Source organism: Hemitrygon akajei, chromosome 5 (assembly GCF_048418815.1).
Source record: "Hemitrygon akajei chromosome 5, sHemAka1.3, whole genome shotgun sequence".
NCBI classification, from domain to species: Eukaryota; Metazoa; Chordata; class Chondrichthyes; order Myliobatiformes; family Dasyatidae; genus Hemitrygon; species Hemitrygon akajei.
The window spans coordinates 188,906,760-189,128,925 of NC_133128.1; the positions used below are offsets into that span (position 1 = coordinate 188,906,760).

Sequence of the window (222,166 nt, forward strand, 5' to 3'; positions counted from 1 at the left end):
CTTAATTTGAGTACTTCTGAGTGCATGTTTTTAATTGGTAATCTCAGAGAATGTATTCAGTATACAACCTGAAATTCTTACTCTTCGCAGGCATCCACAAAAACAGGAGAAACCCAAAGAATGAATGACAAAAAAAATGTTAGAACCCCAAAGCCTCCGCTCCTCACTCCCATGCACAGGCCTCAGCAGAACATCAACCCTCCCCCTCTTCCTCCCCCACATATTTCAGCAGGAAGCATCAGCAGCCACCACCCACTGAGCAAACAACGGCTAAGCCCCTAAAGAGAGACCATGATCTGTCATCCAGCAAGACCGATTCACCTGACAATTCAACATGCCACAGGTTGTCTCTCACTAACAAGGGACAAACTATATAATTTAGACCCTCTAATTATTCTTTAAATGTTTAGATTTATTTTATTTTAAGTATTGTAAACCCAATTATGTGGAAATAAATGCCAACATCATGATTGCTGGCACAGGATATTGCGGCTTGTTCAATCTACAATCATTTTGGATGACCCCATACTAAATGCCATATCTACAAGTTTCCTTTATGCTGTCCATAGAGTATTGGATAGCAAAGTTTGCAGACGATAGGGAGATGGGCAGAGGGGCAGATAGTTCTGAGGAAGTAGAAAGGCTACAGAAGGACTTAGCCAGATTAGGAGAATGGACAAAGAAGTGGCAGATGGAATACAGTCAGGAAGTGTATGGTCGAATATTTTTGGTAGAAGAAATAAAAGGGTAGACTATTTCCTAAATGGAGAGAAAATTCAAGATCTGAGGTGCAAAGGGAGTTGGGAGTCCTTGGACAGGATTCCCTAAAGGTTAATTTGCGGGTTGAGTCTGTGGTGAGAAAGGCAAATGTGTTAGCATGCATTTCAAGAGGACTAGAACATTAAAGCGAGGATGTAATGTTGAGGGTTTATAGAGCACCAGAGAGGCCTCACTTGGAGTATTGTGAGCTGTTTTGGGCCTCTTAGCAAGGATGTGCTGAAACTGAATGAGGTTCACAAAAATAATTCCAGGATTGAACAGCTTGTCATAGGAGGAGCATTTGATAGCACTGGGCCAGTATTAACTGGAATTCAGAAGAATGAGGGGTGACCTAATTGAAGCCTATCAAATGTTGAAAGGCCTTGATGGAGTGGATGGGAAGAGGATGTTTCCTATGGTGGGGGAGTCTAAGACCAGAGGACACAGCCTCAGAATAGAGGGACATCCATTTGCAATGGAGATGAGGAGGATCTCTAGCAGGAGGATCTCTAGCAGGAGAATCTATAGAATTTGTTGCCATATGTGGCTGTGGAGGCCAAATCTTTATGTATATTTAAGGTAGAAGTTGATAGATTCTTGATTGGTCAGGGATAAGGGATACAGGGAGAAGGCAGGAGATTGAGGCTGAGAGGAAAATTGGATCAGCCATGATGAAACGGCAGAGCAGACTCAATGGGCCAAATGGCCTAATTCTTCTCCTATATTTTATGCCCTTAAGTCAAGCAAGACAGTGTCTGAAAGCAGCCACCCTAGCCAGGAATGGGATAGGACCCAAATGAGCTGAGCACTTTCAGTGGATGGGTCAGTGATTAAAAGAACAGACCAGGAGGGGTTCCTTGGAGGCATTCAAATAAAGGCCACCCCAAATCCTCCTGTAGATTGATCAAAGGGGCTGGGAAACTAGTCAGATTATTCTGATAATCTATGTTATGGCATGAAGTGTAAATTGTTGCCTGTGATCTGATACAGGTACCCCTCCCCACAAAGTAGCTACGGATAATGACTACTGAGTTTCAGCTATCAGAGCATAAAGGTGCCTAGATAAGGATTGAACTGCAATGGACCAGTAGGGAAGGAGGCAACAAGCACACAGATGACAAAGCTACATTTTAAAGACTGATTGAAATTGAGAAGACAGAAGCATCGAAGAAGAGCATCTGATCAAATTTCTGGAATGTTTTATTACCATTCCTGCTCAGTCTAGTAGATCGCCAATTATGGAGGACAAATAGTGCAGATAGATGTCAGTACACAGGGGCATGATAGGTTATCAACAGTGTTCTTGCAGTGGAAGCGAAGTTGGATTGCATATGCGTGTGTTCATCAGTAGACTACAGAGAACAGCTTGTTCTTGCCAACAACACCCATGCACCATCAATTTACAGGATTTATCATTCAGGGACTTGGGGGATATATATATATATATTTTTTTTTAATTTTTTTTTTGTTGTTTGTGTGACTGAATAACTTTTGCTGCCCCATTTAATTAGATCCTCCTTGAAGTTTGGCCTTCCTAGGATAGATTTTTGTCCAGGGTATGTTAGGGAGTATTCTGGAGTGATGCAAATAAAACAGATATTAAGTCAAGCCAGTTTTCAGTTCTTAATGCAAACTGTAAATTGCAAGCAGTAAATTGAAGTGAAAAGCACACCTTTGGAAATAAACAATGTTGTCTCTAAGAGATAATGGATTAGCAAAGTGGTGATGATGAGACCTTTGTATCAGCCAAATGTTAAAACAATGGAATTGTGTAAATTGGCCAGCATCTCTCCAGGATTTGAGTAATGGGTTTAAGTAATTTGTACCATTTTAAACAAGTCCAAGGAATTAGCAACCGGACTGATACTATCACTTACCAATAGTTGATGTCTGGCTGTCTGTCACAGGCTTTTAGAATATTTGTGTTAATTATAATTTCTCCCAGTCAAGGCATTTCAACCTTCAGAGGCATCTTATCAATTGCAATGTGCTTCCACTGTAAATATGTACCTCAAAGAAACATTTGTCAACTCAAAGTATTGAAGTAACAATATTGTAACAATTGAATGTGATATTAAAAGTGTGAGGCTCTATGAAGTGTCTCCAAGAAAATGTCTATCATGATGAATAAGTACTTTCATATCTACTCTCCGGTGACTTCAGTCACAGTCACATTAACCACTTTTGAGATATAAAATAGAAAAAGCAGTGTATTTGTTAAATGGTGAGATTGTATAGTAATGTTCCAAGTAACTGAGGTGTACTTGTATGTGTTTATAAGGTCAACATGCAGGACAACAGATGAGCTGCCAAATGGGAATGATTACAGGAGTACAATTGTAAAAGACTTTAATGTAGAGTACTATGGAATCTCATTTTAAAAAATTCAGGTAGTATATGGTGATCTATAGGACTACAAAAGTCTTAAGCACGTACATATAGCTAGGGTGTCTAAGATTTTTGCACAGTACTGAAATTTTATGTATGGCACTATACAGCTACCAAAAAACCAACAAATTTCATGACATGTGAGTGATGATAAACCTAATTCTGTTATGGGTCTCTTTTGTGGACTGAGAGTGGGAAGGGAGAGGGGAGAGAGCAGGAAGCACCAGGGAGACATTCTGTAATAACAAATAAATAAATTATTTGGAAACAAATGATCTTGCCTGGTGTCTCAGGGATGGGTGTATCTGCACTCGCAAGCCCCCCATCCTGGAGCTCCTCCTCTGCCACCTGTCCCACATCCCTCCCACGAAACTCTGCCCTCATTATTCCCAATATCCTTTGCTGCCACCCGATTTACAAAGTTTCTCTCGGCTCCATGTTGACAAGTACAGTACTATGCAAAAGTCTTATGCAGCCTAGCTATATACATGTGCCTGAGACTTTTGCATGGTACTGAATGTACTTTGATAATAAATTAATTCGTAACTTTTAGACAAGCAAGTGTTTCCCATGGAGGAAGTGCTTCAAAAACTTGTGAAGATTGGCCATGATCTTAACGAAAAAGAAAGCAGATTGAAAGGAGCATATATCTACTCCCATTTCTAAATATCTTGTGGAACATGGAACAATGCTCAATTACTCAAGTTTGTGAATCTTCGGATCCTGGAGGGGGAAGGGGAAGTTGGGGAGGAATCAGACTTTAATGTTTCACCAGTTTATAATTCCTATAACTGAGGGGAAAAATGCACTACTAACAAGATGAAGCAATAACTTCAAATCTCCAACTAGAAACGGAATGTGAAATAAAACATAACATGTGCATTTAAAAAGCAATTTTATTCAGCATATTGTCTACATACAGGAAGGGCAGGTAGATGAAATTAGCAGGAGAAACTATTATTCCTCTATAATCCAAATGTGAGTCCGAACTATTTTTTGACAAATTTAGCAAATCAAAATAGAAATAAAGCAAATGAAGTAATAATCATTTGTCCTCAAATACAAACATGTACAAGATTGGCAGAAAGATTAAGGCACCTTCATTTAGTGTTTCCTGTTCAGTTTTTGGCATTTGAGGCAATGTACAAACTATAAACAACAAAAATCAGCTAAGTCATTCTTTTTTTGGTTGTTTAAAAAAAAGTGGTGTTTACAAGTTTTCAAATTCTCCCTTTTCCCATTTGGTCTCAACTAAACAGTTCTTTTTAAAACAAAGATCTCTGCAGTAAGCTTGTGTAAATCCACTATTTTAGTCAGAACAAAATTAGAAAATTGCACATCTTGTATAAACCTTGCTCATAATGCAAGTTAACATTACCTATTGGCAATTTTGGTATAGGCAACTTATAAATAGAACAAAGCAATTTCCCCCCCGCAAAAAAATACTTCGGTTACTGAAGTGTTCTGCTTTCAATGATAAAACGGCTACAGTGTTTGTAACAAATTAGTGTCAAGAACAGAATTTTAGCATTTAAACACCAACAGGATTTGGAGGACAAAAGTGGTCAAAATTTACATTACTCTCAAATTTGCATGTATAATTAAAATGGACATTACAGTTAATCATTTCATTGACATGTTAAGAACCTAGTAACCCGTGCTATGAATGACACTCTTGAAATGACAAAATGGCATCAAAACAGACTGCCATCACTTAGAATAGATGGAAATTTCCAAAATAAAGTCCTGTCATTAATCAAATCTGGTGACTGAAAGGCATTTCCTCTATATTCAAGTCGATTATTAAAACATGCAGGATGATTACTCATTTATGCAATTACACAAAATTCAGCTGCAACAAATTAAACAAAATTGGAATTTTCTGAATTAAAGAGAGAATTTCATTTACCTCCAAAATAAAGTGAAGACAGGATTGTACAATATCAAGACCTTTGGCCCCATTTGGCAGTCATACATTTTAAGATTTATAGAAACTAGCCTTGTTGAAAGCCTTTGCAAAATCTAAAAAAAACAATTGGCACAATACGACTACATCTGGAAATGATCTGAAAACCTCCAGATCCACAGGAAGAAACCAGCATAGCATATGGATTAGTAACAGAATGAAATTCACTGCTTGCTTTCCCCTTAACCCTGCAAACACAATTTTTGAACTTTATCAGGACATTTTCTTACAAAAATTTCTTTGTGCCCAGTAGACAAGACATACAATTGCTGTAGAAAGGATTCAGTGTGCTCAATAGTAAATGTCTGAAATCTATGATTTGTGCTTCTATTCATGTTCAAGTTTATTGAATGCAAAAGTTTACATCTTGCTAAAACATTCCTTCGCATTGGTCCAAACTTGAATTCCCTAAAAACAAAACAAAAATGCATTTTACAGTTACCATATTCAATGTCCTTTTCAAAAAAATAAATATTTCAAGATTTATGCATTTTCTGAAAACTAACATTGATTAGAAAAATGATTATATGTTCAGGCAACAAAGAAAAATAATGGCTGATTTCACTTTAAACCAGGGGTTCCCAACCGTTTTATGCCATGGATCCTTTCCATTAACCAATGTGTCTGGGTAAATTTGAGGGCAGGGCGGAAGTTGGAGGCAAAGTGGATAAAGTCGATGAGCTCTGCATGGGTGCAGGAAGCAGCAACAATGCAGCTGTTGATGTAGCTTATGAAAAGTGTGGGCCGGACACCTATGTAGGCTTGGAACATAGACTGTTCAATGTAGCTGGCTAACAGGCAAGCATGGCTGGGACCCATGCGAGTGTCCACGGCTACACCTTTTGTTTTAATGAAGTGGGAGGAGCCAAAGGAGAAATTACTGAGAGCGAGGACAACTTCCACCTGATGGAGGAGAGTGGTGGTGGTGGTGGTTGGGTCTGGTGTCCGGAAAGAAATGGAGAGCCTTGAGGCCTTCCTGGTGGAGGATGGATGTGTATAGGACTGGACATCCGTACTGAAAATAAGATTAAGGGGGCCAGGGAAATTGAAATCATTGAAAATATCCAGACCATGTAAAGTATCACAATTGTAGGTAGGAAGAGACTGAACAAGGGGGAATAAAACAGAGTAGAGGTATGAATTTAGTGGGGCAGGAACAAACTGAAACACTGGGTCTACCTGGACAAGGAGGTTTGTGAACCTTGTGCAGGAGGTTTAAACGGGAGGTGCGGGTGCAGGAACCATTGGATGAGAGATCCCCAGACCTAACAAAGTCAGTGATACAGACATCCTACCTCTCCCGGAAGTTCCGGGAGTCTCCTGCATATTGATAGGAGCTCCCTGACGCCCACAAATTATATACAATATGGGGGGGGGGGGGGGGGGAGAGAGAGGGGGCGGGAGGAGAGAGACCGCAAATTGATGGTGCTACCTCCCAGAAATGAGTTTTTGCAGGGTGGGATGTCTGGTGATGATGTGGGAGACTATGGCCTGGAGCTCCTTAGTGGGATCCTGTTTGAGGATGAGTCTGAGAGTTGTCACTGGGCCACAGCAAGGTAGAGGTCAGTTCACTAGACTACTACGGCACCCCTTTTATCTGTGGGTTTGATGCTGAGATTAGGATTGATGCAGAGGGAGTGGTGAGCAGAGCGTTCAGAAGGGGTGAGGTTGGAACTGAAAGAGTGTTGAAGTCAAGGTGGTTGATGTCCCGTCAGCAGTTGGCAATGAAAAGGTCCAGAGCAGGCAGAAGACCAGGGTAGGGTGTCCAGGAAGAGTAGGAGGGTTGAAGATGGGAGAAGGGATCATTGGTGCATGGTGGAGAGTCCTTGCCAAAGAAATAGGCACGGAAACTGAGGCGGCTGAAGGAAAGTTTGGCATCATGGCTGGCAAGGGACTTGCAGAAGTGTGGGTGCAGGGTGACAAAGGCCCTTACAGAGGGCAAATGTTCTGCCTCAGAGAGGAAGGTCAGAGGGAATGAAGACACGGCCAGATGAGAGCTGGGATCGGCGGGGGGGGGGGGGGGGGGGAGGTGTTGGTAGTGTCTGAGGGGAAAGGAGGATTGGAGTGTTCAGTGAATGTTGGGTGAGAGGAAAATGGAGACTTCAAGGGCCCAAGAGCTGGCAGTGGGACCTGAGAGAAGCGGGATTGCAGAGTGGCAGTGAGGGAAGGGGAGATGGGGGTTCCAGTGGCAGTGCCTGAAGACCCGGCCTGGAGGCCAAGGCTGAAGTCGAAGTTGCAGGTTGCACAATTGGCACTTTGGAGGTGTCCAAGGTGCTGACTGGATTCACCAGTTGCTGCAGGTATCCCCCCCCCCCACCTGAGAGCTTTTTTTGCAGCCACTTTTCTGATTTGCAAGCACTCTGGATTAAGAACAGTTCACAGGAATGGAACCCTGACATAACCTTGAGAGGACCTGTACTAGTCTCCCCAGTATCCAGGACACCTTCAAATGGCAATGCCTCAAAAAGGTAGCATCCATCATTAAGAAACCCCATCAGCCAGGACACACTCTTTTCTCTTTGCTGTCATAAAGGAGGTGGTACCAAAGCATGAAGAAACACTCTCAGTGTTTCAGGAACAACTTCTTCCTCTCCAGCATCAGATTTCTGGATGGTCAATGAACTCTAATTCCACCACCTCAGTATTTTATTCTTCCTTTTTGCACTACTTACTTTTTATCCTGTATATAGTTATTATAATTTATAGGTCTTAAAATAAATGTATTGCAATGTACTGCTACCCTAAAACAAATTTCACAACATATGCCAGTGATATCAAAACCTGATTGAGAAAGCTCCTTAACAGGTAATGCCACTGTGATGATACTTAACTGTAAGCCTTAAATGTGCTTTAACATTTGTAAATAGTTTAATCTGATTATTTAAATTAACAAGCTAATACATTTACCCCAAACCAATTAAGAGAATTACAATAGCAAAATTATATACTGTATCATCTCAGTTTTTCCCCTATGCAGAAGTGACATTATTTGTTGTTTAACATCATTGGCCTCATACTTTCTTCACCACAGATTGAGGACACCTGGTCTCCACATTTGGAACTGTTGCAGAATTGCAATAGATTCATTAAAGGGAACAAAAGGGGAAATTTACTCTGTAATTCTATTAGGAATAAAGACAAGAATAACCTTCTGATCACTCAAAAGATAGGGTGACTATTTACATCTATACTTCAGTTTTAATCAAAATGATTAGCAGTTACAAATTGTTTTACATTGTAATAAAATTCTTGATTTTTAAAAAAAACTACAAGGGGAGTGAAAGTCTGCAGCATAGTTGATGGTTACATTTAAACTCTGTATTTCTGTTAAATAACCTGTCTCTTCCTTGATTCAATTAAAACAAATATGCATGGTAATCAAAGCACACCATCACTCAAGTTGCCCAAAATGCCACATCTTAAAGTTTATTAATAATTAGTTTCTAAACTGGAACAGAAAACCTGTACTATATAAAATACCTGAACACATTACATGGAAAGATTGAATAGGCTAGGACTTTATTCCTTAGAACATAGAAAACTGGGAGAAGATCTGATAGAGGTATACAAAACTATGAGGGGTATAGATAGGGTAAATGCAAGCAGGGTTTTTCCACTGAGGTTGGGTGGGTCTACAACTACAGGTCATAGGTTAAGGCTGGAAGTTGAGAAGTTTAAGGGGAACACGAGGGGAAACTTCACTCAGAGGCTTGTGAGAGTGTGAAATGAACTGCCAGCGCAAGTGGTGCATGCAAGTTCGATTTCAATGCTTGAGAGAAGTTTGGATAGGTACATGGATGGTAGGGGTATGGAGGGCTATGATCCCGGTGCAGGTCAATGGGAGTAGTCAGTTTAAATGGCTCAGCACAGGCTAGATGGGCTGAAGGGCTTGTTTCTGTGCTGTATATTTCTATGACTACATAAATCTTTGAAGAATAGCAGCAATAAATTGGAAGTGCTGCATTAACTAGCAAACATGCAAATATACAAAGTGGGACAAGATATTACAATTTATTAAAATTGCTTTTCAAAAACTCAAGTCAACTTTTTTGTGTATTCATGACTTAACAGTATTTAGTTACAGCAATCTGATAAGCCTGAACAAATTCAAATTTTCACCAGATCATTTAAACCTAGAACGCACTGTTCTTAATTACTGATTCATTGCAAGATTTTGTGCTTTTTTAAAAAATCAGTCTCTGGCCACCTAGTGAGTTTTCATAAATTGTAAAACTCAATAGCTAGTTTCTAGCTTACTAGGGAATTACTCAAGGGATGGGGTCAAACTACCAAAGATTCATTTTTAAATTAAAAGAGCAAAACTGCACCATCTTCTTCAGCACTGAACAATGGCACTCATAACATACCATCAGACCAAACCAGAATTAAAAATGTTTATTTTTAGAACAATAAAATTACGATTCCATAAGCAAATTAGTTGTGTAGTTTCTATGATGGGCCTTTTGCCTTTCATAGGAGGAAACCACACTGCCTCAATCCAACTCCACCATTTAAAAGAGATCATGGTTGAACTTTAAATTTTAAACTACATTTATATCCACCATGCTTGAGTCTTTAAACAATCCAGATATGCCAGTTCTCTGGTAAATTCCAGCATTCGCAATCCTTTGACTTTAAATATGATAATATCCTTGGGCTGAATGGTTGGCAGCTCAATGGAAATATGCTCCAGTTTAGATTTCTGACACTCAACAACCAATATTATTCTTCAGAATCAAACATTTCCAGTAATCACCTCACTTCACTATAGTCCAGTAAATTCAGGCACATTCCATTCAATTTTTTTTATTATTACTCATTATTACCCATTAACAAACATTTGAAGCCGAAAGAATAAACAATTCGGCAAACACTGCACTGTCTCGAAAAAATAAATAAGCCAGTCTAGTACAACAAGATGTTGCCCAAACTCATGAGCACTCACTATAATCTTGAAGGCACCTTATTAAATTCCTTACGGAAGTCTAGATATACTACATCCACTAGCTCTCCTTTATTAAACTTAGTAATTACATCTTCCATTAGCTTTGTAACATGGATTATGTAATCTGTTAAAGGAGCTCATTGGTTTTCTCTCATTAGTTTGCCTGGTATGTCACATCATATTCGGATTAATTCAAAAACATTAATAGCAACTTACCTTTTTACACATACTTATTTGCATCACTGCATAGCTGATGAGGGCCTCTTTCAAATCCTTGTTCTTCTGTTCCTTAAAACGCTCAATGTCAGCCCAAGCACTTTTCACAAACTCTCTAAGAGTAAAACAAATATCATAAGAACTTTACTGTAAGAGAAAGGTAATTAGTGTTTAAGTAAAAGCTCCTTAAGGGTGTCCAAAGAAACAGGATATCTGATTCATCTCAAATTGCTCATATAGAGCTTTAATCTCTGCAGCAAGAAAAACTTTTATACATTAAAAATAACATTTAAATAAACACCAAGCAAGAAAAATGGCAAATTGTGAACAGAGTCCAACTATATTTCATAAATTAACTCAGGAAGCTGTACAACAAACACATAGTGCTGCAACATTTTGTTTTGTCTCCACTAGAACTACTAATGTAAATTCTTAATTTATGAGAAAAATAGTGTGGGAATGCCAAGGGCCAAATATTGAAATGTAAAGTGAAGAAAGATTTAAAGGAAGTTCCAGGAGTATCTTAATCTGATTGAACTTAAACCCATCTTTGAAACTTCACTCAGTAACAGCCATAGACAAGATCATTACATTAAGACCACTTCCACAAAAACAGATGCTGAAACAAAAGACGTTTTGAAACAAAACACTATTCTTCAGAAAAAAATAAACTGGGAAATTTATAACTATTAGAGATGTGCGAATCTATGACTCACTTATGGGCTCTACAACTCATGTTCTCGATATTTACTACTTATTTAAAATTATTGGGTTTTTTCTGTTTCGCATTTGCAAAGTTTGTTGTCTTTTGCATATTAGTTGCTTGCCATCTTTGTTTTGCGCGCTTTTCCCCCGACTGATTCTATTGTGTTTCATTGTATTTACTGTGAATGACTGCAAGAAAATGAATTGTAGTGTAGTATATCGTGATACACTTTGATAATAAATTTACTCTGAACTACAATGAGGCCAGTCTGAAATGGGAGCATGTTGGGGCCTAGCATTTTTGTGGAAGAACAAATATCATATGCAATGCAAACTGTGTTGTAGAAAAACTAACAAATATACAGAACTGTGCTACAGTTTTAGACATATATACATACACACACTCAGTGGCTATAATTCACCCCCCCTTGGAAGTTTTCATGTGTTTTATAACACTGAATCGCAGTGGATTTAATTTGGCTTTCTTTTTTTTTCCCACACCAATCAACAGAAAAAGACTTTTTTTGTGTCAAAGTGAAAACTGATCTCTACAAAGTGAACAAAGTTAATTACAGATATAAAACACAAAATAATTGATTGCATAAGTATTCACCCCCTTTAATATAACACAACAAATCATCACTGGTGAACCAATTGGTTTTAGAAGTCACATAATTAGTTAAATAGAGATCTCCTGTGTGCAGTCAAGGTGTTTCAATTGATTGTGGTAAAAATACACTTGTATCTGAAAGGTCCAACCGCTGGTGAGTCAATACCCTGGCAAAAAAAGACTCCAAGCAACTCCACGAGAAGGTTATTGAAAAGCACAAGTCAGGACACAAACAAGAGAAAATCTGCAGATGCTGGAAATACAAACACTACACACAAAATGCTGGAGGTACTCAGCAGGCTAAGCAGCATCTAGGAATCCTGCCAAAGGGTATCAGCTCGAAACATCGACTGAACTTTTTTTCCATTGGTACTGCTGGCCTGTTGAGTTCTTCCAGCATTTTGTGTGTGTAGTACAAGTCAGAAGATGGATACAAGAAAGTTTCCAAGTCACTGAATACCCCTTCAAGTACAGTTCAGTCAATCATCAAGAAATGGAAAGAATAAGGCACAGTTGTAAATCTGCCTAGAGCAGGCCGAACTCAAACCCTGACTGACTGTGCAAAAAAAGGACTAGTGAGGAAGGCCACTAAGAGACCGATGGCAACTCTGAAGGATTTACAAGCTTCAGTGGCTGAGATAGGAGAGACTACACATACAATTGTTGCGAAGTGCTTCACCAGTCATAGCTTTACAGGGAAGTGGCAAAGAGAAAGCCACTCTAGAAAAAAACTCACATGAAATCTCGGCTAGAGTTTTCCAGAAGGCATGTGGGAGACTCTTAAGTCAGCTGGAAGAAGGTTCTACGGTCTGAAGAAAGCAATACTGAGCTTTTTGGCCATCAGACTAAACACTATGTTTGGCATAAGCCAAACACCGCACGTCATCAAAAGCAGACCATCCTTACCGTGAAGCATGGTGGTGGCTACATCATGCTGTGGGGATGCTTCACTGCAGCAGGTCCTGGAAGGCTTGTGAAAGTAAAGGGTAAACTGAATGCAGCAAAATACAGGGAAATCCTGGTGGAAAACCTGATGCAGTCTGCAAGAGAACTGCGACTTGGGAGAAGATTTGTTTTCCAGTAAGACAATGACCCCTAGCATAAAGTCAAAGCTACACAGGAATGGCTTAACAACAAAGTTACTGTCCTGGAGTGGCCCAGTCAGAGTCCAGACCACAATGTAATTGAGAATTTGTGGCTGGACTTGAAAAGGGCTGTTCTCTTGTGATCCCCGTGCAATCTGACAGAGTTTGAGCAGTTTTGTAAAGAAGAATGGGGAAAATTGTAGTGTCCAAATGTACAAAGTGGATAGAGATCTATCCACACAGATTCAAGGTTGTAATTGCTGCTAAAGGTGCATCGACTAAATACTGACCTGTAAGGGGTAAGTAATTTTGCAATCGATTATTTTGTGTTTAATAATCATAATAAATTTAGACCAATTTGTAAATACTAAAGAGTCTTTTCTGTTGATCAGTGTCAAAAAAGCCAAATTAAATCCACTGTGGTTCAATGTGTAAAACAATAAAACATGAAAACGTCTGGGGGTGGGGGTTTGGCACTTTTTATATACACACTGTAGCTATGGTTTCCAAGACTTTTTCCGTCGTACTGTAATAATTTATGTATTGCATTGCTGCCACACCAAAAAGACAAATTTCATGATAGATGTGAGTGATGATAAAGCTGATTTTGATACAGGTCTCTATCATAGACAGTCAGAATAGAGCAAGGAGGTGGGAGGGAGTGGGAAGAACCAGAGAGACATTCTGTAATGATCAATAAACCAATTGTTTGGAATCAAATGACCTTGCCTGGATATGTCTGCACCAGCGCCATCCCCTGCCCGACACTCCTTCTCTGCCACCTATCCCATACCCTTCCTGCGGCGCTCCACCCTCATCATTCCCAACATCCTTTGCTCCTGCCAGATTTACAAACTCATTCTCTGCTCCACATTGATAGAAGTCTGAGGCACCCAAGCCATATATACGTGCCTAAGACTTTAACACAGTAACTGCGCAAACACGGAGTGATCAGTATTACCATTCTGCACACCAAAAATTTCAAAGCATGTATGAGCAACTAATTTCTCTATAAAGTGGCAACTTTATCTAATTTATGAACCTTATGCTATCTGTGAATATCCTTAGAAGTTTACTGCAATGCTACAGAAATATTTTAGCTTCAAGTGGGAAAGGTCATGCAACGGTCCATTTCATCAAAACTGTTTACCAGAAGGCATAAGATTCACCCTTAAACATAATCACTTGCAAGGGTTTCCTCCATGCTCTCCTCAAAATTGAACTCATCAAGGAATTGCACGTAACCCCAATTATAAAACTCAACTTTGACAGTATCCATACTTTGATCAAAATTCCTGAATACCATGCTCAGTGCACCAACTTGCATAGGAAATCATTCTAAATTATTTCCATGCCTTAGAGTTCCTTGATTTCATCTATTTACTTACAGCTTTCCTAAAAAGCAGTTTTCAATGTCCTTTCTCCCCTCTGAAGTAGACAAGAAATTCTATAACTAATCCTTTTTCACCTTTGTATATAGTCAATAAGCTCAACCTTGTATTTTGTTTAACCTTCCCCACTCACTATCATCAATTTCTATGTGATTGCAAGGATATATGATTGTTTTTTTTAGTCACAACTTGCCGCTGTAGCACAATGTTGGATGGATAACATAATACAAGTGGGAATTTTCCCTAAATAGTGAAGAGTGAATTTTTATTGGCTTGAAGAAAAAATGTAGTTTTTTTAAAAAAAGAGACAAAATAAGAAAATTGATTCTATTAGTGGTTGACAAAATTGGCAGAGAGCTATAATTGACTTTCAAGTTACACTGCACAACAAAGATTTGCTTCCTGAATACTTTTGGATGTATCTTACGGATTTTGGACTGATCGTGAAAATTACCATGAAGTTTCCTTATCACACACCATTTTTAAAAATTGCATACATTTGTTATTCATATTCAAATACATAATTTCAGTCAGAATAACTGATGCCAAGATTAAAGAAAGCTTTTGTTGCTCTACAAACCAAACAGATCATCAATGGCAGGTTATTCAAAGAACTTCCAGTGCAATGGGAGGAAATTGCATGGAAGGCATTTGAGGATATTGTTGAATATTTTCTTGGCAACAACAGAGCACCAAACTGCATGCAGCTGGTTGACAACATGCTCCAAACATACAAAACCAGGAAGTTCAATATGTCACTGAAGATTTATTTTCTGCATTCCCATTTAGACTTTCTTCCTGCAAATCTTGGTGCTGTCAGTGACAAACATGGTGGAAGGTTTCACCAGGGCATTGTGGTCAAGGAGAAATGGTATCAGGGCAACTGGAATCCATTAATGCTGACTGATTATTGGACACCAAAGTGAGAAGCTTCAGACACAGTACAAATCAAAATTATCAGCAAAACATTTTTAGCTTAGTTGAACTATTGCAAAGCATCAGCACCATTAAGTAAATGCATTATATTCAATAAAAGTAAATTTCTTGTTTCTCCAAATTCCTACGTGATACAAGCAGACTGAAGACATACTTGTGTTCAACTTCAGTCTATCATAAACAAAAACCAAAAAGCAACACTTTCAAAACAATAATGTTAAAATAATGTTTAACAATCATTTGTAAATTCACTTCAAAATACTCAAGTGCTTAGATTTTTAAAAATATTGTTTTTGTTGACATCCAAGAAGGCAGCCACAATATGTTACTCAATAAATACCTCCAGGAAGAGAACACTTCAAACAGAAATAACTCCCATTCATCCCCTTTTAAGACCTCCTGCTTTACAAGTCTGCAAACTTATTTTGGCAATGTAGAATTAGGAAGTCCACTAAAGCAAGCATTTTCAAAAATATTTAGTGCTGATTCCAAAATATATTCTGCACAATTCAAATGGCGCAATATATTGTTTGTAACGAGGTATGAATTGAGATAGTTATTTAAGTTGGATTGCTAGCCTTACTCGCACTCCAGATTTTTGGTTTTCACAAGCTCTTCTCCAGCTGCTATTTGCTCCTCTAACATATTCAGCTTGGCTTCTCTTTGTTCTGGCGTCTCTTGTCCAAAAAGTTTGCTGGTCATGCCTTTCAGTGAGAATGTTCGCACAGTCTACACAAATTAGAACAAAAATTGGTGTAAATCACAATTATGTATGTATTTCTAACAAATTTTTTTGATGGTTAGTCCTACTGATATTGACTTCAACAATCATCTACACCAAGTATAATGCTAGATTGCTCAATGAAGGGCAACAAGGTGGTGCAGCCTCACAGCTGCAAGAACTCTGCCATGACCCTGACCTTTCGTGCCATTTGTCTAGAGTTTACATATTTGTGTGCATTTCTGCCACGTATTCCCATTTCCTTCCACATCCCAAATGGCTACTATCAATACCCTTCAGTACAGATAAGGTGTAAAGGAATTACAAAGATTTGGTTGGGATAAGAGAAGTTGCAAAGATACAAGGAATTAAGTGAACTCACAGGAATGCTATTAGATGCTGTCATGTAATCAATGGGCAGAATGGGCTCATTCTGCATCACATTGAGTAAAATGAGTTTGACACTGACTAACCAAAATTGATGTATAGAGTTAATTAGTGTAATGTACAAAAATCTGCTACTTCCATACTTCGTTTAACTGTTATTCAACCATACCGGAATACAGCCAATTGAAACAGTGTTACTCTGGAGCCAAGCCGCAAAACACAGTACCAAGAGTCATACACAGCACAAGGCACACATTGCACATACAAAATAACAGTGAAATACAGTTACACACAAAAAAGTCCTAGAGCCCAAGTTGATGAATGTACAGCAGTCTGTATGTAGTCAAACACAATGCATCGCGTCTTCTGCTGAGTGAACACTGGGGGCAGTACAGATTCAAGCATGGACATTGCGCCACGCCACCTCTGGTGGAGCACACAGACTGACTGACGCCTCTCTCCTGGGCTGCTGCTAGCAGGTGACACCACAGCTTGAGGCCTAGTCCTCACTACAACCGAGGCCACACAGCTCCCCTGCCATCTGCCCCTACCGCTTGCCAATAAACCAGTAAATTGAACTGGACAATATTCCCATAGTAATTATTTTTGTTTCAAAAAGCTCATTATTCATTAAACTTTATACCCCCACAGTCAGTCCCTCCTGACTGGTTAGTCCTCATCCAATCAAGTTTCTGCTCTCCCACCTTGTTTACAATCAAATTCCAGTTCTTACTTGATGTGTAAGTACCACCGGACTAGACATGCCCAGATATCATCCCTGGCAAAGATGGCAGAGCTTGTCATTGAAACGTTGGTTATAATCGATACTTTTACCTTGCTGGAAGCCCGAGAAGAGTTTATTCATCATATACACTGAGAGAAAACTAGATCCTTTTTCATTATACCTTATCCCTTTATTTACCGTATAAAACCAGGGATCCCACAATCCTCTGAACCTGCTCCACCACACTTATTCTGAATTGTGCACTTGATTTGTGTTTATGATACCATTCTTCCAACCAAAATGCAAAACATCACATTTAGCTGGCACCCATCTGTCTATTTCAACAGCCTATCAATATCTATCTCACTGAAGTCCACAGCTCAGCTCTAAGTTTTTCAATCAGCTACAAATTTGGTAATGCTCAGTGCACCCAGATATTTAAAGAAGACAAGCAGTGGCTTCATAAGAATCCCCGCTTAAGGCCTTGCCAATAAAGCAGCTGAAAATAATTGAGATTAAAGCTCAAAAATGGTTTGTCACTTAAATACTTGATAGCTATTAAAATTAATTTAAAAACATTTTAAAATGAAACTACCAATGTGTCCCCACAGACAGTACATCACACAAAATCCAATTTAATTAAATTTTAGTTAGCCAAAAGACCAAGTAAAATGAAATTTTAATATCCTTCTCCCAGTTCAATCAGCCAGGATAACAACCCCTTGGAACCAACAGCAGGAACACAAATTCATAAAATGAGCTAAAGCCATGGCTTATAAAGCTTAAGAGAAGTAAATTATGAACCCTCTAAGAGGACCACAACCTCGTTGTAGTCAAGGCTAGAGTCAAGGCCTTGTGCTTTGGTTCTTGGTAGGGTCACCGATGTCAAACAGGTCTGGTCTTCCAGGCTTGGGGGTTTAGCTCACAACTAACAACCCTGACCTGGTTAAAAAGATCGTTACAGAAATTGCTATGAAGAATCCTCCTTTATCTGTGTGCGACTGCGTGGACAGACAGAGATGGAGGACCTTCATTGCAGCCCTAAACACCAGTGGCATAATGGGCAGTATGTAAATCATGAATAATCATATTTGCCAAATATGTATATCCAAGCTTTAATGGCACAGTACTTACTACGAGTACTTGTAGTTCCGGCATTATATTGAAGATATACACTTTAGCACTACCACCACATCCCCTCAAATTGAACCACAGCAACCTGTATGTTTGTGCCCACATCCATTTCGTGCTATTCCATGAAAGAACCAAAAATTCAACATACGAAGTCATGTGGCATGAAATACTTACTTCGCTGAAATCAAGAAAAAAAATATTAACAAACAATAAAACAGGGTTGGGTCCAGAGAATGGGGGAAAAAAGGACAAAGGAATCAGTCGCACCCCGGTAGCCAGTTCTTCTCTTTGCTGTTTTTTTGACGTCAAGTCCAAAGCAGCCATCTCCAACTCGTATTGTTGAAGTTCATGTTTTCTACAAACAGACCTAGAATTTAAAAAAAAAATTCAGATGTAAAGTATTAATTGAACATTCTAATTTGGTTTAAACCAGTTCTGGAATTACACAGGAAAAAGCCTCAACTGTGAAAACTAATAAATACACAAATAGTGCAAATTGTTAACATCCAAAAACAAACAGACTCTCAATAAGAAAGCTGCACATAAATCAGGACAATAACCCAGGAATAGAGAATAAAATAGATTTATGAACCACTGAGCCAAAATTTAACTTGATTTTAAAAATTGCCTAGCAGCAAATCCGTTTACAGTTTAATATTATACATCTTCATTATTTCCAATAGAACAGAACTTGATTGTCATTGCTCAGGACAACGAGATTGCTGGCCCACTCGCAGCAGGACTGAGTCAGAATCAAAGCGAATTCTCAGAGCAATCCCATTCCCCACAGAACACTGGAGGAACGCAGCAGGCCAGGCAGCATCTACGGAAAAAGAGTAAACAGTCGAAGTTTTGGGTCGAGACACTTCATCAGGACTGGAGAAAATAAAGATGAGAAATCAGAGCAAGAAGGTGGGGGGGGGGGGAGGGAGGGGAAGAGGAAATGCAAGGTAGTTGGTGATAGGTGAAACAGAAGAGGGGCGGGGGAAGAAAAGAGCTGGGAAGGCTACAGGTTTAAGAGATAAAGGGCTGGAGAAGGGGGAAATCTGATAGCAGAGGACAGAAAGTTGAGGAGGAAAGGAAAAGGAGGGAGCAGCATGAGAGGGAGATGATGAGCAGGTAAGGAGATAGGGTGAGGGAGGGAAATGGGAATGGTGAAGGTGGTAGGGGGCATTATCAGAAGTTCTAAGAAACGATGTTCATGCCAGAACTAAGTAGATGTCCTTTTTCAAAGAAAGCAGCTTCCCTTCCTCCACCATCATCGTTGTCCTCATCCACGTCTCTTCCATTTCTCGCATGTCTACCCTCACCCCAACTTCCCGGCACCCTATCAGGGATAGGGTTCCTCTTGTCCTCACCTATCACCCAACTAGCCTCAGTGTCCAGCATGTAATTCTCTGCAACATCCATCATCTCCAATGCACTACCAAGCACATCTTTCCTCCCCGCAACCCCCCCCCCCCCCACGTTCTGCTTTCTTCCCACAAGGATCGCTCCCTATACAACTCCCTTGTCCATTCATCCCTCCCCACTAATCTCCTCCTGGCACTTATCCTTGCAAGCGGAACAAGTGCTATACCTGCCACTCTCATTACTATTCAGGGCCCCAGCAGCCCTTCCTGGTGAGGCAACACTTCACTTAAGAGACTCTTGGGGGTTATCTACTGTATCTGGTGTCCCAGTGTGGCCTGCTGTACATCGGTGAGACCCAGTGTAGATTGGGAGGACACTTTGCTGAGCGCCTATGCTGACCTGCTAGAAAAAGCAGGATCTCTCAGTGGCCACTCATTTTAATTCCACTTCCCTTTCCCACATGTCAGTCCATGGCCTCCCCTATTGCCATGATGATGCCACATTCAGGTTGGAGGAGCAATACCTTATATTCCATCTAGGTAGCCTTCAAACTGATGGCATGAACATCAATTTCTCAAACATCCTGGAATGCTCCCGTTCACCATTCCACATTCCCATTTCCCACCTGTCACCTCATCTCCTTACCTGCTCTCATCTCCCACTTCCCTTTTTTCCATGGCCTTCTCTCCCATCTCCAGCCATTTATCTCTTCCACCAATCAACTTCCCAGCTCTTTACTTTACCTTCTCCCTCCCAGTTTCATCTATCACCTACTACTCCCTTTTTTTCCTCCCTTCCCTCCACTTTCTTACTCTGACTTCTCATCTTTTTTCTCCAGTCCTAATGATGGGTTTTGGCCAAAACAGTTTACTCTTTTCCATAGATGCTGCCTGGCCTGCTGAGTTTCCTAGAATGTAGAAATCTACAGCACATTACAGGCTGTTTGGCCCACAATGTTGTGCTGACCATGTAAACTATTCTAGAAACTGCTTCGAATTACCCCAGCACATAGCCCTCTATTTTTCTAAATCTATGTACCTATCTGAGAGGCTCTTAAAAGACCCTATTGTATCCACTTCCACCACCGCCACCTGTAGTGCATTCCATGCACCCACCGCTCTGTGTGGAAAAACTTACCCCTGACATCCCTTTGGTACCCATTCCCAAGCACCTTAAACCTGTGCCCCCTCATGTTAGCCATTTCAGCCCTGGGAAAATGCCTCTGGCTATCTACACGATCAATGCCCCTCATCATCATCATCACTTCTATCAGGTCACCTCTCATCCTCTGTCACTCCAAGGAGAAAAGGCCAAGTTCATTCAGCCTATTCTCATAAGGTACACCCTCCAATCCAGGCAATACCCTTGTAAATTTCCTCTGCACGCTCTCTCTATAGTATCCACATCCTTCCTGCAGTGAGGTGACCAGAACTGAACACAGTACTCCAAATGCGTAACATCTTATACAGCTGTAACATCACATAATGGCTCTTGAACTCAATCCCACAGATGATGAATGCCAACACACCTTACGCCTTCTTAACAACATTGTCAACCTGTGTAGGAGCTATGAGTGTCCTATATACACAGACCCCCAAGATCTCACTGATTACCGTTAATATTATATTCTATCTTCAAATTTGACCTACCAAAATGAACCACTTCACACTTATCTGGGTTGAAGTCCATCTGCCAACTCTCAGTCCAGTTCTGCATCCCATCGATGTCCCGCTGTAACCTCTGACAACCCTCCAGATTATCCACAGCACCTTCAACCTCTGTGCCAACAGCAAATTTACTAACACACCTTTCTACTTATAAAAATCACAAAGAAGAGGGGTCCCAGAACAGCTCTCTGCAGAACACCACTTGTGAGTGTACTCCATGCAGAATACAAACCATCCACAACCATTTGCCTTCTGTGGACAAGCCAATTCTGGATCCTCAAAGCAAGGTCTCCTTGGATCCCATGCCTCCGTACTTTCTGAAGGAACCTTGCATGGGGAACCTTATCAAGTGCCTTACTGAAATCCATATACATGACATCCACTGCTCTACCTTCATCAATGTTTGTTACTTACTCAAAGAATTTAATCAGGCTTGTAAGGCACGATCTGCCCTTGACAAAGCCATGCTGACTATCCTTAATCAGATTATGTCTCTCCAAATGCTCATAAGTCCTGCCTGTCAGGATCTTCAACAACTTGCTCACCTCTGAACTAAGACTCACTGGTCTTTCTTCAACAAGCCCCAAACATAAAAGTCATTTACTTGTAACTATATTTGTACAAAAAGCGGTTTGTAGCTGTTTGGTTTTTTTTTGGGGGGGTGGGGAGTGAGAAAGGAGGAGACAAATTAAAAAATGGTCATCTGATTTACTCAAGGTATTAAAAGTAATAGCAAAGGGGCAAATACAAAACACTTATTTAAATAGTTCTGCACCCCCATTGCATATTAAAATCATAACCACTGACCCCATCACTATTTCGGATTTGACAAACAGTATCATTATCAAAGCTGCAGAAATGTGTTTTTTGAGAAGAATAAAGAAAATATCATGGTAGGACAGAGTAACAAATGAGGAAGTGTTGTGAAAAGCCAGAATAAGAAGAGGGCTGATATCAATCAGAAAAAGACAGCTGGAATTTCTGGGACATGTATTGAGGAAAGAGAAGCTCGAACATCTTGCAGTGTTGGGAAAAATTAATGGAAAGAGAGAAATAAAAAAATCAGTCAACATTCATGACATTCATGAGCTGCATCAAGGGACAGACAGGCAAAAGTTTTGAAGAGCTTATTAGAACTTCTCAGATTAAAGACAGATAGAAGACCATGATCGCCCAAGTCATTTGACATGGCATATAATGATGAGGATAATGTTGATGAGTATCATTTTTTCGTGCAGAAATCTTAATGGAAAGATTTCTTTAGAAAGTGTTTGGATCATCTACCTTTAGATTCAGTGTTTTTAAATTTTAGTCTTTTAACATCAGTAGATGATATGAAGATGGGTGGAGGGGCAGGTAGTGTTGAAAAAGCAGTGAGGCTGTAGAAGGACTTCGATTAGGACAAAGGTGCCAGATGCAAAGTGTACGCTCATGCACTTTCGTAGAAGGAATAAAAGCAAATTATTTTCTAAATGTTTAAATTTAAATTATTAATTATTTATTATTACTAATCATTGAGATTATTAAATTATTTATCTAAATTATTTTCTAATTAAAAATCTAAGGTGCAAAGGGACTTGGGAGTCCTTGTGCAGGATTCCCTAAAGGTTCATTTGCAGGTTGAGTCAATGGTGAGGAAGGCAATTGCAACATTAACATTCATTTCAAGTGGACTACAATGCAAAAAACAAGGATGCTGAGGCTGTGAAGGGCACTGGTGAGGCCTCATTTGGAATATTGTGAAGTTTTGGTCCCCGTAGTTAAGAAAGGATGCGTTAACTTTGGAGTGTTCAGAGGAAGTTCAGAATGATTCCCAGAATGAAAGGGTTATTATATGAGCAATGACTGAAGGCTCTGGGCCTGTACTTGCTGGAATTTAGAAAAAGGGGGAGAGGGGATCTCATTGAAACCTATCATATTTTGAAAGGCCTAGATAGAGCGGATGTGAAGAGGATGTTTCCTTTGGTGGAGGAGTCTAGGACCAGAGGACACAGCCTTAAAATAGAGGGACGTACATTTAGAGCAGAGATGAGGAGGAATTTTTTAGCCACAGGGTGAAGAATCTGTAGAATTTGTTGCCACAGGTGGCTGTGGAGGCCTGGTCACTGGTGCATTTAAGGCAGAGGTTGATAGTTTCTGGGTTAGTCAGAGCATGAAAGGTTATAGTGAGAAGGCAGGAGAATGGGGTTGAGAGGGAAATAAAATGGCAGAGCAGACTCAATGGCTGATTCTGCTTCTTTTATTATCTCTTTATAAGGACTGAACTCCACTGGCAAGGCTACATTTATTGTTCATCATACTTGCTTTGGAGGAGAGTTCACTTCTCGCCAAAAGGGAAGAAACATAAGATTTCTAGACAAGGGCTGAAGATTTATGCCATTTAATGCTGGAGCAGAGAATTAATCACAAGTAACTGAGGATCAAGCCCACTGCGAGCCAATTTTAACTCCATCACTATTTCAGATTTGACTAACATGCCACTACTTAATGAAACAATTTCTTCAGAAAGTGGTAGTCGATTATAGTTGAACAAACAGAAAAAAAAAAAAAATCAGGGATACAACAAGCAAACAGTTTTAAAAGTCTGTACATTAAAGCAAACTGGTAATGGGCAGTGTGTCATTTTAAAAGCCTACAGTAGTCTCAAAATTTGAAACCAGTCTAGAAATCTAGAAAGCCCCTTTCGACAGATGCTGTTTGACTGGCTAAGTTTTTAAAAACTGTATTTTGTCATCCCTCCCCACCAGATTCAGCACCTGTAGTTTTTTTTTGTTTTCAATTTTAGTTAGCTATTGAATTAACCTGAATAATTTTGTATACTGCAAATGGTGAGTAGCATTTAATGCTGAAGGATGAAAGTTTCTACCTTTCAAGCCTGAATGAAAGTTTATAACTGAGCAAGTTATATTGGAACATCTTACAAGATGCACATTTCAAGAACCTGCATGCAACATGAAATTCTATTTTGAATGACCCTATGTCCAAATTCAAACAAATGCACAATACATACCGAAGAGCTTCTGCAAAGAATAGATATTCTTTTAACTGATCTGCATAATGCTCCTCTTCTTCTAGAATGTCATCAATAGATGCTGCATATCTGTAAATGATAATAAGTATCAGAATTTAAATGCAAAACCATAACAATCTAAATCAGGGATTCCCAACCTCTCTCATGCCATGGACCCCTACCATTAACCAAGTGGTCCGTGAGCCCCAGGGTGGAAACCCCTGATTGAAAGCACAAGTTGTTCCATTGCCACAGAAGGTGTAGCCCACTTCACTGATGCGAAAACCAGTGCATTAAATCATGAACAGTTATGATATATGATGTCTCCATAGAGAGCTGAACTACTGTTAAAGAATACTCTTATATTTCAATGGAAACTATTTGCAAAATGTTTATAACCACATCCTCAGATCACTAAACCTGTGCATACTGCTCAGCAATTGATTCAAGTCTGACAATGGGTAGTAGGGCTTCAAACAGTTCTGCAGAACCAATTTTTCCAGTCACATACAATCCAAAGCCCTTGATACAATAATTTTCTGTAACAAATGGAACTCATCAAATGTGCAATACAACAGCCTTTTTATTATTTCACAAATGTTGGCACAGGTTTCAAAAGGGATGTGGGAAGAATGCCAAAATGTTCCTACAATTATAAAACTAGAAATTCCCCTTGGGGTTTTATATTTAGCTACTTCAATTTCTGCTGTTTGTGTCTTTTAAACATATCAAAATTATGTTAATAATATTTTGCTTTTAAATGCCTTAAGAATAACAAGGTTTTAAACTCACTCAAACCAACTGGAGATTTTGACAGTGCTACATAATGAATATGACACTTTAGTTTGGACTTTCAAAAATATACATACACATCCATGTGGTGGCCAGCACTCTGAAGTCCATCTCCCATTTCCTTTTCTATTACACTCCATTCACTATTCAAAAGGAAATTTGAATTAACATTTGCATCTTCCAGACAATAGACATCCTCAAAAAAAAAGGTCAGGCATACTAAAATTCTTTCAATAAAAAGATAATCAAATAAAGCATTATAAACATTTTTGATAAAAGTAACTGTCATGCATTCTGTTCAAATACCAGATTAGCAATTTACATTATACATCAACTAACCACACCACTTATTTTCAAAATACATTACGTCCTTAATTTTTGTTGAACTTTTAGTTTGTAAGGGTGCTGGTTCCCAACACATTTTAACACAATGCAATATCTCAAAAAAATGTTGGAATGCTAATTGGAATAACAGTGCTGATAATTTTCCATTCTTACTCTACCGAAGTCCTAAGCACTGTGAGTTTAGATTCACTGTACTTTCAAATATGAGGCAAAAATTCTATGACTTACCTGAAGACCCTTCCATAATTTCCATGAACCTTGTATACACCATATAGGCGGTCTGCCACTCTCTGCAATTCAGAGTATTTTAGGAATTAGAAGTACAGTATTTAATCTACTATACATGTGATTATTGTACATAAACCAAATTTAAACAGACAGGACAAAATCTCTACATTATAATAGTAAAGCAAGCTCTTTAAAAAAAAAAAAATTGCCTAAATTTGTCTCTTTTGGAACTTAAATTTCCCCAATTCCAATCACACAGGAAAACAAGGGAAAATTTTGCAACATCTTCGTGGAATACATACCGCTCTGACCCGCAGAAGCTGTGAGATGATGGACTGCAGTTCATCCCCATAGTGTTTCAGCTCCATAAATCTCCTGAAGGTGAAAAGTTTTTCATTTTTAAATCTCAACCCAAACATGAAATGATATACATGACTACGAATGGCACCAAAATTTCTAGTAATTCAATTATTCAATTGTTCAGAACCTAGCTCACAAGGTGCTGATTCCCAACACATTTTAACACAGGTCTGGTTCTAGCACTCCCTTTAAACCCACCTGTCTCTATTTTCCACGCTCCCTTTAACCCGACTATGTAATGCTTTAAAAAAAGTTGGAATATTAATTGGAATAATAGTGCTGAAAATTTTCCATTCTGACACTACTATGGTCCAAAGCGGTGTGGATTTAGTTTTACTGTTGTTTCAAACAAGAGATGAGTACTTCTGACAGAAAATGAGCATCACTTTAAAAAAAAACACAATTTTTCTGAGAACCCAATTTGCAAAATCCACATAACCAACATAAGGCAAGTAACTGCTCTAGTTCCTGCAAATGCTAGCTTTAAACCACATTTGCTGAACCGCATTGTTTAAATAGTGAAATGTGAGATGTTCAAGGCATGAAGTGGAATAACTGGGAATTTAAGATTGTTTCTACACTAAATGTTTGTTAATCTGGCATCTTTTAATATCCTAAGTGGCAAATAAAGCACATTTGAATTCGTATCATTGTTGTAAAAAGAAATAATGTGAGAGTTTATTTTGAGGGAGAAAAAAAAGACCTGTTTACAGACAGAGATTAGTGACCTTGAAAAAGATCTCAATGAACAGGAAAGAAATCCCATAACACCCTAGAGACAACAACATTGGAACTTTACCTCCCCCTCCCCTCCTATTTCCTACTCTGGCCTCTTACCTCTTCTCACCTGCCTATCACCTCCCCATGGTGTCTCTCCTCCTTCCCTTTCTCCTATGGTCCACTCAACTCTCCTATCAAATGCCTTCCCCTCCAGCCCTTTACTTTTCCCACCCACCTGAGTACACCTACCACCTTCTAGCTATCCTTCTTCCCCCCTCATTTTTTTTTTAAATTCTGTCTTCCCCCTTTCCTTTCCAGTCCTGGTCTTGGCCCACAATGTCAAATGCTTGTTCATTTCCATACATGTTGCCTGACCTGCTGAGTTCCTCAAATATTTTGTGTGCTTTGATTTGAATCAGTATTGTAGCTTGCACTTTCAACATAAAGGGACGAAGAACCCCACAGTCTTCAGACTCAAATTAAAATTACCACTAAGTCACAAGTCAGCAAATTCACTTAAAAAAAAGGGACTGAAGCGAAAAGGAATTAAACATGAATGTTTAAAATAAATAAGGATCAGATATAGGAATAAAAGAAAACAGATATAAATGCTCTCAGGGAGCACTGATTTAAGGCAATTACCAAAAGTACTAGAGGTTACATGGCTAGAATTTGCAGTCCACTGCCAGAGATGGATATGTAATAGGAATTACTATCTTTGAAACATATGAAGCTCTTAAATTGATGCACATGTATAGCCTTTTGTGCTCAATATTCTATAATTTTATGAATTTTGATAACTCCGCAGATAACAATGCACATAAACCTCAATTTCAACTCAAGCTTTTCCATCAGATCACCTAGTTACTTAGGCTGTAATAAAACTAACCACCATCTACTAGAGAATGTTTCCACTTGTCACTGAAAAGGAAAAGAAACCTCATGTGAAAACTTATCAAGCACAAACTGCAAAATCCAAACAAAAATGCGACTGCAGAATCCTTTTACTTTAGGTGGAGTTTGTGCTACTGTGGCAAAACAAGATTTCAGTTAATTAGCAATATACAAGAAAACTTACTTGTCTGGGTTTTTGACTCTGAATGTTGCATTTAGAGCTTTTAACCTGGAATCTGCCTGTTTAAAAAAAGTCAGAATTATAACTGAACACATTTCTCCACAGAAAATATATGCTCCTAAACTCAACACATTAATATTCACAAAGTCAGCCTAAAAACAGTAAACTTTTGCCTGCTTTTAAAAAGGCTAATCTCCATTCGTGGGTTCAGCTAGGTTAGAGAAGGGTAAGCAAAGGGAATTGAGTGCTTTCCTATAAAACGTTTGCATTAAGCCTCACTGTAACAGTTTAGGGTAAGGAACAAGTCCTCACTTTCTGTTTGGCCATATTGTAAATTTAAATATTTAAGTCTCCAAGGCTGCAATTTCTGTTAATTTGATTTCTTGGTTTGTATCAGCCAACATCCATAATATTAGGTCAACTTGTTTCCTACACCACTGCTCACCCTCACACCCTCCAGCACTCTCCTCTAGGACTGGAGTTGATTCCCAGCCTGACCTGATGGCCTTGCCCTCCTACACTACATTTCCCAATCCTAACTTTTGTCTATGTTCATGAACTCTAACTGCTCCTATTGATTGGCCACATAACCTGGCTCACCACTTAGCCCTATGGTCACCTAGCTTTACCTAGTCAGACATTCCCCACGCACCCTGTAAACTCTGCAAGCTGCTTTGAACTAGAGGTCATGAGTTAAGGGTGAAAGGTGAAATGTTTAAGGGGAAAATGAAGCAGAACTTCTTCACTTAGGCTGAGAGTGTGGAATGAGCCTTTAATGGAGGTAGTGGATGCAGACTCAACGTCAGCATTTAAGAAAAATTTCCCAGGGATGGGAAGACTATGGAGGGATATGGTCCGGAGGCAAGTCAAGGGGAGTAGGCAAAATAATAGTTCACCCTAGAGAAGATAGAGTCATAGAAACAGCATAATACGTAGTACAGCACAGAAACAGACCCTTTCGCCCATCTTGTCCATGCTGAACCACTTAAGCTACCTAGTCCCATCAACCTACACTGGGACCATAGCCCTCTATACCACTACCATCCATATACCTATCTAAACTTCTCTTAAAGATTGAAATCAAATTCGCATGCACCACATGTGCTGGCAGCTCATTCCACACTCTTATGGGTCTCTGAGTGAAGAAGTTTTCCCTCATGTTCCCCTTAAACTTTTCACCCTTAACCCATGACTTCTAGTTGTAGTCCCACCCAACCTCAGTGGAAAAAGCCTACTTGCATTTACCCCTCATCATTTTGTATACCTCCATCAAATCTCCTCTCAATCCTCTACGTTCCAGGAATAAAGTCCTAACCTTTTCAATATTTCCTAATTAATCAGCTCTTTCTGTCCCGTCAACATCCTTGTAAATTTTCTGTACTCTTTCAACTTCACTTACATCCTTCCACTAGGGCCAAAGAGCCTGTTTCTGTGCCATGACTCTATAAAGAAGAAAATCAGACCTAAAACAACAATGGTTTCTCTTCTCATTGATGCAACTGTTTTTAAGCATTTTTGATTTTAGATTTTCTAGAAATGTGTGTTTGATATTCACTGTAATTTACTGCTGGGCATGAAGTTCACAGGTACAAGAGCACCAACAGGAGGCTGCTCAAAATGGGCCAAAGTTCTATTCTCTACAGATAAATATTCAGATTCTTAACCGTGGCTATTCTTTTATCATTTATGACAAGGCAGTAGCAGCAACGGGAAGTATCAGAAATGAGGCTGGGTGCAAGAATACCAGGTCAAAGACTTGAGCCACATGTTCCTCTTTTTTTAAAAGAAGGAAATTTTATGTGCTGGAGTGGAAGGCTTCATTGAGAACAGACAATGGAGATGAAGAAAATGAGAAAGGAATGGTGTCTGATCAACGGATAGTGCAAGAAAGATGGATTGGAAATAAGCATTTCGTCTCATGATCATCATCCAATACCAGTCAAGAAGTGTGAATGATGCATGACAAATGCCCAATTTCATTGTATGATCCTCAACATTTGCCAACATTTAAATCTCCACACTTGCTTGAAAAACGATCACTCTTCCAAGAAAGTGGAGAGCTGCCAACACACAGTAAATCAAATACCAGATTTATTCAAATTATAGTAATCCAAGTGTTCTGCTTCATCAATTAGCTGTTCAAGAAGCTTCTCTATTTCAGAAGAAATAAAATCTTGTTTTCTTACATTATAGCATTAGAATCCCATCAACAATTCAACTGTCTACTCATATAGTTGGTATTCAGTTCAAATCCCTTACTATGCCAATCAAAGCTCTAAAATATACCATGATTCCCCTAACATTTTTTTCAATTTAAAAGTGAGAATAACAAAGATGCAAGATCAGACAAAATTCAGGAAATATCAAGCCTAATCGTCTAAAATATGAAAAAAGTGGCCTGTACTACAGAAAAGGACAATGAGCTACGTTCTCAGAAATAATTGTGTAAAGCTGTCCTTTCTAATATACAGACTGGAATCATTTTTTAAATAGAATTCTTCTGATTTAAAAAAAAGGAAAAAAGATACATTATCTTTGAAATTCATTCTGAACCCCAAAATCCTTGATGCTCAATTTCAATACAATTGCGACTTGGCTGAAAAGTGTGAACCTTTGCTATTCCATGTACAAAGTTAATTTGTCACCCTAGCACAGCTTTGCTTGATACAAAATCATGCTCTGCTTACAAAGAACTACTATCGCTTACATTTTCCAATTTATTTCACCAAACAATAAAATATGAAGTTTACCTTGGCTTGGAATCCCAATTCATTTACTGCTTCTTTCCAACCATTCTCCTAAAACGATTTAAATAAATATTCAACTTCATACATAATTTCAAAACTTAAAATACATTTCACATACAGTAACAAATACTCTAGTTCACTGTTTTAAAAAAATCTTAATTGTAGACATTTGGCCTATGCAATTATTTTGCAAACTTCTGTTCATAAATTTTTTTCCAATTAATTAATACCTGCAATTTGGCAGATACTTAATGTACAAACATTTCTAATCTTGATCTCTGCAGAATGCAACTGTGATGAGCTGTGTGCTTTGGAGCAGAAAGTGTGTGTAGGAGAAACATTTTGGATCCAGTGATCATAATTCCAATAATTTCAGTTATGGAGGAGGACAAGACTGGTCCTCAAGTTGAGATTACAAATCAGAGAAATACCATTTTTGATGGCATCAGAAAGGATATGGCAGGTCTGGATTGGGACAGACTGCTTTCTGGTAAAGGGATGTTTGACAAGGAGACCACCATCAAAAGTGAAATACTGAGAGGACAGAAATTCTGTTAGAATAAAAGGCAAAGCTAACAGGTTTAGGGAACCTTGGTTTGAGGGATATTGAGACCCTTGTTATAATGATGGAGATGCATTCAATTATAGGCAGCAAAGAACAAATGAGGCACTCGAGTACAAGGAATGCAAGAGAATACTTAGTGGGAAATCAGGAGGGCTAAAAGGAGGCATGAGGTTGCTGTGGCAAACAAGGTGAAGGAGAATCCCAAGGGCTTTTACAGATATATTAAGAGCAAAATGATAGCCAGGGACAAAATTGGCCCACATGAAGATTAACATTAAGATTAAGATTATCCATGCATGGAGCCAAGAGAAACAGGGGAGATCTGAAGTGGATTTCTTTGCATCTGTATTTACTCTGGAGACAGTAATAGACAATAGGTGCAGGAGTAGGCCATTCAGCCCTTCTAGCCAGCACTGCCATTCACTGTGATCATGGCTGATCATACACAATCAGTACCCCGTTCCTGCCCTCTCCCCATATCCCTTGACCCCACTATCTATAAGAGCTCTATCTAACTCTCTCTTGAATGCATCCGGAGACTTGGCCTCCACTGCCTTCTGGGGCAGAGCATTCCACATATCCACCACTCTCTGGGTGAAAAAGTTTTTCCGCATCTCTGTTCTACCCCTTATTCTTAAACTGTGGCCTCTAGTTCTGGACTCACCCATCAGCGGGAACATGCTTCCTGCCTCCAGCGTGTCCAATCCCTTAATAATCTTATATGTCTCAATCAGATCCCCTCTCATCCTTCTAAATTCCAGTGTATACAAGCCCAGTCGCTCCAATCTTTCAACATATGACAGTCCCACCATTCCGGGAATTAACCTTGTGAACCTATGCTGCACTCCCTCAATAGAAAGAATGTCCTTCCTCAAATTTGGAGAACAAAACTGCACACAATACTCCAGGTGGGGTCTTACCAGGGCCCTGTACAGCTGCAGAAGGACCTCTTTACTCCTATACTCAATTCCTTTTTGTTATAAAGGCCAGCATGCCATTAGCTTTCTTCACTGCCTGCTGTACCTGCATGCTTGCTTTCATTGACTGATGTACAAGAACACCTAGATCTCGTTGTGCTTCCCCTTTTCCTAACTTGACTCCATTTAGATAGTAATCTGCCTTCCTGTTCTTGCCACCAAAGTGGATAACCTCACATTTATCCACATTAAACTGCATCTGCCATACATTTGCCCACTCACCCAACCTGTCCAAGTCACCCTGCATTCTCATAACATCTTCCTGACATTTCACACTGCCACCCAGCTTTGTGTCATCAGCAAATTTGCTAATGTTACTTTTAATCCCTTCATCTAAATCATTAATGTATATTGTAAACAGCTGCAGTCCCAGCACCGAACCTTGCGGTACCCCACTGGTCACAGCCTGCCATTCCAAAAGGGACCTGTTAATCGTTACTCTGTTTCCTGTCAGCCAGCCAATTTTCAATCCATGTCAGTACTCTGCCCCCAATACCATGTGCCCTAATTTTTGTCCACTAATCTCCTATGTGGGACTTTATCAAAAGCTTTCTGGACGTCCAGGTACACTACATCCACTGGCTCTCCTTTGTCCATTTTCATAGTTACATCCTCAAAAAACTCCAGAAGATTAGTCAAGCATGATTTTCCCTTCATAAATCCATGCTGACTCGGACTGATCCTTCTACTGCTATCCAGTAGTGAGGTCGTGGATCGTATCTGGTTAACAGAAGAGAGAGTGCTGCTGACCTGAGGCAAGTTAGCATGGATAAGTCCCCAGGGCCTGTCAGACCACATGGGAGGCTAAAGCAGAAATTACAGGGGCCTTGGCAAGTGTATTTAAAACATCCTTAGTCACAGAGGACTGGAGGATAGCTAATCTTGCTCCGTTGTTTAAGAAAGGCTTCAAGAATACACCACAAATTTATAGACCAGTGAACCTGATGGCAGTAGCAGGTAAATTTCTGGAAGGTATCTAAAGGACATGGTACATAAGTATTTGGATAGACAAGACCTGATTAGGGATAATTAACATGGCTTTGCATGTGGTCGGTTGTGTATAACCAATCTTAGTTTTTCAAGAAGGTTACTAAGAAACTTGTTGAAGGCAGTGGATATTGTCTATGTGAACTTTGGCAAGGCTTTTAACAAAGTCGCACATGGGAAGCTGGTCCAGAAGGTTCAGTTGCTTGGCATTCAGGATGAGGTCAAATATTGGATTAGACATTAGCTTTGTGGAAGAAGCCAGAAGATGGAAGTAGATGGTCGTCTCTCTGATTGCAGGCCTATAACTAGTGGTGTACTACAGGAATTGGTGCTGGGTCCAATGTTTGTCATCTATATCATCAATATGGATGAAGCTGTAGTAACTAGATATAAAAATCTATGTATGACACCAAGAGTGGGGCCATAGTGGACAGCGAGGAAGACAATCAAAGCTTGTTGTGGGATCTGGATCAGCTGGAAAAATGGCAGGTGGAATTTAATGCAGGCAAGTGTGAGGTATTTAACTTTGGGAGGACAGGTCTTACACAGTGAGTGGTCAGGAAGAAAGATCTAGGAATACAGGTCCATCATTTATTGAAAGTGGCATCACAGATAGATAGGATCATAAAGAGAGCTTTTGGCACCTTGGCCTTCATAATCAGAATACTGAGTAAAGGAGTTGGGATATTATTTTCAAGTTGTAGAGACATTTGTGAAGCCAAATTTGGAATATTGTGCACAGTTCTGGTCACCTACCTACAGGAAAGATATCAATAAGATTGAAAGAGTATGGAGAAAATTTTACAAGGATGTTGCTATTAGATGAGAACCTGAGATAAAGGGAAAGGTTTAAAAGTTAGGACTTCATTCCTTGGAGCAAAAGAGAATGAGGGGAGATTTGATAGAGGTATACAAAATTATGAGCGATATAGATAGGGTGGGCTTTCTCCACTGAGATTCATTGCAACATTTAAGAGAAGTTTGAAGTACATGGATGGGAGCAGTATGGATTATGAGGTTATGGACCTGGTGCAGGCTGATGGGACACAGCAGAATAACAGTTCAGCACAGACAAAATGGGCCAAGTGACTGGTTTCTGTGCTGTAATACTTTATGAATATGAACATCTTGTGACGTGGTACTTTGTTCATCTGCAATGCATGTGCTGAACCAGGGGTAAAAAAAAAACCACTGGCAAATACATTGATTTTCAGCATCTGCGGATTTTCTATTGTTTGAGTTAAGTAACATCATGGGCACTGATGCAGGGTTTCAACCAAAGTGTTGATAATTCTTTCCCCCCACCCCACAATGATGGTGATTGACCAGCTGAGTTCCTCTGGTAAATTGCTCTAAACTCTAGCATCTGTAGTTTGTGTCACCAGGAAGACCAAAACAGAAAAATGAAACCCGTTATATTTGCACCAAGGTCATTTCACTTTATATTCTGCAAGTTCATGAAAGTCTCTTGAAAAACTGCATCAAGAGAACAGTCATGGGGAGATCACACGTCGAGAATCTGAATTTTCTAATAGTACACATTCTGAATCTCTAACATCAAGTGTGTAAATACTACTAAAATGGGTATATAAAGGCCAGGGTATTCGCAAGTACAATTTAAAAAACTACAGAGAATAGCCAGAACTTTCTAGTACAACAACTTAAAAATCAATACCGTATATCTAGGGAAACCAACTTGGATCTCACTTTTAATGAGATCCAAATGCCAATTTTATGTTTAAAGATATTTAATTTACTCTTGAGCAAGGGCAATATCACAGGTAATGGTGCTTGGATTTTCTGAGCAAAATGAGGAAGACAGAAATAGAGTTGTTATGACCGCAGCCCCCTCCTTTGTGAGAATCACAAGAGCCCTAGTGGAGGGGGGGGGGAGAAGGTCAGTAGACCCAGGAAATGGGAGAGCGACGTGCTGGATGCCTCGTTCCCCCCGGAGATGCAAAATAACGCGACATTGGCCATTGTTTCTTGGAGACACCTTTGTGGATTGGGGACTGGGCTACGTGCAAACCCTCGGGCAATGTGGGCTGGAGATTGCATCACCCCACCCTGATTGACATCTACAACCCTGCAAGTCAAGATAAAAGAGGGGCGGCAGGGGGCAGTCCCCTAGCGACGCACCAGAAGGAGACACCATCGCTCCCGTGATAACGGGAAGCTATTTGGAAGCCACGTGCGGAGCGGGTGGCTGATAACACCGAAAAGGACTTCGAACTAACAACGGGGAACCAACGTTCAAGATTCAACGGTTTTGCGTCCTAAAAGACTGGGTAAGTTTCTTTTCTCACAAAACCTCTCTCTCTCTCCAACAAGTGAAAACCCAGCGGTCCCAAAAGGCTAAAGCCTGCATGAACTTGAGAGACTTTTATATTTCCATCGGACAATATTTTTACCCCTAGACAAAACGATAGAGCTACTTCTTATTGATGATTATTACTATACCCGCGCTTTAGATTGAGTATTGACGACATATATGATCTGAATGTTTTGTATTAACCATACTTTTGTGCCCCTTTATAAATAAAAACTTTTAAAAATAGTACCATCAGACTTCAACGGACCTCTCTATCTTTGCTGGTAAGTGACCCAGTTATGGGGTACGTAACAACTTGGGGTTCTCGTCTCGGGATTTGACACCAAATTGGGAGGCCAGTGAATCGGGATTGTAAGTCCAAACTTGGATCTGGTACGCGGGTAGTCAGTCGGGAAACCAGCAAAGATGGACGTGGAGGAATTTATGGAAAACCTGACTCTGGGGGCGCTAGAGGCGGCCACCAAATTAGACTTGGTAAATTTGGCGAAGGGGTTAAGCCTCACAAAGGTGAGGTCGTCAATGAAAAAGCGGGAGGTGCGAAGGGCCATAACTCAGTATTACATTGGGAAGAATGTGTTTACAGCTGAGGTATTGGAAAATATCCCTGAAAAGGTACTAGCGAGTGGGACGGATCAGTTAGAGTTGGAGAAATTAAGGTGGGAACATGAACTTAAGGTAAAGCAGCTGGAAGCAGCTGAGAGAGAGAGGGCCGACAAACAAAAGGAGTTAGAGGTGAAGAGGGAGCAGGACAGCGCTGAGAAGCAAAGAGAGCATGAAATGAAGTTAAAGGAGCTGGAAGCAGCTGAGAAAGAGAAACAGAGGCAACATGACTTGGATATGGAGAAGTTAAGGCAAGAGCGAAGAGCTCAAGGGCTAGACCTAGCGGAGGGGTTTGATGTTAGTCGGGCGTTGAGGTTAGTACCCCCATTCGAGGAGACGGATGTTGATAGTTATTTCTTGCTTTTTGAAAAGGTGGCAGTGAATCAGCAGTGGCCCAGAACACAGTGGGTGGCGTTGTTACAAAGTGTGTTACGAGGGAAGGCACAGCGGGCATATGCAGCGTTGCCCACTGAAGGGGAAGGGAATTATGACCAAGTAAAGGCAGCCATTCTCCGGGGTTATGAGCTAGTACCTGAAGCCTATAGACAAAGGTTCAGAAATTTACGGAAAGGGTGGAATCAGACGTATACCGAGTTTGCCCATGAGAAGGAGGTGCTCTTGGACCGTTGGTGCACCACAGAAACAGTGGGCGAGAATCATGGGCGTCTCAGGGAGTTATTTTTGATTGAGGAATTTAAAGGTTGTGTTCCGGAGGAGATCAGGATGTATTTGAATGAGAAGCCAAATAAGTCCATCTCAGAAATTGCTAGGTTCGCAGATGAATATGCCCTAACCCACAAGACAAAGTTTCCCTCAAATAAAAGTTCCCCGAGAGACCGTGGGAACGATCGAGAAAGTCCGCCGGCTGAGGCAGAGGTCCCGCCAGGAGCTAGTGGTAAGGTTGAGGGGGAAAGGCCAGGCGGCCAGAGATTTCCGGGCTTGACCTGTTTTAATTGTGGGAAGAGCGGGCATGCTGCGTCTCGGTGCTTTGCTCCGAGGAAGGAGCCAGAAAAAGGGAAAGCAGCGGTCCCTATCGGGTGTGCAGTGGTAATCAGTAAATCGACGAGAGAGCCCCGGGTAGGCAGAGTACGAGAAGGGTCTGAGATTTGTCTGTCACACGGAACCGTGTCTTTGAGGGAGGGGGACCCACCAATTCCCGTACGAATCTGGAGAGATACGGGGGCTGAGCTGTCGTTGATCCGTCGTAAGGTACTCGCGGGTAGTCGAAAAACGGGCATGATAGCGGTGAAGGGGATAAATAAAAGGATAGAAATGGTGTCCTTACACAAGGTCATTATGGATTGTGAACTGGTGTATGGATCAGTTGAAATAGGGGTGCCATCAGAATTCCCGAGAACTGACGTGGACGTCCTTCTTGGGAACGATTTAGCCAGGGGCAAGGTTTGGTCAGCCATGACGATGATCCACCGACCGGTGCGTGTTGAGGCCCCGCCCCTAGCGTCCAAGAGCTATCCCGCATGCGCGGTCACTCGCAGCCTGTCGAGAGCGGCAGCTGAGAACGAGAGCAGTTTAAATCTGGCCAGTATTGACTTGGCCGAGATGTTTTTACCGACCCTGTGCCATGAGGGTTTAGAGGGTGGTAAAGCGAAGAGTAGTAAAGTGCAAGAGGGTAAGGGAGAAGAGGTAGATCTGCCCTTAAAGGGGGGCAAGGTCCTAGAGGTAGGAAATAAAGATGAGAAACAGATAAAGCTGCTAAAAGGTCCAGAGTTGGACATGGATGATCTGTCTGTTTGGCAGAACTGTTTGAAGAAGTTGAGAGTTCTAAAGGTGTTCCCGATAATGAGATGAGGGCAGTCCTAGATGAAAAGGATGCCATTACCTTGGAGAGGTCTGCTGGGTTGGCAGATGAGGTTGTTTCAGCCCGTGGGGTTGAGTTTACTCCGGAAGGGAGTTGCCCAGAGAGTAGCTGGGAGGAGCAAGGGAATCTGGAATTTGAAAAAGGTACGGGTATTGAAAGCCTGGAAGAGGTCAATGTCCCGTTTGAGTGTGTCCAAGACGGGGATGCACGTGGTCCTGAACCTAGTCACGGAGCTCAGAAAAGGTCTGAGGTATCTGATTCAGCTGAACGAGACGGCCGTCCTTTTGGGTCGGATAGACTGGGTTCAGTGAAGACAGGGTTAACCTTGGTAATAGGGGGAAGTGAGAGTTCCCCGGGGTTTGTACTCGAAGGTGTGTTGAAACTTAAAGCGGAACTCGAAAATGGGGAGATAAATATTATTATTGAAGGAAACGGAAAATTTGTAGTTCCCAAAGTGAATGAAGAAATTTTAAACCCTGCAGATCGCTTACAGATTAAGCCGGGAGATGCCGGGGCCCCACACGCTATTGTTATTCAAGGGTGTGGTGTGAAAAAGCAGAATTTGAAATGCTGTTTGAACAAAGAGGGATCGCTTGCAGATCTTAAATTGAAAACTAATAGCATGACGGGTCCTGAAGAGAAAACTAGCAACTTGCTTAAAATTAAAGAATTGGGTGGAAATGGACTAAGTCTGGGACACGGTGTTGATAAAATAACTCCTATGAGCGAGGCGGGCGGGAGTTTACCTCGCCAAACTACCCGAGTTCCTCCCGTAGGAATTCACCGGAAAAGAGACGACGGTTAATGAAGGGCGCCATTTTTAAATAGCCCAGCCGGTTGTACGGGATTTCAGCAAGGCATGTGAATAATAAAGACAAACCCCTTGGAAGCCTGCCTGGCTCCCCGTCAGGGATCACAACTCGTTAGATTTGTTAAAAAAAAATATAGGTGGTTATTATGTTGAAGTCTGATGCTATAAGACTTTAGTAAGGTACAAGATGTTAAGCTAGTAAAGGAAGGGACACTGTAATCGTTAACTGTTTAGATGCTGAATTAAATGTATAACTGTATGGCTCTGTAGTTAAAAGAAAAGCTTTTGTATTGTGTTAGATTCTAAAATCCTGTAAGACTCTGTACAAATCCGTTTTAACCGCTGGTAAAAACTTTTTTAAGAGGGGAGGTGTTATGACCGCAGCCCCCTCCTTTGTGAGAATCACAAGAGCCCTAGTGGAGGGGGGGGGGGGGGGTCAGTAGACCCAGGAAATGGGAGAGCGACGTGCTGGATGCCTCGTTCCCCCCGGAGATGCAAAATAACGCGACATTGGCCATTGTTTCTTGGAGACACCTTTGTGGATTGGGGACTGGGCTACGTGCAAACCCTCGGGCAATGTGGGCTGGAGATTGCATCACCCCACCCTGATTGACATCTACAACCCTGCAAGTCAAGATAAAAGAGGGGCAGCAGGGGGCAGTCCCCTAGCGACACACCAGAAGGAGACACCATCGCTCATCGCTCCCGTGATAACGGGAAGCTATTCGGAAGCCACGTGCGGAGCGGGTGGCTGATAACACCGAAAAGAACTTCGAACTAACAACGGGGAACCAACGTTCAAGATTCAACGGTTTTGCGTCCTAAAAGACTGGGCAAGTTTCTTTTCTCACAAAACCTCTCTCTCTCTCCAACAAGTGAAAACCCAGCGGTCCCAAAAGGCTAAAGCCTGCATGAACTTGAGAGACTTTTATATTTCCATCGGACAATATTTTTACCCCTAGACAAATCGATAGAGCTACTTCTTATTGATGATTATTACTATACCCGCACTTTAGATTGAGTATTGACGACATATATTATCTGAATGTTTGTATTAACCTTACTTTTGTGCCCCTTTATAAATAAAAACTTTTAAAAATAGTACCATCAGACTTCAATGGACCTCTCTATCTTTGCTGGTAAGTGATCCAGTTACGGGGTACGTAACAGAGTAAGGAAGTTAACCATAATGCTCTTATAAACTTTCTGGTGCTCTGCACCACATACAGTGGCTGCAACATAGTAAAATGCACACAGAAAGATTTTATTTGCCATTTCCCGAAGTACAAATGACAAAAACTCTAGCATGGTTTAAATAAAAAGCCATATTCTTCTCACTTTATTGAATGTTGCAGCAATAACAACACACTTGTATGCCAGTAACAACTCAGACATCCAAAAGTAATTAAATATAATTCTTTGGAAATGCAGATCACTTATATTGTGAGAAAACACATTGGCCTATCTGCACATGGCAAGAAAACTAAGCACTACAGAACTGTCCAATTCACCTGTCCTAGTGTTGCTGGCAAGGAAATAAATGTTGAATGTTAATTTCTTCAAGAAATCAAAGGAAGTGTTCACTCAAGTTAAAATTAAAACTTAATCCTTCTTTGAAAAGGCAACATTCTAATATGAGCAGATATGTACTAAATTTCTGGAGCAATGCTAATCTCTGCAGCTACATTGCTCAAGAACCACAAATAACAGAAGTATTACTGCAGAAACTTGCAAACAGATAAAGCATTATTTTAGGACCAACTTCCCATATTAAAAAGTACAAAAATGTTTCAAGAGTTGCTTAAGCCACCAACTTTAATCACAGGACATTTTGAAAATTACTTTCTCATTCCATCTATACTAAACATACCAAAACACGTGATGTCAAAAACATAGAAATTGAAACAAGTAAATTGTCCAGTACCTGTGTTAAAAATAAATAGAAGATTGTGTCCTGAGAGAGAACAGAATGAGAAGCAACACGCAAAAGAAAGTTTTCAAGTCCAATCCTTCGTCGTTCGACAAAATCAGGATCCATGTTGTCGGCAGAGAGTTTATGCCAAACAAATTCAGCCTGGAATTTATCATAAAAGAGAGGTCATTCAAATTAATTTCCAACTTCAGATTCAGCCTGGAATGAATCAAAGGGATGGTCATTCAAGTTCATTCTAATTGTTTCACCAACCAAATTCTATCAAGTGCCTGGGTTGTTTTACCTTCACTATTTCATCCTGACATAGATTCAATTTTTTTTCTAAACATGGACTTCCCAACAAGTTCCTGGTTTGTTATACTCGTTCAAGAGGTCATATAGCACGAGTCACAGTAGAACAGTGATGAATACAGTTCAAGAGAAAAAGAAAATAAACAACTCTGCCAGTATTGGTTTTCAAAACCAACTCCCAAAAGGCAGGAGTTTGATGACCTAAAGTAATCTTTTTGATCAAGAAAGGGGCTTGAAGGAAAGGTAGTAAATTCCAAGCGTCCTCTCAAAATCATTATAAAAGACCAATTAGTCATAAAAAAAAACCTAACAGACAGGGTCACTATCAACTTGGATATGAAATTAAGAATTTCAAAAAAAAAATTACTGAAAGGGCTTTTAGTAATTGCGAGGACAACATACAGCCTTGTTCCAAGAGCCAGATCAATAAGAGCTGGAGATGAATTGAAAATGAGGAGAGTTATAATAACAAACGTTGCAAATCTACGTTGACAGTGAGCAGGCACAGGAAGAATGGACACCAGGTGGCCTCACTGATTGGGTAAAGTGAATTTCCTCAGCATTCTTAGCTATTCTTGGCTCAATGTGGCTGATTGTTGCAGCTTGAGGCAAGGATTGGAGAAAGATGGCAAGAGGAAATGTTCATTCCCACCTACCAAAAGACACTTGCAGCCCTCGGACCTCGGATGAGAAATCAGTTCTCATTTACTGTCTCCCAAACATTCACGTATGTGGTGCTTGTAACCCAAGAAGGATCTGCATCTTTGTTTTAATTTGTTTCAGTTTTCATCACTCTTACTTTTAAAAAAAAAATAATTGCTACTATCTATTTGGGTTGTCTTTTGTATCCAATGCTCTTGACCTGACCTCCTCTACATTGGTGAGACCTGTTGTAGATTAAGGGACTGTAGATTGTACATTACGTGGAATTTCCTGGTACCCAACCATTTTAATTCCTATTCCCATTCCAGCAAGTTGATCCATGGCCTTCTCTTTTTCCAGGATGAGGCCACTCTTGGAAGAGCAACATCTCATAATCCATCTGGATAGCCTCCAACCTAATCACATAAGCATTGATTTCTCCTTCCAGTATTTTTTCCTTCCTTCTAATTCTCTTCTCACTTGCTTATCACCTCCCCTTGTGCCCCCTCCTCCTTTCCTTTTCCCATCAGATTCCTTCCTCACAGTCCTTTACTTACCTTTCCTACCCACCTGACTTTACCTACCACCTTCTAGCTATCCTCCTTACCCTCCCCCCTTCCTTTCCAGTCCTGAAGAAGGGTCTTGGCCCAAAGTCTTAACTGTTCATTCATTTCCATACTGCTGCCTGACCTGCTGAGTTTCTCCAGCATTTTGTGTGTGTTGCTTTGGATTTCCAGCATATGCAGAATCTCTTACATTTAAAATTGCTATCTTGCTATCTTTCATCTCCAACCTACTTTGTTCTCTCCATTCTCCCCACATGCAACCCAGACACACTCTTCACTTGGTTCTGACAGGTCCTTATTCCCAAATGTGAATTGTTTCTCCAAGGATTGATGCTGCCTGACCTGCTGTGCATTTTCAGCTTTGTTTTTGCCTCAGATTTTGCTCCAATTCCTTGCTTTTGTATTTAATTCCTTTGTTGAATACTACAATATAGCCTTCATTTTGATTTACAGATGAATTCCAAATTCCTCAGTTCCTACACTTCAATAAAAAAGGTTATTTTTAGTTTACATTGCCTTTTTATTGCTCCTATTGGAATGAATACAAGTTTATTATTGAATGTGCCTGCTCATTTTACCAACCTGTCACTGAAGTCTATTTCAAAGCTGCACATTTATGACATAAATTTCATGCCATCTGTAAACTTTGAAACATACCTTGCATGCCTAAGTTCAAGTGATGAAAAAAGAATCCCAATATTGCCACTATTTCTGTGTAATATGCTTTCAACATTTGAAAGGTTTCGATAAGATCCCCCCCCCCATCCTTCTGAGTTCCAACGAGTACAGACCCAGAGCAATCAAATGTTCGTCGTATGATAACCCTTTCATTCTTGGAATCATCCTTGTGAACCTCTTCTGGACCCTCTAAAATGCCAGCACATCTTTTCTAAGATGAGGGGTCCAAACTGTTCACAATACTCAAGGTGTGGCCTCATAAATGTCTTATAAAGCCTCAGCAACATCACATCCTTGCTCTTGTATTCTAGACCTCTTGAAATGAATGCTAACATGGCATTTGCCTTCCTCACCCACTGACTCAACCTGGAAGTTAACCTTTAGGGTATTCTGCACAAGGACTCCCAAGTGCCTTTGCAACTCAGATTTCTGAATTTTCTCCCAATTTAGAAAATAGTCGCACAATTATTTTTACTACTAGAGTACATGACCATGCATTTTCCAACATTATATTTCATTTGCCACTTTCCTAAGGACCCATTCTCCTAATTTGTCTAAGTCCTTCTGCATCCTACCTGTTTCCTCAACATTACCTGCCCCTCCACCAATCTTTGTATCATTTGCAAACGGGGGGGGGGGGGGGCAAGGAGATGGCAGATGAACTAAATGAGTATTTTGCATCAGTCTTCACTGTGGAAGACACTAGCAGTGTGCCAGATGTTGTAGTGTGTGAAGGAAGAGAAATGGGTGCAGTTACTATTATAAGAGAGAAGGTGCTCAGAAAGCTAAAAGACCTAAAGATACACAAGTCACCTGCACCAGATGAACTGCACCCCAGGGTTCTGAAAGAGGTAGCATTAGAGATTCCCATTCCATCATCTAAATCATTTATATACAGCATAAAAAGTGGTCCCAACACAGACCCTCGTGGATCACCACTAGTCATTGGCAGCCAACCAGAAAAGGATCCTTTTATTCCCACTCGCTGCCTCCTACCAATAAGCCAATTCTCTAACCATGCCAGTAACTTTCCTGTAATACCAAGGGCTCTTAACCTGGTAAGCAGCCACATGTGTGGCATCTTGTCAAAGGTCTGCTTAAAGTCCAAATATACAACATCATCTGCATCCCCTTTATCTATCCTACTTGTAATCTCCTCAATGAATACCAACAGGTTCATCAGGCAGGATTTTCCCTGAAGGAAACCATGCTGACTTTCTACTATCTTGTCCTATGTCACCAAGTACTCCATCACCTCATCCTTAACAATTGACTCCAACATCTTCCCAACCACTGAAGTCGGGCTAACTGGTCTATAATTTCTTTTCTTCTGCCTTTCTCCTTTCTTAAAGAGTGGAGTGACATTCACAATTTTCCAGTCCTCTGTGACCATGCCAGAGTCCAATGATTTTTGAAAGATCATTTCTAATGCCACCACAATCTCTAATGCTACCTCTTTCAGAACCCTGGGGTGCAGTTCATCTGGTGCAGGTGACTTGTGTATCTTTAGGTCTTTTAGCTTTCTGAGCACCTTCTCTCTTATAATAGTAACTGCACCCATTTCTCTTCCTTCACACACTATAACATCAGGCATACTGATGGTGTCTTCCACAGTGAAGACTGATGCAAAATACTCATTTAGTTCATCAGCCATCTCCTTGCCTCCGCCCGTTATTATTTTTCCTGCCTCATTTTCTAGTGGTCCTATGTCCACTCTCATTTCTCTCTTTTTTTTTCTCCATACTTGAAAGTTTTTTCAACTTTTACGATCCACGTTGATATTAATTGATAGCTCGCTTTTGTATTCCATCTTTTCCCTTCTAATGATCGTTTTAGTTGCTAAAAGGACAGGGAAAGGCAGGTTACTGGCACCTTAAGGCAGATAGGGCTCATCAGTCATGGTTGGCAGCTCATTTAGAAGGAAAACTCTGATCTCAAACCTCAAACCTCCCCTGCTTTGTGGCTATACCCACTCATGGGGAAGGCTTCAGGAGTAAGCCTAGAGGGAAAGTCCAGAGCTGGAGACCTTAAGGCAGTCTTTCACTGGGTTCAACTCTTGCAATGCTGCCAGTGCTAAACTGCATCAGTCTCTGCTGATATTTTGTGTTTATCAGATGCATGGAGAGGGGGAGCTTGCTACATCGGCAATGCCTTGCTCTCCATATTGTACTGTTCTGGGTTGCATATCTAGACAGCTAGGACGTAACATCCATGGTCGACCCTGGCCAAAGGAGACCTCCGATCCTACAAGAATGGTTAAATTACGCTATTATTTAGAAGTCTAATTCACTAAGGGAGGAAGCATACCAAATTGATATTTTTAAGAAGTTTCAACCCACTGCAAAATCTCAAGATGGCGGCGCGACGACGCAGGGCGCAGCGGCCACTCCAGTAAGGAATATCCGTTATCTGTAAGTAGGGGCCGTGCACAATCCTGATTTGATTGAGACGGATGTGTGAAGCACGGAGGAACATCTGGCGAAACTTCTGACATGCCTGTGCTGCTGACGCTGCTACTGAGCGATCGGAGAGATCTCCAGAGAGGAAGGCCCCGAATCCTCGGCTTTGCCTGTTGCTTGGTGGCCGGAGCCGGGGTTGAAGCACTCGGCAGAGATGGTGCTCGGTGCTCGGTGTCGGAGGGCTGGTCGGAGGCACAAAGTTGTCGGAAGTTTTCGGACGGACTCACAGTTGGCTGTGCTCGGGTGCTTCCAGAGGCTGCATCGGGAAGTTTTGCCACTTTGGAGGTTTCTTCCTTCTGCCATCTGCGTGAGATGATGGGCTATCTGGGACTTTGAGACTTTTTTTTTTTTACCGTGCCCATGGTCTGCTCTTATCAAATTATGGTATTGCTTTGCACTGTTGTAACTGTATGTTATAATTATGTGGTTTTTTTGGTCAGTTAGTCTTGGTCTGTCTTGTGTTTATGTGATATCATACTGGAGGAACATTGAATTTCCCCTTGGGGATGAATAAAGTATCTATCTATCTATCTATCATTTAATACAGAGTATGGACTCGAACCCACTGGAAGATAACGAGGAAAGATCTTCAGCTGATGCATCAGCCATACATTTTCATCATAGTACAGCAGGGATCCCAACTTTTTTCATGCCACATACCCATAACATTAAGCAAGGAGTCTGTGAATCCCAGGTTGGGAAATCCCTGGTGTTCAAGGATATGATTTCAGATGTGCCCTTTTCTATTTTCTTCGTGCAACTAATTGCTTTTTTTGACATTATTGAGAGGAAGTGCTATTGCAAGAATACTGATGTGCATTTCTAGCATTACTCACCCTTTTTTCAGGCAGTGGGGGCACCACTACCGAGGGATAAGCAACAACTAAATAACTCCTCAGTAATTCAAATTCACTGTATCTCCTCCAAAGCGAGTCTGGTACACAATTCTCATCTTCAGTTTGAGAATTAACAGGCCTGCATGAAGAAACATCAGAATTAATTCATTTACATTGAAACAGCATTCCCTGGGTACCATGTAATAATTGCAATATTCCTCCTGCAAGTTAAAGCCAAGGTAAATAAATCATTGCAAATAGATATTTTTTATACAAAGTAGCTGCAATATTACAATACGAGGGAAACAAGTTCAAGATGGTCTCTATTTGTGCTTTTCCAATTCAAGGTACTCTGAACTGATTCTATGATCTGCAGATTCACTCTCAAGGACTCTTTACAATTCATGTTCAGTATTATTTTTTATTTGCCACGTTTGTCTTCTTTTCCACATTGGTCATTTGTAAGCCTTTGTCTGTTCATGTAGTTTGTCATAAATTTTAATGTATTTCTTTAGTTTCTTGTAGATGCCTGTGAAAATGAATCTCAAGGTAGTATATGGTAATATATGAACTTTAATAAATTTATTTTGAACTTTGAAGAAGTCTTTTTTAAAGAAATTGTGCAAATGACCACTGAAGACATAGATAGGTTCTTTGCTCCCTGTGCCTGCCATCATTTAGTAAAATCATGACACATTGCAAAACTTCATTCATATCTGGCAGAAGTTTCTTCTCATCTCAGACTGGCCAGTCCCTTACTGACACTAAATCCAACTGTTTCAGAGAAAATACCATGCATTTTTCCTGTAAGAATTTTACTTATTTCAATTAAATCACTTTTCATTCACCTCAAGAGTCTGGGCCCAAATTTCATCTGCAGTACAAGTCCATGCTATGAATGATTAATAAACATCTGGAAAATCCTCGAAGATGCTAGCAATGTAGACTGAATTTGCTCAACGTCTTTTACTGATAATTAATTCTCCAACTCTGACATTCATTTTAATTAATTTAGAGATACAATGTGGAACTGGCCCTTCCGGCACAACGAGTCGCAACACCCAGCAGTCCACCTCTTTTAACTCTAACCTAATCACAGGACAATTTACAAAGACCAATTAAGCTACATAAACTGATATTATTCAGTAATTTTACTTTTGAGATAAGCCTTTGTTAAAACTGTTTGCATAACAGTAGAGTTCACACAATGGACCACAATGTAAAAAAAAACAATTAAGTGCCATTTAGAAACTACTGGATCAACATCACAATACAGGAAAAAGAGTGGAAAACACGAGTGAAGGACGCACACAAGCAGAAGTCAGTCTTCTCCCATTATTTTCCAGTCCTGATGAAGGGTCTCAGCCCAAAACTTGTGACTACTTATTCATTTCCATAGATGCTGCCTGATCTGCTGAGATCCTCCAGCATTTTGTGTGTGTTGCTTTGGATTTCCAGCATCAGCAGATTTTCTCGTGTTTCTGACTTTTAGATATCCTTTTCCCCAAAAATCAGCCATAGCCTGTGCCTGCATATGGAAGACCATGATGAATTTCATTATTGATATCTGCCATCACCAAATAGTGTCTTGTGGGATATCTGAAGTGAAACTCATTACCCATAACCATGCACTGAATCCTTGTTGGAGGGCAGTGTGCATTTTTTATTTATTAATTATTTATTCAGAGCAGGGGTTCCCAGCCTGGGGTGCACAGACCCCTTGGTTAATGGAAAAGCTCCGTGGCATAAAAAGAAAGCTGGGAAATCCAGATTTAGAGACCTTCACAGCACAGGACCTTCTGGCTCTGCTTTGCTTCATAGAAACATGGTGCACCCTCACCATTTTGGGTGCGGCTTTGCAGCCTGAGTGCTTCACCATCCAGTGCAAAGCAGAACAGCTGAGTCTTTTAAAAAGGTACAGGAAATTAAGTGTAGTTTGTAATAAAACTCATTATGTTCTGTCTCAGTCCTGCTCACCCGACCTGAAACATCCAGCAGTCAAATGTGGTCCATTTTATCTGCTAAGGGAGCTTTCCTCCATCTTCCCGGCAGTGATGTACAACCCACCCCTGGCCAACATCAGGCAGGCACTGGAGGATCAGCAGACAAGAAACAGCATGTACACGGCTTCCCTATCATTGCAGGGGACTTCAACCAGGCCAGCTTAAGGAAGTTTCTGACCAACTGCCACCAACATATCACCTGTACAACAGAAGAGCCAACACTCTTGACCACTGTTACACTAAAAATGTTTACCCACGTTCACACTTTTGGAAGGTCTAATCACCTGGCTGATCTACTTCTGGTGTGCAGGCAGAGACTGAGGACCGTAGCACTAGTGGTGAGGACCATAAAAGGTATGGTCAAGGAAAACACAGGAGCACTTACTTTGAGCCTGTGGGCTGGACAATATTCAGGGATTCATCTTCGAATCTGAATGAATACACCACAGTTGTCATCGACGGCATCAGTACCTGTGGGGACGAGTGTGTGCCTTTGAGAATATATCGAACGTGACTAAACCAAAAGCCATGGGTGAACCAGGAGATTCGTAGTCTTTTGAGAACTAGTTCTGTGGCATTCAAGACTGGTGATCCAGAACCATGCAAGTAGTTCATGCATTAAAGCTATTTTAAGAGTGAAAAAACAACTGATTGAAGTTAGAGATGCAATTGGATGCAAGTCACCTCTTGCAGGTTTTGCAGGCCATTACTTCCTACTAGGTGAAATCTAACAGTATGAATGGCTGTGATGCTTCAACCCCAGGTGAACTCAACACCTTTTATGCACACTTTGAAAGGGAGAATAAAATTGTGTGAATCTCTGCAGCATCTGGTTGTCAGTTTTGTTTTTATGAGATCCTTACGCACTTGATACAAACGCAATGTGCCAACTTCTGTGAATGATCACAGTTCTTTATTCAAGCGAGTACAAGCCTTTGGAGGATCCCTGTTAAGTGATGCTCGGCTAATAAGGGAACAGTCCTCCCTTTTATAGGGTTTTACACAACAGTCAGTCATGTATGCAAGATACAATTTTTAGCTACCCCCACAGTCACATGCCTAGCAACAGTGATAGTACGAGACAAGGACCACTTAATCACCTAAAAGCAGAGGTAAAGGTTAGCCACCCGAGAACAATGTGTGCGATTAGATAGTTCCTTATTTTTCAACCGCAGTTTCTTATTTTTAGCCATAGTCCAGCATTTTCAGAGAATAATTAGATTGTCACATCCTTATTGAAACATATAAAATTCTAAAGGGATTGGACAGCCTAGATGCAGGAAGATTGTTTCCGATGTTGGGGAAGTCCAGAACGAGGGGTCACAGTTTAAGGATAAAGGGGAAGCCTTTTAGGACCGAGATGAGGAAAAACTTCTTCACACAGAGAGTGGTGAATCTGTGGAATTCTCTGCCACAGGAAACAGTTGAGGCCGGTTCATTGGCTATATTTAAGAGGAAGTTAGATATGGCCCTTGTGGCTAAAGGGATCAGGGGGTATGGAGAGAAAGCAGGTACAGGGTTCTGAGTTGGATGATCAGCCATGATCATACTGAATGGCGGTGCAGGCTCAAAGGGCCGAATGGCCTACTCCTGCACCTATTTTCTATGTTTCTAACTTTGGATTTATGCTTGGGGACATGCTGGAAAACAAATCTTCTCCCAAGTCACAGTTCTCTTGCAGATTGTATCAGGTTTTTCCACCAGGATTTCCTTGTATTTTGATGCATTCATTTTCCTCTCTACCTTCACAAGCCTTCCAGGGCCTGCTGCATCTCCACAGCATTATGCTGCCACCACCATGCTTCACAGTAGGGATGGTGTGTTTTTGATATGTGGTGTTCAGCATATGCCAAACATCATGTTTAGTCTGATGGCCAAAAAGCTCAATTTTGGTTTCATCAGACCAAAGAACTTTCTTTCAGCTGACTTCAGTCTCCCATATGCCTTCTGGCAAACTCATGCCAATATTTCACGTGAGGATTTCCCCCCCAATAGCCGCTTTCTCTTTGCCACTCTCCCATAAAGCCACAACTGATGAAGCATCCAGGCAACAGTTGTTGTATGCGCAGTCTCTCCCATCTCAGCCATTGAAGTTTGAAGCTTCTCCAGGGTTGTCATAGGTCTCTTGATGGTGTCCATAAGAGCATAAGACATTGGAGCAGAATTAGGCCATCTGGCCCATTGAGTCTGCTCTATCGTTCAATCCTTTTTACTATCTCCTCCTCAACCCTAGTTCTCAGCCTTCTCCCTGTAACCTTTGCTGCCATGTCCACTCAAGAACCTATCAATCTCTGCCTTAAATACACCCAACAACCTGGCCTCCACAGCTGCATGTGGCAACAAATTCCACAAATTCATCACCTTTTGGCTAAATAAATTTCTCCACATCTGCTTTGAAAGGGCGCCCCTCTATCCTGAGGCTGTGCCCTCTTGTCCTAGACTCTCCCACCATGGGAAACATCCTTCCACATCTACTCTGTCTAGGCCTTTCAACATTCGAAAGGTTTCAATGAGATCCCTCCTCACCCTTCTGAATTCCAGCAAGTACAGACCCAGAGCCATCATACGTTCCTCATATGATAACACTTTCATTCCAGGGAAGTCATCCTTATGAACCTCCTCTGGACCCTCTCCAATGCCAGCACATCTTTTCTAAGATGAGGGGCCCAAAACTGTTCACAATACTCAAGGTGAGGTGTTATAAAGCCTCAGCATCACATCTTTGCTCTTGTATTCTAGACCTCTTGAAATGAATGCTAACATGACATTTGCCTTCCTCACCACCAACTCAACCTGCAAGCTAGTCTTCAGGGTGTTCTGCACAAGGATTCCCAAGTCCCTCTGAATCTCAGATTTCTGGATTTTCTCCCAATTTAGAAAATACTCTGCACATTGATTTCTACTACCAAAGTGCATGATCATGCATTTTCCAACTTTGTATTTCATTTGCCACTTTCTTACCCATTCTCCTAACACCCAAGTCCTTCAGCATCTTACTAATTTCTAACACTACCTGCCCCTCCACCAATCTTTGTATAATCTGCAAATTTGGCAACAAAGCCATCTATTCCATCATCTAAATCATTTATATACAGCATAAAAAGAAGTGGTTCCAACATAGACCCTTGCAGATCACCATTAGTCACTGGCAGCCAACCAGAAAACCATCCCTTTATTCCCACTCATGACCTTCTACCAATCAGCCATTGCTCTAACCATGTTTGTAACTTTCCTGTAATACCATGGGCTCTTAACTTGGTAAATAGCCTCATGTGTGGCACCTTGACAAAGCCCTTCTAAAAGTCCAAATACACAACATCCACTGCATCCCCTTTATCTATCCCTCATGTAATCTCCTCAAAGAATTCCAACAGGTTCATCAGGCAGGATTTTCCTTGAAGGAAACCATGCTGACTTTGTCCTATCTTGTCCTGTGTCACCAAGTACTCATCCTTAACAATTGATTCCAACATCTTCCCAGCCACCGAGTTCAGGCTAACTGGTCTATAATTTCCATTCTGCTGCCTTCCTCCTTTCTTAAAGAATGGAGTAACTTTGCACTTTTCCAGTCCTCTGTGACCATGCCAGAGTCCAATGATTTTTGAAAGATCATTTCTAATGCCACTACAATCTCTAAAACTACCTCTTTCAGAACCCTAGGTTGGAGATCATCTGGTCCGGGTGACTTATGTACCTTGAGGTCTTTCAACTTTTTGAGCACCTTCTCTCTTGTAATAGTAACTGCACCCACTTCTCTTCCTTCACACACTACAATATCAGGCACACTGCTAGTGTCTTCCACAATGAAGACTGACACAAAATACTCATTTAGTTCATCAGCCATCTCCTTGTCCCCCTTTATTATTTCCCCTGCCTCATTTTCTAGCGGTCCTATATCCACTCTCATTTCTCTTTTTTTAAAAAATTAATTTATTTACACACACACATACTTGAAAAAAACTTATTATCCACTTTGATATTATTTGCTAGCTTGCTTTCATATTCTATCTTTTCCATTCTAATGATTTTTTTTAAAAGTTGCTCTCCGTAGGTTTTTAAAAACTTCCCAATCTTCTATCTTCCAACTAATTTTTGTTTTGTTGTATGCTCTTTATTTTGCTTTTACAATAGCTTTGACTTCTCGTCAGCCACGGTTGTACCATATTACCATTTGAGTATTTCTTCATTTTTGGAATACACATGTCCTGCACCTTCCTTATTTTTCCCAGAAACACACACCATTGCTGCTATGCTGACATCCCTGACAGCAGCTCCTTCCAATTTACTTTGGCCAACTCCTTTCTCTTTACCACTGTAATTTCCCTTATTCCACTGAAATACTGCTACATCAGACTTCACTAATCACCTTCTTGCATGATCATTCAGTTTTTGAGGACAGCCTGCTCTAGGCAGATTTACAGCTCTGCCATATTCTTCCAATTTTTTGATGATTGACTTAACTGTACTCCAAAGGGGACTTGGAAGTTTTCTTGTATCCATCTCTTGACTTGTGTTTTTCAATCACCTTTTTGCAGAGTTGCTTGGAGAGTTCTTTTGTCTTCATGGTGTAGTTTTTGCCAGGATACTGACTCACCAGCAGTTGGACCTTCCTGATATAGGTGTATTTTTACTAAAATCAATTGAAACACCTTGACTGTACACTAGTGATCACCATTTAACTGATTACGTGACTTCTAAAACCTATTGGGTAGAAGGTACAGGAGTTTCGGGACTTGCACCACCAGTTTTGAGAACAGTTACTACCCCTCAATCATTAGGCTCTTAAACTTAAGAGGATAACTACACTCATCTATTGAGATGTTCTCACAACCAATGGTATCACTTTAAGGACTCTTTTTAATTTCACACTCTTGTTATTTAATTGCTACTTATTTATAATTGCATTTGTAGAGTTTGTCATCTCTGTATTCTGGTTGATTTTCATTGATCCTGATTAGATACTATTCTCTAGATTTGCTGAGCATGCCCACAGGAAAATGAATCTCAGGGTTGCATATGGTGGCATACATGTACTCTGATAATAAATTTCACTTTGAACTTTGAATCATTCCATCTGCGACACTTAGTTATGTAATGGCAAGAGTGAGAGTTTAGAACCATTTACGTACATTCACATAGAGCAGAATAATACATTCAATTTCAGTAATATTTTAAAAATACTTTGTGGCATTGTATAGTCAGCCCTGGGTTACAAAAATAGTATCAAGGGCCAAATGTGAAAAAACTAAAAAAAAAGTACACCCACATCAGTTAGCACATCTTTTGTTATGCACAGTAGTATATTGAAGCTATTTCAGCTCCTAGAAACAAACCATATGGATTCAATTAAAATCTCCAATGAACCTCAGCAAGATTTCAGACCATGACAAGCCAAATCCATTAATTTTAGAATTCAGAACTGTCTGTTCTATTTTCATCCTATTTCCCTTTGAATTTAAGATATATTATCCAATAACTTCTGTCTATATAACAGTAAATATGACAACCTACTGATAGCTTTAAGGGCACAGATAGAGGAAAAACAATCTTGACAAATCAGTTAACTGAAGGAGCTCACTTCCATACATTCTTCTCGCCAGAATTTCAGATTAAAAATTAACTGAAAGCTGGGTTTACATCAACAGAAAAAGTAAAGGATTTTTAAAAATAAATATTCATAAATAAAACTCATGTTTGGTGCCACTTTTGAAAAGTGCTCCTATTATCAAAGTTCATGCAAAATTAAAAGATCTTTTTTTGCACAAATCAATAGTTAATGACTTATTGCTATAAGCAGCATTAAAACAAAATGCAACTTTGGTGCAGGTTGACTGCTGGGAAAATACACTTCTCAAGATCTCCCACTTATGAGTGCACATTTTATTTAGTATAAAATACTAATGTGTTCAGTGTTTCTAGAACTTCCAGACATATGGCTGTACACTTCTGGCCAAGTATTAAGCTCCAAATCAGCCAGTAGTTCAAAACTCAAAGGAGAAATGCCACCTTACAACTTATTGTCAGATTCAGTCACTCTTCTTTCTGCCAGAGGAAACAAGTTTCAAGGTAAATGATAGGCAATTTGGGACTGAAACGAGGAGAAATTTCTCAGTGAAAGCATAGTTAAGCTTTGAAATTCTCATTGAGGCCGAAAACCAAAATTGGATCAGTTTCTGTAGAGGAATCAAAAGGGACAGCATAGAAAAATAATGCAAGTAGCTTCCTGATCTGGCTTCAAGCAGATAATTTATCTTGGCCTTTTCATCATTGTTTCCTTTACTGCACGTTATCACAGTAGAATCCAACATATAGCAACTTTCCTACTTTAGTTTTGTAATGCAGTGAAAATCAAAAATGTTAAAATGTCTGATGAAAATGGGTAAATAGTATACACCTAATCGTTCTATTTCTCCTCAGTGTAAGATACAAGGGATATAAACAATATATCAAGAGTTCTGTATATACATCACCCCCTTATTAGCATGGATGTGGGGTTAGAGATACATCTCTAACAAAAGAGGAAGGTGCATGTTATGCAACCACTGATACCAGGCAGGCAGTCACTGAAGAGTATTGATAATGGCTGGGGTCACCCATCTTGTAAAGACACTGCCTTGAAGGGAGCAGTGGCAAACCGCTTCTGTAGAAAAACTTACCAAGAACAATTATGGTCATGAAAAGACCACGACCGCCCACGTCATACAACATGGCACATAATGAACAAACAAATAATTATTAGCATAATCACGGAGACATGCAAGACTCCAATTACTTGGCTTTCTTTCCCTGTTCATTCCAAATAAAATTCACACTAAAATTGCAAATAGCTTCTTATTCCCATAGTACTAAAAAGTCAATCTTAGGGTTCTACAGTTTACTGAAAAAGATATACAAAATAGTTGAATGAAACAGTCACATTAAAATGATCACTGAAATACAAGAAGTCTTTTGTTAACATAATAGAACAGTAATGTCACCAGGATTTCAAATATTCCTAAATTTGTAAACAAATGCACATCACTTAACCAAAAAGCAGTAATGTCACAATAAATCACAGCAAGAGCAGATTGATGCAATTTAATACTGAAATTTACTGCTCTATGAAATTGTATATGAATTTTCTATAACTGAATCTTAATTCTCTCTACAGTGTAAAATCATTATGAAAACCAAAAATATGCAGATTTCAATACACTGTGGATATGTCAACATCTCAGAAGGCAACCCTGGCTGGAGAGTTGAAGAGTAAGATAAGGTAGATAGTACAATTCAGATTGCTTAGAACACCCTCAACCTTTCCCACACACCTTGCTTAACTATCATCTTCTAGCTATCCTCCTTCCCTTTCCCCCACTTTTTTTATTCTGATGTCTTACCCCCTTGCTTTCCAGTTCTGTAGAAGTGTCTCACCCCAAAAGATTGACAGTTTATTCATTTCCATAGATGCTGTCTGACCTACTGAATTCCTCCAGCATTGTGTGTTGTTACTTTTTGACATGTAACAGTGATCTCACTGAAACTTTCAGACCAAAATGTATGACAGGTGTAATGGCCACTTTCAGATTTTTACTGTTCTGCTGTGTGTATTTCATTTAGCACTTCTGTAACAGCACTCTGTTCTGCTGTCAGCCCGTTTGGATTATTGTTGAAGATAAGGGATGATGAGGAATGTGTGCCATCCAATTAGGATGGTAGAATTAGGGGGAGTTTTCTTGGTGAGGGGCACTAAGGCTGGTCTTGGGGGTTTTTTTTGGTTCGGCGGGAGATGAAGAGAAGACGATGGGGAGAACTGGTCCTAAGATACGACCCGGTGGGAGACCTGTTTGTTCGAGATGGATTGTGAGCGTCATTCAGAAGGTGATGTGTACTTTCACGCTGACCAAAGGCCCAGCGCACGAGTGACACAGAAGTTCAAGATGAGCTCTAACTTGTGCATATTTGACTGTTCAATTAAAATGGGCCCTTTTTTTGTTTTTTTTTTCAAAACTAACCCTTTAGTTAAAATTCATAAATATAATTCCTTTAATCACATGCAGTGTACTGTCTGTTATTTCGTGGCACTAATTTGTAACAGGGTAGCAAATTACACAGCATCCACACAATCAGTCTCACAAGTTTGGCGGGACTGCAAAGTTTTCCTAGATCTACACAGCCAAGGAAACCAGGGGGTTTCACAGTTTTGGTACAACAAACTACTGCATGACTGATTTGCTGTTCCAATGCTTATTAGTCAATGAATCACTATCGATTACCTTTTCAGGTTTAAATTCAATTAAACTTAAGGGGGCAACACTAAACTGCGCATTTTCATTTACTCCCACAGAGACCATCACAACTGATCAAAACATTCACTAAGAGTTTCAGGAAGGGGTACAGAAACCTGAAGACACACTCAATGATTCAGGAACAGCTTCTTCCCTTCTGCCATCAGATTTCTGAATGGACACTGGACCCATGAACACTACCTCACTATTTCTTGCCACAAAGACAACAAATTTCATGACATATGCCAGTGATATTAAAGATGATTCTGAATTTATTATTCAACTTTAACATTAGCATAGCAAAAAGGATCCATCAGCTGCTCTGAGAGAGAAAATTGTTGTATATTACTACAGTCTAAAACGTGAAGCCCAACATGTATAGTCAATGGACAACAAGTTCCAAGGATATGCAGTCCTATCAATACTATGATGCACCCATGATAGTTTGAAGCACTAAAAAGTGTTCTTGGCTGTAAATCAAATAATACCACCTAACAAACATACTAATAACACAATACTAAACAAGCACAAGTCAGAGTTTAAATTTTTTTTAAAAGATCAAAATTATAGTTATAGATACCTTGTTTCAATGAGGTATACTGTATAAATCTCCTGCATATTCACTGCATTCTTTCCAGTTCGTTTTTCCGCTTCTGAAACACTGATTTCCAGTTTCTTCAATAGGGATTTTGTGTCTTCCGTCATCTTTTGCATAAAATTAATTGTAAAGAATAAAAATTACCATTTATCCAAGTACTTCCATTAGGACCATAAGATATAGGAGCAGAATTAGGCCATTTGGCCCATTGAGTCTACTCCACCATTTCCATCATGGCTTATTCACTTTTCTTTTCAACCCCCATCTCTGGCCTCCCCCCCACCACCCCATATCCCTTCATGCCTTGAGTGAAGAATCAATCAAACTCTGCCTTAAATATAAATGAAGGCTTGACCTCCACAGCTGCCTGTGGCAACAAATTCACCGCACCTCCTCTTTTCTGTTCTAAATGGACACCCCTCTATTCTGAGGCCGTGTCCTCTGGTCTTAGACACTCCCACCATAGGAAACATCCTCTCCACATCCACTCATCAAGGCCTTACACTATTCGATAGGTTTCAATTTGTTCTCCCCTCATTCTTCTGAATTCCAGTGAATATAGGCCCACAGCATTCACTCTTCATATTACAAGCCATTCAATCCTGGAATCATTTTTGTGAACCCACTTTGAACCCTCTCCAGTTTCAGCACATCCTTTCTAAGGGTAAGGGGCTCAAACATGCTCACAATACTCCAAGTGAGGCCTCACCAGTGCTTTATAAAGTCTCAACATTACATCCTTGATTTACAACATTTTTCTTTATGATTATTCTTTTTCAGAAACCAATACCATTGCAAAATGTCTACAGCTTGATCTCTGCATTTTATCTTCAGGACTACGACTGCCAGATTAGGTAACAGCTTCTTCCCTCAGGCTGAGAGACTAATAAATACCCTGCCGCCCCGCCAATGCAGTCTCATCACTAGGTCAGCATGCTGTTTAATAAATACTCTACAGTTGACCTGTGCAGCATGCATTTTTAATTATATTTTATTGACTTAGTTATGGTAATATTTTGATTTATGTGCTGTGTGTGATATATGTTTTGTGGGTGCACCATAGTTTATAGGAATGTTGTTTCATTAGGTTGCATATTTATAGTCAGATGACAATAAACTCAAACTTGAAGTAAAAGGTTGACTAATTTTGATTTTATATGGACAATTTTCAAAAGATTGAGTGGTGTGGTGGAGATATGTCTCTAACAAAGGAGGTGTAAGGCGCTCCTTCCCTCTGCTAGCCTGCAGGTCGCCATTGGGCAAGAGGTAGCACCTGCTTAGTCCTCTGATCAGGGTCACCTGAAGCCATAATGGTGGATGGTCATAAGAGCTGCTGGTGCACATCACAAGACCTGGTTACGTGACCACTGATACAAGGCAGACCATTTCTGAAGAGTAGTGATAATGGTTGGGGACAACCATCTTGTAGACACTGCCCAGAAGAAAGCAAATGGCAAACCACTTCTGTAGAAAAATTTGCCAAGAACTGGTCAAAGATCATGATTGACCTTTCAATACAACACAGCACATAACGAGTGAATCACAAGATAATACTGTAATTATGGTTGAAATGAATTCTGCCATAAAGGTTAAATTAATGGGAGATCACAAACAAATGCTGTAACAACAGCATGAAGTTTTTTGGTCAGTGCCTAATTATAAATGCAGGTATAATAATAAAAAAATAACTTAATAGATAAGAAATGAATCCTATCGAATGCTGATTCTGAGTTCTTGGTTAAATTAAATATAGGAAACTCCAAAAATGTATTTCCAATGAGCTGTTTCTGCGATTTTATACCAGGAAAAAGTTAAATTATGACACCAAAAACATCAAGGTCTTAAAATATTTATTTCCAAGAATGCTACCTATGCAGCTGCATATTCTATAAGGATCCCAGGCCCAAACATCAACTATTTATTCCCCATAGATGCTGCCTGATTTGCCAAGTTCCTCTAGCATTTTATGTGTGCTGCTCAATATTTCCAACATCTGCTAATCTCTTATTTATAATTTGCTGCTCCACTATGAGGTCTCTTCAAAGTATGCCTACCCTGCAAATTTTAAATCTCCTCTTCAATGTGACTCTCTCTCACTGCTCCCCATGTTTATTTTACTTTCAGACTTCCAGTATGTATCCTTTCAATTTTGTATTTCAGTCATTTCCTTCAAATCTCCCATCTTTTACCATAATTAATAATAGGTCTCATGGAATAAAGATTTTCTATAGGAACTGCAGGGTGGGTGGAGTTAAGATGGTGCCCAGTGCTGCCTCTTCGAGCTTATCTGTGCAAACAGCTTAAACTCCTCTCTTTAAATGTCTCTGTTTTCTTTTTCAAGGTGGTTGGAGTTCTGTCGAGGTCTTGACCTGCAGGTGGCATTCAAGCTGCGTGTTTTTTGTTAGCCGAGTTGCCATTCCTGGACCCCATTGGCCAACCATTTTCCGACATTCTCCAGGCGCAGTTTCGAAGATGGCACCTCTGGGGTGCAGCCCTGTGGATGACCGATTCCGGGCCAGGGTTGCAGACTGAGGCTTTGCGGGAGAGGGGAACATCAAAATTTTGCTTCAGCGGATGTATGGAAAAAATGGCACAGCAGACTTTAATTTCATAACAACAACTTTCAGTCTCCCCTTTTACTGTAAAAATGGGTGCTATCTCTCTATGCCTTGTTAGTGAGGAAGAGAACCAGTGGCATGCTGAACCGTTGGGTAAACAGTTTTTGTTGACTGCAGATCATGGCCTTTCTTTGCGTGCTTTGCTGTTGCTTGGTGAGTGGTAGACACTGAAACCTTTTGCTGAAACAGGCAAGGAGAAGGGGTTGCGCATGGGAGGAAGGGGCAGAGAGGAGCCTTTAGGGTTCTAACGTTTTTCTGTTATTCATTCTTTTGAGGTTTTTATATTTTTTGTGGATGTCTGCAAAGACAAATCTTTTAGGTTGTAAACTGTACATATTCTCTAACGAATGAAACCATTTGAACTGATCTTTCTCTTAAGGGAATTTCACCACGCCAGAACTTGCTGCGCTAATGCACTGCCTATTAGCTTGTAGAGTGTTGACTGCATTGTTACAGATTCCCGAGTATAGATTGACTGAGTGACAGTCTGGTATAAAACAGCCAAGATGAGTGCAGTGCTAGCTTTGTATAATTTAATATAGACAGATCAGTACAAGACACGCACACCAAAAAAGTTAAAAGTAAAATAAAGTCCGAGAATGGGCCGTCTGGCCTTCAGAGCCTGCTCTCCCATTCCTCAATATTAAAGCTAACCTCTAAGTCAACACCATTTTTCAACACAATCTGCATAGTTCCCAGATTCCCTTACTGTCTGGAAATCTATCAGTCTCAGTTTGGAATAAACTCAACCTTGAGTCCACTATATCCTCTGGGTTAACAGAATTCCAAAAATTCACCATTCTACAAATGCAGGAATTTCTTTTTATCAGTGCTAAATGGCTACTCTCTGACTCCAACACTGAAAGTTTCAAAGAGATTACTGTTATCCTTTAAAGCATGAGCCAAAACAGGCCTACTTTACTCATTCTTCATACAACAAACCCACCATCTGGCTGAGTGGTGCCACAACAACAACCTTTCACTCAATGTCAGCAAGAACAATAAGCTAATTATTGACTTCAGGAGGAGTAAACTGGAGGTCCATGAGCCAGTTCTCACTGGGGGAATCAGAGGTCGTGAGGGTTAGCAACTTTAAATCTCAGTATTATCGTTGAGGATACGTCTTGAGTCCAACAAGCAAGTGCATTCTGAAGAACGCAAGGCAGCGTCTCTACTTTCTTAGAGGTTTGCAGAGATTCAGCATGCCATCTAAACCTTTGACAAACTTTATAAATATGAGATGGAAAGTATATTGATTGGTTGCATCATGGCCTGGTTTTGAAACAATGCCCTTGAAGAGGAACTCCTACAAAAATGTAGTGAATACAGCCCAGTCCATCACCAGGTAAAGCCCTTCCCACTATGGACCACATCTACATGGAGCACTGTTGCAGGAAAGCAGCATCTATCTTCAGGGATTCCCACCACCATCGTCATGCTCTCTTCTTGCTCCTGCCATCCAGGTGGTGGTACAGGAGCCTTAGGACCCACACCACCAGGTTCAGGAAGCTATTATTCCTCAATCATCAGGGTCTTGAACCAGAGGGGGATAACATCACTGACCTGTTCCCACAACCTATCGACTCACTTTCAAGGACCTTTCATCTCATGTTCTCAATAATTTTTGCTTATTTATTTTTAGCTTTGCACAATTTGTCTTCTTTTGCACATTGGTTGTTTGTCCATCCTGTGGGTGCAGTGTTTCATTGATTCTACTGTGTTTCTTGTATTTACTGAGAATACCCACAAGAAAATGAATTGCAGGATTGTATACGGTGTCATACTTGTACTTTGATAATTAATCAAACTATTGAGTACAGGAGAGGCCTAATTTGGAGTATCGTGTGCAGTTTTGGTCACCTACCTACAAAGAGAACAGGGAAAATTTACAAGGATGTTGCCAGGTTTGGAGGATCTGAGTTACAAGGAAAGGTTGAATAGGTTAGGACTCTATTCCTTGTAACATAGTAGAGAGGAATTTTGATAGTCCTTCTGGAAATGCCAGCAATGAAGAAAGATATCACTCTCTTAAAGGGGAAGTCAGTGACTGGTGGGGGGAGGGAGAGAGAGAGAAAGAGGTTAGAGTAACTGGGCAACACAAAATTACCAGGGGTATAGATTGGATAAATGCAAGCAGGCTTTTTCCACTGAGGTTGGATGAGATTATAACTAGAGGTCATGGGTTAAGGATGAAGGGTGAGAAGTTTAAGGGGAACATGAGGGGAAACTTCTCCACTCAAAAGAGTCGCGAGTGCGTGGAACAGGCAGCCAGTGCAAGTGGTGCATGCAAACTTGAATTCAACATAAGGGATAAGGTGCCACACGAGGCTACTTAACAAGATAAAATCCTATGGCGTTACAGGAAAGATACTGGCATGGATAGAAGAATAGCCGACAGGCAGGAAGCAGCAAGTGGAAACAAAGGAGGCCTTTTACTGATTGGCTGCCAGTGACCACTGGTGTTCCTCGGAGGTCAGTATTGGGACCACTACTTTTCACATTGTCAATGATTTGGATAATGGAACTGATGCCTTTTTGGCAGCTTGCGAATGATATGAAGATAGGTGGAAGGGTAGGTAGTGCTGAAGAAACAGTAAGATTGCAGCAGGACTTAGATAGATTGGAAGAACAGGCAAAAAAAGTGGCAGTAGGAACACAGTGTTGGGAAATGTATGATAATGCATTTTGGTAAAAGGAACCATAGTGCAAACTATTATCTAAATGGGGAGGCGGAGAAGTTTCAAACAGAGGTGCAGAAGGACTTGTGCAAGACTCCCAGGTTACTTTACAGATTGAGCCTGTGGTAAAGGCGGCAAATGCAATTTTGGCACTTATTTCAAGGGGAATAGAATATAAAAGCAAGGAAATAATGCTGAGGCTTTATAAGACGCAAGTCAAGCTGCACTTGAAGTATGGTCAACAGTTTTGGTGTCCATACCTCAGAAAGGATATGCTGTCATTGGAGAGAGTGCAGTGGAGGTTCATGTGGATGATCCCAGGAATTAAGGGGTTAACATATGAGGAGCATTTGGCAGCTTTGGTCTTGTACTCACAGGAATTTAGAAGAATGGGGGGGGGGGTGGAAATCTCATTGAAACCTACCAAATGTTGAAAGGACTAGATAGGGTGGATGGTGAGAGGATGTTTCCCATAGTGGGGGTATCCAGAACTAGAGAACATAGCCTCAAAATTGAGGGGGGGGGGGACCTTCTGGAAAAGAGGCAAGGAGAAATTTTTTTAGCCAGGGAGTAGCGAATCTGTGGAATACTCTGCCACAGACTCCAGCAGAGGCTATGTCTGTAGGTACAAGCATCTTTGTACAAGCATACCTTGGTCCTTTTAAATATCCCTCTATCAAGTCTGTTACCATTTAAAAAAAACTCCATTTCTTTTCTAACCCAGACAATGAGTTCATTTTCCCAAATTTACCATGTTTTTGCCCCCTCAACTTGTCTATATGCCCAGGAACCTCTTTTTATCCCCGTCTCATGAGAAATTTATCTTCAATGCAGTACATTGTAGAGCCTACATAGAGGATTAAAGAAAGCATTGTCGACACTTTGTAAATATGGAATTGTCCTTTGATATTTAGCACATAAAGTTTCGCAACAGCCAGATTTTTCGACCAAAGGCGTCTCCATATGATGCCTGCTGTGCCTTGTTTTGTCGAAAAAAGAAGCAGGTTCAAATCCACCAGTAATTTCTCCAGTGAGTTCATTCACTCAACAACATTTGGTGTCGGGGTGGGATATCTTTGTGCAACCCATCATGTGGCCAGCAATCTTAGCAGTTTAAGTGGGTGAATATTTTTAAAATTAGTACTCACTTGGATCTATCTGGGATGGTGGTAAACACAGTATCATGAACATGGAGAGATGAACCAGTAGATATAAGTAGTGAGCATGCGTGCATTTGTGTTTATGCAAGAGATGAAAGTGTATGTTAATTTGGTGAGATGGAGCCACTATTTGCAAAGGCTGGTTACTGACAGTCTGGGACGCCAGTGTGGGGGTGCGTTTACTTTTTCCCGGAAGCTGCACTTGAGTGTATACATTTCACAAGTGTGTTGCAAAGGAATACAGCAGGCATCAGATGCTCGACAGTGGCAGATGGCAGAGTACATACTATGTGGTTTTAGGTACGTGCTGTTTAGCTGGTACCCGCCATTTATATTTTGTGTAGTGTGGGAATTAGCGTGGAGATAGTTCAAGAAGTTTACCCAGATACATCCGTCAGGATGGCACCTATAAAGGTCAAGCAACGTCAGGTTGAGAACCCTGATGATGTGAGCCAGCCCTCAACTCTGATTTCAACCATTCATCAGCCCTTCACCCTCGGGGAAAACAGCATTTCCTCACTTAAAGTTGCATGTGGGAATTTGGAATTCCCACACAAGCTCAAGGAAATAGTTGAAATTCACCAGATGCACCCTAAAGATATACATATGTCGGTAAAAGCAAAGTGCCCAAGGAATATGTGGGACAGTATGGCCCAGGGGATGCAGGATGGTACATGGGCAACTTCTGGAAATGCCAGCAATGAAAAAAGATATCATTCTTTTAAAGGGGAAGTGAGACAGTGACTTGGGGGGGGGCGGGGGTGAGAGTAATTAGGGAACAATAATGTCAGTGATTCAAAGAGCTGAAGAGACACCCATGGATTATGCAGAATGCAAATATCGAGCATATGAGGAGTATTCAGGGTTGGATAATCCAGGGAGGGACTACCATGTCTTCTTGAAAATGATGAAGGGCTGAGCTTACCAGGAAGTTTTAGATTTAGCATAACGGTGGGGTCGACCTACTCTGCAATAAGTTTTGTGGGCCAGTGCGATACACCAAAGAAAGTGCAAGAGAAATCGCTAACTGCTAGAATAGACGTGGTGGTAGACACAGCATCATGAACATGGAGAGATGAACCGGTAGGTATAAGTAGTGAGCATTCGTGCATGTGTGTTTATGCAACAGACAAAAGTGTATGTTGAAGGAGTCACACAGCAGAAACGCAATCCCTCACCCCATTGGCACCCTGTCTGACGGTCGATCAGATCATCGAGCTGGTGAGGACAGTTTCTAGGTCAGAAAAAGATGTGGCGGCAGCCCCCACCGCCAGAACTGATGGCCTGTGAATGTACACAACAGCATTGTTAAAGGGCCAGCAATGCGATACATTAGTTGATATGAGTGCAACAGCAGCTCTGAAACAGCACCTTTTAAGGTTGAGACCAGGTTCAAACAGGGGTGCATCGTTCCCCAATTCTGTTTGCCATTTTCATTACAACCATTCTTCACCTGAGATTCCAAGACCTCCTACAAGGAGTCCAGATTCTCTATCAGATAGATGGGGGGGGGGGGGGGGCTCTTTAACCTCAACAGGTTCAAGGCAAAGAGCAAGGTGTCAACTACTTCCATCATGGAGCTCCAATATACAGGACACGATCATAGCTCACTCTGAGGAGGATCTGCAGTGCATAATAGATGCTTTTGCCGGAGCATACAGGCTCCTGGGACTTAATCTAAACATCAGGAAAACCCAACTCCTGTACCAGTCTGCTCCAAATCAAGTTCCTGAACCCAAGTTGACAACATCCCTCTGGAGAGCACTGATCATTTCCCATTATCTTCACAGCCTTCTTGACCCTGAAATGTATCACAGAACTGGCTGTGCAAGTGGAGCTTCTGCCAGGCTGAGAAAGATTGCTTTTGAAGATCAGGATATCAAGACCAACACTGAGCTTCTGGTCTATAAAGCTATAGTCCTCCCCTCTTTGCTATATGGAGTGTAGTCATGGACAACATACAGCAGGCACACAAAATCCCCAGTAACTTGCCATCAAAGCTGCCTCCGAAAGATGCTGAGAGTTAGCTGGAAGAACAGGTACACTAACTCCAGCATCCTGGAGGAAGCTAACATTAATTCCATTGTCACAATCGTGACTCAACACCAATTGTGATGGGTATGCCTGATTCCCACCCCCCAAAACAATTCCTGTTCAGCCAGCTCAAGGATGCAAAATGCACTCCTGGAGGGCAGTAAAAGCTGTTCAAGGACAATATAAAGACCCACCTGAGGAAAGTGCCACATCAACACGAATGAATTGGAGAAATAAGCACAGGATAGGAAAAGCTGGAGGAGGACGGTCTATGAGGGGACTGCATAGCTTGAAGAATAACTCCACCATGCCGTTGAGATTAAGAGGCTTCAACGTAAAGAGACTGGGAAAGGCCTAACCAGCTATTTCCACCACCACTTCAATAACCTACACCTGCCTACACTGCAATAGGACTTGTGGATCATGGATCAGCCTCTTCAGTCATGTCCAGAGCCACAAGTGACCAGATCAGCCACCAGAAGAATCATACTCGACTAGGAGTAATCGCTGATGATGATGATGCTAGTTGACTCAAGGGCACTAGTATCAATAAATGACCCACAATTGCCAACAACCGGATAGGCCGTTTATATTACTGGTGTGGGAGGAAAAAAGAGTGAAAGCAGAAAGAAGTGAGTCACAAATACTCAAAATCGGTTGAGAGCAGCTTCCAGTGTATTTCTGGGTCCGTCCAAATAATGATGGTACTATTCTTGGACTAAACATCCCAAGGGAAGCAGGAGCCATTATAGATCAGGAAAGGGAGAAATAATATGGACAAGCCAGGTGCAGCGAATACATACAGCCACAGAACACAACACCACCAGTGTAGACACACTGACAGCTGTTCAGGGTATAGTGAAGGAACTAAAACACCAGGGGATACTCAGAAAATGCGTTAACTAACTCGCCTGTAAAGAAGCCTGATGGATCATATCAGTTAACAATAGATTATACCGCCCTTAATAAGACCACAATGATATTTCATACCATTGTGGCGACTCCTGCAACAATCCTGAAAGCCCGTCTCCAGGACAATGTTTTTTCTGTCCTGCATATCGCTAATGGATTTTGGGGGCTCCTCTTAGCACCCAAGTCCCAAGACAGATTTGCCTTCACCTTGGGTGGGCAGCAGTATATCCGGACCAGACTCGCCCAGGGATTCCACAATAGCCCAGCCATTCTTCATAAGGTCATGGCGCAGACTTTGGAAAAGCTCAATATAATGCCCTACCAGTCAACCATCTTGCAATATGTAGATAATCTAATTGCTTCGAAAGATGAAGCAGGTCATTTAGGGGCAAAAGCCATTGTCATAGAGATACTACAAGATGAGGGGTTTAAAGTCAGTCCACATAAGGTTAGAGAGGAAAGGAAAGTTACAGTACCGAGACTACACCATTTCCCAGGGGAGGAAGGACATGTCAGGACATTTTGGCAATCAGCTTCATGCCCTCCCAGTAAACGTAAGGGGAGTGAGGAAGGCGAAGGGTATATTCAAACATGGCCATAATTTCTTACAGGGTTCTCAGCACTAGTGACTCTGATACAGGCCTTGATTAAAGGAAGGAAGCCCCCGGGAGGAATGAAGGCAAGGCCAGATCAGGAAAAGGCTTTTACAGAGATGAAGATAGCCCTGGTCTCTGCACCCAAGCAAGGATCACCAGATGTGGCTTTCACCCTTTCACCAACACTGCAGCAATGAGGGAGCTACTACCACACAGTAGTGATGCAGGACCATGGGAACACAAGTCAGAGGCCTATCACTCAAAGAAATTGACAGCAGGACTTCCCTGCTGCGAGGCAGCTTTAGAATTTACCATGTGAGCAGTGTGGGTAAATGAGCCTGTTGTCATTATGGGACAACTCATACTACACACATCATACCATTGCAGAGCTCCTGAATACTGGGAAGCTGAGAGAAGTCATCGACAGCAGAAGGGCAGGTATTCAGCATGCACACCTAATACAACAACTGCTGAAAGCAGCGAGTCTGCCAGCAGAGGTGGCGGTATTTAAAGTTAAAACTCACCAGAAAGGAGAGAGTGAGGAGCAGAAAGGAAGAGTGGGCAGATATTACTGCAAAGAAGGCAGCAAAGGAACAAAAGGCAATTGAAACTGCAAGTGTGCAAGAAGAAGTGACAGAAGCCAGTTTAGTAAAATTATATGAAAAGGTGAAGGCAGAAGAGAAGGAGAAATGGAGGAGAAAGAGAACAAAGGAGGAATGGGAGCTGGACACACGGGGAGGAAGGAGTCACGGTGGCCCCACCATTATTATGTAGATACTGCTGAAGTTATATCATGGGGAGATACATCAGGGAAGGCAAAGCATGATCATTACCCTCTGGCATAACCCCAGTTAGGGCATAAAGCTACAGATGGCAAATCAACCACAGCCGAGGGGACCCTAGGAAAACATCCAAATGGACTTCACAAGGCCCCTGCAAAAAGCATAAGAAAAGCTACTGTCTAGTATGGATCACTTCACCCAGTGGGTAGAGGCTTTACCAGCAAGAGACTGCACCACTGCCCGCATTCTAGTTCAGGAAATTCCCCCCAGGGTGGGGAACTCCATTTCAGGTGGACTGATATGGGAGCACATTTCACAGGGAAGGAAACGTTCAAAGTTCATTTATTATCAACGTATGCATACATTATACAACCTTGAGATTTGTCTCCTTACAGGCAGCCACGAAATAAAAGAAACCCAAAAACAATGCCATATACATGAAAAAAAAGACTGTAACAACTAGTGTGCAGAGAATAAAAAAAACACATCATGTCCACAAAATAAAATAACCCATAAAGACCAAATATGCAATAAACAATATCATGCAAACAGTAACCGCAAGCAAACAGTGTTTCTGAACTGAAGACTGCAAGAGTCACATAGTTCAGCGCAGAGCCAAGTAACATCACAGCTCCACGATGTTAATCGGCCTGTAGCTCGCCTTGGGCCCCGACAGCCTGATCTTTCCAAAACCTTGACCTTTTCAATCTGGCCCATCACTTAACTCTCCATCTGAACATTGGGTATTGCCACTTTTGAGCAGAGATCTGAACCGGCCCATACCTTGGCTGGGGCCATGACACCCTGACCTTTTCAATCTGGCCTGGCACTATACAACTCACCTTCTTATTGCCCCCACCGATACAGCAGGGGATCAAGTGTACCGATTATCCGTATAATGACATAGAACCTAAGAGATGAACACCAGACCTGACCACAGTTGATGGAAGCGCACCCACAGGAAACACGAAGGCAGAAGACACTGACAGCGCAAGAGAAACCCATGGTACTCTTAATGAAGGCTGCTTTCTGGAGGTAGGTGATTAGTTGATTAGTATGGAATAGGAAAGACATTGGAGAAAATAGATAGGGAAGGGTTTAAGTTAAAGTAGAGACAGCAGCTTCCACAATTTCAATAGCATGGCAGACTCAGCCTGAATGAGGAGTGAATACGAACGAAATGGGACCTTTCAGCACTCAGGCCAGTGATCGATTGGACAGTTTGGAAGGGGGTATCACCAGGAAAAGAACCTTGCAGTCATTCAAATAGAGACCACCCCAACCCCTTCCTGTACATCGATGAGAGGGCCTGCGAGGCATATGCGCTAACCTTGCTGGTGCTCCCAGAAAGAGTTTTAGCTACCAGAGAATGAAGAGGTGAAGAGGAGGAATGTGGTTGAGCTGGAATCAGCCTGCAGGGGAACAGCCAACAAGCATACACAGACACATTTTGAAAGACTGTTGTTCAAATTTCTGTAACAATTTCTCTACTTAGCATTTTGTAGACAGCAATTAGGGATGATAGGGTAAACGTGGATATACATAAAATAATTGGGGGGGGGCGGATTCTGAGGCAGGGCATTTCTGCTGCCTAGTTGAATAAATCCTCCTAAGATTGGCCTTTCCAGGTACAAAATTTATTTTTGTTCAGGATGGCCAGGAGGAGGGACTGTTAGAGTGATATTTCTGATTTTGCACATTTACATTCAGCAAATGACTGTCCACCAGTCTTCATGTAAATTATGGATTTAATTTGGTGTGCAGCTCTGAACAATGGGTTTCTAAAAGCCGTGAATCCCACACCAGACAATGCTGATTAAAATTCAGTTAGATGTCTGTAGTGTGGGTGTGAATCGTGAGATGTTAAGTTTGTACGTAGTTTCAAAGAAACATTGTTGACACTTTGTAAAAATGTAAAAATGATGTATAGCACACAATATTTTGAGCCAGCCAGACCTTTCGACCAAAAGCATCTCCATATGATGCCTGCTGTATCTTGTTTTGTCAAATAAAGAAGATGCTTCATATCTACCAGTAATTTTCTCCAGTGAATTCATTCATACAACAACAGGGGGTAATGTCCAGGATGAACTAGGTAAACAAGCCAAGAGATGAGTAGGAGAGTCTATCACAATCAAAAAAAGGGAGCCCATGAGAAAGAGGAACAAGACATTATTACCAAAAGAGATAGAGGATAACGTTAAATTGAAAGTAGATACACAGTGGAAAGGACTTGTGGAAGAGCAGAGGACTGGGAAATTTTTAGGATTCATCTTAGACAAAAAGACTCAATAAAGGGAGAAAATTAATTAATTGTGACAGAAAATTTGCAGCTGCCATATTATAAAAATAAGAAAAGGGCAGCCAAGTGTGGATTCTCCAGAAAACAAGGCTGATCAATTATTAAAAAGCAAAAAAAAATTACATTTGTTGAACACTTTTTTTGTAGCAATTTTCACTGTGGAAGTTGTTGTTAGCATCCCCAGGATACACACAGGCCATTTTGAAGTATCTAATAGAACTTCCAGTTACAAATAATAAAGTTTTGGAGAAACGAAAGGGGAGGGGAAGAAGAAAAGGAGGCTAAAGGCAGGTAAGTCATCAAGACCCAATAGAATGCACACTGGTGGGAAGCACCATCAGTTGTAACTTTTCCTAACTTAATCAACTCCAGGTGGTTATCAGAGTATTAGAAAACAACAAATGAAAAAATACAAAGCCCTTGCAACACACACAAAATGCTGGAGGAACTCAGCAGGCTAACCCCAACATGTGTGCATGTGTAAAGCTCTTGTTCAAAAAAGGAGAAAAGCAGAAGGCAAGGCTTGCTAGTTTAATGGCTATTATTGGCAAGATACCAAAGTCAATAATCAAAGCAGAAATCACTTATTTAGGAAAAATGAATATAATTAAACACAGTCAATGTGGTTTTGTGCAAGGTTAGTCACATTTAACTAGTTTGCAGGAATTCTTTGGTGATGTAACAGGGAGGTTTGAGAGAGGGTATTTCAACTTCCAAAAGACATTTGACAAGGTGCCACAAAGCAAGTTGGCACAAAGCCAAAAGCTCGCGTACCAGAGGAAGTGTGTTACACCTGACCCCTCCTGGTTGGGGTCGACCATGGATATTGCATCCTAGCCTCCTACGTGATACATAAGCCAGGGCAGTATGATATGGAGAGAAAGCTGTTGCACATGCAGGAGGCTCCCACTCTCCATGCAACTGATGAACCCAAAGGAATGGCAGAGACTGACAGAGTTTGACACCAGCAGCATTGCAGGAGTTGTTAATCAGCGTTGAGCTCCAGCTCCAGATTTTCCCACCCCAGTGGGTATTACCACAAAGCAGCAGAGATTTCCTTCATAGATGAGCTGCTAACCATAGCTGATGAGCCACATCTGCCCAAAGCGACTGGTTTTAAGGCATCAGTAACCTGCCTTTCCCCTTCTCCTGTCAGTAGAAACAGTTCCAGTGGGTTCAGTAGCTAAGTCACACATGAAGGTCAGGAATTGAACTGAAGGTTACAATGAATTGAAAACTGGCTATCGCATCAAAAACAGCTGGAATAAATTGGTCCTTTTCAGACAGGAATGCAGTAACTTGTGAAGTACCACAGAGATCAGTTCTTGACCCTGCATTTGTTCGTTATTTACATTATTGACCTGGAGAAAGGAACCATACAAGGTTTCCAAATTTGCTGCTGATGCAAAAGTAGGAAGAAAGCCCTGCTGTGGTTCTGCAATGGGATATGGATAAACTAAGTGAGTGAGCAAAAGACAAGCAAATGGAGTTTCATGTGGGGAAATACATGGTCATGTGCTCAGTAAATCAAAAGGCAAAGCTGGTGAAGCACAGAGGAATCTAAGACACCAAAAGCTAACAGACAGGTCCAACAAGTAGTTAGGAAGCCAAACATTATTTTAGACTTCATTGCAGAAGAATTGGAGATTAAAAAAACAAGTAGGCTTTGTTGTTATTGTATAGTGTACTAATGAAGTCTCACATGAAATAGATTTGGTCCCTATCAAGCCAGAAAAAATAGCAAAATTGGAAGCAGTACAAAGCACATTTACCAGCTAATTCATGGAATGAAAGAGCTATTACCAAGAGATGAAATAATTTGGACTATTCCTTAGAGTTTCAAAGAACAAGGAGTTACCTTGTTCAAATATGCATTATTCCAACCATTGAGCACATCTACATGAAATGCTGTTGTAAGAAAGCTGCAACCGTCATTAAAGATCCCCACCAGCTAGGCCATACTCTTTTCTCACTGCTGCCATCAGGTAGAAGGTACAGGAGCCTCACCAGGTTCAACAACAATTACTACCCTACAACCATTGGGCTTCAGAACAAAAGGGGATAACTACACTTAATTGCCCATCCATTGAGATGTTCCCACAATCAATGATCTCAATTTAATGACTCTTTCTTGTTATCTAACGTTCTCGTTAGTTATTACTATTTATTTATATTTGCATTTGCAGTTTCTTGTCTTCTACACCCTGGTTGATCTTTCACTGATTCTGTTATAGTTACTATTCTATAGATTTGCTGAGTATGCCCGCAGGAAAATGAATCTCAGGATTGTTTACGGTGACATATACATACATTGATAATAAAATTTACTTTGAACTTTGACTCAACAGATGCTTAACAGAGTAGATGTTAGGCTATTTTCACTAGTGGGAGAATCTTGGAGAATACAAATAGTAATTTAACCGATTTAAAACTCATGTAAATATCTTCTCGCAATTGCTGGAGAACCTCTGGAATTGTTTGCCTCAGAGGTTGGATCATAAAAATTATTTAAAGTGGTATTGGATAAATATTTGATAAATTGAAGAGAGAGCATGAAGCAAAGGTGCAGAAATGGAGTTAAGACCAGCAATAATCTTATTAAATATTGGAGTAGGCATGAAATGCTTGAGGGCCTAGTTCCACTCCATTTTTTTCACACAATCTATTTTCATTATCACTGGTTTGTTTTCATATTTCAAATTCCTTTTTAGTTCTCCTTTGCCAAGTTTTTCAATGCTCCCTATCCTCAGGTTTATAGTCATTTCTGTTATTTGACTTTTAGAAAAAGGTGATGTGGCAGAGTTGATTAAAAAGTGGTCTTACAAACTGGTCACCCCTCTCTCTATTGTTGATTGGTAGAATTAACTCTTATTAAAATGAATATCCTGCCTAAATTTATATACCTTTCTCAGGCCTTACTTGTTTTTATTCTCAAGTCCTTTTTTGATTCTCGATTCAATTCTATCTTCGTACATATAGAAAAACATTCTCGATGAAAGTGAACTTTTTGAAAATTCACTTTCAAAAAATTAAAAAGAATGTAGGTTTAGCTTTACCAAATTTTAGGTTTTATTACTGGGCAGTCAATATACGAAATCTTACGTTTTGGTCATATTACTTTGATCGTGAGGACTGCCCAGTATGGATCTCTTTAGAAGCTAACTCTGTTAAAAAAAAATTCTATTATTTCTCTTCTTGGATCCTCACTTCCTTTACTTTTAAACTAACTAACAATTTGGTAATTAAACATTATTTGAGGATCTGGTTATAATTTCGAAAATACTTTGGTTTATTGAGATTTTCTCTTTCTAGTCCCATTTTTTCTAATTTTTTTTTAAACCTTCTATGACCAATGTAGTTTTTAAAGAATGGGATAGATTGGGTATTAAATGCTTCCAGGATCTGTTTGTGGAAGAAGCCTCTTTTCGTTTGAGCAACTGTCAGCTAAATATAGCTTTACCAAAAACCCATTTTTTCGATATCAAATCAGAGACTTTCTGCAATCTCAATTACATACATTTCCTATGAGTCCTGATAAGAACTTATTACATGTAATTTCTAATTTGAAACCTTTTTATAAAGGCTCAATATCCAATATTTATGGCATGTTGTTGGTAATAAGTGAGGCTCCTTTAGACAAAATTGAAAATGCCTAGGAACAAGATATACAGATTTCAATTTCTGAGGAGACTTGGAATGAAATTTTTAAATTGCTTAACACTTCATTACTATGTTCTCACCACTCCCTCCTACAATTTAAAGTGGTACACAGGGCCCACATGTCCAAAGACAAGCCATTTTGTTTTTATCCAGATATATCTCCATATTTGAATAGATGTAACAATGGAGAGGCTTCACTAATCCATATGTTTCAGACATGCCCGAGTCTTGAAAAATACTGGAAGTATTCCAAACTTTTTCTGTACTTTTTAAAGTAAATTTTAAGCCTAACCCTTTGACTGCACCGTTTGGTATTGTTGGAGACAAAAGCATAACTTTGGAGGCATCTGATTGGCATATATTGGCTTTTATTTCTCTTATAGCTAGGAGGGCTGCGTTGCTTAAATGGAAGGATGTTGTTCCGCCTACTCATGCTCAATGGTTACGTGATGTTATGTCATGCTTAAATTCAGAGAAGATCCGTTGTTCAATTTCTGATCCTAACCAACACTTTCAAACATTGTGCGGATCATTTTTGAACTACATTCATAATCTTTGATTTGGTGTTAAAGTACAGATGTTGGCTAATAACATAAATCACCATGTGATAAGGATTTTTTTCCATCTTTCTTTCTTTCCCAAACAGCTTCAATCTTGGTAGTGGGTTTAGATTCTTTTTTTATAATAAAATTATTACAATTCAAATTACAATTTAACGTACATATTTGATAATGAATGTAGGGTACTGCAATTGCATTTAAATATAATGTATTTGGAACTATTCTATCTTTTTTTGATTCATAATATATATCCTCATGTACTCTGTATTCTTCTATGTGAAAATTAATAAACATTGAAAAAGAATTAAAAAGTGGTCTTAAGTCACATTTAAGGAATAATGACAAATTTCAAAAACAAAAGATCCTTTTAATCTTAAAACCAAACATGCTTCATTTATGATTGGCAAGAGAAATTAAAGACAAAGGAAGAAACTTTAAATTTCTTCATTATTAAGGTTGGCAACCTCATGCCTTTATATTTTCCTTCATAAAGATTTAAGACCCAAATTATGCACGGAGTTACATCACTTTCAAACTCAATATCCTACTTTCCTCAAAAAGCTGTTTGATTACAAGATTATCAATTAAGCTTTTCTCACTACCTAAACAAACTCCAAAATTGCATTCTTCTTAGTTGGTTCCTCACCATACTACTCTAGAGAACAATCTTGTATATATTCCACCAATTAAGCCTCCACCTTAGTACTGTTGATTTGATGAATTCAGTCCACATACAGTACATGGATTAAAGTTCTCATGGTTACTGTATCACGCATACCTAATTTATACTGATTTGTCCCGCCCAAAATCGCAAACTACTACTTGAAGACTTATAATGTCTGCCAATTATGAACGTTGCCATTTCTTACTCTGTTCCAAACTGATTTATAGTTCTACATCATAACCTGCAGAGTCCAGAAAATTTATCACATTGAGCTCTTCCTTTATCAATTCCGCCTCATCACCTGTACCTTTTCTAAAAGTCAAATATCACTGAACATTCAGCTCCCATCTTTTCCAAAATAGAATTAGGGTCATAACATTAATTCATCTTTCCTGCTGCAAATACACTGAGTATTAGATATAGTACCTGTCAATTCAACACCTACTACTTTCAGTACTTGGATCCCAAATTTCTACTCGCCTTAGCTTCCCCTATTTTTTTGTCTACTATTTGTCCAACTTTTAATTCCTGCTTTGGGAGTTCCTTCCCAATTTTTTTCTTATTTACTGAGACAGTGCAGAATAGTGCAGAATTCCTTCCTGCCCTTTGAGCTGTGGGAGGGAACCAGAGCACGCAAAGGAAACGCATGTGGTCAGAGGGAGAATTTACAAACTCCTTACTGACGGCAGAGGGAAATAAACCCGGGCTGCTGGTACTGAAAAGCGCTGTTCAAACAACTACGCAACCGTGCCATTCCCAAATTTCCTTGGAGATTCAAACTTCTTGCTTTCGCCTCACTAACAGCACAAAACACCAACCACCCAAGTCCAGAAAATACTGGCTCCAATCCTAACACTCTAGTTAATACCTGTTCTACTTTCTCCATGAACTGTCCCAATGCCTCAAATCTAAAAGCTTCCCACCCGGATATCCCTGTGCAGCCACATATTAGTTACCCTACTTCTGTACTTGTTACATGTGGCATTGAGACTTCTACCATAAAGATCTTGCTTTTGTTAAACCTTTTTCCAAGCTCCCCAGTCTTCATCTTTTTAGCCATCTACATCACTGGTATTATTAAAGTTCACAATCTCTTTTGCAATTCCTTGCAGTCACCCAAACTACTTAACTATTGAAATTATAATAATAAGCAAGCAATAAATATTAAGAGCATGAGATGAAGAGTCCTGGAGAGCGAGTCCACAGGTGGTGGGAACATTTCAATGATGGGGCAAGTGAAGTTGAGTGATGTCATCCCTTTGGTTCAACAGCCTGATGGTTGAAACTACCTGACAGAACAACAACCCCATTTTGTGAACTGTCAAGGAAATCTGGACCAAAAACGTACACACCTCCGGCTCTTGTGCCCATATTCACTTATCAATATTCCTGATTTATCATTCTTGTCTGCCAAGACACACGTCACAAGACAAAGTAAAAGCAGGCCCCATTTGTTCTAATAATGTTAACAGAAAATTGTTCTGGACCAAATGAGTTTCAGTGTACAGCACATTAGCAAATTGCTACCCACAAGCAAAACTGGCAGCTAAAGATGGGTGAAAATGAAGCACAAATACAGCAGTGCATCTGACAAGTCAATGGGGAAAGGAGCCTGGATTGTCTGTTGGTGTGTCGGTGTACAACCTGAGGACCTCCAACCTAAACCAACAATTACGTGGGATATTTCAGCGCAAATTCCAAAGTGGCAGCGAAGTAGCTGAACACTCTCAGCAGCTGTGAAATACTCTGCGTGCACCCAGGGATTCGAGAGGAACGTTTCGGTCTGAACCAAGCCTGCAAAAACAGGAATGCCCCTAAATCGCCAGGGAGCTGCTTAGTCCCACCTCTAGGAGCGGCGTCCGCCCCCAGAGCTGCTCCTCGACCCGGGCGGAGACTACCACCAAGCCCCGGCGCCCGCTGCCGGAGGGCCCGACGCCGCCCTCTTTCCCCGCAGCTCGCCCGCATCCATACCGTGCTTTGGTTGCCGGTGGGACTATCTACGTCTTGACTGGACTGGAACTCAGGCTCAGCCTGGGGCTCCCAGTCGCTCCCCGCCGACACCTGCTCCTCTTCCTCCTGCCTCCCGACCTGATCTGCCATCATCCAGCACACCGCACTGCGCAGCCGCGGCCTCCGTCCTCGGCCCTCGCTCCTCGGTCCACGTTTAAAGGCACAGCGCACTCTGCCCGCGGAAAGATCCCGCCGTGGGTCCACCCTCCAGCCAGTAAACGGTCAAAGTAACCCGTCAGGCTGTTTCCAGTGAGGCCTTGTGTCTGTACTCTCCGGAATTCGTTGCCACAGGCGGCCGTGGAGGTCAAGTCATTGAGTATGTTTAAGGCAAAGGATGATAGATTGTTGATTGTTCAGGGCGTGAAGGGATCGGGGAAGAAGGCAGGAGATTGGGGCTGAGAGGGAAATGGATCAGCCATGATGAAATGACGAATCAGACTTGATGGGCCAAATGGCCTAATTTGCTCCTATATGTTATGGTCTTTATTCCCCAAAAAAAAGCCTTCTGGTTAAAAAGAGAAAGAAATAGGAAATAAAAATATGCATTTGTTCGTTTGTCTATTGCGCAACAAACGAGAACCACTCTAGTCATCCTTGATTCATAGGGGGCTTGACTGGTTTATGGATATACAGATGGAGATGGCTGGAGAGGCCATAAAATCCTCCTGAAGTTCTTTGGCAGTGTAGACAAAAGATAGCAGCCATGTTGGGTTGGAGGTCACTGGCTCGGGCTTTTGTGGCCAGCCTAAGTCTCTCTACTGCAATAGTCCTTTCTGCTTTGTGTTTCACTGCACTCTTAAGGAGAAAGGAAATACACATTATATTAAAAAAAACATTAACTTCCTAATGAAAGCTGAGCATTTTCTGCAAAATTGATTTGAGCCCTGGTTTGCCAAAAGCAATTAATCTCAATGTCAGTCTCAGTGATTGAAATCAGTAGTACCCAGTCATCTCCATTCTATAAGGTGAGAGTTTTGTCAAGTTATGGACTGTTAATCACACAACATAGACAGAATCCAGCATGTTATATCAACTGTATGCTCGTTAATTGGCTCTATTTCTGTAGTGAACAAAGGCAGAGAATACAGACATCACACATTGGTGTAACAATATTTATATATATATAATTCCTATGTTACTGATTTCAGAATCAGAATCAGTTTTAGTATCACCAGCATATATTGTGAAATTTGGTGTTTTTGAGTCAGCAGTACAATGCAATACATAATAATAAAAACTGAATTACAGTAAATGTATATATAACAAAATAGTTCAATTAAATAAGTAGTGCATAAAAAGTAATGAGGTATTGTTCGGTGAGGCAACACTTCACCTGTGAGCCTGTGGGGGTCATCTACTGTAACTAGTGCTCCCGATGTATATTGGTAAGACCCGACGTAAATTGGGAGACCGCTTTGCCAAGCACCTATGCTCTGTCCGTCAGAAAAAGTGGGATCTCCCAGTAGCCAACCATTTTAATTTTACGTCCCATTCCCATTCCAACATGTCAGTCCATGGCCTCCTCTACTGTCGTGATGAAGCCACACTCAGGGTGGAGGAGCAACATTTTGTATTCCATCTGGGTAGCCTCCAATCTGATGGTGTGAACATTGATTTCTTGAACTTCCGGTAATAATCCCCCCCTTCGCCATTACCCTTTTCCCTCTCTCACCTTATCTGTTTACCTGCCTGTCACCTCCCTCTGGTGCTCCTCACCCTTTTCTTCCATGGCCTTTTGTCCTCTCCTATCAGATTCCCCCTCCTCCAGCCCTTTATCCCTTTCGACCTCCCAGCTCTTTACTTCACCCCTCACCTTCTTCTGTCTGCACCTATCACTTACTATCTTGTATTTCTTCCTCTCCCCCCATCTTCTTACTCTGACTTCTCATCATTTTTTCTTCAGTCCAGATGAAGGGTCTCAGCCCAAAACATCGACTGTACTCTTCTCCATAGATGCTGCCCGGCCTGCGGAGTTCCTCCAGCATTTTGTGTGTGTTCATAGGCTTAATGCCCATTCAGAAAAGTGATGGCTGAGGGGAAGAAGCTGTTCCTGAATCATTGAGTGTGTGCCTTCAGACTCCTGTACCTCCTTCCTGATGGTAGCGATGAGAAGAGGGCATCACCTGGGTGACGGGGGCCCTTACTGATGGACGCTGCCTTTTTGAGGCATCGCTCCTTAAAGATGTCCTGGATGCTACAGAGGCTGGCGCCCATGATGGAGATGACTAAGTTCACAACTTTCTGCAGCTTCTTTCAATCCTGTGCAGTAGCAACCCCCTACCCCCATAGCAGATGGTGATGCAGCTGGTTAGAATGCTCCCCATGGTACATCCGTAGAATTTTGCGAGTGTTTTACAATAAGTCTCCTATGGTGATAGCTGATGTAATTAGAGGTCACGTGACCTTGGATCATTCTGATTTTCCATAGACAATATCATGCTACATAGTAAACTACACCAAATTTATAAACCATTGCATGTTAGAAGAAAACTCAAGGAAGTAAAGTGCAGACTGGAAGCAGTCAGTCTTAGCAAACATTTGTATTGTAATGATGTCAATGCTTTGGGGGAAGAGTGAGATATCAGTGTTGAGGCCATTGAATGGAGGAGCAATTTGATGGCCTGTCCCTTTTTCTGTTTCTTATGTTTTGGTTCCAGCCAGTACACAAGTTTCTATTTCCATATTCCTTCAAATATTTTTGTGCATTTTATTTTTTTTTAAACATCACTGCAGTTTAGAATTTTATTTTGTGTACAGGAAGATAGATTTGGTTACTATGCCCACAAGAAAATGAATCTCAACATTGGTGACATAAATGCACTTTGATAATGAAATTTATTTTGAACTTTAAACTTTTTGCCAGAATAGAGTCAAAAAGGTCTAGACTAGAAAGTGCAGCTGGTGATAATACACAATAAGCAGTTAATTCAAAAACAAACTCTTTTGCATTCTTGAAATCAGAAATTGAAAACTCTTCTACTGCCAAGACAGATCTTTGGGGTCAGGAATGCCCTGTTTTCACTATATTCTGTAGATTTTGTGTGGTCTTTGCAGAGTGGATGTGGAGAAGATGTTTTCTAATGTAGTAACATCCAGAATTGAGGATCGGTGATTAAAAATAAGGATGTGTGCATTTTAGAAAAAGATGATGTTGTTTTTTCTTGGCCTCCTTCTGTCACAACCTTGGATTCTACTGCGGGTTCTATGCACCTCCGCAGGCAGACTGCAGAACAGGTTTGGTAATCAAGCTCACAGGAATTCATGTTCCAGCTGATTGTTGTTTCATTATGATGGTATTTAACTACTTTCTTTTCGTTCTAGCCTTGTTGAAACTTGACCAAAGGCACAACAACATTTGCGGTCCCTGCTTATCCTTGCCTTTGTCCGGGAACGAGAACTACCATTCCAATTGACGCTGGAAAGGAGCAGTATACATTTAGTATTTAGTTATTGTTTCCATCTGTAGTTTTGCATTTAACCTGCAGTTTGAGAGTTTTAGTAGGCCCTGTTGGCCTAGCTTTTATTGTTTTTCTTTTCCTTTAAATCCTGCAACAGATCTTATTATAGTCAGTGAACTGTTGACCTGCTTCAGTGTCTCTCTCCCTCCACACCTGTGCCATAGACAAATGGTCCAACATCTTCAAAGGGCAGTAAAAGCAAAAACTTGAATATTTTCAGGCAGAGGCAGATAGATTCTTGATAAGTAATGTCAAAGTTATTGCAGGTGGATGGAAAGTGGAATGAATTATAATCAGGAACATTGAGAGAAAAGGGTAGAATATTGAAGTGGGGTTATGAGGGAAAAGATTGGGTAAGAAAAGGAAGGTACAGGGGGAGAGGGAAGAGGAGTTTGAAGAGTGGGGGTGAGGGCAAGAGGCTGAGGAAAAGGGTGTGAACACAAGCATGTAGCCTAAATAAAAAGAAATATGCTCAAAACATTCAACAGATTGGACTTTACCTGCAGAGACTGCAAATGGGACAAGAAAGGGGAAAGACGGGGTTGTCTTGTGGACAAGTAAATTGAGGAAGAAATGAACACTATCTGAATTTGCCAGAGGGAAATTCTGGAAATCTCAAATAAAATATTGAAAATGCTGAATATCTGAATACTCATTTCTGCATCTGGAAGGCTACAACGTGCCCAGTTGGATAAGAGCAAGTTATGCATCAAGTCCAAGCATGCACTGGCTTTTACAAGGTTCATGTAGGAGGTCCAAGATAGAGAGATCAGAGTGAGAGCTAGACAGGGAATTAAGGCGACCAGTGACTAGAAGATGAGAATCATATCACGTCACTGAGCGGAGGTGCCAGGCAATCCTATCTGCACTTAGTTCTACGGATCCAGGAAAATTCATAGCAAGCAGCAAGTAAGGTATTATACATTCAAAGTAATTGTTCCTTCTCATGGAAAGACACACACAAATTTCTAAAGATGTACCCTGGAGTGCATTCTAACTGGCTGCATCACCATCTGGTGGTATGGGGAGGGTGGGGCACTGCACAAGATCAAAATAAGCTGCAGAAAATTCTAAACTCAGTCAGCTCCATCATGGGCACTAGCATCCGCAGCATCCAGGACTCTTCAAGGAGCGATGCCTCAGAAAGGCAACATCCATTATTAAGGTCACCCATCACCCAGGACATGCCCTCTTCTCTATATATACTGTATACTTCTTATTGTAATTTACAATAATAATAGTTATTATTATGTATTGCAATGTACTGCTTCTGCATAACAACAAGTTTCATGACATATGCTAGTAATACTAAATCTGATTCAATTTAGATTATGTGGGCCTGGACAGTAGAAAGGAAAAAGGTAAAAGTGTAGGCGTTACATCACATGCCGTGACACAGAAAGGATTTGTGTATATATAGCAATAAAAAAATGGCCAAGAATCTCAGGAGAAAATATCCTTTTGGATCTCTGGAAAGGAAAGAGAAGGAAAATAAGTCTGGTGGTAGTATCATGTGATGGGTGTTTGAAATTACCAAGTGCAAAATGTTTAATATAGAGAAGAAGGAAGATGGAAAGTTGAGACATGGAGAACCATACCCTCATACTGGTGGAGAGGAGAAAGGGTGAGAACACAAGTGCAGGAAATGGAATGGATATGTGGGCAAGCCATTCATAAATAACTGAAAAGGAGGATGACGTTATCAGAATAGATGATCAAAATTCAAAGTAATTTTTTTATTCAAGAACATATATGTTACCATATATGTACAACTCTGAGATTCATTTACTTGGCAGGCATTCACAGTAAAAGCACACACAACAAGATGAACAAACAACCTGTATGCAAAAGACTACAAGCTGTGGCAAGACAAAAAGAAAATAAATAGCAAAATTATAATAATAAATAAATAAGCAATAGATATCAAGAACATGAGATTGCGAAAGTAAGTCCATACGTTTTGGGGACAGTTCAGTGTTGGGGTGAATGTTGTTATCCCCTGTGGTTCCAGAGCCTGATGGTTGAGAGTTAATAAAAGTTGCTGAACCTGATGGTGAGGGTCCTGAGGCTCCTGTACCTCCTTCCTGATGGCCTGGGTGGTGGGGGTCCTTGATGATGTTTGCTACTTTCCTTTGACAACATTCCTTGTAGCTGTGCTTGTTGGTGGGAGAGCTTTACCCATGATGGACAGGACTGTATCTACTGCCTTTTTGTAGGCTTTTCTATTCAAGGGCATTTGTGCTTCCATACCAGGCCATGATGCAACCTCTCAGTATACACACCACCATACATCTATAGAAATTTGTCATTGTTTTAGATGACATGCCGAATCCTCGCAAATTTATAAGAAAATAGAGATGCTGCTGTGCTTTCTTCCTAATGGCACTTGTGCTAGACCCTGTACAGATCTTCTGAAATGATAAGACCGAGGAACTTGAAGTTGCTGACCCTCTCCACCTCTGATCACCTGATGAGGAATGGCTCATATACTTCCAGTTTCCTCCTCCTGAAGTCTGTAACCAGGCCTCTGCCATTGAGTGAGAGGTTGTTGTGGCACCACATAGCCAGATTTTCAGTCTCCCTTCTATATGCTGATTTGTCACCACCCTTGATTTGGCCAATTTAAATATAGCATTGAAGTTGTGCTTAGCCACATAGTCGTAAGTATAAAGCAAGTAGAGCAAGGGGCTAAGTATACAGCCTTGTGGTGCATCTGTGCTGATGGAAATTTGGAGAAGATGTTGTTGCTAATTGGAACTGACTGGGGACTGTAAGGGAGAAAATCAAGGATCCAGTTGCACAAGGAGATATTCAAATCTCAGTCTTGAAGTTTATTGATCAGTTTTGAGGAGCTGAGAGTATTGAATGCCAAGCTGTAGTCAATGAAGCGCTTCCTGATGTATGCACCTTCACTATCTAGATGTCTCAAGGTTGAGTGAAGAGCCAATGAAATGGCATCTGCAGTTGATCTGTTGTGCTGGTAGGCAAATTGGTGTGGATCCAAGTCACTACTTAGGCAAGAGTTGATATGTTTCATCACCAACCTCTCAAAGTACTTCACCAGAGTACTGTAGATGTAAGTGCTACGGGTCAATAGTCATTGAGCCAGTTTAAAGCAGGTGGCTACCTCACTCTGCTGAAACAAGAGGTTAAATATATTGGTGAACACTCCAGACAGTTGATCAGCTCTGGTCTTCAGTATTTGGCCAGGTACCCAGTCTGGGGCCAAATTCTTTTGGTGGTTTCACCATCCTGAAGAACGCCCTCAGATCAGCCTTAGAGTTTGAAATCACAGAGTCATCAGAGGCTGTGGGAATTTGTGAAAGATGTAGATGGAGGAAATAGGAGAATGGAAGATATTGTGGAGTATATTGGCCTATCCCTTTAGGTGTTTATGCATATAAATTAATCTAAAATTCTTAGTTCAAATATGCAAATACAATGCTAGACAGGATGTAAAATTGGATGGGACTTCTGCCTCCAGACTGAGAAATCTGAAGAGGTATGTATGCATTCAAAAGAATATTCCAACGCAGGCTGTAGTAATTCAGCATTGAAGCACGCATAACACACAAGGGGTTCAGACAGAAGATCATGAAAGTTCTAATGTCCCTTTTCTCACACATGCACAGTCACCAGATTTTGACTAGAGAATGCATGACATTGTGTTTAACTGTCAACAAAAACTTATTCTAATCCATAGACATTGCATTTCATTTACATTGACATAAATTACTGTCATTACACAACATGTTTAATCTGTATTTATGCATATTTAATAGCATATTTAATACTCCAAATGAGATATGATCCTCCATTTACTGAACTTACTTAAATATTAATTGTGTGTGTTGATATGAACTCTGTAATCATGATTAAATGATTTGTGAATAATTGAAGCACTATAAACTGATTTTACGTAGGGAGCTGTAAATTCAAAGATCCAACACATAGAATACAGAGATTTAATTGATAAGCATTCTCTCAGAAATCTCAAAACAGGTGGTCATGGGGTAGAACAGACAGTACCCGGGGAAGACACCGGATTGAGGAGGCATTTGAGTGTAAGGAAGCTAAATACCAGGATCTGGTAGAGCATTGCCAAAGACAGGGCATGATGTGAGCCTATAGAGTCGGGGTATGGAGCTCTGCAGAACCTACTCTTTCCTTGGCATTATGGGGTCTGCTAAGAGAAGAACCAACAGGATCATCACAGAGGCTGCTGAACGAGTCTCCAGATGGCTATAGATCAAGAGGTGTGACCCGTGGGCCAATGCTGCTGGGACTCAAGGCAGGGTCTGATCAACCCTGGCTGGGATGCTTGGGTGAGGGTGTCTGATGTTGAAAGACCTGAAGCTTCTGATGATCCCAGGTTACATCACTGATAATGTGAATGAGTGCATCCTAGGATGTCTCTCAGCATCATCCCTGGAGTTATGACCATTGCTAGCAAGTCCAGCATTTAAGGAGTTGGTGTAGAAGGGAGGGGATAAGATTTTTGGATCATTGGGCTCTCTTCCAGGGAGGGTGGGACCTTTACAGAAGAGATGGTTTGCACCTGAACTGGAGGGGGACTAATATCCTAGCAGGAATGTTTGTTAATGCTGCATGGTGGGGTTTAAACTAGAGTTGCAGGGGGCTGGGAACCAGAGTGCCAGAATATTTAGTTGAGAGGTTGTGGAGGCAGACGTAGGTAAGACCTCGGAAAAAGTTAAAATCCAAAGGTTGAGCATGGTGCGACTAGTGTCCTGAGCTGAATATTTTTCAATGCAACAAGTATCATAGGAAAGGTGGATAATAGTGCTGAAGATGAGGTAGCTGGTTAACAAACAGAGGCAATGTGCAGTGAGGAGAGGCTGTTGATAGGGCAAAATCACAGTCAACAGCATGAGTTGCAAGGTAAAAGACTAAGAAAATTGGCAAGGGTGAATACAGGACTAAGGGTGTTATATTTGTGTATGCACAGTATATGGACAAAGGTAGATGAGCTTGCAGCATAGGTACAAATTGACAGGTATGATGTTGTAAGCATCACTGAATCATGGCTGAAAGAAGATTATAGCTGGGAGATTAATGTCCAAGGATACACCTTGTATCAAAAGGACAGACAGGTAGGCAGAGGGGGCGACGTTGCTCTGTTAGTAAAAAATGAACTGAAATCTTTAGAAAGAGGTGACATAGGGTCGGAAGGTATTGAATTGTTGTGGATAGAGCTAAGGAACTGCAAGGGTAAAAAGACCTTGATGGGAGTTGTATACAGACCCCCAAACAATAGTAAGGATGTGGTCAACAAATTACAATGGGAGATAGAAAATACATGTCAAAAGGGCAATATTACAATAGTCATGGGGGACTTCAATATGCAGATAGATAGGGAAAATCAGGTCGGTGCTGAATTCCAGGAGGGTTATTTCTAGAATGCCAATGAGATACCTTTTTAGAGCAGCTTGCGGTTGAGCCCACTAGGGATCAGCTATTCTGGATTGGGTGTTGTGTAATCAACCAGAATTGATTAGAGACTTAAGGTAAAAGAACCCATAATATGATCAAATTCACCCTGACATTTGAGAAGGAGAAGCTTAAGTCAGGTGTGTCAGTATTAAAGTGGAGTAAAGGGAATTACGGAGGCATGAGAGAGGAGTTGGCCAGAATTGATTGGAAAGGAACACTGGCAGGGAAGATGGCAGAGCAGCAATGACTGGAATTTCTGGAAACAATTCAAAAGGCGTACATCCCAAAGAGGAAGAAGTATTCTAAAGGAAAGATGACACTACTGTGGCTAACGAGAAGTCAAATGCAACATAAAAGTCAAAGAGAAGGCATATTATAGAGCAAAAATTTAGTGGGAAGCTACAGGATTTGGAAGCTTTTAAAAACTAACAGAAGGCAACAAAAAAGACATTAAGAAGGTAAGGATAGAATACTAAAGTAAGCTAGCCAATAGTATTAAAGAAGATACAAAAAGTTCCTTCAGATACATTAAGTGTAGAAGAGAGGCGAGAATGGATGTCAAACTGCTGGAAAATGATGCTGGAGAGATAGTAATGGGGGACAACGAAATGGTGGATGAACAGAATAAGTATATTGCATCAGTCTTCACTGAGGAAGACACTAGCAGTATGGTGGAAGTTCCAGGTGTCAGGGGTCATGAAATGTGTGAATTTACCATAGCTAGAAAGAAGGTTCTTGGGAAACTGTAAGTTTTGAAGGTAGATAAGTCATCTTGACCAGATGATGTACACCCCAGGATTCTGATAAAATAGGCCATAGTCAGCATGGTTTCCTCAATGAAAATCTTGACTAACAAATCTGTTGGAACAAGCAGAATAGACAAAGAAGAATTGGTTGATTTTGTGTACTTGGATTTTCAGAAGGCCTTTGACAAGGTGCCACACATGAGGCTGCTTAATAAGCTACAAGCCCATTGAATTACAGGAAAGATTCTATCATGGATTAAGCAGCGGCTGATTGGTAGGAGGCAAAGAGTGGGAATAAAGGAAGCTATTCTGGTTGGATGCCTGTGACTAGTGGTGTTCCACAGGGGTCTGTGTTGGGATGAATTTGAATGCTGGAATTGATGGCTTTGTTGCAACGTTTACAGATGATATGAAGATAGGTGGAGGGGGAGGTAGTTTTGAGGAAGTAGAGAGGCTACAGAAGGACTAAGACAGATTAGGAGAATGGCCAAAGAAATGGCAGATGGAATACAGTGTCAGGAAGTGTATGATCATGCACTTTGGTAGAAGAAATGAAAGGATTGACTATTTTCTAAATGGAGAGAAAATACAAAAAACTGAGACACAAAGGGATTTATGAATCCTTGAGCAGGATTCTCTAAATGTTCATTTTCAGGTTGAGTCTGTGGTAAGGAAGGCAAATGCAATGTTAGCATTCATTTCAAGACGACAAGAGTATAAAAGCAAGGGCATAATGTTGAGACTTTATAAAGCACTGGTGAGGCCTTACTTTGAGTATTGTGAGCAGTTTTGTGCCCCTTATCTTAGATAGGATGTGCTGAAATCAGGGAGTTTTTAAAGGAGGTTCACGAAAAGTATTCCACGTTTAAATGGCCTGTCATATGAAGAGCCTTTGTTGGCTCTGTGCTTGTATTCACTGGAATTCAGAAGAATGAGGGGAGACCTCATTGAAACCTATTGAATGGTGAAAGTGGATGTGGAGAGGATTTTTCCTGTGTTGGGAGAGTCTAAGACCAGAGGACACAGCCTCAAAATAGAGGGGTGTCTTTTTAGAACAGAGATGAGGAGGAATTTCCTTAGTCAGAGATTGGTGAATCTAGAATTCTTTGCCGCAGGCAGCTGTGGAGGCCAAATCTTTATGTATATTTAAGGTAGAGGTTGATAGATTCTTGATTGGTCAGGGCATGAAGGGAAATGGAGAGACGGCTGGAGACTGGGGCTGAGAGGAAAACTGGAAATAATGGGGCAGGCTCGATGGTCTAAGTGGCCTAATTATGCTCTTATATCTTATGGTCCTAATGCCAATCCCTAAATACCTCTAAGAAAATTGTGGTGAGTTGACATTTTGGACTGCTGCAGTCCTTTTTCTCATGGCCTGATTAAGCAGGGCATTCCAAAATCTTCACGCAGTGATGCAACAGCAGTGGTATGACATGTAAAATTGGGATGCATTTTCAGGTAACACCCACAAACTGCTGGAGCAACTCTGCAGGTCAGGCAGTGTCTATGGAAATGAATAAGCAGTCGATGATTTGGGCTGACACCCTTCTTCAGGACTGGAATGGAAGGGAGAAGATGCCAGAATAAAAAGATGGGGTGGGGGGTTGGTGAATTGACACAGTGCATTTTATAGCTGATGACTAATACAGGCATAGTACACCTGTGGTGAAGGAAATGATTTGTCCATTTTTAGTCTCTTCAATTTCCTCAGTATTTTCTTTTCATTTCATTGACTACTTTCTGATTGATGGCGTAGCTGACAATACCCTGTTCACATTCACTGAGATGCTGTGACATTGAAGCTGTGTGAAATGTTGTAACCCACACTTACCAATCTAGCAGATGCTACCTGAACCCCAGCTCAAAACGTAGTTTCACTTATAATCCTGCCACCCTCTCCTCAACAAGTAGAGTTAAGTCCAGACCAAATACTCTGAATGAAACAATGGCAAATCTCCTTGGAATTTCACCTGCTTTGGTGGACATGGGTTGTCCTAAGAAGCATCTGAACAGGATTTAGGTAATGCACACAAAATGTTAGAGGAACTCAGCAGGCCAGGTAGCATCTATGGACCACAGTAAACATTAATGTGACCATTTAGTCCAAAAGTAGCATATCAGGCCCATCTCTGTGACAAATGCCAGACACTGGATCAAACAAGGCATCACCCCTTTACATTATCCTCTCAATATGAATTCTGCGGATATGTCATTGAAATAAACAGCCTTTCAGAAAAAAAGGCCAAGCCATAATTGTTGAACTTCAAACAATAAACATTGTACCAGCTACTTTCAAAGGGCGGCATGCTAGCCTAGTGGTTAGTACAATGCTTTATGAGCAGCGTTCAATTCCCATCGCAGCCTGTAGGAGTTTGTATGTTCTCCCTGTGACTACATTGGTTTTCTCCAGGTGCTCCAGTTCCCTCCCATGGTCCAAAGTTGTATGGGTTGGTAGGTTAATTGGTCATTATAAATTGTCCTGTGATTAGACAAGGATTAAATTAGGGGGATTGCTGGATGGCATGGCTTGAAAAGCCGAAAGGACCTATTCCTCAATAAATAAATAGACAGACAGATAGATAGATAAAAAAATAGATAGATAAGTGCTTTTAATTAGACTCCTGGTTCGCCAGAATTTCCTCTCTATTGTCTATGAATTCTACTGTGAAAACAATTTTAAAGTTGTCATTCTTCATTTCAGCTATTTTCTATTCTCTATTGTAATATTCTATGTCTCTGTCTCTAAGGAATCCATAATCTTGTTCATCTCTTCTTACATGCTTGTGGAAACTCTTAAAATATTTATTAATTTTCCTGCTGATTTACTCATATTTTCCATCTTCTTGTTTCTTCTTTCACTTTCTTTTAGTGATTCATCAGCCAATTTAAAAAAGTAAAGCTAAAGATGTACCATACCAAATTGAGCACACAATCCAATCTGAGACATCAGTATAATGTCGGTAAAGGTCTGCAGCATCAGGATGGCAACTTCCAGGTGAGACACTAAAATAACACCTTGTCTATCCTAACAGGTAAATGTAAAAAAATCCTGGAAACCATCTGAAGAGAATCAGAATACCCTTTACTACTCAGTATCTATTCATCAAGTGGCCTCCATAATACAAATTCAGCAGCCATGCAGTGTGCAAATGATCTCCAGTTTTTTTCCCTGCACTGCAACAATAATGAAACTTCAAAAGTTGGCTGCAGAGTCCTTTGGGGCATCATATTACTGGAAGTTCATTACATTCTTCAACTGTTGAGAGAGGTTTCCCCCATAGTTGTAAACAGCCATGTGCTCTGGGGAAGATTTATATAGACCTAGCCAAGTGGGAGCCAGCTGAATAAAAGCAGTTTTGTTTTGCTTAAATCTGCACTGCATGCAGTCTGACGCAGGTTGGTAGTTGAAATATTAATTTGTATTCAATGTATGACACTCATATTAGAACAACAAATCATAAAAGGATACCACGCATCAACCAAGTTAGTGTGAATTCTGCTACATTGCAAAATAAAACAACTATAAAAATTATTGGCTTATGCTGAAGTATATTTGTATTAAGCACTCCTGCATTTGCCAGTTGGCAGCTTAGACCTACGAACAAAATAGTCATTACTTTTTAGAGTGAGTTAGAGTGTGATTCTCAGCCTGAGGAACTCCTTATGCATTTTAGGGTTGAATGATGTAGTTTATGTAAATACGTGTGATCTATTTCACGTGTACTGATATATGCATAGACAATTTGCCAAGAACCTGTAATAAACTACACACACACTTTGCTTGAGTTTTTCCTGTGTCTCATGTTTCATAATGGATTTTATTATTTTGTTAGCAGTTAAGAATTTACATAGCGTACTGGCAGTGAAGATGAGATGGTGAGCAATTTTAAGTTCCTGAGGTGTCAACATCTCTAAGAATCTATCCTGAGCCCAACAGATTGATGCAATTACAAAGAAGGCTTGACAGCACCTATATTTCACTAGGAGTTTGAGATTTAGTATGTCAACAAGGACACTTGCAAATTTCTACATATGTACAGTGGAGAGCATTCTAACTGGCTGCATCATTGTCTGGTACATTGTTGGGGGGCATTGCACAGGTTGAAATAAGCTGCAGAAAGTTGTAAACTCAGTTAGTTCTATCCTGGGCACTAGCCACCATAGGATCCAGGACATCTTCAAGGAGCAAGGCCTCAAAAAGTCAACATCCATCATTAAGGACATCCATCACCCAGGACATTCTCTCTTCTCATTGCTACCATCAGGAAGAAGGTACAGGAGTCTGAAGACATGCACTCAGCATTTGAGGAATAGCATTTTTATTTATTTATTATTTATTGATTGCGATACAGCGCAGAATCGACCTCTCAGCCCTTCAAGCCTTACCACTCAATAATCCCCCAATTTAATTCTAGCCTAATCACTGGACAATTTACAATAACCAATTAACCTTCCAACCAGTATGGCTTTGGACTGTGGGTGGAAACATGGTCACAAGGAGAACATACAAACTCCTTACAGGCAGAAGGGAGAAATGAACCCAGGACGCATGTACTGTGTACTGTAAAGCGCTGTGCTAACCACTATGCTACTGTGCTGCCCTCTCCTCTCTGCCATCTGATTTCTGAACACTACCTCACTACTTTCCTTCTCTTTCTTTTTGCTCTATTTATTTAATTTAACTTTATAATATATACTGTATATACTTAATGCTGTAATTTACAGTTTTTTAATTATGTATTGCAATATACTGCTGCCGCGTAACAACAAATTTCACAACATAATGCTGGAGATGTTAAACCTGCTTCTCATTCTGATTCAGAAGAGTCACTGCCCTCAAAACTATCAAGATTACTGAGAAGCTCAATTGAGTGCATGACTGCTTAGTTGGATGAGTCTGCAAAGCTTTGGATTAATTTTGGCAACACCACGAGTTTGGGATGCAGACTTGAGCATAATAGAAGGAAAAAAGGTTCAAAGGTTCAAAGAAGAGAACATTTACAAAAAAATTGTTGTAATTAAAAAAGGCAAGTCGAGTAACCTGGTTTCGTGTAAATGGGTGATTTATGGGCAGTGTGTATTCAGAGAGCCAAAGGGTCTGTTTCTGTGCTTTAACTCTCCAGGCCTCTAAAACCATATCCCAGTGGAAGGGAAAGGGAAAGAAAAGTGGTTTTCATAACATTCAGGGAAATGAACAAAATAAAGAGTGTTTTTAAATTCCACTGACTCAATGAAGACAAGAAAAACAACATTCTTAAAGTAACTCATTACCAAACTACCATTAAGGGGAAGAATCATCACCAAAAATATTGGAGGTGACTGGGTCAGATGCACCAGGATTCAGTACTGTTTGTGACTTTATAATTGCAACTGTGATAGTGGAGGAAAACCTTCAGAATTGTGAGGGAGAGTTCAGAGGGCTTTATCAGAATCAGGTTTAACATCACTGGTAAATGTCGTGAAATTTGTTGTTTTGCATCACCAGTACAGCAATACTTAATAATAAAAACTGTAAATTACAGTGATATATATATTAATTTTTACTATTACAGTGGTATATATATAATTATAGTTGTCAAGATAAAAAAAAAAGCTTGACCATACTACCTCAAACAACATATTGTCAAGCTTTGAAAAAAAAACAAAGGTGTACAAATGCAGGAAGTAACAAAGTTAGGTCTATGTATAGATGAAAATGAGATAGAGCCATATTTATAGATAAGATTTCCCCTTACCATCCAGGATCAAATGGGGAAGCAGAAATGTCAGTTTGCACAGTAAAAAAAAAAATTAAAGGGGGAGGTTATGGAAAGATGATCAGATATCAGCATGGAACATCAATTATCGGCCTTTCCTTTAAGGTATAGAGTAACACCACACTTCACAACAGGACGCACTCCTGCAGAAATACTAATTTATTGTAGGCTCAGTACAAGTAGGAAGAACAAAATAGAAAAAAGAAATAATTGGTAAAGAAGAACATTATAAAGAAAGCCAAAAGGAGTAGTATCTTAGACTCCCTAGCAAATGGAAGACAACAAGGTAGGATATCAGATATGATGTCTCTAAGAAGTATCTCATTAAGATTGGTCATGGTGTACATGAAGTGAATCCCACCATTGTTCAAGAATTGCTAACATGTAATACTTCTGATAGGTGTTATGAGAAGACAATATCTTTGTCCAGTACTAGATAATACTCCTTGTGAATCTGCAAGTTCAACACAAATAACACATATCACAGAGAATGCAAAAAACCCATGACTTGCAAAATGTTAAATATCTTTTAAAAAGGCTCTAAACAGAAACCAGGAAATGAAAGATCAGTGAGTCTGACCTTAGTTGTGGGAAAGTTATTGGAAGGAATTCTAAGGAACTGGATATATAAGTACTTGATTAGACATGGACTGATTAAGGGTAGTCAGCATGGCTTCATACATGGTAGGTCATGTCTAGCCAATCTTACAGAGTTTTTTGAGGAAGTTACCGGAAAGTGGATGAAGGCAAGGCAGTGGATTGTCTACATAGACTTTAGGGCATTTAACAAGGTCCTGCATGAGAGGCTGGTCAAAAAGGTTCAGTTGCTCAGCATTTAGGATGAAGTAGTACATTAAGATCAAGCATTGGCTTTGTGAGAGAAGCCAGAGAGTGGTGGCAGAGAGTTGCCTCTCTGACTGGAGACCTGTGACTAGTGGTGTGTCGCAGGGATTGGTGCTGGGTCCTTTATTGTATATCATCTATATCAATGATCTGGATGATAATGTGGTTAATTGGATCAGGAAATTTGCAGATGACACCAAGATTGGGGGTGTAGTGGATCGCAAGCAAAACTATCATGTCTTGCAGAGGGATCTCCATCAGCTGGAAAAATGGGCTGAAAATAATAGATGGAATATAATGCAAACAAGTGTAAGATTTTGCACCTCAGTAGGACCAACCGGGGTATGCCTTACGCAATGAATGGTAGAGCATTGAGGAATGTGGTAGAACAAAAAGATCTGGGAATAAAGGTGCGTAATTCATTGAAAGTGATGTCACAGGTAGACAGGTTCATAAAGAAAGCTGTTGGCACATTGGCTTTCATAAATCAATGTATTGAGTACAGAAGATGGGGTGTTATGTTGAAGTTGTATAAGACTGGTGAGGCCTAATGTGGAGTGTTATGTGCAGTTTTGGTCACCTACCTAGAGGAAAGATGTAAACAAGGCTGAAAGAATACAGAGAAAATTTACAAGGATTTTGCCAGGACTGGAGGACTGAGTTATAAAGAAATATTGAACAGGTTAGGGCTGTATTCTTTAGAAGGTAGAAGATTGGGGAAAGATTTGCTAGAGATATACAGAATTATGAGGGGTAGAGATAGGGGTTCGGGTAGATGGAGCTCATCAGCCTGGGAAGGCAGTCCATCTAAGAGAGGGAAAACTCATTTCAATCCTCCACTGCCTTGCGGCCATACCCACTTATGGGAAAGGCTTCGGGAGTAAACCCTGAGGACAAACCCTGGAGTCCATAAGGCAGTCCAACGTTGCCTTCAACCTCGTTCTGGAAACTCCTGTGATGACACTGGTGCCAAGCTGTATCGGCCCTTGCCCTTCCCTTGGACAACATCCGTGGCGTGGAGAGGGAGACTTGCTGCATGGGCAACAGCTGGTCTTCAATACAATCCTGCCCAGGCCTGCACCCTGAAGAAGACTTTCCAGGCACAGATCCATGGTCTTGCGAGACTACCGGATGCCATACATAGAGATAGGGGAAATGCAGGCAGGCTTTTTCCACTGAGGTTGGGCAGAATTACAACCAAAGGTCCTGGCTTAAGAGTGAAAGATGAGAAATTTAAAGGGAACATGAGGGGAAACTTCTTCATTCAAAGGGTTCTGAGAGTGTGGAATGACCTGCCAGCACAAATAGTCCATGAAAGCTCAATTTCTCTGTTCAAATCAAGTTTGGATAGGTGCACAGATAGTAGGGATATGGAGGGCTATGGTCCCAGTGCAGGTTGATGGGAGTAGGTAGTTTAAATGGTTTTGGCATAGGCTAGATGGACCAAATGGCCTGTTTCTGTGCTGTAGTTCTCTATGACTCTAATATACTAAATCTATTCATGTTTTCCGTTTGGCTCTGTAAGATATGTAAATATCTGATGTCATTCATTACATATTTAGGAAAGTGCATATTCCTGTGTGCAGAAGGGGAAATATCCTTGAATATACTTTGCACAACTTGTTTGAACTTCTCAAGCTTCATGTATGCACACTCTGCAATGGATTTCATCAAAGCATAATAACTCACTGAGTACATAGATCTTATAATAGAAATATGAGACGGACGGATCTCATTTTGTCCTTTTTGTTTAAACCAGTGGCCATAAATTAGCTTGTAAGACATTAAGATCTTGCCTTATGTGGTCATGATGGGGGAAGGGGAGATGGGGCAGATGAGGAGTGGGAGGATCAGAAAAATAATGTTCCCTTTTCTAAATAATTCATTATTAACTCCTAAAAAGAAGAATTACCCTTCAATTATCTAGCCAAATACAATGTATTAAAGGAACTTCGAGTAGCCAGTTTAAATTACATAAGAAAATAGCCCTGTTTTATGATCAAACATCATTCATTTTTTTAATACAGTGGGATCTACATTTAAAATTGTGCCTACATTTAAAATCATGTAAGAAACTACATTTAATGGCCCTTTGAATAGTGCTGCATTTAAACCATTCTCTGTTTAATAGACTATTAAATGCAGTTTCCTAAATGACTTCCTTGCATCAGCTGCCCTATTGAGAGAGAGAGAGAGAGAGAGAGAGAGAGAGAGAGAGAGAAGAGAGGAACAGAGAAAAGCAAAAGACAGAGACAGAGAAAAGAGAGAGAGAGGGTGAGAGAGAGAAGGAAAAAGAAGAATATGTAGTTTTTTTTTCCTTCTTAGGCAGTCCCTTGCAATCAAGGATAATTTATTTCCACTCTGGATATGTGGATTTTTTCCGCTGGTTTATTAGTCCAATGGTGGAAAACCCAAATGGGCACATGATGGCTGATGATGAGGCGAGTTGGTGAAGTTAGCCTATAGCCATGGTCTGTGTATCAGACTTGATGATGCAAAGGGTTTCATGTCAGCAGAATGCAGATGGCCAATAACTTGAAATGTTGACTGTTCCACTGCAGGCGCTGCTTGACCAGTCGAGGTTTATTATTTACATATTTGTAGCATTCTGGATTTCTCCAATGTTTAGATGTGACATCAGTAAGTATAAAGCTATTTCTGTAAGGCTTGTTTACAATATGACATTATCATAGCAGAGAACAGAACTTATTTAGCATCGTGGTTATTTTCTCAACATCTACTAAGTGTGTCAGATAGAATCTCAGCAACTCTCTGGTCACACACTCTAAAATGAATTGTCCATTTTAAAGATTAGGATCTTAGAGAGCAATACAGGGATTCCATGTGCCTCAAGATTCACAACATATATTCCCTCTCCATCTTGATGGGCTACTGGGATGTTGCAGTTCTTCAAGGAGGCCCTGAGCACATCCTTGAAATTTTCATGAGAAAATCTGCAGACGCTAGGAATCCAGAGCAACACACACAAAATGTTGGAGGAGCTCATCTATGGAAAAGAGTAAACAGTTGAGGCTTCAAACCGAGACACTCATCAGGACTAGAAAAAAGGATGAGAAGTCCTTGAAACTTTTCTTTGTTTCCGTGGTAATCTTTCTATGGCAGAGACCAGAATAGACTATTTATTTTGGGAGTAAATTCAAACTTAGAACTTCATTATCAAAGTACATATGATATGATAGGCATCCATTAGTCTCGTGAGACCATGGATTTGTGCCTTGGAAGGTTTCCAGGGCGCAGGCCTGGGCAGGGTTGTATGGGAGACCGGCAGTTGCCCAAGCTGCAAGCCTTCCCCTCTCCATGCCACCGATGTTGTCCAAGGGAAAGGCACTAGGACCCAAGCAGATTGGCACCGGTGTCGTCGCAGAGCAATGTGTTGTTAAGTGCCTTGCTCAAGGACACAACACTCTGCCTTAGTTGGGGCTCGAACCAGTGACCTTCAGATCACTAGACCGATGCCTTATCCACTAGGCCACGCGCCAACCAAAGTACATATATGTCTCCATATACAACCCCGAGATTCATTTTTACAGCCATTCACTGTAAATACAAAGAAACACAATAAAATCAATGAAAGACCACACACAAGATGAATAAACAAACAGTGTTCAAAAAAGACAACAAACTGTAAAAATACAAAAAGATAATAACAATTAATAAATAAGCAATAACTATCGAGAATATGAGATAAAGAGTCCTTGAAAGTGAGTCTATAGATTGTGATCTGTTCAGTGTTGGAGTGAGTAAAGTTGATTGAAGTTATCTCCTCTCTGCCTGCTAGCTGAGGGATAATAATTGTTCCTGAACCCAGTGGTGTGGGTCCTGAGGTTCCTGTACCTTCATCCTGATGGCAGAAATGAGAAGAGAGCATGGCCTGGATGGTGATGGCAGGCATGCAAATGAATCTCACAGTTGTATATAGTGACATACATGTACTCTGATAATAAATTTTCTTTGAACTTTGAATGTAGCCATTTGAGTGTAAAGCAGAACTCGGTATTGTGGATGATAGTGTGAAAAGGACGTTAACATTGGTTCACTTGCTCTTTCACTAAGTTTGGAGGACTTTGCAAAGACAGCATATTTTCCCATTGTTTTGAGAAACCTCCAGCACGTAACTATGTCTGAGAATGAGAAAGCACGGTTACAGGGAGCAGAGGTAAATCCACTGCTTCACACTTATTAGGATTAAATTCCATCTGCCAATGTTCTACCCCACTTTCCATCTGATCTATATCCAGACAATCTTCCTTGATATCTAAAACTTGGTCAATTTTCACATCATTTACAAATTTTCTAATAATTTCTCTTACACTTACATTCAAATAATTAATCCACATCACAAACAACAAAGAATCCTACCTTATCTTCACTAGTCTTCTTAGCTGCCTCCTCAAAAGCCTCAAGGATTTTCTTGTGCAAAACCATGCTGCTCATCAAGGTTCCCGCTAACAGTTTTACAGCTGCATGGACCAACCATTGCTCTGAGCAGAAATCTTTACCTAGCCTGAAAACTGTGCGGCACTGTAAATGATTTTGTTTGGTAATATGCCCATCAAACTAACACAAGGGACAACTCACAACACAGGTAAATGATGTCAAGCAGTGAAATCAACTGACAGGCAGAATGGCAAAAGTAAAATGTTTTGAGCAGATGCCATTAGCATTATGTGGGCCAGAGGTTTATTAATAATGAACTACCTACTTTCATTCTGTGTTTATTGTTACAATTTGTAACAGTGTTGTAACTTGAAACAACACTGACAGTGTAAATACATTGAAGCTCTAAAATGTTTCAAAGTAAAGGTTGTAGTATGTTAATTACAGGCAGTCCCCAGGTTACAAACAAGATCCATTCCTAAGTCTGTCTTTAAGTCGAATTTGTAGGTAAGTCGGAACAGGTACATACGGTTCTTATTTAGCGTCAGTTAGTCAAATGTTTGTCTTAGTATATAGTATATATTTTACCTTTCTATGCATATAAAACACTTAAGAAACACTTTGTACAGAGCTTTTCTTTTTCTCATCATAAATGGCGTAGCAGCTGAGGCATAAATTTCAAAATTATATTAGCATTATGTAAAAAATATTGTAGCTGCGTGGTAACAAAGGCAATGTGTGCGGGGGCATTTCAGTTACTGTGCGGCTGTGTACCCACACAGCTTACAGGGAACAGTGTTGTTGAGTATCCCTGATCAGCCCCTGCTTTCTATATGTACAAACTTACTCTACCACTGATACGGTAGAGCAGTGTGGTAGAGTAGGGATCTGTTGGTGGCCCCTTGTCTTGTGGATGTTGAGTATATAGCCCATTCTCTTAGCACTTCAGTGAAAGCATCAATGCTGGTGCATTCTTAGAGGATCACAGTTTTCTTCGATGTAAGTATAAGAAGTTTATTATTATAACATGTACCAAAGCAGTGAAAAGCTTGCATTCCATACTGTTCATACAAATGAGATCATTATGCAGAACATTTAATGTACAGCGTAAAACAATAAAAGAATACAGGAAGCTTAAGACCAATTGTGACAGAAAGACCTGACTGGAAGCAAGAGATTGGCTCTCTCTATTCAGACAATCACTAGAACCCAGTCAAAATCATTGAAGGGTCTCAGCCTGAATCATCGACCGTATTCTTTTCCATAGATGCTGCCTGGCCTGCTGAGTTCCTCCAGCATTTTGTGCCTTATCTGCAGTTTTTTGTGGTGTTTGATCAGAGAGATACTCCGTTTCCATTCTTGGGGTATTTAGTAGTGTTACAGAAAATAATTATTATTGTTTTGCTCTGTTCTGTCTTATGATAACATAGCATTATGCAAAAGTTTTAAAAGAAACGGCTGTTATGCTGTAATGATGCCATATCAAAATATTTGGCAAAATCTGAACACAGCTAATCTGTAGATAATAAAAACTCAACTGGTCATGGAAGATCTACAAAGAAACAGAGTTAACATTTCAAGTTATTGACACAAATACTTTCTGTGTTTATTGACATGAGTACTTCTATTTCTATTTCCAATTTCCAGCATTTGCAGTGCTCTGCTTCTGCACTGATATGCTTTCCTTGAGATCCCACCATTTTCAATGAAGATTTACTATATAAATTGTTTATATATCATCTTTAATCTAGGAAGATTTCAAAGGAATTTTATGGGAGGCAGGAAGAAAATGTGACATACCTCTGAAAGGGGATTTTGGGAAGAGTGATATGAAGCTTGGTCAAAAAAGGAGAATTTAAAAGAAGGATTTGAAGGATACAGATGGATAAACAGAGTGATTTGACACTTGATAAGCTAAAAGCAGAACCATTAAGGCTGGATTTCTTCCAGACCTGTTTTTACATTCAGGAATATAATATTAAGGAGTCATAGCAACCAGACATGATTGAGAAAGTGAGAAGCAGGGTACAAGACGTAGTTGATGTTGAGCACCTCCCCTCCATCTGCCAAAAGCGCAACTTCCTGGAGGCCCAATATTTTAATTCTGATTCCCATTCAGGTTCTGACAGGTCAGTCCATTGCCTCTTCTTATGCCAACATGAGGCTACCATTAGGGTGGAGAAGCAACACCCTTATATTCCACCTGGGTGGCTTCCAACTTGATGGTATGAATATCTACTTTTCTTTCCAGTAAAAAAATTCCAGCCCCCTCCCCTCTTCTATTCATCACTTAGGTTTCCTACTTCTTCTCACCTGCCTATCACCTCCCCCTGGGTCTCCTCCTCCTTCTGTTTCTCCTGTGGTCCATTCTCCTCTCTTATAAGATTCCTTCTTCTCCAGCCCTTTACTTTTCCTACCCACCTGGCTTCATCGGCCTCCTTCCGCTCCCCACAACTTTTTATTCTGGCATCTTTTCCCCTCCTTTCTAGTCCTGAAGAAGGGTCTCAGTCCGAAACATTGACTGATTATTCATTTCCCTAGATGCTTCTAAATTCCTCCAGCATTTTGTGTGTGTTGCTTTGGATTTCCAGCATCTGCAGAATTTCTTGTGTTTGTAGTTAATGCAATACTTTTAACGTTTAAACAAGAACATAAATTAACAACAAAATGATAATGAATACAGAAATATGCAATATATCCAGCTGCAATGCATTAGGATATAATCAGCTGTCTGACAATGTATTCTCATGTCATTCAGAATGGAACAGATATAATGGAGACACAGAGTCTACAGATGCTGGGATTTACTGCAAAAATCAAACAAGCCGCTGGCGGAGTGCAGCAGGTCAGGCAGCGTCTACAACAGGATGGTCAATGAATCATGCTTTAACAGATGATGCTTGACTCTCTGAATTTGTGGGTTTGCTTTTCTTTAAATCACAGATATAAGTTGGAAATCCAAGACCTTGGAAATCGTTCAAAATTTTTGATTTCAATAAAGAGACTTATCAAACACTTTAATGTGTGGATGAATACTGTGTAATTTCCCACAATAGATGCATGTTATCTGCTTTTGCTGTGGGTGAATCTACTGACCCTTTTGAGATGACAATATTTTAGACAACATTTGAAGATTAACACTCTTAAATGTTATATTTCAGTCATTTACTTATTTTGACTAATAACTGCAAGTCTGCAGTTAACTCCGTTATACTTATGCCTCTGGTAAACCAGATCTGCTCTACTAAAATAAATATGACCTTTTACCCTGAATTTGATGTCTAATGACTTCCTCCCCCACAATTTTTTAATCACCATCCATAGGTTCATAGGTTTGTTCTGAAAGTTTCATCACCAGTTTCTAATACAGAAATGTTTATGAAATGTAATTTTTATTGTGACTGCTCATAAAATATTCTTAATTATTTGGATGAAAGTTCCTGTAGAAGGGTCTCAGCCAGATGTCGACTGTTTATTCATTTCCACAGATGCTGTATGACCTGCTGAGTTCCTCCAGCATTTTGGATGTGTTACTCTGGATTTCCAGCATCTGCAGAATCTCTTGTGTTCTTAATTCTCTTGTATTTTTCAAACAATTAACAAAAGACAAGTTTCTTCTGAATGAATACAATAAAACCTTGCTCTTAAACAGATTTAAAATATATGTGGATAATTCAATTACGCAATTATCCAGAGAGGTTTGGGGATTCATATTTTTTGCTACACACACAGAAATGCTGGAGGAACTCAGCAGGCCAGGCAGCATCTGTGGAAATGAATAAACAGTCGGCGTTTCTGGCCGAGACCTTTCTTCGGGCTGAGTTCCTCCCGCATTTTGTGTGCGTTGAATTGGATTTCCAGCAACTGCAGACTTTTTCGTATTTATTCTTATGTTTTGCTGTTTTCTCTAATTGAATCACGGTAAAAAAAAATTCAGATACTAAATCGTCGATTTAAAAGAAGCCCGCGTGCATTTCGTTTTGCAAATTGAGGGACGTAGACACCCGCTAAGTGTTACTCCCCAAAAGGAACGGGAGTAAATTTTGTTCCCTGCATTGTACAGTTTGACTTAAAGAAAAAGCTAGCGCTGATTTGTCGCTGTTGGGTTTTTTTTTGGGTGGAAATTTCGTTTGTTGACGTTTGAAGACCTTCCTTCTGGGCGGCCCCGCAAAGAGCCCCGTAGTTGGAGTTTAAAGGCAAGTTCAGAACAGATGGCAGCAGATCCGCCTTAAAGTGAAGTCCCTCCGAGGCACCCCAACCTCGGGCAGCATGAGTCTCTCACGCGTGCCTGCAGTGATCTTTACACCGAGCTTGCAGGATGGAACTAAAAGGCGCCGATAGATCACTGGCGGTTTTTCGGTAGGAGAGTCCATGCTCGGATTCCTGGAAGAAGAATGGACTGCTGGAGGATTTTAACTCCAACATCTGTCTTGATTCTGGCTTCCGGTAAGTGAAGGAATAACAGGATTTAAACGGCTAGTGACCGTAAATCATAACATGCACCGTTTTAAACACTTCAACTCATAAAATGTAACTCTGAATATTTAACAAACACTAAATCAGAATACTGGATTATAGATTTTGCCAACATCGACATAAAATTTTGTATGATTCTGCCCACTGAGACCAGATTTTACACCGAATGCTTCATATATTCCAACACGGCTTCTGCACGCAATAGATCCCGGTAAAGGCTGTCTTTTATTTAGTTCAATCGGCATCTCAGAGTGGAAGGGAAAACAAAGGAAAAGTCTTCATTTACAACGATTGCCCAGTTTCTAATAGAGTCGTTTCAGTGACTACATTTGTTGAAAGGTCTGCTTGCGGCGCGTACCACCGAGGCAAGTTTTAAATGTACTCATTTTGACCCATATTCCTCAATGTCAGATTAATATGAACGAAAACCGGTGTTCGCGCACTCTTTTAACATTTACAGTTAAGAAAAAGTAGTGCGATCTGATTACTGATTACGCGTTAGCCGTGAGTAAATTGCTTCTCGGCAAGCGCCCAAGTTACTCGAAGGACGTTATGAGATCCCAGGGGAACCCAACGTGAAGGCACAACTTCCAAAGTGCTGCTTTAAGAAAAATCTAATTTCAGATTTACCGGCGTTAATTGTTTCTGAAGATTATGGGAAACAAAGTATTCAAATTATGATTCAAAGCACGTGAGATTTACAGATCTTTTGAAAGATCGATTTCTCACCTTACGATGGAAAGAAAGATGTAGGTCCTGAGGGCATTTTCTGCGCGGTGTAAGTCACTCACGCTGAGCCCGCGGTACTCGCTCGCTAAGGACGGCTGAAGTTACCGATTGTCGAAAGAAATCACTGAGCAAAGCTGCTAAAACCGAAGCTCTGATTCGTTATTTGTTAAAATATCAGAATGTTTTTATATTTTTGATCTATTTGGATATGGTCAAAGTTCGATGAATCTCGGTAATGTGGTATGCATGTGGCAGCGTTTCGCTGCTTCAGGAACTTTGAAGTAGAGAGTAATTGTTCGTTCAATCTTTGCACCCTTTCCCTTTCGGGCCTTGTCCTGTTCTCTATCACCGTAAAGTATCCAACTGGTCTACTTACATATCACACTACTAAGTATGTTCATTCAGCTTGCCCCCACGGAGTTAAATGTATGTTTTTTTCCCCACACAGATTGAAGTATTAAATCACGAGAGGATGGATAAACGGGTTGTTTTCTCTGGAGCGTCGGAGGCTGAGGGGAGATCTGATAGAGGTTTACAAGATTATGAGGGCATAGATAGAGTAGACAGAGAATTTACTTCCCAGGGCGAAATGTTCAATATCGGAGGGCATGCATTGAAGGTGGGGTGGGGGGGGGGGGGGTAGGTTCAAGGGAAATGTGAAGGGTAACTTTTTTTACTCAGACAGCGGTGCATATGCCTGGAATGCACTGTCTGGTATGGTGGTAGAGGCAAATACATTAGAGGCTTTTAAGATACGGTTGGATGGCACATGAATGAATGAGTGAGGCTGGGTGAGTGGGCAGATACTTGGCAGATGACATTTAATGTGAATAAGTGTGAGGTTATCCACTTTGGGAGTAAGAACAGGAAGGCAGATTATTATCTGAACGGTGTAAAGTTAGGTAAGGGAGAAATACAAAGAGATCTAGGAGTCCTTGTTCATTAGTCACTGAAGGTGAATGAGCAAGTGCAGCAGGCAGTGAAGAAGGCTAATGGAATGTTGGCCTTTATTACAAAGGGAATTGAGTACAAGAGCAAGGAAATCCTTTTGCATTTGTCCAGGGCCCTGGTGAGACCACACCTGGAGTATTGTGTACAGCTTTGGTCTCCAGGGTTAAGGAAGGACATCCTGGCTATAGAGGAAGTGCAGCGTAGATTCACAAGGTTAATTCCTGGGATGTCCGGACTGTCTTACGCAGAGAGGTTAGAGAGACTGGGCTTGTACACGCTGGAATTAAGGAGATTGAGAGGGGATCTGATAGCAACATATAAGATTATTAAGGGATTGGACAAGATAGAGGCAGGAAATATGTTCCAGATGCTGGGAGAGTCCAGTACCAGAGGGCATGGTTTGAGAATCAGGGGTAGGTCATTTAGGACAGAGTTAAAGAAAAACTTCTTCTCCCAGAGAGTTGTGGGGGTCTGGAATGCACTGCCTCAGAAGGCAGTGGAGGCCAATTCTGGATGCTTTCAAGAAGGAGCTGGATAGGTATCTTATGGATAGGGGAATCAAGGGATATGGGGACAAGGCAGGAACTGGGTATTGATAGTAGATGATCAGCCATGATCTCAGAATGGCAGTGCAGGCTCGAAGGGCCAAATGGTCTACTTCTGCACCTATTGTCTATTGTCTGTTGAATGTGAGGAAGATGGAAGGATATGGACATGGTGTAGTTATTGGGTGTTTTTGATTTGCTTTTTAGCTGGTTTGGCACAACATTGTGGGCTGAATGTCCTGTTCCTGTGCTGTACTGGTCTATGTTGTAAATAATTCATTCTTTCTTGACTGTTTCACTCATGCCTTTCTCAAATTAAGATTTGCCATAGACTCTTTGTGTGCTATGAATAAACATAACTTATTACTTGAGATCGTGACATACTTGATATTAATGAACGAGGTTGACATAGGAAGAGTTATTCAAGATTGCAAATGAAGGGCAGAGATGCTTTGTTTGTGTTAATTTCACCCTCCTCCCCTGGTTTGCTTCCTTCCAGATATTTCCATTTTACTATCCCCTTTACTTTTTAACTTCCATTTTAAACCAAATATAGTACGTACGGTACTTTATTTTCATCATTATCTAAAAATGTTTCCCCATACTTAGACTGCTGACTTTTGCACTTCTTTTCCCAGGACTGGTTCCAACTTCTTTCTTGGGTAATTTATATTTATTTATTTATTTGTTGACACACAGTGCTGAGTAGGCCATCCCAGCTCCAAGCCAAAATGCCCAGCAGTTCCTCAGCCCCTAATTTAACCCCAGCCTAATCACAGGACAATTTACAATGACCGATTAACCTACCACCACTTGGTTATGGAGCAAATGTACAAACTCCTACAGGCAGCAGTGGGAATTGAACCTGGGTCACCTGTACTGTAAAGCGGTGTGCTAACCACTACGCTACCATGCCACCCTTGACCCCATCTCTGTCTTCCCTAGGCAGGGTAGTGGGCACAAGCCTGATGACCTTACTGTGTTGGGTGGGAAGATTCCACTGCTTTGCTGGGGAAAGGGTCGACTGGATAGTCGGAAATCTGTAGGTGTGATATGCTTTAAAGGCAGCTTGAAGAAGGTTGGGAAGGGGATGGGCAATTAGGTCACATCAAATCCTAGTGAATACTTTTGTGGAGAGGTGAAATCATGGACTGTTCATTCTGGGAGCAGAAATGAGAAACCATTGAGAGAAGAGACCAGCACTGAGATGACAGAGAGAATTGTGAGACATCTACAGACATTTACTGTTAGAGCCTGGTGGAAGGGTGGGTGAGGGTTGCGAAAGAAAGATGGGTGATTGACTTGTGTGAATTAGGTTCCAGTTCAGTGCAGTGCTCACAAGTTGGGTTGTTTTGGGAGAGCTTCCACAACAGGCACTGTGAGACAACTGATCCAAGTTTTCCAAACTCAGCTTTACCCTCGGAATGACATCATCCGATGCTAACGTACTCTGTAAATCGCATCGTATGTCATATGACTTGCTCCTGGCAGAATGTCTTGAGTAATGCAAAATGACCCAGAAATAATGATAATTGTAATTTACTGTGGGAAATAAAATCTTTTTAATGCAGGAACTTGAAAAATAAGTGGTACATTCCTGACTTCCCACATCCCACACACAATACAAAAACCTTAAAGTCCTTCTCACAAGAGCCTGTATTGTGCTGTAGGTTTTCTATGTTTCTATGACTATGTTTCTACTACACCAAGGTACCATACAACATGTTCCTTACAAGCTGCTGTTTCTGACGGGCTGCTTTTTTTCTGTAAGTAGAACAACTACCTTCTTCAGCCTTTTACCTTTCCCACCCACCTGACTTCACCTATCACCTTCTAGCTAGCCTCTTTCCCCTACTCCAACCTTTTTATTCTGGCATCTTCCCCCTTCCTTCGCAGTTCTGAAGAAAGGCCTCAGCCCAAAAAATAGATGCGGCCTTCTCTATATTGGTGAGACCTGTCGTAAATTGGGGGACCACTTTGTTGAGCATCTCTGTAACATCTGCCACAAGCAGGGCTTTCCAGTGGCCAAGCATTTTAATTCCAATGCCCATTCCCATTCCGACATGTCGGTTCATGGCCTCCTCTTGTGCCAAGATAAGGCCACCCTCGGTGGTGGAGCAACAACTTACATTTCATCTGGGTACCCTCCATCCTGATGGCATGAATATTGATTTCTCTTTCCAGTAAACAAATTCCTCCCTCCCCTATTCCCCACTCTAATCTTTTAGCTCTTCTCACCTGCCTGTTACTTCCTCCTGGGTCCCCTTCTCCTTTTCTTTCTCCTATGGTCCACTCTCCTCTCAGTGAGATTCCTTCTCCTCCAGTCCTTTACCTTTCCCACCCATCTAGCTTCACCCATTATCTTCCATCTCGCCTCCTTCTCCTCCCCCCAGCTTTTTATTCTGATGTCTTCCCAGTTCCGTTTCAGCCCTGAAGAAGAGTCTCAGCCTGAAACATCGACTGTGTATTCATTTCCATAGATGCTGCCTGATCTGCTGAGTTCCTCCAGAATTGTGTCTGTGTTTCTTTCAACTGGATGTCTTTGAAACTTATCATTAAGGAAAAGGATAAGGTTTCTAATAATAAAATATAAAAATGTGATAAAGCACAACAGTGAAGTTTTGCTATTCATGGTTCAGCTCTAACTGACTGAGCAGGTTGAATGACTATGTTTAGCAGAACAAGTATGTCATAAGAGCTTGTGGATGATACACAAAAGGAGGCCAACAATGAATACGCTACAAGGACAACGTTGTAGAACATGAATTTTAATGGAACCAGGCCACCAAAAGACAGCAGAGATTTGCTGAAGTGCAAAACAATGGTTGGAGTGCTCTGTGCTACAGAATTGTGCCAATGTGAAGCCAAGATTTGAGACCGAAAGATTGGCAATGTTAGAGGGAATAACAAGTCCACAGATAGCATCAACTATACTCTAGTCTGCTGTCCAGTTGTTTCCAAGCATGCTCATACACAGCACTAAATCCTTCCAAATCTACAAACATACTGTAATCATGAATTTAAATACTGTGATAGTATTTGTTTATATACTAGTTTATGCAGGTACTTATCCCACTATTTTAACTAGTACAGTTTAATATAGGCATTAAGATGGTAGATTTATTTATGGCCAAAGCTATTAATCACAAAAATCTGCTATTTATCAGTGTCTCTGAAACATATTCCTCATGAATAACAAGGACTGGGAGTATGTATTACTTTGCCAAAAAAACTGACTTAATTACCACAGTCCTGTTTATCCGCTCTTGGCCTCAGCTTCACTTTGCTATTATCATCAGTTATGCAGATTACAAATCAAAGATTCAAAGTAGATTTATTATCAAAGTATGCATGCAGCATACAACCCTTCCCCACAGACAGCCACAAGGCAAAGAAAACTATGGAACCCATTCAAGATTCAAGATACTCTGAGAGAAAACAATCCCTTCTCATCTTAAATGGATATCCTATTATGCTGAAACCATGTCTCCAGTTCCACCTTCACCAAACAGGATAATATATTTTCAGTGTCTTTTTTTAAACATAATCAATATCTTCTAACCTTCAATAAGATGATCTTTCATTCTTCTAAATTCTAATGAAAATAGGCCCAAGCTGCTCGGTCTTTCTGCACAAGTCAATGCTTCAGCCCAGTTAATGAAGACAAAGTAAATTTCAATGTTATGAAATATCATCAGAAAATGATGGAAACACTGAACAGGTCAGGCAAATCTGTGTCAACACTTCAGAATTGTTATTATCGTTGTTAGAGGTCCATTGTGCTCGATATAACAAAAAGTACAATGCCAATCGTTTACACTTCTCTTCACACCATCCAGGGACCCAAACAGACTTTCCAGATAAAGTAGCAATTCACTTGCATTTATTCCAATTGAGTGTAGACTGTGGTCTGTACTCTGTTGGAGAAATTAAATGAAGTTTGCAGGATTGCTTTGCCGAGCACCAGCATCAGTCTGCAGCGCTTCCAGTTGCCTGTCATTGTGATTTCCCACAGTATTCCCAATCTGATCTCTCTGTCTGTGGCTTCCTGCATTGTTAAAGTGAGGCCCAACATATCTGAGAAGCTGCATCACATTTTCCATCTGGTTTGTTGTAGTCTCCCACACTCAGTGTTGAATCCTTCATTTTAGCTAATTCACTCTTGGTTTCCATTTGACCATTTGAACTGGCCATTTGCCTGTGTCACGGTGAGCACTGACAGACAACTGAACCCAGGTGCACAGGAATGACAGACTCCCATGTAGAGACAGAAACAAAGGAGTTTATTCATAGCAATTCCAACAGAACATCGGTGGCTTGACTGAGCGACATCCCAAGAGGAATCACTCTCAAAACAAGGATCCTGTGATAAGCGCTAATCAGGAGTCCGCTTTAAGTAATCACAGTATGTGGAAAACCCATGCCAGTCAAATTAAACTTGACAAGATTAAACAGAAAGCATAAGGGCTTAACAACTCTAAATAAAACAACTATTAACAAATACTACTGCACAGGCCCAAAGGGCTCATGACAGCCTGTCATCGTTGTAACTTAGTTTTTCTCTTTCTACCTGGATGTGGACATAGCTTGCTTAGTATGTGCCACTACCTATACAATAAATAACACAGTTCATAATGGATTTCTGATGGCTGCTTTTAGTCATTTGGTCTCACCCATCAGAGATATTCCACTTGTTTTGTCCATCCCTACTCCACCTTCTCTTAGAGCTGATTTAATCAACTTTCCAGTTTTGCCAGTCCTGTACCCGAAACATTAGCTGTTTCTTCCTCCACACATGTCACCTGAACTTCTGCATGTTTCCAGCACTTTCTGTTGTTAGATCAACTCAAGGAATCTTCTGTAAACAGTGTTTAGTGTGCGTATATCCCTCCTTAAACTACGCTCGTTTGGTGGTGGTTGTCCATCATGTGTGATGATGACAGGAAACCTGTGCTGGAGAGTTTTTAAAGTGGAAGAGCCGTCGCACTGGGCAGTTCCACTCTTTCGGGCTCAGAAGTCTGGGTCCAGTGGTACGAACAAGTGTCATAGACTGGGGTTGTACCTGGTTGTACTGAACCTTGTCTTCTGTGCCCTGTCATGCTCTTCGCTCTCCACGAAGCCTTGTAGAGCTGCCTTCCCAGCCGTTGGATCTCACTGTACATCTCATGCACCCAGTCTGATAGAGCTGACTTTATGTCACTGGGGTGTGAGGCCCCAGCGACCTACACTTGGTTTAGCCCGCCTGTTGAAGCGGAGTACCAGGGTGCGGCCGCTGTCATACAGACAGTTGCTTGGAGCCGCAGGTGAGAGCTGAGTGTCCAGTGGGGACCAAAGTTGAGTGAGCTGCCCCAGAATGTACATGACAAGCCCCTTCACCAGAGGAGCTACCCCTCCCTGCACACTGCAGGCACCTGTCTAACACCATAATTGACCAATAATAAAGATAGAATTCCCCAAATGCCAGGCTTGAGAGGAAATTAATATTGGAGTTTGATCCTTTCCTGCTTATTGACATACTACTCCCTCTGTCCTATCTGAAGTGTAATGGAAACCACGTCACTTCTCAAAGTTTGATATGATTTTAGACGGAAAATGTTATTCCATTTTCAACATTGGTGATATTATAAAGATAATCCACTGCTGTCTACCAGCAGTCTGTACGTTCTCCTTGTAACCGTGTGGGTTTCCTCCGGGTGCTCTGGTTTCCTCCCACAGTCCAAAGACGTACCAGTTCTTAGGTTAATTGGTCATTGTAAATTGTCCCTGATTAGTCCAGTATCAAAATCAGGGGATTGCTAGGTGGCATGGCTGGAAGGGCTGGAGGGCCTGTTTTGCGCTGTATCTCAGTAAACAAGTAAACACAAATAGAACAACAAGTGCGTTTTGAATCCAAGGTGATTTTTTTCGGAGGTGTAGTTGTTAAGGAGATTATAATTTTACTCCTCAGTGTTTAAATTGTACATGCTCTGTTGTGATTATGTGCTGATATTTAAGGTTTATTCATAAACCCAGATTATGGTTAATGGATTCGGTAATTAAATAGCTTAATACCGGTATAGCAATTCATAATCTACTGTGATGTATTTTTTCTCAGGGTGGATTATTGGAAAGGTACACTACCATAAGGGGTGGGCAAACTTTGCTAGTGAGGACCAGTGTGCAATTGTTGAGGGAGAAAATAGTTTTGTAAATACAATCCAAGGCAAATGGTAGCTGGGTTTAATATTCATTGAACATAATGAAGATCTCTGATTACATTAGGATTGGAACTCAAAACCTGTATAGTGGATAGATGAATGTCAAATAGATTTTAACTGCAGTACCTTTCTGTTCTGGTTTTGTACATACAGAGATTAGTGATCTTGAAATAAGATCTCAATATTACCCAGTTCATGGGAAAGAACTCCCTTTACACCCTAGAGAGTATAACATTTGAAATTTTCTCTCCCCCTCACCTCTTCTTCTATTTCCCACACTTGGCCTCTTACCTTTTCTCAACTGCCTATCATCTCCCCCTGGTGCCCACCTCCTTCCTTTTCTCCTATGGTCCTCTCTCCTCTCCTATCAGAATTCATACTCTCCAGCCCTTTATCTTTCCCACCCACCTGGCCTCACCTATCACCTTCTAGCTATTCTTCTTCCCCTCTCCCCACCTTCCTATTCTGGTGTCTTTCCCCTTACTTTCCAGTCCTGATAAAGGGTCTTGGCCCAAAATGTCAATTGTTTATTCATCTCCATAGATGCTGCCTGACCTGCTGAGTTCCTCCAGCAGACTGTGTATGTTACTCTGGTGTTGCGGCTTCTGCACAGTGTTTTGCATTTATGGTTTTGCTTGCTGTATCTATCAAGTTTAGATATAGATTATGCAAAATTGTAGCTGTAAGGGGTTTCTTCTTTTATGTTACTGCGTATGTTAATTAAAATGGCTTCTTGGTTATGTTAAACGCTGAGAAGGCTCTCTCGCTGCCGTTTGTTTGGGTTATCCTATTGATAAGAGAGTGAATGAACCAATGAGTATCCATGTTATTCTTCTTTTGGGGTGATATGCTGTCTCATATGGCTGGGAAACAGAGGTTTTTGGCGGAGAGTTGGAGGGGAGATCAAGAGGAAGACAGCCGTGCTGGGAGTGCTCTGGTCGACCACTTCGGGTGGTCCCGAGCTATGAGTCGTGGGGTGGGAGCAGATCGCAGGGGAAGAAGGAAGGTCCCAAGCTCCAACTGTGCATGCACAAAGAAACTGAACTTTGATAAGTCTTCTGCCTTTTTTTGTTTTGTTTCCATTCATTCCTTTTTGCATTGTATCTTTACTAATCTCATAGTCCAAGTAGGATTTGTAAAGTGTAATTTGTAAAATGTACTTTGCGTGCTGGCTGATGATTGATGTTTGAGGCCGTATCAGGTGGCATTGCACAGCAACCGACACAACCGTGAGACAAAGTTGGGCAGGGTACGGGGTCTCCCCTAGATACGTACGAGCCGATATAGCTGAGCGTTACATAGCATTTTATCAGTATTCTTTTAGGTCCCAGCATGGAGAACGACCTGATGTTTGGACAATTTAAATGCCAGGCCAGATGGATTGGAAAAGCAGGGTGGTGGGACTAGAGGCGAGGGTCGAGCTGTTTCAGCGCACTGCCTAGCAACATTTACTCCACTCTCTATGGCACTGACCCTGGGGCAGTGGGCCTGCTCCGGGTGCTTCGGGCTTCATGCCTATGAACACACTTTTGTTCTGAATGCTGTTGCTTGCTTTTATTGTTTGCATGATTTGTCTTTTTTAGGTGTATAAGATGATGAGGGGCATTGATCAGGTGGATAGCCAGAGCTTTTTCCCAGGGCTGAAATGGCTAACCTGAGGGGGCATAGTTTTAAGGTGCTTGGAAATAGGTACAAAAGGGATGTCAGAGGTAAGTTTTTCACACAGAGTGGTGGGTGTGTGGAATACACTGCTGGCGACAGTGGTGGAGGCAGATACAATAGGGTATTTTAAGAGACTCTTAGATAGGTACATAGAGCTTAGAACAATAGAGGGCTATGTGATAGGGAGATTCTAGGGAGTTTCTAGAGTAGGTTACATGGTCAGCACAACATTGTGGGCCAAAAGGCCTGTAGCATGCTGCAGATTTCTATGTTCTATGTTCTATTTTGTTCTCTCTCTGAGCATTGGGTGTCTGTTGGTCTTTTTTTCATATGGGTTCTTTTGGGTTTCTTGTTTTGTAGCTGCCTGTAAGGAGATAAATCTCAAGGTTGTATAATTTGATAAATGTATTTTGAACTTTTGAACTTTGAGCCAGGGCTTTCCAGTCTTTTTTATGCCATGGATCGAAAGGTCCGTGGGCCCCAAGTAGGGAGCCCCTGTATTATGAACTAGCTATGATCAACAATTATGAAATGCCCCACTGGCAAGCAAGCTGAATTACTGAAATTGGCTCTGTATTTGGAATTGTTTCAGATTTGGCATGGTATCCACTTCTTAATTATTACACTTTTCCTTTGACATAGGATCTAGCTGGTTACCTGGCACTGCAGTGATACAACGTATGAGAGTGTGCTTAAAAGCTGCCGGTGATGTGCAAATAACAATGTGACTGATGCCAATGAAAATGGTTGCGAACATAAACCCTGCTGATGATCCACTCCTCACACTCTGTTTGAAGTAAAAGTGATCCCAGATATACTTATTAAAAGCACATGTAATCTGTTTACCAAGTATATATAGCCAGAATTGTCAGAGCATTTGCCAGCACTAATCAGCAAATAGTAAAGAAAAACACATTAGATTTACTAAAAGCACATGTGGGATTAATAGTCGAAATTTAGTGAAAAACTTTGGGTAACCTATTACTTTTTAAAAGTTAAATATGTACTGATAGCTATCTTAATATAAAATTAGAGTTTTATTTGAATCTTCAGGATCATCTCCAAATGGTCATCAGAGTAACTGTTATTGAGAAAATTATGGCAGAATACAAGACCTATAACCATTTAAGCTGTGTTAACTGAAGTTTTATCTAGCTAGTACTTCTCCATTTCCCTGTAATTTTGCTCTCAATCAGGTTTATATCTATATTGTTTAATGCAGATGGTGAGGCCACTTTGGCCAACCATTAAGGCAATATGTAACAAATCCTTTGGAATATTCTTCATTTTGACTCTTTTATTTTTGCCCACGTCCTTAATCTGTCATGACCACGGGTGAGCTGCACGTCTGGCTCGGCAACTGCACTCATGAGTATGCACATTCCAGCTAATTACTGTCTCATTACGGTGGTATTTCAGAATCAGAATCAGAATCAGGTTTAACATCACCGGCATACGTTGTGAAATATGTTGACTTAGTGGCAGCAGTACAATGAAATACATGATAAATATAGATAAAATAAATAGGTGAATCAATTACAGTATATATATATAATAGTTAAATTACAAATCGTGCAAAAACAGAAATAATATATAAAAAAGTGAGCTAGTGTTCCTGCGTTCAATGTTCAACTAGGAACCAGATGGCAGAGGGGAAGAAGCTGTTCTTGAATCACTAAGTGTGTGCCTTCAGGCTCCTGTACCTCTTCCTGATGGTAAAAATGAGAAGAGGGCATGTCCTGGGTGATGGAAATCCTTAAAAATGGACACCTGCTTTCTGAGGCACCACTCCTTGAAGATGTTTTGGATACTATGGACTGGTACCCAAGACTAATTTTACAACTTACTGTAGCTTCTTTTGATCCTGTGCAGTAGACCCTCCTCCCCACCCCATAACAGACAGTGATGCAGCCTGTCAGAATCCTCTCCATTGTACATCTGTAGAAATTTTTGAGTGTTATAGGTGACAATTCAAATCTCTTAATGAAATATAACCACTGTCTTGCTTTCTTTATATTTGCATTGATATGTTAGGACCAGGTTAGATCCTCAGAGATCTTGACACCCAGGAACTTGAAACTGCTCACTCTCTCCACTTCTGATCCCTCTATGAGGATTGGTTCATGTTCCCTCATTTTACCCTTCCTGAAGTTCACGATCACCTCTTTGGTCTTACTGATGTTGAGTGCAAGGTTGTTGCTGCAACACCACTCAACGAGTATATTTCGCCCCTGTACACCCTCTCATCTCCATCTGAGATTCTACCAACAACAGTTGTATCATCAGCAAATTTATAGATGGCATTTGAGCTATACCTAGCCACGCAATCATGGGTATGGGGAGAGTAGACCAGTAGGCTAAGCACAAATCCCTGAAATTAGCCAGCATTGATTGTCAGCAAGGAGGAAGTATTATTGCCAATCCACTAGCTGTCACTCGGCTTCCACAGCTACCTGTGGCAACAAATTCCACAGATTCAGCACACTCTGGCTAAAGAAATTCCTCCTCATCTCCATTCTAAATGGATGTCCCTCTATTCAGAGGCTGTGTCCTCTGGTCTTAGACTCTCTCACCACAGGAAAAGTCCTCTCCATATCCGCTCTATCAAGAATTGTTGGTTCATGGAAACATTTATAGCGAACAATATACAGATGGATGTGAGCAAAATCTTAAGCAAATAACCTCTGAAAATTGCATCATTTCTCCACACAGTTGATGCCAGTGTCATGTATTGTGCTCAAATAAGAACACCTGTTTGTTTACCATGACATATCTTAGACCCATTCTGGTTGTGCAGAAAAACTGAGACAAAAGCAAGATCTGATTTGGAGCTGTTTTGGCAGGATCTCTTTATACCTGGTTCCTTTGTGCATATCCTAACTGAAATACAAGTAGCTGCTACAATCTGGGTCTCTATAATGGCGATATTGGTTTGCACGAGTAGACGCTACAATTTTGACAATAAAAAGAATCAACAGTTATACCAATTGAACATCAGCATTCTGAATTATCAATGATAATGGTCTGTGAGTCAGCTCAGCTCAGGAGAATACCCTTGTGCTGGAGTGAAATGCTAGTTTAATGACTTACCCATTACGCTGGTGGTGTTTAGGGCAGCAACGAAGGTCCACCATCTCTGTCTTTGGTCATCTTCTCTATTGTCCCAGGTGTGGTTCAGGATTCTCATTTCTGCCTCTGTGGTATGGTGCCACATGTCTTTGCCAGATGTCTATGCCTTTGGTCTCCTGTGATTCAAATGAAGTTCTGTCTTGATGATGCGGTTGGCCTGTCCTCTGAACACATGCCCATTTCATCTCCAGCATTTCCTCATGATGATTGTGGCCATGTCGCCTTGATGACACCGAAGGAGTAAGATGTGGGTAAAGTCCTTCCAACTATTGAGCACATTTACGTGAAACATTGCCTTAGAAAAGCAGCATCCGTCATTAAAGATCCTCACCACCCAGGCCATACTCTTTTCTCACTGTTGCCTTCAGGTGGAAGGTATAAGAGTCTTAGGACTTGCTCCACCAGGTTCAAGAATAGTTACTACCCCTCAACCATCAGGATCTTGAACAAAACAGGATGGCTACACTCATTTAAGGACTCTGTTATATTGGTATTTCATGCTCATTATCTATTGCAATGTATTTATATCTGCATTTGCATAGTTTGTTTACAATTCATAGTTCCTGAAGTTTACAGTTACTGTTCTATAGATTTGGTAAGTATGCCTGCAGAAGAAGAATCTCAGGGTTGTTTATTATGCCATGGACCCCTGCGTTAACCCCAGGTTGGGAACTCCTGTACAACTCCTGTACAACTACCTGCCCCAGCACCACTTTAAATATTGTTAATGTATCTTCCTGAGTCATTTCTTCTGACAGCTCGTTCCATATGTGACCACCATGTGAGTGAAAAAGTTACCCTCAGATACCTATTAAATCTTTCCTCTTTCACCTTAAACATATGCCCAATCAAGTAGTTCTTGATTCTCATCCCTGGGGGAGAAAACATTATGCTCTGTCATGGTGTGTGCTGACAAGCAACTAAACTCAGGTACAAAGGAACGACAAACTCCCATGTTGAGACAGAAGCAAGAGTTTATTCATTGGTACTCCAATTAAACTTCAGTGGCTTCAGTAATCCAGGAAATTACAGGCGTCAGTAGTAGGTAAATTATTGGAAGGAATATTAAGAGATAGGATCTACAAGTATTTAGATAGACAGGGACTTATTAGGGAGAGTCAACATGGCTTTGTGTGTGGTAGGTCATGTTTAACAAATCTATTAGAGTTCTTCGAAGAGTTTACAAGGAAAGTAGATGAAGGGAAGGCAGTGGATGTTGTCTACATGGACTTCAGTAAGGCCTTTGACAAGGTCCCACATGGAAGGTTAGTTAGGAAGATTCAGTCGCTAGGTATACATGGTGAGGTAGTAAATTGGATTAGACATTGGCTCAGTGGGAGAAGCCAGAGAGTGGTAGTGGAGGATTGCTACTCTGAGTGGAGGCCTGTGACTAGTGGTGTGCCACAGGGATCAGTGCTGGGTCCATTGTTATTTGTCATCTATATCAATGATCTGGATGATAATGTGGTAGATTGGATCAGCAAATTTGCTGATGATACAAAGATTGGAGGTGTAGTGGACAATGATGAAGGTTTTCAAAGCTTGCAGAGGGATCTGGACCAGCTGGAAAAATGGGCTGAAAAATGGCAGATCGAGTTCAATACAGAGAAGTGTGAGGTATTGCACTTTGGAAGGAAAAACCAAAGTAGAACATACAAGGTAAATGGTAGGGCACTGAAGAGGGCAGTAGAACAGAGGGATCTAGGAATACAGATACAAAATTCCCTAAAAGTGGTGTCATAGGTGGATAGGGTAGTAAAGAGAGCTTTTGGTACATTGGCCTTTATAAATCAAAGTATTGATATAAGAGTTGTAAAGTTATGGTGAGGTGGAAAGTTATGGTAAGGCATTGGTGAGGCCGAATTTGGAGTATTGTGTGCAGTTTTGGTCACCAAATTACAGCAAGGATGTTAATAAGGTTGAAAGAGTGCAGAGAAGGTTTACAAAGATGTTGCCAGGACTTGAGAAACTGAGTTACAGAGAAAGGTTGAATAGGTTAGGACTTTATTCCCTGGAGCGTAGAAGAATGAGGGGAGACTTGATAGGAGTATATAAAATTATGATGGGTATAGATAGAGTGAATGCAAGCAGGCTTTTTCTGCTGAGGCTAGGGGAGAAAAAAAGAGGACATGTGTTAAGGGTGAAGGGGGAGAAGTATAAAGGGAACATTAGTGGGGGGCTTCTTCACACAGAGTGGTGGGAGTGTGGAATGAGCTGCCAGATGAAGTGGTAAATGCGGACTCACTTTAACATTAAAAAAAAACTTGGACAGGTACATGGATGAGAGGTGTATGGAGGGATATGATCCAGGTGCAGGTCAGTGGGACTAGGCAAAAAAATGGTTCGGCACAGCCAAGAAGGGCCAAAAGGGCCTGGTTTCTGTGCTGTAATATTCTATGGTTCTATGGCTTGACCAAGTGACACCATGAGCTGAATCATTCTCCAACTACACACAAGGACCCCATGGTAATTTTAACTAATCACAGTAGGATGAAAACCCATGCCAGTCAAAGTAAACGTAACAAGATTAAACAGAAAACACAAGGGTTTAACAACTCTAGATAAGACAACAATGAACAAGTACAGGTGCACAGGGCCAGCAGGGCTCTTGAAGATGCTCATTCACCTTATCTATGCCCTCATTGTTTTATATATTTCCATAAACTGACTTTTCAGCTTCCACGCTCCAATGTAAAAACTCAGTCCCTTGAGATCTGGCAGCATTCTTGTAAACCTTTTCTGCTTAATGGCATTTTTCCTACAGCAGGATGACGGAAAATGAATTCCAAATGCGGCCTCACAAACATCTTCTACAACTGTAATATAACATCTCGGCTACTAAGACTAACTTTGTGATCTTCGTTGTCCTTCATGGTCTTGCAATAATTTTAACACAACATTGCTTAGCAATGAAACTTGGAACAGTGGAACCAACAATTTAGAAATATTTATTGCAATTACAAAATTATTATTATAGATACTTTGTAGTATTGATGGTAAATTGAAATAAATTGTAAAATATGATTCCAAAATAGTAGTAGAATGAGATGAGGACACCATATTTGGTCTAATAAAATTTATTATCACTGGTATATGTCGTGATACTTGGCAGCACCAATACTATGCAATTCATATTAATAGAGGAAAAACCCATTAATTGTAGTAAATATAGATATAAAATAGTTAAATAAGTAATTCAAAAATAGAAATTAAAAAGTGGTGAGTTGGTGTTCATGGGTTCAATGTGCATTCAGAAATCGGTTGGTAGAGGGGAAGAAGCTGTTCCTGAATCGTTGAGTGTGTGGCTTCTGGCTTCTGTACCTCCTTCCTGATAGCAGCAATGAAAACAAGGCATGACCTGGGTGATGGGGGATATACTGTATTGCTCGCATGCCAGGAGGGTACTTTGGCGTTTGTGCCAAATAATAGGTGGTGATTGTAAAACAAAATGGCTTCTGAAATACAAATGGTACATCCATGCTGCTGCAGAGAAAAAAATGTGTGGAAATATTCTTTACAGGACAATTGAAGAGGACAGCCTTGCAACTTCAAATATTGAAATTCTATTATGGTCCAGGTGCAGGTCAATGGGAGTAGTCAGTTTAAATGGCTCGGCATGGACTAGATGGGCTGAATGGCCTGTTTCTGTGCTGTACTTATCTATAATTCTAACAATGAAAAGTAGGATTTTACTTGTACATTGGATAACTGGGCATATCAGGATTGTGACAAGACTTGATCAGAATGATTAAAACATTCCAGAAAAGATAGACACATATGTATCTGAGAAGTGATAATTAAGCTCATTTGATGGTACAGCAGTATTTACATGGGATTTTAATAGTTCCACTTCATCCAGGCTTTCAATCGAGGAAATATATATCATGTTCCAATACAATTCGTTCAGCATAAAGAAACCCGTCTGGTCCACTGAGTGCAGGTTGCCTCTCAAAACTGCCCCATAATGCAGTTCAACCCAGATAAGTGTGAGGTGGTTCATTTTGGTAGCTCAAATATGATGGCAGAATATAGCATTAATGGTAAGACTCTTGGCAGTGTGGAGGATCAGAGGGATCTTGGGGTCTGACACAGGTTGATTCTGTGGTTAAGAAGACATATGGTGTATTGGCCTTCATCAATCGTGGGATTGAGTTTAAGAGCTGAGAGATAATTTTGCAGCTATATAGGACCCTGGTGAGACCCCACTTGGAGTACTGTGCTCAGTTCTGGTCGCCTCACTACAGGAAGGAAGTGGAAACCATAGAAAGGATGCAGAGGAGATTGACAAGGATGTTGCCTGGATAGGGCAGCATGCCTTATGAGAATAGGTTGAGTGAACTTGGCCTTTTCTCTTTGGAGCGATGGAGGATGAGAGGTGACCTGGTAGAGGTATACAAAATAATGAGAGGCATTGTTTGTGTGGATAGTCATAAGCTTTTTCCCAGGGCTGAATTGGATAGCACGAGAGGGCATAGTTTTAAGGTGCTTGGAAGCAGATACAGAGGAGATGTCAGAGGTAAGTTTTTGATGCAGAGCGTGGCAAGTGCGTGGAATGGGCTGCTGGCAGCAGTGGTGGAGATGGAAACAATAGGGTCTTTTAAGAGACTCCTGGATGGCTGCATGGAGCTTAGAAAAATAGAGGGCTATGGGTAAAGCCTAGGTAGTTCTAAGGTACGGACATGTTCGGCACAGCTTTGTGGGCCAAAGGGCCTGTATTGTGCTGTATGTTTTCTGTGTTTCTACGTGTGGTGTGTGGCCAAGTGGTTAAGATATTGGACTAGCGATCTGAAGATCGTGAGTTTGAGCCCCAGCCGAGGCAGTGTTTTGTGTCCTTGAGCAAGGCACTTAACCACACATGTGCTCCAGTCCACCCAGCTGAAAATGGGTACCGGCAAAATGCTGGAAGTGAACCTCGCTATACACTGGCATCCTATCCGGGGGGAGGGGGGTAATTCTCAGTTGCTTCACGCCACGGAAACCGGCATAAGCACCGGTCTGATGAGCCTATAAGGCTCAGGACAGACTTTAACTTTTTTTTAACTATCTTTCTATAATCCAATACCCTAATTTATCTACCTGTAGTCTGTTCCCTTTCACATGCCCAAATACTCCACCCTGGTCCTCCTAGCACCCAACTACACTAGAGGTAATTTGAACTAGCTAATAACAATAAAACCACAAGACCATAAGACATATGAGCAGAATTAGGCCATTTGGCCCATTGAGTCTGCTCCACCATTCAATCATGGCTGATTCTTTTTTATTCTCTCCTCAGCCCCACTCCCTGGCCTTTTCCCTGTAATCTTTGATGCTACATCCAATCAAGTACCAATAAATCTCTGCCTTAAATACACCCAATGGCCTGGCCTCCACAGCTGCCTGTGGTAATAAATTCCACAAATTCACCACCCTCTGGGTAAAGAAATTTCTCCGCATCTCTTTTTTAAATCTATCCTAATGCTATCCCCTCTTGTCCTAGTCTCCCCCACCATAGGAAACAACCTTTCCACATTTACTCTGACTTGGCCTTCCAACATTCAAAAGGTTTCAATGAGATCCCCCCCATCCTTCTAAATTCCAGCGAGTACAGATCCAAAGCCAACAAACGTTCCTCATATGATAACCCTTTCATTCCTGGAATGATCCCTGTGTACCTCCTCTGAACCTTCTCCATAAGGATATCTTTGGGATGTGGAAGGAAGACAGAACACCCATACAGTCACGGTAAAAACTCCACACCAAAGCTGGCGGTTATATTTCATTAGGAGTTTGAGGAGATATGTTACCAAAGACAAATGCATATCTCTACAGATGTAGATTCTTACTGGCTGCATCACCATCTGAGATGCTGGGTAGGGGGCGGTGTCTACTGCACAGGATTGAAATAAGCTACAGATTTGTAAACTCAGTAAGCTCCATTATGGGCACTAGCGTCCGTAGTACCCAGGACATCTTCAAGGGGCGAAAACTCAAAGAGGCAGCATCCATTATTAAGGACCCCTACCACCCAGGACATGCCCTGTTCTCATTGCTGCTATCAGGTAGGAGGTACAGAAGCCTGAAGGCACACACTCAGCAATGCAGGAACAGCTTCTTCCCCTCTGCCATATGATTTCTGAATGGACATCGAATGCATGAACACTACTTCATTACTTTTTTGAAAACACAAAATGCTGGCAGAACTCAGCAGGCCAGACAGCATCTATGGGAGGAGGTAGTGACGATGTTTCGGCCTGTAACGTCGTCACTACCTCCTCCCATAGATGCTGTCTGGCCTGCTGAGTTCTGCCAGCATTTTGTGTTTTTATTTATTTCCAGCATCTGCAGATTCAATAGACAATAGACAGTAGGTGCAGGAGTAGGCCATTCGGCCCTTCTAGCCAGCACCGCCATTCACTGTGATCATGGCTGATCATACACAATCAGCACCCTGTTCCTACCCTCTCCCCATATCCCTTGACCCCGCTATCTATAAGAGCTCTATCTAACTCTCTCTTGAATGCATCCAGAGACTTGGCCTCCACTGCCTTCTGGGGCAGAGCATTCCACATATCCACCACTCTCTGGGTGAAAAAGTTCTTCCGCATCTCTGTTCTAAATGGCCTACCCCTTATTCTTAAACTGTGGCCTCTAGTTCTGGACTCACCCATCAGCGAGAACATGCTTCCTGCCTCCAATGTGTCCAATCCCTTAATAATCTTATATGTCTCAATCAGATCCCCTCTCATCCTTCTAAATTCCAGTGTATACAAGCCCAGTAGCTCCAATCTTTCAACGTATGACAGTCAAGTATCCAGATCTTAACAAACTTCTGCCAAAAACAAAGACCCTCATTTCTCCTCAATTACCCTTGCCAATGAGGTTATACCTATAGTATCTGCTTATTGACGCAGTTGTTGGAAGAAAAGATTCCCTCCAGATTTATTAAAATATTTCATAATTTTGAATACTTCCATTGATTCTTCCTTTAAGCAGAACAATCTTCACATTATTTACATTTTAAAAAAAATTGAGATACAGTGCAGTAGGCCCTTGCAGATCTTTAAGCTGCACAGCCCTGCAATCTCCGATTTAACCTGAGCTTAATCACGGGACAGTTTACAATGACCAATTAACCATGTATTTGGACTGTGGGAGGAAACCCATGCAGTTACAGGGAGCATGTACAAACTCCTTACAGGCAGTGGTGGGAATTGAACCCACGTTGCTGGTACTGTAAAGCGTTGAGCTAACCACTATGCTACCATGCTGCCCTTCCATGTGCTTCATCCCTGGCGTTGGAACAGGCATCTTCCTTTGTACTCTTTCAAAAACCATATCATCCCTCATAAACTCTGGTGCCTAGAATTGTACTCTAGCTGAGGCTTAACCAGTGATTTCTATTTAAAAAGCCACATGAAAATTCATTTCCAGCTCCTTTATATCCTGTACCTTCAAACCCTCGCTCATTTAGGTTGCATCTCTTCTTCATTTTGTTCTCATTTTTAAATTATGCGATAGAGTGTAGAGTAGGCCCTGCTGGCCCTTTGAGCCACGCCGCTCCAGCGAACCCTGACAAACCCGATTAACCCTAACCTAATCACAGCACAACATATGACCAATTAACCTACCTGGTACATCCCTGGACTGTGGGAGGAAACCAGAGCACTTGGGAAAACCCATGCATTCCACGGGGAGGGCATACAGAGACTCCTAACTGATGGTGCCTGAATTGAATTCTGAACACGGGAATGCACCGAGCTGTAATAGTGTTGCACTGACTGCTACGCCACATGCTACACGTCTGCTTTAACTTGTATCTGTGATGAGCTAACTCATTTGTATGTATTTAATAGAGAAATAATAACAGCGGGATAAAATATATTACAACTTGCAGCTGTTTTCTAATACAGTTTACTTCTTTTTAAAGTGTATGCATGTATTAGGATTCTCCTGGGAGTTAAAGCCAGTATGGGAATAACAGTGGAGTATTGTAAAACTGAACTAATTGGCACTTAAGCATACTGATGCAAAGGGTCTTTTTACTCCGGTCTTTGAAAGTCAGAAAATTTCAGTAATGTGGTGATATATCATTTAAATTTAGCCTTATGTGTGACCCCAGGTAGCAGGAAGAGAATGGTTTGGTTAGTTGTTATGGAAACAGACTGAATAGTTTGGCGTGAAAAACATTTGGAGGATGTTTCCCATTTTCCTCCTGGTGAGTGACATTTTTCTCCCTTCCATTTCCCTTGTTCCTTCACCACATGACATTCTTCTCATATAATAAAAAACTCTGGTAAAAAAAACCTGTACAATAGCAAGTACTCACATCGACAATGATGAAATGCTTTGAGAAGTTGGTTGTGTCTAGACTGAACTCCTGCCTCAGCAAGGACCTGGACCCATTGCAATTTGCCTGTCACCACAATAGGTCAACAGCAGACACAATCTCAATGGCTCTTCACATGGCTTTAGACCACCTGGACAACACAAACACCTACGTCAGGATGCTGTTCATCGACTACAGCTTAGCATTTAATACCAATCTTCCCACAAACCTGATTGAGAAGTTGCAGAACCTGGGCCTCTGTACCTCCCTCTGCAATTGGATCCTCAACTTCCTAACCGGAAGACCGCAGTCTGTGCGGATTGGTGATAACATCTCCTCCTCAGTGACGATCAACACTGGTGCACCTCAGGGTTGCGTGCTTAGCCCACTGCTTTACTCTTTATATACACATGACCGTGTGGCTAGGGATAGCTCAAATACCATCTATAAATTTGATGACGATACAATGATTGTTGATGGAATCTCAGGTGGTGACGAACGGGCGTACAAGAGTGAGATATGCCAACTAGTGGAGTGGTGCCACAGCAACAACCTGGCACTCAGCATCAGTAAGACAAAAGAGTTGATTGTGGACTTCAGGAAGGGTAAGACGAAGGAACACATACCAATCCTCGTAGAGGGATCAGAAGTGGAGAGAGTGAGCAGCTTCAAGTTCTTGGGTGTCAAGTTCTCTGAGGATCTAACCTGGTCCCAGCATATGGATGTAGTCATAAAGAAAGCAAGAGAGCGGCTATACTTGATTAAGAGTTTGAAGAGATTTGGCATGTCAACAAATACATTCAAAAACTTCTATAGTTGTACCATGGAGAACATTCTGACAGACTGCATCACTGTCTGGTATGGATGGGCTACTGCACAGGACTGAAAGTAGCTGCAGAGGGCTTTAAATCTAGTCAGCTCCATCTTGGGCACTAGCCTACAGACATCCTGGGACATCTTCAAGGAGTGGTGTCTCAGAAAGGTAGCATCCGTTATTAAGGACCTCCAGCACCCAAGGCACACACTCAGTGATTCAGGAACAGCTTCTTCCTCTCTGCCATCTGATTCCAAAATGGATATTGAAGCTTTGGACACTACCTCACTTTTTTAAAAATATAGAGTATTTCTATTTTTGCACATTAAAAAAAATCTATTCAATATAAGTAATTGATTTACTTGTTTATTTATTATTATTACATTTTATTTTATTTATTTTTTCTCTGCTAGATTATGTATTGCATTGAACTGCTGCTGCTAAGTTAACAAATTTCATGTCACATGCCGATGATAATAAACCTGATTCTGATTCTACTAAATACGTGGTTAACCTCAGATAAAACAGCTTTAGCCTGTCAGTTTATATGCAAGCATGAAATGGCCACAGTTGCAAATGGGATGTTGTCAGTGGAGGGGTCCACCCTTTATCATTGCATTGAGCCTTACCATTCATTAAGTGAGGGGTCTGTGGACTCCAGGCTGGGAATGTAGAGTATATATCTGATAAAGGAAATAAATTAGGCTGAAATTATTTCAATGGCATCTTCCAGTCAATTCTCAAGCATGAATATTCTGATTTGCTTTTAAGTTTCTAGAAATTCATCAGTCTTTTGTATTCATCAACGTCAAAAGCCAGAACTTGCCAGTAGCTTATAAATTTGCACATCTTTAAGTCATAAAATTTATTTATGAGTTTGTGATGATCATTACATATTTGTATGGCATGATATCATATGGATAATGAAATCTGTAAGTCATATGATCCATAAATCTAAATGAAAACTAATGTCAAAACTATCATCTTTAGGAATCAAGCAGTGGAAATAATTTGCAAAGATTACATTATCGTAGAAATAGTGTTTTACATGCTGGGTAAAGGATGAAGTTATGGAGTACTTGGTGACGCAGGACAAGATAGGAGAAAGTCAGCATGGTTTTCCTCAGGGAAAATCCTGCCAGATAAACATGTTGGAATTCTTTGAGGAGATTACAAAAAGGATAGATAAAGGGAATGCAGTGGATGTTGTATATTTGGACTTTCAGAAGGCCTTTGACAAGGTGGCACACATGAGGCTGCTTACCAAGTTAAGAGTGTGTGGTATTACAGGAAAGTTATTAACATGGTTAGAGCATTGGCTGATTGGTAGGAGGCAACGAATGGGAATAAAAGGATCCTTGTCTGGTTGGCTGCCAGTGACTAATGGTGTTCCGCAGGGGTCGATGTTGGGACCACTTTTTTATGCTTTATATAAATGATTTAGATGTTGGAATTGATGGCTTTGTTGCCAAGTTTGCAGATGATACTAAGATTGGTGGAGGGGCAGGTAGAGCTGAGGAAACAGGTAGGATTCAGAAGAATTTAGACAGATTAGGAGAATGGGCAAGAAAGTTGCAAATGAATTATAATGTTGGAAAATGCATGGTCATGCACTTTGGTAGTAGAAACGAATGTGCGGACTATTATCTAAATGGAGAGAAAATCCAAAAGTCTGAGATACAAAGGGACTTGGGAATCCTTGTGCAGAGCACCCTAAAGGTTAACTTGTAGGTTGAGTCAGTGGTGAGGAAGGAAAATGCCATGTTTGCATTCATTTCAAGAGGTTGAGAATACAAAGCAAGGATGTGATGCTGTGGCTTTAAAACACACTGGTGAGGCCTCACCTTGAGTATTGCGACAAGTTTTGGGCTTTTCATCTTAGATGAGATGCACTGGCATTGAAGAGGTTCCAGAGCAGGTTCAGAAGGATGATTCCAGGAATGAAAGGGAAAAAACTTTGCCATATCTAATCTGTTCAGGCCTTTTAACATTCAGAATGTTTCTATGAGATCCCCCCTCATTCTCCTGAACTCCAGGGAATACAGCCCAAGAGCTGCCAGATGTACCTCATATGGTAACCCTTTCATTCCTGGAACCATTCTTGTGATTCTTCTCTGAACCCTCTCCAATGTCAGTATATCCTTTCTAAAATAAGGAGCCCAAAACTGCACATAATACTCCAAGTGTGATCTCATGAGTGCCTTATAGAGTTTCAACATCACATCCCTGCTCTTATATTCTATAACTCTAGAAATGAATGCCAACATTGCATTCGCCTTCTTTACCACTGACTCAACCTGAAGGTTAACCGTTAGTTTATCCTGCACAAGGACTCCCAAGTCCCAAGACTAAATAATAGTCTGCCCATGTATTTCTTCCACCAAAGTGCATGACCATACACTTTCCAACATTTGCCACTTCTTTGCCCATTCCCCTGAACTATCGAAGTCCCTCTGCAGGCTCTCTGCTTCCTCAACACTACCCACTCCTCCACCTATCTTTGTATCATCAGCAAATTTAGCTACAAATCCATTAATCCCATAGTCCAAATCATTGACATACATCATAAGAAGCAGTGGTCCCAACACTGACCCCTGTGGAACTCCACTAGTAGCGGCAGCCAGCCAGAATAGGATTCCTTTATTCCCAATCTCTGTTTTCTGCTGATCAACCAATGTTCTACCCATGCTAGTAACTCCCCTGTAATTCCATGGGCTCTTGTTAAGCTGCTTCATGTGCTGCATCCTGTCAAAGGCCTTCTGAAAATTCAAGTACATGACACCTACTGCATCTCCTTTGTTTACCCTGCTTGTAATTTCCTCAAAAAATTGCAGTGGTTAGTCAGACAGGGTTTTCCTTTTAGGAAACCATGCTAGCTTTGACCTATCTTGTCATGTGCCTCCAGGTACTCTGCAATCTCAACCCAAGCAATCGATTCCAAAAATTCCCAACCACAGATGTCAGGCTAACAGGTCTGTAGTTTCCTTTCTGCTGCCTTCCACCATTCTTAAATAGTGGAGTAACATTTGTAATTTTCCAGTCATCCGGTACAATCTATCGATTCTTCAAAGATCATTGTTGATGCCTCTGCAATCTCTCCAGTATTCCATCAGGTCCGGGAGATTTATCCATCCTCAGACCATTAAGCTACTTCTCAGTCGTAATTTTCACTGCACTACTTCACTTCCCTGACACTCTTGAATGTCTGGTAAACTGCAGATGTCTTCCACTGTGAAGACTGATGCAAAATACACTTTCAGTTCCTCTGACATCTCTGCATCTGCAAGATCATTACAATATCTCCAGCGTCATTTTCTATTGGTTCTCTATCTACCCTCAACTCTCTTACCCTTTATATATTTAAAAAAGCTTTTAGTGTTTTTGATATTAGTCACCAGGTTGTTTCCATAATTCATCTTTTCCTTCATAATGACCTTCTTAGTTTCCTTCTGCAAGTTTTTAAAAGCTTCCCAAACCTCTAGTTTCCCACTAGCTTTGGCTTCCTTCTATGCCCTCTCTTTTATTTTGGCTCTGACTTCACTTGTCAGCCACAGTAGTGTCCTTCTTCCATTTGAAAATTTCTTCTTATTTGGAATATACCTGTCTTGCACTTCCCTCATTTTTCACAGAAACTCCAGCCATTGCTGTTCTGTTGTCCTTCCTGCTAGTGTCCCTTTCCAGTCAACCTTGGCCAGTTCACCTCTCATGCCATTGTAATTTCCTTTATTCCACTGAAATACCGGCACATTGGAATTTAGTTTCTCCTTCTCAAATTTCAAAGTGGACTCGATCATATCGTGATCACTGCTCCCTAAGGGTTCCTTAACCTTAAGCTCTCTTATCACCTCCGGATCATCCCACAACACTCAATCCAGCACGGCCAATCCTCTAGTTGGCTCAACAACAAGCTGTTCTAAAAAGCCATCCCTTAGACATTCTACAAATTCTCTTTCTTGAGGTCCAGTACTGGCCTGGTTTTCCCAATCTACGTTCATATTAAAATCTCCAACGATCATCATGACATTGTCCTTCTGACCCACCTTTTCTTTCTCCTGCTGTAATTTGAACTCCACATCCCGGCTGCTGTTTGGAGGCCTGTATTCACCTGCCATTAGGGTCCTTTTACCCTTGCCATTTCTTAACTCAACCCATAGAGACTCTACACCTTCTGATCCTATGTCATCCCTCTCTAATAATTTAATATTATTTCTTATACACAGGGCCACACCACCTCCTCTGCCTAATAAACTGTCTTTCTGATACACTGTATATCCTTGGACGTTCAGCTCACAATGGCAGCCATCCTTTAGCCAAGTTTCAGAGATGGCCACAACGTCATACTCGTTGATCTGTAGCTGAATTTCAAGATTGTCCATTTTATTTCTTATGCTGTGTGCATTCAAATATAATATTTAATATGTCCATTTAATATAATATTAACAAATATATAGTATTTGTGGCTTACTGTTTTAACTGCACCACACCTCTATTGCCCCGTAACTCATCCCACTGGCTGTGATTCTGCCTCATCTTCTGCCTGTCCTTTCTACCATCTCTGTTGCACGCTATCTTTGATTTATTTCTGTTTTCCCCTTCATCAGCCCTATCACTCCTCCCACCCCTGTGCCAAATTAGTTTGAACCCTCTCTAACAGCTCCATTAAACCTGCCTGCTAGGATATTGGACCCTTTTGGGTTCAGGTGTGACTTGTCCTTTTTGTACAGGTCATACCTCCCACTGAATTGGCCCTAATTATCCAGGAACCCGAAGCCTACACCAGTCTCTCAGCCACACATTAATATGTCCGATCATACCATTCTTGCACTCGCTAGCATGTGGTACAGGCAGCAAACCTGAGATTACTACCCAGAGGTCCTGCTTTTGAGCTTCCTATCCAACTCCCTGAATTCCCTCTTCAGGACCTCCTCCTTTTTTCTACCTATGTCACTGGTACCAACGTGTACCAAGACTTATGGCTGTTCACCCCTTCCCTTCAGAATACTCTGCACACGATCCAAGACATTCCATACCCTGGCACCTGGGAGGCAACACACCATGCGGGTATCTCTATTAGGCTGACAGAACCTCCTCTCTGTTACCCTCACTACGGAATCCCTTATGACTACCGCATTCCTCATCTTCTTCTCTCCCTTCTGCACCACAGAACCAGGCTCAGTGCCCCGATCGCCGTGGTCGTCTTCTGTCAGGTCACTCCCCCCCCCCCCCACAACAGCATCCAAAATGAGATAATGATTACTGAGGGGGATGGCCACAAGTGTACTCTCTACTATCTGAGCTCTTCCCATCCCTTCCCTGACAGTCACCCACATGTCTAACTCCTGCAGCCTTGGGGGTGACTAAGGTCTTGTAGCTCCTATCTATCTCCTGCTCATTTCCCTACTAAGCTGTAGGTCATTAAGCCGCAGTTCCAGATCCCTAACATTGTCTCTCAGAAGCTGCACCTCGGTGCACCTGTCGCAGATATGGCCATCTGGGAGACTGGAAAAATCCCAGGATTCCCACATCTGACATCCAGAGCAAAGTACTAACCCTACAAACATGCTCTCTGTTCCTCTGAAAAAAATGCAAGGGAGAGAAAAGAAAGTCCACTGACCCACTTACCTCGCCAAAGCCCGATTGAGCCAAAGCCCTACCACTCTACCTCAGACGACTCTGTTGATGACCGCTCCGGTTATATTCGAAACAGAGATGCCGAGGAATTTCTTTAGCCAGAAGGTGGTGAATTTGTTGCCACATTCCACTGTGGATGCCAGGTCTTTGGGTGTATTTAAGGCAGAGATTGATAGGTTCTTGATTGGACATGGCATCAAAAGTTACAAGGAAAAGGTGCGGAAATGGGGTTGAGGAGGATTAAAAAAAGGATCAACCATGATTGAATGGCAGAGCAGACTTGATGAGTCTAATAGCTTAATTCTGTCCCTATGTCTTATCGTTTTATGGTATCACACAAGAACTACTGTCGTTACATAGAGTATAAAATACATGAAGATCCCAACTCATGAATTTTTTTCTGGGTTTCTTTTCACTTTGTTTACTGAAGGAAAGTAAGGAATAGGAGAAAGGGGTTGCCAGAAATTCTAATGGTGCCATGGTATACAGTCCAGATCTACCACCAATCAACATGTCCAACCTGAGAACTTGACCCTGAGACCATGGAAAATAGAATAAGAGATTCTTCCCAATTCTCCGGCATTTTCCTTTTGAGAGTTAGGGAGTGATTAGCATGGATGGCTAATGCTGGAATTTCCAGTGACCGTGTTCTGCGACCAGATAATTTTAAAAAAACGGTAATCATACCACATATACTTTGCTTGTGTATAAGTAGCAATTTCTTCTGAACTATGTTCATTAATTAATCAATCTTATTTAAAATAGCTCAGGAGAGTATTAACTGTGTTAAATGTTTGAATTAATTACACTGAAAACAAATCTACCCAGAAGTGAACACAGGCATAGTCTCGGTCCTGGGCCCTTTGCAGTAGCTGGGTCCTAGTGGGGGGTACAATCCACTGTTCAGACAATTAAGCGCTGGCCCAGATGGGAAGCAAGAACCGATTTCGGTCCCTCTCCGAGATATTCACTCCTCTCTCCAGGATGCCAGAGCATTTTGTTGTTCCGTTGCTTGGTCAATTTAAACACTGGCCCAGATAAGCTGAAGAGATAGGGTGTCAGGATCTGAGGCAAGAGCCAACTTCACTCACTCTCTGTGACAGTCATTCCTCTCTCCATGGCACTGAGACTGTGAAGGCTGTCCTGGCTGCTGTGCTCTGTGCCCACTAATATGATGAACTGAGAAGCCAGGTTTCGGCTGCTCTGTGGTTTGGATCTGAGGACTTTGTTCAATTCCAAATGTTGTCGTTTGCTTCAATTGTTTGCATGATTTGTGTTTTTATTCTTACTCTTGCGCATTGGTTGTTGGTCTTTTTTTTTTTATTGGGTTCTTTGAGGTTTCTTGCTTTCTGGCTACCAGTAAGCAAACAAATCTCAAGGTTGTATGATTTATACATTCTTAGATAATAAATGTACTTTGAATCATTTGAGTCTTTGAGCTTACAAGACCTTTTTGAGCTTGCAAACACTATGAATACATTCCCCTAGATGATATAGATAAGATTTTATATTATTGGCTAGCTTATTTTCATATTTCACCTTTTCTCTCTTTATGGCTGTTTTGTTACCTTCTGTTAGTTTTTCCAAAGCTTCCCAATTCTCTACCTTCCCACTAATTTTTGTTCTATTATATGCCCTTGCTTTTGCTTTTTTGTTGGGGTCTTTGACTTCCCTTGTCACCCACATTTGTCTCACCCTCCTTTAGAATACTTCTTCATCTTTGGAATGTATCTTTCCTGATCCTTCTGAATTTCCCCCATTGTTGTTCTGCCTTCATTCCTACTAGTGTCCCCTTCCAATCAACTTTGGCCAGCTCCTCTCTCATACCTCTGTAATTCCCTGTTCTCCACTATAATACTGACATATCTAATGTTAGCTTCTCCTTTTCAAACTACAGGGTGAATTCTATCATATTATGTTCATTGTCTCCTAAGGGTTCTGTTTCCTTAAGCTTCCTTATCAAATCTGTGTCATCACACAACACCCAATCCAGAACTGCTATTCCCTTTGTGGGCTCAACCACAAGCTAATCTAAAAACCCATCTTGTAAGCATTCTACAAATTCTGTCTCTTGGGATCCAGCACCAACTGGATTTTCCCAATCTAACTGCATGTTGAAATATCCCATGATCATTGTAACATTGTCCTTTTTACATACCTTTTCTATCTTCCTTTGGAGTTTATATCCTATATTCTGGCTACTGTTTGGAGGCCTGTATATAACTGCCATCTGGCACTTTTTAGCCTTGTGGAAAAGAAGGGATGTGCTGGCATTGGAGAGGTTTCAGAGGAGGTTTACGAGAATGATCCCAAGAATGAAAGGTTAACACATGAGGAGTGTTTGCTGACAATGGGTCTGTACTCACTGGAGTTTAGGAGAATGAGGGGGGATCTCATTGAAACCTAGAAAGATCTGGATAATGTGGATGAAGAGAGATTGTTTCCTATAGTGAGTGAATCTAGGACCAGAGGGCAGAGCATCAGAACCGAGAGATGTTTATTTAGAACAGAGATGAGGAAAAATTTCTTTAGACTGAAGGTGGAATTCTTTGCAATGGATGGATTTGCAAGCCAGATCATTAGGTATATATAAAGCAGTTTTTAATAGATTCTTGATTAATCAGGGTGTCAAAGGTTTTGGGGAGAAGATAGGAGAATGGGGTTGAGAGGGATAGTAAATCAGCCATGATGAAATGGAGGAGCAGAGTTGATGGATGGAATGGCCTAATCCTGCTCCTCGGTCTTATGCTCTTGAGGTCTTATTGAAACTGAATTCTGTGGAGCTATTTTTTTTCTATGGTATTAATTTAATTTGCTTCCAGATTAATTCATGAACCACAATTATATTTTAATGGGACTTGTGGTATTCTGGAAATTGCATAGTTGGTACATTATTTGATGCATGAAATCTTCTCCTTCTTAGGCATCCTTTGGATTAAAGATGTGGTTCCATTGTTTTTCTAGAGAGAGGAAGTTGCTTGTTTGCTTGGCAGAGCAAAGATGATGGAACTGGCACTGCCAGTTATCAAAACCTACTGAAATGTTACATTCCAGTCAAAGCAGTCTGTGCTGATTCTGCAAACACAATGGGTATGCTGCCTCCCAGATGGATGGAGCTGCACCAGTTAGGCAAACTGATTGTCTGAAAGTAGAAAGGTATGAAGATAGAGTCATCATGAGAGAAAAGGAAAAGGACAATATAAATGCTTAGACAATCTATAGCTTGTAAACCATAAGAATTGTGGATTATTGTGGATCGTGGAGGAGGGTTATGAGTAGAAAAATCAGATACCAACATATGTTTGCCTTCACTGATACCTGCACCATCTCTAACCATGGATGCTGAATAGGTCAGCATGCTATCTTTCAAGTTGCTGAATCAGACAGATTAGTCCTTGCTCTTCTGGTGTTGTTCATAGAATTTATGTACCTTCTCCTTCAAGAGTAAAGGAGATATGTTGTTAGTTGTCCTAAAATTAGCTTGGAACACAGGAACAGCGAATTTGGCCAACAATGTTGTGCCAAACCACTTACATTAGTCATCAAACAGCTAACTAATTCCTTCTGCCTACACAATGATTATACCCTTATGTTTTCCTCACATTCATGTGCCTCTCCAAACATCTCTTAAAAGTCTCTAATGTTTCTGCCTCCACCAGCACACCAAGCAGCACATTCCAGCCACCCACTACTCTGTGTAAAAAAAACTTGCCCCTCACATCTCCTTTGAAATTACCCCCCTCGCCTTAAATACATGCCTCTGGTATTAGACATTTTAACCCTTGGAAAAAGATAATGTCTATCTACTCTTATCTATGCCTCTCATAATCTTATTATCCTCTATCAGATCTCACCTCTGCCCCTGCTGCTCCAGAGAAAACAACCCAAGTTTGTCCGGCCTTACATTATAACACAAGCTCTCTAGATAGATAGATAGATAGATAGATAGATACTTTATTCATCCCCATGGGGAAATTCAACTTTTTTTCCAATGTCCCATACACTTGTTGTAGCAAAACTAATTACATACAATACTTAACTCAGTAAAAAATATGATATGCATCTAAATCACTATCTCAAAAAGCATTAATAATAGCTTTTAAAAAGTTCTTAAGTCCTGGCGGTTGAATTGTAAAGCCTAATGGCATTGGGGAGTATTGACCTCTTCATCCTGTCTGAGGAGCATTGCATCGATAGTAACCTGTCGCTGAAACTGCTTCTCTGTCTCTGGATGGTGCTATGTAGAGGATGTTCAGAGTTTTCCATAATTGACCGTAGCCTACTCAGCGCCCTTCGCTCAGCTACCGATGTTAAACTCTCCAGTACTTTGCCCACGACAGAGCCCGCCTTCCTTACCAGCTTATTAAGACGTGAGGCGTCCCTCTTCTTAATGCTTCCTCCCCAACACGCCACCACGAAGAAGAGGCCTCTAATCCAGGCAATATCTGGTAAACCTCTTCTGCACCCTGTCCAAAGCCTCAACATCCTTCCTATAATGGGGCAATCTGACTGTATGCAATACTCCAGATGTGGCCTAACCAGAATTTTATAAAGCTGCGGCATACCTTCTCAACTTCTGAACACAGTGCCTCACCTAATGCAGGCAAGTGTGCCAGATGCCTTCTCAACCACCCTATCAACTTGTATAGCCACTTTCAGGGAATAAATAACTTGGACCCCAGGATGCCTTTGCTCATCAACACTATTAAGGATCTTGCCCAGAACAGTGTACTGCTCTGTATATTTGACCTATCAAGGTGCAACACTTCACGTTTGGTAAATTAAACTCAATCTGCCATTTCTCCTCTCATATCTGGAACAGATCTATATCCCATTCTATTCTTTGTCAATCTTCTACGCTACCCACAACACCATCAATCTTCATATCATCTGCAGACTTACTAACCCACCCATCTATGCTTTCATCCAGGTCATTTATACATCATAAACAGCCAAGGTCTCAGTACAGTTCCCTGTGGAACACCACTAATCACAGGCCTCCAGCTACAATAAGTCCCTTCGACCACCACCCTCTGTCTTCTATAGGCAAGCCAGTTCTGAATTCAAACGCCAATTCACCGTGGATTCATCTTAATTTTCTGGATAAGCCTCCCATGAGGGATCATCTCAATGCCTTACTAAAATTCATGTAGACAACATCCACAGCTCTACCTTCATCAATCACCCTCACCACCTTGTCAAAAAACTCAATCGTTGGTAAGACACGACTTTCCCCACACCAACCCATGCTTGTTCTCCCTAATTAGTCCATGGCTTTCCAAATGATCATTAATCATATCCCTAAGAATTCTCTCCAGTAACTTCTCTACCACTGTTGTGAGACTCAGCAGTCTACAGTTTCCAGTATTGTTCCTGCTTCCCTTCTGGAATGATGGAACAACATTCGCTGCTCTCCAGTCCTCAGGACTTCGACTGCAGCTGGAGCTGAAACAAAGGTATCGGTCAAGGCCCTGACAATATCTTCTCTTGCTTCTTTCAATAACCTGGGGTATATCCTATAAGACCCTACGGAATTATCCACCTTAATGCTCTTTAAAATACCCAACACTATCTCCTCCTTTACCTCAAAATGCCCTGGTATATAAATATACTCAGCACTAATCTCCCTATCCTCCACTCCCTTCTCCTTGTTAAATACTGGAGTAAAGTACTCATTCAGGAACCCACCCACATCCCTCCATCCAAGCAAATGTTTCCCTCCTTATAGTTGGGTGTTCCTACCATCTCTCTAGTTATTCTTTCACTCTTGATCTATGTATAAAATGCCTTAGAATTGTCTTGAATCCTACTCGCCAAGGATTTTTCATGGCCCTTCCTAATTCCCAGTTTATATTAGGGAAGCTGAAGTCCCCCATGACAGCTCTACTGATTTTACAACCTTCCTTAATCCACCTGCAAATGTGTTCTTCAATATCCCTGTGGCTAGTGGGATGGGGGGCCAGCGAGGAGTCTGCAGTACAACCTCTTCAAAGTGATTGAACTCTTATTTTCGAGTTCTACCCATATAGACACAGCAAATGAGTCCCGTTTATGTCCCGTCTGAACGCAGCTGTGATAGTCCCTGATTAATAGTGCAACTTCTTTCAGCTCCCCTTCTGTCTTTTCTAAAACATTGAAACCCTGGGACATTAATCACTCATTGCTGTCCTTCTCTCAACCAAGTTGCTGTAATGGTCACAGCATACACCATTACTAGCTACTCTTTGGCAGCCACAGAATCTCCTGTCTATCCTCCTAACTACTGAGCCTCCTATCACTATTGCTGTGCCTGAATTTACCCTTCCCTGCTGAGCCTCAGAGCCGGCCACATTGTCACTGGCCTGGCTGCTGTTGCTGTGCCCTGATAGGTGAATTCCACCCCCTCATCTCCCCCCTCAGCAATATCCAAAGGGGTATACTTGTTGCTGAGAGGAATGGCCACAGGGGAACCCTGTACTGACTGTTAACTCCTCTTTCCTCTCCTGGAGGTCACCTGTCTACTATCTGAAGCCGACACTCTGAGTGTGACCATCTCAGTGAAAGTTCCATCTATGAGGTTTTCAACCTCCCTGATAGTCCTAACTAGATCCAGCTCCAGCTCTAGTTCCATGACCTTGTCAGTCAGGAGCTGAGGCTGGTTACACTTCCTGTAGATATAGTCATCAGAGATGTCATTAGGTAGCCCCACCTCTCACAGGAAGAGCATTCCACTTCCCTAACTACCATCTTGTCTACACTTATTATACCTTTGGCTCTAACTTCTTAACCGTAAGTTATACAATCAAATAAATTATTGCAAATGACTCAGCACCCTTAGCCTCCGAATGTTCTCGCCAGAGCCTGTTGAGCCAAAGCCTCCCACTCTAACCCTGATGCACTCATACAATGTCCACTCCCGCAATGGTGGCTCTGCCTACACCTTGCTTCTTTTTATTGGCCTTTGCTAGGATTCTAATAACCCAAGCAATCTCCCGTTCCACATCCAAGTCCTGACAGGCCCCTCTCGCTTTCTAAAACTGACATGTAAAGTCCACGAGGAACTGTCTGCAACCCACTCTGCGATCTCCCACTCCACGGATGAGTCCATACAAGCCCCACTTGCTTTTTTTCCCCAAGATTAAATAGTCGACCACGTGTGCAAAATAGGAGATGTGAACTCAAGGCTTGAGATAGTGGTGGGTATGAGTGTATGGTAGAGCAAATTGATATTAGGATCCTGACTGACACAGATTGTTGTTGATTGGGGTGTGTAGCATGGAGCGATGTGTGAGATTAATGATACAGTGGTTGAACGGTGGAACTTGATACTGTTATTGTTAATCTTGGTCATATGTATCAGTTTATTATGTTTCTTGCAACATAACATTCACAGTTTTGATACCCCATTAAAGCATTGACTTCTAGCAGGATGTCACTGTGGACCTTAAAGGTATCTTGGGTTTCTGAGAGTAGAAGACTTTTTCAGACAAACTGTCCAAAGTTATGGTAGAAAATTAGGGGTAACTATTTTTGCTTGTGCTTTATCAAGCTTTTCTCAGCCTTTGCAAACCTATGCAGTATCTTTCACCCCTGTCACTCTCTGTGGCCATTCACAGTGCTAACTGACCTCAGATAGACAATAGACAATAGACAGTAGGTGCAGGAGTAGGCCATTCGGCCCTTCTAGCCAGCACCACCATTCACTGTGATCATGGCTGATCATACACAATCAGTACCCCGTTCCTGCCCTCTCCCCATATCCCTTGACCCCGCTATCTATTAAGAGCTCTATCTAACTCAATAGATGGTGCTTTCTGCTCTTAAAATTGGATGTCATATGTAATTACAAACTGGATATTTCTTGAAGAATGACATTTGCATTTTCATGCACATTTTGCGGTGATTTGCTCCGATAATATGATGAGCTGAGACCAAGGCTCCGATAATGCTCCGGGAATTCCGATCTAAGGACTCAGTTTGGTTTGGAATGCTGTTGCTCGCTTCTATTGTCTGCGCGATTTGGGCTTTTTCTCTTTCTCTGTGCATTGGGTGTTGGTCTTTATTTATTTTTTAATTGGGTTCTTTCGGGTTTCTTGCTTTGTGATTGCCTATGAGTAGACAAATCTCAAGGTTATAAAATTGATATGTTCTTTGATATGAAATGTACTTTGAGTCTTGAATCTTTGAATCATTTTAGTTAATTGTGCAATACAATCTTCATGGATATTTTCCAAAGCTATCTAATTTAATGCTCAATTTTAAACGCTCAGTAATTAAAGTGAGCCAAATTTTATAGTCAGCTCATGTTTTTCACTCCTGTGATAAAAATAACTTGGAACATTTTACACCAACATACCTGGGAAAAGCACATGGGAGATAACATTACCAAGCTTGGCTTTTCCCACAGTTATCCTGGTAGCTGGCATGCCATCTGTTTAAAGGAATGAGATCCCCAGAGTAGGGTGACCATGGAAAAATGAGGACTCTTTGAGGCAAACATTTTCAGCAGTTTATATTTAAACAGCTAAGTGTATATAGTAGAAATACAAAACAAATCTGCAAGTAATTACAATGGAAGTGACATCATACTATTGAAGTACATTTTGGCAACATTTACCAGTAACAGCACTCACATTTGTTAGAACCACAATCATAGGAGCTGCATATGTTTCAGAGCATTTGCACATCACAGAACTTGGAAAATAAGTTGATTGTATATTCTCCTGTCATCTTTTTCCTATTCTAAAGTTGTAAACACTTAATTTAACCCTCTGTTCTCACAAGTTCCCCTTCCTTCTTCCTTTCCCCTTACTATAAACACTTTGTTCATTCCTTTCTCTTCCCCACTCTAATCTCCTTTCCTCTCTTCCCTGCTTCAAACTGCTCTCCTTTCCCCATTCAAACCCCAGTCCCTGCATTTAAATCTCCCCCTGCATTTAAATCTCCAATACTTCACTCTCACATTCAAAGTTTAAAGTTCAAAGTAAGCTTATTATTGAAGTACCAAATACTACCCTGAGATTCATTTTCTTGCAGGCATTCACAATAGAGTCATAGAGTCATCGAATTATAGAAAAGTACAGCACAGAAGCAGACCCCTTCAGTTCATCTAGTCTGTGCTAAACCATTTAAACTGTTTGGTCCCATCAACATGCACCGGGGCTAACACAGAACAATATAAATACAAATTCAATAGAGACAATGAAAAACTACACACAAAGACTGACAACCAACCAATGTGCCATAGAAGACAAATTGCGTAAATAAAAATAATAATAATTAAATAATACTGAGAACGTAAGTTGTAGAGTTCTTGAAAGTCAGTCCATAGGTTGTGGAATCAGTTCAGTGTTGAAGTGAGTGAAGTTATCCATGCTGGTTCAGGAGCCTGGTGGTTGAAGGGTAATAACTGTTCCTGAACCTAGTGGTGTGAGATTTAAGGCTCCAGTCCCCACTTCCAGAGAGTAGCAGTGAGAAGTGAGCACAGCGTGGATGGTGGGAGTCCTTGATGATGGATTCTCCTTTCTTGTGGCAGCGCTCCTTGTAGATGTGCTCAATGGTGGGGAGAGCTTTGCCCGTGATCTGTCCTTTCTTTTCCTTAAGTTCCTGTTTACCCCACTGCAACCTCCCTGTCTTTGTATCTACATAAGAACATAAGAAATAGGAGCTGGAGTCGACAATCTGGCCCATTGAGCCTGCTCCGCCATTCAATAAGATCATGGCTGATCTGGCCATGGACTCGTTTCCACCTACCTGCCTTTTCCCCATAACGCTTAATTCCTCTACTATGCAAAAATCTATCCAACCTTAGTCAGATCCCACTTGGAGTACTGTGTTCAGTTCTGGTCACCTCACTACAGGAAGGATGTAGATACTACAGAGAGAGTGCAGAGGAGATTTACAAGGATGCTGCCTGGATTGGAGGGCGTATCTTATGAGATTAGGTTGAGTGAACTTGGCCTTTTCTCCTTGGAGCGATGGAGGATGAGAGGTGACCTGATAGAGGTGTATAAGATGATGAGGGGCATTGAGCATGTGGGTAGCCAGAGGCTTTTTGCCAGGGCTGAAAAGGCTGATACGAGGGGGCATTGTTTTAAGGTGCCTAGAAATAGGTACCGAGGGGATGTCAGGGGTAAGTTTTTCCACACAGAGAGTGGTGGGTGTGTGGAACGCTCTGATGGAGGTGGTGATGGAAGCAGATACACTAGGGTCTGTTAAAAGCCTCTTAGATAGGTACATGGAGCTTAGAAAAATAGAGAGCTATGTGCAAGGGAAATTCTAGGACAGACAGACAGACATACTTTATTGATCCTGAGGGAAATTGGGTTTCGTTACAGCTGCACCAACCAAGAATAGTGAAGAAATATAGCAATATAAAATCATAAATAATTAAATAATAATAAGTTAATCATGCCAAGTGGAAATAAGTCCAGGACCAGCCTATTGGCTCAGGTGTCTGACACTCCGAGGGAGGAGTTGTAAAGTTTGATGGCCACAGGTAGGAATGACTTCCTATGACGCTCAGTGTTGCATCTCGGTGGAATGAGTCTCTGGCTGAACGTACTCTTGTGCCTAACCAGTACATTATGGAGTGGATGGGAGACATTGTCCAAGATGGCATGCAACTTGGATAGCATCCCCTTTTCAGACACCACCGTCAGAGAGTCCAGTTCCACCCCAACAACATCACTGGCCTTACGAATGAGTTTGTTGATTCTGTTGGTGTCTGCTACCCTCAGCCTACTGCCCCAGCACACAACAGCAAACATGATAGCTCTGGCCACCACAGCCTCGTAGAACATCCTCAGCATCGTCCAGCAGTCTGTACAGTAGGATGACATGGTCGGCACAACCACTGTGGGTCGAAGGGCCTGTAATGTGCTGTAGATTTCTATGTTCCATGTTCTATGTTCTTGTATTAAATATATTCACTGATCTAACCTCCAATGCTTCATTGGGCAGATAATTCCCCAGATTCACCACTCTCTGGGAAAAGCAGTTCCTCCTCATCACCTTCCTAAATCTATTCCCCCATATTTTGAGGCTTTGTCCCTTAGTTCTAGTCTCACCTATCTGTGGAAACAACTTTTCTGCCTTTATTTTATCTATCCCTTTCTCTCAGTCCTTGCTCGAAACACCTCCATTTGCTCCCATCCTTCTCTTCAACCATTCCCTCCCTCCCATCCAAATCTCTTACTTCATTCTCTTCTTTTCCCACTCCCATCCTCTGCCTTTGCTCAACCCTTTCCAGTGCTTCTAACTCTTGTCCTCCCTCCCATTTAATCCCTTACATAAAACAAAAGCTCAAACATGGACTCTGTGCTCCTGGCTCTCTGCTGACAGGTTGCTGCTCGATGCAAGTTATCAATGATCCCGCACAGCTCTGACGATCTGAAGGGCCATTTTGGCAGCAGTGGCCTGGCTTTCGTGCCAGCTATCGTGGTATCTGGCATGCCATTTCCTCAAAGGAATGTCGCCCCCACAGTAGGTTGACCATGGAAAATAAAGGCAATTTTTTTTGTAGCTGATACTTAAAATACGACATGTATACAGTAACGCCAGCCAGTGTAGTGGCATCAGCACCGGATCTCAAGGCAAATGGTCCTCAGCTCGAATCCGGCTATCTCCTTGCATGCTTTGCATCCATGCTGGGTTGAGCATTGAGCTAGCAGCTTGGCCTTGTAAAAAACTGTTAAATGCTACAGAAGTGGCAAAAATGCCACCTAATGCACTAAAGGTGTGAAAAGGAACAACAATATATACAGGAGAAATGCAAAATGAATCTGCAAGATATTATTAGGGATTAGGCACCATGCTACTGAAGTCAGCAAAAGTCTTTGGAGTTCTGGTAATGAATTACTGCAGACTGCAGATCAAATTCAATTATAAGCAAAAGGTGTTGGAAACATACAGCAGGTCAGACATGCTCTGTGTACAGAGAATTAATGGTAATGTTTCAGGTCAATAGCCCATTGTCAGAATGGAAAAGGAAGACGTATGAGACCATAAGACATAGGAGCAGAATTAGGCCATTTGGCCCATTGAATATGTTCTGCCATTTGATCATGTCTGATGGTACTAATCTACAGCTTCTCCTTGCCCTGACCAATCAAGCATCTGTCAACCTCTGCCTTAAATCAGCACAGGTTCACCACTCTCTGGCTAAAGAAATTCCTCATCATCTCCATTCTAAAAGGACACCCCTCTATTCTGAGGCTGTGTCCTCTGATCTTAATATGACCCAACCTCACAGTGGAAAAAGCCTGCTTGCATTTTTCTTTTCTATACCCCTCATAATTTTGTATATCTCTATTAAATCTCCCCTCAGTCTTCTACATTCCAAGGAATAAAGACCTAACCTATTCAATTTTACCTTGTAACTCAGCTCCTCCAGTCCCAGCAGCATCCTTGTAGATTTTCTCTGTACTCTTTCAACCTTGTTTACATTTTTCCTGTAGGTCAGTGGCTAAAACTGCACACAATACTCCAAATTAAGCCTCACTAATGTCATACAACTTCAACATAACATCCCATCTTCCGTACTCAATACATTGATTTATGAAGACCAATGCGCCAAATCTTTCTTTATAACCCTACCTTTCTGTGATGTCACTTTCAACAAATGATAGATGAGTATTCCCACATCCCCCCTTTTCTACCACACTCCTCAGTGCTCGACTGTTCACTGCGTAAGACCTACCCTGGTTGGTACTTGTTTGTACTAAATTCCATCCGCCAATTTTCAGCCCATTTTTCCGGCTGATGAATTAGGTCTCACCAACATTCTATACAACAATATAACATCCCATCACCTACACTCAGTACTTTGATTTATGAAGGGCCGTGTGCCAAAAGCTTTTTGTTTCTGACCCTGTGCTGCCACTTTCAATAACTTCTGGAAACTCCAATGTATTCCCAAACGCCTTTGTTCTATTGCACTCCTCAGTGCCCTACCTTTCACTGTGTAAGACCTACCCTGGTTAGCCCTACTGAAGTGCACAACCTCACACTAGTCTGTATCAAATTCCATCTGCCATTTCTCAGCCCATTTTCCCAGCTGGTACAAAGCTGTAAGCTCTGATAGTCTTCCTCGCTGGCAAGTATACCCCCAAGCTTGATGTCATCAGCAAATTTGCCTCTCCAGTTAACCATTCATGAGCATTGATGGTATTTTTAAATTTTATTTTATTGAGATACAATATAGAATTGGCCCTTCTGGACCTTCAAGCTTCACTGTCCAGCACCCCTATTTAACCCCAGCCTAATCACAAGACAATTTACAATGACCAGTATTTAAAAAAATGTGAGGTAGTGTCCAAGGGTTCACTGTCCATTTAGGAATTGGATGGCAGAGGGGAAGAAGCTGGTCCTGAATCACTGTGTGTGCCTTCAGGCTCCTGTACCTCCTACCTGATGGTAACAGTGAGAAAAGGGCATGCCCTGGGTGCTGGGGATCCATAATAATGGACGCTGCCTTTCTGAGACACTGCTCCCTAAAGATATCCTGGGTACTTTGTAGGCTAGTACCCAAGATGGAGTTGACTCCACGGTACATCTGTAGAAGTTTTTGAATGTTTTTGTTGACATACCATATCTCTTCAAACTCCTAATGAAGTATAGTTGCTGTCTTGCTTTCTTTATAGCTGCATTGATATTTTGGGACCAGGTTAGGTCCACAGAGATCTTGACACCCAGGAACGTGAAACTGCTCTCTCTCTCCACTTCTGATCCCTCTATGAGGATTGGTATGTGTTCCTTCGTCTTACCCTTCCTGAGGTCCACAATAAGCTCTTTCGTTTTACTGATGTGGAATGCAAGGTTGTTGCTGCAACACCACTCCACTAGTTGGCATATCTCACTCCTGTACGCCCTCTCATCACCACCTGAGATTCCACCAACAATGGTTGTATCATCAGCAAATTTACAGATGGTACTTGAGCTGTGTCTAGCCACACAGTCATGGATATAGAGAGAGTCGAGCAGTGGGCTAAGCACACACCCCTGAGGTGCACCAGTGTTGATCGTCAGCAAGGAGGAGATATTATCATCAATCTGCACAGATTATGATCTAACAGTTAGGACGTTGAGGATCCAATTGCAGAGGGAGGTACAGAGGCCCAGGTTCTGTAACTTATCAATCAGGATTTTGGGAATGATGGTGTTAAATGCTGAGCTATAGTTGATGAACAGCATCCTGACACAGGTGTTTGTGTTGTCCAGGTTGTCTAAAGCCGTGTGGAGAGCCATTGAGATTGCATCTGCCATTGACCTATTGTGGCAATAGGCAAATTGCAGTGGGTCCATGTCCTTGCTGAGGCAGGAGTTCAGTCTAGTCATGACCAACCTCTCAAAGCATTTCATCACTGTAGATGTGAATGCTACCGGGTGATAGTCTTCTTAGGCACAGATATAATTGTTGCATTTTTGAAGCAAGTGTAAACTTCCACCCATAGCAGTGAGAGGTTGAAAATGTTCTTGAATACTCCCGCCAGTTGATTGGCATTAGTTTTCAGAGCCATACCATTTACTCCATCGGGATCTTCCGCCTTGCAAGGGTTCACTCTCTTTAAAGACAGCCTAACATTGGCTTCTGAGACAGAGATCACAGGATCGCTGGGTGCAGCAGGGATCTTCAACACTGCAGTTATAGTCTCCCTTTCAAAGCGAGCATAGAAGGCACTGAGTTCATCTGGTAATGAAGCATTGCTGCCATTCACACTATTGGGTTTCGCTTTGTTGGAAATAATGTCTTGCAGACCCTGCCAGAGTTGTCATACATCCAATGTCGCCTCCAACCTAGTTCAAAATTGTCTCTTCGCCCTTGAAATAATCCCCCGTAAGTCATACCTAGTTTTCAGGTACAGACCTGGGTCGCCAGACTTGAATGCCACAGATCTAGCCTCCAGCAGATGACATACCTCCTGGTTCATCCACTGATTTTGGTTTGGGAATGTACAACAGGTATTTGTAGGCACACACTCATCCACACCGTTAATTGTACATTATGATCCCCATGAATATTTTAAAATCTAACAAATATCAGTCCAGGTGATAGGTTAGTGAAAAATATAATATAACTTTATGAAAAATTATAATAGAATTTAAAATTATAAATTACAATTTTAATTTGTCTGTGTTGCTTTGCATTTCCAGCATCTGCTGACTGTTTCGTGTTTATAATGGCAATATTGCTTATTTTTTGCTATAGTTTTATAAGTATTTTAGTAAATTTATAAATTTAACAATTGGGTAATTGGAACATTTATTTCTAATTGTGATATGTTAGAAATAAGTGCAGATACTTCTGGTTCAAGTAGATTAACTTGTTTGCCAGTTAATATATCAAGCTAGCTAAGTCTTACACTTTTGCCTTAGAGTCAAAGATTCCTGGAAAAGTACAACACAGAAACAGACCCTTTAGCCCATCTAGTCCATGCTGAATCTATTTACATTCCCTACTCCCGGGACCACAGCCCTCCATATCCCTACTACCCATGTATTTATCCAAACTTCATTTAAACATTGAAATCGAGCTCGCATGCACCACTTGTACTTAATGCTCCACTTTAAGCGAAGAGTATGTTTACATAAAGCTGGCAACAATCCCTAATTTATGTTTTTGTTTCGAAACATAATCCATGATTAGATTTGGTTTATGTAAGGAAGGGTTGAGTTTAGTTTTAGTTTGGAAAATGAATTGTTTTTAATCAGTTTTATTTCACTCTAGTACTGTCTCATTCAAAGTTTTTGAAGTTTATATTTTGATGTTTTGGATTTGTCTCAGTGAGATCTGGAACTTTTTTCAGAAATGCACAATCATTCTTCTTATGTTGGTGCAGCTTTATTAAATTATTGAAGGCTTAATTTGCAATGCATCATCTGGATTTAATTAGAGTTAATATGAATGATGTGGCAGTCAGAATGTAGTGGTTGGGGTGGGGGATGGGTTGAGGCATTTTGCTCCAAGAAGTTAAAGTTTCTTCTGACTAAAGATTACAGTGTAATTTAGTCAATCTTATTCCTTTATACTACCTTCAAGTTCCCCTTAGAAGCCACTGGTGGAAAACTGTGTTTGATTTCCTTACGTGGACTGAACTGAACCAAGCAAGTCTCAAGACGAGCCAGAAATACACATATGCTCAAAGGACGTTAAAGTTGGTATTCTCCAAACTAGTGCAAAATCAGGTCACAATCAGCTGCCTGCTTTACATAAAGCTAATTTTTTCCTACTTTGCAGTCATTGCCAATAGCCGGTCCATTTTATAAAATGACCAATGATCTTTTCTATTGACTTCAATTTAAATGAAAATGTCAGCACTTCTAATGTGGCCTGGTTATTTGCTATTAACACATTTTGTACTATTGACATAGGATACATATTATCCCCAAGTGTTTTAATAGCCCGAACAAATGAGCAGATATGGAATGTAAGCAAGTTTTTACCCTTTATAGATAGATTCCTACTGAGTAATTGCTGGAGTTTTTGGTGTATACTCACTGCACTAATCGGGGTTGCCAACCCTTTTTATGCCCTGGACCATTGCCATTAAGTAAGGGCTCCAAGGACCCCAGGCTCAAATAGTTTCTGTTGATGATGCTGTTTACATCTTTTTCTCCTCCGTATGCCTGTACTTTTGATTGCATTGGCGGTTCATTTTCTCAGTATTGGGTGATTCCATAGAAAAAGCTGTACATTATCAAACTGTTGGATAAGTATTGAAAATCTTGAATTACATAAGAAATAGGAGCAGGAGTAGGCCCTCTGGCCCATCGAGCCTGCCCCGCCATTCATCAAGATCATGGCTGATCTGTCCATAAACTCAGCTCCATCTACCTGCCTTTTCCCCATAACCCTTAATTCCCCTACTATGTAAAAACCTATCTAACTGTATCTTAAATATATTTAGTGAAGAAGCCTCAACTGGTTCCCTGGGCAGAGAATTCCACAGATTCACCACTCTCTGGGAAAAACAGTTCCTCCTCATCTCCATCCTAAATCTTCTCCCCTGTATCTTGAGGCAATGTCCTCTAGTTCTAGTCTCACCTACCAATGGAAACAACTTTCAAAATTTCAAGATCCCTACCATACAGTGCAAAAGTCTTAGGCACCCTAACTATGAAATATATGCTGTCTGCTTTCTAAATAATTTTAGATGCACATTCTACTTCATCACCTTCCGCTCAAACTTTCCTCACATTTCTTTCCTTTTTCACTTCTCCCTTCTGCTTCTTCACTTCTGAAGCTTGGGGCAGGTGTAAAATATGTTAAATCTGACATTTAAAGTGTTGAAAGCTGCTGCCATGCTTTTCAGGTTTTGTATTTCAGACTCTTAGTGGAGCTTAAATGCAAACAAATATGATAGAGATTTTTCTGGAAGATGATGCAAGCCCTGTAAAACACCTTTGTAAGTAAAACAAAAACTCCCTGACTGTGCCACGTTTAGCCCTGCAGTAGGGGCACAAACCCTGCCTGGCAGGAACAGTTTCTTGAATGTTGCATTTGCTTGTGCCCGTGATGCCAGCTCATGGCTGCATTGCTACTTCTGCCACAGCTGTTCCTCACCAGCTGGTAGAGTTGGGCATGCACTCATGAATCTGGAATTGGATGCATAACAAATAATTCAAATGGTCCTGTTTAATATCAGAGAATGTATGCATTATACAGCCTGCAAATCTTACTCTTCACAGACATCCACAAAACAAGAAATCCCAAAGTATGAATGATAGGAACATCAAAACCCCAAAGCCCCCCACCCCCTCCCATCACAAGCAGTGTCAGAAGCATCATCACCCCTTCCCCCAGCACTTGCACCAGAAAAAACACTGACACCTCCAACCTCTACCATACAAGCAGTCGCAAAAGCCCCAAAGGCACCTTGATCTAGAGTCCATCAAAAACCGAGGTATTTGGCAGTATCCATTTTAAAATAAATTCAGTGGCAAATGCTCAGAGACTGCATGAATTTCTTGTTTCTGTAAGTTTGTAATTCTTTTTTCTTGCAGTTTTGAATTCCCTTGTCACTGCAAGTTTCTTGGAGACAAACCTGTGTAAGTGGTGTGACTATACTAACCCAATCTGCGAGGACAAAGTGTGTTACAGCAATTGTACGTTGAATTCCTACTGTGTGACCTCAGAGGAAATATGTGTGGCCATATGGTAAGTGTTATTTGTGGCTTTAGATTTAACTACCGGTGCACTGTCATTTTTTACAGATGCATACTTAACTACAGTGTTTAATTTCTGCAGCAAACTACACTGCCAAGGTTTGGTTCTTTATCAGCCTAAATCAGGGGTTCCCGAACTTTTTTATTTCATGAAGCCTTGCAATTAACCGAGGGGTCCGGGAATCCCAGGTTGGAAAGCCCTGGCTTAAAGGCTGTGTCTGTGGTTGAGTCATCCAAATTCTTGGGAACAACCATTACCTACACCATTTCAGGAAACATAACAGAGAATATAGAACATAGAAGAGCACAGCACAGGTACAAACCCATCGGCCCACAATGTAGTACTGAACCAGCTAAATAATAAATCATGAACCCACAAAAACGAATCCCAAAACCATCTCAGGGCGTGTCCTGATGAATTTTTATTCAGCCATCAATGAGAGTGCCGTGACCACCTCTGCCACCAGTCAGTTTCTTGCTGCCTCCTCTCGCTCCAGGTCCTGGACACAGCGAGCGGTCCACTCAGCGAAGAAGATCATTGGCCGTCAGTGATCAACATTGGAAAATCTGCTCATTGCTAGAGCAAAGAGCAGAAAAATATTACTGCTGACTCCACCAGCCCTAGCTGACACCAATTCACCAAATTGCCATCAGGGAGACGCTATACTTCACATGCTCTTCCAAGCTTCTTTCCTGTAGCTATCCAGCTTCTCAACAAAACTCACTCAAGTGTAATACCCTGCACAACATCCATTAAGACCATAAGACATAGGAGCAGAATAAGGCCATTTGGCCCATCAAGTCTACTCCGCCATTTCATCATGGCTGGCCCATTCCTCTTTCAACCCCATTCTCCTATCTTCTCCCCATAATCCTTCATGCCCTGACTAATCAGGAACCTATTAATCTCCACCTTAAATACACCCAGTGGCACGGCATCCACAGCCGCTTGTGGCAACAAATTCCCCAGATTCACTATTCTCTGACTTCCTCATCTCTGTTTTAAATGTACTTCCATCTATTTTGAAGCTGTGCCCTCAGTTCCTACACCACCCACCAAAGGAAACATCCTCTTCACATCCACTCTATCCGGGACTTTAAACAATCAATAGGGTTCGATGAGATCCCCTCTCATTCTTCTAAAAGAAGGCCTCACTAGTGTTTTGTACAGCCACAGCATTACATCTTACTTTTATATTCTCATCCTCTTGAAATGAATGCTACCAATGCATTCTCCTTTCTCACCACCAACTCAACCTGCAAATTAATCTTTAGGGAATTCTGCACAAGGACTTCCAAATTCCTTTGCACCTCAGATTTTAGAATTTTCTTCCCATTTTCTTTTATTCCTTCTACCAAGGTGCATGACTATACACTTACTGACACTGTATTCCATCTGCCACCTCTTTGCCCATTCTCCTAATCTAAGTCCTTCTGCAGCCTCTCTGCTTCCTCAACACTACCTGCCCCTGCGCCCATATTTGTAATCTCCACAAACCTGGCTGTAAAGCCATCACTTTCAACATTGAAATCATTGACATACATCATTTAAAAAATGAAAGGTCCCAACGCAGATCCCTGTGGAACACCATGAGTCACTTGCAGACAATTGGACAAGGATCCCTTTATTCGCACTATATCTCCTGCCAATCAGCCAATGCTTTATCCATGCTAGTATTTTTTCCTGTAATTCTATGGGTTCTTATCTTGTTTAGCATCTTCATGTGTGGCATCTTGTCAAAGGCCTTCTGAAAATCCAAGTACACAACATCCACTGATTCTCCTTTGTCTATCATGTTTGTTATTTCTTCAAAGAATTCCAATAATTTTGTCAGGCAAGATTTTCCCTTGAGGAAACTATGCTGACTATGGCCTATTTTATCATGTGCCTCTAAGTACCCTGAGACCTCATCCTTAGCAATCGACTCTAGCATCTTCCCAATCACTGAGGTCAGACTAACTGGCTACAATTTCATTTCCTCTGCCTCTCTCTCTTTTTCAAGAATGTAGTGACATTTGCAATCTTCCAGTCTTCTAGGACCATTCCAGGTTCTGGTGATTCTTGAAAACTCATTACTAATGCCTCCACGATCTCTTCAGTCACCGCTTTCAGAACCCTGGGGTGTATACCATCTAGTCCAGGTGACTTAGCTACTTTAAGACCATTCAGTTTCCCAAGAACTTTCTCTTTAGTTATGGTAACTTCACACACTTCATGACACCTAGAATTTCCACTATACTCCTAGTATCTTCCACGGTGAAGACTGACGCAAAATACTTACTCAGTTCATTGTTTCCCAGTGGCCTGATGTCCACTCTCGCATCTCTTATATGTTTTGTATCTGAAGAAACTTTTGGTAACCTCTTTAATATTATTGGCTAGCTTAGTTTCATATTCTATCTTTACCTCCTTAACAACTTTTTTAGTTGCCTTCTGTTGGTTTTTAAAAGATTTACCAATCTTCTAAATTCCCACGAATTTTTGCTCTATTATATGCCTGCTCTTTGGCTTTTAGGTTGGCTTTGACTTTACTCATTTGCCATGGTTGTGTCATCTTTCCTTTAGAACATATATGTCAAACTCAAGGCCGGCGGGCCAAATCCGGCCCGCGGTGGAATTATCTTTGGCCCACGAGATAATATCTAATTACTATTAAAGCTGGCCCCAGTAATCGAAGCGCCTTTGGCGTATGATATGGCTAATGCTGAGTTTATTCAGGTACCAGGTTTTCAGGGTTTTTAGTGTTTATTCGGCAGTCTTGCTCGGCAGTCTTCTTCATAAAAAAAGAATTTGTAAAGTGAAACACTTTGTAGTTATAGCAGAGACTGAGGCACATGAGAGCAGGCTGAAAAAACGGAGGCAACGAAAGCTGCGTTCGCACGCGTCCGACTGATCCAGCCCACATGAAGCTGCATTTTGCTCAATCCGGCCCGTGACCTAAAATGAGTTTGACACCCCTGCTTTAGAACACTTCTTTCTCATTGGGATCGGTGTATCCTGTGCCTTCCAAATTGCTTCCAGAAATTCCAGCCATTACTGCTCTGCTGCCATCCCTGCCAGTGTTCTTTTCCAATCAGTTCTGGCCAACTCCTCTCTCATGGCTCTGTAATTCTCTTTACTCCACTATAATACTGATACATCTGGCTTTAGCTTCTCCTTCTCAAATTTCAGGGTGAATTCATATTATAGTGGATATATAGTAGATATAGTATATCACTTCCCCTAAGGGTTCTTTTACCTTAAGCTCTCTAATCAATTCTGGTTCATTGCACAACACTCAATCTAGAACACCTGATCCCCTAGTGGTCTCAACCACTAGTTGCTCTTAAAGCCATTCCATAGGCATTCTAGAAATACCCCCTCCTGGAATCTAGCACAAACCTGATTTTCCCAATCTACCTGCATATTGAAATCCCCCATGACTCTTTTAACATTGTCTCACAGCTACCTGGACTATTCCTCTTCCCACCCTGTCTCTTGCACAAATGCCATCGCCTTCTCGCAATTCCTCCATTTCCGCCGCATCTGCTCTCAGGATGAGGCTTTTCACTCCAGGACGAAGGAGATGTCTTCCTTTTTTAAACAAAGGGGCTTCCCTTCCTCCACCATCAACACTGCTGTCAAACACATCTCTCCCATTTCCCGCACATCTGTTCTCACCCCATCCTTCCACCACCCCACTAGGGTTAGGGGTCCCCTTGTCCTCACCTACCACCCTACCAGCCTTCGGGTCCAACATATAATTCTCCATAACTTCCGCCATCTCCAACGGGATCCCACCACCAAGCACATCTTTCCCTCCCCCCCTTTCTGTTTTCCACAGGGATCGCTCCCTACGTAACTCCGTTGTCCACTCGTCCCCCCCCATCCCTTCCCACCGATCTCCCTCCTGGCACTTATACTTCCTTGTAAGCGGAACAAGTGCTACACCTGCCCTTACACTTCCACCCTCACCACCATTCAGGACCCCAGACAGTCCTTCCAGGTGAGGTGACACTTCTCCTGGTGCAGACTTCTATATATTGGTGAGACCCGGTGCAGACTGGGAGACCGTTTCGTTGAACACCTACGCTCGGTCCGCCAGAGAAAGCAGGTTCTCCCAGTGCCCACACATTTTAATTCCACATCCCATTCCCATTCTTATATGTCAATATAACTTTCCCCTAAGGGAGCGCGAAGCGCAGAAACAAGTATCACTGTGATGATTGTACGCTCTAATATCAATTGTTTGGTGACAATAAAGTATAATGATAATGATGATAATGATAATCCATGGCCTCCTCTACTGTCAAGATGAAGCCACACTCAGGTTGGAGGAACAACATCTTATTCTGTCTGGGTAGCCTCCAACCCGATGGCATGAACATTGATTTCACTAACGTCTGTTAATGCCCCCCTCCCCTTCTTACCCCATCCCTTATTTATTTATTTGTTTGTTTGTTTGTTCCCACCCCCTTTTTGCTCTCTTTTTTCTCTCTCTGTCTCTCTCACAATCACTCCTTGCCTGTTCTCCATCTCCCTCTGGTGCTCCCTGTGGTGAACTAGATATACCTGTCTGACTGCTCCTGTGGCTCCTCCCAAGACCCTGCTGACTACCCCTGTGGCTCCTCCCACAGACCCCTGTATAAAGGCGACTGTGGCCTGCTGCTCTCCCTCATTTCCCCAGGATGTAGTGTTGTTCTTCAGTCAATAAAAGCCGATATCTCACTTCCTAAGTCTCGGCGTGAGTTATTGATGGTGCATCAATTTTATTGACTGAAAGTTACAACATGGAAACCGCTTTACGCCCAGAACGCCTAGACTTGGACCCCCGAGACCCTGGAGCAGCTCTTGCCTTTGACCACTGGCTGGTGTGCTTCCAATCGTACTTAGAGGAGGTTCGTGCCACCGACTCGGCTGTTCGGCTCAAACTTCTCTTCTCGAGGGTCGCCCCAAAAGTTTATTCGTTCATCAGGGACATATCCACCTACGAGGAGGCGCTTGCCGCCCTCCGAAGACAGTACCTGCGGCCAGTAAATCCAGTTTATGCACGGCACCGCTTGGCCACGCGAAAACAGCGGCCTACGGAGTCGACTGCTGAATTTCTTCGCGAGTTACTGATACTCGCGCGGGACTGTGACTGCAAAGCGCTCACAGCGGAACAGCATAAGGAACTCTTGGTCCGAGACGCTTTTGTGACTGGGGTTCGGTCAGTGTGTATCCGCCAGCGGCTGCTGGAAAAAGCTGATCTTACCTTACGCTCCGCGATAGAGTCGGCCGATTCGATAGAGGCTGCGCAACTGTACGCCGAAGAAGTCCAGCCGCGCGATTCCCCGGTTCCGAGCGAATTCGCCAACGCCGCAGCCAGTCGCGGTATCTCAAACCCCACGAATTCGCCAGGTATGAGACTCTGTTACTTTTGTGGGCTTCGGAAACATGCCCGGGAAAGCTGTCCGGCGCGCGAAGCGACTTGTTCCCGCTGTGGGAAGAAGGGCCATTTCGCCAAGGTCTGTAAATCTAAACCGCGCCCGGGGTCGAGCAGCGCCGCGTCTGAGACCTGGGGGCCGCCATTTTGCATGACCGGATGTGGACAACCATCTTTGCCGGCGTCACCTGGCCCCGCCCCTACCTACCCGTGTGCGACCTGGGAGCCACCATCTTGCATGCCCGGATGTGAGCGGCCATCTTTGCCGGCGTCACCAGGCCCCGCCCCCGCCTCGCCATCTTGCATGCCCGGATGTGAGCGGCCATCTTTGCCGACGTCACCAGGCCCCGCCCCCGACACGCCCAGTTCAACGCTGGCTTCCGTGACCCTCGATCAAAGCGCCCCGCACCAGCTTGCAAGGTCGATGATGGACATCCTGGTGGAGGGGCACAGGACTAGCTGCCTGTTTGACACGGGCAGCACTGAGAGTTTTATTGACCCGGCCACAGTGAAACGCTGCGGACTCGTTACACGGCCGGTCCGTCAGAAGATCACCTTGGCTTCAGGGTCGCATTCCACAGACATCCGGGTGGGTTGTGTAGCGACATTGGTGGTGCAGGGCACAGAATATCGGAACTTTGCGTTCCTGGTCATGCCTCGGCTGTGCGCGCCTGTGCTATTGGGGCTGGACTTCCAGAGCCATCTCGAAAGTGTGACTATGGCATATGACGGGCCCCACCCACCACTCACTGTCAGGAATCCTCAGTTTGGTGGGACTTCGCCATATACTCCGTTACCACACGCACATACACCCCGAACCCCACATCCCGCCCAGCACCATGCCGATAGCTGTGCTGCTGACACTATTTGCAACCTCTCCACCCTCAAGATCCCTCCCCCATCGCTGTTCACCAACCTGACCCCCGACTGTAAACCTGTGGCAACTAAAAGTAGGAGGTACAGTGCGGGGGACAGGGCCTTTATTCATTCAGAGGTGCAGCGGCTGCTCAGGGAGGGGATCATTGAGCCAAGCACAAGCCCATGGCGGTCCCAGGTGGTCGTTGTTCGGACTGGGCAGAAAAATAGGATGGTTGTGGACTACAGCCAGACCATCAATAGATTCACGCAGCTTGACGCGTACCCCCTACCCCGCATCGCGGATATGGTCAACCAGATAGCTCAGTACAAGGTGTACTCGACAATTGATCTGAAATCCGCTTATCACCAGCTCCCCATCCGCCCAGAGGACCGCCCCTACACCGCCTTCGAGGCGGGTGGCAGGCTCTATCACTTTCTGCGCGTCCCATTTGGTGTCACAAATGGGGTCTCAGTCTTCCAGAGGGAGATGGACCGGATGGTGGACCAGTACAAACTGACGGCCACATTTCCCTATCTAGATAACATCACCATCTGTGGTCGCGACTGGTCGGACCATGACGCCAACCTCCAACGTTTTTTCCAGGTGGCCGATGCTTTGAACCTCACTTATAACAAGGACAAGTGTGTGTTCAGAACCACACGACTCGCTATCCTTGGGTATGTCGTGGAGAACGGGGTCATTGGCCCCGACCCCGACCGTATGCGCCCCCTGTTAGAACTCCCTCTTCCCACTACTCTCAAGGCCCTCCGGCGGTGCCTGGGTTTTTTTTCCTATTACGCCCAATGGGTTCCCCATTACGCAGACAAGGCCCGCCCCCTGGTCAAGTCTACCACCTTTCCCCTCTCTGCCGAGGCCCGCGCGGCCTTCAGCTGCATTAAAGGGGACATTGCCAAAGCAACGATGCATGCGGTAGACGAGACCATTCCCTTCCAAGTAGAGAGTGACGCCTCTGACGTCGCGCTGGCTGCTACCCTCAATCAAGAAGGCAGGCCAGTGGCGTTTTTTTCTCGTACCCTTCAAGGCTCTGAACTTCGGCACTCCACGGTGGAGAAAGAAGCCCAAGCCATAGTGGAAGCTATTCGGCACTGGAGGCACTATCTCGCCGGCAGAAGGTTCACCTTGCTGACCGACCAGCGCTCGGTTGCGTTCATGTTCAGCAGCCAACAGCGGGGCAAAATCAAAAATGATAAAATTTTGCGATGGAGAATAGAACTCTCCACCTATACTTACGATATCCTGTACCGGCCTGGCAGGCTCAATGAACCGTCTGATGCCCTATCCCGGGGACCGTGTGCTAGTGCCCAGCTCGACCAGCTGTATGCCCTTCATGCCCAACTTTGCCACCCGGGGGTCACCCGGTTTTATCACTTCATTAAAGCCCGGAACCTGCCGTACTCCCTGGAGGACATCAGGACGATGACCAGGGACTGCCAGATCTGCGCTGAGTGCAAACCGCACTTCTACCGTCCTGACACTGCGCAGCTTGTCAAGGCCACCCGCCCTTTTGAGCGACTGAGTATTGACTTTAAGGGCCCCCTTCCCTCCACCGACCGCAATGTCTACTTTCTCAGTATTATTGACGAGTACTCGCGATTCCCCTTTGCCGTTCCCTGCCCCGACACTGCTACCACGTCGGTCATAAAAGTCCTGCGCCAGCTCTTCACCCTGTTCGGATATCCCTGCTATGTCCACAGTGATAGAGGGTCCTCCTTTATGAGTGACGAGTTGCGCCGGTTCCTGCTTGCTAGGGGCATAGCTACTAGTCGCACCACGAGTTATAATCCCCGGGGGAATGGCCAGGTGGAGAGGGAGAATGCCACGGTGTGGAAGGCCATACTTTTAGCCCTTAAGTCACAAGGGTTGCCGGTCTCCCGATGGCAGGAGGTCCTCCCTGAGGCACTCCACTCTATCCGCTCCCTGTTATGTACGTCCACCAATGCCACCCCTCACGAACGCTTATTCTCTTTTCCCAGGAAGTCTGTCACTGGGACCACCCTGCCAGTTTGGCTGACGTCCCCAGGGCCAGTGCTGCTGCGTAAACATGCGAGGAGTAATAAGTACTCACCACTGGTCGAGAGGGTTCACCTCCTGCATGCTAATCCCCAGTATGCCTACGTGGTCTTGCCTGATGGGCGGGAGGACACGGTCTCTGTCCGCGACCTGGCGCCCGCCGGAGCAGCAGACCACTACCCCGAGCACTCCACGGTAACTTTGCACCTTGTACCCGGAGTGACTCCGCGCGCACCGTGCCCCACACAGACTCCGTATGCGTCTGTTCCAGGGCCCTCGCTCACACGCGAGGGATCCCTGACACCTCCTGTTGGGACAGAATTAACCCACTCTCCGCCTTCGGAGCACACACCACCTCCGGCACCTGTGCCGTCATCACCTCCGGCTCCTGTGCAATTGCAGCCGGAGCTCCGTAGATCGCAGCGAACGATTCGACCACCTGATCGACTTAACCTGTAAATATACTTGGGAATTTTTTTTAAACAAAGGAGGGGTGAATGTGGTGAACTAGATATACCTGTCTGACTGCTCCTGTGGCTCCTCCCAAGACCCTGCTGACTACCCCTGTGGCTCCTCCCACAGACCCCTGTATAAAGGCGACTGTGGCCTGCTGCTCTCCCTCATTTCCCCAGGATGTAGTGTTGTTCTTCAGTCAATAAAAGCCGATATCTCACTTCCTAAGTCTCGGCGTGAGTTATTGATGGTGCATCACTCCCCCACCTTTCTTTCTCCCTAGGCCTCCCGTCCCATGATCCTCTCCCTTCTCCAGCTCTGTATCCCTTTTGCCAATCACCTTTCCAGCTCTTAGCTCACCTCTCCCCCTCCTGTCTTTTCCTATCATTTCAGATCTCCCCTCCCCCTCCCACTTTCAAATCTCTTACTATCTCTTCTTTCAGTTAGTCCTGACGAAGGGTCTCGGACTGAAACGTCGACTGTACTTTTTCCTATAGATGCTACCTGGCCTGTTGCGCTCTACCAGCATTTTGTGTGTGTCACAAACTGGAAAATTTGGTTTCTGAACCTCCTGTTGTCTGATGTTGAAATTACACTTTAATGTGCTGCTGACTAAAATGCCCCATTGTACCAGTACTGTATAGCCTACAGTATAATAAGGGACTACTTTATGTTTTAGTAACACATTGTTGAATGCGCTATTAGGCGCATATTGATCTGTATGTGTGTGTTGAGTTCGGATTATGCCAGTAAAGAACCATGAAACTTAGCTCCCGTCTCCAGCGTTTTTATTAATAGCATTGTTGAGTAGCCAGGCCACGTTCACAACAAATTGGCGATGAGGTTAATGAACCTACATCCTATCGGAACGCTATGTTTTAGTTGATAACGACACTTGGAGGAAGAGCACAAGGAATGAGCCAAGTAGCGGGAGAAGGAGGCAGAGTGAGGCTGCGAGTCTGAAAGGAAGCGGGAGCACAGCCGGGGTCCAGAACATCGGGAGACCAAGAGACATAGTCGGAGCCGCAGCACGTCCAGCCGAGACCACAGCCGGTGCTGACCCCTAGAGGGTGAGGGTCTGCCTGCCCCAGAAGGGAGATAAAAAGGAGCAACACACACATCTAGACAGAGTGCGCTCGTTGTGCTAGCAAAAAGGACACGTGAGTCAAAAAGGAAACAAGGGGAAAACAGGGCTTAATTAACATAACAAGGATGGTTATGATTGGAACCATTACAGCATTTGATAGTGGCATTGAAGACTGGGCAACTTACATTGAAAGAGTGGAGTTATATTGTGAGGCTAACAGTGTTAATGATGAAAAGAAAGCCAGCATCTTACTCAGTCTACATCCACCCCAGACCGGATAATTTTGAAAACGCCGGTTTCGCGTAAAAACGATAGGGTTCCACACTATGCGTTTTTGAAAATCACATTGAAATGGAGATTTCGGTGAATCTCCTCCTACCGGGCATGTGCAGGACACATCTACCGAAAACGAGCAACATGTTTGGTGTTGAATCTCACCGTAAAAGTGCGCATTTGTGTAGTTACAGACTAGAAAAAATTAAACGATGGACAGCCATTGGCTCTTGCGCAGGAGGACTTAGAAGTAAAAAAAAATACTGGAGTGTACGACGGCAACCGACAGGGAGTTCACGGACAGATTGACCTGGCTGACAACGAACATTGAAAAACTGACTAGCTCTGTTGCATTAATAGATAGATAGATAGATAGATAGATACTTTATTCATCCCCATGGGGAAATTCAACTTTTTTTTTCCAATGTCCCATACACTTGTTAAATAACCTTGTTAAGTAACTAATAAAGCACCTTGTTGAATGTATAAAACATATCTGCATCAGTGTTATCTTGTATTTCCATACAATGTTACATTAAGCTGTTACACATCTATTGTCAGAGAAGTACTTGCATAAATAGGTAAACCACCTTCATACGAGCAAGGACAAAAAACAGAGCAAAGTGAGTATACTTATTTATTCAGTAAGTTATGGGTCAAAGTATTTGGTGAGTACATTTCTAACTCTTCTGGCTTCAGTCTCTTTGCCATCTGTTCTGAAATTGTTAGGTTGCGTTCAAGAAAACAATGAAATAGCGCACTGCCGTCTGATAGCATTTTCAGATTTCTCTGGTTACCCCGTCCACACTGATCTGCCCGAGCAGTGTTTCCAAAAATACCCAGCCTGGAAAGTGTTTCTGAAAAGCTCCGGTTTAGGGGGACGAAAATACTGTTTTAGTGTGGACGGAGGATAAAAACAAAGAAAAAAAGCTTCGGTTATGGATTTATCCGGTGTAGTGCGGACATAGCCTCAGTATTATGGGAGCAAAAACATACAGTCTGCTATGGAGCTTGTTAACCCCTGAAAAGCCAGTTGGCAAAACATTCAAGCAAATAGTAGACACTCTCCAACAGCATTTAAACCCCAAACCACAGGTCATTGCTGAAAGATTTAAATTTCACAAACGGAATCAGAGCAAAAATGAAAGCATTTCTGAGTATTGTGCTGAATTGCGCAAATTATCAGAACATTGTCAATTTGGAGCGGGTCTATCAGATGCATTGAGGGACAGGTTAGTGTGTAGCATGCACTCTGAAATCACACAGAAGAAGCTCCTGGGTGAAAAAGACCTTACATTAGAGAAGGTGCTGAACATTGCAATATCAATGGAAACAGCAGCACGGGGTGCTTCAGAGATACAACAAAAATCTCTGGAAAATGCTATGAATAAAGTGTCACTGAACAGAAATGAAGGAAAGAAATTTTACTGTTTTGGGAACATGTCACATGACCCTGATGACTGTTGGTTTAAAGACAAAGAATGCAGAAACTGTGGCAAACAGGGCCACACTGGCAGAGTATGCAAAGCTGGTAAACAGCAGAAAAGGGACAAACTACAGAGAAACAAGAAACTCCAGAAAGGAAAGCACAACAATGTACACAAAATGGAAGAAAGCAGTTCTGATGAAAACGCCTCCGTGAATTGTCTTGTCTACAACTTCACAGCATGAAAGAGACAGATGATCGAAGAGTAATAAGGATCATTCCACAAGTGGCAGGCATGAGACTGAAAATGGAGTTGGACACAGGCTGAGCTTTAACAGTGATCTCTGTACATGACTACAAATGACTGTTTTCTCATTTACCTCTGAAATGAACTAAACTTCTGCTAAAGACTTACACAGGACAGAAAGTGCGTCCCAAAGGTAAAATTAAAATGACAGTGACCTACAGAGACAAAACACAGCAGCTGAACTTCTATGTACTGAAAAATGGAGGACCACTGTTGCTGGGACAGGAATGATTCAGGAAAATCCAGTTGGATTGGCACACCATCAAGGCACTATATGTGTCAACAAAGGAGGGCAGCTCAGTGGAGAAGATGTCCGCAGCTCTCCTCTCACCCATTGTTGACTATTACAATGACGAGGAGGATGCAAGGGAGACAGATATTGCCAACAAGCAGAATGATGAAGAATACCTGGAAGTAAAAGAGCAGATGTACCAGCAGAAATTGACATCTCTCAGAAGACAGCTACAGCAGTTACAGAAAGGCACTTTGCAGGAGTATCAGAAAAGGATGAAGAAACTAGATCAACAATACAAGGGAAGAATACAAAATGCAGAGCTTTTTCTGCAACTGGAAACAGAACATGTGGAAATGAATTATATTAAAGAGAAGAAAGCATCAGTGAAGGAATTTGAAGATAAAAGGATTTGAGTTAGAAGAAAGAAAAAGATGATTGAGAATGAGAGGCTAACCATGGAACTCACAGGAGATTCTATGGAGGTAAAATATTCTATGGAACTAAGGAGGAGACCTAATGACCCTGTTCCAATTACAGACAAAACACGAAAACCTGCACCTGCGCAGTTCAATTACTTGTTAACAGATGAACAGATAATGATAGATTCACAAACTCTCAGTAAGCTTAAATATCTGAAAAGACCAGCAGCTCAGTCTTCTCCTGAGCATCTTCCCAGCACTGCTGCTGAATCACTAGCACAAAGATATGAAGCACGAATAGAAGATAGAAAGTTATATTACAAAAAGAGATGGTATCATAAAGGTCAGGCTATCTATTTGGAATCTAAGGAGAATACGAAGATTGGCTGTGTAATTAGCTCAGTTGGAACATAAGATATGGGTAAGTAAGACAAGTGATAGCACAAAGATGCGTATGTATCCAGGACAGCTGCACAGAGGAGTCTTCATTATACGGAGATGATCTGCTGCCTAGAACTCTTAGCAAATTGGAGGCGCACATCTTCTTAACTCCCTATGCTCAGAGGTCAACTTTTCATGACTTTTACTTGGAAATGTGTATTAAAACAAACAAGGTTATTGACAGACATTACCCGGAGAGGTAGAGACAACCACCGCCCCCCCCCCCCCCCCCTGCAAGAGACTTGAGTTATAAATAGGGCTTAGATCAAAAGTAAAAGAAAAGGCCTGTTATAATTTGATATTATTATATTACTTTGTTATAATTTGATATTATTAAGTTACTAAGTAAACAAATGGTAGGCATTTGTATGTTAAGGGTAAACATTTGTTTAGCATAACAGTAAAAAAAAAGTTAATACACTTTTAAAATAAAATGGGAGGAGTGTACCTTATAGCCTACAGTATAATAAGGGGCTACTTAATGTTTTAGTAACACATTGTTGAATGCGCTATTAGGCACGTATTGATCTGTATGTGTGTGCTGTATGCCAGTAAAGAGTCATGAAACTTAGCTCCAATCTCCAGTGTTTTTATTAAGAACATTGTTGTGTAACCAGGCCACATACACAACAGTACCACAGCGTTTCAGACAAGGCAAAGTTCTGCTCATCTAGTAGTTCAGAACACAAGCAAGTTCTTAAGATGGAAAGAAAATTGTGTTCTCGGAAAACTGTGCTTCTAGGAATTCTCTAGCATGCCGCATGTTTGCTTGTGCCATGACTTCCACCGATGCCCGATCGAATTTGTGCCCCTCGTGATCTTCACAGGTAGAGACTAGGGAGAGGCAGTCATGCTACTTTACAGCCAGTTGATGTTCATGGATCCTTGTGGATAGTTTTCTCACAGTTTAGCTGATGTAATATTTGCTGCAGTCTCCACATTGGGTTTTGTAAACCATTTTGCTCTTATTTTAGTTTACAATCTTGCGTGTTCAACAAACTGCACAAATACAAAAAGCAAGAAATAATAATAATAAATAAGCAATAAATATTGATAATTTAAGATGAAGAAGTCTTGAAAGTTAGTCCATAGGTTGCAGGAACATTTTGAATGACAGGGCAAGTGAAGTTGAGTGAACACAAAATACTCTGCAGAGGCTGGGGTCAGAGCAACACGCACAACAAGCTAGACGAACTCAGCAGGTCGGGCAGCATCCGTGGAAACAAACAGTCAATGTTTCGGGCCAAGACCCTTTGTCAGGACTGAAGAAGGAGGGGGCGGGGGTCCTATAAAGAAGGTGGGGGGAGGGGAGGATTCTGCCTGACCTGCTGAGTTCCTCCAGCTTGTTGTACGTGTTGAAGTTGAGTGAAGTTATCCCATTTGGTTCAAGAGCCCGATGTGTGATGGGTAGTAACTGTTCCTGAACCTGATGGTGTGAGTCCTGTACCTTCTTCCTGATGGCACCAGCAGGAAGAGAGCATGACCTGGGTGGTGAGGGTCTCTGACGATGGATGCTCTGTGTAGATGGTGGGGAAGGCTTTACCTGAAATGGGCTGGGCCAGATCCACAATTTTTTTTCGGATTTTTGCAGATGAGGGAAGCTGAATAATTGCTGTGAGCATTGGTAGTGTGGTAGTTACTGTGACGCTATTACAGCTCAGGGCATTGGAGTTAGCAGTTCAATTCCAGCATCGCCTATAAAGAATCTTAGTATGTTATCCCCATGGAATGCATTGCGTTTACTCTGATGCTCCGGTTTCCTCCCACAGTCCCGTGATTCGGTTAGGGTTAAATTGGGGTTGTTGGGGCTGTGGGGGAAGTGCTGCTCAAAGGCTGGAATGGCCTACCTTGTGCTGTATCTTTAAAATAAAGAAACAATTTTAAAAATCGTTCCAAATCTTACTTACACAATATGAACTCTTGTCTTTTCCCACAGGAGGAAGAACAATGAATCCACAAGTGTGCAAACAATGTGTCACTATCCACACTTACCAGTGGAGGACATAATAATCACAACTTACAATACAACAGTTTGCATCATGACCGAGCAGCCTGTTGGGAAAGGGATAGTGTATGTGTGTGGTTGTACCAATGAACAGGAGTGTAATGATAAACTCATTTTTGAAGCTGAACTAAATGGTGAGTTTTCTTTCCTCAAAAGAATCTTTTCTGATTATTCCGTTTTGTGGAATGCATTCAGCTTTCTCTTCTCCTACGCCAACTTTTGCAAATTGCACATTAACAAATGTATCCAAGATTGAGTGGGTGTGGAGAGGATGTTTGCTATGGTGGGGAAGTCTAGGACCAGAGGACACAGCCTCAGACTAGAGGGACATCCATTTAGAACGGAGATGAGGAGGAATTTCTTTAGCCAGAGAGTGGTGAATCTGTGGAGGCCAAGTCATTGGGTATATTTAAGGCAGAGGTTGATAGATTGTCAGGGCATGAAGGGATATGGGGAGAAGGCAGGAGATGAGGGCTGAGAGGGAAATGGATCAGTCATGGTGAAATGGTGGAGCAGATGATGGGCCAAATGGCCTCATTCTGCTCTTTTTTCTTCTGGTAGTAAGGTCTTATTTTAAAAAATAAGTGACTGTTTAACCAGGAGCCAGCAAAGATTTGTCTGTACAGGACTGTTGACTGAATGGAAGAAAGCAAGACAGAATATTAATAACAGTATTTCCTAAAGTCTGCTCAAGGCCAAAAGTTTATTGTTAAAGACAAATTCAGGAGTTTTACTGTAAGTTGACATTTTCTTCCTCTCAGGCTGTTGCCCTAAACTTGCATATGAAAATATTGATACACCAAATAAGGAAATCCTTTGTATGAGTTTAGAATTCACAAAGGAAAGAGGACAAAGACTTCTCTCATTTCATTCCCCTGCTCTAGCTGCATGCCATTAATGTCAAATTTTGTCCATACACAATATATTTCATTCATCGTACAGCTTTGTGTAAGCTATTTTTCTAAACTTGTATCCTGCGATATTGTTTATGTATTCTCTGGCATTTGTTGAAACAGTTGGCATGGTTAATGAATCATTTTCTTGCTATAAGTGGATGCAGAAATTGCTCTTGATTGTTTAAGAGCAGTAGATACAGTTGTGTTTTAAGTCGGCATGGACTCTTGCAGAACTTTACGTTCTAAAGTTTCTGTATCCTTGAAGTACCCGGTAAATGTCTTCAAGCAATTTAAATATAATTGAATTTTTTCTAAGAAACAATGGCTTCATAATTCACTCTTAATTGGAGAGTCCATTCCAAAACTTCATCTGAGAGATGAAACAAGATAGAACAAAATCTTAAAGGATAATTAATGGAATGACGGGGTGACGGGGTGTAGACATGTCCCTACCAAAGGAGGTGTAAGGCACTCCTCCCCTCTGCTAGCCGCAGGTCACCCTTGGTAAGGTGTAGCACCAGCTTAGCCTCCCGATCAGGATTACATGAAGCCATGTGGGCAGGTGGTGGATGGTTGTATGAGCAGCTGGTGCTAATCACAAGTCTTTGTTATGCACCGTTGACACCAGGCTGACAATCTCTGAAGAGTATTGATAATGGCTGAGGATACCCATCTTGTAAAGGCACTGCCCAGAAGAAGGTAATGGCAAACCACTTCTGTAGAAAAAATTTGCCAAGAACAATCATGGGCATGGATAGACCATGATCGCCCACATTATATGACATGGTGCACAACGAATGAATGGAATGACAAGCTGGCGCACCAATGTAAGGTGACATGGAGTGTTGTGCGATATATATAATTAGTTATCATCTCTCATCTCTTTATCATTTTTAAACACCCCAGAGTTTAAAAAATATCATTCTTCTTTGGCTATTCCAATGAAGTAAAACAAATCAGACTTCTGCAAATGAAAATCAAGAATTTCAGATGAAGGAAGTAAAAACCAGAAAATCTTGGAAAATTTTCAGAATGTTAGGCAGCATCTGTGGAAAATGTCACAATTGTAATGGGGGACTTCAATATGCAGGGGGATTGGGAAAATCAGGTTGGTGTCAGATCGCAAGAGAGGGAATTTGTTGAACGCTTACAAGATGGCTTTTTAATTGAAAAAAGTATAGTCTGCACATTTATTTCTGCTACCAAAGTGCATGACCATGCATTTTCCAAAATTGTATTTCATTTGCCACCTTCTTGCCCATTCTCCTAATCTGTTTTAAGTCCTTCCTAATCCTACCTGTTTCCTCAACACTATCTGCCCCTCCACCAATCTTCATATCAACTGCAAACTTGGCAACAAAGCCATCTATTCCATCATCTAAATCATTGATATACAGCATAAAAAGAAGTGGTCCCAACACCGACCCCCTATGGAACACCACTAGTCACTGGCAGCCAACCAGAAAAGAATCCTTTTATTTCTACTCGTTGCCTTGTTCCAATCAGCAATTCTCTAAACATCTTAGTAACTTTACAGTAAGAGAACGGGCTCTTAACTTGGTAAGCAGCCTCGTGTATGGCACCTTGTCAAAGGCTTTCTGGAAGTCCTAATATACAACATCCACTGTATCCCCTTTATCAATCCAACGTGTAATCTCCTCAAAGAATTCCAACTGGTTCGTCAAGCAGGATTATCCCTGAAGGAAACCATGCTGATTTTGTACTCTCTTGTCCTGTGTCACCAAGTACTCCATCACCTCATCCTTAACAATTGACTCTAACATCTTCCCAACCACTGAGGTCAGGCTGACTCATCTATAAATTCCTCTCTGCTGCCTTCCTCCTTTCTTAAAGGGTGGAGTGACATTTCCAAGTCTCCAGTCCTCTGGCACCATGCCAGAGTCCAACGATTTTTGAAAGATCATTTCTAATATCACCAAAATCTCTAACACTACCTCTTTAAGAACCCTAGGGTGCAGTTCATCTGGTCCGGGTGACTTATGTACCTTGAGGTCTTTCAGCTTTTTGAGCACCTTCTCTCTTATAATAGTAACTGCACTCACTTCTCTTCCTTCACACACTACAACATCAGGCTTACTGCTAGTGCCTTCCACAGTGAAGACTGATGCAAAATACTAATTTAATCGAGCAGCCATCTCCTTGTCCCCTGGCGATCTGATAAAGGTGTATAAGATGATTAGGGGCATTGATCATGTGGATAGCCAGAGGCTTTTTCCCAGGGCTGAAATGGCTAACACGGGGGGCAGGGAGGGGCACAGTTTTAAGGTGCTTGGAAATAGGTACCTAGGGAATGTCACGGTAAGATTTTCATACAGAGAGTGGTAAGTGCACGGAATGCAATGCCAGCGGTGGTGGTCGAAGTGGATACAATAGGGTCTTTTAAGAGCCTCTTACAAAGGTACATGGAGCTTAGACAAGGAGGGTTATGCGCTGGGGAAATTCTAGGCAGTCTCTAGAGTAGGTTACATGGTCAGTACAACATTGTGGGCTGAAGGGCCTGTAATGTGCTGTGAATTTCTAAATTCTATGTTAAGGACTGCATAAAAGCCAAGGAAAGGGAATATAAGGTAGGAACAGTGAGCAGGAAGTTGGATAATTGGGAAGCTTTTAAAATCCAACAAAAGGCAACTAAAAAAGCTATAAGAAGGGGAAAGAGGAATTATGAGGGCAAACTAGCCGATAATATAAAGTGGGATGCTAAAAGTTTTTTCAGTTATTTAAAGAGTAAAAGGGAGATGAGAGTTGATTTTGGACCACCGAAAAATGATGCTAGTGAGGTAGTAATCGGGGACAAAGAAATGGTAGATGAACTTTGCTTCAGTCTTTACTGTGGAAGACACTAGCTGTCTGCCAGAGGTCCGTGAATGTCAGGGATCAGTGTCATTGCTATTACAAAGGAAGAAGTGCTAGGCCAACTCAAAATTCAAGGTGGATAAGTCATCACATTCTATCTTGGGCCAAAATGGTCTCTGTTCAAAAAAAAAGGAAAATGATAATCTTACCTTGTGGTAAGATTGCTTTAAACTGGTAACATACTAAGATGACGGAAGGAAGGCAAAAACTATCAGTCAACAAGGTAACAATATGAATTCTGTAACCAGCCCAACTCAAATATTACAAGGGTTACATGATGTTGAGACAAACAGAGATTAACCTAAAAGTATACTGTATGTATTACTTTTGACCTTTTTGAAAAGTAATAAAGTGATGGTGCTCCACTGAACCAGAGGCAAAATTTAATTCCAACTGTAGGAACCATGTACCTATTTCTGTCAGTGTTGTATTTTGTGCATTTATTATTGGCAATTGGTCATGTGGGTTGGGATTGGTAGAAGTAAAGAGTATCGTTACATATTCACACTTCATCTTTGGTTCAGCTTTAGTCTGGTTGGAGCAAGGGGTGGGTTGGGGGAATTATTTTTTGTTGTTGACAGTGAACATCAAAGAACATTAATTTCTCTATGCTAATACTTAGTTACGTTTAAATACACTTAATACTAACAGGTACATTTGAATTCACTTAGACTGCTTATCTTGTTATAGCGCTGGTTTTAGTTTCATTTGTTTTATTATTACAAGATTGTTCATCTTTGTAGGTTTCTTACTAAAGGATTGAACATACTTCCTTCAACTTAGAAATGTATTATTCATTAAGTGTGTCATACAGTATCAACCCCCTCCCACCCCACCTCGTGAATAGCCTCTGAGTGATTGTGGTTTGTTCTAAAGTAACTACTACACCAACCATTTAAGTCCTAGAGATCACCTGGGATGAATTATGCTCAAAATAACTCTTAATCATTCATTGGTATATTGTGTCCAATGCTCCCGATGCAGCCTCCTCTACATTGGTGAAAGCCATCGTAAGTTGGGGGACTGCTTTGTCGAGCACCTCTACTACATCTGTCACAAGTGGAGCTTCCCAGTATCCCAACATTTTAATTCCAATTCCCATTCCTGTTTCAGCTTGTCAGTGCATTACCTTCTCTTGTGCCAAGATGAGGCCACCCTCAGGGTGGAGGAGCAACACCTTATATTCCGTCTGCGTAGCTTCCAACCTGATAGCATGTATATTGATTTCTTCTTCTGACAAACAAATCCCAGCCCCCCCCCCCCACTTCCTTTATTCCCTACTCTATCCTTGCAATTCTTCTCACCTGCCTGTTACTTCCCTTGGGACCCTTCCTCCTTCCTTTTCTCCTGTGATCCACTCTCTTCTCCAATCAGATTCCTTCCTCTCCAGCCCTTGACTTTCGCACCCACCTATCACCCTCCAGTTATCCTCCTTCCCTTCCCCCCACCTTTTTATTCTGGTATCTTCCCCTCCCTTTTCAATCCTGAAGAAGGGTCTCAGCCTGAAACGTCAACTGTCATTTCCATAGATGCTGCCTGACCTGTTGAGTTCCTCCAGTATTTTGTGTGTGTTGCTTTGGATTTCCAGCATTTGTAAACTTCGTCACATTTATAATCTTAATCATCATTTGTACATCTAAATAGGAGATTCCAATTTCTAGGTTATTGTTCTTCATTTTCATAACTACCTATTTTTCTTCCAGACTATCCCATACCACAAAACAATGAAGTCATTCCTGTCGCCATATTGAGCCTTCTTCCACCCATCCTTATTGCCTTCATGATAACAATGGCATTCTACCTGTTTCGTACTCGACAACAAAGAAAAGTGACCAAAGAGTGGCCAGAGGTAGAACACCGAAACCGAACTAGGATTGTCGACGGAAAATCAGGCGAGTATGAGGGAAAATGCTCCGTGGAGACTGATGACGGTCATTCTGACATCAGTGCGACGTGTGCCAACAATATCAACCATAATACTGAACTGTTGCCTATTGAACTGGATAGCATGGTTGGGAAAGGAAGATTTGCAGAAGTGTGGAGAGCAAAGCTCAAACATAGCACTTCAGGACAATATGAGACTGTGGCGGTGAAAATCTTCCCCTGTGAAGAATACACATCATGGAGGACTGAGAAAAAGATTTTTTCAGATGTTGACCTCAAACATGAGAGTGTGTTGCAGTTTCTTACAGCTGAAGAGAGGGGAAGAGGAATTGAAAAGCAATACTGGCTAATTACAGCCTATCACAGCATGGGAAACTTGCAAGACTTCCTGACCAATCACATTCTGACTTGGCCAGAGATGTATGTGATGACAGGATCCCTGGTGAATGGTGTTGCTCATCTCCATAGCGATTATACTGCCTGTGGAACCCCGAAGATACCCATTTCTCACAGAGACATAAAGAGCACGAACGTACTAGTTAGCAACAAGAAGGAATGCATACTGTGTGACTTCGGGCTGGCGCTGAGGCTTGACCCATCTCTAACTGCTGATGACTTTGCTAATAGTGGCCAGGTGAGTCTCTTCTGACATAAGAAAGCACTGTAAAGGTGAACTGGTAATAGTGTATCATGTCACAAGAGAGACCAAAGATGCTGAAAGTATGGATCAACACACACACACACCATTGGAGGGATTCAGTGGGTCAGGCAGCGTCAGGGGAATTCATGCCTGTTTATTTTCCTCCATAGATGCTCCCTGACTCACTGAGTTCCTTCAACATTCTCTGTGGGTTAAGAGTATACAATGTCTTTGATGCACCGTCAATAACTCTCGGAGACGTGAGGCGAGATAGGCTTTTATTATCTGGAAGAAAGCACTGTCAGCAGCAAGAGACCATCACACAACATCCTGGAGACTGAGGGAGGAGCAGTGCCTCCAATCACCTTTATACAGGGGTCTGTGGGAGGAGCCACAGGAGCAGTCAGCAGGGGGGGGCGTGTCCAGACAGGTATATGTAGTTCACCACAGTCTTATCTTGTTTGTCAGATCGCAGAACAGAGGGATGTCCCTTTAGAATAGAGGTGAGGAGGAATTTCTTTAGCTGGAGAGGTGAATCTGTGGAATTTGTTGTCACAGGCAGCCATGGAGGCCAGGTCAGTGGGTATGTTTAAGGCAGAGGTTAATAGGTTCTTGTTTCGTTGGGGCATGAAAGGTTATGGGGAGAAGGCAGGAGTTTGAGGCTGAGAGGGAAATGGATCAGCCGTGATGAAATGGTGGAGTAGACTCCATGGGCCTGATGGCCTAATTCTGCTCCTATATCAAAGGTCCAAAAGTTCAAAGCTTCATTTATAATTGAAGTTTGTATGCAGTATACAACTCTGAGATTTGCCTCATGGACATAGATTATGAAATATATCTTAGGGGCTTATGAACAAGATGACGGATTAAAATGAAACAGCAAAAAGGAGATTTTGAAAATAAATACTGCTATGTATTCATTTCCAAAGGCTGTTTCTGCACAATACATTAAATACACAAAATCAAGCAGAAATCTGAACTTGTTCCCACTTTTGTTGACATTTTTACATTATGGGCCCTTTGAAGTTTGCACCTGAATGTAATAATAGGGCAGTATGTAATCTCTGGAAAATTGGGTATAGTGGAATTATCTGGAATGTACATTCCCAGGTTAAGCTGTATACCCAAAGTCTGAAAGCAATAAACAGCTCCTGTGTTTCAGTGAATGAGTTACTCTTTGATCCCATTATTGTGTCGCAGTCATGATCCTTATTGAAGATTACTCCTTCTCTCCCCAAGGTAATTATTATTGCTTGCCTACCATTTTACATTAATCAGGAGGCCATTTTGTGCATAAGCCGAGAAAAGAAGTGATGATATATTATTACATTATCGAAGTGCTGTGGAACAGAGAGATCTAGGACTACAGGTCCATAATTCATTGAAAATGGCATCATAGGTAGATAGGGTCATAAAGGGAGCTCTTGGCACATTGCCCTTCATAAATCAAAGTATTGAGTACAGGAGATGGGACGTTACATTGAAGTTGCTATAAGACAATGGTGAGGCCTAATTTGGAGTATTGTGTGCAGTTTTGGTCAACTACCTCCAGGAAATATGTAATTAAGTTTGAAAGAGTACAGAGAAAATTTACAAGTATGTTGCCGGCTCTGGAGGATCTGAGCTATAAGGGAAGATTGAATAGGTTATGACTTTATTCCTTGGAACATAGAAGATTTGGGGGAGATTTGATAAAGGTGTACAAAATTACGAGGGGTATAGATAGGGTAAATGCAAACAGGCTTTTACCACTGAGGTTGGGTGGGACTACAACTGGAGGACGTGGGTTAAGGATGAAAGGTGAAAAGTTTGAGGGGAATATGAGGGGTCTTCTTCTCTCAGAGGGTGTGAGAGTGTGGGATGAGCTGCCAGGGCAAGGGGTGCATGCAAGCTAGATTTCAAAGTTTAAGTGAAGTTTGGATAGGTACGTGGATGGAAGGGGTACGGAGGGCTGTGGTCTGGGTGCAGGTCAATGGGAGTAGGCAGTTTGAATAGCTCAACATGGACTAGATGGGCCAAAGGGCCTGTTTGTGTGCTGTACTTCTCTATGACTCTATATATCTTAATTCTATCTTAATGTATTTTTCTCATACATATCCTCTTCAGGAATCAATACCAGAAATGAGGACTTTGAGTTTGGCCCACTGTTAGAAGGTTGACATTGGCTTCCTTTCTGTTTCCTTCAATGTTTTGATTCCATTTATTTATTTGTTTGTTTATTTAACTATACAGTGTGGAATATGCCCTTCTGGCCCTTCAAGACCCGATAACCCCCAATTTAATCTGAATTGTCACAGGGCAATTTACAAAAAACAATTAACTTAACTATATGTCTTTGGACTTTGGGAGGAAGTCAGAGCACCTGGAGGAAACCCACACATTCCACGGGGAGAGCGTAAAATTCCCCTGCACAAGATGCCAGGATTGAATGCCGAATTCTGATGCCCCGAACTGTAATTGCATTGCGCAAACTGCTATGCTACCATGGCACCCGCTCTAGTTCACTCACAAGTTATTAAACTTGACTTACACTTGTAGGAAATAATTAAGTAATGCATGTGCTGAGATACCAGGATGAGAATTTGTTTTCCACACCCTCTAGACCCGGACCAATAGACAATAGACATTAGGTGCAGGAGTGGGCCATTCGGCCCTTCGAGCCAGCACCACCATTCACTGTGATCATGGCTGATCATCCACAATCAGTACCCCATTCCTGCCTTCTCCCCATATCCCTTGACTCCGCTATCTTTAAGAGCTCTATCTAACTCTTTCTTGAAAGCATCCAGAGAATTGGCCTCCACTGCCTTCTGAGGCAGAGCATTCCACAGATCCACAACTCTCTGGGTGAAAAAGTTTTTCCTCAACTCCGTTCTAAATGGCCTACCCCTTATTCTTAAACTGTGGCCTCTGGTTCTGGACTCCCCCAACATCAGGAACATGTTTCCTACCTCTAGCGTGTCCAATCCCTTAATAATCTTATGTTTCAATCAGATCCCCTCTCATCCTTCTAAATTCCAGTGTATACAAGCCCAGTCGCTCCAATCTTTCAACATATGACAGTCCCGCCATCCTGGGAATTAACCTCGTGAACCTACGCTGCACTCACTCAATAGCAAGAATGTCCTTACTCAAATTTGGAGACCAAAACTGAACACAATACTCCAGGTGTGGTCTGTACAACTGCAGAAGGACCTCTTTGCTCCTATACTCAACTCCCCTTGTTATGAAGGCCAACATGCCATTTCTTCACTGCCTGCTGTACCTGCATGCTTACTTTCAGTGACTGATGAACAAGGACACCTGGATCTTGTTGTGCTTCCCCTTTTCCTAACTTGACACCATTCAGATAGTAATCTGCCTTCCTGTTCATGCCACCAAAGTGGATAACCTCACATTTATTCACATTAAACTGCATCTGCCCACTCACCCAACCTGTCCAAGTCACCCTGCGTTCTCATAACATCCTCCTCACATTTCACACTGCCACCCAGCATTGTGTCATCTGCAAATTTGCTAATGTTACTTATAATCCCTTCATTAATGTATATTGTAAACAACTGGGGTCTCAGCACTGAGCCTTGTGGTACCCTACTAGTCACAGTCTGCCATTCTGAAAAGGACCCGTTAATCCCTACTCTTTGTTTCCTGTCTGCCAACCAATTTTCTATCCATGTCAGTACCCTACCCCCAATACCAGGTGCTCTAATTTTGCCCACTAATCTCCTATGTGGGACCTTATCAAAGGCTTTCTGAAAGTCCAGGTACGCTACATCCACTGGCTCTCCCTTGTCCATTTTCATAGTTACATCTTCAAAAAATTCCAGAAGGTTAGACCAATCACGGTATAGATCAGTATTTTGATGTAGTGCAATTGAAAAATGGGATCAAATTGCAGAATATAGTGTTACATTTATGGAGAATGTATAGATAGGGATAGATAGACAAAAAGGTGCAAGGTTACAATGAAGCAGATTGAGAGATCAAGGGTTCATCTTCATTGTTCATTCAAGGCTCTTACAATGGCAGGATAGAAGCTGTCCTTGAGCATGTCATATGTGTTCTCAAATTTTTTAATCTTCTGGTCAATGGAAGGGAGGAAGAAGGGCGAATGACTGGTCTGGGAAGCCTGGCTCTGAAGTGATCTGGATGCGCTCTAATTTGCCTTCCAAGGTCTTTGAGCTATTCTTCATTAGGGGATTGGAAGTGAAGAGAGCCAGTAGCTTTAAATCCCTTGACAACAACATATCGTGGAATTGAATTTAGGAGCCAAGAGGTAATGTTGCAGCTATATAGGACCCTGGTCAGACCCCACTTGGAGTACTGTGCTCAGTTCTGGTCGCCTCACTACAGGAAGGATGTAGAAGCCATAGAAAGGGTGCAGAGGAGATTTACAAGGATGTTGCCTGGATTGGGGAGCATGCCTTATGCGAATAGGTTGAGTGAACTCGACCTTTTCTCCTTGGAGCGAAGGAGGATGAGAGGTGACCTGATAGAGGTGTACAAGATGATGAGAGGCATTGAACATGTGGATAGTCAGAGGATTTTTCCCAGGGCTGAAATGGTTGCCACAAGAGGACACAGGTTTAAGGTGCTGGGGAGTAGGTACAGAGGAGATGTCAGGGGTAAGTTTTTTACGCAGAGAGTGGTGAGTGCGTGGAATGGGCTGCCAGCAACAGTGGTGGAGGCAGATATGATAGGGTCTTTTAAGAGGCTTTTAGATAGGTACATGGAGCTTAGTAAAATAGAGGTAAGCATAGTAATTTCTAAGGTAGGGACATGTTCAGCACAACCTGTAGGTTTTCTATGTTTCTATATCAGAGAATCTACTCTGGGAGAAATTTTAAGAAATTATCATAGATTTGGCATGTCAACAAAAACTTTGACAAACATCTATTGATGCACAGTAGAGAGCATCCTAACCGGTTGCATCATGGCCTGAGACTAATACACCAATGCCCAGGAATGGAAACAACTAAATGTTGGATACCCCTCAGTCCATCTCAAGCAAAGCCCTCCCCGCCATTGAGTACATTTATAAAGAACACTGCCACAAGAAAGCAACATCCATCAAAGATCTCCACAATCCAGGCCATGCTGTCTTCTCACAGTTATCATCAGGTAAGGGATTCAGATGCCTTAGGACCCACACCACTCAGTTCAGGAACAGTTATTCCTTACAACCATCAGGCTTCTGAACCAGCGTGGGAACATCACTCACCCAAAATCTGAACGGATTCTATGACCTACAGACAGACTCACTTTTAAGGACTCTTTACAATTCCTGTTCTCATTGTTACATATTTTTTTATTTGCACAGTTTGTCTTCTAGTGCACATTGATTGTTTGTCAGTCTATATTAATGTATGGTTTGTCATAGATTCTTTATGTTTCATGTAAATGCTGGCAAGAAAATGAATCTCAGGGTAGTATATGGTAAGATATACATACTTTGATAATATATTTACTTTAGAATATAACTTTATTGTCATTGCTTAAGACAATGAAATTGCGATGCTACTCCAATCTGTGCAAAACAGATATTTACAATCCATGCAATATAGCTTTATTGATCTCGGACAATCTTACCTGGTCCAGGAACACCACTGGGATTGTAAAACGGGCCCAGCAGAGATTGCACTTTCTGAGGAAACTTAAACAAGCATCACTCCCCACTAACATCTTAACTACATACTACAGAGGCATGGTTGAGAGTGTGCTGACCTTTTGCATCACAACCTGGTACTCCAGCTGCAGTGCTGCTGATACAAAGGCCTTGCAGAGGGTGGTTAGGGGAGCAGAGAAGGGTATTGGGGTCTCCCTACCTTCTGTCCAAGACCTCTTTCAGAGTTGTTGCCTCCAGAAGACACAGTACATCATTAAAGACCCCTCACACCCTCTCCATGAACAGTTTGTTCTTCTGCCATCAGCCAAACGTTACAGGAGCATCAAAACAAAAACCACAAGGCTACTAAACAGTTTTCTCCCACAGGCAGTCAGACTGCTAAATAGCTGCTCTACCTGACTCTGCTTTGGACACTTATCACTTGATTTTAACTGACATGTGGCTGTTGTGTTTTACTATTTATAGTTGTGTTTACTATTTATTGTTGCGTTTGTTATGTTATGACTGCACTTGCCCCTGGGAAATGCAGTCTCATTCTGCCCTGCAGAGCTTATGTATGGTTGGAATGACAATAAAGTTTTTGTATCTTGAATCTTGAATCTTGAAATCCCATATTTACATGCAGAAGTGATTTTGAAAGTCTATAACTTTCAAAGGCCATTGGCAAGGGTGTAGCATTATGCAGCTGCACAACAGTCCTCAGGAAGAAGCTGTTTTTCACTTTTACTCTCTAGGCTAAGATGTTTCTGTATCTCCTAGCAGATGAAAGGAGTTTGAACAAACAGTGTTTGGGATGGGATGGGTCTTTAATGATGTTGTAGATTGTCTCCAGGTCTGGTAGTTGACTCCAGTGATGTGCTGATCTGCCCTATCTACCTGTTGGAGAGCTTTGTGACCTGTCTTACTGCAGCTAGAGTACCACACTGTCGTTCTGTACGTCAGTACACTATCTATCACGAAGTTAGCTAGCAATTTTTGGGGCAGATTAGCTCTCTTTATTATGAAGGCATGGGAAGAGTCAATGGAAGGAAGGCCTGTTTTCATGACAGGCGGTGTTCACAACGCTCTATAATTTCAGGCAGAGCTGGGCAGAGTAGTTGCCATACCAAGCAGAGAAAATCTGAGTAGTTAACTTTCTATTTCATAAATTAAGAAGTTGCCTTAAAAATGCTTCAATATCTATACTAGCTGGATAAGGATCAATTCACTGAAAATCCTCTTGCTAACAAATGGAAAGAATTATTCCTCTAATATTAAATATTGTGTTTTCTCCCCAGTGTAAGCTAATAACAATAAAATAATGTTCCAGGCTGTTGGAATGGAAATTCCCAAAAGCTTCCTGAAGCTTGAAGGGGTAAACATATGGAAGTAATTGAAATATCTAAGTTTACAAAAACAGTCAAATGTGCCAATCTCATAAATGTAAACACTGAATTATATGTATTGTGTCCATTTCTCAGTGGAAAAAAAACTAGCCGGATAATATGCTCATTTTTAAAGGAGTCTAGAAAAACAGATGGTTCTTACAATGTGTTTCCGATTCTGACAGAACAATTGATCAATTGTGAAGTGTATTCTTATTTACTTCTATATTCATGATTAGATTAAAATGAAGGGAAAAATAAATTTATTGGGATATAGCATGGAATAGGCCTTCCTGGTCCTTCGTGACGTGTGTCGCCCAGCAATCATCATTTTAACTCCAGCCTAATCACAGGACAATTTGCAATGACCAATTAACCTACCAACTGGTATGTCTTTGGATTGTGGAGGCAGCCAGAGCACCTGAAGGACACCCACAGGGTCATAGGGAGCACGTACAAGCTCCCGACAGGCCACGGCGGGAATTGAACCCGGTGTGGTGAACTACATATACCTGTCTGGACACGCCCCCTGCTGACTGCTCCTGTGGCTCCTCCCACTGACCGTGGCCCCTCCCACAGACCCCGGTATAAAGGCGATTGAGGCCTGAGCCCGGCCCTCAGTCTCCAGGATGTAGTATAGTGGCCAACTACTACTTGTTCTTTCTTCCAGTCAATAAAAGCCGATATCCTGCCTCACGTCTCAGAGAGTTATTGATGGTGCATCACCTCGGCCGCCTGTACTGTAAAGCATTGTGCCAACCACTGTGTGGTTGGTAAATTATTGAAATTGTTGGCTTTCAGCAACCGTAAATTGCCCAATCCTGGACTGGTTGGGTTGAATGTCCTTTCTCCATATCACCGTTCCCATGTGTTTCTCCAGTGTTCCTCCTATGTCTTCCTTTGAATTAGTTTAATGTTTTGAAGTTACAAAACATAACTCATACAATATATTCATAATTAAAGCAATAACAATCCAGCAGATAGCCAGCAGAATATCCTGAGGAAATCAAAGTCAGGGTTAACCTCTAAAAGATAGAAAGAGAAAATGTTTGGTCACAAAGATAATTTTAAAAAGGAACTGATTCTCATTCCACAAATTTAAAGGGTTCATTTGTATACTAACATACTTTATTTGATTAATCCCTCTATTCCCACAGCCCACCCCGAGTTACAACATCCCGAAACTGTTTGTTTTTCAAATTGGAACCTGTGCATTCTTTGATTTACTATATCTTCCATTGGCTAGGTATCCCATTCTAGCATTCCTTCTCTAAACTTCTGCACCTCTCCACTTCCCTTTCTCTCTTTCTCTCTTCCCTTAAAATGTATCTATACTATCGAGCATTTGTCACCATCCTAATATTTCATTCTTTGGCTTGGTCCACTTTTAAAAATTAATCCTCTAGAAGGATCTGTAGGGCATTTTACTTATAAAAGGAATTAAATCACTTCACGTTGTCATTGTAAATGAGAAATAGAGTTGATGAGAGAGAATTGTTTAAAAACTGATGAAGAATATAGGAATGACACAGATCCACAGTTTGAGTGCCTTTGCTTAGTTTTCGAAGACAAATTTGAGGACGTTCAGCAAGGTTCACTTCATGCCTCTGATTAAGGAATTAGTCATGGTTATAGAACTGTAGAACATGGACATGGGCCCACTGTGTCTATGCTGACCATATTACCTATCTATAATAATCCTGCTTTTTATATTCTGTATTTTCACCTGTTCTTTCTCATTTTTTTTAGGAGGGAGGGAGATTTGGGGGTTGATGTACATGTTGTTTTTTTATGTGTGGGGTGAGGGGGATTCAGGGTCTGATTGCATTTTGTGTGGGGGGGGGCGTTGGGGGTGGTGATGATCGTGTTGCCGTTCTTTTTTGGTGCGGGGTGCTGGGTTTGCTGTTTCTCTCTGAACTGACTTCTGTGATTTTTCTTTGTTTCGTGGTTATCTGGAGAAGAAGAATATCAGAGTTGTATACTGCACACATACTTAGATAATAAATGAACATTTAAACCTTTTTACCTTTCTGAACCTTTAGTTACCTGCATTAATTCCATATCCTTCTGTGCCTTTCTCAATCCAATACCAGTTGCCTAGGAGGCAATATTGACACAGTTCCTGCCTCCACTGCCTCTTCTGGCACCTCAATCCAGATCCTAACCACTCTTTGTGTGAATAATTTGCCCCTCAGAGCTCCATTGAACCTCCTCCTCACCTTAAACCTATCTACTGTAGTTTTAAATAGCCTCATATGGCATGTCAATCTATTTACAACAGTGGAGCTGAGAGTAAGGGTTCTTTTTTTCTCTAGCATCTCTCCAGTATTACTCTCAGATCTTGTGCATATGTAAAATAAATAGGACCACAACTAAGTGCGACTACAACTTGACGTCATGGCTAAGGGTGAAAGGTGAAAAGTTTAAGGGGTACATGAGGGGAAACTTCTTCACTCAGACGGTTGTGATCATGTAGAATGAGCTGCCAGAGGAAGTGGTGCATGCAAGCTTGATGTCAATGTTTAAGAGAGGTTTGGGTAGGTACATGGATGGTAGGGGTATGGAGGGCTATGGTCCTGCTGCAGGTCGATGAGACCAATTAAGGGACCTGTTTCTGTGCTGCACTTTTCTATGACTCAAACAGAAATTGTGAGCTGGGAAAATTGTGCCTACTTATTTCACAGAGACACATGGGAACTGTGATATGGAGCAAGGTCGATCAATACAGCCAGTCCAGGATTGGGGAATTTACCATCGTTAGAAGCTAACAATTCCAGTAATTTACCAACCACAGTAGTGAGTTTAAGCAAGGTGCACACATATCACATAGTCTTTGTGATGACGTATGCAATTAACGTATTTTTACATATACCCCATAGTGAATTACTTGAATGAAGGAGAATGCTTTATCAAACAATATATATACAATGTTACTCAAATATTACTGAACTGTTAAATACACAATGCTTTTTTTAATCTTTATTTTTCCATTTCCTTAGTTATCCGAGCACTACTATTTTTGTAACAATTCATGTATTTGTTTTATAGATGCCTGGTTTGTATCCCAACAATCTCATGTCAGACAGAAAACAAAATCTTCTGTTTTACCTTTTCTGGGACAGTTCCCTCTTTAACTTCTTGAACTTGGCTTTAATTAAGTGCTTTGGACTGTTCCCTCTCTTTTTTCCATTTAGATATACGCCAGTTTGTCATGTTGACCTATGAATTCACAACTACTGTCTACTATCTTAACCTTTCTCCCCCACAGTACCCTTCTATCACAGTCTGACTTCACTACTCCCAGAATTAATGTTGAAATTTAGTCTTGGGATGTAGACAAGGGTGATACTTGTGTTAAGGCTGGTTCTTATTAAATGTCCCCTAGCTAGCTGAAAAGGTATTACTGTGTCTTTATCTAATGCTGCAGTTAGGTTCTTACTATAGTGTATTTGATAATATAGATGACAACGGGATTCAGCAAGATCGTTAATTTGCACTGGTTAATTAGTCACTTGTTTTGCCTTTATTACTACGATGTTTATATTACAAAACAGGCTGACTAATGCAATGGATGTAAGCTGGTGCTTATATTTCACAACCTACTCCTCCTATCCTTCATCATCTCACCTGATCAATTACAGAAAGTTTATAACACTATCATGTCAGTGTCATTTGAATCCAACATCATTTCACCTTCTAATACAGGGGTTCCCAACTTGGGGTTTTCAAACCCCTGGGCTCCCTGGCACAAAAAAACATGGGAACCCCTGGTCGAATTTGTACTCTGCTTCTGTGATCTAGGATTCCAGGCAGTGAGTTTCCCTCACCTCTCTTCTAAACCTATTACTCTACACTTATGCCCCATGGTGTCTGAATGCACTACTAAGGGACAGAGGATCTTCCTACTAACCCTGTCTTGCCTTCTCTATTTCACATGTCTCTATCAGGGCTCTCCTCCATTCCAAGAAAATCACTCCAGCAACATCCAAATACATTTCTTCTTTGCACAGTATAATTACAACCTTCTTGAAATGTGATGACCACTATGGTGTGCAGAACTCAAGGAGTCATCTAGCTAGTGTTAGACACAATTCTTGTATAATCAAAGTTCAACTTACATTTATTATCTAAGTATGTATACATTATACAACACTAAGGTTGTATAACTTTACAAGCAGCCACAAAACAAAGAAACCCAAAAGAACCCATTAAAAAAACTGTCAGACACCCCAATGTGCAGAGAAACGGGGAAAAAAAGCACAACTCAAATCATGCAAACAATAACCGCAAGCAAATAGCGTTTTGAACTTAGTCCACAAGGGGAGACCACTTATGTCCTCTAGTTTTGGACTCCCCTACCCTGGGGAGAAGACTTTGACTATTGGGGAGAAGTCTTTGACAATGGAGAGATGACTTTGACTATGGAAAGAAGACTGACTGTGGAGAGAAGATCTTGACTATGGGGAAAGTTTAACTATTCATTTTATCTATGCTCCTTGTGATTTTATAAATCTCCACAAGGTTATCCTCGGCATCCTACGTTCCAGGGTAAAAAGTCCTAGACTATCCAACTGTTCCTTCTAGCCCAAGGCCTCCAGTTTCAGTAATGTCCTTGTACATTTTACTTCACACCCTCTTTGGTTTAATAATACCCTTCCTATTGCAGTGTGACTGCAATTGTGCAGAGTAGCCTTACCAATACCTTGTACATCTGTAGTGTGATATCCCTACTCCTGCACTGATAAAAGCAAGCATGTCAGCATATTCTTCACTACCCTGTCTACGTTTGTCTCCATTTTCAAAGAACAAAGTACCCGAATCCTTAGAATTATTTTCTTATACACTCTTCAGGACACAACCATTTATTATGTAGGTCCTGCCCTGGTTTGTCTTACGAAAAGGCAACTCCTCACATTTATCTGAATTAAACTCAATCTGCCATTCCTCAGCTCACTGGCCCAGTCATTCAAGATCCCATTTTAATCTTAGGTAACCTCCTTTGCTTTCCACTACATCACAAATTTTACTATCATCTGGAAACTTATGACCTTGTCAAAAGCTTTATATGAAATGCATTGCTCCTAACAACCCACCTTGTTACCTTCTTACAAATGTAGTTAAGGTAGACTTACCAGGGGTGGCACAGTAGCATAGTGGTTAGCACAACGCTTCACAATACCAGAGACAAGGTGTGGTGAACTAGATATACCTGTCTGACTGCTCCTGTGGCTCCTCCCAAGACCCTGCTGACTACCCCTGTGGCTCCTCCCACAGACCCCTGTATAAAGGCGACTGTGGCCTGCTGCTCTCCCTCATTTTCCCCAGGATGTAGTGTTGTTCTTCAGTCAATAAAAGCCGATATCTCACTTCCTAAGTCTCGGCGTGAGTTATTGATGGTGCATCACAAGGTTCAATTCCCGCCACTTCCTGTAAGGAGTTTGCACCATCTCCCTGTGACCATACAGGTTTCCTGCACATGCTCTTGTTTCCTCTCACAATCCAAAGTCATATTGATTGGTAGGTTAATTGTTCACAGTAAATTGTGCCATGATTAGGCTCGGGTTAAATCGTGGGTTGCTGGGCAGTGTGGTTCAAAGTGCTGGAAGGGCCTATTCCATGCTGTATCTCAATCAATCAATTAATCAATTAACAAATAAATAAACTTCAAACACAGACCATTTCTCTATATCATATATGTCAAACTCAAGGCCCGTAGGCCAAATACAGCCCGCGGTGGAATTATCTTTGGCCAACGAGATAATATCTAATTACTATTAAAGCTGGCCCCAGTAATCGAAGTGCCTATGGCGTATGATATGGCTAATGCTGAGTTTATTCAGGTACCAGGTTTTCAGGGTTTTTAGTGTTTATTCGGCAGTCTTGCTCGACAGTCTTCTTCATAAGAAACAGAATTTGTAAAGTGAAACACTTTGTAGTTATAGCAGAGACTGAGACACATGAGAGCAGGCTGAAAAAACGGAGGCAACGAAAGCTGCGTTCGCACGCGTCCGACTGATCCGGCCCGCATGAAGCTGCATTTTGCTCAATCCGGCCCGTGACCTAAAATGAGTTTGACACCCCTGCTCTATATCTACACTTGTTTTACATGAAGCTTTATTCTGATCCTGAGAAAGTAAATGCCAATGCCAAAGTAAATGCCCAGAAATTACTTGGTAATCTCCTCCTTTATAAAAATGATCCAATGTCAGCAGGAAACATATCAACGATTAACATGCCTTGCTGTTCAGTTCTTCAACCCCCTAAATGCATCCATGCCACCTCAAATTAAATGCTTCCTCTGAAGAATAACAGCATAATAATAGCTGGACATTGAGAACATAACAAGATGCTTGATTCATTGTCATTTTATCTTGTTTGTAGAAACAGTCATTAATAATTTTTAAATGGAATTGAAAAATAAATATGACGGTTCAGAGCATTTCCTAGCTGATATTTATTCGTGCGTGGGTAATTATCTAAGTAGAGAGTTCCTCAATAAAACAGCTTTTCAGTACAGGAAAAAATACTGTCACACTCTCATGGTTCTGGGACAAGAATTAGAAAGATGAACTGCATTCCATTATATAAACTACCATAGTTACTTCCTCCCATAACATTTTCCCAGTTAATTTTATTAGGAGATTTAATAGTTCTTTAACTAAAGCTATAAAATTGTTGTACTCTATCTAATCTTGCTGAAGGCATTACAGGATCATATTTTGCCTGGGATGGAGCATTTCAGAATGGGTAGTCTGGGTTTATTTTCTGTGATACCGAGAAGGCTGAGAGGAAACCTGACAGATGTATACAAAACTATAAGGGACATTGTTGAGGTAGAGAAGTAATTTTTCCCTGTTACAGAATTAACTACCATTTCAGAAACTCTATGATTTTATGTCTGATTTATTGTATATGACAAGACACAGGAGCAAAATTAGGCCAATCAGACCAATTGAGTCTGCTCAGGGCTGATTTATTATCCCTCTCAACCCCATTCTCCTGCCTTCTCCCCATAATCTTTGACACCCTGACCATAAGTCAGAGAATCAGAATTAGGCCATTCGGCCCATCAGTAACCACAAAGAATGGAACATTATTTGTGGTTATTTTATTGTTACTACATTCAATGGTCATAGAGTGCTTGGAAACAAAATGTATTATCTTGTTGAACAGGTTGGCACAGCCAGGTACATGGCACCTGAAGTTTTGGAATCTCGTGTTAACCTGGAAGATCTTGAGTCATTTAAGCAGATGGATATGTACTCCATGGCCTTGGTATTGTGGGAGATGGCATCTCGGTGTGAGGTCATTGGAGGTAAGATCAATTCAGTTCATCAAATATACATGAATGAAAAACACAAAGAAAATGCTATTATATGAGAAATAAATGGAGAAATATAAATGCAAAGTAGGCCCAATGACCAGCTATGAGGATTCCTTTTTCATTATATATGAATGGACTTTAAATAAGAGCATAAGACATAAGGGCAGAGTTAGGCCATTCAGCCCATCATGTCTGCTCTGTCATTTCATTATGGCTGATCCACTTCCTTCTCAGTCCCATTCTCCCCATAATGTTTCATACCCTGACTAATCAACCTCCTCCTTAAATGCACCCAATGACCTGGCCTTCACAGCCACCTGTAGCAATGAATTCTATAGGTTCACTACCCTCTGACTAAAGAAATCCCCCCTCATCTTTGTTATAAGTAGATGCCCCTCTATGTTGAGGCTGTGCTCTTTAGTCCTAGACTCCCCCATATCCACACTATCTTGGCCTTTTAACATTCAGTAAGTTTCAATAAGGCCACCTCTCATTCTTCTGATATTTCTCAGAGTTTTTGGGAATCAAACAACAATAATGGTATCTTCTCATGCCATTCATCACTTTGTTTGCACTTCTGTATCATACTTGAATTTGCATGTGCACTGATTAATTTTTGATTATTCAAGATATCAATAAATCTAATTCAAATAAAGGGATCTCAGCCCAAAGTATCCCTTGTAAAGCCTCAGCATCACATCCTTGCTCTTGTATTCTAGACCTCTTGAAATGACTTATTTCCACTTGGCATGATTAACTTATTATTATTTAATTATTTATGGTTTTATTTTGCTATATTTCTTCATTATTCTTGGTTGGTGCAGCTGTAACGAAACCCAATTTCCCCTTGGGATCAATAAAGTATGTCTGTCTGTCTGTCTGTCTGAATGCTAACATAGCATTTGCCTTCCTCACCACCGACTCAACCTGCAAGTTAACCTTTAGGGTGTTTTGCACAAGGACTCCCAAGTCCCTTTGCATCTCAGATTTTTGGATTTTCTTCCCATTTAGAAAATAGTCTGCTTGTTTATTTCTACTACCAAAGTGCATGACCATGCATTTTCCAACATTGTATTTCATTTGCCACTTTCTTGTCCATTCCCCTAATCTGTCTAAGTCCTTCTGCATCCTACCTGTTTCCTCAACTCTACCTGCCCCTCCACCAATCTTTGCATTAACTGCAAACTTGGCAACAACATCTGGCACACTGCTAGTGTCTTCTGCAGTATTTCTGCAAAATACTCATTTAGTTCATCTGCCATCTCCTTGTCCCCTGTTATTATTTCTCCTGCCTCTTTTTCTAGCAATCCTATATCCACTCTCATCTGTTTTTTTTTACATACTTGAAAAAGCTTTTACTATCCAGCCCAAATACTACAGCTCAAAGTTGGGTCTTTGCTGTATTGCTGCCATCCATTATGTATACTTCATAGTGCTAACTATCAAATATAGAACAGAATTAAAAGATTGTATTCAATTGTAAACAATGTAGGGCAGAGGAAACCTGATTGGATGAGGATTAACCAATTGAAAGTGATAGGCGATGGGGGTATAAACACCACCAGACTAGACATGCCCAGACATCATCCCTGATGAAGATGGCAGAGCTTGTCATCAAAATGCTGGTTAACATTGATACTTGGACCCAGATGGAAGCCTGAGAAGAGTTTATTTGTGATATACGCTGGGAAAGCACTAGATCTTTTTTAACTTACCTCTATGGGGAGGAAGTTCACCTCAATATTCGTTGTTTTGAATCATTGCGTAAAGAGAAGATGAGGATTCTTTGTTCCTTAACCTTCTGACATGCCGGGACAAGGACATCATCCCTAAGTTCATGAGGTTGCACTCTGCAGTGGTCTCTCTAGCGGCCAAATACATTCTATGATGAGCTAGCCAAGCGTTGATTAGGGAGCATGTCAATTATATTAGATCCACTCTGCGTATCAACATGAACAGACTTGTCTCTTCACCTAGAATTGTCAACCCTCTTGTCTCCTCATGATTGAGAGTACATTGACAGGTCCACTGCTGCCCAAGGTGAACTAGTTTCACAAAGGAACACTGCGAGACAGGTCAGGAAATATAACAAACTATCCAGAAAAAGTGTAGCCATCCCACCATTGGACCCAGCAATTAATGTCAACAATAAAACTGGGCAAAACATCGACAAGGTGACTAAATCGGTCCTCGCTAAGGGGCTTTTCAACCATAGGAAAGCTGAACTCTAACAAAAATATATATGCATTAAAATATTTATAAATAGGTTCCATTAAAAACACAGCACATATAATGTAAACATCCAGTCCTTTGGCAGGCAAATGTTTGAAAATATCTTTATATTGAATTAAAGTTCCTAAGCATGTAAAATGAAAACTTAATACTATTATTTTAAATGTATTATAAAAATAGAGTATTTATTTTTAACATACCACTCTTATTACAAGCAATTTTGTCTTTTCTGATTTATTGAATCCAGCTGGGGTGCATTAGATGACTAAGGCTGAAGCTGTCATTAAAGAGGTTGCATTTTAGCTCATCAGTGACATCGAGTGGTAATGTTGTATTAGAACACCCCGATAACAGAGCTGTATCTCCCAGGTACAAATAAAGTCAAATTCAAGCTTATTGTCATCTGTGTAAGTACGTCTATGCATAGGTCAGTGAATAAAATTACTTGCAACAGGATCACAGGCACCATTGCAAGAGATACACAACAAGAAAAACATAAATTATAAATTATACAAAATTCTGCAAGAGAAATGACTATTGCTGTCATAAGAAAACAGCAACCATCATCACAGATCCTCACCTCCCAGGCCAGGCTCTTTTCTCACTGCTGCCATCAGGTAGAAGGTACAAGAGCCTCAGCACTCACACTGCCAGGTTCAAGAACAGTTACTACCCCACAACCATCAGGTACTTGAACAAAAGTGGATAACTACACTCACTTGCCCATTCATTGAGATGCTCCCACAACCAATGACCTCATTTTAAGGACTCCTTACCTTGTTATCTCATGTTCTCATTATTTATTGTGATTTATTTATATTTGCATTTACACAGTTTGTTGTCTTCTGTGCTCTGGTTGATCTTTCATTGATCCTGTCATAGTTACTGGTCTATAGATTTGCTGAGTTTGCCCACAGGAAAATGAAACTCAGGGTTGTCAGCGGTGACATATATGTACTCTGATAATAAAATATATTTTGAACTTTGAACTCAATTAGAACAAAAAAAAAGTCCATTGTAGTGTAGAGTGAGCAGATTGTTGCTTTACTGAGCAGTGATTGGGGTTACACCAGTTGGTTGAAGGGAAGTAGCTGTTCGTGATCCTGGTGGTGAAATGGTTTATTATTGTACTTGTTTTCTATATCGCTCATATAGATTAATTAATTACAACAGCGCATTGAGGTAGTACTTGGTAAGATAATAACAGATTGCAGAGTAGTGATATAGTTACAGAGAAAATGTAGGGCAAAGTGGTGTGTGGGGCTTCAGGTTTGTGTACCTGTCACCCAATGAGAGCTGCAAGATGGCACGGTCCAGTTGTGGGAATCTTTGATGATACGTGCTATCTTCTTAAGGCAGCACCTTCTATAGCTACTTCAGAATTTGGGGAGGAATGTGTACTGGTGTTTGGATTGAGTTCATTACTGACTATAGCTTCTTGTGTTTCTGCACATTCGAATGACCATACCAGATATCGTGACTGTTTATTCACACAAGAAACACTGTGACTGAATAATGGAGGCAATATCATGAAGCTTTGCCTCCCGTGCCCGTGCAGGGTGAATCCACTCTCATGCGTTGGCAAAACACGTGAAGTCACAACATGTGAGCCAGATGCTGAATGTGTATGTGGCAAAAGTCTTTTCTGAAACCTCTGAACACAGGCTCCTGCTCATGGACAGGCTTTTAGTGATGTGGTTGCTAGGACTGGAAGAGGGGTAGAGGGTGAATGAAGGGGGTTGGTGTCACTCTGGCCAGCAGTTGTGGGGGAGTCATGTGAAGAAAAATTCTATTTAAACATTTAATTACAATGTCAATGGCTCAATCATTGGATATTTCATAGAACATAGAACAGTACAGCACAGTTCAGGCCCGTCAGCTCACGATGTTGTGCCAAACTTTTAACTACTCTAAAATTAATTCAATCCTTCCCTCCTACATAGCCGTCCATTTTTCCATTATCCATGTACCTATCCAAGAGTTTCTAAAATATCTTAATGTATCTGCTTCTACCACCATCTTTCTCTACGTTCCTCATATACACCGCTTTCTGTGTAAAAAAAATGTACAGTACCTCTGACGTCCACGCCTCCCCCCCCCCCCCCCCCATACTTTCCTGCAATCACTTTAAGATTATGCCTCTGGTGTTAGCTAATTCTGCCCTGGGAAAAATGTCTCTGGCTACCCACTCGATCTATGCCTCTTATCAGCTTGTACCCATTTGTCAAGTTGTCTCTCATCCTCTTCGCTCCAAAGAGAAAAGCCCTAGCTTGGTCAACCTATCTTCATAAGACATGCGTTCTAATCCAGGCAGCACCCTGGTGAATCTCCTCTGCACCCTCTCTGAAGCTTCCACATCCTTCCTATAATGAGGCGACCAGAACTGATCACAATGTTCAAAATGTGGTCCAACCAGAATTTTACAGAGCTACAACATTACCTCATGGTCCTTGAACTCAATTCCCCAACTAATGACGGCCAACACAATTCCCACCTTCTTAATCACTCAATTAACCTGCATGACAACTTTGAGGCACTATGGATGTGGACCCCAAGATCTCTCTGTTCCTCCGCACTGCTAAGAATCCTGCCATTAACCCTGTATTCTGCCTTCCAATCTGACCTTCCAAGGTGAAGAACAAACTAAGTATTTTACTCTTTTCCAAGTGTATGGATATAAATTCACAGGTCTTCAAAAATTAGATTATTTTAACAACTTGATTAAATGTTTCAGAAAAGTATTTCTCCCTTTGGTCCTCACACTATTAAGATTAGAGCTGCAATGACCCAGGAGCTGCCATCTTTGTGATCACATGGGCTTCTTCCAGCTGCTCTAGTCTGTGCAAAATGCAATCATGTGCAGGTTTGTGGGTTATTCGGCCACCGTCAGTTTCCTCTCATGCAGGGATTCCCAACCAGCTGTCCACATATCCTTCTATTAATAGTAAGGCTCCATGGCATAAGAAAGGTTGGGCACCCTAACTGTCGTGTATGGTGAGAGATAGAACCTGAGGTGCTGTTGGGAGCGTGGGGAGAATAAAGAGAGTTAGCATTGGATTAGTGTAAGTGAGAGGTTGGTGGGCTTGTTTCTATGCTGCATCTTTCTATGATTCTGACTCCACAACAATTACAAGGGTCACCTCTCAAGGCCACTTCATAAGAAATGGTTCACAAGTGCTGGCAGTCCTCGAGTACTTAGGTAAGAGGCTGTTATTAAAAGAGAGCCTAGACATTGTTATGACTGTCTATTCCATCATGGGTCTTACATAATGGGTCGTCTAAGAGGTCCACAACCTTGTCGAAGGGTTTGGAGCCTTGCGTGCCTCAATGACCCAGAGAGCAATGCTGGCTGGAGATGGCTTTATGCTTTGTCACTTGGTAGGGTCACCCATGCCAAACAAGTCAAAGGGTAGAGGTCAGAATAAGAGTGGTCCACCACTCCTCCAGGTTAGGGGGTTCAGCTCAGGGCCAACAACCCTGACTGGTAAAACAAAATTGCTACAGAAACAACAGTGAAGAATCCTTCTATATCGGTATTCCTGAATCTCCACGCAGGACTTAAAGATTCAAGATTAATTTATTACCAAAGAATGTACAATTATACACCTTGAGATTTGCTTGCTCACAGGTATCCACAAATCAAGAAACCTCAAAGAATCCAATTTAAAAATAGAATAAAGATAAAAATAAAAGACTAACACTTGACAAGCAGGAGAAAGAAAAAAATATATAAATTATGCAAACATTTGAAGTGAACAACAACAGCATTCTGAACTAAAATTGAGTCCTCAGATCCGAACTCCAGAGTTGCTCAGAGTAGGCCCAAAGCCTACTCATCATGTTAGTGGTCAACACGGAGCACAACAACTGGGGCAGTCTTCATAGCCTCAGTACCATGGAAATGACCATCGCAGAGAGCGGGCAAAATCGGCTCTCGTAATTGATGGTAGTGAAAACTAAGAGGAAGCCCTGAACACCACTAGAGATGGAGGATCTTCACTGCTGCCCTAGATGCCAGTGGCATAAATAAGAGAGTAAGAGACAGAATGGGTATTTAAGAATACTACAAATAATAGATGGTAAATGGCTGGCTGGATTTGGCTGAGCAAAATATGACGTTTTAGGATATGATCCAAAATCTCTCATCTGTAAATTGATTAATTTCCACAATCAATGTGTTGGCAATGTTCTCCACAGAAATGGTTTGCCATTGCCTTCTTCTGGGCAGTGTCTTTACAATACGGGTGGCCCTAGCCCTTATCAATACTCTGCAGAGATTGTTTGCCTGGTATCAGTAGTGGCATAACCAGGACTTGTGATCTGCACCAACTGCTCATACGGCCATCCACCACCTGCTCCCGTGGCTTCATGTGAGCCTGCACTAGACAGACACGCAAAATGCTGGCGGAGCTCAGCAAGTCAGGCAGCATCTGTGGAGAGGTATAAAGAGTCAACGTTTCAGGCTGAGACACTTCATCAGGACTGGAAGGGGGAAGAAGCCGGAATAAGAAGGGGGAGAGCAAGGAGTTCAAACAAGATGAGAGGTGGAGCCTACTGAGGGGAAGGTAGGTGGGCGGGGGGAAGAGTGATGAAGTGAACAGCTGGGAGGTAGAAAAGTAAACGAAGGAGTGTGATTGATGTTGAGAGTGCACCTTTGGAGGAGGGGAAGGAGGAGGGGCAGCACAGGGAGATGAGTTTGAGAGAAGGGGTAAGAGCTAATTTTACTCTGGATTTCCAGCATCTGTAGAATCTGTTATGTTTATGATTTGCACTAGGTAGATTTCTTTCCCAACAACCTCATTGACAGCAGGCAGAATCTGTTCCGTATTCGCTCCATTTCAGAAAGAGTCTGTGATCTTCTACATTTCCAGATGTCTATCTAAGCTAATATTCTTACAGATAGCTAGTCATTTAGCTGTAATATGAAGCCAGTACTGAGATAAAAGAAAGAAAAAAGAAAACATTATACTCTGAAACATTCATATGATCATTTCAGTGACGGAAAATGATTACACAATTAAATTGAGTAAATTTCCTTTAGTTTAACCAACGCCATAGATGGAATCCCCAGAATTGGTTTTTACTCTTCTTTACATGGTGAGGTATACAATAAAAGAAAATACTACGTATTTCTATTTTGCCTCAACCCGTTACAAAGCATATCACAATCAGTGAACTATTTTTGAAATGTAACTGATGCTACAGTGAGGTTAGCAGCAACTCAAACAATGCCACTGTTACAGACCAGGCACAGAGAGTTATCCTGTGTGTTGCACCCTCGGGTCAATCCAGTAATAATGTTCAAAAAGCCAAAGAAATATATTTGATCCTTTATCAGCAATGAGAAAAACATACAGTCTGGAAGCAATAAAAAAACATGAGACTAAAGCTAGGTGTTGTGGTGAATATTGGTAGCTTGGGTTGAGGCGTTTGACATTACGGTGTTCACCGAGCTTGGCAATTAGCTTGCAGATGTTTCATCACCAAAGTGACATCAAAGTGCAGAGTTGTTGCTGTTCCGCTCTGTGAGTGCTCGTGTCTATATAGGCCACCGTTTGCTTGCCTCTGTCCTAATTGGATATTCTTTCATGGCATCGCAATCACACGCAATCTAACGGCGACTTTAAGGAAACTTGTCTCAAGAACAAAGCTATCAGTAAAGACCACTGACCAAAGCAATGTGGTATACAGGATCACCTGCAGAGACCGCAACAAGAACTATGCCGGCCAGTCAGGACGTAAACTCCCAACTCGTTTACGGGAACACAAACTGGCGGTACAGTGACATGACCCACTGTCGCTGAGCTTGGTACATGAAGATCGAGAAGGATACCACTTTAACTGGAACAGTTCTGGCACAGCCGTGAAAATTTTTAGAAGCATGGTTCTCTTCTGAAAATTCTGAAAGTTCTGAAATAGAACCCCTAAGAGCAAATGGAACGCAAACCAATAGAATTCAAAGGTCAGCTGAAGGGGTAGCCTATCAGGACAAAGGGAAGCAAGTGGTGGCCTATGTTAACACAAAGACATCAAGACAGAAACACTAACAACAGCGCACCGAGGATGTCACCGTGACGGGCGATGAAACGTCTGCAAGCTAATTGCCAAGCTCGGCAAACACCACAATATCAAATAAAACTAGCAATATGAAATGTACTTAAGTGAAGTTAAGTAGAGTTAAGCAATTTGAAATGTAACTAAATTGTCAACAAAAGATATGAGAGCTGGTGGTCCCCAGCTCTAAATTGCCTAGGAGAAAGCATGGTTACGTAACTAACCCATCACTATGCCACATGACTAACTACAATAATAAACACACAACACAGAGTACAATGCGGGTAGGAAACAGATGCATGGCTCCTACAGAGGAAAGAACATAAAATGAAAGGGTTACACTTGCTGACACTTTCTGGACTTCCCATGGGCTTTAGAGTTATTGATCTACTTTGTTGTATGCTGGTTGCTATAATTGAAAATAACAAACACGAATAACAAGTAATTACCGGCATACTGCTTCTGCTTCTGGTAGAGGTAATTCAGTGGGGTGTGGTGAGCAGAAGGAATGTTGGGCAGGACACTTAAATAAATCGTCGTTGTCGTTTATTTTAATTCTGTTACTAATTTCTCATTCAAATCTGGTTGGCGGGGCCACAACTTAGAACCTCAGCCAAAGTAAAACAAGTCAAAGTTCAAAGTAAATTTATTATCAAAATGGTACCATATACAACCCTGAGATTTATTTTCTTGTGGGCATAATCAAAAAATCTATAGACTGATAACCATATCAGAATCAATGACAGACCACCCAACTTCGGTGTTCAACCAGAGTGCAGAAGACAACAAACTACAAATACAAAAAGAAAGAAATAATAATAATAAATAAACAATAACTATTAAGGACATGAGATGACAATTCTTTGAAAGTGTTGTGGGGATATTTCAATGATGGGGCAAGTGAAGTTACCTCCTTTAGCTCAGGAGCCTGATGGTTGAGGGGTAATAACTGTTTCTGAACATGGCGGTGTGATTCCTGAGGCTCCTGTACCTTCTACCTGTTCTAAGTTCAGCGTCCCCTTAGAATTTATTAATCCAGGTTGTGATTATGGGACATTCTTGAGTAGATCAGAAGATAGATGAACTTGTAATTAGTTAATGCAGTGCAGTTTTGACTCAAAATGTGCCAAGATGGAAGTAATCCCTACAGATAATTCGTGTCACCTGCTTTATGAGAACTGCCTTTTATTTTAAATACTAAATGCGTCCACAGACTTTAGAACAGATTCATTGTGTTATAGAGTCACAGTGGCACTTTGAAACAGCTGTTCTCCCTTGGATGGTCTTTCATCTTCAATGTGAACATTGGAGCAAAAGTGAAAGCATCAAATGTTAAGAGACATATCACGTACAGTACATGTGAATCCAATTGGCATGAAGCCTGTGATCTGTGTTTGAACAATTCCAGGCAGTTATCCTGAGTTAAACTTTTCTGAATAATATAAAGGGGAATCACAAACACGAGCCAGTCTGAAGATGCTGGAAATCCAGAGCAACACACACACACAGCACTGGAGGAACTCAGCAGGCCAGACAGCAACTATGGAAAAAAGTAAACAGTCCACGTTTTGGGCCAAGACTCTTCATCAGGACTGAGAGAGAAGTGGGGGGAGGTGTTTGAATTAAAAGGTGAGGGGAGAGGAAAGAGGACAGCTGGGATGTGATAGGTGAAGCCAGGTAGGTGGGAAAGGTCAAGGGCTGAAGATAGAAGAACCTGATAGGAAAGGAGAGTGGACAATAGGAGAAAGGGATTCCGATTCCCATTCCCTTTCCCACATGTCGATCAATGGCCTCCTCTTGTGCCAGGGTGAAGCCACCCTCAGAGTGGAAGAGCGACACATTATATTCCATCTGGGTCGCCCCCAACCTGATTATATTTCTCCTTCCAGTGAACAAACTTGAGACCTCATGCTTAATAATCGACTCCAACAACTTCCCAACCACTGAAGTCAGGCTACCTGGCCAATAGTTTCCTTTCTTCTGTCTCCCTCCCTTCTTGAAGAATTGAGTGACATTTGCAATTTTCCAGTCTTCCGGAATCATTCCAGAATCTAGTGATTCTTGAAAGATCGTTACTAATGCCACCACAATTTCTTCAGACACCCCTTTCAGAACCCTGGGGTATAATCCTTTCCCACCCACCTGACTTCACCTATCACCCTCCAGCTAGCCTCCGTCCCCTCCCTTCACCTTTTTATTCATGCATCTCCCCACTTCTATCCTGAAATATCGACTGTTTACTCTTTTCCATAGATGCTGCCTGACCTGCTGAGTTCCTCCAGCATCTTGTGTGTGGTGCTTTGAATTTCTAGCATCTGCAGAACCTCTTGTGCTTCATTTCCATAGAAGCTGCCTGACCTGCCGAGTTCCTCCAACAGTTTATGTGTGTTGCTATGGTAACAAGGGGGTTTGAATTAAGACAAGCAACATTAGGACCAACTGAGTCAGTTAATGGATTTTTATTTTACCCAAGTGAATATCTCAAATTTCAAATTCAAAGTAAATTCATTATCAAGGTTCATATATTGCACGATATATAACCTTGAGATTCGTGTTCTTGTGGACATTCTCAATAAATGCAAGAACCATAACAGAATTAATGAGAGACTGCACTCTGCAGGATGGACAAACAATCAATGTGCAAAGGCCAACACACTGTAACTACAAAAGGAAAATGAAACAATTACTAGAAATGAATTAGTCCTTGAAAGTGAGTCAGTAGTTTGTGGGAACATTTCAGTGATGGGGTGGGTGAAGTTGAGTGAAGTTAACCCCATTGGTTCAAGTGCCTGATGGTTGAGGGGTAATAACTATTCCTGAACCTGGCGGTGTGAGTCCCAAGGCTCCTGTATCTTCTTCCTTGTGGCAGCAGTGAGAAGCGAGCATGACCTGGGTGATGGGAGACCCGGTGAGGAAGCTGCTTTCCTGTGACAATGTTCCGTGTAGATGTGTTCAATGGTTGGGACAATGTTACCTGTGATGGACTGGGCCATATCCACTACTTCCTGTAGGATTTTCTTCTAAACGTACTCTAAGGTGTATACTTAATTGGGATATGCCTGCCAGGTATTATTGTGGTTGCTATGTTGTTAAGTTATGGTATTATGTTGTTAAGGTTAGTCTATTTCTGTATTTTTCTTTAAAAACCCCCAAAGGAGAAATTCACGTACCAATCATCAACCCATATAGAGGCATGAGAAGACTACCTCTTTTCAGAATGACATCAGCTAGAAGTACCAAATTACACAGAAGAACCTTAATAGCCTAAATATAATTTCCTACATCAAGTTCCTGTGAAAACCTCTGATCAAGGAAAGCATATTGGCTCATACGACCATTTCCTCTAGTGCTCCAGCATGCGAACAAGTCCTGCAAGAGAGGTTTTTAGTCAGAGCAACCATCTTTATAAGTACAAGAGATTCTGCAGATGCTGGCAATCCAAAGTAACACATCCAAAATACTGGAGGAACTCTGCAGGTCAGGCAGTTTTTATGGAAGTGAAAACGAAGGATGAGAGGTACCTGATAGAGGTGTACAAGATAATGAGAGGCATTGATCGTGTGGATAGTCAGAGGCTTTTTTTTCTCGGGGCTGAAATGGCTAGCACGAGAGGGCATAGTTTTAAGGTGCTTGGAAGTAGGTACAGAGGAGATGTCAGGAGTTAAGTTTTTTTACACAGAGGGTGGTGAGTGCGTGGAATGGACTGCTGGCGGCGGTGGTGGAGGTGGATACGGTATGGTCTTTTGAGAGACTCCTGGATGGCTACATGGAGCTTAGAAAAATAGAGGGCTATGTGTAAGCCTTGGTAGTTCTAAGGTAAGGACATGTTCGACGTAGCTTTGTGGGCCGAAGGGCCTATATTGTACTGTAGGTTTTCTATGTTTCTCTGTTTCTAAACACACGACATTCTGCAATGCTGATAATCCAAAGCACCACATCCAAAAACTGGAGGAACTCAGCAGGTCAGGCAGCATCTATGGAAAATGAACAAACAGCTGACATTTCAAGCCGAGACCTTTCATCAGAACATTTTTTAATTTTATTGTCTCTTTTTAGTTAGCGATACCCCACAGTACCCCTTCTGGCCCATTGAGTCCGCACTGCCAATCACATCCATGTGACGTACCTGTATCACTTTGGCAAATGCAGTGCCTTTTATTAAACAGAAATATGAACTATGATCAGCAATTTTAGATTCATTGCATTGAGGTTGGGAGTCTGGTTTTGAGGTCCCTAGGCACTGGTTATGTGGTACAGAGCCAGGAAGGGTCTCACTCCGAGTGCACAATTCATAATTATGATCAGTATGACGAGCTCAAACAGCAGAAGAACTTGACTTGGAATCTTTAAGTTGGAGATACAGCACTTCTGATCACTGTTTGCTTACCTCTGCCAAATTTTGTGTCCTCCAGCATATATCAACCAGTTTTGGAATGCGAAAAGGTGTTTTTTTCTCTTTTTTATCTATGTTTTCAATATGAATGAACTTGTCCTACTCCTGTCCTTTGTGTTTATTTTTCATATGCACATATTTTATTTTGTAAAAGTCCCATCCTGGTTTGTCCTGCCAAAATGCATCACCTCACACTTGTCTGCATTAAATTCCATCTGTCATTTTTCAACTTACTTTTCCAGCTGGTCCAGATTATGCTGCAAGGTTTGATAGCCTTCCTCACTGTCCACTCTGCCCTCAAATCGTGAGGACATAATATTTATTGCATTTGATTGCAGTTAACCCTAATACTGATTTCAACAATTAAACTGAAATATTTAAAGGGATTTATCATAGTGCTTTTCAAAATAATATTACTATATTTTAGGTAAAAATCAGTAATATTCATTATTTCTGTGTGTTGCTATAACATTTCTTACAGAGGTGAAAAGCTACGAATCGCCGTTTAGCTCGAAGGTTCGTGAACATCCATGTGTTGAAAGTATGAGAGACATTGTACTGCGGGACAGAGGCCGTCCTGAAATCCCCAGCAGCTGGCTGGTGCATAAAGTAGGTTCAAAGTTCAAAGTAAATTTATTATCAAAGTACACATTGTATAGGTCACCATTTACAACCCTTTAGTTGTGGGCACACTCAATAAATCCAACAACTATAATAGAATCAGTGAAGGACCACGCTACTAAGAAGACTAAGAGTGAAATAAATATGAATGCTGATACAGACTTCTCTTTTTAAAAATATGATTTGACATCCACAGAATTATTGGGAATATCATTCTGTGCCTTGTGTTTAAAAGAACCATTTTTCTGTATTTTATGAAAAGGGTGATATTAAATGTATGTTGTAAAATCAGTATACTTACTAACATAAAGCAAACCTAATTTTAATGCTTATTTAGGAAAATGGTATCCTTTTCAAATTTATCTCTTGAAATACTTTTCTCTGGAAATCTGTCAATTTGCTACAATTACTTCAAGTAGGAATGTCCCTATTTGATGACAAATTGAACTTTTATTTTATTTGCCTAGTGAGAATTTTTTTTGGCATCTCAAAAATTCATCCCAAATTTTAATATTAAATCTAGCTGCATGTTGAAAATCGTTGAAAACGTGACCTCATTGAAAACAGGCAAAATCCCAGATCTTGAGTCCATAATGGTAGTGTTATATGCGAGCAGGGTTTCGTTGTGTTAATTTTATTTCACTGGTTTCTAGAGATTTGTTTTACTGTCAAGTGTATATATCTACTTAAAAAGGAATAAACTGAAGAGAATAGTTTATGTGCCTTATCATAATAATTGCTTCCTTGCCTTCCCAATAGATATTGGTTAACATGTCTGGTGTGACCAGCCTTTTTTCCTTGTTCTGGATTTTCAGCAGCTGTATATTTTTCCTCCAGCATCTGAATTCCGACTTAACCTCATGGTATTTGGAACTTTATCCTGCAAAAAAAGGAGACTTTAAAAGCCAGATCTTTGTGGATGAAACATGTTAGAGTTAGTATCATTACTGAAGTAAATGCTTATTGAAATTCTGAAAAAAAATCTTAATTCTGAGACTGGTATTTGTTAACCAAAGATTTAGGGCAGGGGTTCCCAACCTTTTTAATGCCATGGGTCCCTACCATTAAGCAAGGGGACTGCCAACCTCAGACCCCAGGCTGGGAACCCCTGGTTTAGGGCTAGAGACCTCATTGTAGTTAACTAAATTTGGACCTCAAAGTTAAACCTACATTTCGGACTCCCGTGTCTTCCTTTGAATTAATTTAATGTTTTGAAGTTACGAAGCATAACACCGAATACCTGTGGTGAAATAACCCTTCACATCAAGGCTGCATTTGTCCGAGCGAGGCATAAGAGCACTGGCACTAATCAAAGGGAACCTCCACTGACCGAGCAGATGGTGGTTGGCGGATATCACCCAACATAACTGCAGGCCATTGCTGCCACTACTGCTGTGGAAACATCTACACTTGGCCATTTTTAGTTACATTAGAATCTTAGAAATGTACAGCACAGAAACAGTCTTTGACCCATCTAGTCCATGCTGAACCATTTAAGCTGTTTAGTTCCATTGACTTGCACCAGGACCATAGCCGTCCGTACCTCTGCCATCCACATACCTATCCAAACTTATCTTAAATGTTGAAATCAAGCTCGTATGCTCATATGCACTTACTGACAGCCCACTCCACAATCTCACCTCCCACTGAGAGAAGAAATTTCCCCTTAAACTTTTCACCTTTCACCCTTAACCCATGACCTCCAGTTGTAGTCCCACCCAACCTCAATGGAAAATGTCTGCTTGCATTTACCTTATCTATACCCTGCATTATCTGCATGATAAAATCAGGTGCAGGTTCGTTTGCTGATGATGCAGTAAACTATTTGTTTTCCTGTAAATAGCTCCGTTTATTTATTCACAACAATTCATAAAATGAAACTGGGCAAGTTGCAATGCAGCAATACACGGGCAACATTCATGGTGTGCTGCGAAGAGGCCGGAAATATTCATGCCATAACTGTGTATATATTGCACCATAACCAACTAGCCCCACCCTTCTGTAATTGTAGAGGGCCCATTTCATCTTGCTCTCGTTAAATCTCCAGGGGCTCATTCCAAAGGTTCCCACAGACCAAGGTTAATGGCTAGAGACAAAAGGCGAACCAATATGAGACTGAAAGCATCTACAAGTTCCTCTTCATAATGTGCATTATCCAACTTCGAAACTCTCAATGCTGGTGGGTCTAAATCTTGGATTACCCATTACCACAGTGAAACAATAGGCATTCCACAAGACAGTCTACTAATTCATCAGTTAATAACTCATCAGGGGTGATTGATAAGGTCACGGCCTAAGGTAGAAGGAGATGAGTTATTAACTTCAAACTTTCTGCAGAATCACTCAGAGTTGACCTGCATGTGCATGTAATGAGAGCTCTATAACTCATATCTTTCTACCATAGGCCACAAACTTATCAATCACCCATCTGTAGACACTTTCTGGAGGTCCAAGATCCGTATGCTCCATAACTGCTGGACTAAGTGTGTAAATGTAGGCGGGGACTGTGTTGAAAAATAAATGTGCTAGATTTTCTAAAATTGACTCCTTCTACTGTAGGCCACAAACTTATCAATCACCCCTCGGATACTCAATGCAGTTAGAAAAGGAAAATAACTTTAATTCAGTTATGAGATGAAATGTCCCTAACAAGGTCTGTGTTGAATGCACAGCTCTCATGTTGGCCTTGCCAGTAACAAACAAACAAACACACACACACACACACACACACACACACACACACACACACACACACACACACACACACACACACACACACACACACACACACACACACACACACACACACACACACACTTTTCAAATGGGTTGGACATGATTCCATGGATCAGCCAGAATGTCACTGACTGGCAGAACAAGCTTTACTGCCTTTAAATAGCCTATTCTTCCTCCTTTGTATCACACAATGTCGCTCTTCTAATCCTTGTCATGCTTAACCTTCCAATGGAAATAACCTGGGAGAAGAACTTTGAAATCTTTACATTTATATTAATAAATCTGGCTCCTGTGGTCAACAGTAGAACTTTTAGTAGAAGCTTTAATTTCACCATTAAGATGAGGAGTATTTCATCAATTTAAAATCAAAATCAGCTGGTTTATGGATTTACTTCAAGAGATCACTTTTGGCCATTACACAGTAATTATTGTAGTAATTACTTCAAACATAGAACGAAAACATTTTTCATATACAGTACTGTGCAAAAATCTTAGGTGCATATATATAGCTAAGGTGCCTAAGATTTCTGTAGATGACTGTATTTGTCAACATGGAACGGAGAGCGAGTTTGTTTATCTGGTGGGAGCAAAGGATGTTGGGAATGACAAGGGTGAAGCACCACGGGAGGGATGTGGGACAGGTGGCAGAGAAAGAATGGAGGGGTAGGATGTGGTATGGGTGCAGGCACACCCAACACTGAGACACCAGGCAAGGTCATTTGATTCCAAGCAACTGGTTTATTGACCATTACAGAATGTCTTTCTGGTGCTTCACACTCCCCCCTTTTCCAACCAACATGATGAAATGGCAGAGCAGACTTGATAGGCCAAAAGGCCTAATTCTGCTCTTATATGTTATGGTCCTATGATTTCCCTCTCCCTGCCCTCTTCCCACTCTTGATCCACAATAGAGACCCATTTCAGAATCAGGTTTATCATCACTCAAATATGTCATGAAATTTGGTTTTATTACGGCAGCAGTGCAGTGCAGTACATTATATATATAAAATACATTCCTACGACTTTTGAACAATACTGTAATTTAGTCATTAATAATAATACAATAATTATAAACCCATCAGCTATAATTATGGGTGAATAATAGATGAAACACCCTGGTTCCCTCGGCTGCATAAGTCTAGGGAAGACCATCTCCGGCCCTGTCAAACTTGTGAGATCCCACCCCAAACCCTGGTTTGTGTGAATGCTGTGTAATTTGCTACCCTGTTACAAATTAGTGCCACGAAATAACAGATGGTACACCGCATATGATTAAAAGATTTAATTTGATTAAAGGTTAGTAAAGAAAAGGGTCAATTTTAATGAGACAGTCTCATGTGCACAAGTTGAAGCTCACGGTTTCCTGAAGTGACCAGTCCTCAATCAATCTCACCCTGGGCTTCATCAAATCATGGTCCTGCTCTGGGTCGAATCCTACAACCTCTTCTCTCTGGCGTCTTTCCTCTTCATCTCCTTTCGAACAGAAGCCCCAAGCCCAACCTCAGAGTCCCTCACCAGAGAAACCTCCCCTTAATCCCACCATCCTAAATGGATGGCACAAATTTCTCCTCATCTCTCAACTTCAACAATAACCCAAACATAAGTTGAAAACAAGCAGCTCTCACAGAACTGCCAAAATGAAATACATACAACGTAACAGTAAAAATGTGAACTAGGGCATTATCCAAGGCATTGCAATATTGAGCTCCTTTTATTAATAAGTTTGTTACAGAAATTAATGCAAATATCTATCCAGTTGATGTCGAAAGTGTTGCCTGTAGGTGAATATATAGTCTGATTAGCTTATATACAATAGCAACCACCATGTATTTTTATTGTTCCTTGTACAGGGCATGCACTTCCTCTGTGACACTATTGTTGAGTGTTGGGACCATGATCCAGAGGCACGTTTAACAGCCCACTGCGTCGCTGAAAGAATCAATATGATGGCGCAGATGAACTTTGAAGATGTCCTCAATAACAATTCCGCCACTGAAGCAAGAAAGGGAGGAAGTTCTGAGCCCTTAAACCTTGGAAGCACTGCTGAACATAAAAATATTCAAGTAGTCACAGATGTATGAACAAATTCAAGGATGAATTTTGATCTCTTTGTGCATGAAATGACATGACTCAGAGGAAATATTCAAAAAGCATGTTAAATGAAGAAAATCCCCTTAAGATAATGTATTATTCATAATGATTTAATCTGATGAGGTATGTGATTCCAAGTTAGTGCACACTTAATCATAATGAAAGTCTGGCTTGTGCACTCAACTGCAGTGTACACTGCTGGCGTGCTTTCTGTTATAATAATTTTAAGTGCATTCTTCCTGACCAAGTTGTGGAAACAAATCTTGACACAATATAATCACCAGAGATGATGTACTTTGAAGTCCAGAATATTAATTACATTATATATACAACTCATTCTCTGTAAGGCATTAAATTACGCTCCAAATAAATCTAAATTTATGCTAAGCAACAATGATTAGATGAAATGAGGCAAAGTCATTATAAAAGGTTCTATTAGAGGTAATAAATATTTATTAGATGTCATTTCCACATATCAATGTGCTGGTAAATTGGTTGCACTTCTGTTGGAAGTCAATCGGTTATGATGGATTCAGATCTACGATATACAAGCAGTAGACTAGCATATTGAATTTAATTTTTGGATACGGTAAAGAAATTATGAAGAAATCATGGTAAAGAAATTGTCCCAAAACCTCCTGCAGAGCAGAAGGACAGAAGCCCTTTTGCTCTTGATTTTCAGTACAAGAACGGACAATGAAACCAAAGCCTCATGGTCCTTCTGACCTTTTGGGTTTTAGGCAAGAGGTGTCAGGAAAGTGACCACAGGGATAACTGGCTTGAGGCAATCTAGCATTCATAGTGATGTACTTTTTGATCCTTGGAAAATTGTCGGGGCAAATTTACTGTCAGTCAACATGTGCATCGCATTGCCAATCTCAGTTATATGGTATTCACTAACGGTAAGAATTTGCGAAACTGGCTTGTTGATGATACTAAAAGAATGTTGATAGCAGTGCTCACAAATGTATTTTTGTTGCTGAGCTATGATCCAAGTAACAGGGGATAACAAGTTTTTTTTGGGAAGTATTGCTTCCTCAGAATTTTACTTGTGGTTATGAAAGACCACTTGAAGCTGAACACGTATATATTTTCAGACTATTTGTATCATGTAGGTATTTGGAGAAACAAGAAATTAACCTTTATTGAATATAATGCATTTAATTGAATAATGGTGCTGATGCTTTGCAATGGTTCAGCTAAGTTAAAAATGCTTTGTTGATGTTTTTCATTTGTACTCCATGTCTGAAGAATCTCATTTAAGAGTCCAACAATAATCAGCCAGTATTGATGGATTCCAGTTGCCCTGATACCATCTCTCCATGACTGCAATGTCCTAGTGAACCTTTCAAAGTGCCTGTCACTGACAGAGATACAGAGATAAGTTTTTTAGGGAAGAAATCTAAAAGGGGATACAGAAAATGAATCTTTAGTGACATGTTGCACTTCATGGTTTTGTATCTTTGAAGCAGCTGCACATAGTTAGGTGCTCTGTAGTTAGCATGAAAAATTCCAACAGCATCCTTGAATGCCTTCCATGCAATTTTCTCCGGTGCCACTAGAAGATCTTCAAGTTGCCTGTCATTGAAAGCCTGTTAGGTTTGTGAACCAACAGAAGTGCCTTCCTTAATCTTGGCATCAGTTATTCTGGGAAACTTCTGTCTCAAATATCAAAATCCTTCATGGAAATTTATAGCCTTTCTAAAACCTGTCCTGTCATGCAGTCTCCACTCTTCCTGAGCGTGCTCAGGAATGACTGGACAAGATAGAAAACCTTTCAGCTTACGTTGTGGGAAACATTTTAATTTACTTGAATTATGAATTGAAATAACAAATAGGGGCAATATTTTTTTAAAGAAGATCTGTGTTAGGGAAATTTCATGGCTATTTTCACAATCAACAGCTCAAAATCCATACAATACACCTAAAATTATTCAGGAAGCAAAATCTTTGTTGTGCAGTATAATTATCAAATTCCACATGATGTAAGCAGAATATTATACATGTACAAATAAATTTGTTTGCAGAATACCTTCCCAAACATCTTAGCATAGCACAAAATTTTCTTCCAATGATTAAAGTATTTGTTTTGAAATGTTAAAACTCTCTAAATTTATATGAGATTTATATTTGTTTGTTCATGTATTGATGGTGCATTCAAATCCCGATCAAGTAATCAGCACCTACATTTAACAATAATGTAATGTATTAATTTATTTTTCCATATTTCACCGTTTAGTGTGTGGTTGCATTTTGTACGTATTCTTATGTCTTGTCTCAAGGGACAGAGTTCTCCCCTCAGATGAACTTCCCTCGGTCACTTCATGGCAGTCGAGATTGGGAACTGTAACATAGATATCCTTGTTCAGAAGCTGGGAGACTATACGGCTAGTAACACTGTGTCCAGGTAACTCAAATGAAGAGAAAACACTTATGAAAACTTCATTCTCCTCATGATCATTCAGCATACAACTTTAAGGAAAATAATACATTTTGTCAAAGGCAAAATGCCCTCAGTTGCTGGAATATGCATCTGCACATGCATTTATTTTCTTTTTCAGCTGATGAAAATTAGGCACAATTAATGGTTTCCTCTAAATATGTTCCACAGTAGGACAGTCAAGAATGTGCATTGATGGTTTATGTTAACATCTAAATATCTTGCAAGTTTTTTAAAATGACTGACAGTTTGAGATCGTAAGTTTACCATGGACTCAGAGGAAGAGTTACAAGCCTGAGGGAAACAAATGGCAAAGCATTATCATGGCTGCTGAACTTGCTGATGACAGAAAGGGACAGTAGAAAAATATTGAACCCTCCCTACAGCACAATAATGCAATGTTGTGCCGACCCTTTAACCCAGAGACTCCCAACTTAGAGTCCACGGATCTCTTGTTTAATGGTATTGGTCCACGGTATAAAAAAGGTTGGGGAAAAAAGATGAATAACCCTTCCCTCCCACATTGGCCTCCACTTTCTACCAACCGTGTACCTATTTAAGAGCTTCTTTAACGCATATGCCTCTACCACCATCCCTGGCAGGACATTCCATGAACGCACCACTCTTTGTGTAAAGAGCTTATCTCTGACATCCCCCTAAGCTTTCCTTCAGTCACCTTAAAATTATGTTTCCTGGCATTAGCACAAAAGAGTTGTGAAAAGGACACAAGGAGGCAATAGAGGGTATGTGTAGTTTAAGTGAGTACAGAAAGATTTGCAAATGGAGTAGAAACTGGAAAAATATGAAACTCTGCATTTCAGCAGAAAAGCAAACACAAAACACATTATCGAAATGCTCAGAAATGCAAAAGTTCTGAGATGCAAAGAGAACCTGCTGTTCTAGTACATAATTTGCAAAAGATGCAAGTAATAAAAGCTAAAAGAGTGATATTGTTTTGTTTAATTTTGTTTTATTTAGTGACGCACCGTGGAATAGGCACATCCGTCCCTTCAAGCCTCACTGCCTTAGCAAACCCCAATTAACCCTATCCTAATTACAGTGACCAATTAACTTACTAACCTTTACGCCTTTGGATTGTGGGAGAAACCGGATCACCCGGGGAAAACCAGGGAGAATGTGCAAACTCCTTACAGAGCGGCACTGGGTTTGAAGTCCAAGCTCCGAAACACTCCGAGCTGCAATAGTGTTGTGCTAACCGCTACGTTACCATGGTTTTTGTTGTCAGGGAATGTGAGTACAGAAGCAGAAAGGTTATGTTTCAGTTATTCAGGCAAATAATGATTCCAGATATAGAGTACTGAATGTGACATTGGTTCTCTTATTTCAGGAAGAAGATTAAACATTTCAGAGATTTACTAGACTAACAGAACTGAAGTAGGTCTGTCAGTTCACTCCAAACATCAGAACATAATTTTTACGCTATCATGCGGTTCACAACCTTTTTCATGCCAATGAGCCTTATCATGCCATGAACCCCAGGTTGGGAACCCTTGCACTAATTCCACCATTTTATTTTCTTCCTATTGAGAAGTGAGTTGAGTGGAGCATTATAATCGTGTGGGGGTTTGATAAAGTGGATGTGGAGAGGATACTGCCTCTTGTGAGATAGGAGTCAGAGTTATCCATTTAAGACAGCAATGAGACTAAACTTATTTTCTCTCAGATTTCAAAGTTACAGAAGGGGAATGCAAACTAGATGCACAATGGAATATTTTTAAAACAAAGATTACAGGCAGGTGCTGAAAAAGTAATGTGAGAAGAGAGATACAGAGATGAAGTTACAATCATACCAGCCACCGTCTTATTAAATGACGGAGCACACTTGGGTTGCGCATATCTCCTGTACTTGATTCTTAAGTCCGTATGACAGAGATAGAAATGGATCCAAAGATCCGAAGTACATGTACTATCAAAGTATGTATGCGACATACAACCCTGAAATGCCTCTTCCCCACAGACAGTCACAACACAGAGAAGAACCATGGAACCAAACTGTTCAAAGAAAAATCATCAAACATTAAAACGCCTTGCCCGGCCCATGTGCAAAAAAATCACACAGACAGCAACAAAAAAATGAGCGACATCGCAGAATATAAAAGCACAAAATCAAAAGGCATATCTCAGTACAGTTCCAAATTGGAGTCATAGAGAAGTACAGTACAGAAAAAGGCCTTTTGGCCCATTAGTCCATGCTGAACCATTTAAACTGCCTACTCCCATCGACCTGCACCAGGACCATAGCCCTCCAGATCCCTACCATCCATGTATCTATTCAAACCTTTCTTAAACATTGAAATCAAGTTTGCAATCACTTGCGTTGACAGCTCACTTCAGACTCTCATGACCCTCTGAGTGAAGTTTCCCCTCATGTTCCTCTTAAACTTCTCACCTTTCACCCTTAACCCATGACCTCTGGTTGTTGTCCCGCTCAACCTCAGTGGCAAAAGCCTGCTTGCATTCACCCTTATCTCTACCTTTCATAATTCTGTATACCTCTATCAAATCTCCTCTCAATCTTTTACATCCTAAGGTATAATGACCTAGCCTATTCAATCTTTCCTATAACTCAGGTCTTCCAGTCCTGAGACTTTAGGAGATTTCATTCCTAAACGGTCAGTTGCCTGAAGTAAAGGAGTTACTGACCTAAAGCATTTGGTCACTGATAGGCTGATGTTAATTTACCTTCTGGTCCAGTTAGGTAGACAGCAGAGTTGCATAGCGAATGCAGGCAGCATCTTGCAGAGTCAGAAACCGGAGTTCAGTCCTCACCTTGTGGGCATTCCACATCCTCTGGGACTGGTGGCTTCCTCTCACAATCCAAGATGTGGAGGCTGAGAGGTTGATTGGCCACTATGTATTGGTGGGTGGTAAATCTAGGGGAAATAATGAGAATGTAGGACGAGAATTTTTTTAAAATGTAGAATAAGCATAAATGAGTAATTTGTTGATTTGTCCAGCTATTGTGCACTGGAGATCCATTTACCCGTGTCACTATGACTACAATGATTGGATAGTGGCAGCTCAATTCTGATCTTTGCTCATTGAAATGAAATGGGAATAAGCACCAGTTAAATAAGTGCTGATTTTCTGGAGGCCAAACATTTTTGTTCCTATTCCCATTCCTGTTCTGAAGTGTCGATCCATGGCCTCCTTCTGTACCGAGATGAGGCCACCCTCAGGGTGGAGGAGTAATACTTTATATTCCCTCTGGATAGCCTCCAACCTGATGGCATGTATATTGATTTCTCCTTCCAGAAAAGCAAATCACCATCCCACTCCTTCCTCTATTCCCAACTTTGATCTTTCACTTCTCACCTGCCTATTACTTTCCCCTGGGTCTCCTCCTCCTATTATCCATTCTGCTTTCCTATCAGACTCCTTCCTCTCCAGCTCTTGACCTTTCCCACCCACCTGGCTTCACCTATCATCTTCCAGCTAGTCTTGTTTCCTTCTCCCCACCTTTTTATTCTGCTGTCTTCCCCTTCCTTTCCAGTCCTGACGAAGGGTCACAGCCCAAAATGTAACCTGTTCATTCATTTCCACAATGCTGCCTGACCTGCCGAGTTCCTTCAACATTTTGTATGTGTTGCTCTGGACTTCCAGCATCTCCAGACTTTGTGTTTCTGAAGTAATTAGGAGTGGTTGTTGAAAGACTTTGCTATGATTCATTTGCAAAAGGAAATAAATTAAAGTACCACTCACTTTAAAGTTAATAGTTGATTTTAAATTAAATTGTTCAAACCTTTTTTCAAGAGTTGCTATTTTCTATCTAAATATCTTTCCAAATCAAAGTTCTTCTTAGCAGCAATCACCTGTTGTTTTTGTATTTCTATACTAAGTGAAGCTCGTGCAATTATTTCAATCCCGAGCTATGGCTCAGTGATTTGTAGGCGCCCGAAGGTAAAAAAGCCTGCAATGGGAGTATCCCGACCGCACATTCCTTAACTCTGCTTCATACAGACACATAAAATCTTTCAACAATGAATTGAACTAGAAGGAAAACAAAAATTTAATACGATGCCTTCTATGCCCAGCTAAACATGAGAACACAATTACAGATTCTTGTAATCTTAAGCTTTAAATAATGAACCCACAATACAGCTGCCACTCAGAGTGACAGAAATTGTATAGGTAAAAGGAATTTACAGTTGAGTGTAGAGAGTTAAAAGCATAGCATGTAGGCAAGTTAAAAGAGGCACCACACCTATACCACAGATTTGATACACTGTCAAAAGCTGAAATGCAATTGGGTGTGATAGAAATATGGCATGGAACCAAGCCCTTGCAATTTTTAGCTCATTTTTGGTTCTCTTTAAAGCAATTTTAATTTTTTTTAAATTACCAGTCTCACGGGTGTTTTTTTTTACTTCCTTTTCAATTTAATAAGTACTCCTTTTTATTTGTGCAGAACAGGACAGAACCTTTATTCACAAGTTTATGACATTGATTTGCTTTTGGAAATACACCAAAATCTAACGTGTGTGACGTACTGTTCCTAAGGAAAAATACAGTGTCTTGCTGGGGTGGATTTCCTTTTGATATTGTCATTGAGACAAAAGGAACCATTACCTTGCACAAAAATATTGATATTTGGTATATCCAGTTTTATCTGAGATGTATATATCCATCAATCAGTCTGCTCTTCATCATATTTTCAATGATGTGGGACTGCATTACCAAAGTAAAACACTATACACTAGTATTAATAGCAATAAGGTGCGGGATTCAATGTTTGGCAGTTCATGGCATTCAATAATTATTTTGTCAAATTGTATAAATATTGCATATTAAGTCTAAAATATAGATAAATACTCCTCCATAAGCTGGACTATATTTTCATGCAATTTCTGTGCATCCCTAGCTTGAACTGTAATAATGTGTCAAATCTGACTGGCTCCTTGCTATACACACAGTTATCAATAAAAATAAAAGTTCCAGTGATTTTGAAACTGTTGTTTGAGCGTCATTAACTGACTGTGATGGATGATTCACTGGAGAGTATAAAGAGCCTTTTTTAAAAAAATACTCTTTAAATACTCTTTATACCCATTGGTGTTTTTTTTCAGCCTATTGGTGTTTTACTGGTTAATAACACAATAAAGGATTCTAGTCAGCAGCAAACCATGTCAATCAGGATCGCATACCCTGCTATATTCTGAATCCTGAGATTTCTGATTTTTCTTCTTTATATTATACAATGATATCATGTAAAATCAAAGCGAACCGCCTTCTGAAATGCATACAGACCATACCTTATAATACTCACCACATGAGTTTTATTTGTTTTGCAATGAAAAATTATTAATATTGTTGATAGTTCTATGTATTATTGGAAAATTGCTATTATGTGCATGTATATATTTAAACTTACAGGGCTGTTTTTATAGTTATATTTTAATCTAATAAATGCATTTAGCATGTTGTCTGTCATATTTTTATTAAAGAACAAGTCTTATTCTTACAAATGCTTCAGTAAAACTAATTATGAAGCATTACATCTGAATAAAAATAATAAAAAGTTCAATGTGAATTTATTATCGAAGTATGTATACATCATACAACCTTGGATTCATCTCCTCACGGGCAGCCACAAAACAAGAAGCCCAAAAGAATCCATAAAAAAGACCAACAAACACCTATTGTGGGGAGAGAGGTTTAGAGGGAGAGAGAGGGAGAGAGAGGGTGAAGGAGAGGGAAAGGGGAGGGGCAAGGGCGAGGGAGAGGGAAACAAATTCTGTAAATAGCATTCAGAATGAAAGTGAGACCTCAGGCACGAAACCCGAAGCAGGCGGAGCAGGTCACAGCTGCAGCCTCAGCCTACGTTCAGCACATAGTGGAGTAAGAACATAAGAAATAGGAGCAGGAGTCGGCCATCTGGCCTTTCGAGTCTGTTCCGCCATTCAATAAGATCATGGCTGATTTGGCCATGGACTCATCCCCACCGACCTGCCTTTTCCCCATAACCCTCAATTCCCCCTACTACGCAAAAATCTATCCAACCTTGTTTTAAAGATATTTACTGAGGTAGCCTCCACTGCTCTGTCGCAGAGTCCACAGACATAAAGCCCAGAGCCGGCCCAATACCTCAGTGTCAGTGCAGTGTAAATGTCACAGAGCATCAAGCAGGACTGGCCCGACACCCTGCCTTTCCAATCCAATTAACAGATGATCGAGAGAGTCCCCATGAAAATTCCAAATGTTGCTCAAAGTAAATTTTATTATCAAAGTACATACGTACATGTGACCATATATAACCCTGAGATTCATTTTATTGTGGGCAGTATCACATACCCATGTACCATTTCTGTTGAATATAAAGCAATGGGAGCAAAAGATATACACAGTTATTCTGATGAAAAATACTTCTGTTTATCAAATATTTCAGACAAAACTTCAAAATCCTTGATCAGACTGTGATTAAAAACCCTACAGATTCATTGGTGCGCCTTGCAGAAATAAATCAGTTATTCTTACTTGAACTGGCATATACACCCAGTCCCCACTTTATTAGGGTGCCCCTGTACAACAGCTCGATAACATAAATACTCAATCAGCCAGTCATGTGGCAACAACTCAATGCAAAGTGCATGCAGGCATGGTCAAGAGGTTCTGTTATTTTTTAGATCAAACATTAGAATGAGGAAGGAATGTGATCTAAGTGACTCTGATTGTTGGTGCCAGACGGGGTGGTTTGAGTGTCTCAGAAAATGCCGATCTCCTGGGATTTTCATGCAGAACAGCATTTACAAGAATGGTGGAAAAAAGCCCAAAAGACATCTTGTGAGTGGCAATTGTGTGGTGAAAATGCCTTGTTAATAAGAGAGGTCAGAAGGGAACGGCCAGAATGGTTCAAGTTGACAGGAAGGCTACAGCAACTCAAATGACCACGTGGTACAACAGTGACATGAATAAAAGCATCTCTGAATGCTCAGCACAGCGAACCTTGAAGTGGACGGCTACAGCAGCTGAAGACCACGAACATACACTCAGTGGGCTCTTTGCTAACTGTGCCGAATGCAGTGACCACAGAGTGAATGTGACAGCTGACCCAACCTGTCCCCAACGTGCTGGCACAGAACCCTAAAACAGCCAAATCAAAATGTCAGCTGGGAATAGATATTAAATAATCGTCAATCAACATCTACATCCTGTTCATGGAAAGAGATCAACCCATCTTTCTGAACCAACAAAACATCACACCCATATTAATATCTGGAAACACACCCAGCGCAGTTGAAATATACGGTATAAACTCTGGATTTGTACTAGCATGTTGCATATTCCAGTTAGTCCGAATTCAGATAAGAGTACATTGCACACTGATACCTGGACTCTCAAAACGTATAGATTCGATGGGAGTAGGTATTTTAAATGGCTTAGGTATGGATTAGATGGGCCAAAGGGCTTGTTTCTGTGCTGCAGTTTTCTATGATTCCATGACTCTATTCCATTACAACAAATGTGGGGAACAAGGGAACTACAAAGTACAGCAGCTATTTTGTAAGATACTGATTCTTATACTTATTATTAGACACTTAACATTGCTGACACAGTATAGCCTCTTCAGCTGCTTTCACTGTTCAATAAGATACAAGTATTGTCTGATTTATTCCTAGTCACTTACGTGCCTGATACTCCTGCAGCCGCAAGTTTATTATTTTGAGGCTAAACATTTCCTGGAACTCTGATTTCCAATTGTTCAGTGGTAGAAAACACACAATTTAGTTCTGCCTTTTTAATCAGTGTATTTTGTAACTTCCTTCTACTCAAAATTTCTCAGCCTAATCTGTTGCTAGTAATCCAAAGCTTACTACTTCAAAGTACTTCAGAGTTGTTGTGGAGCAAACATTTCAAACAATAATTTTCACATTTTAAAATTTTGTATATTTAATTTAGTATTGTCACATCAAAATATGTTTTCATTTTCTAAAGTAGAATTCTAAGTCAGGAATAATCATACCACTAATTCCAACACATCCCAGACCAAGAACTTCACAGATGAATCAGTAAAAGATTGACTCTCAACAAAAAATAAAAGGAGATAGTTGAATGCAACTGGTCAAAGAGCTACGTTTGAAGGAATGTATTAAAGAGGTGAATGAGGAAGAAAGATGAGGGATTGGGGGGCAGTGGTACCTTGCACACTGTTAAAGCCATGTGAGTAAACGAGGCTGGTGTCAACAGAACTGTGGGTTTGGGAAGGAGAAGGAAGAGAAAGTTGCAACGTTTGATAATGAAGGAAATTGGGGATCAGACTACAAAACGTAGCAGAATTGGGCCGCTTGGATTTAATTCATTCATGGCTGATTTAATTTCCTTCTCAACCCATTCCCCTGCCTTTTCCCTATAACATCTGATGCCCTGACTAATGAAGAAAAAAACAATCAAACCTCTGCTTTAAATATATTCAATGACTTGGCCTCCACAGCTGCCTGTGGCATCGAGTTCCACAGATTCACTACCCACCGGCTGAAGAAATTCCTCCTCATCCTCCTAAATGGACAGACCTCTATTCTGAGCGTGTGCCCTCTGGTGTTTGACTCACCCACTATAGGAAACAGCACCCCGCCTCCACTCTATCTAGGTCTTCCAATTTTCGATAGACTTCCATGAGATTCCCCCCCACCCCCCACACCCATTCTGCTAAACAGGTCCTGAGCCAAGAAATGCTCCATGCATGTCAACAATTTCATTTCCAGAATCATTCTTGTGAACCTTGGATGCCATTAAGTGTTTAAACACAGGAATAGGAATTCAGACTCAAATTAGCTATCAAAAAACACAGGATGACTAGGACTTGCTCTATAGCACACGGATGAGAGGATTCACACCAGGTGAAGAATGGAACCTTGATGAGGAGAGCAATTAAACTCGGAGCTGACTCCCCTCAACAATGTATACCACTGGGACTCCCATACTGTAAAAGGACTAGATGGGATTGAGTTTGTCAAATGTGTTAAGTAAACTTTCCTTAATCAGTACATAGAAGTCCCAACAAGAGTGTCCATACTTGATTTCCTATTAGGGAATGAGGCAGGGCAGGTGACAGAAGTTTATGTAGGGGAACACTAAAACATCCAACAAAAGACCAGATGTAAGTATGGAAGGAGCTATTTTTTGATAAACTGTCAAGTTGAAGGCTGACTTCTGATTCCAGTATATGAGATTGAATAGCTTTGCTCAGAGACCACCACTTCCTTTTCTCCGTATTGCTTTCCTTTTCCATCTGCTTCTGATATCCCAATTAGAAACATAGGAACCCTACAGCACAATACTGGCCCTTCGGCCCACAATGCTGTGCCAAGCATGTACTTACTTTAGAAATTACCTAGGGTTACCCATTGCCCTCTATTTTTCTAAGCCCCTTGTACCTCTTAAAAGACCCTATTGTATCCACTCCCACCACCGTCGCTGGCAGCCCATTCCACCCACTCACCACTCTCTGTGTAAAAAACTTACCCCTCACATCTCCTCTGTACCGACATCCAAGCACCTTAAAACTATGTCCTCTTGTGTTAGCCATTTCAGCCCTGGGAAAAAGCCTCTGACTATCCACGTGATCAGTGCCTCTCATCATCTTATAATCCTTGCATTCACCACCCTTCCTCTTTCTCCAAGGCCCCATTCTACATTTCTCTCAACAGGTGGCAAGCGAAAAATGCAACAAATACCTTTTCAATAGAAACAAATAGAGTCCAAGTAAAGCAGAGACTTGAATCGCTGTGGGGAATTTAACACGATAAAAATATCAGTGTCACGGCCAAATTCAGTCTGGGAATTTATTTCCAGAAACAATAAACTAGTGATATGGTCAGAGTTAAAGATGAAAATTAATAAAAAACAAATACACTTGGTAAAAAAAATCTCTAACAAGAAAAATAGAATTGAACTATAAGCAGAGGAAGGGGAAGGTAATTATGTTTAATAATCGGAACATTACTTTTAGCGATAGATTCCAAACAATCCAATTTAAATTGAGAAAAATCAAATCAGAACTCATTTCTAAAGCAAGCCTACTTTATGAATGAATATACTCGGAAGATACAGATTGGTTCATCCCAAAGAAGAAGTATTCTAAAGGAAAGTCAAAGACAACACAAAAGCAAGAAGAGAGCACACAATACAGCTTTGTGGGGTGAAGGGCCTGTATTGTGCTGTAGGTTTTCTAATAGAGTAAACATTAGCAGAAAGCTAGGGGATTGGGAAGCTTTTAAAAGCCAACAGAAGGCAATTAAAAACAAGGAGAGAAAAGATGAAATATGAAGGTAAGTTGGCCAAAATACAAAGAAAACAGAACACCAAAGTTTTTCAGGTATGGAGTTAAAGGGAGGCAAGAGTGGACATAAAACTGCTGGAAAATTATGTTGGAGAGGTAGTAATGGGGACAAAGAAAAGGTGGACAAACTGAAGAAGCATTTTGCATCTGTCTTCATTGTGGAAGACACCAGCAACATGCTGGAAATGAGAGTGTTGGGGTCAGAAGAAAGTGTGAAGGTGCTTGAACAGCTGAAAGGTCTGGAGTAGATCAGCCCATGATTGAACGGTGGAGCAGACTCGATGGGCCAAATGGCCTACCTCTGCTCCTATATCCTATGGTCTTATGCACTAGATAAGTTACCTGAACCAGATGGACTACATCCCATTGTTCCGAAAGAGGTAGCTGAAGAGATTGTGGAGACATTACTAGTGATCTTTTGAGTATCAGTGGAGTCAGGAATAGTTTTAGAGGACTGGAACTTTGCAAATGTCACCTCACTCTATAAGAAGGGTGAGGCAAAGGACAGGAAATTATAGGCCAGCCAGTCTAACTTCAGTAGTTGGCAAGATGCTAGAGTCTATCCTGAATGGCAAAAGGCAGATTATGAATAAAGGGATTAGCTGGTGGTGACAGGTAGCATCTTACAGGGGGTTACTGTTGGATCCACTATGTACTTTCACATGACACGTTAATGATGTGGATGATGGAATTGATGGCATTGTGGCACAGTTTGCAGATGATGCAAGGATAGGTAGTGTTGAACAATGAGGGAGTCTGCAGACATACTTGGACAGATTAGGAAACAGGACAAAGAAATGGAAAACAATGTAAGGAAGTGTATGGTCATGCATTTTGGCAAAAGGAATAAAGGAGTAGACTATTTTCTGAGCAGGGAATGAATTAGATATCAGATGTGCAATGGGACTTGGGAGTTCTCGTGCAAGATTGCCTGAAGGTGAACTAGCAGGCTGAGTCGGTAAGAAGGAAGGCAAATGCAAAGTTAGTGTTCATTTTCAGAGAACTAGAAAGTACTGTAAAAGCAAGGATGCAATGCCGAAGGATGATAAAGCACTGGAATATTGCAAGCAGTGGTGGGCCCCAATTACTCCCACGTAGTAATTTCTGTGCCTCGCACCAGTGAGGGCAGAAAGAGGATGATCTGGCATATAAATACATGGCTGAGAAGCTGGTGCAGGGAGCAGGGTCTCAGGTTCTTGGACAATTGGGATCTCTTGTGCGGAGGTATGGCCTGTTCAAAAGTGACAGGTTGCACCTGAACCCAAGGGGGACCAATATTCTTGCGGGCAGGTTTTTTAGAGCTGTTGGGGAGGGTTTAAACTAACTTAGCATGGAACTGGAGTGAAGGGACTCAGGAAAGGACAGATGGTAAAAAAAAGTGCAGATAGTTTGCAGTCAGATTGTCAGGAAGGGCAGGCAGGTGATGGGACTTAGTTGCAGCCAACAGGCTGAGTATCAATCAGCTCATTAGGGATGCTGTTGTGGCCATCACTGAATCATGGCTGAAGGATGATTGTAGTTGGGAGCTGAATGTCCAAGGTTACACGTTATATCTGAGGGACAGGAAGGTAGGCAGAGGGGGTGGTGTGGCTCTACTCATAACGAATGGCATCAAATCAGTAGAAAGAAGTGACATAGGATTGGAAGATGTTGAATCCTTGTAGGTTGAGTTAAAAAACTGCAGGGGTAAAAGGATGTTGATCGCAGTTATACCCCGGCCTCCCAACAGTGGCTGGAGGAGGACCACAGGTTACAACAGGAAATAACATGCAGGTCGATTGGGAAATTCAGGTTGGTAATGGATTTCAAGAGAGCGAGTTTGTTGAAAGCCTAAGAGATAGCTTTTTTGAGCAGTTTGTCATTGGGCCTACTAGGAGATTGGCTCTCTGGATTGGGTGTTATGTAATGAACCAGAGGCGATTAGGGAGCTTAAGTTAAAAGAACCCTTAGGAACCAGTGATCACAATATGAATGATGATTGACTTAACTCTATTCCAAGGGACATTCAGTGACTTGGAAATTTTCTTGTATCCACCTCCTGACTTGTACTGTTCAATAACATTTTTGCGGAGTTGCTTGGAGTATTCCTTTGTCTCGATAGTGTAGATTTTGCCAGAATACTGACTCACCAGCAGTTGGACCTTCCAGATACAGGTGTATTTTTACTACAATCAGTTGAAACACCTTAACTGCACACAGCTTTCCAAAAACAGATCTCCATTTAACTAATTATGTGACTTCTAAAACCAGTTGGCTGCACCAGTGATGATTTGGTGTTTCAGATTAAAGGGGGAGGAGGGTGACTACTTATGCAATCAATTATTTTGTTTTATATATTTGCAATTAACTTGGATTGCTTTGTAAAAATCTGTTTTCACTTTGACATGAGAGTCTTCTTTTTGTTGATCGGTGTGAAGAAAGCCAAATTAAATCCACTGTGATTCAAAGTTGTAAAACAATAAATCATGAAAACTTCTCCGGGGTGAATACTTTCTATAGGCGGGTGCAGACACATCCAGCCCTGAGACACAAGGCAAGGTCATTTGATTCCAAGCAATTGGTTTATTAATCATTAAGAATGTCTCTCTAGTGTTTCCTGCTTCCTTCCCCTTTTCCTTTCCACTCTCTGTCTGCAATAGAGATCCGTATAGAACCAGGTTTATCATGACTCACCTATGTCATGAAATCTGTCTTTTTTGCAGCAGCAGCAGTACAGCCTGTACCCACTGGAATTTAGAAGGATGAGGAGGGGATCTCATTGAAACCCTTCAAATGTTGAAAGGATGTTTCCCATGGTGGGGAATCTATGACAAGAGGGTACAGCCTCAGGGTAGAGGGGCATCCATTTAAAACTGAGATGCAGAGACATTTCTTTTGGCAGACTGTGTTGAATTTGTGATCACACACAGCTTTGGAGGCCAGGTCGTTGGGTGCATTTAAGGCAGAGATTGATAGGTTCTTGATTAGACACAGCATCAAAGGTTTTGGGGAGAAGCCTGGGGAGTGAGGTTGGGAGGGGGGAGAGAGAAAAGGATCAGTCATGATTGAATGGCAGAGCAGACTCCACGGGCCAAATGGCCTAATTCTGCTTCTATGTCTTATGGACTTCAGGAGAAAGAAACTGTAGGTCCATGAGCTTACCCCATCAGGGCATCAGAGGTAGACGTCAGCAACTTTAAATTCCTTAGTGTTATCATTTCAGAGGACCTGTCCTGGGCCCAGCATGTGTGGAATTACGAGGAAAGCACAGCAGCGCCTCTACTTCCAAAGAAGCTTGCAGAGATTCAGCATTTTATTTAAAACTTTTAACGAACTTCTATAGATGTGATTAGTGTTTCCATACCAGGCTGAGATGCAACCAATATGCTTGCATGGAAAATCCTCAAAAAATAGTGAAGATGGCCCATTCCATCACAGATAAAGCCTTCCCAACCATTAAGCACTATTACAGAGAGTGCCACCGCAGGAAAGAGGCATCCATCATCAGGGTCCCCACCACCCAGATCATGCTCTCTTCTCTCTGCTGCCATCAGGAAGGAGGAATAGGAGACTCAGGACTCTCAGTACCAGGTTCAGGACCATTATTACCCCTCAGCCATCAGGCTCTGGAACCAGTTGAGTTACCTTCACTTGCCTCATCATTGAAATGCCCCCCCAACTTGTGGACTCACTTTCAAAGACACTTCATCTCATGCTCTCACTATCTATTGCTTATTTATTTATTTCTCTTTTTCTTTTGTATTTGCAGTTTGTTGTCTTTTGCACATAGGTTAGTCTTTCATTGATTCTATTGTGGTTCTTGGATTTCTGAGTATGTCCACAAGAAAGCAAATCTCAGAGTTGTATCCAATGACGTAGGAGGGGTGATTGATAAGTTCCTGACCTAAGGTAGGAGTAAATTTTAGAAAATCTAGCACATTTATTTTTCAACATAGTCCCCTCCTACATTTACACTTAGTCTAGCAGTTGTGGAGCATACAGATCATGGACCTCCAGAAAGTGTCCACATTAGGGGTAATTGATAAGTTTGTGGCCTAAGCTAGGAGATGAATTATTAACTTCAAACCTTCTGCATAATCACTGTGTTGACCTGCATGTGCATGTAACGAGAGCTGTATAACTCTTTTTTTCTACCTTTGGCCATGAACTTATCAATCACCCATCTGTGGACACTTTCTGGAGGTCCAACACCCATATGCTCCACAACTGCCGGACTATGTGTAAATGTAGGAGGGGTCTATGTTGAAAAATAAATGTGCTAGGTTTTCTAAAATTGATTCCTTCTACTGTAGCCACAAACTTATCAATCACCCTTCGTACATGTATTTGGATAACAAATTTACTTTTAACTTCATAGCATTTAGAGCATACTCCTAGTGATTTCTAGTAGGTCAGCCAAATGTCATCCTATTTACAGAGGCACAGTAAGCCAAGCTTGAAATTTGCAAGCAACCTGCCCTCAACATTAAAAACAAGCAGTACCTCTGTGACTCACTACCATGGCTGCCAACTCAACCCTACAAGCAATTAAATTGTACGTACTAGCCACACACAGAAGTGGAACTATGGCTTTACGAGTAGCTGGAGAAAAGTGTTGGAAACAAAAATACTCAGTTAGAAAGGAGTCCACATTCAGAGACACTGAATGTACCCATTTTTCAAAGAGAGATGGCAAGTGGGACTGATCTCATTCATAGAATTGATGCTGCATTGACCAAAAGTACCTCAAAATCGAGCCTTACCTTGACAGGATGTTTTCATTACACTATTTGTAAAGAGAATGCATATACAGATTGGTATTTCAGTAGCCAGTGCATGAAATACATATTGTGGCCATTTATTACGTATTCCTGCACAGGTGCTCATTCGTGCAAATATCTGATCAGCCAATCATGTGTCAGCAACTTGATGCATAAAAACATGCAGACATGGATAAAAGTTTCAGTTGTTGTTCAGTCCAAATATCAGAATGGGGAAGAAATTGTACTTAAGTGACTTTGACTATAGAATGATTATTGGTGCCAGATGGGGTGGTTTGAGTGTCTCAAAATTTCTGATCTCCTAGGATTTTCACACAAAGTTTCAAGAGTTTACAGAGAATGGTGTGATCAATAGAGCAGCAATATCAATTATCAATTGAGATTTGAATCAAATTATCAATTGAGCAGCATTTCTGTAGGAATAAACTCCTTGTTAATGAGAGAGGTCAGAGAAGAATGGCCAGACTGGTTCAAGGTGACAGTAACTCAACCACATGTTAAACAGTGGTGTGTAGAAGAGCATCTCGGAATGCACAACACACCCAACCTCAGAGTGGTTAGGGTACAGCAGCAGAAGACCACCAACATGCACTCAGTGGCCACTTCATTAGTTACAGGAGCTACCTAATAAAGTGGTCACTTTCTCTTAGAATTTTACATTATTCTGTTGTAACCAGAGATTGTTCACCCTGTACACATCAGACTTCCAATATAACTCAGAGTCCTGCCATGTGCAGAAGTTCGCTGATGACACGGCCATAGTGGGGTGTGTCAGGAATGGACAGGAGGAGGAGTATAGGAAACTGATACAGGACTTTGTGATATGGTGCAACTCAAACTACCTGGTCAATATCACCAAGACCAAGGAGATGGTGGTGGACTTTAGGAGATCTAGGCCTCATATGGAGCCAGTGATCATTAATGGAGAATGTGTGGAGCAGGTTAAGACCTACAAGTATCTGGGAGTACAGTTAGACGAGAAGCTAGACTGGACTGCCAACACAGATGCCTTGTGCAGGAAGGCACAGAGTCGAATGTACTTCCTAAGAAGGTTGGCGTCATTCAATGTCTGTAGTGAGATGCTGAAGATGTTCTATAGGTCAGTTGTGGAGAGCGCCCTCTTCTTTGTGGTGGCGTGTTGGGGAGGAAGCATTAAGAAGAGGGACGCCTCACGTCTTAATAAGCTGGTAAGGAAGGCGGGCTCTGTCGTGGGCAAAGTACTGGAGAGTTTAACATCGGTAGCTGAGCGAAGGGCGCTGAGTAGGCTACGGTCAATTATGGATAACTCTGAACATCCTCTACATAGCACTATCCAGAGACAGAGAAGCAGTTTCAGCGATGCAATGCTCCTCAGACAGGATGAAGAGGTCAATACTCCCCAATGCCATTAGGCTTTACAATTCTACTGCCAGGACTTAAGAACTTTTTAAAGCTATTATTAATGCTTTTTGAGATGGTGATTTAGATGCATATCATATTTTTTTTACTGAGTTAAGTATTGTATGTAATTAGTTTTGCTACAACAAGTGTATGGGACATTGGAAAAAAGTTGAATTTCCCGATGGGGATGAATAAAGTATCTATCTATCTATCTATCTAAAGCTAGTTCACAACACAGACATCACAAAAGTGATCATTAATGCTCAATCTAAGAAAATATCCAGCCCAAAGCCTTACATTTGTGCCAAGAATTCATCTGCGCTTTGACCTTATTATGCAGTACTCCAAACTTCTGTTATAGAAACATAGAAAACCTACAGCACAATACAGGCCCTTCAGCCCATGATACTGTGCCAAACATGTACTTACTTTAGAAATTACTTAGGGTTACCCATAGCCCTCTATTTTTCTAAGCTCCATGTATCTATCCAGGAGTCTCTTAAAAGACCCTATGGTTTCTGCCTCCACCATTGTTGCCGGCAGCCCATTCCATGCACTCACCGTTCTCTGCGTAAAGACACTTACCCCTGACATCTCCTCTGTACTTACTTCCAAGCACCTTAAAACTATGTCCTCTCGTGTTAGCCATTTCAGCCCTGGGGAAAAGCATCTGACTATCCACACGATCAATGCCTCTCATTATCTTGTACACCCCTATCCGATCACCTCTCATCATCCATTACTCCAATGAGAAAAGGCCAAGTTAACTCGACCTATTCTCATAGGGCATACTCCCCAATGCAGGCAATATCCTTGTAAATTTCCTCTGCACCCTTTCTATAGATTCCACATCCTTCCTGTAGTGAGGAGACCAGAACTGTGCACAGTACTCCAAGTGGGGTCTGACCAGGGGCCTATATAGCTGCAACATTATTCCTCGGCTCCTAAACTCAATCCCACGATTGATGAAGGCCAATACACCATATGCTTTCTTAACCACAGAGTCAACCTGCACAGCAGCTTTGAGTGTCCTATGCACTCAGACCCCAAGATCCCTCTGATTCTCCACACTGCCAAGAGTCTTACCATTAATACTATATTCTGCCATCATACTTGACCTACCAAAATGAACCACTTCACAGTTATCTGGGTTGAACTCAATCTGTCACTTCTCAGCCCAGTTTTGTATCCTATCAATGTCCTGCTGCAATTCAACTGTACTTGACGTGTTTTACAAATGCAATGATGAAACATTTATAAAACTAATAAATGGAACATTGTACCATTTTTATAGCATTGTTCACTAGAATAACTACATAGATCAGTTTTATCCCCAACTGCCATGTCAAAATAAGAATTTTAGAAAGATGATCATAAAATTGTGCACTTTACTTGCAAATCTGTTGGGATCATTTATTGTATCCACTGCTCCTGATGCCAACTTGTTTACATTGTTGAGAACCGCTGTAAATTGTGGCACAGCTTTGTCAAACACCTCTACTCCTTCCACCAAAAGCAGAATTTCCCAGTGGCCAATGATTTTAATTCCTATTCCCATTCCTGTTCTGACATGTGACCATGGGTCACTATGAGGCTACTCTCAGGGTGAAGGAGCGACACCTCATATTCCATCTGCGTAGCCTCTAACCTGATGGCATGAACATCAATGTCTTCCACTTTCAGCAATTTCCCCCTCCCCTTCCCTTTTCTTCTAATTACCTCTTTTCACCTGCCTATCAACCACCCCTGGTGCCCCTCCTCCTTTCCTCTCTCC

At 41.3% G+C, this 222,166-nt stretch overlaps 2 protein-coding genes and 1 long non-coding RNA gene across 4 annotated transcripts; 1 reads left to right on the plus strand and 2 right to left on the minus strand.

Moving 5' to 3' along the window:
- Window positions 1-4,025: 4,025 nt before the first annotated feature.
- snx4 (sorting nexin 4) lies at window positions 4,026-76,696 on the minus strand. Its single transcript, XM_073047544.1, has 14 exons — window positions 76,563-76,696; window positions 56,608-56,732; window positions 45,761-45,899; window positions 40,280-40,429; window positions 30,268-30,315; window positions 27,521-27,576; window positions 25,665-25,737; window positions 25,363-25,424; window positions 24,867-24,932; window positions 23,998-24,087; window positions 18,235-18,334; window positions 15,585-15,730; window positions 10,275-10,389; window positions 4,026-5,521 (listed from the first exon to the last, which is right to left on the minus strand). The coding sequence occupies exons 1-14, from the start codon at window positions 76,692-76,694 to the stop codon at window positions 5,474-5,476; spliced, it is 1,350 nt and encodes a 449-aa protein (XP_072903645.1). The 5' UTR covers window positions 76,695-76,696; the 3' UTR covers window positions 4,026-5,473.
- Window positions 76,697-101,414: 24,718 nt separating this feature from the next.
- tgfbr2l (transforming growth factor beta receptor-like) lies at window positions 101,415-209,408 on the plus strand. Of its 2 annotated transcripts, none has more exons than XM_073047543.1 (7): window positions 101,415-101,699; window positions 147,678-147,831; window positions 162,712-162,914; window positions 168,254-169,068; window positions 183,238-183,379; window positions 196,549-196,676; window positions 201,275-209,408. In XM_073047543.1, the coding sequence occupies exons 1-7, from the start codon at window positions 101,648-101,650 to the stop codon at window positions 201,503-201,505; spliced, it is 1,725 nt and encodes a 574-aa protein (XP_072903644.1). In that variant the 5' UTR covers window positions 101,415-101,647; the 3' UTR covers window positions 201,506-209,408. The 2 variants fall into 2 exon arrangements, with proteins under 2 accessions (XP_072903644.1, XP_072903643.1); XM_073047542.1 differs by lacking the exon at window positions 101,415-101,699 and adding an exon at window positions 146,811-147,079.
- Window positions 161,349-205,167, minus strand: LOC140728583 (uncharacterized). The gene is made up of 3 exons (XR_012099112.1): window positions 205,036-205,167; window positions 197,437-197,568; window positions 161,349-161,774 (listed from the first exon to the last, which is right to left on the minus strand). It is a non-coding gene; the product is annotated as an uncharacterized lncRNA (long non-coding RNA).
- Window positions 209,409-222,166: the final 12,758 nt, after the last annotated feature.

What these genes read in the sequence shown, in the direction of transcription:
- snx4 (XM_073047544.1), bottom strand. Translation starts at nt 76,694, where the DNA reads ATGATGGCAGATCAGGTCGGGAGGCAGGAGGAAGAGGAGCAGGTGTCG. An exon ending in GCTGGCCACCACATGGATGT is followed by an intron (nt 24,088 to 24,866) that starts GTATGTATATTT and finishes TATCATTTACAG; the next exon opens with ATATGCAGCATCTATTGATG. An exon ending in ACCAAAAATCTGGAGTGCGA is followed by an intron (nt 10,390 to 15,584) that starts GTAAGGCTAGCA and finishes TTTTACTCTTAG; the next exon opens with AGAGTTTGTGAAAAGTGCTT.
- tgfbr2l (XM_073047542.1), top strand. Translation starts at nt 147,019, where the DNA reads ATGCAAACAAATATGATAGAGATTTTTCTGGAAGATGATGCAAGCCCT. An exon ending in AAGCCCTGTAAAACACCTTT is followed by an intron (nt 147,080 to 147,677) that starts GTAAGTAAAACA and finishes TTTTTCTTGCAG; the next exon opens with TTTTGAATTCCCTTGTCACT. An exon ending in GAAATATGTGTGGCCATATG is followed by an intron (nt 147,832 to 162,711) that starts GTAAGTGTTATT and finishes CTTTTCCCACAG; the next exon opens with GAGGAAGAACAATGAATCCA.